Source organism: Syngnathus typhle, linkage group LG13 (genome assembly GCF_033458585.1).
Source record: "Syngnathus typhle isolate RoL2023-S1 ecotype Sweden linkage group LG13, RoL_Styp_1.0, whole genome shotgun sequence".
Taxonomy (NCBI): domain Eukaryota; kingdom Metazoa; phylum Chordata; class Actinopteri; order Syngnathiformes; family Syngnathidae; genus Syngnathus; species Syngnathus typhle.
Window position 1 is genome coordinate 10111680 of NC_083750.1, and position 247529 is coordinate 10359208.

General features: G+C 44.3%; 12 protein-coding genes and 2 long non-coding RNA genes across 35 annotated transcripts; 7 read left to right on the forward strand and 7 right to left on the reverse strand.

Moving 5' to 3' along the window:
• Nucleotides 1-1776: 1776 nt before the first annotated feature.
• Nucleotides 1777-2224, reverse strand: zgc:92591 (uncharacterized protein LOC436997 homolog). The gene is made up of 2 exons (XM_061295501.1): nucleotides 2111-2224; nucleotides 1777-2013 (listed from the first exon to the last, which is right to left on the reverse strand). The coding sequence occupies exons 1-2, from the start codon at nucleotides 2222-2224 to the stop codon at nucleotides 1777-1779; spliced, it is 351 nt and encodes a 116-aa protein (XP_061151485.1).
• A 2602-nt stretch (nucleotides 2225-4826) lies between these two features.
• asic1c (acid-sensing (proton-gated) ion channel 1c) lies at nucleotides 4827-40094 on the forward strand. 3 transcript variants are annotated; one of them, XM_061294837.1, is made up of 11 exons: nucleotides 4827-5935; nucleotides 31619-31769; nucleotides 32330-32457; nucleotides 34671-34821; nucleotides 34887-34943; nucleotides 35223-35376; nucleotides 35985-36076; nucleotides 36173-36252; nucleotides 36331-36402; nucleotides 37110-37162; nucleotides 38662-40094. In XM_061294837.1, the coding sequence occupies exons 1-11, from the start codon at nucleotides 5381-5383 to the stop codon at nucleotides 38738-38740; spliced, it is 1572 nt and encodes a 523-aa protein (XP_061150821.1). In that variant the 5' UTR covers nucleotides 4827-5380; the 3' UTR covers nucleotides 38741-40094. The 3 variants fall into 3 exon arrangements, with proteins under 3 accessions (XP_061150821.1, XP_061150818.1, XP_061150819.1); XM_061294834.1 differs by lacking the exon at nucleotides 4827-5935 and adding an exon at nucleotides 29025-29977; XM_061294835.1 differs by lacking the exons at nucleotides 4827-5935; nucleotides 37110-37162 and adding an exon at nucleotides 29025-29977.
• Nucleotides 40095-40247: 153 nt separating this feature from the next.
• cdk5 (cyclin dependent kinase 5) lies at nucleotides 40248-44429 on the reverse strand. Its single transcript, XM_061294838.1, has 12 exons — nucleotides 44236-44429; nucleotides 43864-43952; nucleotides 43721-43788; nucleotides 43471-43531; nucleotides 43345-43401; nucleotides 43178-43273; nucleotides 43032-43106; nucleotides 42753-42849; nucleotides 42419-42488; nucleotides 42205-42265; nucleotides 42068-42148; nucleotides 40248-41910 (listed from the first exon to the last, which is right to left on the reverse strand). Exons 1-12 carry the CDS (start codon nucleotides 44270-44272, stop codon nucleotides 41824-41826), a joined length of 879 nt encoding a protein of 292 aa, XP_061150822.1. The 5' UTR covers nucleotides 44273-44429; the 3' UTR covers nucleotides 40248-41823.
• A 116-nt stretch (nucleotides 44430-44545) lies between these two features.
• Nucleotides 44546-48502, reverse strand: abcb8 (ATP-binding cassette, sub-family B (MDR/TAP), member 8). Of its 2 annotated transcripts, none has more exons than XM_061294833.1 (16): nucleotides 48312-48502; nucleotides 47593-47920; nucleotides 47371-47526; nucleotides 47207-47262; nucleotides 47042-47147; nucleotides 46715-46876; nucleotides 46550-46635; nucleotides 46378-46475; nucleotides 46201-46306; nucleotides 46102-46135; nucleotides 45887-46023; nucleotides 45699-45793; nucleotides 45493-45626; nucleotides 45259-45406; nucleotides 44946-45196; nucleotides 44546-44828 (listed from the first exon to the last, which is right to left on the reverse strand). In XM_061294833.1, exons 1-16 carry the CDS (start codon nucleotides 48407-48409, stop codon nucleotides 44745-44747), a joined length of 2079 nt encoding a protein of 692 aa, XP_061150817.1. In that variant the 5' UTR covers nucleotides 48410-48502; the 3' UTR covers nucleotides 44546-44744. The 2 variants fall into 2 exon arrangements, with proteins under 2 accessions (XP_061150817.1, XP_061150816.1); XM_061294832.1 differs by having other exon boundaries at nucleotides 47207-47301.
• A 173-nt stretch (nucleotides 48503-48675) lies between these two features.
• On the forward strand, nucleotides 48676-56936 carry atg9b (autophagy related 9B). The gene is made up of 15 exons (XM_061294831.1): nucleotides 48676-49085; nucleotides 49199-49369; nucleotides 49465-49508; nucleotides 49729-49793; nucleotides 50285-50455; nucleotides 51407-51548; nucleotides 51698-52446; nucleotides 52526-52679; nucleotides 52762-52941; nucleotides 53122-53367; nucleotides 53444-53682; nucleotides 53775-53868; nucleotides 53933-54017; nucleotides 54151-54311; nucleotides 54671-56936. The coding sequence occupies exons 2-14, from the start codon at nucleotides 49261-49263 to the stop codon at nucleotides 54291-54293; spliced, it is 2421 nt and encodes an 806-aa protein (XP_061150815.1). The 5' UTR covers nucleotides 48676-49085; nucleotides 49199-49260; the 3' UTR covers nucleotides 54294-54311; nucleotides 54671-56936.
• A 1310-nt stretch (nucleotides 56937-58246) lies between these two features.
• obscnb (obscurin, cytoskeletal calmodulin and titin-interacting RhoGEF b) lies at nucleotides 58247-91243 on the forward strand. Of its 13 annotated transcripts, XM_061294966.1 has the most exons (82): nucleotides 58247-58432; nucleotides 59251-60318; nucleotides 60661-60930; nucleotides 61009-61269; nucleotides 61332-61637; nucleotides 61712-61978; nucleotides 62051-62157; nucleotides 62222-62390; nucleotides 62462-62737; nucleotides 62806-63087; nucleotides 63159-63434; nucleotides 63496-63771; nucleotides 63876-64157; nucleotides 64221-64502; nucleotides 64564-64839; nucleotides 64916-65194; nucleotides 65260-65526; nucleotides 65589-65858; nucleotides 65974-66240; nucleotides 66304-66570; nucleotides 66700-66812; nucleotides 66874-67027; nucleotides 67105-67266; nucleotides 67351-67455; nucleotides 67690-67956; nucleotides 68489-68758; nucleotides 68827-69096; nucleotides 69209-69475; nucleotides 69544-69810; nucleotides 69878-70147; nucleotides 70202-70471; nucleotides 70557-70823; nucleotides 70966-71232; nucleotides 71363-71629; nucleotides 71721-71987; nucleotides 72052-72318; nucleotides 72406-72672; nucleotides 72841-72900; nucleotides 73332-73409; nucleotides 73520-73786; nucleotides 73867-73941; nucleotides 74368-74445; nucleotides 74848-75114; nucleotides 75236-75502; nucleotides 76054-76320; nucleotides 76591-76860; nucleotides 77021-77287; nucleotides 77353-77631; nucleotides 77697-77954; nucleotides 78087-78353; nucleotides 78421-78693; nucleotides 79523-79789; nucleotides 79937-80485; nucleotides 80578-80868; nucleotides 81019-82323; nucleotides 82403-82684; nucleotides 82752-82833; nucleotides 82903-83027; nucleotides 83088-83285; nucleotides 83359-83391; nucleotides 83453-83551; nucleotides 83623-83841; nucleotides 83913-83946; nucleotides 84016-84068; nucleotides 84167-84265; nucleotides 84426-84482; nucleotides 85165-85304; nucleotides 85372-85572; nucleotides 85645-85721; nucleotides 85795-85965; nucleotides 86031-86190; nucleotides 86257-86373; nucleotides 86447-86611; nucleotides 86703-86861; nucleotides 86917-87094; nucleotides 87172-87285; nucleotides 87391-87558; nucleotides 87627-87729; nucleotides 87804-87933; nucleotides 88004-88094; nucleotides 88170-88212; nucleotides 88769-91243. In XM_061294966.1, exons 2-82 carry the CDS (start codon nucleotides 59256-59258, stop codon nucleotides 89832-89834), a joined length of 19509 nt encoding a protein of 6502 aa, XP_061150950.1. In that variant the 5' UTR covers nucleotides 58247-58432; nucleotides 59251-59255; the 3' UTR covers nucleotides 89835-91243. The 13 variants fall into 13 exon arrangements, with proteins under 13 accessions (XP_061150950.1, XP_061150951.1, XP_061150956.1 ...); XM_061294967.1 differs by lacking the exon at nucleotides 84426-84482; XM_061294972.1 differs by lacking the exon at nucleotides 79523-79789.
• Nucleotides 91132-94381, reverse strand: guk1a (guanylate kinase 1a). The gene is made up of 7 exons (XM_061295061.1): nucleotides 94215-94381; nucleotides 92654-92767; nucleotides 92474-92515; nucleotides 92164-92399; nucleotides 91963-92047; nucleotides 91773-91858; nucleotides 91132-91608 (listed from the first exon to the last, which is right to left on the reverse strand). The coding sequence occupies exons 1-7, from the start codon at nucleotides 94246-94248 to the stop codon at nucleotides 91570-91572; spliced, it is 636 nt and encodes a 211-aa protein (XP_061151045.1). The 5' UTR covers nucleotides 94249-94381; the 3' UTR covers nucleotides 91132-91569.
• A 92-nt stretch (nucleotides 94382-94473) lies between these two features.
• lg13h1orf35 (linkage group 13 C1orf35 homolog) lies at nucleotides 94474-98843 on the forward strand. 2 transcript variants are annotated; one of them, XM_061295054.1, is made up of 9 exons: nucleotides 94474-94736; nucleotides 95260-95444; nucleotides 96169-96316; nucleotides 96397-96442; nucleotides 96517-96599; nucleotides 96888-96960; nucleotides 97069-97148; nucleotides 97272-97388; nucleotides 98153-98843. In XM_061295054.1, the coding sequence occupies exons 2-9, from the start codon at nucleotides 95348-95350 to the stop codon at nucleotides 98406-98408; spliced, it is 900 nt and encodes a 299-aa protein (XP_061151038.1). In that variant the 5' UTR covers nucleotides 94474-94736; nucleotides 95260-95347; the 3' UTR covers nucleotides 98409-98843. The 2 variants fall into 2 exon arrangements, with proteins under 2 accessions (XP_061151038.1, XP_061151037.1); XM_061295053.1 differs by lacking the exon at nucleotides 94474-94736 and adding an exon at nucleotides 94743-94974 and having other exon boundaries at nucleotides 95042-95444.
• Nucleotides 98844-99363: 520 nt separating this feature from the next.
• On the reverse strand, nucleotides 99364-101688 carry LOC133165414 (ADP-ribosylation factor 3-like). Its single transcript, XM_061295062.1, has 5 exons — nucleotides 101570-101688; nucleotides 100818-101005; nucleotides 100635-100745; nucleotides 100433-100557; nucleotides 99364-100320 (listed from the first exon to the last, which is right to left on the reverse strand). The coding sequence occupies exons 2-5, from the start codon at nucleotides 100960-100962 to the stop codon at nucleotides 100162-100164; spliced, it is 540 nt and encodes a 179-aa protein (XP_061151046.1). The 5' UTR covers nucleotides 100963-101005; nucleotides 101570-101688; the 3' UTR covers nucleotides 99364-100161.
• An 8875-nt stretch (nucleotides 101689-110563) lies between these two features.
• On the reverse strand, nucleotides 110564-121270 carry wnt3a (wingless-type MMTV integration site family, member 3A). Its single transcript, XM_061295042.1, has 4 exons — nucleotides 120632-121270; nucleotides 115842-116083; nucleotides 111887-112152; nucleotides 110564-111805 (listed from the first exon to the last, which is right to left on the reverse strand). The coding sequence occupies exons 1-4, from the start codon at nucleotides 120736-120738 to the stop codon at nucleotides 111326-111328; spliced, it is 1095 nt and encodes a 364-aa protein (XP_061151026.1). The 5' UTR covers nucleotides 120739-121270; the 3' UTR covers nucleotides 110564-111325.
• A 629-nt stretch (nucleotides 121271-121899) lies between these two features.
• On the forward strand, nucleotides 121900-124491 carry LOC133165419 (uncharacterized). Its single transcript, XR_009717590.1, has 3 exons — nucleotides 121900-122556; nucleotides 123509-123665; nucleotides 123812-124491. It is a non-coding gene; the product is annotated as an uncharacterized LOC133165419 (long non-coding RNA).
• Nucleotides 124492-125819: 1328 nt separating this feature from the next.
• Nucleotides 125820-129981, reverse strand: wrnip1 (WRN helicase interacting protein 1). 2 transcript variants are annotated; one of them, XM_061295021.1, is made up of 7 exons: nucleotides 129197-129980; nucleotides 128906-129100; nucleotides 128435-128676; nucleotides 127437-127660; nucleotides 126787-126942; nucleotides 126624-126703; nucleotides 125820-126496 (listed from the first exon to the last, which is right to left on the reverse strand). In XM_061295021.1, the coding sequence occupies exons 1-7, from the start codon at nucleotides 129776-129778 to the stop codon at nucleotides 126215-126217; spliced, it is 1761 nt and encodes a 586-aa protein (XP_061151005.1). In that variant the 5' UTR covers nucleotides 129779-129980; the 3' UTR covers nucleotides 125820-126214. The 2 variants fall into 2 exon arrangements, with proteins under 2 accessions (XP_061151005.1, XP_061151006.1); XM_061295022.1 differs by having other exon boundaries at nucleotides 126356-126496; nucleotides 126791-126942; nucleotides 129197-129981.
• On the forward strand, nucleotides 128599-143991 carry mylk4a (myosin light chain kinase family, member 4a). 5 transcript variants are annotated; one of them, XM_061295012.1, is made up of 16 exons: nucleotides 128599-128738; nucleotides 130233-130409; nucleotides 138441-138554; nucleotides 138709-138793; nucleotides 138899-139253; nucleotides 139805-140106; nucleotides 140491-140596; nucleotides 140994-141087; nucleotides 141166-141275; nucleotides 141484-141625; nucleotides 141700-141770; nucleotides 141836-141964; nucleotides 142162-142314; nucleotides 142391-142469; nucleotides 142555-142609; nucleotides 142802-143991. In XM_061295012.1, the coding sequence occupies exons 2-15, from the start codon at nucleotides 130329-130331 to the stop codon at nucleotides 142606-142608; spliced, it is 1875 nt and encodes a 624-aa protein (XP_061150996.1). In that variant the 5' UTR covers nucleotides 128599-128738; nucleotides 130233-130328; the 3' UTR covers nucleotide 142609; nucleotides 142802-143991. The 5 variants fall into 5 exon arrangements, with proteins under 5 accessions (XP_061150996.1, XP_061150997.1, XP_061150995.1 ...); XM_061295013.1 differs by having other exon boundaries at nucleotides 128601-128738; nucleotides 130236-130409; XM_061295011.1 differs by lacking the exons at nucleotides 128599-128738; nucleotides 130233-130409 and adding an exon at nucleotides 131402-131563.
• A 63003-nt stretch (nucleotides 143992-206994) lies between these two features.
• Nucleotides 206995-208977, forward strand: LOC133166164 (uncharacterized). The gene is made up of 3 exons (XR_009717706.1): nucleotides 206995-207108; nucleotides 207645-207801; nucleotides 207877-208977. It is a non-coding gene; the product is annotated as an uncharacterized LOC133166164 (long non-coding RNA).
• The last annotated feature ends 38552 nt before the right edge of the window (nucleotides 208978-247529 follow it).

The following is a 247529-nucleotide window of genomic DNA, read 5'->3' on the forward strand; positions in this document are numbered from 1 at the left end:
AGGGTTCCGTAACGGTCGTCAACATGGCCGAATACAAAACCCGTGTCTATTTCGGATGCTTGACATGTGAACCCAAATGAATTTACAGAGCATTAAATTAAACCGCAGCTCGGAACTACTCTGCTCGTGTGATTACATTTCGATATTGTTTGAGCGTTGGGCCCCGCTCCACACTTTGTAACGCAGATTCCAATTGTCTCTCGATGCGCTGATCAACATGCAAATGGTTCTTTGCTTCATGGTGACAATAGGGAGGTTCATATTTCAGCATAATAGTCTTGGATAACTTTAACCATCGATCACAACCTCATTTCATTGTGCTAGCGGTTAATACGTGCTTCCCTGCCAAGTGGAACATTTTCTAATGATGTGCTCGCAACACAAAAACAAGGCAAGCCAGCCCAGGCGCTGCATCAGTCACTAATGCACCCATCCATAATATGTTTGGTAGCAGCGTGCTTAACGGAGACAGCCAGCGTATTGACTATGTGTGGGGGCTATGTTGATCAAATCGAGCAACGGTGTGAAATGCAAAACTTTCATTTCCGTTTGCAAACTTGCTGGTATCAAATAATGCATAGGACCCTCAAGACTCTCAAGAGGGCGCTTAGAAATATGTCAAAATGGTATATATCAGGGGTTTCCAAACTCCTTCACCTCAAAAGCCAATAATCGTAAAATGGTTTCTTACAAAACTTATAGAAATATACTGTATTGACATTATGCCATTAACACAACCTGTGAAAGATGTACATTTTTAAAATGTGCAATTTTGAGATTGAAAATTCTTTAAAAAAAAATGGCAATTGAAGAAATTTGGAACAATAAGACTTCCTGAATAAGATAAACAATTTGAATGATTTGAACTGGTTAATATTAATATTAGTAAATATTTCAAATTAATGGCATGGATTGTAGTCATTCTGGGAATTGAAACATGGTGGAATAAAGACATAAATGTTGAACAGCAATCACACGAATCGTATTGTCGTATTATAATCGACAATTAACCAATGATGAAAAATTTAGTATTTAAATATTTAAATTTTGGGCGGAACCTTGAGTTGTCACTTCCGAGTGTGCCAATTACCCTCACCGGTTGGACCTTTCCTGTTTGTCACCTTGACTTTACTGAGCTGCCATGACATGTACTTTTACTGTCTGAACTGTCTGTATGCACACTGGCTCTTATTTGTTGTGTTATCTGTTTATTATTTATTATTACTCTTATTATTTATTGTTTGTGCCTTTTTGTTTATGATGTTTTTTACTTTTGCGCTATGCTTGCTGGCTCCGTTTTGCTCCTCTTATTTATTGTGTTATCTGTTTATTTATTATTTATTCATCACTCTTACTATTGATTGTTTGAATTTTTTGCCTTCTTGTTTTTATATTGTGTCGCGTACTTGTATGTCTATCGTGTTATGTGTCTCGTCACCGTGGGATAGAGAAAAACGTCATTTCGGTCTCTTTGTGTGTTGTGACGTGGAGAGATTGACAATAAAGCTGACTTTGACTTTGACTTTGACTTTGAAAACGAATTAAGCTGGATTTAATAGTTTCTGGTAAGGTAATTTGAAACTATATGTGAATGTGTTGATATCTAGTGTTGAGCGTTTTGACTCATTTGAAAAATGCAGAGAAATACAATACGGCCCTCAAACAAAAACAGCTAAACACCGCCATCTAGTGGCTAATGTGGAGCTGTGTTACCAAGCCAAAGATAACGCCATGAGAAGGGAGGAAATATTCAATTTATTCAGGTGCCAACATGGCTCATTTGGAACTGGTGTACTTTGTGACCGCCTTGGTGCCCTCGGACACGGCGTGCTTGGCCAGCTCGCCGGGCAGCAGCAGCCGGACGGCGGTCTGCACTTCGCGGCTGGTGATGGTGGCGCGTTTGTTGTACTGAGCCAAACGCGACGCCTCGGTGGCGATTCTCTCGAACAGGTCGTTGACGAACGAATTCATGATGCTCATGGCTCGGCTGGAAATTCCCGTGTCGGGATGAACCTAGAAAAATAAAGTTAGTATTTCTTTCGTCCGTGAGTCAAACGAAAAGTGACATTAACGGCCAATTTGGTCAAAAAGCAGAAGAGTTGTTACTCACCTGTTTCAAAACTTTGTAGATGTACATGGCGTACGTCTCTTTACGTTTGACCTTTTTCTTGGCCCTTTTCTCACCGGAACTCTTGCCTCTCCTCTTTGAAAGATCATCAGACATTTTAGTTGTTGTGGTTGTTAACACGTTTTATTATTATAATGATTCTCCCGTAGTGTTCGATGTCACACTTGAATTTATAGGGCGTGCGGTGCAGCAATTAGTCGCTCATCAAGCTCACCTGGACTGGATCACTTATGTTCCATATTTGCGTGACGTCACAAATACCGCCCAGCAGAGAAACAAAATGGAATAAAGTTCAATTCTGTGTCTGGAATTTTTAACTTGCTTTAGTCGATTTGAATAGCAAGCAGTGCTAAGTAATTCTGACCACTAGGTGGCGGGCTCATACCGTTTCTTGGCTACGGTCAGTGACATTTGTGTATTTGTCTGCCCTCTTGAGGTGGTTAACTGAATTACATTTTATTTCCACCCTTCTTTTAAGTCATTACCTGCTTTTTTTATTATTATTATTTTACAAATGTGAGAGACACAATGAAGAAAAATGACTGTTTCTTTGACTTAAAATGTTTTTCTGCAGATGGGAAATGGACCAGTATATATAGAACACAATGTGTTCAATATGAGATATAAGAAGGGGCCTTAGCCAACGACTCTGCAGAGGAAATGACTTGCGTGCCCTTCCAACCCAGTCTTCATGAATAGAGGTGAGTGTTGCAATAAAATTATTTCATTGGGAAGTTGGTTGGAATGGCTTTGTATCAAGAATTGATATTGCTCCTTTTACTTGATGTGATGAGCGGCGCTAACAGGGTCTTTGTTTTGGAATCATCTCATTTATACCTAACAAGAACATGTTTTTTCATTTGAATCTCGCCGTGATTGCCATGTAGTGGGAGGAGGACTGTATTTATTTCCCGGTATCTCACACATACTGCCTACGACTCTTCTGAAGCTCTGCCATAAATACAGTTAATCTACAATGCCTGCCGTGGCATAACAAATAATACCTCCATGTTGAATAGGTGTGTGAGGTCAGCGAGCGAAAGACGACTTCGCGAGGCCGCTATGAAGTGTATACGTGAATGACATGTTTTGGTGGATTCTGAAAGTTATTGGCCCAAATATTTTTTTTTTATTCTTAATTGCCGAACAAGGGTAAAGAGAAGTTAATGACTGTAATTAAAACCAAATAAACAGCAGGAGAAATTCTGTCGTTTTCACAGAATTCATTAGCCGTAATGCGCTCAGCTACACGCTAGTTACATTAGCAAAGGCTTGATAGTTAGTTTGCATTTGGAAATCATTGTTTTCTGTGGTCTCACACACGAAACGTTCTTTTTTTCCTTTTTCTTTTTCACTTTTGAAGCATTTGGCAGTGTTTGCACGTATTGACCCTGTCTCAACACAATTGTATGGTCTTTATTTATTTTGTTGATTGTCAAAAGCCCCCGCAAAAAAAGCGGCGATGCGTTAAATGTTAGGCCCGCTACTTGTTATTCACTGCATTAAACTGTGCATTTCTCCCTCCCCTTGAAAAGCAATTACTGCTGAAAAGTCCACCACGTTGATGCTGCAATCTGCAACAACAGGCACATTGCCTTGTGTAGAATGGGAATGAGTGTTTCCTAATCCTTCCGTGGGATACCATATCAAAATTGATTAGCTTGGAGGATATAGTTCATTCCGTCTTGTTTGTTGTCTGATTTAAAAAAAATGTGCCGTGAAATTGTCATTTTACCGGCTGCATAAGTGGATTTAAAACGGTGCCATTAAATGTACGACGTTTCATTTTCATCTGTGTGAGCCGGACAATTTCCTCTTTCCTTTTGAATCTTCAGATGCCGTTTTTTAGATAAACGGCAATTGCATGGCGACATCATGCGTAGCCTGTCGTTGTTAACCGTTGCTATGGTCTGTGTGCTTGGTTACCAGAGCGGAATATTGATTTGAATCCCTGAGGGCTGTGGTCATATCCTTGACACTTCACCTATTGTTATGGTGATTCCACATGCACTGAATTCAATCTTTTGCTGCTGGGAGAAATGAAAAGATGTCACGCAGCATCCCGGTGAACTTTGAACCCATTGCTCGTTTCAGTTCAAGTTTGAAAGAGTCACTGTAAATGACCGGTGGTTTAAACATCCATCCATTTTTTTTTTTTTTGATACACCCAAAAAGGTCGCCAGAGATATAAGAAGTAACAACTCCAAGAAAAGACTTCTTCTGGTTCCAATAGGTTGAGGTCCATTGCAGCATGCAAAGTAAGCTGTAGCATGTTTGCACGGAGCATCACACAGAACCAAGGCGGTGTCCAGATTGAACGACTCGCCTTGCGAATGCGAGCGCAGACACGCAAGCAAAGCAGCCATTCAGCAGTAGGATGGATCCTGACTACTAAAGAGGAGGCGGAGGAGAGAGAGAGCGATAAAAAGGGGGGCGGGGGGGTGCTGTTGGTGGTGAGGAAGCAAATATAAATCTGTACGTTCGCAGGAGTAAAGCTGGAGCTCTCCAGAGCGGCTTTCGCGACAATGCTTGTAAACCGTCGCGCGGCGGTTTCGCCGTTAACTAAAGGATTTGCGCAAGTGAGGAAGTAGATCCAGCGTGGAAGCTGCGAACAGCGCTTGTCAAGCACAGTGGCGGGTTGTCCGGAGGTCTGTGACCCCCCCCCCCCCCCCCCCCCCCCTTTCCTCTCCTACCTTCAATTTAATTTCTGGACGGAAGAAGACTGACGACTGACTGGAAGGTGTCGGCGAGGGACTCGTGAGCCCTTTCTCTCCTTATTAGCTCCATTCACAAAATCATTGCATTCCATCATCACAGCAATGTAGAGGCATTCCCGCTCGGAGGAGGAAGGGTCCCATTGACTGCTGAGGCTTAGCGCCTCTCCCCAACAGCGAGCCCCCTTTTCATTGCAGCACCCCACCCCATCTCTTGCCGCTTTCTTTACATCTAATTTGCCCCTTCCCTGGCTTTCTTGCGTTCCCGTTCAAGGGAGCAGGAGGCGTCGCGTTGGGGTTCTCGCGTCGGCTTCCCGTGACAGAAGACAGCAGTTTTGCATAGAATACAATCAGTAAGCAACAACTGGCAACCAGCGAATGGCCTTGCAACGAAACAGTTGCCGCAAGTGACGGAGCGACTCATGTGGCCGTTTGTCGAGAGCGTCGGTTTTACCATCGAGGGCTCGGTGTGACTTAGCAACCGCTGTTGCTAAGCAAAGTCCTTTCGCCGAAGTTGCTTGAGCGTCACTCCACAGCCATGAAAGGCGGCTCGGAGGAAAGCATGGAAAGCGCCAGGCCGTCCAACCTGCAAGCTTTTGCCAACATCTCCACGCTGCACGGCATGAGTCACATTTTCTCCTACGGCCACATGACGTTCCGCCGCTTCCTCTGGACGCTTTCCTTCCTGGGTTCGCTGAGCTTGCTGCTGCTGGTGTGCATGGATCGGGTGTCCTACTACCTGGAGTACCCTCACGTCACCAAACTGGACGAGGTGGCGGCCACCAACCTCACCTTTCCCGCCATTACCTTCTGTAACCTCAACGAGTTCCGCTTTTCCAAAATCACCCGGAATGACCTCTATCACGTGGGGGAGCTTCTGGCCCTCCTCAATAATAACTACCAAATCGCCAACCCGCATTTGGCCGAGCCTGAGGTTCTGGCCGCCCTGAAGGAGAAAGGCAACTTCCAGAACTTTAAGCCCAAACTCTTCAACATGACCGATTTCTATAACCGCACGGGTCACGATATCGGCGATATGCTGTTGCAGTGCACCTTTCGCGGGGAGGATTGCTACTCGGCTAACTTTAGCACGGTGAGTCACACTTTGTCCGTCTTAACTCGTTCGCTGCCAGCCCAGTTCAAATGGATATTTGACGTCTATATCCGTCAATGGCAGTGAATGAGTTAAGTTCTCACTTTTCTGCTTTGGGCAGTGCACATTGGAAATGCAAACTTTACCCTGGAATCAATTAAATCTGCTCTCAAATGCACATGTAGGCAAATTTGACTTTACTGTAATGAACAAAACACTCGAGTAATAATGGCTTATTGATGAGGTCGGTCCATCCGCTCTTGTCGTTACCGCGTTTTGTTGATTCGAATCAGAGCCGCTCTTAAAAACGCCTTATGTCTTATTAACCCAATGGAAATGTCATCGTATATATCGTTTATGTCAAAACCCATCTGTCTGTTTTGTGTATCACTGACCCACATTAGTGTGGCTGCAGTCAATCCCAGCTGACTTTGAACTCTGAGCAGTTTTTGTGATTCTCTCAAGTGATGCAAAACGTTTCATTAAAAGACATACAAAACATTTGAATGAAGTTCTAGATCTGGTTGCTTATCTGTTCACAATGATGCATTTTAGTCTCCTAAAGCAAATTGTTAACAGAACTGAAAGTCTATCTTTTTGTTTTGGGGGGAAAAAAAAGTTGTGTCAGGGATTTTAGTTTAAAGCCCCGCTGAAGCGTGCTTTTGAATTGAAGTCGCGCTCATGGTGTTCATCCATCATTGTGACATCTTGCAATAAGTCAGTTGTAGAGCTGGAATTCAAATCCGGGAAGTGACAAAGAGTGAATTCTATCATTATATTTGTATGCTATCTAATTGTACAGGACGGACGGACAACCGTGCCTTGTCTATAGTAACTTCGGTTTGTTTCGATATATCAAAGACTTATCCGAAATGTCCGTCTATCCAATTTCTATGCAGTTGTAGGAGTGCAGAGCAAAGAAGCAAATGATTTACAATGCAAACGACTGGTGGGAGCGATGAGCTTTGACCTTGAATAAATGAAGGAAGACTTCCATTAAGTCTGGCTGATGATGCAGTTTGGATGGCAAGCCTTGGAAATGTTGAGCTAATACGCTACTAATGCCAGGAAGTATTATTTTGACTTTTTGTAAATATTCTTTTACAGGGCAACATTTTTGATCTCCCACACAAACGGCAGCATTTCATTTGCCTCCAAGGCGAGATTACGTTTTGAATGCGCACAGTAAAAACAAAGAACAATTTTTTAAAAAAGATTATTTTTATTTTCCAGTCTTCATCCTCCAGCTATTGAGGTTTCGGATTTGTAAGGCATTTCTAAAGACGGTGCTTTGGCTTTGATGGATGTGCCGTCAGCACACAGCGTGGCTGCCGTGACAGCAACCACGTGCCCATCGGGGTCCGGTCGAAGTATGACCACTCTCGCGACACAAATTGAAAGGCCCCATTATTCCGACCGCACGTCTCCAACTCCCGGAAGGTTGCGGATTCAATCGCTACTTCTTCCACACAGTTTGGCTATCCTTGAACAAGTCATGGAAGCTGTCAATGCTTCAGGACGTGACTGAGCTGTTTACTTTCCCTTCAGCCAAACGACAATTATATGAACAGGTGATTGAGGTGACATTGTAAATATGCTTTGAAAAGCCCCAAGGTTGATAAATGAAGCCCATTTGCCGCGCTCGTAGATGAAGTATGACGGCACTTTGGATGAGGTTGACCTCACCCAAGGTTGAACTTGAGTGATGGAGTGTGCCGTTCGTTGCCGTGCTTATTTGGGTATAGCGGAGTGGAAATTACCGTATTTTCCGCACTATAGGGCGCACCGGATAATAAGGCGCACCTTCAACGAATGGCCAATTTTAAAACGTCTTCATATAAGGCGCACTGGATTATAAGGCGCACCTTCAATGAATGGCCCATTTTAAAACTTTGTCCATATATAAGATATATATATTTGGCCCGCGGGCCGGACTTTGGACACGCCTGCTGTAGTGGCTCAATATTGGTCCATATATAAGGCGCACCTGATTATAAGGCGCACTTTTGAGATGTAGTGGCTCAATATTGGTCCATATATAAGGCGCACCTGATTATAAGGCGCACTTTTGAGAAAATTGGAGGTTTCTAGGTGCGCATTATAGTGCGGAAAATACGGTAGCTTCATCAAAACGTGCTAATCCGCGTGTAGCCGTTGTCTGAGGATGGAAGACAAACAGCACAGCATTTCCTTCCGCACTTGAGCTGTCACGAGACCACGTGAAGTCTCTCTGCACCACATTTCACTCAATTCCTCTTTGCACGAATTTGTGTGACAACTCGCGCTTGAGCATCACACCCAAGTTTTTTTTTTTTTCCCCATCGTATCGTCGACATGTCAGCAGGAGCCAGTTGGCCCAAACTCAGCTTTGGTTCAAATGAGGCAGCCTGAATCAAATGTGGCATCTGGTTCCTTCCACCCAGCGTGTCTTTATTTTCCTCTCGCTGAGCTTTGTCATAAACGATGAGGAACAGAGGCCCGCAGGAAATAAAAATAATGGTCAGCTATGGCTGTTATCTAAAGCATGTTGTAATAATGACTTGGGAAAGTAAACAGTTTAGCTAGTTACGGCGACTTTGGGACTACTTCTCTTCTTTGTTGTTTGGAAACTTTACAAAATATGTGTCAGCCTCATCTCTTAAGAGTTTAACGATATTTTAACATTCAGCATGCACGTACACAGTTTGGTCCATGCGATAAGTTCAAATAACCAGTTCATGTGGTTTATTATACGAGGCAATTTGTGATGACAGCATCGATCTGTCGTTGCTTTTAATAATTATAATAATTATTGTTGTTTTGATGCCTAGTCAGATGGGCGTATTGAAAGTAATTATTTAAGCAATTATCTCTGCCGTAATTACTTTTGTCCAGCGGGTGTCCACGTTGTAATGGCGAAACAGCCAACTCTGAATTCACGGTCTCTAAAACTAAAAAATCAGCCCTTTACGATTGAATGGTTTTCTGATATGGTGATGGAAACTTTAACAGATCAATTAATTGTACCCATTTTTTTTGGGGGGGGGGGCTAATCATACAGTATTATTTACAGTAGAGTTTTGCATTCTATGATTGGCTCTAACAATGAGGTTTAATTAGGGTAAAGTTCATTTAGAATCATTAAAAAAACAAAAAAACTTTGTTGCTTTAATGTAGAATGCAGAAATCCTTGGATAAAACAATTCTCTGTGAATGGTCAATGCAGATAATGATTTGAACATAACAGAATCAATTGCTCTTTGCGCTTAAAAAAGTATTGATTGATTGATTTGACTTCATTTGCTTGACTGCCTTCTCCATTAAAGTGCAGCAAGCGAAAGCCAAGGAGGCACAAATGAAAATGTCTCTTGGTAAATACATTTAGTAGACTGTATTCAGCATATTTATTCATTCCCGTATAGTTTAGCCCTAAGCCTGAATCATTGCTGACATTTTGAAATTTGACTGCAGCATCAGACTAGCATCCATATCAATAGTCTATAATTTGTTTTCCTTTCATTCATATCTCTCTCTAAATCCCGTCTGTTGCGTCGCACCTCTTTATCAACAACATTGACCTTTTAAAAAAAAAAATATATAATTATCAATTACATCCATGCTTAAAGCAGCGTTCGTTCACAAATATTTCCTTTTGTCTTTTTGAAATGGATTAAATGGAAAGCCCTCCGCAGTTTTCGAATTCCTTTACCGCTCTCCAGACCTCAAAGGACGAAGCAAAGTAATATATTGTTCTCTCTTTTCGATACTCGTTGGACCAGTTAATTGGGTTATCTCGTCCAGGTTGGGTCTTATTTCACAGCGCTTAAACAACCCGTTGCGTCAGAGTCTTATTTGAAGGGCCGAGAGATTGAAAATATGTTGAATTTCATCATTATGAGCGGAAAAAAAAAAAAACTCTGGTTACTAAGTCTGTTGCCATGGCACTTGGCACATGGCACATGATTTTTTTTTCATGTCAGAAGGATCCCATTTGCTCATTTTGATCATTTCTTGACTATAAAGGATGTATTTTGGCAAGATTACAATTTTCCGAAATAATCTTCATAGATTGTAAAATGCCGTATCAATAATATTAACAGCACACACATTATTTTTATTTTTTTCTAATTTTTGTGTGAATTTTCCAAAGCGTTTCATGTCAGCATGTTTTGCACTTCATTGGTTTTTCCCAATGCACACACCCGGGCCTTGTTATTGCTCTGCTACTGGAGGATATCAACTAATGGTTCCACTGGGGGACTTTAGCACACATTCACAAATGCGACATCTTCATCTGATTGTAGGCCTGTGCTTGGTTGGGTGGCAGTCAATTCCAATATATATATATATATTTTTTTTGTATGACAGAAACGGTGAAGTTGGCTGTGGTCGGTATTTGGGAGATGTAATTGCACAGCAGCAACGTTTCTCTTTAATTGCACTGAAATTACCTGCAGTGTTGTCGGTGCGGTGAGTCATCCAGTTTGCATTTTGTCTAACTTCAATTTATGTAACCTGCGCTGGGCAACGCAGTTTTGAAGTTTGCGTCATCTCCATCTCTTCTCCATCCCTCAAATGTCCCGATAACGTTTATTAGCAGAGTCTCCGTGTGAAACCGCCACAGGGGAGCGTTTCTTTTTGAAGACACTGAGCCTTTATCCCCGGCCGCTCTGAAGAGGCGGAACGTCTCCTTTCCTGTTGTTGGCGACACTTAACCTCCTTTGATTGCAACCAAACATGAATGCAAAAGGACTTTGCCAAAGACGCCGGTTTCAAAAGCATGACTTCCTGAGTCAGACCCACAAAGTCATTTCAAATCTGCGCCTGCACATTAGCCTTGCGCTGGCTTTATTATGGCTTGAGCTGCTCTTTCAAGGTTCCCACCAAAAGCTTAGCGCTCATTCCTCAGCACCTAATGATGTCTTCATTTGCATTCTTGAAGCTGACTCGTATTGTCCACCCGCATGAATTTAAAGGAGGGGCTCCAAGCGACCGATCCTTTAGGTTTATTAGTAGTGGTAAATATTCGGCGTGTTGTCGTGTGCAACTGAGAGTCTTGTCACTTTTTTCCGTCGTACTATTTAAATCAAGTTCTTATGACTAAGGCAGTGCTGTTTTAAGACCATAAATGCGCGCACTCTCTCTGTTCATCTTCTGAAAAGCGACAAAGGACAGGACGTTATCTGCAGAGTGCATTACTTGACTTAGCTCCAATTTAAACGGCAAGCAGAGCCGCTCCGACTGTGAGGTTTTTAAAGATGTACAGTTGAATATAAAATCGGCCTTGGCGGTTTTATTATTCTAATGAGGTCATTATTGTTCTGGTAATAGTCCCCATTTGGAAAGTGTTAAGTTATTCCTCGAGTCTATCCAGCCCAAATGGAAAAAAATGCTTTGTAGATACTCCTCTCTACTTTCATATCTTCTATTTGTTTTTCTTAACTCCCCTCACACTTTTATCTGTGTGATTTGTTGAATGAGCGACGTGGAAGACGTCACACGATAAATCCTTTTGGAGTTGTGATAAAGCGTCAAATCTGGGATTGTACGGGAGGGATGACTGGAACAGTTCTAGCTCTAATTGCGTTGCAGTCAAACCACCCAAAGCCAAATAAATACATTTTAGTACATGTACCTGATGACCTTTATTTTGTGGCCTTGCTCTATAGCAGACCCAAAAGTCCAGTTTTGTGTCCCATAAATGTAAGCAAGCTCTGACATTCAAAGCCCTTTTTGTTGATTTCATCGATTCCGCAAACATGGCGTCAATGAGAGCTAATTCCCTGCCGTCTTATTTTTTCACAGGGCTCGTACGACTGGCGAATACAAATCGGACGTGACATTTCGACCGCCGTAGCATTTGCTTAAATCAAAGGGGCATTTCCCAAAGCGCGTCACTTGCGTCTGCAGCATGTTAAGAAGCGCGAGCGCATTCTGTTTATTAGCGTTTGCAATCTGCCCTTCTGCCTGCGCCGCACACCGGCTGCATACTTAGCGAGGACAAGACCTCAAGATGGTTGCCCTGCCAACTGTTGCTGATGATTCATAAGGAGCCTCATTTATCTCACCGTGGCTGCCATCAAAAGAAATCGGAGCAAATTGCACCCAAAGCGTCATTTTGACTCGCTGTCGTATCACTGGATGTAACACGTCTGCCTTCAAACTACTCAAACTACTCTAACATTCAAAGCCCCAAACACACATGCTAGCATTAGCTTGTCTTCCGCTATAGCCGTGGATACGACGGCATTATTTGCTGTTGGTGTTTGTTTGCTCCATTTTGTCTTACGCAGCTTAATTTTCATTTCACGTAACTTTTACGGAACTATTGTTACAATACAAATAGCTTGTGCGTACAAAAACAAAACACTCTCGCTAATGTTAGCTCATCTCGTTGCCGTACTTGATCGTTTATTCTGACCGCGGGTGGCTTTGTTTTAGTACTTGCTAACATAGCTGGGTGACTTCTCATCTGCTTATGAAATGCTTGCCGCAAAGGAGTCAGTACGTAGTTCACCGCTAAACTATGACACATTTCCTTCTATTCTATTGCACATGGTGTCATTGGCCAAATCGTCCTCTCCGAAATAAAGGTTGATAATCGACATCTGTTGAAATGAAACGGCATGTTTTTTTTTTCAATATGAAGTGGCAGCTGGAGGAACGCACATGTTTACTCCTTTGTCGAATTCTGCCAAGAGCTTCACAAGATGGAATGATGAGTCACACAGACCGGTCTGTGTGCTGTGGATAGACAAATTCATTGGCCAAGCCAAACAAACGGCTATTTTCTGATGGCCGCGAGCCACTTGGACTGGCTGACCTTGGAAGCGCCACTCTCCGCTCAGGGAAGCCAGGACGCATCTTGATCCAAGTGCTTTGGCCTGCTTCATCAAGGTCTTCATTTAACCGCTCAATTGAAAAAAAAAAAAATAATCACATCAAATTTACATTTGGATGCTAACCAAGACTTTACTACACCTTGAGAAAGTTTTTTTTTTTTTGTGTGTGTTAATGATGAATTTATTTTGCTCCCGATTTGGACTGCAAACAAAATTGCCCTATTTACCCAAAAACTGAAACATTTTCAGAATTGTGAAATCAAGTTTGCGTTAAAAAATCTTGCGTGAGGAGGTATATATATATAAAAAAAAAGACTGGATCATTTTCTGCAGTATAGCTGCATTGATTGATTTTGCAACCAACCTTCGCCATGCTTAACACTCCAAATAATGAAGTTCACTCTGCATTTTCTCCACAGCTTTACTTCTACAATAATTCTGTTTTAAATTCAGCAAATTTCAATGCGTTTTTTTTTTTTATGGAAACATAAAGCAGGCAGGCCACGCGTCAATCAGCCTGCTGGACGTGTATTTAGCAAAGCTCCCGGTATCGCGGCGTAGCGCTGTTGAACACGAGTAATTACCTGGGCCTCTGCTGGTGGGATTAGCAGAAGAATTAAGATAACGTGAAAGCTAAAAAGGAAGCAATTTGCCCTGATTACGCTGGCGAGCGGGAATTTTTGTGGCACCTCACATGGCGGACGTACAGAGAATAAATGCCGAAACAATGAAGCGAGTCGTTATGATAGTTTGCGCGTCGTCGTCAATGTCCCCTAATCAGCCCATCAAAAACAATTTTGCCTACTCAGATTGGACGACTCATTTTTTCAATGTGCAGCGTGTCTGGTTCACTTGCTAATTATTCAACAATGGCATTACGGTCCATATTTTATACAAGATATTTTGCAAATTTTTGCAGACCATTTCAAATGGATTATACTCAAAGCAGGCCCTACTACATTTTGCAATATTTCAAAATAGAAGCTTAGATGTATTTTTCTATCTCTTCTAATTTAAATGTATTTCTACTTTTTATTTCAGCTCATCTCTTATAACCAAATTGTGCAAATATTCAGCCTTTTCTTCTCATTTCCACTCTTATTTATTCAAATTGCTCTAAATTCAAACTGTTGCGCTTATCGCTACAACCACAAATTATTTTAACAATATTCATTTTAGTTTCATAAAAGGCCATTATTAAAATGTTCTAATTGATCTGTAAGCAAACTACTAATACGGAGTAGAAAATAAATTGACTGGCAAATACAATCGAACATTCAGCTCCTCTAAAACGATCGCCCAAAAAGCACATGTTAGAAAACCCCCGTCCCAGCAACAACATAAATTTGCTCTAAATTAGTTACACTGCAGTTGTGTCCATCATTAAATCAACAAAATAATTGCCAATGCCAATACTCGCTCCTTCAATGGAGCAAATAAATGCTACGTAGCATCAGGTCAACCGGCCTCGGGCTTGTGGCCACAAAGAATCTAAAAGCCTAGGCCGTCTGTCTTTTCGTTGACATTTTAATACGAGCAAAATAGATGAACCGTGAAAGCGAACGCGAGCACGAGCCGTGCTCCCGCGCCACAAACATGGGAAGCAATCCGAAGGCATGACAACCAACATCAGACCAGGACCTTCTTCGGATCCTTTTCTCAGACGTCGGCACGCCGTTGTTGTAACTATTACGGGCTTTTTGAAGCGTGTCAGCAAATGCCTGTCTCTGGTGGCACCCAATTTTCTAGCCACTTGTACCTTGCCATTGTTCACACGCGCTTCCAGACAGCGGCGTCTCGTGGCTTGCTTCCAAGAAACCGCTGAAAGGGCAAAGCTTTGTTGTCGCCTTTCAGGTGGTGAAAGGGAATTAATCAGACGCTACAATCCGACGATTTAGCCGCTTGCCGAAAAGCGAGGACTCCTAATAATCTAGATATGCATTTTCGTTATTTTCCCCTCTCATGCATCACCACAGACTGACAGCTGTACGGCGGCTTCATTATTTGCTCTGGCCACGGTTATGATTTGCGAGCAGAATGAAAATGTCTAACTCCTTTGCAATTTGCTTCCTAAGTCTCGGGAGTCTGATTGCGGTCTCTTCAACGAGCTTGCCACGTTTCCCATTCAACAAAACCAAGCACATCGATCATATTGGAGTGTTTAGCGTGGCCGGCTAATGGAGGTGCATTTTAAATGCTGAAAGCATCTATGCTAAGATAATGTTCTTGATCGTTGCTGCACGACCATCAAATTGTCCCCCAGGGGTGATTGCGAGCGTGAATTCTTAATTCTCCATCTAAAATGGAGGAAACCTCCAGAGAGAGTTTTTAGATTTTAATTACTATTATTTTATTTTAATTAAGCTTCTGATTCTCGACTCTGGTCCAGAACATTTTCTCTGTCCACTGATTGCCCCATTAAAAAAAAAAAAAAAAAAAAAGGTTCTACATCATATGGGCTACATGCCATCCCCTCACTTTTAGTCTGGTCGCAATTAAAGCAGTGAAGCGTTCACTTGAGATTATCTCGCCAGCTGAGGACGACATTATCAACATAACGCGGATCGCATTCATTTCCCGTCATTCACTTTAGTATAGAAATGATAAAGTTGCATAAAATTCAATTAACTAATTAAATGAGCAGATTTGCTCAAAATTTTGGTACTCCTAAACGTCCAATTTTCAGGTTGAAATAAATGGCTCTCAACACTTGTAGACTGCCAGCCACCCCCACAACACACACATGCCAACAAATCATGCAACACACAAAATCCAAGGTGTGCACCTAGAATGACCTCTGACCTCGGGTTTTCTCTTGTATAATGCGGGCTTATCTTTAAGCACTGAAAGTACCCGCCGCTACCAGCAAGTTCTGATTTGGTTGCTTTTGTTGGATTTCTTGTTTGCCGAGTCCTCCCTAAGGCGGCGTTCTCTGCGGCGCGGCGTTTGATTGATACGGCTTCCCTCCCGTTTTCGAGATGAGCTGGCGATGGAGTGAGAGGTTCCTGCTGGAGCTGCTTGAGTAAGCAGCTGACCCCCCGCCCCACGAAACCGAATTTCCCCATCACATTTTCCCAACCACTATTGCACCTTCGAGGGGTTGTTTTGCTACCTTGAGTCGAGCACATGATTTACCGAGTGTCTTTTTTACCTCAGGTTATTCTTTTTTTTGGTCAGTGCTCTGTCTGAATTGTGGCAGTGTTAGTCACTCGTCAGCTTGAAATTGAAATACAATAATCGAGTTGGAGAAATGTGGCGAAATGTAAAGTTTGAGAAATACTTTTAAATCCCAGAAGCTACGCTCCAAGGGTCCGCGTGATACCCGGCGTTAAATCAACAGCCTGCCATTGACATGTTTCTAAAAATAGCCCAGCGGGTTTATAACCCAGCCTTTTAACCTGATGGCAAAATGGAGAAAAATGTTACGACACGGAATCCTTCTTCCTTGCTCATTACACCTCATCTTAATCAGCTAACAGCTTCTTGGCATGCAAACATTCCAGCCATGTCAGCGCAAATTGATTTTTTTTTTATTTTCAGCTAACCTTAAGGCAATCTTACCTGAACCATTTCAAAAATGATTTACTCCTACGTCGGCTTGTAATAAAACCAATATCTTCTTTATCATTGCCAGTCGTTGGCTTGTAATAAAACCAATATTGTCTTTATCATTGCCGGTCGACCTCAACTAGATAATGTCACTGCAGCTCGACGTGTTGTCCATATAAAATGCTGGACTCAAAACTCTTCTATCAACTATATATTTTATTTTTGACGTCTATATCCGTCAATGGCAGTGAATGAGTTAACCAGCACGTTTGCATTTCGGTCTCCATGCTATCAAATGATCGACTACGTAAACACAAGTCAATATAATGAGGCCAGTCGTGGGAAAGGAGAGCAAGTTGGCATATGCAATTCAGCCTCGTGGGCATAGCTTAGTGTTTGCATGTGTACACGAACTGGAGACAGGCAGCGAGACCCCTCAGCTTCAATCTCCAAGCCCACACACATTGCAGGTTGCGTAGGAGGCAGATTTGACGCAATACATGGAGCTAGCTTCACTGCATTTCTATTGCTGTTTGTTCCAAAGCTCCACTTTTCTCCTTGTGCCTTTTACAGTCGGGATGGCTACGACGGGCCTAACAAAAATTGCCTGCTTTATTTCTCGTTCTGCATCTGTGGATGCTGGTGGAACACAGTTCAAGCAGCAGCAAATGATAGTGCGTTCACACCAGCAGCCTTTGGCCAGCCTTTAATAAATCTCTTTTCAAATCCAATTTAGTTTGTTGTGAACACAGAAATGAACAAAGAAAAAGAAGCAGACTCGTATGCAAGGCACATTTCGGACAGTACAGTGCACTTTATATTAACAAAAATTACGGCACATATGTTATAAAACTAAGACAGACAGATAGATAGATAGATAGATAGATAGATAGATAGATAGATAGATAGATAGATAGATAGATAGATAGTGTTAATTATATTAAAAATTAATATTAAAACCTGTTTGAAATAAATAAAAACTACTAAATAAAAAAAAAAAATCCAAATGAAATAAAACTAATTATAATGAGAAATCCCAACTTGTTATAACACTGCTGCGAATACCATCTAGTTGTTGGAGAGGCGCTAGTCTGCTTCCAGGCTACTGTTGAGGGGCCCTTGAGCAAGGCATTTTTATTAGACTTAACAATACTCAATTTTCCAAGGTTCAACTGAGGAAAAATGGCCACCTCTTGTTTACAGCCCTAATTGTATTGCAGCAAAGAAATTTCTCACGGATGAAGATCGCCGCGATGGTGCTGCATCCGTTCGCTTCCCCACTAGAGCGACAAGCGGGAGCCTTCTCCTCGCTAATGATCCCCGGCAAATTAAAAAGCTGCAGCCCCGAGGCTAAAGTCATCCCCCTCATCAATCAGAACGTGGCCATCATTCCAGTTGAAATGGACCTAATCCTGCCGGGGTAGCTCGCTAACGTTGCTGCATAATAAATGTGACTACTCCGAGATCTAAAGACTAATTGATCTCAAAAATGAGCAGCAGTTCAATATGTTCTGACTCATTGGCCTTGTGCTACATGGACAAAGCAAACTGAAGCGGCAGGTTCCTCATCAAGACAAGTTGGTGTTCGTAGTGAAGCAAAATGATGGTTGCTAAATGATAGACTTGCTCCACGAGGTGGGGGTACTTGGCAGCCGCACTTTTTTGCCAGCCCTGCCTGAGAGCATTTATCACGGTGAACAGACTTGTTGGTGCTCTGTATGCTATCAGTCACGGCGGCTTGAGGACGGAGAGTAAGGGGCGGTAAGGCGAGTCGTCTTCAATTGCCGCGTGCCACCGGCTGCCGCACTTTGTCATCTCCCAGCTGAGTGAATTCAAATTCACTTGAAATTCACGTGTCCGAAATGGTTGAGCGACCAACCGCGACAGCCGCTCCCCCCGCCAGCTTCCAGGTAATGATTGGCACAAGCAGCTCAGTCTGTAAAGACTTGGCCCGGGGGGACCACAAGATGGCGGCTTCGTGACCTGCTCGGGCAAACAATGGAAATGGGAGGACATTGCAGATGTGGGTCCAGGCGAGGCAGCGAATCCACAGTTTGTGTCGAGGCCTTTCCAACCTACTTTATTGTTTGGCTTAGCGTTTCAACTTAAGGCCGGAGTCATATCACAAAGAAAGCTACCCGATCTGACGTGATTGCTCAAAACGCAAACAATCTGAAAATGTTGAGCAATTTGTGAGGCTTATTTTGCCGCAGCCTGCTGCTGCTGCAGTTTCTGCTGACTGGAGCAGATCTGGACTGGGATAGATAATAAATAGCTTGTTTGTTTGAGCCTGCGCAGTGATTTGTGACTCGCAAGTTGCATTTTGATGGCACGGGTACACATTGTTATCAGGGTTTAACAGCGCCGTATTCATCATGCCATTAGTCAGATGTAGCTTTGGTAGCACGCCCGTCCGTGTCACGTCTGCATAAGCAGTTCAAAAATGTGTGGCAAAAAAAAAAATCGACACTTGCGGATCGTTTTACACAAAACAAACATTCATTTATTCAAAATGTAATTGTTATGAAATAAAGTGTTTAAAGCCATCAACGTGACATTCCATATTCTGTACTCGATGAGAAAAGTGTTTCTCTTTCGAGCACCTTGTCACACTTAAAACTCTTGAGTGTTGCAGACTATAGCGCCGAAGACAATTTGCGGTTACTCAGTCGCTAGCTGGCACGCTGGCGCTCCAGCTGTAGCTTTGGGGCACACAGGAGAGCTTGTTAAACAACCAGTCCAAAAAGTAGTAATTGAAGCTTCACTGATTCGAGTCGCCTCTATCAAACTCACTCATACGCACATGTAGTACATCTTGTCCTCACTCGATGGTGAAATGCAGGAATGATTACTTGCCGACTTAAATTGAATGCGCGCCGCTTTACACACGGCTATTACTCAGTGGTGATGTATTGCAACATGCTTAAGTTGCGCTTAGGGTATCTTGAGAGTTGTTTATTAATTATAATAGGACGGACGGCCTTGCTCGATTTATTGCGTTACTAAGGTCGAACACAATCTGGTCGGTGGATTTGATTGGATTCACTTTTCGTGCGAATTGGAATTTAAGGCTGAAAGTACGTCGCTCAAATAGATGCCTCCCTTTTCTCATTAACAAAAGAATTGGCTTTACAATATTTATTATATTACAATACTGAACACAGCATTCTGATTCATGTGTTTTTGGAACATGAATTAAGCAGATAAATGAACTTTATTTTTCACCCATCTCAGGGGGCAGCCATTTTGCTAACAATTGAAAATGACATCACTGTTGCTCAGGTAACAACCAATCACGGCTGACCTGTTTTCGGAGTTTGGTCATGTGTTGTTCACAAGCTGAGCCGTGATTGGTTGTTTCTGAATTATTAAGCGCATAATATGTTTGAATTTATTGTCCAAATGTCAGACACAATGTCAGTTTGAAAAAAAATAATAAAAAAAAGCAGCCAGCTTCCAACAGCTATCAAAGGTCAAGCTCCATCCATATGACTGATTTACACCGAAAATAATCCCAACGTTATTCATAGCATAGCTGAGTTCCAGAGACTCACACATTCATCAAGAGTCACTTTTGTTTAGTTCCTACTCTCCTCCCACATGTCAATTATATTTCTATTTATAGTCACTATTTATACTCGCCATAACAACTTTTCTGCAAATGATAAATTGAGCCCAATTTATGTTTCTACAAATCATCCGCTGTGTAATTTATTAGATCCTATCAGGCCGTAATATCACGCCTCGTTCAGTTGGTTCGTTTATAACAGCGCAGCAAAAAATAATACGACATTGACAACGGGGCATTACTCAAACCAAGGCCATCGACGTTAAACATCATTGAGATGACGTTTTATGCATCCTGTGCCACGTTCGCCCAAAAGTGCTAATGTAAAATGATTTTTCCGAACCCTCAAAGTACATTAAAATGCGCACAGTTACTTCTCGTGCTCTGTCATGAAACAAAGAGCCAAGCAAAATAGGCGCTACTGATTAAAAATGGTTTTAAATTTCTACAATGATTTAAAGGATCTCTGTCCTCTTCGCTTTGCGTTGACTAACTGGAGTGCATGAGGCGGCATGATTCACCGGGGCAGATTCCCGGCGGGCACGATTTATTAGGTAATAAATTCAACTCTGGGCTCTGTATTGTTTATGTCAGAAAAAAAAAAAAACACTCTTCCACAAATTGCCTGCAAAGCACAGTTTACATATGCTCTGACCTTGGGTGATAGCATCAAGCAGATGTTCTAAAACCTTCCATCAGTGCAAAGCACAAGGTTGTCATACGTTTAACAGAAAACAATCATGAGCTGTGCACAGCCCACTAGGGATCTTCAGTATCAGCGCCATTTTTTATTTCTTCGTCTTTGAGCCATCTCCAAAATGGGCAACGGAAAAAAAAACATTCAAATCTACATCCAGAGATTCAACACTCTTTATTCGTGACCTTCTTATGAATTGAGTGGACGGTTAATGCAATTGCAAAGCCAGTAAACATTGAAGAACACCGCAACCTTGTTGCAAATACACACCGAGAATATCCTTATGCTCGTTGCGATGCACTTAAACAAGGGGAAGTCGCAGGTAATTACAATCTGAAGAGCAGCGGCTGAAACCTTTTTACGCTCACTCTTGAGGGTGACCTTTCGTCAGAGTGAAAGTGGCATTTTTGACGCTACCTTTTCCACGTCTTTCTTGCCATGCACCCACGTTTCTCCACATAGTTAGCATACCAAGCGGCAGATGAGAAGAAACACCTTTCCCCTGTGTTCTTTGAAAAATTAAAATCTGTAATCTAGATGTGCGGCTCGCCATTGCAAATCCTTCCAGGCCACAGAGGAAGTACTCAAATGCTAATTCCTCAAGACACACCTTTACTTAAAGTACTCACTGAATGCTCCACAGTTCAGTGATTGAAAAGTAACTCATCCTTGACAATGTATTAATTGCTCACAGGAAAAAGCAAAAGTCTGGAGGAGCTGCTTCGCGCTGTTCTCACAATGAAACCCGAATGGTACTGATGTTGTGGAAATCAAAATGTGACCAATATATCCCAAGGCTCGAAAGAAGTTGCTGTTTGCAGGTCAAAATCAATATTTTGCGCCTCATTAGTACATTAGGGAATCTCTGTTTTACTTTGGCAGAAGCAGCTAGCTAGCAACAGCTTCAGCTAGCTACTAGTGCATCAAAATACGTTGTGGACTAGGTCAGTAATCGTCATTTATGAATTTTAATTATATATATCAAAAACTATATTAATTGTATATTTCTGACCGGTGTCACAATCGCGAAGGGACGACGAGAAAAGACGGAGAAGCCATGCTAAATGCTAAGCTAATTTAAGATTGACACGACTTGTATGTTTAACATCACAAATAAATGTTCAGGTGATCTATAACACTTTACACAGACATGTCTTTTTTCCAGCCTTGCCAATTTGTAGATGCCCCTAAAGAGGAAATGAAGCAGGGTAATCACCTAACTTTAAAACACAAATTTATTGCAATGGGTTCAGGTTTTTATTTTTATTTCAAAGGCCATTCTCCACCGCTTAATAGCTTGCTGATGTGAACGTTCCTCCGATGTAGAGGTTTGTCGACAGACCAATCTAAACATGATGATGATCTACCATCACCAAGGGAGTTTCTGGAAATTATAATCCATAAGAGTACTTAACGTTGTGAAATGGTAAAGGGGAAGTTCTGAGCCTTTGGCCTGACACTAATTGAAGATTAGAGCTGAAGCAGGAAGTAATGGAGACGCATTTAACAGGGGTGTAAAAAAGAAATCCAAATCGGAAGAGGATTTGTTTTCCAGATTTACTTTAAACGTTAGTGACAGGCCTACCATCCATTATCTTATTAAAGTCTTCCTCAACAAACGATCGTTCTTCCATAGTGATCGTTAATCGGAATAGAATCACCCGGCAAACATACGCCTCCCGTCTTAATGTTCATCTCGCAATCTGCCTACGTGTTTAATATTCCATCAATGAAAGGGCGGTCGTTGCATTCCTGTAAAAAGCTGCAGTAAATCCAATCAAACCAGGAACTTCTTTTTCCCAAAAGCCAATTAGTGGTGAACAATAATTTCATGTGAAGAATAGTGTTCTTTTTCTGGCAATGCCACACATTTGTCATAGTGATTTGCTTTCTCTCCATCCTTTGATTCTTCTTCAATTGAATATACTTGACTTCTTTGCTGCATTCCCGTCAACCTCCTGAAGGATCAGCATTTGCTTCCCGAGTGAAACACTATCTATGAACATCCAATCGGCCAGATCTCAGTATGGATTGGCTGCTAGTCCCATTCCACACTCCAGATACCCAAGCCCTTCCCCTCTTGTGGGTGTGAAGGGGAAACCAGAGCCCATCCCGCCCAGCCCTTGACTGCACTTGACTGCACCACTCGGTTCGGACCAGTATCCAGTAGGCCGCCATTATCCAAAGATTTGAAAATGGGAACCCAGGAGGAAGACGCACCACGTCCGCCGTCGGATATCACGGTGTTCGGAGCCAACTGTACCCTTCACGGTCTCAGCCACATCTTCCTACCTGGCGGGGTGACCTTCCGACGACTGCTTTGGGCCGCCGCATTCAGCTCCTCCCTTTCCATCTTCCTCTACCAAGTAGCCGACCGAGTGATCGAATACTACCAGTACCCTCACGTCACCCTCCTGGATGAGATGGACAGTCCCGTCATGTATTTTCCCGCCATCACTTTGTGTAACTACAATAGTTTCCGCAAGTCTCAGGTCCTCAGGAATGACATCTTCTGGATGGCCGGGCTCTTAGGTGTGGAGCAAGGGGATTTTGATGACTTCATGGCTGCTTTAGGGCAGCCCACGGACAATAGCAAGTTTTTCCCCAGCAAGACCTTTAATATGCTGGAGTTTGTGCAGCGAACCAGCCATGACATTGAGGAAATGTTGCTGGACTGCAAATATAGAGGCAAAGACTGTGGGCCGGAGAACTTTACTACTGTGAGTAGGACTGGCAAAGCCATCCGTCCGTTTCTTACCACTTGCTTAATGTCGCAGGAGAGTCGGAGCCTTCCATTTTGTGAGAGTCCCCGAAAAATCTCGTGTGGCTTATTGACAAGTTTCAATTAATCGGAGGGACTGTTGACGTACTTTGGTGCTTTTGTTTTGGTTAGCAACAGATCTGTGTCTCGAATTTTCAAATACAAACCACCCCCCACCCCGCCAAAAACGTCTTTCCATTTTTTCCAAGCACAGCAGGGCTTTGTGATACGAAACGAGCGATCTGTCCCAAGGTGTCCAAAACATGCGTATTGTTGCGATGCCATATGGTTCGACAAATCTCCGCTGGCGTGTAGCGTCATGCATTATGAAGCAAACATATGCTTGTTGTCGCCACTACGCCTGCTAATAATTCATTCTTATTATTTTCCTATGTAAATATTGTAAGCGCGATAACAGCTATTAGAGCTTCTCGTCTGTATGACGTTCAAAGACGCCCGAGCAATTTAGCAAGGAAAGGTGATTGTTCTCACCGCCCTCTTCCCTTCGTATTCGGTGATAAAAATCATGTCAGCAGAATTCTGAGTGCAACTTAATCGTCCTGCTGTGGAGACAGGTTGCATTTGGAGACTTTCAATGAAAGGGCTCATTGACTTGATTGATGAAAGCCAAGCACGGAGAAGAGCAAAATTTCTTTATGCGACAGCCCGGTTGAACAAAGGCATTTTTTTTTTCTAATCCGGCACGAAAATGTCATCAAAAAAGTGGGCTACATTTGACTGGTGCAAAACTGCACAGTGAAGCTTAAGCAGGCAGATTTTGATCCATTAGGTGACCTTGGCTTTTCACATCCGCCGCAAATTTCAGCTAAATGTCAGAAACTGGAGACGGCCTAAGTATAGAGGGGGGTTGATTAAAGATTCATGGAGCCGCCTGAATCGCTCTTCCTCGGGCCCGCGGAGCTCGCTGCGGGAGGCTTCCTCTCGATACAGCGACTGGATTACCGAGTGTGCGCGTCAGCAGCACAGTAGCCAGACCATCAACATCTGACAATTAGAGCACTCTATGGAATCTGCTCCTACGTGCAAATCTCTACTTCATTGTAGGATATGCATTTATAATCAGAGATGTATATTTATTTATGAATAATCATTCTTTTTCAACACCATCCGCTTAGGGGCGCAAATTAGTACGAACGGTATTATCATAAAGGTTATTTATTTTTGTTAATCGCGTGATCATTCCCAGCTCATGCCGATGTTCCATATGCGGCAATGCTGCTGTTTTTGTTAGCAAATGACAACAGAAGGCTGAAGAAATTGGCGGAGGTCTGCACTAAACTCTGAATTATGATTCTCTCCTTGTATGTTTGTCGCTGTGCCTCTAATGTAGCCAATGAGACATGACAGCAACAATGGAAGCAGATGTTCGGACTAATGTGTGGATATTAATAAGCCGCTACTGCACTTGTATTTATTCACCCTGGAGCTATTTATCTGTAGAGATTTGGAGACTTGGACTAAAATATTCAAATTTATTTCGATCACGATGCCTTTTACCTTCAAGATAACGGCAAAGTCAGATGCAGTTTGTTCCAAGATGATGGTTGAAGTTGAAGTTCTAGTTTCAAAGTAACGTAGGTGCTTTGTTTTAATAAGTGTGAAACATTTAACCCTTGTAATCTCATTTGCGTTCCTATGGTTACTTTTACTCATGTGTGAAAATTACATTTGCAAGACATTATGAGCCACTCAAGATTCTACAAAAAAAAAAAGCATGAATATTTGCTCCAGCTTTTTTTTCCCCACCCCATTATAGTTATTAATCTCTTTGGTGTCGTGTCGAGGTGATTGAGTGGCTCATTAAAACTAAAACACAGAAGTGATATATATTTAGGAGGCGGGGCCTGCTGTGCGTGAGAATCTGGGTGTGAACCGTGGCCCACAGCTCCTGCTGGCGTTTCGTTTGAGTTTATTTTTTGTGTATATTTTAAGTGCTCTAGCAATCAAGTTGAAAGATTTTCTCATTTTTATACAATAATTAAAAGACAATATAGAAAGCAAGACAGTTATAAAAGAGAGCTTGGATGGAAAGAAATAAAAGCAGGGGAAGGATAGCCGAGTCGGACGTAGATTGAGCTGGGACTGGGACCGCGCCGGGGTCTGACACCATCATTGCGAGTCAGCCGGCTTTGGAGGCGAGCCAGGGCTGCGACACGCAACTTGAGTGAGGCGTGTGTGTGTGTTCCAGGAGCGTATAATGACCGCGCTGTGTGGAGCGTGAAACGGAACGATAGCTTGCGGCACCTCTCTGCAGTGCAAATAATAAATAAATCAACTGTTGTCCATGATGAGCAAATGTGTCATCTTTTCCTTCCGTCGGTGTTGCCAGTGTTTTGGTAAGGCGGATCAATACCGCTGAGGGGGACTAATTTGTTGTCGAGGGAGGCTTTTTTCGCTGACTAAGCAGAATGCCAAGCCATTAAGAGGTGCCACTTGACAGAAGCCATTATGTTAATGAACTTATTAGAAGTAGCACATGAACATGAACATGTCCAAAACCGATAAAGCTATTAGGCCTCTGGCATAGCATCCAAAACAAAACCATCTGTTTTTATAATAAGCCACACGTTTGTTTGTTTTTTTATCGAGGCATGACTCACCTTTCATATCTCATGTCCTTTACAGCTCAAATGACATTTTATTTTGTTTTGTTTTTCCACTAATGGCTTTTGTGCTCTATTTCCTGCTCTCTTAAGTCAATAAATGTGATGACTTGCTTCTTTAGTATTAAATGGGTGTCTTTATTCGGTATTGAGTTTCCCTTTGCGCGGGAAACGTTGCATCGGACTATATTGGCATTGAAAGGTTCGGAGCCTAGCAGATGTTTCGTCGTGTGACTTCAGATGTACCGTATTTTCCGGACTATAAGGCGCACCTAAAAACCTAAAATTTTCTCAAAAGCCGACAGTGTGCCTTATATATGGACTAAATTCCTAAATCTAAACTGGCCCGAAGCATTGTGTCATGAAATCAATCATAAGTGGCCCGCTGAAGACTATGAATCATGAATCAAAACGACTATGGAACATTATTTTGTGATTATAAATTAATTTGTTGCGTCTGAAGTTGAAATAGAAATGATAAATAGAGAATGATTTGATTTGGATTAAAAATCTGACATGATGCATTAATGGTGCGCCATATAGTCCAGTTTCCTCAGTTTGATCAAATGAGTCTTAAAAAAAAAAGGTCTTCAATTTAGTTGCAACCTGCAGATGTCCCGTTCTTGCTGTGAAGCAGATTGGCTAATCACATGCACCGCTGCAGGTTTAAAAATCAAAATGGGGGAAAAAAAAACTGCTGGCAAGTGCCGATTTTGCTTCGTTCCAGGATAACTGGGCTACAAGATAACACGTGCTGAGTAAGCAAAATGCAACCTTACATTAAATATGGATCAAAATGAGAATATTCTTGCAAATGAAAGTGCCAGGGAGGGATTTTTTTTTTTCAGGGGGGCAGTGAGTGACTTTATCAGCCTGCAGGCTGCCAACTAAAAGCTTGAGTGACAGCATGCAATAGGAGACATTTTTAGGCAGGTGCTGCCGACATGTCTTTTCTTATTGATACCAACTTGGACTTGTGGACTGTGCCGTATGCTTGCTGATATTCGGCCCCAGTGTGCCGTGAAATTATTGAATGTAGTGTCGCAACACCCAGCTACTATTTGTGGCTTTTAATCAATTAAAAGCTACAAAATCCCTGCCGGCCTAGCTGGCAGCTATTGTGGCGCATACTGAGCGGCTGTGTTGCTTTCCCGGACCCTTTAAAGGCAGACCACAAGATGTCTCCCTTTGCTTAAGAAGGCGGGCGGCCGTCCACCAGCACGACCGACCGCACGTTGTTTGTTGAAGCTGGCTCCTCACATTGAGTCGACAAGGGAATCTATTTTGGCACATATGGACAAACATTTACACTGATGGGAAAATGTCATTCTTAAATCGAAATTAATTTGACATTAAGATCAGTTATATGACAACAATGTCAAAAAGCATCCAATTTGTGCAATTTTCAGGTTTAAAAAAACAAATGAGTGTTGAACAGGGATCTCGCTTGCTAGCGGCTAGCACAAAAGGCTAGCTTAATTGTATATCTCCCCTCGGTGTTCGTTTGTGTCAAACAGCGCAAACAGATTGTCACAGAGCATCCAAATCCAAGTCCCTTGTTGCTATGACAAGGAGTCATGCCAACAAAACAAAAAGTACAAAATGTACCACAGAAAAAGAATGGAGGCTGTGGAATTCGATTATGATTGGCTAGCAACTTCATATTTTTGATGTTTATTCATTGCTTCTAAGCCCAAATATTGTTAGACTTCTCTTAATACCACATTTATTGAGTTTTGAGTGAAAACATACTTTTTGGGGGACATAATGATAAAAAAGGCACGCTAACGTTTTAGCAGCATGGCGTCTGTAAACGGTGCCTTTCGCCTTCCGTCTCAGCGCCGTCTTTTTTCCGATGTGCATTTAATTGCCGCCACTGTCTCGTTTGGTGTCGAGCGTTCTCGCTGGCCCTTGAAGGACCTCGTCTCGTTATTCCTTTTAAGCCCTGCTCCTCCTTTTAATGAGACCTCTGGGGCTCAACTGGGAACTGGGCTTTGACAGGAACGGGGCGGCCTTGTCAGTGGCTTGACAAACTCACAGATCACTGAGCCTAGGCAAAAAAAGAAAAAAAAAAAGTCACATAGGAACTGACCGCTTAAGGGTTTAAGAAAAAAATGATGTGAAGACTGAGATAAAAATAGAACAGCGGAATCTAACGCAAGTGGCAGAAATAAGATCTGGCTGGAAAATATGATACTGATGATTATTAGCTGTGGCGCATTTACTTTGATGGCTGTAACCGTTAAGAATGACTCGAAAATAAGTCCGCAATTGATTAGGTCCATGCAAATTTTTTAAATAAAAAAAGTTTTGCTTCTATAACCAAAAGATGTAGTTGTGTTCTCCCCCCCCCCAAGCATTTTCATTTTAATATCTATTCCTTTCAAAGCTTGAGGAGATGCCGACTGGATATGAAAGACTTAAAATGATTACCATCGCTTTGCAATGCCAGCGTAACATCTGACGCCAGCAATAACTCGTAATAATGACTTTGGGGTCAAACTGCTGACAAAGGACAATTTTGAAAGCCAGCATTCATGTATCACACAAAGCAATCAAGCAAAGGTCTAGTTAAGGGGGTGTGTCATTTTTATGGCGCCACCACCAGCATAAAAGAAATCAATGCACGGACGGACCGACGGGGTCGCTAAGTGGAGCGACTGGGCTGGAAGTCTAATAAGGGCGGGGCTTTCGTAATTCACCCTTCGCTTTGATTTCAGAATGTTAATAAGGATTCAAAGTTATGATGTGTCGGACTAAAAAAAAAATAAAAATCAACTTTATAGCCCCTATAAAATGCTGCGATTAGCTTAAAAGCATAATGTTTATTTCATAAAGCCCTGCACCACATCTGCATGCAGCAAGGATGCAAAAATTACAATGGAGCTGCTGGTTTTTTTTTTTTCTTCCAAAATGATGGAGCATAAATTTCATTCGTGTGACTTTTTAGTTCTCGCATGGATTCACTCCTTCCGTGTACCAAATCTACTTCATCGGTGGGGGTGGTGTTAATCATCCGCTGGCTCCACCTCACTATAGAGCGAGTGAGTGCGTGCGTGCGTGTGGGACGCAACAAGCTTTCTCTTTCTTTCGGCGGGCTGCGAGTCAACAGACTGAAATAAAAGCACCTCTTCAATCTGTGCTGGAAGAAAAAGGGAGGAGCACCAAAAGAAACAAAAAAAAATCCAATTCTGCAATCTGACATTGGAGAAGGGCGTCCCAGTCCCCCCCCAATTTTTTTATCAAGATTTTTGTGTGACATCTGTATGGACCGCTGATGATTTTCAGCATCGGACGTGTTCGGCTGGTTGGTCCAATAGATTTTCTTCTTCCTGAGGAGCCACACTTGATGTTTCTGGGTCTCCCGTCACAGCCGCTGGGAATTTTCGACCGAGGAGTCGTCGTAGGTTAAACGAGCGGAAATGGTGATCACCGTTTCCTCGCCAAGCGACGCCTCGGAGTTTCTCAACTTGAGCAAACCGACATGGAAAGAGATGACGGTGAATTTCGTCACGAGGACTAAAGTCCACGGTTTGAAGTTTATGTTCTCGCCTCACAAATCTAAACTGCAGCGGGGGGCCTGGGTCGTGGCCTTTCTGGTCAGCGTGGCCCTCCTCCTTACCTGGTCCAGGAACAGAGTCCTCTACCTTATGTCCTACCCGGCCGTGACCAAGATCTACATGGTGTGGGCTCACAGCATGTCCTTCCCGGCCGTCACCTTCTGCAACAAGAACGTTTTCCGCACGTCCGGTCTGACCAGGGGCGACCTGTATCACAGCGGCTACTGGATGGACCTCCTGTACGCCAACCACACCGTGGTGGAGAGGAGCTTGGCCATCCTGAAGGAGAGTCACAAGCAAGGTCTGCTGAGCCTGCTGGACTTCAGCGGCTACGCCCGACTGCCCCGTTACCAGCGCGTCAACACCACCGAGATGATGGCGCGCCTCGGACACCGGCTGGAGGACATGCTGCTGCAGTGCAGGTTTCGCGGTGAGACCTGCACCGCCAAGAACTTCAGCACTGTATGTAGATGAAGGTGTTTGTCACATACGTGTGTATGAGAAAATATGGCGGGGGGATGGGCACCTTTGGATCTTAAATTGGGTTCCTCTTCTGTTCCTACGGACTATTCCGTGACAATTGTCCTGCTTTGGAGGTAGTCTCAAGAGGTGTGCCTGTGTGAAATTGACTAGCGGGGAGCTGGAGTGGCAGTAACAGATTTTACAGCCAACATTTGGTGTTAAAAGTAATTTTTGACTCGCATCTCCAATGATGGGTGGAAGCGCGGCGGTATCACGTCGACATCTGAGGCACAGGCTGATAAATGTCTACCGCTAAGCATGCGGTGATGTTTTTTTAGGCTCGGTGGCAGATTGGCACTGCTTTGAATGTTTAAGAGTCAGCTGGTGGGAAATCAACTTCATATCTTCTCCAATGCCTTTAGTGCGATTTATTTGAATCCTTCCGAGAAATTTGCTTTGCCAGCAATGTTGGATGGCTTGAAATGAGATTGTTTATTATTCAGGCAAGCTAGCTCCTTCCTAATTGATCTTTTAGCTTCTCTAATTAAACATCCGCAGCTCTGCGGAGGGGAAAAGACATTGATTGACAGCCGCGGGTGGCATTTGTAATGCATACTTGAGTTCCAGTCCACAGCTTGTACTGTAATGACATCCAAAAAAAATATTCAAAAGGTAAATAAATAATGCCCGAAAGTCACTAGGGTGCGAGATTACTTCTTTCTTTTTTTTTTCTTCCTCCTGCATGTTTTATCTCCTTTGTGAATTTTGAGCAGAATTATATGTTGCCAGATATTACATCACATTTTGAAAGTCACGTGGCTCTTGAAATAAGAAGCCCATGTGACTTTTTGACATTTTGTTGTAACACTGGATTAGCACTACGTCATTAGCGTGGCTTCTTTAGCTTCTTGCTGATTTCTGAATCAAACAACTAGCTTTGCAAAGCATGAATTTCACCCAAGGAGTTAAACCCGTCAATAATCTGCTTCAAATGAGATTGAAAGCCTGTCCTTCATTTTCTGCTCTATACTTTCCCCTCAGGGCTTGCCGCTGGTTTTCAAATCTGTAAAAACACATCGACATTGATCGAGCCGTCGGCGTTTCAATCTCAATACAAATTGAACCACGCCGATTTATTTAATCAACCACGCCGTCTGCATCTAAAACGTCAGCCTTTGCCTTGCTAACATAATCGAAATAAATTGTAAATATTCAAGTTCATTGGAGCGGCTCAAGATTATGGTGGCAGAAATGTCCAATTTAAGCGCCGAGGCTTTTCTCAACCGGCTGGATTTATTGAAGCAGACGTACATTTGGTGGGAAAAAGCCTTCTGTGGAAATGACGCAGCAATCCTTAATTAGCGGCGAGACACGCAAGTATCTTCTACCGACCCAATTGAGTTTGTTTGGGAGCGTCGGCTCGCTCGTCTCTTATTTAATCACCAACAAATTGGCGTACCCGTGGGAAATTTGCAGCGAAATTGGCCAGAGATTGATAGCGACTGCCGTTAGGAATCACTCGAGTCATGAGTCTGCCTGGCGTGTGGATCCCCACATTGACCACACTCATTCAAACCTGGTTTTGGTCAAATATCTATACTCTTAATTCACACCGTTTTTTTTTATTTTTGGCTTCTACAGATTTACACACGCTACGGGAAATGCTACACTTTCAACTCCGGACTCGACGGCAACCCGCTGTTGACCACCTTGAAAGGAGGCACAGGCAATGGCTTGGAGATCATGCTGGACATTCAGCAGGATGAATATCTTCCTGTCTGGGGGGAGACAGGTTTGTGCACTTGGACTTTATTGTGTGTCATTAATAGTGGCTGGCAAAAGCCACGTAAATCTCGTTAAGTTAGTTCAGCCACAGGATGAATTTTTGGTTCTTCACAGGAACGTCTCAGTGAATGACAAAATGGTGGAGAATTATTTGTCAGTACAAAAATGTGAAAGTCATATATTTTACAGATTGACTGAGATGATGGCGAGGGGAGGGGAAAAAAATGGGTTCTTGCACTGAATGTCTAGTTGAGGTTTAGTGTCTATTTGAGGAAATACGGTAAGTATTATATTGCAGCACAACAAGACAAAGGTATAAATAATGCAATTTTGAATTTGCAGCAGATCTTATACATTTATTGAACACCCCCCACTAGGCTTCACGCATTCCTTAACCACGTGTCATAAATCTAACATGTGATCTTGGCTTCCAGCACGGCATGCTGCAGCATCTCTGCCAGTGAAAGAACCGAGAAAGGAAAAAAAAATAATAATCCCCACCAAATCATATTACCACAGGCGAATTTGGCCTGACAAAGGTGTGGCGTGCTGTATGTATATCCACAGATGAGACCTCCTACGAAGCGGGAATCAAGGTTCAGATCCACAGCCAGGACGAGCCGCCCTTCATTGACCAGCTGGGATTTGGCGTGGCTCCTGGTTTTCAAACTTTTGTATCATGTCAGCAGCAACTGGTACCGCATTGTTATCACATTCATAACCGTCGTGCGCCATCAACGCTTGGCTGCGTGTTTGCCCTGCCCCTTCCTACGTCAAATCCTTTGCCAGGCTATCATCAATTCCGCAGAGCAAAATCAATTTCAGTACAAGTGGAGTGCTGGCAATTTAACGAGCCTCATTATCACCGTGAAAAGCCACTCGGTCCCCAATTGGTTGTTGTTGTTGTTGTTGTTGTTGTTGTTGGATATTTCATCTCTATTTTTAGTTAGCATAGTCAGAAAACAAATAAAAGGAACGTGGTGAAACAAGAAGGATCAAACGTTTTCTAAATATAAATCTTAAATGACCATTAACTTCACAGCCATTGTTTTGACAACACAAATGTGTGAGTGTTAAATACACAACACGAATGCGAAATCGATTTACCTTTTATCAGCACGATGATGTAAAGTGAGTTGTCGTGACTTAAAAGCTTTAATTCAGCGCTCACGTGACAGTATCGAGACCCGTTTGCAAGTTACTGTCTTGATAGTATTTAAAATTCTGTTTTTTACAAGATCATAAAAGGAAATTCAAAGTGACTCAGACACGTAACTGTGTGTTCCAACATTGTGACATTCATGACCCGCAAGGCCACTTAAGCAGGTGTGTGGGTGTTATGCCAACACATCATTGCAAAGAGTAAAAAAAAAAAAAAATCTACTTAATGGCAAGGACTTTATTTTTTATTTTTTTTTAAATGAGCACATCTTCCATGGCAGCCTTCAAAACGCTTTTGGCTACCTGTGTCAGACTGACCGACTTCTTAAAAGGTCTTCATTGAATTTGACCATCGAACTCGCTGACAACTTGTTTCCTCCACTGTGAAGATTTTAACCGAAACGCTGACAGTTCAGTCTTGCCGTGGCCTTTTCAATCCTGTTGATAAAAGATGAAAAGTGGCTTCGCACAAATGACAAAAGCTGTCATTCATTCAAACCTTGGGTTCATTGTGTTCCATTGATTTTGCTCCCGTTCGTCTCAGCCCAAAACCACGAGCATGAAATACAAGCCACCTTGTTTTTGTTTCAGCAGAGTAACATGGGATGACCCAAAACCTGGACACCACAAACATGGGAACACAGTCAAATCTCCCTGCTGCTCTTTATTATTTTTTTCAAAACGCCACAAAGATGCACTCAACCATTTGCATCCGTAAAATAACGTGCGCTATTAATTATCATAAAGATCAAAAACAAGCACGCAGGAGTTGTCATTTTATGATTCATCACCACAGCGGCGTCAATTCATTATGCGCCAAACATTAGTGTCATACAAAAGAACAGATGGATGATGAGATGGTGTCATTTTAAATCATGCTGTTGAAATCAATTACAGAAACTATTCGTTGAACTTTTGGACTGAATGCCATTTTGGGAAAAAAAAACAACAATTGTAGCGGGTTTGTTGTTTCAGTGTGACGCTAACGGGCTAGCTCGACGACGGCAGGAGGCTCTCGCTTCTTTCGATCTCCTGCCTGCTCTCGAGAACATTTGACTATTAATGACACGCGCTGGCTGTGTGTTCCCTCACCCCCCCCCCACCCCCTCGCCCAGATGAGACGTCTTATGAGGCCGGCATAAAGGTACAGCTTCACGCTCAGTCAGAGCCTCCTTTCATCCACCAGCTGGGCTTCGGGGTGGCCCCGGGCTTCCAAACCTTTGTTTCCACCCAAGAGCAGAGGGTAGAGTACAGTCCGCTGTTGTTTCTCTGGGCTTGCTGCATGCCACAATGTTTGATGATATCCTAACCACCCAAAAGTCCCTGCAGGGTGAAGTCCCGCCCCTGTTCATCTTAACTGGCTTTGCATTTGTTATGCTTTAATGTTTCCGAACTTCTGTCCACCCCACCCACCCCCTTCTTTATCGCAGCGGTTCCAAGTCGAGTTGATATGCGAGTTATGGTTTGAGCTCGATGGTTTTTCGTCTTCTGGTTGTGGTGTCCAGTGTGAGCCGGTCTCTATTCCCATGGTACTCTGTTTTCTCCTCCTACGGGACGAGACCTGCATCCTTAATGTTCTGCATGGAGTCTGCTTGTTACCAATAATGTCGGTGTGACCAATTGTTTTTTTTTTATGTACCCCGTGTTGGGTTTTGAAGGCCTGTCAATATTTTTGATCAGGACGTGAAAAGTGTGCCGTAATCCACTGGGACAATACTTTTTTTTTTTCTCCTCCCACCACCCTCAGCTTCAATACCTCCCTCCGCCTTGGGGTGACTGCAAGTCCACTCCCATCGACTCGGAGTACTTCTCCACGTACAGCATCACCGCCTGCCGCATCGACTGTGAAACTCGCTACCTGCTGGAAAACTGCAACTGCAGAATGGTCCACATGCCGGGTAGGAGGTCGGCAAAAGGTTTGGTTACTGTGTCAGGTGTAACCGTGATTGTTGTTTGAACGCAGGGACCTCCACTGTGTGCACACCTGAGCAGTACAAAGATTGCGCTGACCCGGCCTTAGGTGAGCCCACGCTCCGACATTAGTTGTGTCATCACTGTAATAGTTCAAATGAAGTACTACTACAGCCAATGGCGTTATTTGAGGAAAAAGAGAATTGACTGTATATGTAATGGTCTTAAATGAAAAGCCCCTCCCTTCCCTTCTGGGTACAATGCTTTGCTTTCATGGAAAGTGAACGATGGCAGCGAGTGCAACTCTCCCGATGAGTTATTTTTAGCGCCTGTAGCGTGCAGGATTGTTTCTCCGCAGCGATGTTTGACGGCCTTTGATCATCCACAGACTTTTTGGTAGAGAAAGACAACGATTACTGTGTGTGTCAGACCCCCTGCAACATGACTCGCTATGGCAAGGAGCTGTCCATGGTTAAGATCCCCAGTAAGGCATCGGCTAAGTATCTGGCTAAGAAATACAACAAAACTGAGCAGTATATCGGGTGAGTATGACTTGGCGTTAGTGGTCGGGTAAACTACAACAGTGGTGCTCAAACTTTTTACGAGTAGATTTAAGTTGTTTTATTTTCATTGAAATGTAATTTTTTATTCTAATTTTATGTATCATAAATTGCGGTATCGGTTCTTGGTATCGGTATCAATGAGTTCTCAGGAGTGATACTCATTGGCATCGCTTTGAAAAAAAGTCGTATCCAACATTAGGCACAGTTTCAGTATTTTATATCATTAACATGGCGGGGAAAAAAATCTACTTATATGATTTAAGTCAAATATATTTCACACGAGATAAAATACAACTGGACAGATAAAAAACAAAATGCGCTAGTTGGTGCCGTGTGCATTGCTAAAATCGCACACGGAGTACCACTAGAGGGCGCCTGTGTAGCACATAAACCACACTTTTGGAATCTCAGCACCAGTTGCTTGTGTTTTTCTTTCTAACGTGTGCATGCGTGATGAGTCTCCATCGTTCACCTTCAATGTAACAATAATGAAAGTGTACTCAATTGTGACATGTCGACAGTCAGTCGCGAACGGCTACTCAAACGTGTGTCGGCTGTGCTCCCTGTGTGACCTTTGCCCTCTCCAGAGAAAACATTTTGGTTCTGGACATCTTCTTTGAAGCTCTGAATTACGAGAAGATCGAGCAGAAGAAGGCATACGAAATTGCCGGGCTTCTGGGTAAGACCCGCGGCCGCAGACTTTGCTGAAACCCCGACGGATGCTTTAACATGAGAAATAACACATGTCCATGTCTCCTCACGTCTCGTCTTCAAGGTGACATCGGAGGGCAGATGGGTTTGTTCATAGGAGCCAGCGTGCTGACAATACTGGAAATATTTGACTACTTATACGAGGTAAAGCCACAACTTTTTTTTTTTTTTCCTCCCAACAGTTCTCAGTCATTCTTTCTGACACCTAAATGTTGTTTTCAGGTATTCAAAGACAAAGTTTTGGGTTACTGCATGCGCAAGAAGCGACCGCAGCGCTGTCAGAGTGACAATCTGGTAATCTATCATCATCTCTTTCGATGCTCATCGTGAATAATTGCAGGGGGGGGGGGGGGGGTCCTTCTCCCTGATGAGTGGAATTAGCTTAATTTGACAGCTGTAATGCTAATTTTACGACATTAACTAGCTTTCTTTTGCCAAAATACAACTTCCCCTGTGCATTGGTTGGAAAATAATAGCAATGAATGGCTAACACTTTCCCAGAGTGGTTCCTTAAATGTCAGAAAAGTTTTTTGTTTTTTTTTAACATCACAACGACTAAATAACAAAAGTTAAGTGAGAGGAAAAGATTGCATGCAAGTCAGGCCAACTTTGGTTGTGACTGTGAGGGTGAGATAATGGCACGGCAATTTTTCTCAAGATTTATTGTACTTCGCGCTTTCACTTGACGAGTAACTTGTGATATTTGCTGCCTTGTGCACCATCCATGTCATACGTTTGTTCGTCATCTCCGCCTCCTCCTCCTCCTCCGCTTCTCAATGTGTCCCATATCTCACCAGACACCTCACTAGTAAAGTGAAGCTCATTTAAAACGTTGACTCGCATCCACTTCAATACCTCACCTTATATAACGGGCATTCCACGTCATCTTCCGCCTCCTTTTTTTTTTTTTTCCTTCTTTTTTCCCCCAAACACCAAACGCATTGTGCTTACTTTCATCTCAGTCACCCTCACCCATCTTTCTTTCATGGTGTCTATTCCAGGAGTTTCCAGAGACCCCAAGCAGCCCCGGTGTCACGCCTAATCATGCCCCCAGGTAGCACGCCCAAGTTGCTAATATATACTCCCACACTGTCATTAAGTCATCTCACGCATCCTCATTCACAACCCCCCCCCCCCCCCCCCCGCCCCCCTCATGATGTCACACTCGTTATAAAATACGCAGCAATTTAACGATAGCATCGTCAACACACAAATTGCAAGCCTGAAATAATGATTATGATGCTAACTTGGGCCAAATTAGGGAACCTCACTCCATCTGTGCTTTAATATTTACAACAAAGCATTATTTTTAAATACCTGCATTTACGTTCTCGATTTTTCCACCAGCAAACTAGTTTTAATTGGATAGAAAAAAAATATCTAACTAAATTGACCTATAACAACTAAATAAGAAGGAAAGGCTATACAAGAAAAAATAATTAAAAAGAAAGAAAACACACTTATTAGGTGAAGAAGGAAAAGCAATAGCAACATGCCGCTGTTCCTCCATGTTGCTGTTTCATAGCGTGTCTCATCGTGATGCATTCACTGTACCGTTTCTTTTCCCCCTGCAGGGCTACTGTATAGTCAAGTCGAGTGCAGTGGGAGAAAAAAAACACAAAACAGTTGATGCAGTGCAGCTAGCGAGTGCCTCTTTACTCAAGGACAGTTTGCCTCGGGAAGCAATCGGAGTGGGGAATCTTCCCTTTGTCAGTTTTACGGATGACTTGAGTGGCTTTGATTCTCTGCGGACGCAGACTTTGTTTCGGCGAATAATGCCGCCTAGCCCTTGTGAAAATGCATTACATATTCATTGAAAGCTTGTATCACTTCCCCGTAACGCTGATGCTCCGTTTTAGAGGCCGAAGCACAGATAGCATCTCGAGACGCATTACTTATCACACCATTTGAAAAGACTCCTTTGTCGGCGGGAAGCTTTTCACACCCTGACTGGCGGCAAATGTTTCGGTATCCGTGAATAGACTACATATTGGGCACATCTTTAGTGACCAACGCTTTATTATGTACATCCCATTGGAAAAGAAGAGCAGAAAATTCTGAAAAAATGGATTCGGTTTGCAAAAGTCTTGATTAATTGAGTCTGCTTTCATGCAGGACTGGAGAAATCTGACAATATTTACTGTTGAGATATGAAATTTCAAACAATTTCAGGTTAAAGAGGAACTAAATGCAGAAATGTTGTGAGCAAGAATATGTTTTATGCATCCCCTCATGTCTAACAAAATATTTTGATATTTGTGGAATAAGAATAAAGCAAATGAATCCCTTTAAAAAAATGTCTCTAAAAGATTCATCAATTATCAAAATAGTTGATTAATATGTTAATCGATTAGTTGCTGAATTTTTGCACCTCTGTACAACACGGACTAAAAATGAGGACTAAGATTGTGTTTTTCTCCCCCTCCTCCTTTCCTTTCACCCTCATGTTTACGTGTGCTTCACACATGATCATTATCATTCCTTGGTTTGATTCCGTTGACTCTTCACGACCCCCCCCCCCCCACCCCCACTCCTCTCCCCGTCTTTCCACAGAGCACCTGTGACACACTCCGGAGTCACTCGGACAGTCTCGGATTCACGCCGAACATGTTACCTCGTCACCCGACTCTAGGCAATTTCGAGGAGTTTGCTTGTTGACAACCTGATGTTTGTGTTTTTTGTTGGGGTGAGGGGGGCGGCGGGGGGGGGGGACAGCAAACTGTGAAACAATTGATTTATCAGAGAATAACAAATACCGTAGAAGTGTACAGTAGTTTCTCAATACCTGGATTGAAATAGAATACTATCATAAAAAGAAACACAACTCAGGTTTAAATGCGACATAATTTCTTCATGTTTTTTCCCCCAAAATGTCACTTTTCAATCCCAGTGTCCAAAAAGCAAGTGAAGTTGCTACGTGACCACAAAGAAAACCACATGGCTTCTTTATATGTGCTCCTTCTCCAGGGTGACCTTAGCAGACGGATTGTTGTTGCTGTTGATCTTAAATCCATCATGTCATATATGCTAATCAGAATGGAAAACACGTGTGATCATTCACTTTGCGGATGCTAGCAAAGCTGAAAACATCTTTCGTTGCCTTTCTTAATCATGTCAAGGGTGTCTTATTTCATTGGGATGAAGGAGTATGAGGGCCACGCTGAAAGACTAAAATAGGAAAAGTAGTACAAAGGTCCTTTTGTCATGCGATGGAAATTTTGACAAAAAATATACACAAAATATTTATCATATCTTAACATTTGTTCATTTTTTGTAAAAAATAGCTAGCCTTGAAATATTACAACTATTTCTAGTAGTACAGCGTGATTTTCACCCCAAAAATATTTTCTCGTAAAATTACATATTCCTGGAAAGACCGTGACTGTGATCGTTTTAACTTCATACTATTACAAAATATTCCGTGGTAATATAATCCTCCCATCGGTACAAATAAAAACATTTTCTTATTTGTCAACGTTACATCATTACTCGCATATTCCCGTAATTCTCTGACTTGCTGCACTGTTCCTTCTTCTCAGTGTGACCTCAATTCTTCTTCATCGATAAATCAGCACAATGCCTTGTGATAGTAATCTATTGTCTACAGAAGCTCCGATCAAAACGGTGACCTGGAGCGTGTATATAACCACAAATGAATGCCATAAAGAAATGCCGTACTGTTCATTCGTGTCGTGTATAAATTACAGGAACAGGTACAGTATATATAGACCTTAGACCGACTGTTTCCATGTGTGGGATGTAGGCCATAAGTGTCTTGGTGATTAGCACTAACGTGACTTGAGAATCATCCACAAGTGACGCACACACGTTCCGTTCCTTAACGACACAAACGCATTGTACGATTCCACCGTTGTATCCCGTTGTTATTCTTCTTATTCTAAATATTCTTCAACGTGTAACAAAAGTCACAAATGACACTTTGTGATGTAACAACGATCGAGTATAATAAAGTGGATATTTACCCATCGGACTCGCGTCTGTTGGTCTTTTATTTCTCAGATCATTTCAGCGTTTACTTTTTTGGAAGTTAATCGCTCGAAATATTTTGTGACTGACGTAGAATCTGTGAAACTAGCATTCAAAGTGACGAGGGGGGTCAAAAAAATAAAACAAGGAAGCGCATTTATGTCCACTTTACTGAATAGTCAATCTTATTGGCTTCTACCAACAAAAGCAACTTGGCAAAAAAAAAAAAAAATCACTCTTCACTGTGGAATAAAAACCCAAACGTTGTCTTAAAGAATTCTACATCTGGAACTTCGTAAAAACACTTGTGGCTTTGACAACGTAATCCACTTGCACGTGTTCAATTGTACAGAGCCCGCTAAACGCTACAGAGCACAGTAGTACTAAACCAAAATTCACATTCCAGCATTAATAAATACATGCAACCATATTTCTGCATCGCTACCTGACAAAAGAAGTGATAGCTGCTCCGAAAACATCTCAAGCTTTGTAGGCTTTTGCCCTAACAATCAAAATGAACGATATTATCGGAGTATAAGCGACGTGTTGAGAAAAAATTCAAATAAAAAGGCAAGAAAATATGAAAATGCAATTTGTCCCGTTTGTACTGTTGTCATAGATCAGGCGCAGAGTAAAGTACGGCGCGTGGGCCATCTGCGGGCCCGCGGCAGCATTTGATCTGGCCCGAAATACAATTTTCAAACAATAAAACCTCAGCGTATTTGTTCTAAATCAATTCACAATACGCTTAAGCCATAACGGCTTATTAGTTTCAGTAATGGTAATCATTTGTTCGAATGTTTCAGAACATTTCTGTATCGATTTTGTAAAGCCCTCGGAGGAATTGCACAACCCTGACAGTAGTGCACTACAAACAATGTGTGTGTATATATCCAAAGATAATATATCAATTATATTAATGGTCCACTGTGACACTACTCGAATTATATTGGCTCGTTTATTGAAAACCAGCTGCAATAACGTCAGTGTGCAAAACTAACAGCGAAAATCATGATGTAAAACAAAATGTTTAAAAAAAAAACAACAAAGTGTGCAAAGACAAATATAAAATAGGGGCCTTATACAAAATCATAAATTAACTTGTCATGCTATTATTGTCAACATACAATCGTGGAAGAGGCGACCGGAAAGGACCGTAGGTTTGTTTGATAAAAATGGAGAATATCATTTTATTTTGTAGTGTTTTTTTGGAGTCAAATTCTAAATGTTTCGATTAAGCTGCAACTCATTGAAGTGTCACCGGGAGATAATAGCTGCCCGGAGAATATTTTTCAATGAATGAGGAGCAGCACAGGCTTCCTCCAACTTTGGACTAGTGGCCAATTTATTATATTTTTTTTAATTGGATCAGCCACAAAATCTCAATGTAAAGCTGCTTTTTCATGATGTACCCACTTGATGCATTTTGTTTTGTCAAATTGTGGCTTCAGCTCTATGAGACCAATTCTGCCTAGCAACAAGTGACCCCTAAGCGGTTCTGTGGCTGTGTGTTAAATTAAAAGTTTCTAAAATTGGTTTCTAAAATTGTAGTCCTCTACCAGGGTAAATGAATGCAGTCGGTAGTGTGTGGTATAAAAGAGCCGCTTTGGCCACGGTTCTTTTAAGGTGGGATGGGCCTTCACGGAGCTGCTTCTAATGACCTGCTAGCGTGACGGGGAGGACCGGATCGATTGGCGGCTGACGTGGAACCGGGATGCCATGAAGGATTTAGGGCGGGCAGAAGTCGGCGAAGTAAGGATGCTGCAAGGCTTCCTCTGCGGAGATCCTCTGTTGCGGGTTACATTTCAAAAGGTTCTGTGTGGGAGGACAGCAAAATGGTCACTGGGGCTTTCTTATTTTTATTTTCTGGAACTCTTACGACATATTTATTTCCATGTTTTCCCAAATTCCAACTATTTAATTCGGTGCAGTCAGGGCTCCCCTCTGTCGCTGGGCAGAACGTGTGTCCTACCTGAAGAAGGTCTCGACCTGTGCTGCTGAGTTTGGGCACCACGTTGACCAGCGAGGTGGTGGCTGGATACAAAGGATATGGCTGCAAACACAGCAAGCGGTGAGTCCAAAACACACACACACATGTACATGTGCTACCTTGTAGTCTGGGAGCTTGGTCATCATCTGCCACTGCTCTTCTGTCGGCGTTCCCAACAACGTGCCGGGCAGTTAAAGAAAGCGAACCAAAAGCTACAGTCACAAAATGTGTGGCGTAAATGGGAATTAGCCAATTGGACCTTCAGTGCCAATCCAGTCTAAATGGAATAATACAGACTACATTGACACGTTGAGAGAGAAAAAAAAAAGATATCTGAAGATTCTTTTCAGCTGGTCGTCCACGTCATTCCCGGGAAATAAAGGCCTTCCGGCGTTAGCGAGCTCTGAATCCAAAGACAACATATCAGATAAATAACTCCAGACAAACTAAGTTCTAGGTTTATAGCACCATTTTTGTTTACAGTGTCAGTCCAAAAAAATAACAGTTTGATGACCGGACTGCTGTGGTGTATCTAATGAAGAGTCCAATGAGTGTGTGTGTGTGTGTGTGTGTGTGTGTGTGTGTGTGTGTGTGTGTGTGTGTGTGTGTGTGTGTGTGTGTGTGTGTGTGTGTGTGTGTGTGTGTGTGTGTGCACTGAAAATGACACCTGCAAATATGCAACCAGCAGACCACATGTCGATGGAGGTAGAATAAAGTTTGGCGCCAAACAGCACATCTGGGGGTCGGTACCACAACGTCACCACCTGCAGGAATTTGATCAAAATGTACAGTACACAAAAAACATAGGAAGTGTTTTTTTTAAGTATATATTTTCCTATATTTCCTATTTTATTTATTTAAATCCCATTTAATGCAAATGTGCACGAGTATCCAATGATTTCAACATTGAACTAGTTAGCGATTAGCGCGCCATACGATAGCTCACCTCGGCGGAATAACACCTCACGGGAATACCGAACGCTCGAGCGAGCCCAAAGTCGGCCAGCTTCAACTCGCCATTCTGTAAACCCAAGCATGAATGAAACGCATGTATCAATACGGTGCATTATGTGTCATTGCAGGTTGACTCACTCTGTTGATGAGGAGATTCTGCGGTTTAAGATCCCTGTGAAGAACATTGCGGCTGTGACAGAAAGCGAGTCCCTTCAACAGCTGGAACATGAACGACTGGAAAGACGAAGGAAAGCTGATGATGACTGACACAGTTGGGCTCAGGTGACACGATTCAGATTTCTCACCTTCACTGTTTCAGGGTCTAAATCTCCATTGCAACTATCAAAGTACTTCTTCAAATCCTGCGTGATGGGGAAAAGGTAAATATTAGCTCAGATGTCTACTAGTGAGCCGATTTGAGGGTTTCTCACCTGGTCACAATATTCAAAGACCAACGTTAGCTTCTTGTCACTGTGCAACACGTCGTGTAGTCTGCAAAGGACAGAATTAAATTAGGGGATCACAATTGGTGTAGAATTTGCATGTGCACGTTGGGGAACAGATGCAGAACTGGATCATTTTAAAATATAATAATATAATGTGAAGTATTTGTGAATTTGTTAAATCTCTCTACTAGTTTGGGATTTGAAAAAAGTCTGTAAATAATCTACATGCACTGACCGGACTATGTTTTTATGCTTGAGCTCCTTCAGCAGGCAGATTTCTCTCAGGGCAGAGCTTGGCACGCCCTGTAGGGGGTGGAAATTGGTTAGCAACACCGTGCTAGTATGCACAAATACACCAGTTCGATTTCAAACACACACCTCGTCGTCATCGTCCAAACGGACTCGTTTCAGGGCCACTATTTCGTGGGTTTCTCTGTTTTTAGCCTTGAACACAGTCCCGTAGGTACCTGTGGAATTGATGTCAAATAATGTCACCAAAAAAAAATGAACTCAGATTGAATGACACTGCTGAGCTATATGAGCATGGCTTGCTAGTTAGATCATCGCCCCCAACGCTAAGAAGATCACACGGACATTTTCATGAGCACTTTTACATCAACCTCACTATTATAAAGATGGAATGAGCAAGCACACGACGTAAAAACGAAGCTAACGTCAGCTAGCAGATAAGCTGCATAGAAGCTAACATAGCATAAAATGGCATCAGAGCGAGTATTTATGAAAACTTACCCTCGCCGATTTTTTCGAGTTTTTCATATTTCTGCATGGCCGCCCTGTTTTAGCCGGCTAAATAAGTAGCCAGTGGAACAACCCAGTGACCAAGCCCCGAATTTAATGGGGGGGTTGTTATGATTGCTAGCGTTAGCTTCACGCTAACACTTGCAGCTCCGGAGCGCTCTGTACAGTCGAGCTTGTTGCGCCCCCTACAGACCAAATAGGTGCATTACCTCGTCAAAACCTGCTATTAAATAACACCGTATGCGTAAATACTATTTCAAAACTTTAAATGAGAAATATGCCAAAGACATAAAAGAGACAATTTCATTAAAGCATTCTTTATTCACAATAGTCATGTACAGTAAGCTTTGAATAGAGGTAAATTATATTCTTAAAGACATTGTAGTAGTGTTTGTTTTTTTCCACGTCTGGTCCACTTAAACTAAAATCTCTTATATCTTAACTCATTTGACTAATTGGATGTGAAATTAGCATCTCCGGTAAACATATTTGAGCGTGGTTCATTTCTGCCCCTCAGCTCTTTGTCTTCGGATCAGGTCGCAATACAATCCGCCTCGGCGCAGCAGTTCCATGTGAGTTCCAGCCTTAAAGAAAAGTTGTTTAAAATGATAGACAAATACCTTTAATATCTCCAGGATTTACTGACTAACAATTACTTAACGACAAGCATATTTTTTTCACCAGTTAATGTTGAAACTCACTTCTACTATGCTTCCGTTGCTCATGACGCAGATGAGGTCAGCCGCCTGGATGGTGCTCAGGCGGTGGGCGATGATTAGAACAGTGCGCCCCCGGCTGGCCCGCTCCAGAGCCTCCTGCACCACTCGCTCTGACTCAGCATCCAAGGCGCTGGTGGCCTCGTCCAGTACCAGGATGGTTGGATTCTTAACGAGGGCCCGGGCAATGGCGATGCGCTGTTTCTGGCCTCCTGATAAGGTCACCCCGCGTTCGCCTGGCGTGTAAAGAGCCAAGAGGTAAGCAGAGCTGCAGTGAGCAAGTATGAAAATCTGGTACCTAGCACGGTGTTATAGCCTTCTGGGAAAGTCGTAATGAAGCGGTGAGCATTGGCTTGTTTGGCAGCGTCAAAGACTTCAGCGTCGGTGGCCTCGGGCTTCCCGAAGCGGATGTTGTCCATGATAGACGCTCCAAACAGAACAGGCTCCTGTCGAGGAGAACGTGACACAAGTTCATTATGCAAAGTCATTATCTTAATTGACCCATCATGGATAAAAGCTGATTTTCTTTTACTTGATTAATAAATCCAATAACTTGTCCCCTAAGCCAGCAGAGATCAAGCGTTCGAATGTCGAGTCCGTCCAACATTACGACGCCGCTCGTCGGGTCGTAGAAACGTTCCAGTAAGGACGCGACTGTAGACTTGCCTAAAATAAACAACAGATGTTGCACATTATTGTACAGTTGACATCCGGCTGACTGATGACATCATTCATTACCGCCTCCAGATTCCCCGACAATGGCGATTGTTTTGCTCGGTGGCAGCGTTAAGTTGAACTTGTCCAAAATCTGATGGCCAGGTCTTGTTGGGTAACTACAAATATAAAACGCCCCAAATAAACACAGACCCGTAATGGTAGCGCTTGATGTTTTTTGTTCACTGAAATGTCGAGAAGAAGGCTCCAACCTGAATGAAATGTTGAGAAAATCAACTCGTCCTGTCAGAGAATGATACGGAATGCGCCCCCCGCCGGAAAGAGGAATTGAAGGTTTCAACGACAAATATTCAAAAACACGAGCACCAGCGCTTGTTCCTCTCACCATCTGGAAAGAAAATGTGGATGCAATGAGAGCGAACCAAAGCCAAGAATCGACTTCTGAATTTTATTTCAATTGACTTACCTGCCCAAATAGGATAGATATACTGGCTAAGGACCTAACAAAAATAAAATTGGTTAAAATACTTCTGATTGAATTCATTTTTATCAGATGTCTTATTACCTCTGCACTGTCTGGGAAGCAACCAAGAAAGACATGAGGTCTCCAGGCGACATTTCATTGCTCGAAATTAGAGTTCCTCCGGCAAAAATAGTTCCGAGAACAATACCTGCAAGGAGATAACGAAATGGCTGCAAACTTTTTTCTTGAATAATTTCCTTCCTGGTTAAAATGACTCACAGTTGAGAGCGATGTTTGAAAGTCCTTGGAAAACAGCAATTCCAGTCCCAAGATTTTCATTCATTTCACAAGATTTGTCAACTTCATACGCGTACAACCTGGGAGGAACGCAGCAGAAATGTCATTTAAACGTAGCTTCCGGGTAATAAGAAATGAAACGCTTTCCACTTACTGTAGCTCCCGCTCTTCCATGGCAAAGGCTTTCACTGTTCGTACATTACCGAGAGCCTCATCCGCCACTCCCGTTGCTTTGGCAACCTTCATAGAAACAAACAATAGTTAATAGCTGCAATATAGTTCCCAACTAAAAAACAAACAAACAACATCCTCCCCTCACCTGTTCTTGAGCTAACCGGGAAAGTCTTCGGAGGAACGAGCCAATGACAGCTCCCGCCCCGACTAGACAGGGGAGGACCACCACGGTCAACCCGGTGAGTTTTGGAGAGATGACGTAAAGCGACACAAAGCATCCCACTGTCTGCGTGATACTCCGCAGACCCTAAAAGCGTCAGCAAAATACACAAAATTGAAACCCCGACAACTTTTCACAACTCCCAACTACTGCATGTCCTAAAATAGTGACTTGGCCCGATAAAAAATGAATGAATGAATAAATTAATACATAAACAACCACCTCCACCTGTAGGCCACGTTTACGTCGTACCTGCGAGATGACCAACTTAAAGGAAGACTTGAACTCCTGAATGTCCGCTGTCAAACGATTCACCAGTTGTCCAGTTTTGTTAGCGTCAAAGAAAGCCACATCTTGTCTGAGTGACAAAAAGGACGTCAACGACAGGACGTGTTTTCAGTAGTTAGGATTAAATACCTCAGTAGGGAGGCGAAAAGGGTTTTCCTCATGTCCGCCGCCACCCTTTCTCCGACCTTCGATAGCAGGATGATATAGCCGCTTGTCAACAAGCCCTGTTGTATATTTCCCATCATTAAAGCAATACAGCAACAATGGATCGGTTGTTTAGAACGTTTTCATACTTGGATGCCGTACAGTCCGAGCAACTTAAAAGCAGGTCCTCTTATCTCACGGACATAATTCCCAGTGTGTTCCCTCAAGTAGCGTGCTACAACATTCACCAGCTCCCCCAACAGCATTGGAATTTGAATGTTTAAAACGGCCGCACCAAAAGCTAGCTGAAAAGAAAACAAGTTGATTATGAAGACAAAAATGTTACATTAGATTTCTGGGCACCGATTTACCACAACAGCGCATGTCAGCGCAAACAGTTGAGGCTTCACAAACTCCCACAAGATGTGCCATTTGAACTCTGGAGTTTTGGGCACAGTGTCCACTCGGATGTTGTTGTTGTTCTGGTCCGCCTCGCAGTACACGGTGTGGTAAAACAGTCTCCCGGCGACTGTAAGTGCTGCTGGTGCGAGGATGAACCTCAGTGTCGCCTCAGAGCGTTTAGATGCTCGCGTGGCTGACTGCCGCAGAGCTCTCTGGGCCGCGGTCCACAAGCGACTGGTGACATTCCCGTGTTGACGTGAGGCGCTGAATAGACTGCATCCTGATGTTGAATGCAATCTGTATACAAAAAAAAAAGGTGCAGTAATAATTATCCCATTTGTAGTTTATAAACTACTATTAAATGACCAATTTTAGGTATTTTTCTGGCTTATTTTCTATTAATAATATTGGCCTACTTTTACATTTTGTCCCTGATTGGTATTAATTTCAATTGAGATAGTCGAAAAGCTAATTGATAAAATATTTTCAATTATTTACAAAAGGTTAGATTTGCTCCATATATTATTAAGTCAGACTTGTAAAAAATATAATGAACAAAAATATGGAGGTGTAATTGGTCTAAACAGAGTGCATACAAGCCTGTTATCGACTAAGTAAAACAGGGTTAAAGAGCACCAACCATTAAGCTGTCATAAGCCCAACATGCTAGCAGGTCACATTACCTTACCGTGAATATTTCCATAAACCAGCCGTATTATTGCATCGCAGATGTAACGACAGCGACCGCATTGGCACAGCAAAATTTAATTTAAGGAAACACCACATTTTAACAGCTTTCTTTGTAAAATAACAAACAATAGTTTGTTATCCGAGGGCTACAAGCGCGCCGCCATATTGAATTCTCCCACAATGCATTTCTCACGAGAGATTGTAAATATTAGTTTTGGAACATTGTAATTTGTTATACACATAGTTACATTACGTTTAAAAATTATTTGGAATGTCTTTTTAATTGTTTTTGGCGTTTAAAAACAACGTAACAAGGATATTACACAACCATTTGCAAAAAACTACAACTCTGTACCGGATGTTGTCACGGCCAAAACCTGTAGTGACGTTTGTTTGTGAAAGACAAAAACAGTGGGCACACACGTAAGCTATGTTGTATTTTTGGAAGAGCTGGCCCAACTTAGACTGTCAAGTCGATTGTGCCATAAGGTGAACTTAAGCGTGCGGATTGAAAGACTGCGAGTCACCGTTGTGTTTTCGCTAAAGTGGGAAGCAAAAGGATTTCGACACCAGCGGATGACCGAGCGAGTCGGGAACAAAACAAACCGTGCACTCTGCGTGACCACGCTCGACTGGCTGAATCATCCCTACACTAGCCGACCACTTCTCACTCGCCGCGGGGACATTTATTTGTCGCGTATGGTTGGTGCATCACGCTGATTAATAACACATCAATTACTCCAGTGGGAGAGTCTTTAGCCTTACGTCACAAGTAAGTTGTCACGCTAATTTAGCATGTTGCTAGCCTGACTTGGGAGTTCTCGAGGTGGTGCAGAATGCAGCCACGCTTTTGAAGGTCTTGGTCGCTTTTGTATGGTGACACAGAAGCTGTCAGGAGAGCTGCTTCTGTGAGTTGAACGACTGGGTAGAGAATGTAAAGCACAACCATGGCCAACTTGGAAGCCTACCGGGAATATCAGAGGATTGAGGACCTGGAGGAGGACTCTCCACCCGGGGAGGAGGACCTGCTGCTCCATGTGCCCGAAGGCCTAAAAGGTAAACAAACAAAATAAAAGCTACCGAAGTGGCATACAAGCTTGACAAGTCTCACAGTAATCCTATTGACTTAATTTTCCCAACTTGTGTCGCAGATTCATGGCACCACGTCAAGAACTTGGATAACTTCTTCACGAGAATATCCTTGTGTGTTTTACTGTGAAATTCTTCATGATTGATTTACTAGTAAGCAGTGTTGTACAAACTTGTTAAGACATTGGACACCAAAGAGCAACTGCATTGTGTGACACTTTGATGTTTGAATTTGAAAAACAACAAAACACCTAACCAGGAGACTTCAAGTATTTTTATACTTCTCATTTAAATGTGTCATGTTTTCCCTTAACCCTTGTGTTCACATCTATCATTTCCATCAAAAGAATGGCTTTGCTTGTATGATGCTGTCAGAGTTCTTTGAACTTGTGTAAGTATTAATATCAGCTACCTGAAGATGATTTGTTATATTGGTAAATCTCCAAGTACACCCTACCAGGTTTTCGTAATTGAACTAAAATGCTTTCATATAGTTGAATTTCTCAGTCAATGTGAATCACCCACAGCACTTGTCCTCCCCTCGCATATTGTTTAGTTTCCATTCCGGCTGTCTTCAGATAAATTATTCTGTGCTGTGCCAGTGGGGGCAAGTCTATTTTTAGGTCTCTGTTTGTCAGAATGTCGCCACGGCTCGTGTTAATATCTGGCGTCATAAACTAATAACCAAACAGTGACACCCCGATGACTCATCTTGCGTAATACGCCACTGACTGCGAATTCAGATTCTCAAATCTGTATTTGTCACCCACATTGTACTGACACAAAATGGGTGGATGACAAATTGTGGGTTGTTAGATCGATGCTAGGTCTTGTGCTAGCTACTTTTAACCTTTTTTTTTTTTTTTTTTTGGTGCTCTTCAGTCAGTTTCTGTTCGTCGTCACGTTCACGACGTTCTTGGTCAACTGCGTGGAGTATGACGTCCTGTTCGCCAACCGCGCTGTCAATCACACGGGGCCGGGTCACAACCCATTGGACAGGAACAAGGTCACCATCCCCGATGCCCTTTTGCCCAGCCAGCAGTGCACCGAGAGGCAAGAGCCCTTTCATTACTTATTCATCTGCATTGTTTTAGAACTTTTTAATATATGTGTTATATTTTGTTTGGCTTAAATATTGTGGCTGTCTTCAAGATGATACCTTAAAATAAGGTTGGGACGGACACCAAAATCCAATGTTGATACTTGCCCAAAATGTCACTATGGTCTTAGATTTGTACATTTAACTTGAAAAAAAAAAGCCCAACTTTGTTTTCCAAGTCTTTTTTTTGCTCAAAGCATTGCAACGCCTCGCCCAAAAATATGACGTGATAGTTTTTGATGACGATAAATACTCAAGTTGCACATTTGCAAATGGTTGTCATCAATAATCACACATTTGTAGTTTCAAACAGATTTCTGTGACTACAGAAATGGAATAATTCTTGCTTTGTCCAACAATTTTTATTTCAAATGGACAAAATGTTCCCTTCTTATCAGTAGTAGCATGTGACTGGTTTTCCTGTTGAGACATTTTCGTGTCGATGACACTGAAGTTGTTGTGCTCCACATTTAGTAATTGATCCATGTCAGTGAGGTAAAAGTGGTCAGACGAGACGCCAGCATCTTGGCCCTTGCCGACCGCCACATGAGACTTTGCTGGCGAGCTGTGAGGAACAAGCTCCGCCCCATGTTAGCATGTTTTTCCTCCTTAGTAGCCTGGCTCGTGCTTATTTTCCACAGCTTACACAAAAATATAAAAAAAAAGAAAGAGGAGGTGCAAAACAGCTCAGTCCTTTTCTGAGTTCCCAACGATGAGCAGCGGCTTTTACAATTTTAGATTGGACTGGATAAGATGTGTCGTTATGAAGAATTTGTTAGGCTCATTGTCAAGGACCTGTCAAATACAATTTCAAAACTTTTTAGAGATGATAAACCTGCAATGCCTGAAAATAACAATATAGTTTTTTTTCTTTATTCCCTCATCGTCTACCCTTTGTGCTTCAGGATCCAAGCCAACAGCTGGATCATATTCCTTCTCATCATGGCGGCCGTCTTCTGGCTCTATCGACTCATCAAGGTCATTTGCAACGTCCTGAGCTACTGGGAAATCCGTCAGTTCTACATTAAAGCGCTGAAGATCAGAATGGTACACATTTCCGACAGTGTCCACGAGATTCATGGCGTGAGATTTGAAAGGAGACTTATCCTGCATTACGCAACTACCATCGCATTATCTCTCCTCTCATCCATGTCGCTAACGTGCAAATTTGAATCTTCACGCTCTCGTTGTCCCAGGATGAACTATGCAACTTCACGTGGCAGGAAGTCCAAGACCGCCTCATCAGCCTGCAGCGAGAGCAGCAAATGTGCGTCCACAAGAAAGAGCTGACGGAACTGGACATCTATCACCGCATCCTGCGCTTCAAGAACTACATGGTGGCCATGATCAACAAATCCCTGCTCCCCGTGCGACTGCAACTCCCCCTAGTGGGCGATGTGGTCTTCCTCACGCAGGGCCTGAAGTACAACTTTGAGCTCATTCTTTTCTGGGGCCCCGGCTCGCTGTTCCAGAACAAGTGGAACCTGCACCCCAAATACAAACGCAGCGGTAATCGGCTGGAGCTGGCGCAGCAGCTCAGCAGGGTCATCCTGCTCATGGGCCTGGCCAATCTGCTGCTTTGTCCCTTCATACTGGTGTGGCAGGTGCTCTACGCCTTTTTCAGCTACACAGAAATCATCCGGCGGGAACCCGGGAGTCTGGGAGCTCGGCGCTGGTCCCTCTACGGCCGACTCTACCTGCGCCACTTCAACGAGCTGAACCACGAGCTGCACGGACGCTTGGGCCGAGGCTACAAGCCCACGTCCAAATACATGAACTCCTTCACGTCGCCGCTGCTCACCGTGCTGGCGAAAAATGTCGCTTTCTTCTCGGGCTCGGTATTGGCCGTTCTCATCGCGCTGACCGTCTACGACGAAGACGTCCTGACAGTGCAACACATTCTGACCGGCATCACGGTGCTCGGGGTGGTTATCACCATCACCAGGTGGCCTGCTTCATCCTCGTCTCCGATGTCCCGGCGTACACATTTGGAAAGAGCCAACGTTTGTTTTGTCCCACACAAGGTCCTTCATCCCAGACGAGCATATGGTTTGGTGCCCGGAGCAGCTGCTGCAGTGCATGCTGGCCCACATCCACTACATGCCCGACCACTGGAGGGGACACGCCAACAAGAGCGAGACCCGTGACGAGGTGGCACAGCTCTTCCAGTACAAAGCGGTGAGTAGAGGGAACCTCGGTGGATGAGGTGCGCCCTCGTTACACTTCCTGTTAAATTCAGCGCATCAAATGCTTCTGTCAGGTGTTCATCCTGGAGGAGCTGCTCAGTCCCATCATTACACCCTTCATTCTCATCTTCCTGCTGAGGAACAAGTCCCTGGAGATCGTCGACTTCTTCAGGAACTTCACGGTGGAGGTGATTGGCGTGGGGGACATCTGCTCCTTTGCACAGATGGACATCAGACGTCACGGGAATCCCACGGTAAGCAGGACTCCACAGTGCATCCACATTGGAGATTTGTTGCCTCTCTCTGGTCATTCTTGGTATTACATTTCATTTGTGGGTGCCTCACGTTTGAAAAAAGAAGACGCTAAAAGTCGGTACGTGGACACAAAGTCAACACACCTTTGCCAACGACCTCTTTTCATGATGTTTTTGCAGTGGCTGTCCGAGGGCCAGACGGAAGCTTCCGTCTACCAGCAGGCGGAGAACGGCAAGACGGAGTTGTCACTCATGCACTTCACTATTAAGAATCCACACTGGCAGCCACCGCTGGACAGCTCGGTGTTCATCAGCCACCTGAAGGAGAAGGTGCAACACGACGCGCAAGGCGGTCCTTCCACGCAGCTCCTGCTCTCCGAGGCTCCTCTTTGCACATCGCTGCAGTCCAACGAGTCCGCTACGGCCGTGAGAAATCCCGCCGACGAACCTCGTCCATCGTCATGTAACGATTACCAATCAATTCGACTGTTATCCTTCCCAGCCTGAGAATCTGCTGGCCAGCGTCTTGGCGCACCCCGTTCTCGCCGCGTCGGGACTACAAGGCAGAGATCACCGCTTTATCCCAGCCAGCACGGCAGCGTCAGCCGCCGCTAGCGTCTTGGCCTCCTTGTCCACCTCTCAGCTGCCGCACACCGGCCGGGGCCGCGGGCAACGCCACCAAGCGTCCTCCGTACATCAAGACAGCACCATCTACCACAGTGATCACACCGTTATTGACAGGTACCTGACAGACCTCAAGTGGTTTGTGTTATTATATTTATTACGGTAGACAAAATCCATTCCTAATATGTGGCGCGTCTTGTTTTCATCAGCATGTCATTCAGCGACAGCCGTTTGCGGAGTAACACGCTGCACTCGGAGTTTGCCTCAGCGGAGATGAGCCTCCACGCTATCTACTTGCACGAGGTAACTTTCATTTCACCACGCCACTTCCTTGCCTTTTTTTTTGACATGCAATCTGTCTCTTTAGCTCCACCAGCAGACGTCGCACCCGCAGAGAAGTTCAGGGCAGTGGCCGAGCTCAGTGCCAATGACTGAGCTACACGGCAGGACTGGTAATTGCAAATGAGCACAACAGTGAAGGAACTTAAAAAAAAAAAATGAAAACATCTTACCGGCATCACTTGTGTTTTGCATTACAGTCAAAATGAGATGTACTTGTATCTAATTCAAAATGCAAATTATCAGGTTTCCTGGCCCATGCTGGTCCCACGCCATCTTTGGTAACACCCGTGCACCTCGGCGGGTGGCAAGAAGAAGAGGAGGAGGAGGAAGACGAAGAGGAACTAAATAGCGCATCCGCTAGGAAACAGGACACCGGGACGTGTTGAAGTGCCTTACGACATAAGGTGTGTGCGCTCTATTTTTAACCATCTAGCTTAGCGCTAAGTACATCAAAGACTTGTTTCTAATTTCTTCTTAATGTCGTTCTCCGATGAGAAGAAGTTCAATTCAAAGGTTAATTAGTAGAGACATTAAAGACTACCATGAGGAAGTCTTTAAACGACTTTCAACTGTCTGTCCTAATTAAGTAGCGTTTATGTGAGCAGTTCAGTGTTTTTTTTTGTTTATTTTGCCATGGAAGGACGTCCATCCTCAGTGTTGTAGTGAAACTTAAAAAAACAACAACTGACGATTCCAATAAGTAAATTAAAAAGTGTTAAACATTCAAATATTTTTATCGCCTTTTTTTGTGTGCCCTTTCTAGCGTTTACATTTTACTTTTCACCAATGAACATTGTGGCCTTAGAAGATCCTCAGCACAGACCTTTAAATCCATCCTTTTGACGCGAGGACATCTCACGAAGAAACCACTATCGTCGTCTTCTGTGCGGACATCAGGGAAGCATACATGTTTTTATCTTGTTCAAATGTGTGCGTCAGCAAAATGGTGTATTCACTAAGACCACTGATGGGAAAACACCAAAGGCGCCATCTGCACCATTTGAGTATTTGTAGTGCACATCACAAGCCTCTAGTATTGTTTTTTATTTTTATCTTTTGCTGCATTCTTCCCGCATGAAAGTATCGTAGTTATTCGATCCTCGCGACGTGTCGTTACTTGAAGAGTCCACATTGTTAAATCCATGCATATAAATAAGCTAGCACACGCACTGCTAGAGGAGGATGTGGCTCAAGGACTTGATTTGTGATTTTACATGGAGCGTTTTGATGCTGCTGTCTGTGTTGGGTGGGTTCTCACACTCGCAGATTTGGTTCAGTATTATCAACTCTTTTGTAAGATGTTTGTGTAGTTACATTAAGACGGGCAAAATGTCCCACTAAAGTTAGGCCCAGTTGTGGTCACTTCTTGGTTTCATTCCCGAAACGTTGGCCATTAAGTCAGCACCGATCACAGACTCGAGTTGACACAGCGAGTACGGGATTAGAACCCTCAACCTCAGAACAGTGAGGCATGTGTGCTTAACCACTAAGGTATCATGCTGCCATACCAAATTTATCTGAAGGGAAATCTTTAAAATAATTTTAAAAAAACACTAAGGCTTGCCAATACATATCTTGTTGATGCAAAAGCGGTGAAGATTTTCTGGGATTTTTATTATCATTAATATTATTACCATTTGACTTTCATGAAGACGTTTTTATGAAAATATTTTAATATTTAATTTAAAATATTAAATTAAATTTAAAATATTGAATGATTTAGTATTTTTTACCATTTTTTTTTTCCAGCGAACCCCAGAAAACATGCATTTTAAATATATTAGCCAAATTCCCTGTGCATGACATTTACTCCCTATGAACTAATTTCCAAATTTACTAACTCTTGGTCTTTATATTTTTTATATTTATTACCTTTTCCTTCTCTGGTATGTAACAGCTAAGCATTATTTATCACTAGAAAAAAAAAATCTAAGACAGTTGTCGGTGCCCTCAAATTATGAGTAGCTGAAAAGAAATGACTAGATGGCATCACGTTAGAGTGGTTCATTCTTAGGGATAACATACATGTAAACATATCAAATAGGCACAACATATAGACAAGCCACTATTGCAGAGATGATTAGCAGCTCTTATCGTTCACGCAAAACATTTAAGCCTCTTTACGTCTACGGAAGAACAAATGCTTCATGATGCTAACAATCTCAGTACTTTGCACTGATATCTAAATATTTGCATCGAAATATAGTAAGCAGAGTTTTAAGTGTACATAAAAGTATGTAGAGCACATGCAACAGCTCAGAAAGAGAACTGAGCCGCCGCCACTTCGAAACGTTTGTATATAACGACTTATTTTCTATCCGTGGGGTCGTCAAAATTCACCTTGTAAAAGACACTGGAGTTCAACGTTGCTTGTTTGGATTACAAACACCTCACTGCTGGTATTCTCCTTATTATTTTAAGCAGTGCCTTAGCATTAAGGACTCCGATTTACTCTCTAGTCAGGATTTACGTCTTCAACGGTAAATATTTGACAGTGGCCCCAAAATAGTCGTTGCCATCCACTTGCGACAATAAAGCCTTCCCTCGAGTAATAACTACATCCCGATTAGTCGGGTGCGTCGTCCACTTTTGTAAATAAATGCCCCCTCCCACCCCGTGTAAATAAATATTATTAATTATAATGCTTTTGGCTTTAAAGAATTGCAAAGAGACTGACAACATCCATATTTTAATTTATTTCTGCACTGTGCTGTCATCTATCTACGTACTGGCCGGCATCAGCAGCGGTGGCAGCCGCGGCATGGACAACCTCCCAACAACACACCAGTCAAGCGTCACAATGACTGGGGCAAGGTGCTAAATGTTTTCATGCTAAAATGGCTCGTACAACACAAGCTGTACTAATGCAACGCACCAAAAGAAATGTTTCGAAGCAGTGTCACGATGCTTGTTTTTTCTTTGTGTGTGTCTGGCAGGTATATATTATTTAATCTTTTTTTTTTTTGTGTGAGTGTGTGTTATTATGTGATGTCTATTTGAAATAAAAAAAATCCAAGGTTGGGATTGAACACCGTGTGGTGATACCTTCTATATCAATAGATTCAAAACAGAAATCATAATCTCAATATAGCTCTTATTGATTATACCAAAAAAAGAATTAGCATTCCTATTGAATGTTGTTTTCCTGTTTAATGTCTTAATGGCAACCTCCAGTCACACTAAAAATGATCTTTATGTTTAGATGAACCCTCCATTACTAATATTTGTTTTATTTTTAAAGTAAATGTGTTATTAAAAATATGTCATTTGTTCCAGGTACATCATGGGTAAGTATGCCAGCTATTGTTCAGTGTATTCTAGATTTGGGCAAAATGTTTTTGTTCCAATTATACAGAAAATGTGTGTGTGGGGGGGTATTTTCTTGCAAACATGGAGCATAAATGTATTATCAACACTCTTACACCTTGAAGAACAGTTAGAACAGAAGTAGTAGTACAAGCATACTTGATATCTGCTAGAATTTCAAGTGGGGGCCCTCATCAAGTCGGGGTCCCGGTGACCTGCTGCTGTCAATCACTCGTGTTGCTACACTAAATTATGCTAACGCAGTTAAGTCATAATTACAGCCAAGTAAATAATTGTATGAGAAACACTTTTTAGGCCTTAATTGTAGAATATCAAGCAATTAAATTGAGCCTTTTTGTAATGTGGTGCTACTGCACAAACTAATTTATTGCGCGGCCATTCATAATCTTAAAATTTGGGAATGTCCTAATTTTAGGACCTACTGTACTCCTCAGTGGTCATTAAGAATCCGTCAGGACTGTATTTATAAAACGTTTGGTCAGTGGTGTGGTATTAAATTACACCATGACCAAAGTGTTATTATTTGCCCCGTGACTTGAACCTAAATGAGCGGAAGAAGAAGATGAATGGATGGATAATTATATAAAATGGGATGCATGAGCTATAATTTCTCTCACTCCATATTTGTATCTGCAGCAAAGATATCAAGCAAGAGCAGGGCATTAACTATTCTAAAATGGTGCCTTTCAATTCTGAATTAGAGCCAAATTTTCTGGAATTCACTAAATAATATTTATTTACAATATCAAATATGTATGAAAAACAGTAGCAGTCGCCAGAAATACCTCCTGTGCTTCAAAATGTAAGCCATCAGATTCTATTAAATGAAAGCATGCATTCTGAAGTTTTCAACTTTGAGATTTGGTTTTAATGATTGCACAATGTTAAGTGTCGGTGTACAATCTGCTCCGCAGCAACCACGGCATGAGTGTCGGTGTGCTATCTGCTCACTAAATGACAAGAGTCTATTTTGGAAAGGAGGCTGCGCCAGAATAGGCACGCCAGCTATCTGCCAGCATCATGTTGGACCTACACGGGACAAGAAAGAAAAAATAAGTCTAGTCAAGCGCGCACCACAGGGCACTGGGGGATGCTACAGCACTGAATTTCCAAAGGATATTTTGGCCATTTTTGGGGGTGGAATTGGAAAATTTTGGAGCCTTCCATGACTGACTGACCCCAGCAAAGAAGACTTAAGGTGATTCAGTTGACGTTAGCCTTAAAAGACAAAATAACTCGTACATTTTGTATACTAGGAGAGGATTTAACTTTTTTTAAATTAATTTTATGCCTATACTTGAAAAAAATGCATTTAAATAGAGTTTGTTGTGCTTTCCAAGCTAGCTGGGTAGCATCAAGTTTCAATTAAGCTAGCTAAAATTCCCGCCATTCCTTCCTTTTCAGTTCAAAAACACATTTTAACAACTCCAGCTGACTTTTAAAGACATATTCACAAAATCTGTATGGAAAGGAAGTGAGGTGTGTTGGCGTGAATGTCGGAGCCTTATCAAACAGCTGAAGCACCGGCGGCTTCTACAAATGGAAACGGAGCGAGACAGCCAGGGACAGCTGAGGTTATTTTGGGCCGGCCTCGGTTGAAGGGACAGAGGCGACAAAGCCGCTAAATGTCACCCTTTGCGCATGGGGAAACACTGTTTTGACCTTCGTTGTGGAACTTATTCGTTTGTGCGCATTAAAATGACTTACTGTTGTTCTCGAGCCGAGCGGAAGCTGTATATGTAGGAGTGGAATGATGTGAAATGTAGAAGTCTGCCCTCTGGATTTATCTTTGTTTACATAACACCCATCAAAATGTCAAACATCTACCGATACACCTGAAAATAATATCTAACGGAGTTCTGTTCTAATGGGAATGTGACCCAAATGCGTAGGCTAGCGCCACAGTCAGTTTATGCTAACGCAGTTGTACGTAGGGCACATATAAGTGAACTTTATTGCTGGATTCCTTTATTTTTCATTTTGTTTATAAAAAAACATCCTAATCCTTAACTGTAGGTACCATGGATTTGTTTGGAGGAGCCCCCAGGTTCCTAACCCGGCCCAAAGCGTTTGCCGTGTGCGTTGGCAAAGACGCCACGCTTAGCTGCACCATTGTCGGGACCCCTACCCCGCTCATCACCTGGGAGAAAGAAAAGCTTAAGCTGACATCCGGGGGCCGCTTCAAGACGGTGGAGGACAGTGACGTGTACCGTCTGACCATCTATGACTTGGCGCTGGAAGACAGCGGTCAGTACATATGCAGGGCCAAGAACAACGTCGGGGAGGCCTACGCCGCCGTCACCCTCAAAGTGGCCCTTCCCACCGAGATGACTCCGAGGGCCCCCGTTTTCATGCTCAAGCCCACCTCGGCACGTGTGGCTTTGGGAGGCGATGCCGTGTTCCACTGCAGGGTCGTCGCTCACCCTGAAGCCAATTTTGACTGGGAGAAGGACGGCCGCTACCTGAGCGAGTCCAACCGCGTTAAGATCTTTTCCGATTGTGACAGCAGCAGCTTAAAGATCCAGAGCGTGCGTAACCTGGACAGCGGCACGTACACCTGCAGGGCCCAGAACACTTTGGGCCGGGCACAGGCCGCTGCCACGCTGGTGGTGGACACCCAGGATTCCCACATGCTCTCCATGGAGAACCACACCTCTCTCCTCTCTCACCTCCAGAAGCGTAAAGAAGAAATGAAGAAGGACATATCCGTCTTTCGGACCGGGGAAAGCGCCGCCTCGGACAAAATCACAGACGGTCTGAGTTCTCTGAGTCTGGAGCACGTTGTGAGATCATCTGTGCTGTCAAAGCTGCCCAAGGGAGTCTTCACCCGCACCTGCACCGTGACGGAGGGCAAACACGCCAAACTAAGCTGCTTCGTGACGGGTCACCCCAAGCCTCACATCATCTGGAGGAAGGACGGAGCGAATATCAGCGAGGGCCGGCGCCACGTCATATACGAAGATCATGCCGAGAACTTCATTCTCAAGATCCTGTACTGCAAGCAGGATGACAACGGCTTCTACACCTGCAATGCCACCAATATGGCCGGTCAGACCTACAGTGCTGTGCTGGTAACAGTCAAGGGTATGTGGTATTTTACAAAAGCACCAAGCATGCCTTTTGACCCCAAGGACAACATGAGTAACTCAAGCAGGAGCTACTGCTCATACTGTCAGTGCCCACTCATTGCGCTAAAGGTTTTTAAAATGCGTGCGGCTTGTCGCAACATGATTTAATTGTGGCTCGTATTCAGAGGGGATGGGTAGTGTTGCATCTATTTTCTGCTGCCGTTGAGAAGTTCACAGTCGCTATGTGGGGTTGACTCTCACTTGCTTGTAGACCCCCCCCCCCCCCTTTCCCCAGAGTTGAAATGACATACGAATTAATAAAAGTGGTTTGAGAATATTACCTCCTTTATCGTGTCAGAGCCAAAGGTGCCATTCAGGAGGAAGCTTGAAGATGTGGCGGTCCAGGAAAAAACATCAGCCACCATGATGTGCGAGGTGCCGCTGACCAGCAGCAAAGCCGACTGGTTTATGGAGGAAACGCGTCTAGAGGAAAACACAAAGTATCGCATGGAGGAACAAGGCACCCTGCGCCGACTCACCATCCGCAACGTGACCACCAACGACGACGGTGTTTACATCTGCGAGATGAAGGAGGGCAGCCGCACGGTGGGCGAGCTCACCGTTCTTGGTAAGGTTGACCACTTTGGTCTTGGGTCACCTTAAAGGAGAAGTCAAAAGTGTTTGACGTCTCCATCCAACATCTCAGGCAACATTACCAAGAAGCTTCCCCGGAGGACGGTCGTTCCCGTCAGTGACACCGTCATCTTCTGCGTGGAGCTGGAGCAGCCCTGTCCCGACGCCTACTGGACCCGTAACGGCGACAAGCTGAAAGCGGATTCCCGAATTTCCATCGCTTGCCTGCTCCGTCAGTACACGCTGACCATTCGGGAGTGTCAGGCGGAAGATTCGGGAGAAGTGGCCTTTGTGGCTGGGGACTGCAAGACGTCCACTCGATTCTCCGTGACCGGTAGGGAGATTTATTGCAAAGCTTCTTCTCAACATCTTTGCATAAACCTTTTTGCTCCCCAGCGGCACGGAAGCATCCTCCCGATCCCCCAGTTGACGCTGTGGTGCGAAACAAGACTGACTCATCCATCAGCCTGCAGTGGTCTCCCCCGGACAGTGACCGTCCCGTGCCCATCAAGGGCTACATTGTGGAGAGAAGGAAGGTTGGCACTCAGACCTGGCAGAGGTGCAACCTGGGAGAAACCATTTTGGAAACGGGGATGACAATCTCTAACTTCTCAGAAGAAGCCTCTTTCCAATTCCGTATCTCTGCCGTCAATGATTTCGGTCAGAGTGACTACCTCGAGGTGCCCGGAACCTTCTACCTTGGTAGGACATCCGGCTATATTGTGAGACACTGTCTCAGTATGCCACTTAACTCTCTTCCCTCCTGTTCCGTGAAGAACCAAGCGCAGACATCAAGAAAGGCCTTGTGGACAGCACCGCCGTTTCCGGCCAAGAGTTCTCCATCTCGGTGGAGCTTTCAGCCGTCTGCTCCGGCTTCTGGTCCCTAAACGGCCGCATTCTGCGAAGTGGCGGCGACTACCTCATCACCCGCTCCAAGAACATACACACGTTGCTCATACGAGAGGTCACCTTAGACTTGAATGGAACCGAAGTCAAGTTTGTGGGCGGAGGCTCGCAGAGTAGTTGCACCTTAGCTGTCAAGTGTAGGTTACAATCTTTGTTTACTTTTTTTGTTAGTCTTTAAATAACTCCCATTGCCCTCTTTTGTGATGTAGCGCCACCTGTCCGGTTCATCAATAAGTCAGATCAGCCACAGGTAGTGTTCTGCAGCGCCCAAGCCACGGCTCAGATGACGGCCGAGGTGTCAGATTCCGACGCACAGGTATGTTCTAAACTTGGTCAGTTTTCTTTTAATATTCTGAAAATATTTCATACATTTTCCCCAGGTGGTTTGGATGACAAACGGACGGGAGGTAAAGATGGGCAAGAAGTATGAATGTGTGACCATGGACCGCAGGAGGATCCTGAAGGTACACAACGTTACAGAAGAAGACGTGGGCCTCTATGAATGCGTTTGCGCTGATGATAAAATGTCCATGCAGCTCACTCTTAAAGGTACAACATCATTACAAATTATTTTCATTGATTGACCTTGTCAAGTATGACAATTCCACGTCAATATCCAGATGAACCCGCCAAGTTCCTGAACAAACCCAGAGGACCCACGGGCCTGACGTCGTCACTCAAAGGAGATCTCGAGCTGAGCTGCGAGGTTTCTCCCGCGAGCACGACGGTCGTGTGGAGAAAAGACCAGGTGGAGATCTTTGAGGACCAAAGAACGACCATCATCTCCAAAGGTACTCACAGGAAACTGATCGTGAAGAATGCCAGTAAAAGCGACGAGGGTCATTACTCCTGCGAGACAGCCACCGACAAAGTCACATTCCACGTCAAGATCAAAGGTAAGCGTTTAATTTGCTTCTTTTTTTATTTATAGGTTCACTAACAACATAAACCGCTTTCCGATCAGAAACTCAAGCCCAGCCTGCCTTCTCCAACAAGGAGATGGTGCAGAAGGAGGTCAAAGTGGCTCTCTCCCAAAAAGCCAATCTCAGTTGCACGGTGTCGGACAGCAAGACCGAGGTCAAGTGGTACAAAGACGGCAAAGTGCTCATATCCAGTCGAGATGTTTACACCCAAGTCAAAGGCAATACTCGTCAACTGGTGATTGAAAAAGTGGAGAAGAGCGACGCTGGAGAATACACCTGCGAGACTGGAGGAGAGAAGCTGGTCTTTCAAATTATTCTGCTCGGTAGGTTATAGACGTCGAATATACTAACGGTCAAAGATCTTTCTGGATTTTCTCATTTCAACTTCCTTCAGAGTCCAAGGCGGCCTTCTTCAACCAAGAAGCAGTCCAGAGGGAAGTGAAAGCCACGCTCTCCGAGAAGGCCACTCTGAGCTGTGAAGTGTTTGATTCAACCCAGGAGGTGAAATGGTACAAGGATGGCAAGCTTCTTGTCTCTGGTCAGACCACACACGTCGAGACAAAGGGGAAAACTCGCCGGCTGGTGATCGATAGCGTGGAGAGGAAGGATGGCGGGGAGTACACCTGTGAGGCCGGGACGGAGAAGCTGCTCTTCAAGATCCACGTGACTGGTAAGGGAATCAGTCTTTCAAGTGCAGAATGCGGGTGAATAGTTCTGATTTCCCTCATCAGAACCTCCGCCAGCCTTCGTCAACAAAGAATCTGTCCAAAAGGAGGTGAAAGCAAATCTATCGCAAAAAGCTACCCTGAGCTGTGAGGTAGCTGACGCCAAGACAGACGTCAAATGGTACAAGGATGGGAAGCTGCTGCTCACCAGTAAGACAATACGTGCAGAGTCCAAGGGGAAGAGTCGCCAGCTAGTCATCGATAGTGTGGACAAGAAGGATGCCGGCGAGTACGTCTGTGAAGCCGGCGCTGAGAAGTTGATCTTCAAGCTTCAGGTGGCAGGTGCAAAAACACAAAACAGGATCTTGTGTTTTTTAGGAATTATTTTTAACCTCCTATCGTCCATGACAACAATGAACCACCGATTCTCTCGTTTCCCTTCACAGACGTTCAAATCAAGCCGGCTTTCGCCAACACGGACTCATTTCAGAGGGAGGTGATTGCCGTCTTGTCCCAGAAAGCTCTTCTGAGCTGTGAGGTGTTTGACAGCAAAACAGAGGTGAAATGGTACAAAGACGGCAAAGCGCTGGTCTCCAGTAAGACCATACGTGCCGAGTCCAAGGGCAAGACTCGGCTCTTGGTGTTTGACAGTGTGGAGAAGAAGGACGCCGGAGAGTACAGTTGCCAAGTCGCAAGCGAGAAGCTTACATGCACCGTGCAGGTGGCAGGTAAGATATGTAAAGTGGGACCTGACATTTAAGAAGAAATAACGCGTGCCGTTATTACCACAGCGCTTCAACCCAAGTCAGCCTTCTCCAACAAAGAGTCCGTCACCAAAGAGGTGAAGGCCTTTGTCGCTCAGAAAGCCACGCTGAGCTGCGAGGTGGCGGAGTCCAAAACCGATGTCAAATGGTACAAGGACGGCAAACCGCTGTCCTCCGGCAAGATGCTCCATTTGGAGTCAAAGGGGAAAAGTCGCCAGTTGGTGATTGACACTTTGGTCAAGGAAGACGCCGGGGAGTACGTCTGTACGGTCGCTACTGAGAAACTGTCTTTTAGGATATCCGTGGAAGGTAAGAAATACCTTGAAAGAATCATTGCGGCAAATTTAGTCATCCACAATTTGATCCGCAGACGCCCCAAGCGTCTTCTCTAACAAAGACTCGGTCCAGAAGGAGGTGACGGCCGTTTATTCCAAGAAAGCCACGTTGCGCTGTGAGATGGCCGACAGCAAAACCGAGGTGAAATGGTACAAAGACGGCAAGCCGCTCGCTTCCAGCGCGGCTCTCCGCCTGGAGACGAAAGGCAAAAGTCGGGAGCTGGTGATTGACAAAATGGACAAAAAAGATGTTGGGGAATACACGTGTGAAGCCGGATCGGAGAAGTTGATGTTTAAGCTTCGGATGGCGGGTAAATTCCAAACAGTGGTCACATTGGCTTTGATTTCAGAACATGAGAGAACAGAAAAGCTTGTTCATCTCTGTAGATGTGCCCGCCAAGTTCCAGAAGAAGCTCGTCGAGGACACATTCATCGTTCAAGCCGGCGAACACATTGTTTTGACCAGCGAGCTGAGTGCAGAAAGCAGCGGCAGCAACGTGAGCTGGTTTAAAGATGGCGCCGAGCTCATCCAGAGCACCAAGTACCAAATCAAAAAAGACGGCCTCTCTCGCACGCTCATCGTCACGTCCACTGAATCCAAAGACAGCGGTGTGTACAGCTGTCAGACCGCCGATGATAAGCTGGAGTTCAAAGTCCAGGTCAAAGGTCAGTCTATTTTTTCCTCAACTGATGACTCATTTATCCGCTAACACGCCAATCTTCATTTGCAGACGCAGCTATTAAATTTATTGTCCCGTTGAAAGCCGTCACGGTCGACTTAGGAGCCGCTTTAAATCTCAGCTGTGAGTTGAACCAAGCCTCGGGTGACGTTCTTTGGCGGCGCAATGGTTCCGAGGTTAAACCCGGAGGCAGGTTCCGCATCAAGACAGATGGTGTAAAGCGAATCCTCACGGTCACCGGCGTGACTAAGGAAGATGAAGGCGAATACAGCTGTGAATGTAAAAATGACAAAACCTCTGCCAAGGTCTCCTCCATAGGTAACAGGAAATGCTGAAAATCTATAGTAGGGAAATAATAATAATAATTGGCTTCCTTTCAGCGCCCAGATCCGTCAGACTGACTTCCAAGCTCAGCAACGTGGCGGCGATGGATGGTAAAGACGCCATATTTAAGTGCGGCGTCACCCCGGCGGACGCACACCTCAAATGGTTCCACAACAGCGTTCCCGTCGCTCATGGCGCCAAGTATAAGATGGAGCACGGCGGCGGCAGTCATCAGCTCACCATCACCTCTGTCGGCCAGAAGGACGCCGGAGAGATCAGCGTGGACGCCGAAGGGAAAAGCTGCAAGGCGACGCTTCAAGTGCAACGTAGGGAAAACACATTCACAGTTGAAGGACTCGTCGAGTAGCATCCATTTCCACTGCTAAATAGCCGTCAATGGAAGTGAATGAGTTCAAACCATCGCTTTGGATGTCTCGTCAGATGAGCCGGTGACATTCAAAAAGAAGCTGGAGAATCTGACGGTGGAGGAGCAGAGCGAGGCAAAGCTGGAGGTAGAGCTGAGCAAGCCGTCGGACGAAGTGCACTGGATGAAGAACAGCGTCAAGATGCAGACTTCGCCCGGGGTGGAGGTCCAAGTGGACGGCGCCAAGCAGGCGCTGGTCTTCAAGAGCGTGACTTTAGCCGACCGCGGCTTCTACTCCTGCGAAACCCTTGACGACAGAACCCAGGCCAAGCTCATCGTCGAAAGTAAGATCGGATTGTATCCGCAACTTCTTCACTCTACTACTAAAAACACATTTTGTTCCCCAGAGAAGAAAGTGGAGCTGGTCAAAGGGCTTACGGACGCCAGAACGCACGAGACAGAAACGGTGAGCCTCCAGGTGGAGCTCAACCAGGCTGACGTGGAAGGCTCGTGGACCCGGGACGGCATCAGGTTCAAATCGGGACCCAACGTCCGCATCGCAGCTCTGGCAAAGACGCACAGCCTCACCTTGTCGAATCTGACGAGAGAGGACGCCGGAACCATCGGTTTTCAAGCGGAAGGCGTACGGACTTCTTGTAAACTCATCGTCACAGGTTGGTTAGTTTCTTCCCAGATCCTGGATCATCAACTATCATGTCAGTGCTTTTTATCCTGCTTGTCATTAATCCGAAGAAGCGCCTAATATACAAATTGAGCCTATATTAATCCCGATGATTCAATAGAACCTCCCGCTACGATCTCAAGGCCTATTGTGGACATCAGCGTTGCTGAAAAGGAGAAGGTCACTTTGGAGTGTGAAGTATCTCGAACAAATGCAGAAGTAAAATGGATCAAGGTGAGAAGTTGCACCGCTGATTGAGTGATTTCGAAGTCTTCACGTGATAAACACTCAACAGGATGATGTCGAACTGAAACCTGGGAAGAATCACGGTCTTCACTCTTTGGGACGGAAACGCACCTTGATCATCAACAAATGCGGCCCCGAAGACGCCGGCACTTATATCTGTCGCACTGCCGACGATAACACCTGTGCCAAGATCACCGTTCATGGTGAGCTTGCGCAATATTTCAAACGGCACCGGTGCCGTTTGTCGATCAAAACATAAGCAAAAAGCTTGCCGTTGCAGCCAGAGATGTTAAGATTGTGAAGAAGCTGGAGGATGTGGAGGTGATGGAGAAGGAGAGCGCTGCATTTGTCTGCGAGGTATCCCACGACGAGGTGGAGTGCCAGTGGTATAAGGGAAACGCCAAACTCAGAGTCAGCGACAATGTGAAGATGAGGCAAGAAGGTAAAGATCGAAATAGATTTTCTGCTTCAAACTTATTACGGATTGATGACAGTCATTTTTTTTCTTTCTTTTTTGTGAACACAGGGAGGACTTATGTGTTGCTCTTTAAAAGTGTGTCCCCGGCAGACATAGGTGAGATTAAGTTCACAGCTGAGAAGGCCTCGTCATCCGCGCAACTCAAGGTCAAAGGTAAATTTCGCTCGAAGCGTATTGATTGCATGTTTTTTGTGGATGAGGTCTCGATGGACTCACTTGACTCGGTAACAACTTGTGAAAACCCATCTCATCAAATCCGATAAGAAACAATCTAACTTTGCAAGATAGAAATGTAAAATATTTTCTGATGTGTTTAATGGATAAAAACGTGGAACAAATTTTGGAGTTCCTCCATCCCCCAAACACGCTCAAATTCGTGTGCTGTAGAGCTGCCCGTCAAGTTTGTGAAGAAACTCCGGGATAAGATAGCCATTTACAAACACCGCGGCCACCTGGAGTGCCAAGTCTCCCGCGCCAGCGCTCGAGTCAAGTGGTTCAAAAACAAAACGGAGCTCAAGGCGGGGAAGAAGTATGAGATCCAAAGTGAGGACGTGTACCGGAAACTCACCATCAACGACGTGGACGCCGCCGATGAAGACACGTACACGTGCGACGCCTCTGATGACAAGACATCCTGTAAACTGCTTGTGGAAGGTATTCATATAGAAGGATTGAGGACAGCAATCAATAAGACATATTTTTGAGACTTTTATTTACAAATGGTTGTAACTCAGTGTGTTTTGTTTGATTCGTTCACATTCTGTGTGAAAAAAGAAACTAATCCGAGTGCAGCGCTCGCATTGATTAAAGTTTGATGTGCCGTGCACGTACAGTAATCATCTCATAGGAATTGGAAATATTCTTGCAAGGGCTGTTTGAACTTTAGTTCAGAAAAGTTTGATTTGATCTGAAGATTATAGTTAAATAAAATAAATAATTTATAACTGATGGCAGGTAAATTATAATAATAATAAAATAAGGCTCAACCTTGTATACTTGAATATATACAAGGAAAACAAAGTAAATCTTATTTTTTTTAATGATTAAATTAATTTTATGGCAAGAATTATTTTTCCGGTCACACCCATTTTTTTCTTAAATGATGATTTACTCTGAACTCTTTTTAATATTGTAATCAGTTTCTAAGCAAACCTTTAATTTTACCCCCCCCCCCCCACAACTTTAGAGCAGTCCATAAGCATTGTGCGCGACATGAGTTCCGTCGAGGTGACGGAACCTTTCGCCGCCGTCTTCGAAGTTGAGATCAGCATGGAACTGGTGAAACCGCCCGTTTGGACTCTGGACGGAGTCACCGTGGAGGAGAGCGCCGACGTCGAGATGGAGAAGGAGGGCACCATGCATCGTCTCACGTTCAAAAAGACCCGAGCGTCCATGACTGGACCCGTGCAGTTCACGGCGGGCAAGAGCAAGTCGCTAGCCCAGCTTACAGTCAAAGGTACCGTGTGTGTGTGTGTGGTGGGTGTGTGTACAACTCATTTCAAATGCTGTCTCCTTTACACTCAGAGCGCCCCTTGGAGATTGCAGAGCCTATCAAAGATGTCAAAGCCAAGGAGAAAAGCTCCGCCATGCTCACTTGCAAATTCTCAGTCCCACCAAAAGACAAAGTGCACTGGTTTAAAGAACAGGCCCGACTGGCTTCGTCAGACAAATATAACATCAAACAAGACGCTACCAGAGCTCAACTCAACATTCACGCGCTGACCGAAGAGGACAGTGGCGAGTACCGCTGTCAGTCCGGACCCGCTATGACCAAAGGCAATCTACTAGTTGAAGGTACCATTTAAAAAAAAAAAAAAAAAAAAACATTTTATGTGGGATTAAGTTTGGAAAATAACAATCTTGAAAAAAAAAAAAAGTTTTGTTGATACCCGCTTTCCTCTCTCAGTGCGTGACATTAAATTCACCAAGCACCTGGCTGACGCAGAAGTGGACGAAGAGAGCGACGCGGTGTTCACCTGCGAGGTCAACTACGCCGACGAGGAGGTCCGGTGGCTCCTGAACGACAAGGTGCTCTTCACCAATGAAGTCAACACCATAACCCATGAAGGAAAAGTGCATCAACTCACACTTAAGAACCTGGCACCTCACGACGGGGGGACTATCACCGTAAATGTCCGCAAGGTGAAGGAGTCTGTCACGCTCAAGGTTAAAGGTAAGAAGATGAATGTGGGGTCATCGTGAAAAATGTGATCACCGCAATTTGCTTGCTTGACTCTCCAGAAAAGCCCGCCCTCTTCCTGAAGTCCTTGGACGACGTTGTCGGCGAGGAGAAAGGTTCCATCACTCTGGCTTGCGAGGCATCCAAGACCAGGGTTTCTCCCACGTGGAGGAAAGAAGGCAACCCCTTGAAGGCTGGATCGAAATATGAGATCCTTCACACCGGCAGATCTTTGGGGCTGATCATCAAGGATGTGACCAAAGACGACGCAGGGGAGTACACTTGCGATCTTGGAACTGAGGTGTCCAAAGCCAAGGTCACTGTAAGAGGTCGGTGGCCCACACGGCGTACACTCGAGAACTGGAAAAATTGCAATTCAATGTTTTCCCTCCCTAGAAATCGGCATCGGGATCACCAAATGGTTGAAGTCGGCCGAGGTGAACGAGGGGGAGACGTGCGGCTTCGAGTGCATCTTGTCTCGCGAGAGCGCCGACGAGTGCGCCTGGACGCTGAACGGCCAAAGCGTCACCAGCGGAGGCCGCTTCAAAGTCAACAGCAAAGGACGGAAGTACATGCTGACCATCAAGGACGTCACCCCCGCCGATGCCGGAGATGTGGTCTTCAGCATTAAAGATCTGACCTCCGATGCAACGCTGAGTGTTGAAGGTGAGTCGCTTTTCTTCAGTGTGCATTCGTGACGAGTGACGAGTTTGGTTGCAGGAAAAGCTTCGTCGCTCTCAAAGGAGTTGGAGAATATCAGCGTGGTTCGAGGTGAAGATGCCACGTTTACCTGCGAGGTGACACAGGCAAGCTCCGTTGTCAAATGGACAAAGGAGGGCAAAAGCATAAGGAAGAGTCAAAAGTATGACATCATCAAGGAAGAGAAGCTCATGAAGCTGCTCATCTTCAGCGTCTCCAGTAAAGACTCTGGAGAGTACAGTTGCGAGGTCATCGGAGGAGCAACCACAAAGGCCAGGCTTGAGGTGAAAGGTGAGAAGGAAATGATTCATCTTCTGCTCTTAAGTTCCAAAAACGTTCTACTGTTGGATTTGTGACACTAGTTAATGTTCAACAGAGCCAATCCATAAATTCACCAAAGAACTCAAAGACAGCAAAGCAGACGAGAAGACCTCGGTGACTTTGCAGTGCGAAACGATCCAAAGCCCGTCTGCGGTTGCGTGGCTTAAAGGCCACACGGAGCTCAAGGCCGGCGCTCGATACGAGATGAGCCAGAAGGAAGGCGTCTTATCGCTCACCGTCAAACACCTCCAGGAAGACGACACTGACATCTACACTTGTGACGTGGGCACGGCCAAGAGCATGGCCAAGCTGACTGTTAAAGGTCAATTCAAGTTGGGCTGATATTTTTCCCTCCACAAAACTCAAACTAGTAGTATTGATACTACTACTATTGATACAGACTGAAAAAAAGTATTTTGTATGGTATTTAAAATTCTCTAAATGATCATTTGTTGTGTTTTTAGCCCTGCCAGCCACTTTCAAAGAAAAGCTTCAAAATCAAGATGCAAAGGAAGGAGAAACTGTGACACTTTGCTGTGAGCTTTCCAAGCCGGCAGCCAACGTTCAATGGAGGAAGGATTCTGAAATTCTCCACGATGGAGAGACGTACCAAATAAGGCAGAAGGAGGCCATTTGTGAGCTTCGCTTTAGGAACGCCAAGACGGACCATAGCGGGGAGTACTCGTGTCTATGTGGAGACCAGAAGACGTCGGCCTTCGTAAAAGTGAACGGTACTCATTTATATTTCCAAAAAATATCCATGTTAGGTTTATTAAAGTCTTTGAGTTGTCCCATAGATATGAATAATTGTGTGTCCTGGAATTAGCAATCTACATTTTGCCATCTATCTTTGCCGCGCAGCATTGCCGCCATATTTCACGCTCCAGCTTCAGAGTCAGGATGCCGAGGAAGAATCCAAGGTTACTCTACGTTGCGAGACCTCCAAACCTTTCGTCCCTGTGGAGTGGAAAAAGGGAGCGCAGGTGCTGACGTATGGCGAAAAGTACCAGATGAAGCAGCAGGCGTGCCAGAATGAGCTCCTCATCAACCGAGCTGAGCCCGAAGACAGCGGAGACTACAGCTGTGTGTGTGGGGAGCAGACAACTACGGCCCGTGTCCAGATCAAGGGTATGAGGAACCTTGACTAAATTGGTAGCCTCATCAAACTTTGTTGCTGACCAAAACAGCAGCATTAGTAACATTCAGCTTCAATTCCCAGCCTTGCCACTGACCTTCACAAAGAAGCTGCAGAGTCAAGAAGCCCAAGAGGGATCCGAGGTTACGCTACGCTGTGAGACATCAAAACCTGCGGCTCCGGTGGAGTGGAAGAAGGGAAGACAGGTGCTGAAGTCTGGAGACAAGTACCAGATGAAGCAGCAGGCGTGCGTCAATGAACTCCACATCAGACAAACCCTGCCAGAAGACAGTGGAGACTACAGCTGTGTGTGTGGGGACAACAACACTGCAGCTAGCATCACCATTAAAGGTAGGACAACGAATTATTTTAATCTTCATGTCGTGGCTTGCTAACCGATTACAAATACCATTAGCGCAACCGGTGACCTTCACTAAGAAGCTGCAGAATCAGGAAGCCCGAGAGGGATCCAGTGTTACTCTTCGCTGCGACACGTCCAAACCTTCAGTCCCAGTTGAGTGGAAGAAGGGAAGACAAGTTCTCAAGTCTAGTGAAAAGTACCAGATGAAGCAGCAGGCCACTGTGAATGAACTGGTGATTTATAAAGTGGATGAGGGAGACTGCGGAGAGTACAGCTGTGCATGTGGCGAGGACAATACGGCTGCAAAACTCACCATCATAGGTAGGGCCATGTTTCAATCACTGACTTATTATTATTTTTTTTTTGTGGGAATGTACTCTAATGCCATGTCGATTGAAATTTGTCAAGCCCAACCGGTGACCTTCACAAAGAAGCTGCAGAATCAGGAGGCCGAAGAAGGATCCAGTGTGACCCTTCGCTGCGAAACATCCAAACCAGGAGTCTCGCTCGAGTGGAAGAAGGGAAGACGAGTCCTCAAGAGTGGAGAAACGTACCAGATGAAGCAGGAGGCCACTGTGAATGAACTCGTGATTCCTAAAGCGGCAAACCAAGACAGCGGAGAGTACACTTGTGTGTGCGGCGACAATGAAACGACAGCCACTCTCAAAATCAAAGGTAGGAAAATTGCTGACTTGAATTCAACTCAAATGTCTCCATTTGGCCACTTACTTCTTTGTTGTCAATTAGTTACAACCATCTTTTGATCCTGTTCCTCTGAAATTAGGGTGAAAGATTTTTAGTTTTTTTTTAACCAAAGTAGGTAACAAAATTATTCCCTCTCAGCTTCACTCCCGGCTGCTAAAGTGGAATCAAAAAGGCTGGAAACGAAAGAAACTGTGCAAGGTATTTTGGATGGAGACAAGATGGCGCTTTTTTGTTCTTATTGCTGGTTTGCATGCAGATTATTTGAACTGGAAGCAATTTGCTACTATTAATAATAAGAAAAAAAAATGCCAATAAGGCTGACGCAACATTGTGAGTTGCTAAGGAAAAGCAGCAGAAGTGGGGAATACATGAAACACTAGTAGCTTACATGCTTTTGTTGTTTTTAATGGGAGTCAGTCCTGTGCATCTCTGCGGTCTGTGTCTCTGTGATTAGTGGTCTTTGTTTTTGGTTTCGCTTCTGCTTTTTGGCACACTCACAAGTATGAGGAGCGTATTGGTCCACTTGGTTGTCACTGAATGTCTAGCGAGTCCTCATCGTCTTATGTTGTCTGTGTGACACAAAGCGAATTTTTCCAACTGAGGTTCCAATAGCACGTTTGATTTCGTAGTTGTGACACTGCAACAGACCAGTGAAATCTCTAATCAGCAAATCGTCAAACAAGAAACTCGGGAGCTCAGAGTTGAAGGTAAACATTGAAGACTTGATATTTGTATGTGACGCTTAGAAAGGTCTCTCGCCCCAAAGCTAGGTGGAATTGACTTCAGATGATTGATGGAAATAATCGTTGTACTTTAGCCCAAGCAGTGACCTTCACAAAGCAACTGCAGAGTCTGGAGGCCGACGAAGGATCCGCGGTTACCCTTCGCTGCGAGACTTCCAAACCTTTAGTTTCAGTGGAGTGGAAGAAGGGGACGCAGGTCCTGACGTACGGAGATAAGTACCGGATGAAGCAGCAGGCGTGCGCCAATGAACTGCTTATGGTCCGAGTGGGACCCGAAGACAGCGGAGACTACAGCTGTGTGTGCGGGGAGCAGACAACCACGGCCCACGTCAAGATCAAGGGTATCGCAGTTGAAAAGATGTGGAGACCTTGGAACAGCTTTCGAAAGCTTGTCTGTAATGAAAACATTATTTCCTCTTAGCCACGAAGCCAGCTGCTTCCCTCCCTGCTGCTAAAGTGGAAACAAAAATACTGCAAAGTAAAGGAAAAGTGGAAGGTATTCATGTTTATATGGCTTTTGGCTTCATGTGCTTTGTTTGTAATTGGTTTGTCCAGTCTGGCATTTAAATGGTTGTCATTTTTTGCTAGTGAGGTAGCAAAGTCCGAAGCCTTTATGTTGCAGAAAATAGATTTTATTTTTGCATTTGTTGCAAAGCATTGCTGAGATTTGCAGACGTATTATTTTTGCTATTTTGCGCAAAGCGTCTGTCGTTTTTCTTCATGCCCAGTTGTGGCTCTCGCTTTATTTATTAATTGATTTTATTTAATTTTATTTTTTGTCAAGTGCTGCTTTTAACTAGCATGGGGGCTAAATAACTGGACCTTGTTGTCTTTGCCTCAGTGATTGTTGGCTTGTGTGGCCCAAAGCTTAAAAAAAAAAAAAATTCCAAAAGAGCTTCAGATGTTCTGTTCCATTTGATAGTTGTGACACTGCAAGAGACCAGAGAGACTTCTAAAGAGCAAGTTGTGAAACAAGAGATGCGGAAGCTCAGCGTTGAAGGTAAAATGAAAGCGGTGGCGGCATTTATGTGGATGTTAATTGGCAGGTCCTATTTTGCTCTGATGATTTCGACCAATCCGTCTTTCTGCACACTTTTTTGTGTTGCGATGGCGTTCTGGGATTTCCTTTCTTTTCTGGTCTTCTCCTTTGGATTCGTGGGTATCGGTGGTGTCTACATTATGCTTCAGCTCAAAAACTTGATAGTCTCCAAGTTGTTGGGATCTTGAAATGGATTAAGTGTCGTGTTAGCTAGATTGGAAAAAGGCCGGGTGCAATTTGTACCCCCAAAATTAGGTTTGTAAAACAATCAGCCACTCTTTGAGGTAAGTTCAAATGTTGATTGTTGTGCAAAGCCGGATCTTGAAGTCATCAAGCTGCCCATGATCCCTTTTTCACCCCCAGTCCTGCCAGTCACGTTTCTCCAAGAAATGGAAAGCCGCCAAAGTGTCGAAGGAGAATGTGTTACTCTGCTCTGCGAGCTTTCCAAACCGGGACTTTCCGTCGAGTGGAAGAAAGGAACTCAACTCCTGAGTTGTGGAGAAAAGTACCAGATGACACAAAACGGACTTTGTTATGAACTCAAGATCTTTGATTTGAGACCTTGTGACACGGGAACATATTCATGCTCTTTTGAGGACACTGCAAGCTCCGCCTCCCTTAAAGTCAATGGTAGGATGGATATTCATCTCTTCAGATTCCAGCTTGCACATTTCTGTCATTTCATACTCTTTCTCCAATTTCCCATCTTCTCCATCCCCGTTCCCGATTCATATTGCATTGCGCCCGTCAGCTCTCCCGGTCACTTTTACAAAAGAGCTGGAAGACCAAAGCGCCGACGAGGGCCAAAGTGTGGCTTTTCGCTGTGAGCTCTCCAAATCCAGCGTCCCTGTTGAATGGAGGAAAGAACAAGTCGGTCTTTGTCCGTGTTCCAAGTACGACATTAAGCAAAGTGAGCGTGTTGCCACGCTCGTAATCCACGACGTAGACAAGGAGGACGCGGGGCGTTATACGTGCGATGCCGGCTTCCATCAAAGCTCGGCATATGTGGCCGTGACGGGTATGTTTGCTGGCCGGTCCAAAACGGGGTACACACAGCTAACAAAACGGTCAAAGAGTCTGACCCCCCCCACCCTAAAAAACAAAAATGATGACTTCACTCAAATTTATTTTGTCAAGTGGTGCACAAAATAAACCAATCAAGATGCGGATACAGTAATTTTTTTAAGAAGACCACTTGGGAAAAAAATAATCTGGGTCAAGGTGATTTTGTGCAACCACTTGACTGGAAAAAAAAATTGATGGGGGAAAAAATGGAGTCAATTTTTATTTCCCCAGCATAAAAATGTAATTTCTGGTCATTATTTTTTCCACAAGTTTGATAAAAACATTTTAAGCGTGTGATGCGTTTGTGAGCAATGAGTTTGAGAAGATGTGAATGCCCATCCAAATATTTCAGCATGCGCGGCTCACATTTAAAAAATGTTAATGTAGTTTATCCAAAAAATTCACCAGCAATAATTTGTAATGCGTGTACCCCGCTTCCGACTTTTTTTTTTCTTTTCTCTCAGGAACATTTGCCCCAATTATAATGACTTTCTTTATTTCTAGCCCAGCCAGTGTTTTTCACAAGCCAACTGCAGAACCTGGAAAGGCAGTCAGGGGAGAGTGCCGTTCTCCACTGTGAGATCTCCAAACCTGGAGCTAGTGTGATCTGGAGACACGATGATAGGGTGCTGGTATCCAGCAACAAGTATCACTTGAAGCAGGCAGGGACGCTGGTAGAGCTCGTCATCTATAAATTACGGGCGGCCGACTCGGGGGAATACTCCTGCGACACGGGCACTCACAAGACCTCGGCCACCCTCGCTGTGCAGGGTAGGCTCTTCTTCTTCGCTTCTTCTCATTCATTTCTCTTGAGCGTGAACTCAACCATCTACTGATCTCCTTTTCATCTACATTTGATCCCTTCAAATGTAATTTGCCCTCACGTGTGGATTTTCTTTCTTCTCCCAACACCTAACGGCACAAACACTCAACCTCCCGTGTTTGATGGTTGGTCTCATCCCATCACCAATATTAACCCACCATCTTCTTACTCGCCCCCCCCAAAACACCATTCAAATACCCGCCCCGTCTCTCGCACAGAAGTGGAGGTGTCCGTCGTGAAATTCTTGGAGAGCTGCGTCGTGACCGAAGGCGAAGATGTCCACTTTGAGTGTGTGGTCTCGCGTGAAGACGCGCCGCCGGCGGAGTGGAAACTTCAAGATGTGCCGCTTCTGAATAACGACATGAATGTTATTAAGACACAAGGTTGTAGTCACAGCCTCACGCTTCGAGGCGTCAGGCCGGCAGACTCGGGCGTCGTCACTTTCTCGGTGGGCAATCACGCATCCACGGCCTCGCTGACTGTCAGAGGTAAGGTCATACATAGCACGTAAGACTTGACCTCCTTCATCCCGAATGGAACGAATCTTCTACTCATTTGTTATTTCCTTTAAAAACTTGTTTTTGATCCAGTGTTAGATTCTGGAAAAAAAAAAGATTTATTCTAAGTGGCAACCATCTTTTCTGGCAGCCCCGCCTGTTTTTTTCAAGAAGACCTTGGACAGCCAAGAGGGCACAGAGGGCGAAAAGGTCACCTTGTCCTGCCAGACATCCAGCTCCGACTGCAAGGTGTCTTGGCGCAAGGGCTCAACTCTGCTCAGCCACGGGGAGAAATACAGCATAGAGCAGAGAGCTGACATTCACACGCTTAGCATTCACAAGCTGAAACCAGAAGACAGCGGGGAGTACAGCTGTGACACGGGCGACAACAAAAGCACCGCCGCTGTCAGCGTCAAAGGTAGTCAAGTGATCAATCTTCAGATTTTTAAGAAATTGCACAAAACCGCACATTTTTGTCCTCAGAGCACGTGCGTATCCTACGGGAGTTGCACGACATCACCGTGCAAAGCGGGCAGGACGCCGTCTTCGAGGTGGAGTTGTCTCACGCCGGCGTGACCAATGCGCAGTGGTGGCTCGCCGACAACCTCCTCCAGAACAACGAACTGAACCGGATGAGTAGCGACGGCAGAGTGCACCGCTTGGCCTTGAAGATGGTGACCACCGACGAATCGGGAGACGTCGCTTTTGTTGTGGGTGAAGAAAAGAGCGTTGCTTGTTTGTTGGTGGAGGAGAAACCAAAAGGTAACGGGCACAAACGATCAGACCTGACTTGAAATGAAGCCGAATAATCCGTGCGCGCTTTCCAGTGCTCATTGTGGAAAAGCCGCACAACACGGCAGCGTTAGAGGGGGAAACCATCACCCTGGCTTGCACCATTTCCGACCCCGAGGCCACCGTGACCTGGATGAGAAACAACGTGGAGATCCAAGTGGGTCTCAAGTACGAGCTGAAGCAAAACAGAGTCCTCCGGCAGCTTCGCATTCACAACTTGGTGCCCGAAGACGCGGGCACGTACGCCTGCGAGACCCGAGATGATCGCTGTGACGTCACCCTCACTGTGGAAGGTCACTAAAATTGCCACACACTTTACACACCCTATTTCTTGTCTTGCTGAAAAGAGTTGGGTGAGCAAACAATTGAACAGGTCCTTCAAATGTCAACTTGACAGCTCACTCCCTGTTTTAAATTCCCACCAGCTGCCCCGGCGTTCTTCACCAAGGAGCTGAAGAACCAGGACGCCGTCGAGGGCGACGATGTCACCCTCCGCTGCGAGCTCTCCAAGCCGGGTGTCCGGGTGGAGTGGAGGAAAGGCGGTGCAGTTCTTGCGCCCGGTAAGAAGTATGAACTCTGGCAGGCTGCCTGCGTTCAAGAACTCCGAATACGCAACCTGGATCCGGAAGACAGTGGTTACTACACCTGTGACGCAGGAGATCAACTAACCACCGCCTGTGTGACAGTGCAAGGTAGCGTGTTTGATTTGTTGAATCTCCAAATGTGGAGCCTGAGCTTGTATGTTTTTCCACTCAACAGTGAAAGAGGTCTACATTTTGTGCGAGCTTAAGGCCGTGGACGTGTTTGTTGGGGAATGGGCAAGCTTCTCGTGCCAGCTGTCCAGCGAGCCGCCCGGCCAGGTGCAATGGTGGCTGGACGGCACTTTGCTGGAGAGCGGACCCGTTAGCGAGATAGGGCTGAGCGAGGGCCACGTCCACACACTCACCCTTAAGAACCTGGCCACAAATGACTCGGGCACTGTCATATTCAAAGCTGGGAATTTAACTTCAGCGGCCAAGCTTCTTGTCAAAGGTAATGCTGAATCCAATATGACCAAAGTTGAGACACGCCCTTTTTTTTACACCCTGCAGAAACCAAACCAATGCAGTGGAAGCTCCAAAGTCCAATTACCAACCAAATACTGCTATTGAGACATTTTATTAGGTTAGGTTGGGATGGATGGAGGGAGGGATGGAGGGAGGGAGGGATGGAGGGATGGTGTTTGACTTGGAGATTCCACTGTAAATGTCAAAATGATGTCAAATGTTTTTTTTTCTGCAGAGGATTGTAAAATTCTCTCGTTCATGTACTGCACGTTGATGTTGAGTGTTGTGCTCGAGCATGCATGAGCTTATTGTTTATTAGAAAGAAAGTAAAAGAGAATTTAAACAATGCAGTGCTGTTCCACCCTCCCCTTCTGGCCTGCCGCTTTCCATTACTGACTTTGACTTATTCCACCATTTGACCAAGCAAACCTGCCCTTAACCTGCAAGCACATACACATCTCTAACGTTTTGTCACCCATCCTTTTGAGTATAAAATAGCCTCCTTCAATCTGGGCACATGCAGGGCTTTTTGACCCCCAATATTTGTTAGGTCAATCCTTAAACCAGGGGTCACCAACACGGTTCCAGGGAGCCCTAAGGACCACATGATTAGCCCTCGGGTTCATTCTAAAAATATCTCCCTGGTTAAACTGGCAGACCTTTGCACTAATCAGTAGCCAAGAAAAACTGTAGCTCTCCATTTCTAAAAAGATGGTGACCCCTGCCCCGAAAGATTTTGGTGGTTATAAAGCCCTCATCTGTCCCGTGCTGCACCAATATGAACAGTCTGACTTAAAGCCTGACCTCAACCTCAGATCCCACGGTTGAGGTGGTGAACGACATGAAGGACCTTAGCGTGGTCGAGGACCAAGCGGCCGAGTTCATCTGCCAGTTCACGAGGCCGGTGAAGGCCGAGTGGAAGCGAGACGGGCAGCCGTTGCGGCCCGATGGCCGCAGGGTGGTAGTGGAGCAGGACTGGACTGTGTCTCGCTTGTACATTAGTCGCGTGTGTGCCGGAGACAGGGGCGCATACTCCTGTGAGGCGGCGGGGACCTGTGTGGTTGCTTCGCTTCATGTGGAAGGTGAGCTCTCCTCCACATGGAAAGAGCACTGACCTTCAGGGACTCACCTACTTGTGAATTCTGTGGCGCTATCAACTAATCTGCTTTTTTTCCCCATCGCAGTCCAAAGAACCCTATTTTTTATCCATCTTTTTTCTTCCCTAATAGCCAAAGCCATCAACATAGTCCAAGGGCTGGAGAATCTCGAAACCTTTGACGGAGGAGAAGCTTTATTTGAGTGTGCCTTGTCTCGCCCGGAGAACAAAGACTGCCAATGGCTTCTGGACGGCAAAGCGGTGAAGGAATCGCCCAACGCTGAGATCGTGTGCTTTGAGAGCGGCCGTCGCCACTTGCTGCTCCTCAAAGAGCTGCGTGCTAGCGACAGTTGCACGGTCACCTTCAGAGCGGGCGCGGCGTCCACGTCGGCCCAGCTCTCGGTCAAAGGCTGGCAGCTGGGCGTGGCAAAGCATCTGGAAGACGTGGTGGCCGCCGTCGGCGAGAGGGTGGAATTTTGCGTGGAGCTGACCGAGCCGGTGCCCGCCGCGGAAATTGTTTGGTATGCCAACGGAGTGGAGCTCAAGCCAGGCCAACTGTGGATCACCAGGAACGACGGATGTCGCTATCACCTCATCCTGAGGCAGGCACCGCTTATGCCGCAACAGGAAATAACCTTTGCGGCCCGAGAAGCACTCTCTATGGCCAAGCTCTCCATTATCGGTAAGTCTTGGGTTGTCACCGTTGATTTTGGTTCCCTTGTACAAAATGATTCATTCACACAATAATGAAACCAAGTGCTTTCTTTGTCACAGCTGTACCAGACCCCCCGGAGGACCCTGAGATCCTCAGCAAGACCAAAGAATCCGTCACCCTTTCCTGGTTCACCCCCCTACATGACGGAGGAAGTCCCATTCTGGGCTACAAGGTGGAGTTGAGGTTGGCGGAAAGCGCTCTTTGGCTTCCGTGCCACTCCACCCCCGTGTGCAACACGGAATTTGTGGTGGAAAATCTCATCCAAGGCTCCGGCTACAGGTTTAGAGTGTCGGCCATCAATAGAGCCGGCACAGGGGAGCCTGTCGAGCTTCCTCAGACTGTGCAGCTTGGTGAGTGGAGAGACGGCTGATCACTAAAATGTCTGATACAATCAATAAATGTCATGATTGTAATAATTTGGGTAAGCTCTCACTGAAGGTTGAGGTACCATATCCATGTCCCCACACTTATTGCCTTGTCTCATTAACGTGTCTCCATAGAAACGGAGGTACAAGTAGTTGAGTCGGAGCCACTCGGACAGCCCAGTCTTCCTCCGGAGGCCGCCGAAGAAGGGGACCTTCGTGAAATATGGGAGGCCTCGGCCAAGAAAAGGCGCATGAGTCGCGAGCCCACTTTGGACTCCATCACTGAACACCCAGAGGATGACGCTAAAGGGGGTCAAAAGAAAACGGAGCAGAAGGAGAGCAGCGCTTCAGAGAAGCTGGAGTTGAAGGCAAAAGATTCGGACCAGACCGAGTCTAAATTATGCAGCGGCTCCGACGTTTCCCAATCTGGTGGTTCTTCACTTGTGTCCTACCTTAAGAAGAGCAGTCAGCTTCAGTCCTCAGCCACGGTCGTGACCGCCGATGAGCAGACAATGACCACCGAGCGCTTCTTTCAGCACTTTCAGAAGTCCGACCAGATGACGACCACAGTTAAGGGGACCGAAACAAAACAGGCGTCGATTCAGGAGACCGAAATTCTGGAGATCAGCAAGGAAGATGAACCTGATCTCCAAGAAGCCGCCATCAAGATCCAAGCTGCTTTCAAGGGCTACAAGGCACGCAAGGACATGCGGCCTGTCTTCAACAGGGTTTTCAAAGAGCAAACCAAAGAGCCCAACGGAACTATCCATCTGGAATGTGTGGCCCAAGGTAAACCCGAAAAGGTGTGTTGGCTGAAGGACGGAGAGCCGCTGTCCGACGGCAAACACCACCACATCGACATCTACAACGACGGCACGTGTTCCTTGGTCATCACCGCCATCACCACCAAGGACACGGGCGTGTATACGTGCGAGGTCACCAATAAATTTGGAGTCATCTCTCACAGCGCCAAGGTCACCGTAGGAACAGCGAGAGAATCATCCGGCCGGCGTCCGCTGACTGTCGGCTACAGCGCCGACAGCGAGCCCGACAGTTCGTCGGGCAGCGAGATGGACGAGTCGCTGAGGCAGGCGAGCAGACGCCTTCGCCGGCTGCTGCGGACGCGCCTCCCGCCGGACGTGGAGGAAGAACCTTTCGTCAGCGCCGACGAAGGAGATCTCCACCCTCCGGACCCTCACTCTTACCGTGAGGACGACACGTACATTTACATCCGCTTCGACACGTGGTCAGAGGCGGAGGTGGCGTCCAAACGCTTCCAGGAGATGTTTACCATCCACGGCGTCCCTGTGGAAACCACCATCCTGGACACCGGCCATCTCAAAGTGGAGCTGCGGATTAGAAAGTTAGGATACACGCAAGATGGCACGGAAACGCCCACTCAAGAAAAACAACCTCCTGCGTTACTTTCTGGAGCTCCCGGTAGCTTTTCTTTCTGTTCACTTTTGATTTGTAGAACCAACAACAGTCTTCCGATGACCTTGTTATCTTCCTCCTCCAGCCGCTCCCGTCTTCTTGACCGAGTTACAAAACCAGGACGTGCCCGACGGCTATCCGGTCAGCTTTGACTGCGTGGTGATCGGCAAGCCTTCGCCCGCCGTCCGCTGGTACAAAGACGGTAAAGTTCTGGAAGAGAACGACCACTACATGATCAACGAGGACCAGGAGGGCTGCCACCAGCTCATCATCACCGCCGCGCTGCCCTCCGACATGGGAGTTTACCGCTGCACGGCGGAAAACGGCAGCGGCATCGCGGCCACCAGGGCTGAACTCAGGGTTGACCGTGAGTTTTGATTTCTTTCGTAGCCGACATACTTCTGTCGGATTAACCCGTCCATCGTCTCCGTCAGTGTCCTGCAGCTCCGATTATGACACTGCTGCCGACGCCACTGAAACGTCGTCTTACATCAGCGCCAAGGGCTACTCGTCCAGGTAACTTCTTTGGACAAGCATTCCATTTTCCCATGCATTGATTCAAACTCGGCGTTGTCCTTCTTCAAGCAGGGAGACGGAGAACTTTGAGTCGGTGACAGAAGATGATCAATTGCCTCAATTGGTGGAAGAACTTCACGATGTTCACGTTAGTCCAGGTTCACCGATGGCTAAGATGCAACTCCGAGTTAAAGGTATGCGCAGAGAATTGCCGATTAAAGTCTGGCTGTTTGTAAACGCCGCTTTGTTTGCAGGTTTCCCCAAACCGAGAGTGTACTGGTTCAAAGACGGCCATCCGCTGCGCCCTTCCAAAAGGGTTCTGCTCTTAGCGCAGCAAGACGTGCACAGTCTGGAGATCCTGGAGGTGAAGAAAGACGACACGGCGGAATACTCGGCCTACATCAGTAACGCAGCTGGCTCCGCCTACTCATCTGCCCGCCTTATTGTTCTACGTGCGTATGCCCGTTTCGAAAATGCGAAATACCGCGTTACGGAAATCTTAACAATGGCCGGGTTTTATTTCAGATCCGGGGGAGATCGTACCGCAAGATCTGAAAGGTAATTCCATAGTCGTCAAGATTGAAAATGGAGCGTAACCAATCAATTGTATTTTTCCTAGACTCCCAAGAGTCTTTAGTGCCACCACGTTTCCTGGAAAAGTTCCCCAACAGAAAAGTGAAACAAGGAACCAGCATCACATTATCCGTCAAGGTGGAAGGTTGGTACGCCGCGTGCTTTGAGAACAATCACGTCGACACCTTCATGCACTTTCCTGGTGTTCTCCTTCAGGCTCTCCCACTCCAATGGTGTCGTGGCTGAAGGAGGAGTCGACGGAGGATGTGCTGTGGATCAAGCTCGATACCAAAGGATACAAAATAGCCAGCTCGGGCCGCCAACACAGCCTCATCTTGATGGACGTTGGAACCGAGTACACTGGCGCCTACACCTGCATTGCCACCAACAAGGCGGGACAGTCCATCTGTACCGCCCACCTGGAGGTGGATGACGGTAAAAAAAGAAAAGTCCCTTCTTTGACGTGAACCGCTGAGCACTAATTGTTAATGTGTTGTTTTCCTCAGCTCCGCCGCAAAAGAAAGAGACCAAAACGCCCGAGTATGTTTTTAAAATCGATTTGATTCACGATTGACGATTGATGAGTGACGTATCGTTTTTATTCATCAGAGTTCTCGGGATTACTGTTAGTCCACCGGAGGAAGGCGCAAAGAAGGGGAAAGGTAGAACTATCATTTTAAATACTCGATCATGGTTTCCATTCACATTGCTTGAACCGTGCGGTGTCAATCCAAACTAATATTTTGCAATTTGTTTCAAGAGAGTAAAATGCCATACCTGGGAGAAGTCGGCTCGGAGGAATTCCTCATGAAACTCACCTCTCGGATCACCGAGATGGTGTCAGCCAAGATTACACAAGGTACGTATGGACCGCCAACGCTTGACTTGTGTTTCTGCACGCGTTGCTTGTGTGATGCGTTGACAACGTCCAAGGCCATCTTGCGACACTTCTTCCCCACTTTATATGCAATCACTTGACTAACAGCACCCATCCAACGCTCATCCAATGTGTTATCCAGACAGCACACAGAATCAGGAAGTGCTCCAGTGGATGAAATCTTGGCCCAAAACTACCAGTATGTATTACAAACGCATCCGTTGTCATATAATATGATACATACAATGATGATGTTGTCCATGAAGCACAAACGAGTTATTTTTAGAATTCTAATCTCTAACCGCATCGTTTTGTGGCAACTCCAATCGTTTGTCTCTGTTGTATTATAATTGACTACCGTATTTTCCGCACTATAAGGCGCACCGGATTATAAGGCGCACCTTCAATGAATGACCCATTTTAAAACTTTGTCCATATATAAGATATATTCAGTTGGCCCACGGGCCGGACTTTGGACACTCCTGCTGTAGTGGCTCGATATTGGTCCATATATAAGGCGCACCTGATTATAAGGCGCACTTTTGAGAAAATTGGAGGTTTTTAGGTGCGCCTTATAGTGCGGAAAATACGGTACTAATCTGACAAGTCGTCTGTCTGTATATCCATCCATCCATCCGTACAAAATGACATATCAGTATAACAAATACACATTTATTTGACCATACATACAACTTTTTATTATCACCGTAACCCTTCTTTGGTCATTGATAACATCAAATATTAAATAGAAACGGTTTCATGTGTCCTCAAATGGTGTCTCCCACCTCACCGGGAACTAAACTCCGCTACTAATCAATCCACTCGTATTCAAGGCCACACTTGACCCGACACACTTGTTGCTTCCCTCCTCGCCATCTCAGCCTCATTGCGCGTACCAGGCGCCGACAGCGACGATGAGACCAAAACCCCTTCGGCTTCACCTCATCACGGTCGCTCGCGTCCGCCCTCCCTCGTGGCCGACTCCTCGTCTGAGTCTGATGAGGGAGACGCCAGGGGAGAGGTGAGACTCTGAAACACTTTCGAATTAACCAAGCGTGAAAAGTGATGCGGACTGTCTGCACGTGCAGATGTTCGATATCTACGTGGCGACGGCCAACTACGACCCCACCGTGGCCAGCAAAGAATCCATCTCCCTGAAGGAGGGACAGTACGTGGAGGTGTTGGACTCGGCCCACCCGCTCAAATGGCTCGTCAGGACCAAACCCACCAAGACGACGCCGTCCCGCCAAGGCTGGGTGTCACCTGCCTACCTGGACAAAAAATTCAAAGTACAGTATGCGTGTATAGCCTCGGAGCACAACAGAAACATTTCTTACAATCATGATAAACATCTCCTCTAGCTATCTGCCGATTCGGGCGACCTTCCCGAGACGAATGTCGAGGAGGTGTCTGAGGGAGAATACAAGAAGAAGTTATTGTAAGTAAAAGAAATCATTACAAATCCTGCCAGCCTCTCAAACAGTCATCTTTTTATTGTTCTTCTTCTATAGCCAATTAATCCAGGATATAATTGGCGGTGAATCAGAGTTTGTCAAAGAGATGGACTTCTTCACGCACCATCACCCGAAGCACGCCGACTCTCCCGATGCCCCGAGTGACGTCAGCAGCCAGAAGGAAGCCATCTTCAGGAACATCGACGACTTGAAGGACTTCCACGCCAGGTACGCTCGCCCCTTCCCTTTGGGTGTGTTTTTGCGGTAGTGACCTGGCCGTATGTGCGCTGCAGGGCGTTCCTGCCCAAGCTGAACGACTGTGAGACGGACGACGATGTCGCCATGTGCTTCCTGAAGAATAAGGAAGGCTTTGAGAAGTACCTCCAGTACCTCGTAGGTCAAAGCCAGGCCGAAAGCGTCATCAGTGACAAAACGGTGCACCGCTTCTTCAAGGTACTGCGGAATTGATTGCCATTTCTTCTCTATGGTTGATCTCCCTGACGTTTACTCGTGTTTTAGGAGTACACGGAGAAGGAGCAAGCCAACGCAGACCCGGCTGAGCAGCCTATACGTAGCATCAACGCCTACCTGCTTCAACCTCTGGATAGGATTCAGAAATACAAGGCCTTCCTCAAGGTGACCACGACCAAGCGTCACGTCTCTTTGACATGCCGGATCTTCTCGGTTTTAACACCGTCGCCGTCTCCAGGAGCTCATTCGAAACAAGGCGCGAAACGGCCAGAACTGCTGCCTGCTGGAGGAAGCGTACGCCATGGTGTCGGCGCTACCGCAACGCTCGGAGAATAGCCACCACGTGTCTATGATTGAGAACTACCCCGCCACCCTTGAAGCCTTAGGCGAGCCTCTTAGGCAGGTGAGTGGATGGATGAGGAACTTTTTATAGTCTCGTTGAGGCCAACAACAAAAAAAATCACATATCATTGAGTCATGTGTCTTGCTACCAGGGACCGTTCCAAGTTTGGGAGGGAGCTCCCGGAATAAGGACGTCCTCTCGAGGCCACCACCGCCACGTCTTCCTCTTTAAGAACTACTGCATCATCTGCAAATCCAAACGAGACAGCAACACCGACACGCAAACCTACGTCTTCAAGAACATGATGAAGGTAAGAATGGACGCCAGCCGCCCGCAACAGGTTTTGAATTGCCTCCCTCCCGCAGCTCAACAACATCGACGTGAATGAGACGGTGGAAGGCGACGACCGCGCTTTCGAGATCTGGCACGAACGTGAAGATTCGGTGAGGAAGTACACCTTGCAGGCCCGAACCGTCACCATCAAGAACTCGTGGTTGAGAGACTTCCGGGAACTTCAGCAGAGACACAGCATAACTGCCTGGAGTGAGTGTTGGAATTTGATCATACTGGAGTAGCAGCAAAGTCCCCTTTAATAATTTTGACTGCTTTTGTTTTTAAAGGTCCTCCTGACTTTGTGGAAATACTGGCCAACTGCACAGCTGAGCTCGGTCAGACTGTTAAACTGGCGTGCAAGGCCGTAGGAGTTCCCAAGCCTGCCATCACCTGGTACAAGGGTAAGACTCCTCATCCACAACCCCAAACGGATTCTACATTTTAGACGTGGCCATGACCTGCTTGACTGAGAGTTGGCCTTCTGCTGCCTTGTCTGCGGGTCGTAGACGGACGCATGGTGGAAGCAGACCCTCATCACATCATTATCGAAGACCCCGACGGCTCCTGTACGCTCATCCTGGATAACATGACGGCGGAGGATTCGGGCCAGTACATGTGCTTCGCCACCAGCTCAGCCGGCAACGCCAGCACGCTGGGCAAGATCACTGTACAAGGTGAGCAGCCGTCACACGGAAAGATCCACGTTGCCGTTTTGACCTTTGAACTCGTCTGTCCTCATCAGTGCCCCCGCGCTTTGTGAACAAATTGAGGAATGCTATTTGTGTCAGCGGGGAAGATGCTCAGTTCACCTGCGTCATCCAGAGCGCTCCCAGTCCTAAAATCAGGTAGGAGAAGTTCTCAGACGCAAAACAATACGCTGAGAAAAGTCGAAGCGCTGATGGACGCATTTGCCGTCAAGGTGGTTCAAGGACGGCCGGCTGCTAAGCGACCAGGAAAAGTATCAGACTTACAGTGAGCTCCGCAGCGGAGTTTTGGTCTTGGTGATCAAAAATGTGACAGAGCGAGACCTGGGACACTACGAGTGTGAGGTCGGTCTTCTTTTTTTATGGCCGCGTGCCAATGAGTCATCTCTAATTGAGAATTTCCGGGTGTTGTCAGTTGTCCAACCGTCTGGGCAGCGCCAGGTGTGCCGCTGATTTAGTTCCTCCAACTGTCGCCGCCAGCGCCGAGCAGGCCATCGTTCTTGAAGGTAAGACGAGAGGGAGGACTCGCCGCTTGCTCACGTTTCCATTCATTTCGTGTGTTTGCTTTGTTTATTGTCCAGTTACGGAGCAGGAGACCAAAATCCCAAAGAAAACCATCATCATGTAAGTGCAATCCATGCATGATGTTTGTGTGTTCTTTTTTTTTTTTTTTGCCTCATCATCACCTTAGATACAGTGCAACTTAACATTTTATTTTAAATAATGGAAAAGGAAAGTTAAACTTAACCTTAATTAACTTTAGAGATATTTTTTTTAAAAACACAACGTTATTGAATCCTTTGATGCGAACTGCTGCATGACGGCGGTTTCAAGCTCAAAAGATTTTTCTAAATCCGTGCAACCTCGAAAGGTTCTGTAGTATATTTTTATTTAGGTATCATGCAATGTACCTAAATAAAATATAAAAAAATATAAATATTAACTGCGACTCAAATGTGTGCTATGCGAAGCGTGGGTGCTAACAAAACCTGGCCGGGATGCAAGTCTAACCTCCAACTCAACAACTCACCAAACTAAATGAACTGTCCTACCGAAGCATGCTTCTTACGCGGCTTCCTTCCCATTTCGCTCGCTCGGACCGTCTGCAAAAACTGCATGCCAACCGATACGGAGCCTTCTCGGATAATGGCGTCCACGGTGCTTGGTGGTTTATTAACAGCGAGGAGACCATCACCACGGTGGTGAAGAACCCGAGAATGAGGAGGCACAAGTCCCCGGGAATGACCATCACTGGAGCCCACCGCTCGGAGATGACCACCTCAGAGACCTCCAGCACCAGGACCAGGAGGATGGCCACTTCCAGAAAAAGCACAGTGCCAACTTTCTATGTCACGGAGGTCGGAGGTGCCGAGGGTGCCGCTTCTACCGTCGTGGAGAGCAAGCCTAATTGGGTTGAGGTGGAGGAGGTGATCGAGTACAAGGTCAATAAGTCTCCCAGGTTGTCCAGAAGGAGGGGTGTGTCACCCGCTGTTTCAGATCGCTCCAGCACTCCATCCAGACCCAAAAGATCGCCTCCGGAGAACCCCAATGCCAACAATTCCAACAATAATCTGGTGGAGCTGGCAGGAAGCGCCAGTGGCCAGACGCTCACCTGGGAGGACCAGGAAGGTCCTTCTGCTTCAGGAGATCACCACGACCTCTCATCTGTTCTTACCACAGCTGGGGAGGCTTGTGAAAACCAAATTGTCATCTTGGAACCTGATGATGATGATGAAGACCTTTGCGGGAAGCAGGAAGCCAAGACACTAACACATGGAGGTCACATTCTCGCACTGGAAGACTTGGAAGATTACATCCCAGGGGAAGGAGAATCTTACGGTTCAACCAGCAACGTTCCCGCCGAGAAGCCCTGCGAGATCTCCGTGCTCCAGAGGGAGGTTGGCGGCGCCGCCGTGGGACAACCCGTGCTCCTCAACGTAGGACGTCCCATCTCGGCCCCAAGACGGCGAGGCGGCTTTTTCTCTCGCTTCAGAGAGCATCTAGCCGGCGGTCTTTCTTCATCTCACGCTCCACAAGCAAGCGGCAGCCAGTCGGAAAGGCGCGTCCCCATTCAAGTGCACCACGCCGAGCTGGAGGTGAAACCGTCTTACTGCTCCGAGGTGCAGAGGGTGGAAGGTGGGCAGCCAAGTTTTAAAACCAAAATATCAACTCAGACGTACGGCTACACATCGGTGGGAAACCCGGTCACCCTTCAAATTAGCGACAAGCAGCAGCAGAAGCAGTAGCTTTTGAATTCTGTTCACGGCAAAGCCTCCTTAGTCTTAAACGGCGGCATCGGCTTGACTCCTAACTTTCAGCTTTTAACAAACCATTCCAGGTGACAGAAATATTTGAAGTTGGACGGTATTACGTAATCTTGCGTCAGCACAATCAAACGAAGTGACGATACCCTTCGAGTAAACTCAAACCAGAAACCGCATTGTTTCTGATACAATGAAAATAGATTGGAGAGGAACGAAAATCAATTCACATCACAAATACTTTGAATTGATGATCTGAAGCAACTATGGTATTAGAAAAGCGCTACTGCGTTAACTCCTCGGTGCAACTTTGTTCTGCTTAATACAACAGTAGCAGTTCTGAATATTCCGAAAGATAAGATTGCTTCCCATTAAGTCACTTAGTGGTGAAATTAGCAAAAGGCAAAAATGTTGGACTGGTCACAAGTCACTGATTCACAATGTCGTTGGAACTAAAGCTGCCTGCACGGAATTCAAAACGAGTGAACCGTCTGACTTTTAGAAAGAAAAATATTCAAATTGATGAAAGCATTAAATATTAACACATAGGTACCTTTTATTTGTCGTTGATAAGATTCATTGCTTTGTGTCAATTGAAATAGGTCAACAAGTTCATCTTTTTAGGTTTAGTGAGAATTCAGTCTTTGGCGTGAGTAATTTATCATCTTGCTCCATTTATAGAGGAAAGACTGTTTCGGAGTTTGTTCATGCGGTGCAATAACGTTGAGCTCACGGGGGCCGTTTGTAGTTCCTTTCAAAAGTTTGACTGCATGCTGCTTTTCCAAAGTATTTGTGACTTATCGAAATTTAAAGAGATTTAACGTCTTCCGGAATTCAGGTTTTGTGTAGTTCCTAACACTCTCAACGGATTGTAATTGCTTGTACTTTAAATGTGTTGATTTTGAATGGAAAAACATGTTTGCTTTCAAATCTGAATATTAAATAAAAAAATATGTAAGATATACAAATTGTTCCTGTTCATGGACGTTAAATTTGATTAAACTGCTGATACATAAAAAAAAGTGAGTTTTCACTCAGGCATTTTGAGGTCTTCAGTTTTAGTGATTACAAGAGACTTCAAATAAAAACGAAACATAACATTTCCATTTCTTTAAATTCTTAACAGTCCACTACAATCGTAATCGATTCAAATGCAGGTTAAATACACAACTGTGCCCCCCCCCCCCACAACTTACAGGGATTTAAACCTAAAACATGTAGTATTTTTTTAGCAAAAAGCATAAAATGTAATACATAATTTTGCACATTAAAAACAAATGGATGTGTTTTTTTGGTTTACTATCAGAAGCACTGATTACACCAGGACAAGTACCCAAAAGAAACTTTGCTTGACAGACCAGTTAATCAACGTGTCGGAATGAGTTCGCTTAAGGCCGGGCTGAAGAAAAACCGATGCTGACTGCGTACGGTACAAGTCACCTAGCAGGCTGACAATACAACACATAGCAAAGTCTATACAAAACAAATGTCAATGATCATTTAAAAAAAAGAGAAAAGTTCTCCTTGTCATAAAAAAAAGAAAACATTTGACTTTAGAAATAATAGCTATGCTTAAACACACTTGTAAACCTACAATTTTGGGGAAATACGCTCGCGGGGCTTTTGCAGACAGACCACTTTTTTTTTTTTGGGACGGAATGTTCACAACGAGGTCTATAGGTTAGTAAGGAGTGAGTGGTCTTGGACTGTGCCCTGTTTCCTATGAAGACATGTTGATTTTCTTCACCATGTTGATTTCCTAAAAAGAGAAAAGGGGGGAAAAGTATTCGCACAATATTTCAATCGAGTTGAATTCAAACTTGCAGTATTCTTCGAGCTAGCTTGCGTGTTAAAGACGTGCCGTGTGGAAACGGTGTCAAGTGGCACACCGTGACTGTCAACCCAAATCTAATTTAAGCTCACCTCAAGAAGAGCAGCTCTTAAGTGCCCGTAAGCGTCTTCCAAGTTGTCATTGACGATGACCACGTCGAACATGTCGGGTTCTTTACCTGCGGTAGTAGTATAATAATTATGCTACAGCCAAGAAGTCATTATCTGCAAAAAAGTAATTTCTTTAAATTTTCTGTCAGTCTGGACAAAAAAAAGAACTTACTTAATTCAATGTCCACCTTAGCGGCTTGCAAGCGCCTTTGCAGGCTGTCTTCGGACTCTGTTTTTCTGGCTCTTAGACGGGCTTCCTGAAAGCATACGAAACGTATGACGATGAGTATTAAAAAAAAAATAATAATTTAATGATTAGGAACACAACTCAGTCCAAAAGAGAGAACTCTCTGCACTTGTGCTTTTTCCTCACCAGGACATCCAAAGACGGAGGCTGGATGGAGATGTAAATGGGATTGAGGTCAGTCTTCTTAATATTCTTCACCCCCTGCATATCGATGTCCAGTATGCAAATGAGGTTGCGCGCCTTGACGGCCTGCACGGCGGCTCTGCTCGTCCCGTAGAGGTTTCCGGAAAACTCCGCGCTCTCGATGAATTCGCCCTTATCGACGGCCGCCTGCATGGCTTCCCGTGTGACGTAATGGTAATCTAGAAAAAAGGTCGGGCGAGGTCACCTGATAATAATCATGTCGCATACACAAATAGAGAAAAGGAAAATCCACCTTTGCCGTTCTCCTCTCCAGGTCGTGGGTTTCTCGTCGTATCTGAAGGAGGACCCACAATTGGGTTACATGAACTCAAAAACATTTATTAAGAACTTGAACCCGGTTCATACAAACGTCGCCGTGTTGTAAAATACCGTTAATTTCAAATTAAAACGACACGAACAATCGAAAACTCACGCGAGACGCTGAAGCCAAAGACACCGTTGTATTCTTTCATGAGTTTCTTGAGCAGAGTGCTTTTGCCCGCCCCGGATGGGCCGCTCAGCACCACAGGCCTGGGTCCAGCCATTGCTTAAAAAAAAAAAAAAAAAAAAAGACAGGAGAGAGGCAAATGAGTGACGCACTAAAATTTTAACGGCTAAAAACAACACTGCAGCTTTCCAGGCTGACTTTTACAATACATACAATCAACATGGTACCGTTGGGGACTAATTACCTCCCTCTAATTACTTTTTCCGCTTGTGGAAGCAGAACAGAAAGAACACACCTTCAATATCACCTTCACCGCAACCTTACCTGAACTATCTTGCAATGCGCTCCATTTATTATCAGCCGCATCTGACTCATAAAAAAAAGCACCTTCGTCTTCCTGCTTTATCTGAATGTTCGTAGCTCCGAGCTTGAGCAGTCAAATTAGCTCAGCCGGTCAAACAGGGTAGGGCTATTGTCACATAATCAGCCCTAGTGATACGTGACATTAATTTGTCGGGGAAAAAAATGTGACCGGCGCAATCAGTAAGTGACATTTAAATTGCACAAAAGCATGCACAATGCAATACTTACATCAGATGGGAATTTGATTAGTGGCGAGAAAGGATTGTCCGCATGATAGCAGACAAAATTTCTAAAGGCACAGCATTTAAAACCAAAAGAAAAATGCCGCATTTAATAGCCCCCTCGTCTCGCAAGCGGTCTCGATGCAGCCTGGTTGTGTTTGCAGGTGCGAATGACAAGAGTCCTTCTCGGTTGTCTCTTTCCTTAAAGGGGCAAGGGCTTCCTTATTACCTTCCCAAATCTGTGTCAAACAAAATGGGACACTCGGGTGTCTTAATGTAATTTGGAAATTTAAAAGACTCAATTTAAAATCTCGTGACAACACTGAGCATGTTTCCTTGTGCAGCATGTCAGGAAATTGGATATTTGACTTGATCGCTCATTGGAAGCAAATCATGTGAGATTCATTGGCAATGGGTGGCCAGGAACAGTCACTTTTCTGCCATTTTTGGCCAATTAAACTAAATGTGCACCGTTATAACCATTTTATATGCAGCTCAATAACAATGCATGTTGAGGCTCGACAAGTTCGTTGCTAAGCAATTAAGACTGCCCCCATGATTCAATTCATGTTCTTTCTGTCGTGACTCATTTCATATGGTTTCATTATGAAGTTTCAATAAGCCATAAAAACGTAAAAAAAACCCACACCTGATAACTAAATTGCGCCCATCGTTATGTTGTAATAAACAGGGACGGTTTCCTTTTCGACAAGTCATGTAAAACGTAATGAAGCTGCAACTTATTGCAGCTGTTTATTTACTTGCCGAAATTAAACAAATCAAATGAAAAAAAAACATGCATTATGAGGGAAAACCACGGAGCGATCAGCAAGTTTTGATAAAAACAAATATTTACAGGCGAATATATAAATATTTTGGCATGCAGCATCTCGATGGCAGCCGATACCAAAATACTGATAACCGGGATAAGATGGGGAATATATAAAAACCTTTACTCCTACCTGAGTAAAGCCTGGCGAAATACTTCATAAACATTTGCGCTTACTGGGACGCCGCCCTCTGAGGACGTTGCCGTGAGATTGTGATCGTGTTTGGGCTGGGCTCCTTCGCTCGGAAAGACATTTTGCGTTGGTGTCGTCCCCTCCGCTACGTCATCACTACGCGACCAAGCGAGTAAACAACCGGCGCGTCAGCGACGGGATTTGCACGTTTCCGTGCCAAGAAAAGTAAACACCGGCGGGTTTTTTTTTATTCGCCCCGCCCTAAATAAAATCGAAGGCGCTTAAAGGTTCATTTACGATTATAACGATATGTATACGATATGTGAAAACTATATTGAGGGAAAACATTGAGCGGTCCCGTTACGTCAGTAGCTTTTATATTCACATAACGTTATCACTTTTGGTTCATTTATCTGAAAGTTTTTATATAGGTTAAACTATATTACATAAAATAAATCCCACTGCGGAGAAAGTCGCATAGCTCAAGGGGAAGTAGTCGGGCAAGTCCCCGGATGTTGGAACTTCATTGACTTCATTGAGAGGTAGAAAGCAGAGGGAAGAATCCCTTGTCAGCTCCTTCACTTCCCGGACGTTGAAGGGATGCTACCAAGCATCACCTTTCAGACTTTAAACACTGCGTCAATACTTCGCTTGAAACTTTCCTCTGACTGGGCTGTGATACATGATTCGGGTAGGCGGTTCCAGCTATTAACTACACGGGTAGAGAGAGTGGCGTCACCATGGATGCGTAACCTCCTCGGTTTGTATAGCTTCAAACTGTGACCACGTGTCGATGTATCATTATTTAAGATGAAATACTCCCTCAGGTCTTCACCAAGTTCGCCTCGGAGAATGCGCCGGGTATATATCAGATCTCCTCGGTGACGACGGTAGGCCAGAGAGAAGAGATTCAGCTGTTCCAGTCGATCTTCGTAGGAAAGCTGGTGAAGTTTTGCAACTGTTTTCGTACCGCGACGTTGAACTCGCTCCAGCATATCGGATTCGTACTTGGTCAATGGGAATACTGCAGGCAGTCCGTACTCAAGACGCAGGCCGCTATCGTGTGGCTAAAGCTAACTAGCTACATATAAAGACGCCCTCTCTTTTAAAGAAACAAAACAAAAAGGCCGAAAATGTTCGGTACTTCGAGGATCGGTGGGGTTCGAGGAGGCCAGGACCAGTTCAACTGGGATGACGTCAAGGTGGACAAACACCGAGAGAATTATCTGGGTAAGTGTGCAAAGCAATGCTAACCGCGAGCGTGCCTTCGTTTGCAAACTACAAGCAGCCACACAATAACAAATAAATCTAACGTGGCGTCCTGCACTTCCTTACCTCCCACTGCTATGTCCTTCATCGCACAGATTGTTGATAGATTACTTGTTTTTTTCCCCGGTCCTGTGTGCGCTACTTAAATCATCGCCCACCACGAGTTGGTCCACGCAGGCACTCCGCTATTTGAACCCCCAACTATGTCAATATGCGGACTACGTGGAAGGCCACCGCGTTTGCGAAATACAGCGTTAACATCAATCATTTGAATTTAACACCGTATTTCATTTCAGGCTATTCGGAAAGAGTTCAAATTTGCTCAGGTGACTCCAAAATAATGTGGTTTAGAACAGCCAAAAATGCCATTCATTGTATTATTGATTAAATGTACGGAATTAATATCTATATCATGTACCTTCATGAAAAAGGTGGCAACTAACATATATGAGGAAGTATTTATTTGATTGTGACTCACGCTTTACAGACAAAAATAAATGATCACGGCACAGTAGTTGGGCATCACTGATGTACATGTTAAATTCATACAACATAAACACACTGCGGTCCAATTTATGCACAAAGTTTGATTATGTCTCCACTGAAAGAATAGAACCAAGGCGACTCTATTTCTTAATGGGGAAATAGTTTTCCACAGTCTTGTTTTTTGTGTTCTCTTTTGCAGGAAATTCCCTCAAGGCTCCAGTGGGTCGATGGCAAAAAGGCAAAGATCTGACGTGGTACGCTAAAGACAAAACTGGTCGCACCAGGACGAAAGAAGAGGAGCTCGCTGCCGTCAAGGCTGCAGAACATGAAGCATTGATGGCTGCCTTGTAAGTGTGCAAGCCACAAAAAGGCATTAGAAGAATAAATAGCAAGTCTAAAAATGTACTTTTTGTCGTTGGCAATGCAGAGGTCACAAGGTTATAAAGAGACAACCCACTGGACTGACAAAAGAGGTACTGTATTTATTCCACCTTGTTTTCGTTCACCTCAAAGCCGTTTTGAAACCCGATGGGTGACATTCTCACAGGACTTGGCAGATATATGCAGACGAGAAGATGATGAAGGTGAAGAGAAAAATGTGGATCGGCTCTCCGGGTTGGGAAGTTCCGGGTATTTTCTTTTTCCTCTTCTTAATATGAAAATATTTTAAAGGCTGTTTTGTAGTGAATTATTCTTTTTAATGTGAATCAAACCGCTGCTTATTAAACAAATTGTTTATCATTTAGTAGTGTATTGGACACAACGAAAATACTCTAAGCACCTTTCCAGTTGTTTTGGCGTCCCATTAAAAATGTTCCTCTTGACATTAAGCCTCAACGAGCAGCTTATCGCCGATGAGAGCTCTCTTCTTCTCTTGAGTCTGATTCCTAACAACTGTGTTTATGTTTCTATTTGCAGCGCCGGCTCACGCAAAATGGTCCTCTCCCAAAAGGAAAAAGAGGCTGTGAGAATGGGCCTGCAGGTTTTTACAGTAAGCCCTCCACACAAACACTGAGACAAATGATTTGCAAGGTTGTATTATCTACGGCTTAATGGAACTTAAGAAAGGGTAAAGCCTTTTATTTCATGGTACTTTCAGCACCACAAGACTGCAAATCGTCCAGAAACCTCAATTGCGACACCTTCAGAGAGTGCCGAAAAAGAAGTAGTGGAGCCGCGGTGAGAAAACATAGCACTGCACTTCATTGATTGCATCTCATTATATTGTGCGAGTGCTGGGACGGATTTGGAGTCCCAATCTGGCTCCTTACTGCTTTTGTCTTCCGTTTTACATCTTATTAGTCAGGAGAGCAAGAAGAAAAAGAAAGAAAAGAAGAGCAAAAAGGAGAAAAAGAAGAAGAAGAAAAAGAGGCAGAGAAGCGACACATCCTCTTCGGATTCAGACGACGACAGAAAGAGGTTGGCTTGGCGGCGAGCACACTTGAGGACACCCGCTAATTCGCATGACTATTAATTATCTTATGTTCACACCAAGCTTTAGCTAAGATGCATTTGGGATGGATAGGAAAGAAACACTAGAGGGCGCTAAGGTCACGGCACACTCTGTGCTAGAGTGTTTCAAAGTGTGGGACCTGGAGCCTGATGCTCTCCAGTTACATGAAAAAGTTTTGAGGGCTTTTACGAAAAAAGGCTTTTACTCAACTGCATAGAAAGATAAGTCTTTATTAATGATTATTTGAAATTAACGTTTTCATTCAAAAATCTAATACAGTTCTCCAAAATATACAATCGTTTCTTCAAAAAAAAAAAATGGCCCTACCACAAAGATCATTTTTAATCATTTTTCTAATTTCTTTTGAAAAATCATTTGGTGGTTTATTTGCCCTGAGGCGTAATCGTTAGGAAGTCTTTAGAGAAATAGGAAGTATCTCACTCGGTTTTTAATATTTAGATTTAACTACTCAACTAAATTAAGTAGTCTATCATTTCCTACTCATTTATATTTTCATGGTTATCTACTTCCTCGAGCTGCACCTGTATAGCTACATTGAAAGCGGCAATGGAAAAAAAAGTACTACATTAGACAAATTGCAGTAATCTGAATCGAATGGGGACGCACACAACTCTGTCGCTATAAAACACCAGCCTGCTCATAACAATTGCATCATTCAAGAGTGAATGAGAAGCCACAGTGCGATTATTTGCCGTCCGTTGCTCTTCAGAAGCCGTAAGGACCACCACCATCCTAATCCATCATACCGCAGTCAGAGTGGAGCCAGACCCTATGACAGCCATTCAAGGGGGGGACCAAAGGCACAGCAACAGCCCCCACGCCCCCATCAGAGAGGGCAGCGCCACGACACAGACTCCTCCGACGGGGGGTCCCCTGTCCCCCGTAACCCCTCGGGCCACAAGACGGCCCCTGGCCGTGCCGCACAAAGCCGAAGGCGACGCCACGACACAGACTCGGACAGCTAATGTGCTTCTGCGCCACCCGGGCTCCGCCCACTCACTCGCTCATAAAGGCGCCCTTCAGAAGCTTGACCGCTCCTGAAGACCTCATTTACCTTATGGAGGCATTTTTGTTGATAGCCTTTTATGACCGCCTCTTTGTTTTTTGTTTTATCTCACAATCACAACGATTAAACGTTTAAAATATCATTCAGCATTAGCCTTTAGTTGTTTTCGGGTGCATTACAAACGCCGAATTATATCAATCTCTATTATTTTAAACCGCTACAAAAGTTGAAAGGTTTCAAAATGTTTGATATCCCTGTATTGAAGTTAGCAATAAGATTGCCTACCGAAATATCATGTACCTGAAAGCGAAATGACGAGAATGAAAATGACTAACAATCTAACGGAGTACTGTGACTTTTATTTTACAGTGAATAAAGCATCCTTGTGCAGTTACCGAGCAGATCCTAACCTAACTTAACATGTCCTTGAAAGTGTAACGGGTAAAATGAGATTGACCGGAGAAGCTCTGCATCAGTCTCCACTGTGTCATGTGGCTTTGAAGGGTGAGTAATTTTACTTTTTATTTTTGCATTGTTGCTTGAACATACCCGATTTCAGACGCAAACGGAAAATCAGCACAACGATAAATGCAATAGAGCCTTATTCTCGCATGTACTGATAGAGCGAGGGGTGCCTTTAAAGAAAACGTGGCTGAGTAGCGTTAGCGTGCCACACACAAACCAAGCCGATGGAGCAGCAGGATAGTGCGGCCCACACAAAGCCTCCCCATGAGCAGCCCTGGACTTGTCCACCCCGCCTCCGTTTTATAGGCATGGCTGCATGAACCATAGCAGCCTCACCAACCTGCAAGAATCTTCTCGGCTACTTTCTATGCAGTGTGCATGCGGCAGGTCACTCGCTGCTTCAGGCCAAACATTAAAGTTTTCTCCGTTAACAATGAATTGCATTTCCGTTAAACATTTAAACACTTTTATTGCATAGTCACGTATAAAGAAATCAATTTCAGATACATTGAATCTGTTCACTTTAATTACAGTGCTTTACTCACGACACCCATAGATTAATTCAAACATTCCAATAGTTATAAATCACAAAAACACCCCCGCCCCAACTCCCAGATATATTGGGAGCTGTGCAGTAACAGTGAGGGAAAAACCAAGAGGCCAACATTTGTCCTCGTAGATGAAGGCATATTGTAAGGTTTCTGTTTACGCCAAACGTGCCAATGTGCAAAGCAGAAAATGTAGAAGAAGTATTATTTATTGCTATTTAAGAATCTTGCCTCCCTTTCCAAAAGGCGTTGCGGACAGCCACGACATTGCACTGTCAGGAGGCGTGCCAAACGTGTGAGAAACTGCGGTGCATTGTTTGGAAGTTAGCGTATGCTCCTTAAGGCAAACGTGGACCTGAGAGTGAGAAAATAGAAAAAGAAAATGCCTTTTCGACAGGATCTGTCGCACAAAACATTCCAGTGTTTAACAGACGCAAAGCGGCTTGAGGTTGATCATCTGGCAAATTGCCGCAAATGCATTTTTTTATGCCAACTGGTCATACGTTTCCCTCGTCTATCACCTAAGTCAAACAATCAGTCTAGAAAAAGTCAAGTAGGTTGGCCCATTACCAAAATCTATTACACATACATCAAATACAAACGTATTCAGCTTTGGCCGAACCAAGTAATCAACTGTCCAGTATGTCTGCTGTAACAACAGCTCAGTAAAGGCAGAATGTAAAAAACAAAAAATGCATATTAGTTGTTCTTCAGCCTGTTGGACAACCAGTCCAGTCCCTCGTAGAGGCCTTCCCCGTTTGTGGCGCAGGTCGCCTGGATGAACCATTGTCTGTCGCGCAGGGAGTGAAGACCCAACTTGTCTGTGATTTCTGCTGCTGTCATGGCGTTGGGCAGGTCCTGTCAATGCATCCGTTTCAGAAGAAAAGACAGTGAGACAATATTCTTGGGAAACAAGTCGCTGGGAATACGTCACTTTTTCCGAATGATTCATTCCGGGAAAATGACTCACCTGTTTATTTGCAAAGACTAATAGCATAGCGCCACGCAGTTCGTCCTCCGCCAACATCCTCATGAGCTCCTCGCGTGCCTCCGTGCATCGTTCTCGGTCGTTGCTGTCCACTACAAAAATGAGACCTGTGACAGAAAGACACATTAGGTGGGATAGATAAAGACACAGCTCAGCTATGGAGCAGTGTGATCCCTTTGCATGCCTTGAGTGTTCTGAAAGTAATGACGCCACAACGGTCGAATCTTGTCCTGGCCGCCGACGTCCCACACCGTAAAGCTGATGTTCTTGTACTCCACCGTCTCCACGTTAAAACCTGCCAGGCAGAAAGTGCAGTCGTGTTAATGTTCTCGCTCAGAGCGCTGCCAAAAACGCAGATGCGGATTACCTATTGTTGGAATGGTGGTGACAATCTCCCCAAGCTTGAGCTTGTACAAAATTGTGGTTTTGCCGGCAGCATCCAAACCCACCATAAGAATTCTCATTTCTTTCTTGCCCAAGAATTTGAACAAGTTTCCAAATATGTTTCCCATGTCTGCTCCTGTTTTTGTTAATGGGAATGTACGTTTGCCTTGTCTGGGGAAACAAAAACAGCCATTGACATGGAGATGTTGGGTCACGTGCTAACGTGACGTCACACAAGCGTTATTGAAAATAAGACCAGGCTAAAGTTATTAAAAAATGAGACCAGGCTAAAGTCATGAGGATCAATGGAAATGCTTATAAATGCAGTAAAAACGTTAAAACCGCCATTCGGCCTGTACGGAGAAACAAACGCCGGCTTGTGTTGAAATGTTAAGTATCAAATTACACAAACAAGCAGCTTGCTTCCAGTGCGAAAGTGCAATGCTAGCGTTATACCAACACACAATTACGTCGTCACGTAAACAGAAAACTTTAAGTCGCGATTTAATACTCCGAGGTACTGTTATACGAAATGAATAGCAAAAAACTGCCGATGTTGCGCTTCGGCAGTCAGCCAACCGGTTAGGTTAGCACACAGCAGCTCGCTTTAATTAGCCTTTAGCTCCTGCGCACAGCATTGTCAACGTCACTCTTTAGTTTAGAACAAAGTACGTCCTGCAATGACCATGCGGAAGAAAGACAACGATGAAGTAGTTTCTCAGTATGACCACTTACACGGAGCTGTGTGTCTTCAAGGCGTTTCCTTCCTTCGGGAAATGGCGACCATTTGACACGTCACAACTTCCGCCGTGCCTTCTCTTCCGCGTTCCGTACTTTTCCCGGAATATCGCCCCGCTGTGGTCAAAAGGGGCACTGCATTATGCATAGTTGCCTTTTAAAAGAAGTTTAAAAAAAAACATTCCGTTTGTGTCCGAGATTATTTTTATGTATGTGGTGTATTTTTTTAGATCCTTGACAGTTTTTCATAGAAAAAAAAGTAAGTTGTTCTCCCAGCGTTGAGTAAAACCAGTCTCTTTAATTGTATTATCTTTATCGCTAAATCAGCCAAAGTATTTGTTGTAGGGGTTTTAAACCACAATAAATCCACTTCCTTTTTCTTCTTCAGCCTAGCAGGTCATTAAAAAAGAGCTCATTGAGAGGCCAGTTGAATTTTAACCAGGGTCAACTATGCCGGTTACCCCCAGCAGGGGGGGCAGCAGGAGGCCAGTAGAGTTTATAGCTGGTGACGGACCACACAGAGAAGGGTCATAACACCCTCTTTACTCCCCTCCTCAAAACCATAATTTGTGTTTGGCCCTGCCAAGCGTTCCAGAGATCTCTTTCAGCATATTTGCACGCATTGTTGTCATTTATGTGGGTGTTGTTTACCCGGAAATTAAAAACAAAAAAAAGATTTACAACTGAGGATCTTCAAGAAAATTACTAGTTTGGGGTGAATATCATTTATATTTATTCATCTCATTTAAAAAAAAAACAATGTACATGCATACCGATTGTCTATATCTTATCTCAGAAGCTGCACATGACAAGCATGTCTCTAAAGCATATTGATAATTCTCTGAAGAGAGCTATTCAAATGTTTTAATGAATTATTTTCTTCATTCAGTGTCTACGTTTCTAGACCAATTAACCTTCTGGAAATGTGAGGTGCTGCACAAATCAAAATGAGACTCACTGCATCTGGACATCCGCATCAAGGTAGGTCAGAATATAAATGTGTAAATTAATCCGTTTTTTTCTTTGATCAAAAGTATCACAATTCCGTGACTGCACATGACAAACAGTTGCAAAATTGTTTTACGAGGTAGGAGGGATCTTGACTGCAGCTTGAGGAATACGAAATCTCCTCACTCAGCATGTGAGTGAAATAATGTGACCTTTCCATTCAGATATGACCATGTTTTTATTGAAGCAATCAAAAAATAAAATCTCCAAAGTGCTTGTAGTCACAGTTCTGATGTTAGCCCTTTTGCTGATAGTGTTTCCTGTCGCTCAAAGGTGATTCGCTAAGTACTAAACGTTACTTCACTACGTCACCTTAGCTTAGCTCTGTTGTTCTTTCGTAAACACAAATCATGCCGCTGACCTCGCTAGTAAACAACTTGAAATTGGCTTCTGTGAAACACACACACACGCATATGCACATACAGCGGTTTCCAAAACCACTTTCTGACTTTTTCTCGCTCTTTGCCTCATCCTTTAATTTCATACTGAAGACACCCAGTCAAAGAATTCTCTACTCCCCCCCCCAAAAACAAAACAAATGGTCTTTTCCTTTTGGTTCAGGTGGTGGTCAGCCAATAAGAGCCGTCAATCAAATCTCATCAATCTTCCAAATAAATGACTTATTAAGGATTTAAAAAAAAAAAACTCTTTGTAAGAGTCCAAAACCTGCAACATTCTGGGTTGCATGCTTGTTTAGAAGAATGAAGAAGCAATTAGTTGGGAGCTTTGCCTTGGCTCTGTTGACCAGTTTAGAAAGTGACATGTGCATCAGAATGCTTACTCTGTCATTCCGCTGATTTAAAACACACATTTGTGGCATTCATTGCTCCGCCGTGTTCTATTTTACACTGCATTGTCTCTAAAGTGACACAATTCCAATCACTTTTCTCCCATGTAGCCCAATTTAGACGAAGCTTTGGGTTGGAATGACTTGCCAGTAGCAATTTTCAGATTTCTCTGACCATTTCTAATGTTGACTCGTGTCACTAACATCCAACGATACAGTATATGGCACAAAAGTCAAATAAAACTTTGTAAAGTTAGATACCAAACCCTGATATGTTTTTGAGAAAAAATGTTGGAATATTTTCCACAAAAGGATTTGATTTGTAAGGACATAAATAATGTCAACTCACAACAATGTTTTATTTTTCCCATGGTAGTCATACTGTTATAATTTTTAAGTCAAAGATGAAGAAAGTTAAATGTGAATAAATATTAAATATGAATCAATTGATTTTACATCAACTTTTTTTCCTACTCCCATCTATGATGGACCTGGCCCATCCCCGCTGGAGACATCTGAACAAGATTATAAATTCCGCAGACGCCACAAAACTGCTTGTTAAAAGAACCTACGTGGAAAAATACTTACTTAACCCTGGTCAAATTCCGAATTTAGCGCCATCCCGCCTTCCTTAGTAGCGAAGACGCTTGAGGTCCCGTTAAATCCATCATATCCTCGCTCCGCGTTCTTTGCACCACCACCTTCGCCGTCATATCTCCCCACATACTGACAGTTGTGACGTGTGGACACAGGACTATAAATAGGACAGTAGGAGGTGAACATACCCCCCCCCCCCAAAACCCCCCACTCTATCCAGTCTAAAAAAACAAACCGATAAATTCTGATTGCTTGACAAATCTCCCGTTACAATGTTATGGTCTCCCTCAATCCCCCTTAAAATGTCTCCGGGTAGATATCCGCGTGGATCGTAATCCTCCTGCCATTTATGGCTGCGCGTCATAACAGATCAATATGAATGTATGACTAAGCAAAGGGGGGGTTGCCGGGGGGGGGGGGGTCAAAGAGGCTTCCTAGGGTGAGGGAGCTCAGTAGGGGCCTTGCTCCCCGCTAAGTGGGGATGAAAAACACTCAGCAAGGGGCTTATGGGAATGCAGTGTCCCATATTCCTACGAGCAAATATGTTCAAGCATTTAGACAAATAACGTTGTGCGTCAGTAGGGGCAATAATCGTCAACATACTTTATTTCCGCGGATGGAAAACAACAAGAAAAATGGGTTGGCTCTGCATTAGTGCTAGCAAAGCGGTCCGAATCAGTCCGAGACGTAACGCAACTCGGAGGGACAGGCATGGGATGCCTCCCTCTGCGTCTCATGTTCAGGATGACGGCTCGGTCCAAAGGCTCCAGCCAGGAAACAAACCCGACATTATTGCCGCCGCCATGAGAGGATCCACGCTGGCCCCCGGCCGCCGGCAACCGGAGCCAGCGGGCACCGTACCCCACGCCTCTCACAGCAGGGGGCGCCACAGAGGGAGACAGGCCGAGGGCAAAGGATCAATGTGCGGCGGTGTCGTCCGCCAATCACCTTTGTGTGCTGATTGAAAAGGTTGCTAAGGGGATTTACATACATACATATTTTATTCCACTCCGCCCCGGCTACATGCGGACAACTTTTGATTCAGTGTGCGTCATCACGTCCGGGCAATGCTTTTCATCTGCACACAAAATTGTTGGTTCCTGTTATGTTTATTCTCTTACATAACCTTTGTAAAGAGCACAGATTCACGTTACTTTTGTTAGCGTGTTTTTATTTCCTGAACAAGCCTCATCACAATGATATTCATCCGCTGACCAATCACACCTCCACACCGCACGGAGAAGGGCAACAAAAAGTAGAGCATACCAAACAATGCAATATGCAAACGAGAAACAACACTTCCAAGTCAATACATAACAGTTCCTTTCAATCCAAAGATGCGTACCGATGAGAATATCCTTTGAACAGACGAGACAACATTGGAGCTTCTCGCTATCAGGTGCTTGCCGGCGGACGAAAGGATAAAAGACGGAAGAGGCTCACTCATGTTCTGGGGCTGCTTTGCTACTTCTGGCCCTGGTTATCTTGAATCTGCCCATGTTACAATAAAATCTCAAGATATTCTGAAAGTACAAATGTGCTGCCTTGTGTCAGAAAGCTTGAAACATCTGTCCGTTATGTTCGTCGCCTGCTTTGCTGAATCTGCAGATACCAATGAAATCTCAAGACCCGAGCCAAAAAATTGACTTTTCCCTCCAGTGTATACTGGACGTTCTATTCATATGTCACCCTTCAATCCATCTAAGCAGAACTGGCTGAAGAACATGAGAGCCAATGGAGTCAATGAGCGACATCTTGGGACATCCGTGACAGATGGTTGAGACAAGCCCTAGCAGGATGCGCTACTTCCCAAAAGACACGGTGGCCTCAGATGTCAGGAAGGACCGATTGTTACCTCGCGGGATGCGAGCCTCACTGGCAAGGCCATAAGGGTAAACACGAGCACCGCGCCAAGGAAGTGGATTTGGTAGTGGAGGGTGACTCTGTTGAATGTGCATGGTCCATTTCTCAAAAGCAGGGATTCACAAAGTGTTCTACGTGCGACCCTTTTGGGAAAGTTGCTTCAAAGAGTAGAGTCTTTGCGAGATGATGCTTGATGACACGCCTCCTTTCTCACTCCACCCAGAAAAATCACAGGTGATGGACAACTGAGAGGAAAGTAAAACCAAAACTCAGACATAACAGGACACAATTAAGTGGACTTGGATAATTTGTGGTTGGGAATTCACTGATCTAAAAGCATCTTGCCCCTGAGTGATTATTTTGCGCTGAAGTGTGATTTCCCATCTTTTTGCAGATGCTGAGGACTTTGCCCAACTTGTAATGGCAAAATACAGACAAAGGCAACAAAAGAAACACCCAGTGTGCTGCGAAAGTGACAAGACAGCTGTGGCTCGAGTCTATCATCGAAAAGTTCCACTACAATTTGCAAGTGACTGATGATAATATTCACACCCAGGGATATCGTTCTAAAATTCTTCCAGACATTGTTTTGATGTGTGTGTGTGTATGTGTGTGTGTGGCTTGACAGCGCACCTGTCTGCCTTCAGGCTGCGCAGTCTACTGCAACCTCTCATTTCTGGCTTGCGTTGGTGCGCTAACGCATTAGCGGGCTTGTCGTGGCACCTTATTGACCGGCTGACAGGGTCAGAGGTGTCAAACTGCTCGCGCTGACATCACAACGGACACGTAAGGGCACGGGCGAATTAGCACGATACCTGAGTCAATTCACGCTTGGGGGCCTCCCCAAGGCAAGTGTGAAATGTGCACGTAACACACCCGCTAGCCCTCTAAATGACACACTTACCACACAACTTTTTTAAGGCACTGGTAGGTAAAAATCACAACTAAAAAATGACACAAAAACACCCACAAAAATCACAAAATTCCAAAAAAAAAGTAAAAAATAAGACACCCACAAAATTCCGAAATAAAAGTCAAAAATTCGTCCTTTACTTCACAGATTTTTTGATCAACCTAAAATCTTCTATTTTATTTTTTCAATTGTTTAATTCGTTTATATTCGGTTATTTACATAGCGGTGATATAGTTTCATGTTAATACTCCATAAATTCGAAATTAAATATTTTGTAGAATTAAACTATGAAGTATTCAAATGACATTTTTAGTTATTTGATATGGATGTTGTTGTTTTTTAACTGTATTGTTAAATGAATGACATTTGAGTATTTTTCATTTATTATAACAATGAGCAAATCAATAGAATTTGCACATTTTATTTATCACTATTACCCATTTTTTTCCCATGACCGTACTCTTCCGGTCATTTGACCACTAATTACAAAACAACACATTCTTCCTGTCACTGCATACAATTTGCATATTTTGTGCACAATTGACTGTTTGTGTGTAGGATTTCCATCCTAGTAATTTGTGTCAACTCCTCCACAGATATATCCTGGAATATATCATCATCTCCTTTTTTTCTTATCCTTTAATGCGAGTGTGGCCTCTACAAATGGCAAGAGTTTGGAACATGAGTCCTGGCCAGCGAAGACAACATGGAGTGTCATCCGGAAGAAAACGGCTTGACGCGAGCCAAGAATGTTGGGTGTCTCTTTCAAAGTGCCATAATGAGACGTTTTCCCTGCTTGTATTGTGACACCGGCCAGGTCCCGCAAACAATCAATGTGAGTGAGTGACACAATGAACTTGATGTGCCGGGCGGGCAAAGACAAAATTATGTCTTTTGGAGATCATTTTTAAACTCACGGCACGGTACTAGAACATAAAAATCAGCCTTAAAAAAGCCGAGCTCCCCCGCTGACCAAGACCTTCCAATTAGGGGCTAATGTTATCTATATTAACCCTTCGCCCCCCCTTCGGCAGCCTCCCCGGCTTGACTTTATTAGGGTGGCGGCGAGAGGGACCGAAGGGGGGGGGGGGCCTCAATAAAAACAACACTAAAAAGCAATTACAGTGCTGTGAAGAATGGGACTTGTCAGTAATTTGCCTTCTAAAAAGCGAGGAGATTGCAGGTCTGGGGCCGATTGGAATTCTGAGCCCGCAGTGTAGTGTGGGAAAATCAGTGGGAAGGCAAGCGCCGCTCTTTGTCAGCTAATTACTGGAACTAGCAGAGGCCAGCGCCAGGACCGGCTAATGATAACACACCCCTGACGCTGCATGGCCAACCCCCCCCCCCCCCCTATCCCGCTCGTCACCTTGTCGTTGATGGGGCTCATCTCGCACACTCGGTTATGCAGGTGTAACCAAAAGATGGACTCGTGAGTATCGTGTGAGTAAAAGTAATCCCCTGACCACGCATGTGTGTATTAAAATGTGTATAAAAAAGTCGCGTTAACACCTATTTTCTATTCCAATTTACAGATGTCAGGATGGGGCACTTCCTGCCTTTGCCCCAAAAGTTGAGTGGCAACTACCTAAATGAGACAAGAGTTGAGTGAAACTGCTGCTGGCGATGCAGGTGAGTTCATCTTACCTTTTCAACTGCTCGGGACTACATGCACCCACGCACGCACACTCACACACAAACATGCACCCACACACAAATACACACGTGCGCACACGCAAGGGTGAAAAGGTGACTAATGAGTGATCATGTCTGCCTCCTCCCCATTGCACCTCTGATCTGCTGATGACCCTTTGTCATACCCTGCAGGCAGCCCCACTAATTCGGCGTCTGGGCCGGACCACCACATCATACGGTAACGTAGAGACGCACACACACAAGCTGAAGTGCATGAAAACGTCTCCCATGCGGCAACCCCCAGCGGCCCCTCGTTATCTGGCAAAGGTGCCGAGAGTTCTTTGTTGGCCGCAACAATACAAACAGGCACTTCAAAAGGCGGCTTTACAGGTGTCACCTCTCCCCACGTTTCATTCAGATGGCGTTGAAGGCAGGCGGCGGGCTTCGCACCTCAAAGCTTGCCTAAATAGGCCTTCGTGACCACGCCACCTTTTGACACTGACTGGCGAGGCCACAAAATAAAAATAGCTTCTTTAATAGTTTCTCTCTAGGCTTAAACATTGTTTTGATTTAGCTGGCAGTTGACATAAGGCTAACAGTTTGTTCATCCTTGGTGGCGCCATGCTTGGTGTGGATGACCTCAGCGTGGGAGGTCAGTCCAATTTCTTCTTTATCAAATACTATTCAATGGTATTTCAGAAATGGTTTCTTCCTGTGCAGAGTTTGCATGTTCTCCCCATGGCTTGGTGGGTTTTCTGCGCTTTCCTCCCACATTCCAATGACATGCGCACAGTTATCCGTAGATCTCTGTGTATCTATTTTCCATTTTGTCTGACATTTTCTCTTCTCCTTTATTCCATTGTTTCGACATCTACGTGACATGGGTTGTCCTCACCTTGAAACGTTTGCTGTTGTCAGCGATGAATGTCCGAGTGAAACTCCCCCGCGTTCCCCCCTATAAAATAAAAAGTAAAGGGCTCAGTGATTGCAATTAAGTCCTTTGTGTTGCTTTTATATGGTTATTGGCTGCTCCCGCTCTCAGTTTGGCCGTGTCAAAGTTCTCACAGTCGGGAGGACATGATTCGTCCTCTGGCAACTATCTGCTAACAATGTCCGTCTCACGTGGGTGACAAAGGCCTCTGGAGGCTCTGCGTTGGCCGCCAGCATGCTGGCCGCCCGCCCTACCGCCCAGCTCTCTGTCCATCTTGACTGCCGTTTCATGTTTTCCCTTTTGGACCTGTTTGTGTCCCCATTCACTTGGCGTCAACTCCGTCAATCAGCTGTCACCAAGGTTCATAAATGCAAAAAAAAAAAAAAAGATTGCATGTTTGTAACCTGAGTTGAACAGAACAACACATATGTGTTTTTGTTTTGTTGTATTCTCCTCGCTCATTCACCTGCTTGGTTGTTTGTGCGCTAGCTGGGCATGAATGAAAAGCACAATATGACTTTTTGAATGGAGTGTGTGCGCTAATGTGGTTCAGTAGGAATGCGATGAGGCCTCTGGTGGTGACATTGTCGCAGGACTCTAAAACCGCTATATGGGGTCTGCAGGCTGAGCTGGACCACTCCATTCAGTACTTAGGACCTCTAATCTTTCTCAACTCTCTTTTTTTTCTTTTCTTTGTATGGCATCTCAAAAAAATTAAAAGATGCATTCTGTTGAGTCTCAAGGGACTTAAAGGATGAGTTCATCTCCTTTTACTGTAAAATGTTCAAATCAGTCGACAAAAAGTTTTTTGTGAATATAATTTTACTTACTAACATATACATAGCAGAAAATAAATAATTGTAAAAAACACACTAGTATGTACAAAACTTTGGGCTTTAAAAAGGAAATTAGAGCACAAATATTAAACTTTTCAGAAACTCATCAGATGACATTAATAGCGAGAGGAAATTAGCTGTACTGAATCTAAAAATTTGTTTGAAAATACCTTCTATGCTACGCTACACCTTTATTGGGTACACTCAGACAATTGAAAGATGTTTGCAAATTGTATGATATTTTTCAGAATTTTTAACATGTATTGAATCTTTTTTTTTTCCAATTATTTTATTTATTCAAAAAATCTATTGTCTATTTAATCAGGAGGTCAAAATATTAGAAAGGTTTCATTCAACTATCCAGGTGTACCTAATAAATGGCAATACGACCACTCAATTCAGCTTTCTGTAGTTTTTACTTAAAAAAAAAAAAAAGAAAAAAAGAAGAGCAACTGTGAGTCATCTTAAATTAAAAGTGGAGCAACAAGCCAAATTATGTTTGCTCCAAACAGCCTACGAAACAACTAAAACAAATCTATTTTGCTTAAAATGCCAATTACTCTATGCAGAAATGAGTCCAAACTTCACATTTTCCAAACTAAAACACATTTCTTTCACAGAAAGAATCCAAAACGAAACATTTCTACAAATACATATTGAATGTAAGAACCACAAAACAGACATTAACAAACTTAGCAGCATTAGACGACAGGAATATTTGGGTTAAGGTTTGCTGTCCGCTTTTATTCATTTTTTAAAGCACTTTGAGTTTCATTTTCTATGATAAGGTTCCGTACAAATAAATTGAATTGAACAGTCCAGAATTCAAGTCAAGTCCAATTTATTTCTATTGCCCTTAATCACAGAAATGTCTCAAAGGGCTTCACATGCCCTCAGATGACAAATATTAATGACACCCCCCCAAGAGGGCAAGGAAAAACTCCAAACCCCATCTGGGTCGAAACCTTGAGAAAGGACAGCAGAAGGGAGCACCAGGCTAAACTACGCGGAAGAAAAAAGAAACCAAAATAAAAACACCAATATGGTGTTTGACAGTCCTCTCTGAGTCATTGCTGCTTCGCCTCATAATGTCCTCCATGAACGGAAAGCAAAGTCCCGTCCGCCGGACTCAATGGACGGTCAAGTCCGGTCCAAAGTCTGAAGCTACAAGATGGAGAAGCGTGTGTTATTTGCAGGTGTGGACATCATAGACCCTGACGCACTCCTGGCAGCTGACGTAACAGCACCAGTGGAAAATGCAGTGGCACTTCTCTTTGCGCCTCTCCGTCCGCGTGTTGTGGCCGCGGCCGCAGCAGAGCAGGTCGCAGCCGTCGATGCCGTGCGACGTCAGGTTGCAGACCCGGTCGCGGGTGCCGAACGAGCCCGTCTCGGGGTTGGGGTCGCAGAAGTTGGGCGAGCCCTCGTAGTAGACCAGGTCCCGCTCGGTGGGCGGCTTGAAGTAGTTGTACTTGGGTCTCAGGGTCTCCACCCAGCCACGCGACTCCTTGTGTTTCTCCACCACCATCTCCGAGGCGCTGTCGTACTTGTCCTTCATGTAGTCGCCGATGACCCGGAAGTCCGGCTGAGACCACCAGCACGTCTTCACCTCGCAACTGCCCGACAGCCCGTGGCACTTACACTTCAGGAAGATTTTGTCATAGAGAGACTGGGGAGAACATAGGATGCAATTCATTACTGTTGGCATTGACAACCGAAATTCTCCTACCAAGAATGCAGGTCAGCTCACCGTCCGTCCGGCTTCGTTGTTATGCCGATTCATGGCCGAGCGGGCGTCGGGGCGGTTCTCCCTGGCATCTGCAAACTCTCTGGACACCATGCCGCCAAAATCCACATCTTCGCTGCAACCGCCCCACTTCCAGCCCTCGCCGGGGGGACCCTTGTGACGCGTGTCGCAGCCGCAGATAGTGGCGGAGCCGTCGGCGCAAGCCCGGGTGACGGCGAAGGCCACCCCGGCCGAGGCGATGGCGTGGACAAATGCTGATTCTCGAGTGGCTGGAAGCAGACACACACTTCCTCTGAAATATTCCCATGACAGTAGTGGTAACGGAAGGTTTATGGTTTCCGGTAGGCATGTCCAGCTCTGGTTCTGCCCGTTTTCCATGTCTCCTTCCTACCCTCTCTTTTCGGATCTTACTATACCGTAGGAGTTTAGTGACAGAGAAAGTAGGTCACAACCTGCTAATCCTGTTTTACGTAACCCTAAAGGTCTTTCAAGCCAAGCTAACAAGACCACTGTCACAGAAGTCATTACTGGTGTCGACCACATGTGTTTGGGTAGCATCCACAAAAGGTGCCAGTGTGGGGCTTCATTCATCCCAGACATCAATCGTCATGTCTGCGAATCAGGCCAGCGAGGCCCTTTGTCTCCGGGCTGACATAGTAAACTGATGACTCATCAAGCATCATGAGAGGAAGACGCAAGGCCTGACAGGCCTATCATTAAGAGACTCAATTAAGCTTTTGAAAGGTTAGGAAATGGCCTCGCAGACGGCAGCAATGGGTGTCCAGCTATCAAAGTCAATGCGATTATCGGGTAAGTGGAATAGCATCTCGGGACGGCTCATTAATGCATGTTTCTGTCGAAGATCAAAAGTGAAGCAGGAGAAGAAAGAAAAGGACAAGTACAAAGCTAAAAGCAGAAGGAGCTCCTCCCTTCCAGCAGGTTCTAACCAGTTTAAGGACTAAAGGGCATTAGACAACAATGACGCAAGAGAAAAGGCCCACTGTCATCCTCCACCAGCCACGCCACACAGTTACTGTATGTAAGCGGGTGCCATAAACGTAACAGAATCCTAACCGTCAAAAAGTACAGGCTGACGAGCAGAAGGCATCGGTGTTGATCAAATTAACTGTCAGGATGGTAAAAAAAAAAAAAAAGTGAGTGTTGCCTGAAAACTGCAAGTACTGCTTGCATCCAGTCCACATCTAAAGGGTTACTAACTTAACATAACAAGTGTGGCTCTAACATGGAGCCCTGATGAACTCCTTTGGCAGCTTCGCATTGATGCTGCATAGGATAAGTGAGTTTAGGAATGAACGGGGTGAGGAAAAGAGGATTATCTTGGGACAAAATGAGCAAAGGAGCAGACCCAGGAAGCAATTAAAGAGGCCCTGGCCTCTCAATGTGAACATGGAGATGCTAACCTGGGAAAAAGGACGAAATGGATCTGTGGTGGGCCTTTTCAAAAACTTTACAAAAGTTAGGGGTAATAACGTTTCCGTGCCTTACAACATTTCTTTCAGTTTAGTTTACACACACAAAAAAAAAGCTTACGACGTGGCCTTCTAAAGATATTTGGGCGATCAACATGGGGTTGACCTTTGGGGCCAATTACAGAGACCATAACATTTATTTCACCTGCTCTCGCGTTAGTTCCACTTCTTGGTTTTAGGAGCAATTGATGGCGTTTCATGACACTTTGCATCCCCTGACAGCGTTTCCCCTACCAAACGTTGCCAAACGCCGGCCGGCCGGCAGTCCAAGTGGTCCCTACGACCTGCTGGGGGGCTGAATCCCCTATTGTGCCTCCACTGTCACGCTGCGTTAGTCCCACAATGACTCCAGATATTTTATATGAAATTTGCCCTGGCCAGTGATTAGTGGGGACCAAGTTAAGTCATAGCAACAGAGAACTATGCATTGGCCGGACCCTGCTTGTCGGCAGACGGGGAAATCCCTATTCAAATGGTTTAATAAAACAATCTAAAGGGCGTGTGAATGGGGAAAAGCACTTTTTCTTCTGCTTAATCTCATGGTTGCAAAGATATTGTGCTCCGAGCTGAGCCCAGCAGGGAGTGGGGCTAAGGTCCCCCCATCAACTCCATTTGCCACACCCCTTCTTTCTTTCTTGCACAGAGTTAATGATATACCGGCGTGCTAGCTTCCCTCCCCCCAGCATGCTGAGACAGACATACGTTTGGGCAAAAGCAGAGACCTCTTAGCTCATCCCCAATACTTCTACTTTGCCATCCTAAGGTCGCAGGTCGTCACTCGCATCCCGCGACCTCGTTTGGTTAAGAGTAGAAGGCGAGAGGAAGGTGGAAACCTTTCATCCACATCACGCCCAAGTTACGTCAATCGAGTTTCCGATCAAGCTCGTTATGGTTTCAAGTAGGTGTGAAGGTGTACACCTATACCTGTAATACCTGAAAAAATGACCACGATTGCCTCATTTTGTTTTGAAGAAGCCTCTGTAATGCTGTCAACTGAGTCACAAAGCGTAGGCTGACGGCAGGGAGGTGCTACGCGAATACCAGGAATGCCGAAAACAGCTCCGGGATCGGCTCGCCGCGCTGAGAACACCTGCACGGCTATCTGTTACCTTTCATCACGGGCAGATTCCTGCAGTGCATGTTTTGACACTTTACTTAATGCAAATTAATGAGCGCTGACGCAGACGCAGCCCGCAGGCAGGGCTGGCGATTCGGGGTGTGGAGGTTGCGCAAAAATAAAAAAACGGGGCAAGACGGCACGGCAACCGTTTGACCGCGCCGTCGCATTTGATGGTGAAAGGAGGTCACTCGGCTGAAATGTTGCAACCTCCGTATAGTGAAGGTGAGGATTACGAGGGCAATTACGGGGTAGCGAGTGAGACCTATAAAGACGCCTGCTCCCCTTTGGCCCAAAAGAAGCGGGAGGAAATGGACACACTGCAGTCTGAATTGCAGACAAACAGACACCAGTGAGGACAATGGGCCCGTAGCACAGACCAACAGCGGCATCAATCAAAGCCAATGAAATGGAAGCCCTCGCCTACTAAGCCCTATCAAAGGCCCGGGAGCTCCCGACTCACTCCGGTTGGCCTCTGACAAAGGCACTTAATCCAGCCACTTTGACCTCTCACATTATTAAGGGCTTCACTGACCTTAATCCAATCAAAATGATCTAGTGAAGCCCAGTTCCCGCCTCCCCTTTAACACTCTGCGCCCCGGTAATTTGGGAAATACGCGGTGGCATTTTGCTCCACAAAAGGAGCTCGGATGGAGAATCCCTCTCGCCTCCTACTCATCCTTCGGCCTCCTTATTACTGGCTCAAGCGTTCGTTATTAAGTCTTAAGGGTTGAGAGATTAAAGCTCTGACTCACCTCCACATGTTTAAGTTAAACCTCTGGTAGCCGGGTGATAAGTTCAGAACCGTGCTATCGTTGTATAGCTTTAGAAGCACGTCGAGAAGACCTTTGTATACACCGTGCTGCCTGGATTTGTCTTGTTTTGACCATTTGTTGATGACTTGACATTTGTCCGGAAGTTGCAATTCATCATCACCGCAAGTCTTAATATGAGAAACCACCGTTCAGTCTGAGGTGTTGTATAAGGAGCTTCAGAGGATCAACAGCAGAACACTATTGTATAAGGAGCTTCAGAGGATCAACAGCAGAACAATAGCCGGGGATTCCCTCGTAAAGAAAATTCCAACAAGACCAAACGTAGTTTGATTGTATGCATGATTTCGGGCGTAGTGTTGCCTCGGTTCTGCTTGAAGAAGGATTTGAACGAGCGTGATGCATGCGAGACCAGCAGGTTTTTCCGTTTTTTCTCCTCGGTGTGGTTTGAGAATGTGTCGTGAAAATCACATGCGACACTTGCCAAATGGTCTGTTGGGAGGTCCCAAAGCGTCGGGGAAAATCATTTTCGCAGCATTAGGGCCATCACTCAATTGAACAAATCAAATGAGACTTACCTTTATCCAAAACTGGCCCAAAGATAGCCAGATTATCATTGACGGTGGTGCAGTTCCAGCGCCGGCCTCTGAACTGGTGTTGGCACTCCTGGATGCCGATCTTCACCCCTTCTGCCACGCTGGGCATGATTTCCAAGTAGTTGCGGCAGAAGCGCAACTGCTTGGGCACCAGCCCTGGAATGCTGCTGCACAGGATGGGTTGCGTGCCCAATGACGAGTACTGGTGGCCCACCGCGAGGGACCTAGACACACAGAAGGTCATTAGTCTGGGGTTTTTAGAACAGAGGAGAAATGTCATCTGATCAGGTGCTAGCATGCTAGGCGTCCGTCAACCTCCTCCCCACCTTCGCAGACACCTGGCCTGGCCTGTGTGTGAGCAAGGAAATTGCAGGCTTGCCATTGCAACGCTTGTGTCTGAGATGAAAGCCCACAATGCATCTCGAGGTCTTCATCGACCTTAAGCTGACAACCAGGAGAGCTACACCTTGTTATTAGTTGTCCGCACACTTAACAAGCCTCCACCTTAGGCTAATAAGAGTGCAAACGCCACGTTGAAACTTCAGAGAGCGTATCAAGGCTAATATCCACACGATATCCTTTGAGGATGAAACAAGTGCAAACTTGGTTCAATCATGACATCCTTGCGTTGATTCAGTTTCTCTCTGTCTTGCTAGCTTCTGCCGAGAGCAAAGCGTGAAGCAGAAGGATGTTTTTTTTTTGTTGTTGTCTGCATTTGTTTGCCACTAGCACAACTCAAAAGCAACTAAAGCCGGTCTGTGGCAAAGACAATGTTTTCAACTACCTTTTAATCAGCTACAAGATTGAGATGGAATCTTCAATGTACTGTATATTCTCAGTTAGCAGTAATCTAAGAAATCCAGTGCTTAAAACTGTGCAGTGGTCTCTTGTTTATGTGGATTGCCATTTTCTATAAATACCTGAACTGTTGACCTGCTTATTCAACTCCCTAAAATCAATATTCAGTGCTTGACGCAAGTCACAACAGAGATAAATTGTTTAAAGAACAGCCCCGCTATTATCTTTGTCAAATGCCCTGCGGGTTAGCCGCAAAGTGACTTTTTGGCGCAAGTTCGCACGCCACATCAACGGACTATTAAAGTTGCCACTAATCTTATGATCCACCCAAACGATAGCAGCTACTGTAGCATCCACGCAAAGGTAGAACCCGAGCAGGTGTGTAGCGCTTGGCTACCTCGCTATCTGTTGACCCTTTCGTCCGGAGACTAATCACAACAAGATTAGCAAAAGTCCTGACACTGGCTTGAGGCTGTTTCTTGTAGAAACCTCCCAGTGGAAAGGCAACTGAGCCCCCCCCCCAAAAAAAAGATGACCTTGAATACCTTCGCGATTCCTTCAGACGATCGGAATGACATAAATTGCAATTGGAATTTCGAGATTACATTTCAATGTTGTCGGGCGTCACACGGCGTGTCAGTGAGTGAATTACGTTTTTTACGTGCCCTCAAGCAGATGTCAGAGCTATTTGTCACAATGGTTCTGGCAGAATTTCTGCCCTCATTTCTACCGCTAGAGTAAATCACAGAAAAGGTGAGCACGTTGAAAACGGCCCCTCGGAGGAAGTCGGCAGCATCCGCCAGTAAACGGGAGCGTGGCTATCACAAATTGACCTCCCTTTGGCCCTTGTCACTCCATCTGCCCCCCCCCCCCCCCCACCCCTCTCCACAACTCTCAGTCCACATCCCGGAGCAGAGGAGACTTTTGCTTTGCTGCCTCTCTCACGCACAACAAAAGAGTGCAAATGCAAAGGAAGCCCGTGTTGACTAATTCATCACAGGCTCATCATGGTGATACTGCAGAGGAGGTGAAAACAAGCGCCGCAGGCTCGCATTTTTAAAGAGCTCCTTGTCAGTCACATCCTGAACCTCCTCTACCTCTGTTGCCTCACAGTGAAGAAAAAAAAAAAAAAAAACGGTGGCGTGTCTGACACACCAATAAATCTTAAAGCACTCATTGTGCAAATCTCATCGAGCTAAATTAGGAAATTAAGAATTTGTTTGAAACGTAGGACATCCGCGACAAAAGTATCCCACGCTTATCAACACGTCCTAAATTTAAACTTTGAGCAACCACCGTTCTTCTCCTTCCATACTTCTGGTGGAAGTTCTTCATTTGCAAATTTTGAAGAACCAGCCCTCGGCCTCCACAGCACCAACAGTCTCAAAAGAAAAACCTGACTGTAGTTTGTTGTAAATGACAAGATGGCAAATCCAAGAAATCCAGTCCAACCCAAATGATTAATTGCCTGAATAATTATTTGTTGACTTCACACATTCTTGAAGCGAACTTGTTGTAACAAACTTGACATCAGCGTTCTATCTCGAGCGAAAGAGACGAAAGGCTTTCATTGATCCAGATTTCCGAGCACTGAGGAAATCATTGATCAGCATAGGATGGACTAGTTGCAAAAAAATACTTAAGCAAAACACATATACACATGCAATTATTTGTCTGGGTCCACACTACACCCCCCCCCCCCCCCCCCCATGCACATGCAGCGCAGGTTTAATGCATTTTTCAGCAAGCCCAAGCAGGGCGCCTCAGAATTACCACTTTACTCGTGGGCCCCGGGGCCTTGGAGCCGACTTTGACATCAAGAGAATATGTTTGGGAAAAGGAATGTGCGGCGAGCTTTCACCTCCAGGTATTTATCTTCTAAAGGTGGGGTGGACTCGAGGGGGGAAGGGGTTGCTGGGTGACTTTATTTTTGGCGGGTGCAGCCAGGCTATGTCATGGCAGGTTGAGAGGAGACTTCGCCGCGTCTTAGGGCCACCGAGGCCGGAGAGTGGCGCAGCGGTTTCGCTCGGCTAAACGCCAACCGAGCGTTCTTTGGGATCGGTTGCCACGAAACAAACAAATAAGTCCGTCTGCAAAACTAAAAGCGTTACGTCATGGAGTGATTGTTTGCTAGCAGTCATGTAGCAAACTGTTTGCTCGCTGTCTTGTCTTTGCGTCAAACTTGATCCGGCCTCGCAAATCAAAGCATCAACTACTTTGGAATTTCTGTTCTGATGACACAATGGAAAGCATGCCTTCATTCCGTTGTGTGCTTAGTTGGCTGGCGGCAAATAGTCTCACACACTGACATTTTCAAAAACATTGCCCATATTAGGTGAGAATACACTGACAGATGAAATTGTCAGTTTTGTGGAAACAGGAGCTACGGTCCTGACGTGAGTCCCCATTTTTTTTTTTTTTTCCGTCTAAGGCCCAAATATTATATCAGGATTTCCTCCCAGCTGAGCAAAAGCATGAGTTTCTCATCACTAAACAGCAGGGGACCTGTTACAGGAAGATACACCCAATATCCAACCATGTGCAAATATTGAATCATAAAAAAAATAAATTGTGTTTAATTTGCAATGTTCCGGAAGGTCTGTGCTTGCTGCAGATGACGCACAGACATGATTACAAAACATCAAGAGCTGCACTTCATTGGAAGTCATAAAACACATTATAAACTATAATGTACAGTGCTATAAAACTATTCAGTGGGAAATTATGATTTTACTTGACACGGTTTTTCAAAAGAGGGAGGGGCTAATCTGTGGCTACCTTCTCTCTCGATATAGGAGCTTGCTGACAGGGTGGACAATGACAGGGTGGACAGTTTTGGCTAATATTAGCATTTAATGAGCGCATTGCAGAACCTTCCCTTAGTAAAAAGAGTATAATGTTGAAAAAGAAAAAATCATTTTAATTCCTAAAAGATTGTCATACCAATTGATATTTCACTACGATAGAGAGGACAATTTGACAATATCCAAGGACAAAATCAAATCAAAATTAGCATTAGCCTCTTGTAGCAAAACCTCAGGGTTTCATTATTCTGCAAAAATTTTTACAATGACCAAGTGACTCTGTTAAGGAGATTGTGATATTCGGAAAAACCTAAAAAATAGAAAAAATCTCCTAATATCAATAATTTCTCTGATTGTTTTCTACACATTTAGTGCCAAAGCAAAAATTGCTTCCGCTTTAAAAGATTCTAGTTCAAAAAAAATTCAATAAAACACAGCTAATTTCTTCCCTATCCACAATGTTGGTCGAGATTGCTGTGTGTTTTCTAACAAACTGCTAGGAAACCACAACTTCCCTATTTGCGGTAGAGGACATAATATTGGGCACACCTCTGAGTATGATGCAATGCCGTTGACAGCAAAACAAACTATAATAGAATTCAAAACATCATCATCGAGACACTTATTTTGCAGGTGTATGCTCAGAGTTCTGCTAAATAGAAATAATGAAGTCATTTCAAATAAAAATGGCGGCATCCAAAAGGATCCCCCCCCCCCCCCCCCCACGCGTACACGCACGCTAAACTTCTGCACCTGCTGCTCTCAGAAAGAACTTTCTGGAGACACCCAAAAAAAGCAAACAGAACCAAAACCTGCTTGCCATATCTTAGTTTTATAACAAATATATGCGTTTCTTAATAAATAATAAATTGACTAAACTGCATAGCATGTGACCATGATGCAAAAATGAAACCACCTTGAAGCTTGTATAAATACAATTTTTGTTTACTACAATATTAAAAAAATATATATATAGAATGAAACTCTTTTGCAACATATGAAAAAAAGCAGCACCGGAATAAGAGTCTTCAGCACAAAAAATAATTACATAAAGAAAGTAATATATATTTAAAAAAATAGACTGCGGCTCATCTCCAAATACACAAATTAACCACTTTAAAGCGTCCACGCATATTTCTTCAGCTGCCTTTTGCATCCGAAATGACTTACCACCAGATGGGATAACTTGCCATGACACGCGTCAGCCCGCAGAGCAGCAGGAGGAAACATCCAACGCATATCATCCTTAAAAAAGTTCGTCCAAACCTCTCCAGCATGAAGCCTGGTGTTGCGCGCCCGCCTGACGCACACAAGGATCGGAACCGAAGAGCCCCCCCCCCCCTCCCTAAAAGAAAACCCCAAAACAAACAAACAGTGGCGATGATGGGATCTTTATCGCTTTGCGCCAATCAACTCGCGTGTGGCGATCGCGCCGTTGCAGAAGCTTACAGTCATATATTAAAAAAAAAAAAAAAAAAAAAGTAGGCAACTTTTTTCTAAGGACCCAAACGAGAAATTGCCAAAGGGTGATCTGTGATGATGCCGTTCCCTCACTCGCTCAAGGAGCCAATTTGAAGATGTCTAGCTTTTTTTTCCGGAGCTCATTGAGAATTGCAGTGCGTGTGATATATAATGTAGTTTAAAGGAGGGAGCGAGGGGAGGGTCCGAGGGGCTTTTAAATAGACATCGGAACCCCCGCGGATTGCGTAGCTATAACAACCTGTCCGGATTTCACTCCCTGGCTTGAAGCTTCTAAAATGCAGAAATAAATATGTGTGAATTGCTCGGACCATTATTGACTTCTCCAAGGGCTTTTTGGGGGGTGGGGGCGGGGGGGGGGCTCAGTAGCTTTAAACGCTAATGAGCCCCCCTCCCTTTCCCCCTTCGGGTGTAATGGATTTTAAAAATCATAATAGATTAAACAGGGAGTCGTGTTTTTTTTAATTAGTAAAAAGGCTTCGGTCAAAACGCAATGACAGTTTGCATCACGTTTTAGATCTTTAATGTGCTTTTTGTTTCCAAAACATTTCAAATGCATTCCCTTGAAATGGTCCCGGTTATTTTAACGTGATGTTTACTTTCAAATCTAAAAATCAACTATCAAAACACATAGAGCGCGTCTCAGCATGTTCCTAAATACAACAGAAAAATGATTTTTGAGGAGTAACCTTTGCAGAATTAGGCCAGCAGGGGTCACCAAATCAAAGTAAGCCTGTTTAATTAATCTTCTAATGAGCAGTCAGGTCACGTGTCTTGTAGCAATCATTTGTGTAGAGTAAACTAGAATAGATACAAAAATCACAGTGACTCTTCTGGTATATTGTATTTAACTTAACTTTATTCCATTCGTGTACGCACTTCTCAAAGTAGTACTACTTTATTAATATTGATCAGTTTGAGTGATACCCCCCCCCCCCCCCCCGCCCCTCAACAGGCGCTCAACAGCCCTTGAAGGCATCTTCAAAAAGGTATCAACGTCACCTAGTGGACATTAGTATATAACAGTTAAGTGTTAATGCGCGTCTGCCTGACAGATGCGCGTTTCTGGATTCGATTCAGGACTTGGCTCCCGAACTATCACAATCATGACAACAATAAAATACAGTACGTAGTTGGCATAGAATTAATTAAAAAAAATTAATAAAAATAAATGAATATTTGAAATACATCAGTCTGTGTACAATGTATGAAAAGAATGTACAAGTTTCACTTTTTCAATGGAATTACACATTTTTGATGATATTCTAATTGAATGTACGCCACTGTAATACAAAATACAAAACGGCTTTGAAAAGAGACCTTACGGAGGTTCTCCAGCAGGGGGTGCTAGTGATCCCGGGATGCGTCATGCGCCTACCTGTAAGAGCTCTCCAGTTCAAATTTACAGTGAGCACCTGAGGCGCAGTCGTTTTACATTCATTTTTTCAATTTCCGTTTTTACATTTCGTTTTACAATGGAGGATTACATATGCAAACGATTCTCAACTATGGATTTTCGGTCGAAGCAGGAGATCATCAGTAAAGGAAGAGCAACTCCGGAGTTAAAAGGTTTGATTCGGACAACGGGACTTCGGAGCATCTTTTCAAACGGAGTGGTAAGTTTTTGATTCAATGTGCTTTATTGAGTGTTTTAATGTGTGAAGACTGCTGATATGAGATTTTAATTCAAATAGTTCAAATTAAATCATGAATAAGCCACAGTAGATCAGCGTTCCCCAACCTTTTTTTGCGACACGGTTACATGTCAAGTTGCGCCCATGTTATCTTGCTCCCCGTTTCGAGTTACGACGGTTATTGTAACGCCTTACAATAACAGTCGTATGTATGGTCGTCGTTATGTTTCATGATCATCTTTAATGTCTGCAGGCGCAAAGCCTTCAATGTCTGTAATGACGCTGTAGGGCGACGTTGTATAATGTATATCTTTTATGCACTTTTGACCTTTTTGTTAACATGCACATAACATTTGAAGTAATTCTTTATTCCTAAATACTATAAATAGTTTGAGATTGAAAGTGACAACCAAATTGGCTAAAATGGTCTGGAGCCACTTTTTCTCTCTTTTTATATGCACTTATATGTGTGTTTAAAAAAGAAAACACTCCATGCGCGCTCTTCTCTGTTAGAACTTGCTTACCTTAACTTGCTTACCTTAAAGCATCCAAACATGGGATGACAGCTGATGCTGAGCTCCCATCCGGCAATGCTAACATTAGCCACACTTTAGTGTTGTTGGCTATATTTGACGTGATCTGATGCAAAGGCTGTGTGTCACAGTAGCTCAGCGGTTAAGGCTCTGCCAAGTAAGCTTCATTCTTTGCGTCTGCTCCATTCATGCCGCCATTTTTGAGTGAGTTAATGGATGATAAAATTATAATTTGGATACTTTTGTCATTATTATAACTCATTACAATATACTGATAATTGTATACATCTTTTAAATATAAAACTGTCGCTGATATGTATAACTGTAGCAAAAATATGATGCCATTGCCACTCTACTCAATGTCTACAAGTGTTGCAATCATTTGTGTTTGTGTTTTGTAGCGCTCATAAAGGCCTCCCAGCCAGCACCCTTCTGTATTCAACTGTATTCAGCTGACTGACGGCAGCAACTTTAGGAGGGACTCCCAGACTTCCCTCTCTCCAGCCACCTCATTGCAGGGGATCCCACGACGTTCCCAGGCCATGTATTGTTTGTATTGTATGTATTGTATTGTTTGTACTGTATGGATTGTATTGTTTGTACTGTATGGATTGTATTGTGTTTGTACTGTATGGATTGTGTTTGTACTGTATTTGTAAAACACTTTTACCCCTCACTATCCGCAGTAATACTATTCTTTCCAGAGACACCTTCAAGTTCCTGGGAACCACAATCTCTCGGGACCTGAAATGGACCGGCCACATAGACTCTGTCCGGAAGAAGGCCCAGCAGAGGCTGTACTTCCTGAGACAGCTCAAGAAGTTCAACCTGCCGCGAGAGCTTCTGAAGACCTTCTACACTGCCATCGTCCAGTCTGTCCTCTGCACCTCCATCACTGTCTGGTTTGGATCGGCCTCCAAACAAGACAAGCACAGGCTACAACGGACAATCAGAACTGCAGAAAAGATCATTGGAATCAACCTCCCATCTATCCGAGACTTGTACCTGTCCAGGACCAGGAATCGGGCAAGGAACATCTCTACAGACCCTTCTCACCCGGGTTGCAGTCTGTTTGAACTACTCCCCTCCGGACGGTGTTATAGAGCTCGGTACGCCAAAACCAGCAGACACAGAGACAGCTTCTTCCCCCAGGCTGTTGCTCTGATGAACTCACACCACTCATAGAGTCTCAGAGACATTACTGTGCAATAACATCCTGCTCCTCGCACCTTTTTGAATTTGTCTACACTGTTTTTGCCATTATTCACATGTCCTGAATGTTGTTAGTCACCTAAATGTTGAACAGAGGGTGTGTTTCTACCGAAGTCAAATTCCTTGTTTGGCACGCTCAAACATGGCGAATAAAAAACTCTTGAATCTTGAATCTTGAATGATATGAAAACATAGAACATGGAAAGTTTCAAAAAGTTCAAGGACGCAATGCTCAGTCTTATTTTACTTTCAGGAGTGCAAACATAAGCTGAAGAGTGGACAAGTGACTTTGCTTATCATCCTTGCAATGGCGTCCAAGTAAAGAAGTCAATGTCGCGCAACTCCTCGGGCAGGTAGTGCTGCTCCACCGGAGTGCTGAAGGCCGGATTGTATTTGTAGCCCTTGGCGTAGCCCAGTGGGCGCGGTGCTATTCCTGGGGGGGCGCGTGTGACCCTGGGGAACAGGCTTTTTTTTTGGCAGTACTAGAATAAAGTGTAATTGCGCGTTTACTACAGCAGGGGGCAGTGGCGCTCTCATTGTTACTTCTGTCACGTTTGCGACAGTGCAACATTTTACGACTTACAAGACAAGTTAGGATAGTCACGGTGGGGAGGGGGGGCGCGAATAGTTTTCTTCTTGCTAGGGGGGGGCGTAACAGAAAATAATTGAGAAGCACTGGGTTAAATAAAGGTTAACCTAAAAAAAAAAAAAAAAAAAAAAAAAAAAAAGTGAACCCTGAACTTTGAACCCGCGGTGACCCCGCGGTGACCCCGTGAACCCGCGGTGACCCCGCGGTGACCCCGTGGTGACCCCGTGGTGACCCCTGGGTGACCTTTGAACCCTGAACTTTCAACTCTAGTTAAAAATCAAAAATGTGCACATGACCCCGTGAACTTTGAACCGACCTTTGACCCCTGGGTGAACTTTGAACCGACCTTTGACCCCTGGGTGAACTTTGAACCGTAAACTTTGACCTTTGACCCCTAGCTAATTACGTTCTTTTTTTTTTTTTAAACCGGCATAGCAGAACGATCCATGGTCTTCAGATGCCGCGCTGTCGCCATCTCCTGGTCAGTTAGTGAAATGCTTTTGCTGATGTTTTTTTTTCTCTCAGTTAAAACAAATCAATTAGCCAGTTGGTTTTCTTTATTTAATATCTATTATCAGACAAAACCAAATTGTGAATCAGTCACCTAGGCTATAGCAGAGCAAACAATCCATGGTCTTCAGATGCCACGCTGTCGCCATCTCCTGGTCAGCTAGTGAAATGCTTTTGCTGTTTTTTTTCCCTCTCAATTAAAACAAATCAATCAGCCAGTTGGTTTTCTATATTTAATATCTGATATCAGACAAAACCAAATTGTGAACCAGTCACCTAGGCTATAGCAGAACAAACAATCCATGGTCTTCAGATGCCACGCTGTCGCCATCTCCTGGTCAGCTAGTGAAATGCTTTTGCTGTTTTTTTTCCCTCTCAATTAAAACAAATCAATCAGCCAGTTGGTTTTCTATATTTAATATCTGATATCAGACAAAACCAAATTGTGAATCAGTCACCTAGGCCAGTGCTTCTCAAATAGTAAAACCTAAGTGCCACTTTGCCCGCCTGCTACCTCAATTTGTGTTCAATGCAAAATGTTTTGCATGAGTTTAGATTAGCATATACGTAAGACAAATGTAGAAACCTTTCACGCAGGTGCACTTAACGAGGGTAGCTTGAAAAACATATTGGAACGCGGCACTGAGGACTAGAACTCGACACCTGTGACCTTTGACCATGATATGGAAACATAGAACATGGAAAGTTTCAAAAAGTTCAAGGACGCAATGCTCAGTCTTATTTTACTTTCAGGAGTGCAAACATAAGCTGAAGAGTGGACAAGTGACTTTGCTTATCATCCTTGCAATGGCGTCCAAGTAAAGAAGTCAATGTCGCGCAACTCCTCGGGCAGGTAGTGCTGCTCCACCGGAGTGCTGAAGGCCGGATTGTATTTGTAGCCCTTGGCGTAGCCCAACTGCTTCATGAGACGGGTGGGTGCGTTGCGCAAGTGCAGCGGAACGGGAGGCAGGGGCCCTTTGTGGTTCCGCAAACAGGCCTTCACGTTGTTGTAGGCCTTGTACACGTCCACCGATTTGGCCGCCCGGGAGAGGTAGACCACGCACTGAGCCAGGATCACCTGGAATCAAGATATAAACGATATATTATTTATTATTATTTTTCCCCCCTCAATACTGCCAATTACAATTACTATTCCAACAAACTGCTTGAACTTTTTTGACAACTTGTTCAGGCCACTGACATACCTCACATTCGGGCATCCCGATGAAGTGACAGGCCTGGTAAGTGGACACGGCCTGAGGCAGAGCCAAGGGATCGGCGAGACCTGAGAGTGCCAGGAACGCAGAGTGAGGAGCCCGAAAAGAACATTTTGATTGAACTCGATCGTAGAATCTCTGTCTGCCGTACCTACGTCCTCACTGGCAAAGCGGACCAGCCTGCGAGCCACGTAGAGCGGATCCTCCCCTCCTTCCAGCATGCGGCCCAGCCAGTAGAGGGCGGCGTTCTCGTGGGAGCCTCTCATGGACTTGTGCAATGCCGAGATGCTGTTGAAATGCTCTTCGCCTTTGGAGTCATACAAACAGAATGTTACATCACGACGATTATGATGCCTTCTGATTGTTCCACTGACTGCTAAATCAAACATCATATCTCCAACTTTGTTTTTATTTACCATCGACAAGATACAAACTTAGTGTTTTAATGCGAGTCATTCGTCAAGTGGGCCGAGTGCATTTCAACACCTCATAAAATTGGGAGCAGTAAATCTCCGTGTTTCGGGACAGCTGAACGTTATGCAACCCAACAACTGCGGAGGCCACAGGGAAAACGAGTTTTCCACAGATGGTCACGACTTGAGGCTGGAGCTTCAAAGGGAACATATTCAAATTGACTTTGCAAACTATGATTTAAAATGTAGACAATATTCTAAGGCTGGGAGAATGAAATTCAAGATGATTTATCCCCACTGCCAAATTTGGCTTCCACCATCATGTTGTGACACAAGTTTTTGTGTAGGAACAATTTGCTTTGGTAAGTGATCAGGAGGAGTAGCTTACCAGCTTTGTCGTAGAGAATATGAGACCTCTGGAGACCTTCCTTAATGTGTTCTTCCTTCACAAGGATTTCCTGGGCGGAACCATCTGGTCCTGTCAGTCCAGGCTGGGTCAGGCTGACCTGAGCCTGAACGGCCAGCTGCAGACTGTTCAGCCCTGTCCGAGCGTCGCCGTCACACAGGTAGGTGATTGTGTCCAGGGCCTTTTGCTCAATGTAAATTTTTGGCCTGAGAACAAATAGATAATAATCAACCGGCTTTCCTTTTACAAAGTTAGTTATGATTGTGCAAGTAACTACAGAAAAGCAAAATGAATAGGACCTCAGATTTCCAAACCAACGATTTTGCATCCTCCTCATCTTACAAGAACAACCCTGGCCCACTAGAGGGCGCCACTGTTTATAGCAACTCAAAAGTCACGTGTCAACAATTTCAGAAGGGTTAGAAAAAATACTGTAATCACTTAAAATGTATCAACTATTTTTGGCTGGTGTTTGTTTTTTGTGGTCCTGGAATGGATTATTGGCATTTCAATTCATTTCAACTGAGAAAGATGATTTGAGATATAAATATTTAGGGCTACAAACCAAATTGTAACTACAACATTTTATCGTGACAACCAGCCACCATTAATAAGTGATCCGGTAGTCATTTTAGGTTTCTGTAAGGCTTGGCGAGATGCCCGAGACCACCTCAGTCTGGTGGAAGTCCAAGCTTTTAATGTGGACATGTGTGATTTGCTGCGTTCTTTCCACGCCTGGCAAACAATACTGACAACAAATCTGCCTGACATGCAACATTGCATTCCGTGAGGAGCCAGAAGCCATCAAAGGCCTCGCGGGCTACAGATCGTGCGCAAATCTGATCTGTCAACACATCATTCGGGACCCAGGCCCAGAGGATTGCACTGGCTCCTGCCGCCCTCCTCCCCATCAAAGATCTAAACGGGCCGGCTCAGGCAAACAATTTTGATTTGTGGCCACTCAGGAGCGCAGCACTCACTCGTTTGGGTTCGCTTCGTGGTCCGGCCATGGGGGATTGGCTTGATCCCGTTCCAGCACGGTGATCCCGAGCGCCGTCACCGCCCGGTCCAGGATCGAGCCCATCGCCTCTACCGAGAGCTTCTCGAGGACGAGTACTCTGCAGCGGCTCAGCAGAGCGGCGTTCACCTGGAAGGACGGATTCTCGGTGGTGGCCCCAATCAGAGTGACTGTTCCGCACTCGACGTGAGGGAGGAACGTGTCCTGAAATACAGAAGAAAACGATGGGACATACATCTGTGAGGATGTAACATCTTTTTTCCCCAGTAAGTACTGGCTTAATTTCAAATAAAAGTAATGGATGGTAAATAGATATTTGTTGAATTCATTTGAATGTACACAAAAAGGGAACTTTATATTATGCTTTTAATGAAATTACTTGTTAAGAGGTGGGGCCTGGCAAGATTGAGGGCATGAGACGGATATAGCTGACCTGTTGCGATTTATTGAAGCGGTGGATTTCGTCAATAAACAGGATGGTCTTGCGTTTGAACAGCCGCAGCTCATTCTGCGCTCGCTTGATGACTTCTCGCACGTCGGCGGTGGACGCGCTGGTGGCGGAGAGTGGCACGAAACGAGCCGTGCCCTTCTTTTTGCTGTTGCTGGCAATGATGTGAGCCAGAGTGGTCTAACACAGAAGGAGTGCAATGTTAGAAATACATGACTGAGTCTTTTTGCCACCTGATATGCAAGATTTGGAAGGGTGATGACGTCACCACAGCACCTTGCCACATCCTGGTGGTCCCCAGAGGATGAGAGAGGGTATTTCCTGGCAGTCCAACAGGGACCGCAGGAGGGTTTGTTCCCCGACAACTTTGCTCTGACCAAAGTACTCCTCCATCGAGTTCGGCCTCAAAATCTCTGCCAGTGGTTTATTTGAGGCTAATAGTGTCCGTAGATCCAAATTAGGTGTTGCGTTCAAGGTTCGTCCGTCGCTCTTACTTTGCGTCCCAGAATGTTTGGGTTCGGCTTGGAGCTCGGGCGGAAAGCTACGCTTGGCTGCCTTGTTGATCGCGCCACCGCCACTAGCTTCTTTGTTGGGTAATGACGCGTCCGTGTCATTTTGATGTGAGCTTTTCGACTTGTTGCCGTGGAACATGGAGAATACTCCAGAGGAAGCAGGGGAAAGCGCCGTGTGGTCTGCACCCGCAAGCTTTGGCGCAGCTTCGGGACGAAACTTTTTCATCGGTGGTCCATCTTCGACATTACTCTCTAGTAGACAAACATCGAGATGACCATTAATAGCGTCGGCGGTGAAGTCTTTCAAACAAACAGGGCACTGCACCGACGTGGCAGACGTTGCCATCTTGCATCTTTGAACACTTGTCACGTGACCAAGGAAACGATTTAAAATCGGAATTATTTCGAAAACAAAATTAAAACTACTGTCATCTTCTGTATCATGTTTCTAAATTGTAGCATAAATTGTAACTGTCTATGAGATCAAAAAAAATAATTTCGTCACGTTCGTTTCTACCTTTGTTTTCGACGCTTCCGGTTTTATGTTCAGGGGTAATGGGACGTTCCAGTTTCACCGCTAACTCTTGGGAAGAAAATGAATATCACTGTAATTATAGTGATACGTAACTTATAAGTTAACTTATACGTGCACAAAGAAAATCGCAACACAATCCATTTCATATTAAAAATTGATGCAATTATTATACTAAAAAGAATAATGGTATAGATTTGAGGGGATTATAGGATTTTCTCAAGAGTCGTTACATTGGTGCATCAATTCAATTTATGTTTCTGCTCAGAAGAAAAATCCCAGACCAAGTGCACCAACAAAATGAGCCAGGCCAAGTGAAGAATGGCCAAGATGAAGTGAGCTCCTGTGTGTTGACAGCAGAAGCATGAGCGCGCCAGTCTTCTTCCCCGACCTAGAAAAGGTGAAAACGATGCGATCCTTCTGGGAGATGAAGTTGAACCTAGAGGTACATATGCATTCCGTACATCTTATATTCGAAAAACAAATTCAACTTCAGGAGTACCAGCAAAGTTTGCTAAAAAGCCAAGTTGTAACAATGCAACAATATTATAGTGCAGTGCATATCAATATTAAAACTGCCCAATACGAATAGAAAAAAAAAGATAACTGCATGTATGAAATGTGTTCTTGTACATTGAAAAAAAGAAACACGATCCACCTTTCTTTATTTTGTTTGTTAATAAAGACGCAAGACTGGTACACTTTTCTGGTGTATTTTCCATTGACAATGCCGTGTCGTGTCGTATTAATAGGAGTCAATAAATACAATATAGCTCAGTTTTTTTTTATTTCACACCAAATGCCCAGTGTGCGCGCGTGTCGCGTGCGACCACATTAAACACAAATCCAAACAACTTCTGTACATTATTTATACAATTTACAGCTGGTTGAGACTTTAAAATTTCGAAATATGATCATATTTGATATTTTTAATATAAACGTCTATTTTAGGTCTATACCGAAACCAATTTTAGACGTCTAAATTAGGTCTATACAAGACCAGACGTCTAATAGACGTCTATGGCTGACAGGGGACTTGATCGCCTTGCGTAACTTCCTCGTTTCTCAATATTGGTGCTTTATTAAAGTTTAAGTCAAATGTTTTTTTTTGAAAGTGTGCTGGTTTTATTAAAGCTAAACCTTCTCGTGCAGAGGAGGAGAGATTACGCAGGATTACACATGCGCGTCATGGCTGTCATGCGCTTCACGATGGCACCTGTCACTCTTTAGTCACAGGGACAAACCGACCGTCACTGGGCTCTAAGTGCTGATAGGAGCCGAAGGGGCAGAACTGAATGAACGGCGGCTTTTTAATATTTGGGTGTCCCATGCACAACACCTTGCTGTCATCCCTTCAAACCCGTCACTTGAAACTGTCCTTCCCCCCCAGCCAACGCGCAACGGGGTTTTGAGTAGATTGCAGCAAAGTGCTAAAGAGGAGGAGGAAAGACAATGAGGGGGCTCGTTGAAGCGATAGAGGACTTTGCAAGCACTTGGTTGGTCAGCAGCATGTGTGTGCTTGCAGTCTACATTGGCTACAGGCTTTGGGATATACACTGCTTCAGGAGGAGTCAAAGCGCATCCACGCACGACACACAGGTACTGCAGTAAACACAAAGAATTGTTATGTTACAGAGATATCAGCCAATAGATAAACATAGTGAGCTCCTCATCACTATCTTTAGCACTTTGAGATTCCTCCGAATGTAAAGTGCGTTACAAATATAATTTATTATTTTGTTTCTTTGGTAAATCAAACGTGTTCATGTGTAACGTATTTTATCATTTCCCCAACACTATTTTATTTCCTGAGGAGTCTTGCAAATGTATAAATACTGTATTGTGGTGAATTAATTTAACTGAGTGTAAATTTTGCCACTCAAAAATGATTTTTGTTTTAGATTTTCAATTAAATTTTACTGCCTAAATAACTAAACTGCCAAAACAGACTGGAATCATAATAGCCACAAGTATATAAGTATATTTTGTGATGTTAACAAACTAACAAAGTATTGACACGTAAACATGACCAACATTTTTTATTTTATTACTATAGACCCCCCAAAATGGCTGTGGGCTGTTTTAAGCTGAATAAAAGATATTCAATAATAAATATTTATTTCCAAAATATATTTAGGGCTATTTAGGTAGCTGACACTTCAACTTGGGTAAAAGGTGGCTTCATTGAAATGGTGGCCGCTCCTTCCAGCCTGCTGTGTGGGAGCTTGTGTGTAACTTCCGTCCTTATACTGTACGCGGCAGCTGGAAGAATTCAACGTGAGCTAACTCGGCCACTGGTGTTTACGAGCAAATGCAGCGTGTTGGGTGATTGTACAGTGCAGGGCTCGAATTTACAACATGTGTTACTGCCATCTAGTGAGTCACATTGCTGCTGCTTTGTAGCATCTAATGTTTCCAGTTAAATGTTTCCTTTACATAGATCAATATAAACAGGTTGTTAGATTCTAAAAAAGCCTGAAATATGTGCATCCTTTTAAACAGTGCATTAAACACTCATTTGGTAGTTCCGGTTTATGCCGTTAGAGTGCGCCACCTCAGAGAGGAGCTGCCGTTCTCTCGCCCTCTCTTATTTCCATTACTCCTTTGACATTTAGGGAGATATACAGTGACATTTACCACAGCAGATGCATCTTTATGTGACTAAGCTCTTCCCACGCGGCCCCCCGCATTCTGTCATTGACCTTAAATGTCTCATGTAGCATCTTCACGTGTGTGGATACATGATGGAATAATAAGTGCAGGCCCAAGCCTCATCCTTAATAGGAATGCTCAAAAGCAACAGAATTATTTATCATATCTGAACGAGAGAAACATTCTTCCCCACACACAAAGAATTGATTCACTGATAAGAAGAAATGTTAAGCATTCAATATTAATCATTCATTTTCATGTCTTTTTTTGGTAAGATTTGTTACAAGGACACATTTCAGATGTTAGAATAAAATTATGTTAAAATAAAAACATTTTAATTAATTTTAATATTTAAAAAAAACAATTTAAAATATCAAATCGCGTATATACAAAGATCATAGTCAACGCTTCGACATACTTCCTTAACTCCGGTCATTTTTTATGCTATTTTATGTCTACGGCAACCTTGAGTGCCTTGAAAGGCGCCTTATAAATAAAATAAAATTATTATTAATGAGAATTACTACTAGAAAAAGACTTTCAGTGTACAAAGGAGAAATATGACTACTCCGGAGCAAATCATTTGCGGGAATTCAGTATGTTTCTTTGTTGTTTGCTGCAATGTAATTGGCCATTCGGGGTATTGGAGGTAAATAAATACAAGGTTCTGAAAGGGAAAGAGAACAAGGGGCGGGGGCATTTAGCATGGGGGAATTAAATTTCACGGCTGCCGCATACGCACTTAAGTGCACAAGTTTCCGAAGTAAAGTAGAGCCAGCGTTGGCAGGCGCAGCCACCGCAGCGAGGCTGACTGGACGATAGCCACGCAGCTCAGTGGCCCTACGCCTCTAGGGACATTTTGTTCTTTGACCAACAGGCCACACTCCATTTTTAACTGATCACATTGAGCGCTTGCCAAGTAGCCTGATAGCAGCGGTGTCAGGCAGGTCACTCACTCACAACCAAAAAAGGAGATTTCCATGCAAGATACAAAACAAGCGCAAAAACTATCAGTTACGATGACTGTACTTCACAGTACAGGCTGATGTCGACAACAAAGGTTAAAAAACAAAACGAATGCCAGAAACGGGTTAACCAAATAAAGCAGTCTAAATTCTCCACTAGAAATTTGTACGGTTAGCGAAATCAAATATAAACTGGATGTTGGGATAAAACCCCAAAATATCTTACCTTATAACGCCATAGACAAAAAAAAGATTAGCTGTAAAGACAATGTTGACCACTCTACCATCGTGCCACCCACTAAAAAATATTATTGTATTATTATAATATATAATAAAATACATTTCAGTATTTAAGTTATATCCAGCCACCTTTTAGTATATTACATAAAATGCATTATGATAAAAAAAAAGCACATTTTGTCCATTTTTGTCTAAAACGACCTTCTCTACACTAAGTGGAAATGTATTTGTATATTTATTTCTTTACATTGACCAGAAAACGTCAATGCTTTTGCCAGATGCATCTTGGTGGTGACATGCACAGAAGCATCCAGTAGTCCAGTATTCATTTTATTCAGTGGACAGCGTGTCCTAACATAACAGGAATTTTGCAGTGACATTATAACATTGAATAGGTGAACAGGTGCCACACGATGCATTCAGGTTGTGTGTACGTCCGCGTACAGACTCTGTTTGGCACGGAAGGTGCTCGCGAATGCTGAGAAGACACGATCACGATACTGTTACTTTCTTCGGCATTGCTTTCTCTGTAATGAGTGAGTGATACGTACTATATATTTGTCCAAACTCTCAACAGCGCCTCAGATGAGTTTACATCTACTGCTGGGCAAAAAAATCTCACAACACCAATCAAATGACGTATACCATTTTGCAAGTAGAGTTGATTTTAGAGTTGAATCATTTAATATATGTCATGAACTTTGTATTCCACGCAATTGACACGACATGCGGCAAACGACCTACGCCGTCTGTCATCGGTTGGCAACCTAACCGTCCCCGCCGGCGTGATGGATGCTTGCTTTCTCTCCGCTCTGTTTCCGTCACGTCAGAAGACCTTGTTCTTTCCTTTTACTATCATCGTACTACATATCCAGGTGCAACCAGGGATTGGAAAAGCGCACCGTGGAGGATGTGGCGCTTTGGAAACGAGCATTTTGTCATGAATTTAATAAGAGTCAAGTGTCACGTTTAAATACTGACTTGAGCTTCTCTGCTCGGTCTGCCAAGCACCCGTTCGTGGCGCGCTGCGCTCATGAGCTCACATCTTGGCTCTAATCGCTACAGTGTGGCAAATTTGGCCAGGGTCACTCTGGCTCGGTTTGCAGTTCGCGCCTCCGACATTGTCAAGTGTCATCGCGGCGGCTGGAGCGGGCCGCGTTGCCGCCAAGATGCATCGAAAATTTAGGATTTACGATTATATTTGAATGGCCTAGGTTTTCCTTGATGACGTCTATCTGTTTCGGCCCTGTGAGGAAACACGCATACATGCATTGTGTTGGAGAGGGAATGTGGATTATGTTCATATTGCGTATGCAGTTAAAATTAGCTTTTTCCTGGTGGTTATCAGTGGACGTGTTTGTCAGCGAGCTGGCTCCCGATAAATCATCCGTGTCAGCCGTCTCTTTTTTCAGTGGGCAGACCAGTCATCGTCCCTTAAAGATGGATGGAATCGCAGGCCCCTTTTCACATTCCCTCGATAGTGTCTGGATTACATGTCTTTTTAATGTATGGAACATATTTACGCTATTTAGTCAAGCGACATTAACTAGGAAGGCAATAAATCTGACAACTCGCATCCCTTTAAACATGAGACAGAAGGAAACTGTAAAACCCAAGTTATGTACTATGTCTGTGACTTTGAGCCTCGGGGTTTCTTTTTTCCACTTGAGCTACTTGACTTAAAGAGTCAACAAGTAAAATAACACAAGTGACTACCAAACATGTTAACTTGCTAACATGCGCTAAATGGCTAACTGATTACTAACAAAGTAACTGTCAAGTGAGTTAAGTTGCTAGTACAGTATATCCAACAAGCTATCTTACATGTTAACTAGCTTAAGTTGCTACTATAACAAACAAGCTAGCATAATGTTACACCAACTAGCTTGATAAGTCATTTTTAGCAAATTTACAAAGTGCCACACAACTTAATAAAAGTGAACGTAAGACACCGTAGCTAGGTTTGCGTGGTTCTAAACATGGCTATCTAATCTCTCACATGATGTCTTCGCCCTTTCATTAGCAAAACAAGCTTCATCATCCTTCTGTGCCACTCAAGTAGTATGTACAGTGAGCATTTTGACACCAGGCAGTTGAGTGATGCTGGTGGGCTTAGCACTTAAAGGCTCTCAAATGTCTCATAGCCCGAGCAGTGCCAAGCCCCCTCCCCTAACACTTGACCCGTGCTGACGCAGTCTATCCATTTACATTTAGGTCCGCGGGATCACTGCAATCCCAATAGTGCGGACAGGAGCAGGCACCAGGAATATTGCTACGAGAGAACTATTGCCCATCATTTATAGCTTCTTCACCCATCTTTTGCTGTTGAAATTGCTTGTGACATATTTTCAATCCTTTTGTCCGGCGTGTTAATCGATAGATTTGCATAACTGACGAGAGCACTGAAGGGTAGAGCTGGCTCCAAAAATCTTTCCGTCTGTTTCACGGACGTTCCCGCTTCTGCTATCGTTTCGAGTTGGTGTCTTGACGTGATTTTTGTCTCACTGCGAGAGCCATGAGTTCCTCCATGAAGACTACGAATTTAGGTCAGAGGATGGGCGACAACAGAAGTTTTGATCTCATCCAAAATCGGATTGAATCTTTAAGTGGAAAGATGGACAAGCTCATCAACCTTCAAGAGAAGGTCCTTATTCGGCTAGATGGCAAGTCCGGTGCGACTGAGAAGGAAGAGACGGAGAATGTCAAGAGCTTCGTCTCAACTGTGGAAGTCAATCAGTCGCAGGGACAGGACGTCAAGAAGATATACCAGGAAATGAGCACCATCATGTCGGTGGTCAACCAGCGGTCTGAGATTCAGACGCAGAAGCTGGAGGGGATGGAGAAACTGGTCCTCAGCATGCAGCAGGTGATCAGCTTCATCGGCGAGACGATCAAGAGCTCCAGGCTTATGGAACTCATGTTCAAAGGTCCGGCTGACAGCAAGGCTAACAAAGTCTCAAAGAGGAAATCATCTGACAATATTAAAAAGCCAGACAAGGTGAGAAATGATCAATTCCTTGATAGCCAGCCATGATAGTCCAACCGTCATTTCTGACATCTTTGGGCTGATGTCTTGGAAAAAGCCATAAAATGGATCATAGCAGAAACACCCTTTGTTGATAGGTGGCTTGTAAACTTGCAGGGGTCGTATGCATGTGCGGAAGTGTGTGAGACGAGCAGCTGTGACGCCAAGTGTGGCACGGGAAATACCTTCGAGGCAAAGGGTGAAATGCTGCTTTTGGATCTGGGGCACACCGGTTGGGCTCTGAAAGGACTTGAAATCCTTTGAGCTCCTAAAAAATGCTGGAAAAACAATTAAGTTACCTTTGATTGTATTCCTCTGTTGCTGCCAATTGTCAATTGAAGAAACGTTGCCATTTTTTTTTTTTTGTTTGGCAGAGTAGCACCGTCCAATATGCGTCTATTGTGACTTATGTAAACAAGAAACAAAGATTAGCGTGTCACCTACTTGAGAATGTGCAACAAATAATAATAGCAACACAATTAAAGGCACAATAAATCCAAGGTGAGAAGCAACAGAACTGTGTGACTCACGTTTCAGGGAATTTCTCTTGTCGTCACACCTTAAACTCTGTCCTTGTCCACCACCGGAGGCGTGACATTCCTAAATTTCTGTCGAGTAATTTCTGTTACTCCTGCGTCTCCCAATCGGTAGTTTGATCCGCGGCAAGTGTTGCTGTCACTGAGGAGACAAGGTACTGGAAATATCCCTTGCGTGCTGTTTACCTAAACCACCCTCCCGCCCCCCCTTCGACCCGAGGTGGTTTCAAGACAGTTTTTTTCCATGTTAACCTGAGCGTCTAGTGTTTAGTGAGTTGGATGGGGGCCTACCGTCATTGTAATATTTTCCACTCGGGGTTGCATTCTGTGGCTGAGTGCAACACGCGATAAGCTCTCAACTCGCTGGCCCGCTGCCGTGGGTCGTCGATCCATCTGCCATGAATAATCAAAGGCATGTTGTTGCGCCATTCACCGCACGGATAAGTGCATCCTGCGAACAGAGAGTGTTGTTGCTTATTTTTGTGCTACCGTAATGTGGCCCATGTGTTTCCATTGTTGCGTCATCACATCTACCTGTTGTCATGATTGCTGAAGGAGTGAACTATTTCTTAGTGCTAAATTGTCTATTTTCCACCAACATAAAGTAAAATAACACCAATGCCAGAAATACTGAGTAGGCAGCCTTAAGTTCCAGGAACTCTGTGTTCTTTTCAGGAACGTTCTGTAGTTCCTGAGACAAAAACGTTCCAGTCAGATAAGTTACGAGCTGCTGGCATCAGTCCAAAGGTTCCTGGGGCCCTCGAAGTAAGATGAGTACTACCCTCCTGTTGCCCGGGTCAGCCAGGGTCACGATAGATACCTTACCCCGACGCTACATTTATACTGCACCAAAGACTGCCGGACAACTATCCAGTCAGACTGCTTTGACGTCATCCCTGACCACTAGGGGGCATATTTACGTAGTGTCGTACTAGTTGTGATGTATTCGGTCTCATAGTCCAAACAAATGGATGGATGGATGTTTTTTTTAAATTTCTTTATTAATTATTTTTTTTATTGTAACCCTACTAAGCACTGCCATCTTGTCTTTTCACTAGAAAACTACCTCTAACACAGCCCTAAAAAAGAATGAAGAGGTCTCACTGTCATCTGACACATCAGAGCACGATGGACCAAAGCATTTTGCCGCCCCTCGCAATTACGGAACCTTTGTAGGTCATCAAGAGCTGTGCTTCTCTATTATTTATTTGCACTTTTCTGGTTCCTAATTTTTTTGCAGCGTACCCTTTGTCACAAATGCAATTTTCTGCATTTCTTCAAATGCAATGCACATTTTAGAGATTTTCAATGACTTGTACTTCACAGTTGAAGAACCAGAAGAAAGATGGCGCAGAAAAGCCTTGTTTGAGCCTCGAAGCTCCAAAGACGATGAAACCCCCAGACACTGAAGGTAGATACCCAAGAGTTGCTCGTACTGACGCATAAACTTCAAATATGAGGAGGAAAATATCAATCTATGATGTTTGTTTGCTCCTCAATTCATTTTTGTTTTTAGACACCTCGTTGCAGAAGCAAGTGCAGCTTCAAAAAGACGTTCTGAAACTCAACAATGAGAATGCAGAGAAGTCAGCTCAGCAGTTTAGTGCCATGTTTTGGAATCTGGAAGCGTATGTTCCCGCCGCAGACCCCGACAGCGGCGAAGATGTGGAAGTTACCGAGGAGGTGGTTGAAGTGGAGGAGATAGTGGAGGAGGTCATCGAAGAGCTAGAGGAGGAGGAAGCACTGAAGGGAGAAGAAGTGGTGGAAGAAGTGGTGGACGAGGTGGTGGAAGAGCTGGAAGTGGTAGAGGAACTTACTGTAGAGGATTCGCAAAATTCTGAATCGGACAACAACGAACAATCAAATTCAAGGTAGTTTGCCTTGTCAATTTCCACAATGCAATCCAATTCAACTTTAATCGTTCGTAATGATCGTCATTTTGAAGGACATCAATTTTCTCTCTATTCTTATGTCAGAGCAGGAACCCAAATGATTTAGTCTATCCCCATTGTTGGCTGTATTTTAAATACTGCAGCAGTAATGTAGAAAAACATTACTATTTCTATTTAAAAAAAAAAAAAAGTTCTATTTATTTTTATTATTTTATGTTTATTATTTATTTTAGAAGTAGATCTTCACCCATTGGTGGTGTATCTGAAACATTTCCCTTGTGATGAATGTGGCTTTGCTGTAATAATAAATATGAAATAACAAACTACGAAAATAGAGAATAGCCATTTTTAAAATCTATTTTATAAATGCATGATGACAAGTATTGCAGCACTAATAGAATTAAAAGTTAAATTAAATTGTCAGTACAATTTTTAAACAACCCTATTGATATTATAATACATTTATAAAACAAGTCAGCCGAAGTCCTTCAGTCCTACGACGTGTCCGAGCATTTACGTTGTTCCATCAGTGACGATTGCGAAGACACCTTCCTGGACGCCAAGATGGAGGTCAGCGTCAGCAGCGGCTCCTTTGAGACCGAAGAACTTGTTGTGGTGGAGGAATACACCGAGGTGCTGGAAGTTGACGAGGTGGAGGATGAAAAGGAGGACAAGAATGAGGACAAGCAGAAGCCGCAGGAACAGAACCAGAACCAGGCTGGGCTTGAGTCCCAGTTTGATCTGAAAGAAACATTGGAGCCAGAGAGGGATGAAAACAAAGCCGAGCCCGAGGACGAAAATGAGCCTGAGGATCAACCCAAATACTTGATTGGTTAGTCAGAACTCTTTGGATCACAACTGAAGCTTTTCAAAAATGGATGGAATGCAAGGTTCATTCAGACAAAGCGTATTTTTCTGACTAAGGTGCACTTCAAAATTACGACTTATGTATGGATGTCCAAGTTGAATAAAGTTTCACTCTGTACTCGTTTTGGGTCTCTCCAAGATGCGCCTTACATCCCAGCGCATGGAAATTTCCACAAACAAAGCAGTCCATCGAGACTGCACCTTAAAATCAGGTGCGCCTTATAGTCTGAAAAATAGTTTTTCATTTTCAAGTGAAAGGCAGTCAGCAGTGAGCTACCGAATAAAATTCGACCCGGCGACCCTTGAGTCTGTCAATGACAACGAGATGTTGGTCTCCGCCCCACTTTAGACACCGCTCCTCCCCCGGCAGCGCCGTTTAATCACCGCATCGTGTCGGCCAAGCCCAACCAGATCAGCAACTTCTACACCATCAACTGGCAGGAAGTCCTGGGAGGGTGAGAGATGCTCTTCAACTCCAGCATGAATTCAAATGAGGATGGCATGTTTACGGGTCAGTGGAAGGGTTCCTTACTCCACCTCCCTACCATGAAGCCTTGTATAACCTGCCCCCCCCCTTCTCCCCCGCCTTGTCTACTTCATAACTCGAGTCTCGGTGTCTATTTTTATTGCCGGACTGAGCGGTATGTGAAACTGTATCTTTGGTGCCAGCTGCTTTCTAATCACCAAGTGTTAATCCCCATCTTCAAAGCGGAGGCACCACTGTAATGAAATAACACATTTGGCTCGTTTGTTTGCACGGAGATCATTTCTTTTCATTAACAGGGCGGGAAAGCCGTCAGCGTGTTGCTCGCGGTGTTCAATTTCCAACGTCCATCTTGTCTTTCTCCAAAGGGGTCGTTTTGGCCAAGTGCACAAATGTGTTGAAAACTCATCCGGTCTGACGTTGGCGGCCAAGGTCATCAAGGCCAAGTCTCAGAAAGAAAAGGTATAGCAGCATCACCATCGTGATGGATCGTCCCGCTTCCAGCTCCATGCGTCTTATCCTGTGTCGATTCCTTACCAGGAAGTGGTGAAGAACGAAATCCAGGTTATGAACAATCTGGACCACGCCAACCTGATCCAACTCTACGCAGCGTATGAGTCCAGGAATGACATCATCCTCGTGCTGGAATAGTACGTCCGATCTCTTACACATTCTCCACTGACGATTACATTTAATCCTCCACAATCTTTTTTTGTACCTCAAGTGGGACATTGCATGCAAATATAGCCCCCTCCAAAAGTATTGGAACGGCTCTTTTCATTTTCAGGAGGTAGAAGTGTTTTGAGACCATCATGAGCTTTGGTTTGCACTGATGAATTTTTGCCACGGTTTTGCCAGCGTGGGCGGAGGCGAGCTGTTTGACCGGATAATCGATGAAAACTACACGTTAATGGAGCTGGATGCCGTGGTGTTCATCAGGCAGATTTGTGAGGGCCTGCAGCATATGCACAAGATGTACATCCTCCATTTGGACTTGAAGGTACACACACACCAAATTCCTTCTTGTTTTATACACCAAGCAAACTCTAAGGTGGAATTTTCTTTCAAATGCAGCCGGAAAACATCTTGTGTGTAAGCAGGGTGACCAATAAAATCAAGATCATCGACTTTGGCCTCGCCAGGACGTAAGTGTTCACCTCTGTATTGCCGACTCCTTTGGGTTAACTTCAATCGTATGATTCTGAAATAGATACAAACCCAGGGAGAAGTTGCGAGTCAATTTCGGTACGCCGGAGTTCTTGGCCCCGGAAGTCATCAACTACGACTTTGTGTCGTTTAACACGGACATGTGGAGCCTCGGCGTCATCACGTACATGCTGTGAGTACTGGCCATTCCTAAAAAATGTCTTGGATTACTTTTCTCTGCTTTAGACTTGAAATGTTTCTTTGTCTATATGTGCCACTCTGATTGGCTGCCGTCCAATGTCAACAGGGCAACTAATCCAGCTGACATGTAATGATATATATACTGTAATGATAAAAATAAACGTGCATCCCCATCCGTCCGTCCGTCAGTCTGAGCGGCCTCTGTCCTTTCCTGGGCGACGACGACAACGAGACGCTCAACAACATTTTGGCCTGCCAGTGGAATTTTGAAGAGCAAGAATTTGTGGACACGTCTGAAGAGGCCAAAGAGTTCATCACCAGGCTCCTCGTCGTCAATAAAACGTACACTATCGCCTTGTGTGGGATTTTCTTTTTGATAGCTAAAGCACGATTGATTTTTGGAATAATCATTTTTCAGCTGGAGGATGGGAGCGTCCGAGGCCCTGAGACACCCTTGGCTGTCTGATTCTGCCCTTCATCATAAACTTAATACCAAGGTAGGCAGTTTCAAAGCTGCCGATTAACTTTACGTGTAATTAAACAAAACAACAAGGAAAAATGACTTTTTTTTTTTCTTCCCAGAAAACTATGTGCCGATCTCGACGGTCGTCATGTGTGCCCCCAACAGACAGTTGAGGTAAGCCATGCTACACCTATTAAAAAAAGAAAACTGATTTTATCCACTAGAGGACAGCATCACTCAAGTTTAAGGAACATTTTTTGTTCGGCTACTGGACAGTATGAACAGCAGCAAGACTAGTCAGCATTATATATGAACATTTGAGAATTAATAAATAAATAAATATCACAAATAGAAATCTCTTATCAGGGCACCACGATGGCTCCAAGCTGTGGCCACTCCGGACCAAGCTACCTGTCCCCTCACACAACAACACTTTGAAAAGAGTGAAATTGTAATATACATAAAAACTTTTTTTTTTAACTTTGCTTGGCATTTAAAAGCCATTTTACTGTACGACCCTGAAAACATTTTTTTCTTAATAAATCACTGGCAACAGGCGGAATAATATCCTTGTCCCAAATCAGCATTTTTCAGGAGACCCTTAAAACGGCACATTTGGTCATTTCATCTTCAAAAAGCGTGAGCTAATTCTGACAGTAGATTTCTCAAATATTTGTCAAAAAAAAAAACACAAGTGAACTGAGCATTAGTACAAATTTGTGAGAAAATTATACCAAATTATGACTCGTTTCAGATGACACCAGTGATATATATTTTTTTTTAAAAAAGCATTGGATTATTTTTTTTTTGCATTTGCTATTCGGACACACCTGATTGAACTTATCTAGCTGCATTGAACACGCAAAAACCAAAGTGAGTCTCACTTAGTGTTACAACATTGATTTGAATGTAGTCTGCATATTATTCTGCCTATTATTGTCTTCACTAAGAGTTTGTGAAAGGTGTAATTATGATTCTATACCACAACTGCAGCATAATTATTATTTTTTGTCACACACACATCCTCTCTGTGTATTTTTTGGTCGACAAATCCGAACAATATAACATCCATGTGGCCTACTGTATGTTGTTGCTGTCATGTAGTGCGCACTTTATAACAATATTTATTCAAGTATAATCAAAACCTATGTAGGTTCCACCGCTCTGTTTCTATTTCTTAATGCATCAACAAAATGTCTTATCAGCTGATTGCTTCACTCTGTATTACTGCACAAAACTAGTATTTTTTTATTTTTATCTTTTTTTTGTAATTGTACTGTATGCATGAGCTGCAAAGCCACGCCGGCCGGCGCCACTTGATCAGATGCTTGGTTCCGCCTTCTGTGAAGGCTCAATGTGTAAGTGAAAGGAACACACTATCTACCTGTTGTTGCCTCATAAGTGGATGACACTTAGTACGCACATTTGCAGGGTTTCTTGTTGAAATGTCAGAATGTTTGGATTGTTGACGTTCAATAGATTACTCTCACACAATTCAGCATGATTTGTTTTTTGTAGAGTGTAAATGTAAACACGCATTAAACTGATGTCTCAAACGGGAGTGGTGGTTTTTCAGATTTACTTTTTTTCCTTGCAATTTATGTAAAAGCCCTAACAAATGGATCTTAATCGTTTTGGTCAATTTCAGCACCACTTGTTCTGTTGTGGGAAAACAAACAAACAAAAAAAGGCTTTCTTCTGGCCTTAAGTAATTTAGTATTTCTTTTATTTTAAATATTGGTCTTCACTTTACAACCTCATTCTCCAGCCTTCTCCTGTTCTGGTTTCAGTAAAATTATTAGAGATTAGAATTAATAGATAATTTTAAGATATATTTTTTTCATGTACGAACATCCTCAGAATGTTAAAATAAAATTACATTGTAAAATAATGAATTGTTAAAATTCTTTTATTAAAAATATATAAAAGGCGGTCAATCTTCTACTGAACCTTATTATAATATTCTCATAGTTTTAAATTTGCAACCACCCTTGTAAGGTGCATGCGGGTCAGTTTCATAAAACATGAATAGAAAGAATAAGTGTACCTAATGTTGTGACCAGTGCGTCTTGTGACACTAAAAGATTTTTTTTTTTTATGTCTCTAGACATCCATTTTTGGTTGCTGAAAACTTGTCCGATGGCATTTTCTTTCATGCATTGTCTGCCACATTCACATGCTTTTCTGCTATTTCTGTACAAATAAATACACATTTCTCATGGTTCTCCGCCATTGAGTCTGCAGCAATCCCTGACTAATGCTGAGGCCGGTGTAAAATAAGACCTTTTTTTTTTACAGGACACGGCTGTCTCAAACAGAATGTATACTTTGTGGCAATGTAGCTTGAAATCGTCACATTCACCTCACCAAACTTGCATTTTTTGCCCTTCCTGTGACCTCTGCAAAAAAAACGTTTTTTCCCCCTCCTTCCCTGCCAGTATACTGTATCTCAGTCAAAGCCTTCTTTTTTTTCTGAACCATCACCACGCCACACACTCACCGTTTATTTGCTCAGGTGAATAAATTGTATCACGCGCACACACACACGCAAACAGGCTCCCTCAGATGCTCCTTATTACTTTCAAGGAGTTAGTCACACGCTTTCATCTGGGGCCTGCAGGGAAGTGTTTATGTGCGTCATGTTTGAACAGATCGCAGCTCAGATTACACGCAGGAGTTTGTATGTTGTCAAAGAATTAAATACACCCCAGGGAGGAGGAGGAATTCATGCAACCCAAAAAAAAATGTTCCGGGGATACAAATTGAAGGTAATGTGGAGTAGTAGTATTAAAGTACTGCTGGCTCTTTGAATCTTCTTGTTATGTACGTTGGACGGCGATGAAACGCTTTTTATGTCTGCTTCTTAACTGGAGTGGAAGATGTATTGCACATGAAATATAAATTAGTGGGGATGAAATATTGTGCATCGTGTTCAGTGTGATGCAGCGCAGTCACAATGAACAACCACAATCATACGCATCGTTAAAAGAATACAGATGTATGTGGATAGATTTTGCAGCTTTTTTTTTTATAGCATACATATTTAAGTATCTCTGGCAATTGATAAAGCCAGTTTAATATCCAGAAGACAGTGTGTGGCATGTCCTACCTGCTCAGACTGCAGCGATAGCAACCCGCACGTTTCTTCTTATTGCGCAGGCATATTTCACGTCTTCGTGGATCCAAAGTCTGCAGCGAGAAGAAAAGCAATAAATGTCTTGGATATTTCTGAAAATGTTTATGAGTGAGCTAAAAAGTTAAAGAGGAAAAAAAACAAGGAGCCGATCTATAACAACACAAAACTCGTTTACAGCTAGCGCTATAAATAAGAGGCATGGTGTGCTTGCTTCAAGCTTTAGTTCAAAACAGAAACTTTTAACAAAAGACAATTAAACATTGAATATTTAAATTAAGTAAAATACTATTTTGCCTGACAAAACTCCACTAGCTTAACGATAACGTACAATGTGAAACACCATAGACATGCTAATTGGAATTAGCAAAGCTGCTAAGGTCATTCCCAACCTCCAAATGACTGCTACATGAACACAAAATGGGGCAGCAACACATACAAACATCACTGACAAAATTAGTCTGTTGGAACAGTGTCTAATACTTGGGCCTCTTATTGATACGCTTACTGCCTCCATGTCGACTTGACTTAAAAGCGGCCGCAAATGATAAACCACGATATAGCAGGGATCAGGAAAAATTCATGATATATTTTCTACATGTTTTTCTGTTTTGTAAGAACTTTGTTCAACAAAACAGGTGATACTGATTTCTTCCAAATATTCTTTTCGGAAGCCCGAGGGTTGGAAGCCAGCTGCAAGTTTGCGGACTCCCCGGTCTGAGACTCGGGTCGCAATGGTGAGAAAATTCAATTTAGGAGGGGAGAGAGCGAGAGAGACAGAGAGAGAGAGAAAGAGAGAGAAAGTACTGCCCCTAAGCTGCCTCGCCTCGCCTCGCCGTCCCCTCCATCCACATCTCCAGGGGCGATCTCCAAGAGCCAAACCAAAACCAGATGGACTTATTGGGCCTAAAGATAACAAATAGTGCTTGAGTTCCTGTCAGTTAGAGACCACCGGAGCAAAAAAAAAAAAAAAAAAAAAACAATTCTAGAGAGGGGAAGAAAAGGTGCTGACGTGGATCTCTTGATCCAGCTGTATAAAATGATATGAAAAGACACGCAGGATACATGTTGGTGCGTCAGTCAACCAGCTTGGCTTTGGGCAAACACAGACGCACAAATCCCTGACCCCAACCTGCGGGTGGTACAAGCCGTTCAGCCTGTACCACCCACCCACCGCAGAGGCCACTGGGAGATGAGAAGTTCTCACAGCCTCCCCCTGCAGATCCACCAAGAAAGTGTCCTTTGTAACAGGAGTTTCCTGCAGCTAATTAAAAAAGATGGAGGGCCCCCGCTGCAGAAGGGAGGAGACGGGGCCACGAGGACTTGTCGGAGGCTATGGGAAGGGTGAGAGTCCACGTTTCATGGAGCCAACCCTGACGTTAGTCCACACAAGGCGCGTTCGCTGGCGCGCTACAAAGAGGTCGGCAAAAAGCAGAGAGAGAGCTTCCCGAAGGGCAGGTGGTTCTGATTTGAGGTTCCGGATTGAAAGTGAGCTAAGCCGTGTCGTGGCAACAAGCAAACGTGCAGGCTCCGGCCAAAACATTAGGTACACCTGTAGAATATAACAAACTGGAGTGTTTGCTCTCATCACTTTCCGACGCCATAAAATGGCCGCCTTGACGCCTCCAGAATCCCCGCCGTCGGGTCATCTGCTGGGGCTGCGTGTTATCTCTGAGTCAGGCCCACGGCGCTGGTCAGGCGCTCCCACGCCGGCGGCCCTTTTCCCATCCGGGTTGTATTTACCCGTTCTCTGACTCACCCCGACGCCCGCATGAGGTCTCTGTTCAGTCTGCCAGTCCCGCTGAGCGGCCTCTGGAGCTGAGCGAGACGCCATCCATCATGACTGCTGCGTGTGAGCGCATGGCCCTTTTGTGCTACGTCGTGTCGTTAAAACAAGACTTCTTGTTCTTGTGTCTGCGGTTAGCGTGTCAACTCCATCACATCATCGGTTTGCGCACATCATTCAAAAGCTCTCCGACTAGACGTACAAACTTCTTCTCGCCTCCGTGACGTATGAACTCCTGCCGACCCCTCAGCCATGACAGACTGTACGAACTTGTACTCGGTCTCTCAGCTATTCTTCTTGACATCATCCGTGATGTATGAACTCCACAACAGGTCATACGTGACATGACCTTCAAGGCGTAAGAATGACGTAAGAACTCATCCCATCTTTTCAGCCGTGACTTGCAAAGTCCTCCTCGAACACTCGACCATGAACCCCTCTTTGACTTCTCATCCATAACATGAACGTCTTGACCTTTCATCCATCATGTTAGAACTCCTCACGTGTCAACTCCTATATGACTTCTCATCCAAGATGTATGAATTCTTCCATGACCTCTCATACCATGAACTCCTTGACCTTTCATCCACGATGCACAAACTGGACCCCTCAACGATGCCTCCTCGCCCATGACGTATGAACTCCTTCATAACTTCTCATACTTTCAACCATGACCTCTTAACCCTGATGGATGACCTCGCCAAACGCTCATCCGTGCCGTATGAACTCCTCTTGGTGTTCTCAAACATGTATGAACTCCACCTCAACTCCTCCTCGGCCCTTCCGCCCCAAAATACGAGCACCCAGTCGGCCATGCTGTATGACCTCGTCCTCGACATGCAGTTTTCCTACCCAGCCAGTCATGTTCAGCACCCCCTCAAATAGCTGGCCCGCATAATATTCAAGTCACATATATTCGTGACATGTTCATACGGTGAATTAGTCGTCATGTCCTCCCATCCCACCCACAGCGTACGTCCTCCCTCGCAGCGCTGCGTGATGGATGAGCGCCGTTGCTGCAACGGGGAGAGGCCGCTCAAGACGGAGCACGAGGCAGCCCAAAGGCCACCGCCGGGCGCCATCTTCTGCATTTCCCACCGTGCAACGCAAGATGCAGAGAGCAAGGTCGCACCGAGGGCAAGTAAAGGAGTTTTTTTTTTTTTTTGAATGCCCATCCGTCCTTCCTTCTGTCCTTTTATCGCCCCTTCCATCCTGGTCCCTTTCTCTCCCCATCTTCATCCATCCATCCTTCTTTCCCTCCCTACCTCCCTTCCTCCATCCAATCCTTCCTTCCATCTGACCCTGTCTGTTGTTCCATCCTTGCTATCCCTCATCTGCCAATCGCTCGAGGTTTTAATGTCTATGACATTGGGAGACATTTTGTCAGAAAAGTAACAAACACGCCAAAGGCTCTATTTTGACGTCCTTTCAAATTAGATATTATTTTCACAGCATTCAATAATAAAAATGTCCATTTTCTTCTAATTACAGAGCAAGACTTACTAACCATGGAAGCCTAGAAAATTCCCTATTGAGACATAATTCCAGGTCCACTTTGCAGAGCCACAGATCCCACTTGGTCTCATTAAAATGTTAAAAATGTATTTGCAGGCTGCAGGCTCCAACCTAAAACAAATAAAAGCTACATCAAATGAATACATTGCTCGCTCGCTCGGCGTGCAGTCGGTCTGGCCTGCCGTCGTTTGAGCCCATTTGGCTTTTCAGACAGAGGAAACAGGAAAAGAGTCAAAGTAGAGCGGCCGGCGCATTCTTGGACCCAAATTCTTGACCACACAGAGAGTTTGACGTGCGCTATTTTGTTTCATTATTCAATGACAACAATGCTAAAATTCTCAAGGGGCTATTTCGTTAAAGTGCAGGTATAGGTTGAAATATTGATTAGGTGCAACAATACACAATACGCAACAATATACAATATACTGGACAGTTGTATATCTAAATACGTTTTTGTATATCTAAATAAATAGAACATTCCGGAAATGAAACTGTGTTGTTTTATTTAGCAAACAAATGGAATGTAGCCATTGATTATTGTTTGTTTGTGTGCACAGAAGCTGGTGGGAGAAAAGGAAGTTGTACCAATAAGGTGCCACTTGGCGTGACGACAACAATGGTCGGCTTGTATCCTGTGGCTGTCGAAAAGCCCCAACACAAACATTTGGAGTCTTTGTTTGAGCTTTTGTCTCACTTTTTGGGCTCATTTGGATTGTTTTGCACAGAGTGGTTGGAAATGTCGCCCCCCTCCAAAAAAAAATAGTTTCACCTCCCCCCTCACTGGCTTCCTCTCAGCAAACCTCAAGTCTGACAGGCAGAACCCATCAGAACCATGGAGGCCACAAAGAACCACTGCTGATTGCCCCCAAGCAGGAAACCGCTTTTTTGAAAGTCAGCAGAAAATTAGCGCACGCACGCACCTGGATCCCCACCCCTTCTCAGCACCCTGGACTTCCTCCAGCAATTTCTGTTGAACCCCACATGGCCGACGACTCCAGCTCAAGTAGCCACAGAGCACCTCTTATACAACGCCCTAATTTACTCTCCACTGGCTACACTACTCATTACATCATTCCACAGTGGCGGGCCTCTCGCAGTGAATACAATGTCCTGGCAAGAAGCTTTTTCGAGAGAGGCCTTCAATAGGCGGGTGCGCTGCTTTGCTTTTCGACGCCTCGTTGACAGACGGACCCCGAGCGAAACGTCTTTTAACCGCCCCCAAATTGGGGCCGTCGCTATTTTCTTACATTTACGAGGGCTCGCTGTCACAGAGTTCAACGCCAGGACCACCCGGGGCAAAAAATAGATGTCATCGTGGGGGGGGAGAGGGGGAGGGGGGATCCTCTTGCAAAAATTGCGTTATTGCAGCAGAGGGCGCTTGAAACTCTGGGAAAGTAGAAGTCCAATGGGCGCTCCCCTGCCAGCTTTCTGTCAAAAACAACAGATCTCCTGACTTTCATTTCTTTCGAGAGGAAACCCAAGCAGGATGGTAAGAAAACCTCCTGTGGAGCAGAACGTATAGAACGTGTAACAGTAGATGAAGACATTTGAAAACTCATTTTCTTGCCCAGCGCAAAGTGTAGTGTCTAATGCAGTCTAACTGTGCGATTGATTTCTTTTGGTATTTTGGTGAACGGGCGCATTTACAAATGGGCGTCTGCGCCGTTGTGGGAGTGAACAGAGCAGATTTGATTGCCGGACAATCGCCGTGGTTCCACTAGTTGCCATTAAATTCAGCACTGGTGGGATGCGGGGCCTTTGTAGTGACATATGGGGCACTGCACACTCTGCCCCTCACTCAAATTAAGCCACACCCACAAGGCCTGCACGGGCCAGTGGGACCCCTGAAGTGGCAGAGTAAACAGGACACTGGGGAATAGAGGGATGGAATTGCCGAGTCAGCAGTCTGTCTCCGCCCCTGGAAGGGGAAAGCCACTCAGCTGGAATAGGGTTCAGCTCAGCCATCACCCTGACGAGGACTCTAGAAAAGGGATGGATGGATATCCTAAAGTAAAAAAAAAAAAAAAAGCGGCGGTATCCACACATTGCGCACGCCGCCTGTTTCCAATATAATATCCTGGCGGTGGGGGCGGCGAGCGATGACAGGCTGAGAAGTGATTTACCTGAGCGCGCTTTTTATTACACATCTTTGTTGCTACTTGAGGTAGCCAGCGCTAACTACCATAGATGGCCTCCGACCGCGCTGGCTCTCTCGCGATCAAGACAGATGAGGTGAGAGTTGCACCGCGGGCTAGGGAGGGAAGGAGGGAGGGAGTGATTTAGTTCATTTGTGGGAAAAGATGAAAGTTAGCCATGATGTAGAGCAGAAGTTCAAATTGTAAAAAGGGAAATTTATTACATTGCAGCTGGTATGACTGAAAGTCCATCCATCCATTTTGGAAACTGCTTGTCCTCATTAGGTTTACGGGTGAGCTGGAGCGTATCCCAGCTGATGTAAGAGGCGGGGCATCAATGACCACCATCCCAAAAACAATCTCTGAGTAGGCCTACCACTATGACCATGAGCCATAACGTAGTAGAACTAACTCAGGGATGGGCAACTTAAATGCTGGAGGGGGTCGCAATTTTCCAGCAGTGCTAAAATCAAGTTTTAAAAATCCACAATAAAAGCAGTGCGCTTATTTTGTGTTTTTGTAGATTGACAAGCAGTCGTTGAAGATTTCGCCAAGGGTGGCGGCAATATGTGACACAATAAAGACACACATTGACACATTGACACAACTGGCAGCTCTAAAAAGAATTGACGAATTGTTCATACAACAAGAACAAGATGGCATTTTTTAAACACACGTGGAATTAGGATGGACTTTTATGCGAGAGGTTAAAACGGGGCATAGCGTCCTCAGATAATATGAATTCGATCGTATTTCAGCGAGACATATGCTTTCCCTTTCCTGGATCATTGAGGCATGTAATAAAAGACACGCACTTGATTTTTTTTTTTCCCCTCTCTCTAACCTCAAGCACCGCCGGCCGCCTAAAAGTCATGTGAATGCTCATAAAGACGATTCGCAGCAGAAACTGTTGATAATATTTTGGTGTTTAAAGGGGACAAATGGAAAATTAGGCTGGGTGAAGCTCCAGAGCCACTTTCAAGTGACCCTTTAACTGGGATAAGACGTCTTATAATTCAGTAAAAGCTCCCCCGCCCCACCCCTAGCTAGTGGGAAGGTAATTTAAAATGTGTTTAATCTCAAATTTTGTGTTTGTGTGTGTGTGTGGCCTCCCTCCATCATTTGGTGTGCTGAAGCGCAGAGCATGAAATGGCTGTAAATTGGCTGTGTTTGGCCTCAGAGGAGCGCTCGGCGCAGATCATATCCGAATCCCTCGGAGAGGCCGTCCGCAGGGTCGCCGCTTATTCAATTAGTTTGAAGTCGTGGCTCCGTAACACGGTCGACGGAATAGTGTGAGAAAGTGACGGGACGCACGCATGGCTGAATGCTCACGGGACACCTCATTAGGTACACACATGTTCCATCAACAGAAGAAAAGCAAATAGGTATTCATTTCAAGGTACAATTAGTAATTAAAGTTTTCTGCAAAGATATTCATTTAATTAAAAAAATAGCTTTTTCTTTGGCTTTTTAATGCCACAGTGAGGAAATTGTGATTACACGACATGTCTCAGAAAATGTGGTGGTGTAAGATCTCATTGGAGTTTTGTAGTTTAAGCGCACATGTATTCTTTGGCCTGTGGGTGGCGCCAAAACGACACCCCATGAAGGGAATGCCTCTGGGAGCTTTAGAAAGGGGAACATGAGTGGCTGCGGGTCATTCCACTCAGTTACCTGAAGAGCCTGTCCAAACGTTTATACATACATTGAATATACATGTACACTTCTTGTAAATAGAAAATGACAAAGAAGGGCAGCCACGACCATATTGGCGTCTTACTTTACTTTTCCATAATGTGTATCTTTTATAAAAATTAATTGTGACCTCAGTTTGCCCATCTTGGGTCTGACATTACTTAAAACGCACAATGGTCTTGCACATACAATTTTCAATTTTTGTTGAGATGATCATTTTTTAAATAATTGGATTTGTTCTACTACAAAAGATGGAAAAGCAGGAACTCTCTTACAGAGTTAGAAAACTGCTTCATGTATTTTTGCAAATCGAGCTGTCAATCAAAACGTTTTCGCTGACGCTACTTTCTCATTTCCCCCCACTGAATGTCAATCCATCGTTTTTGTGCACTGCAGACCACACAGAATCGTTCAGGCTAGCTGGCGCAATGCTAATAACCACCAAACTAAACGGACAGCCACAGTTTGATGTTAGTATTTCAAGTGTATTAGCATAATGTACGCTAACACCTGCAAAAATGCCAGCGACGCAAAAGGGCCACATCTAAAACGATGACATTGAAAGCATTTTGGCATAGGAAACGTGTACTTTGGTGTTTATTTGTTTGACTAACAGGTGAGACGTGGGTGCGAAGGTCTCACGTTTACCACTTCTGGTTCAATTTTGCGGCGCTAATGTGTCTCCACGTGGCGGCGAGCTGATAGCCGCTGACACTCAGACTAAACAAGGTGGGGGTGGTAACAGCGGCCGTGGAATTCAAGCACGTGGAAGGTTCACCCTGCCAATGTTGCGGAATCTAGCAAATTGTCAACAATACAGGCTCTTGCTAATAAATACTTGCAAATAAGATAGAATTTGGGAAATGGATCTGCTTTTACTGGCTCCAAATTGGTGGTTAGCCTAGCATAGCTTAGGGTCAAGGAATTGGGGGAAGCTACGCTAAAATACACTATTTTTCTCTCATATTTTCCACCATAGGTAGAAGCATTTTCAGCCCAATAAATTAAAATATCATAGAAAAGTTCATTTCAGGTCATCTTCCAATTTCTTACAAAGGATAAATGCAGCCATCGCATGATCATCAAAATTACTGTGTTAGAAATAAAAACTCAATACTTCACTCAGTTAGTGGTCAATGTAAAATACTATATATTTGTTTCACTTTTTCAGTTAAAAATGATGATGACCTGATTAGTTGCCAATTATGAACTGATTTATGAACCTGTATAAATAAAGCTTCAGTTTGAAGTACTATTTATCCAACCTCACCTTCCGAACTATCATTTATTCTTTGCGGTATTGAAGTTGCACTACAGTATTCCTAAGAACGACAGTCAAAAACAATAAGCGCAATTAAGTACAAAATTACAGCTTGTAATGGAGATCCATCGAACAAATGGGTCCATTCATCAGATCGCTCATATCCTCGAAACCTCATCCAGCTGCAGGACAGTCGTAAACCGAGGCCCTCCTTTACAATAACGACAAAACATTTGCACACCAAATTTCACAACAGAGTTAAGTCGCAGGCTTCCTTTTCTCTCTGAAAGCAAAACAAAATGGAGCCATAATTCATGTTATTGCTAACATGAGTATTTTTCCTAGCTAGTTTCACAGTCCTGTGTAAACTGACAGCCGAGCAAAAGTGGTTTTTACATGTTCATTTGTTTGTTTGGATGTCCTTTAAAACATGTTGATATTGGCCTCTGCTTTAATCCCGACAATTAAGCAGTTTGACTATGCTGCGTTTAACTTCACCAACGCTTGAGGTTTTCATTCACTTCAACCCAATCTATTTTTAATCGCGGGATAAAAAAGCAAGCTTTGTGTGGTGTTAACCTGACTGGAGGCTCATACTTTCTTTGGCACGCCGCAGCAGAGCGTCGGGCACATTTCTTCTGCCCGGCCGAATATAAAGTGAAACCTCATCCAGACGAGCTACAAATGAGCGTGGTCGTCTGAGCCAGCCGAGTGAGAAGGCTGACCTGAAGCCAAGCGCTCTTTCAACGAGCCAGCCTCTGTCAGGCCAGGCGGGCTCCGAGTGCACAGCTTACCGGAAACCAGCCTAGTTTGATTGAGTTCCTGTTATTGACTGCCCCTTTTTTTTTTTTTACTTTCTGCCAGGCTAATTTTTTCCTCTGCCAGCTGTCAGAAGCCAGACTGTACAGAATTCAAGGTCTCACCCACGCACACCTTTAGACTGCAAACACTCATTTATCACACTGTGGCAAGCATGAAATATTTGATAAGCAATTGACTTTTTGCTCAAGTGGCGACTTTTAAAATATCCACCGTTTTGAAAATGGGAGAGACGCCAGACATGGAAGGAAAATATCTGCATGTGTGTTGGCGCACACCAGAGGACCAAAAGAATACGTCACATACATAACCATCTCTATACACAGTGTATGAAAATAAAAACAAATGCACAAATTAAACAAATGTTTCTGACCATAAGTTAAAATGCTCTTTGTAATATGTCACGAGTCTAAACATCAACTTCAAATAACAACAAAATATAATAAAATTAATAATACACGTTTTTTTATATAGACAACTTTGCATATATTTTTATATAATAAATCACAAATATGTGGGAAAACTGTATTTCTACTCTTTTAAAAAATGATCCGCAAGTTACTTGAATTAAAATCTCCTGGAAGAATATTAGTGTGAATGCACCGGGAAAGCTCACAGCATCCTTTGGCTAGTAAATCAAGCACACTCTGTTGAAACATGCCGAGGTTAGGCGGTGAAAGGTAATGCAGCGTTTTGGCCCTCATCCTGCGTCCGCAGAGAGAGAAGCCTGAAAGATGTGTCTGTGGTACAATAAGCTGGAGCACAATCGCCATCTGGGCAGCTCAGCAGACGCGCGTGTGCGCCAGAAACAATAATAAAACAGAGGTCCGATTTAGTTTTCCTCCCCCAAGATGATTTTCTCACAGTCATGACATTGGCGGTTCACGTTTTTTTTCTTTTAATGTCACTGCTGGGGGCATCAAATATCTATTTGAATAAGGACCCTGTAGGTCTGTGGCGTTTTTAGTATGAAAAATTAGACCACTTTGGTAGGCTACTTAAAGGAAAACCAGTCTGATGCTTGCCTCTGCTTCTAATATATCATCTGCAACAATTTTCCGTGATTTATTACACAAACGTCACGTCGGATAGTTGAGGGAATCCCGGAGGAGCTTGCCATACAATATTATCACCATATTTTGCCAATGATAATATCACGATACAGTGAATATGTGATAATCGTCACAGTATAGGAACTGAAGAACTGAGAAAGTAAAAAAAATTTTTTTTAAAAATACAGCACAAGAAAAAGCAGATTTATCATTTTATAAAAAGGAACCTAACACAAAATAGCTGGTGGTCGTTAGCATTCTACTCCGGCCCTGTAGGTGGCGGTAATGCACATTACAAAAAGTGTTTGTCCCCAAACAAGACGCGCTGTTATGTCAACAAATATAGATTTTGTAGGAATAAAAACCTGGAAGTTTGTGTTACATTTCAAGAAGATACTTGGACTATTGATTTTGAGGCACCGGCACGCCACCTGTCAGCAAACACACAAATCCATTAAGAGCGACCCGGTGGTGCTGATTGCTTTGGCCCTGACCTCAGCTGCTTATTTACTCAGGGCATGGTTGCCAGTGGGGGGCATGAGGGGGCGGGAGAGGAATCATTTGAATTCCATCAAGTAGATTTGCGGCAGGGGTGTGGGTTGGAAGAACCCCACCCCCACCTTTGCAACTCACACAAACAGCCAGTCAGTGTCTGCGTGATGGGCTGAAGCCAGACTCCTGACACAGTGCCGGCCCAACAACTGCCCGTCCGTGTGGAGAGCCTTCTGGTGTTGATACAGCTGGGCTAGGCTGAGGTGCCGAGAAGTCAAGTGACTTGACCGAGGTCACCTTGCTCAGCCACACGCACAGTGAGAAAGACTCCTCAGGAACTGATCAACCTGCACTGCTTTACTCCGAAGCGCGACTTATCTTTCCTGAGTGGGTTGTACATGCCATCCTAAATACCGTATTTTCCGGACTATAAGGGGCACCTAAAAACCTCAAATTTCCTCAAAAGCCGACAGTGCGCCTTATAGTCCAGTGCGCCTTATATATGGACCAAATTCCGGCCTGCGGGCCAAATGTGTTGTGTGATAATAACATTATTGATATATTGTTTTCGTTATTTCAAGGTATTATACTGTGATTGCATTAATGGTGCGCCTTATAGTCTGGTGCGCCTTATATATGGATAAAGTTTTAAAATGGGCCATTCATTGAAGGTGTGCCTCATAGTCCGGTGCGCCTTATGGCCCAGATAATACGGTAATATCACACTTTAAGGTGCTGTAAATTCTCCATAATTTCCACTAACAACCCAGGCTAAATTTAGCTCCTCCCCAACAATCAAAGCTTGTCTCTTAGTTAAGATGTATCACTTAAGCAACTTCTCCGATGATTGTCGTACCAATATGCGGACAGAGAGAGCCGAAAAACTGCAAATGGGTTAGCTTTCAGCAGTAGCATAGTACCCCCCCCTCCCTCCATCTGCTGTCTGGTTCTTTGCAAAAAGAAGGATAAAGTTTCATTGTCAAGGTCTTGTACTGTGCCCAGGTCTCCATCTCTATCTGTCTGCGCCTTTGTTAGACTGGCCACTCTTCCCGTGTGTGACAGGCCAGCAGTGTGTTTCCACCTCATGAGTCGGTCCAGGTGGTTTTAATTCAAACCCTGAAGAAGATTGATGAGCCTTGTTACATATGTCCAGACAAATCGTAACAGGGACTTACAACGGGCTATGCCAGACACATGCATGCACACACACACACGCACTTTTTGAATTATGATGTGATTGATTGAAAAGTGGGTGGGGGGGGGGTGCAGGTATTTGCTAAAGAGTGTGTAAGGGTGCGTGTGTGTCATTGTGGAGAGGTGTTGGCCAATTTTGGAACATTTTACTCAAGTGGCTTTCTCTCATTTCAAATGACTTCATCAAAATGATGACAAATTTTTTTTTTTTTTGGTTTACTTCATCTTGTCGATTTATTACGCAAACTTTTAGCCCAGGCGTATTTTTTCTTTTTTGATCGAAGCTGTTTTGGAGTATCCATCCTTGTTTGGCTTTGTGTAAAAGGGAAGGGCCACTGCTGGGCGCTGGGCACGGCCGCTGCCCTTATCAGCAGGTCATAAGGGAGCCTGGCGGGACAGGAGGGGAGGAGGTGAGGGGCGACAGTACCTAAGAGTGAATGGTGGGACTGCCTCGTACCCACCCGTGCGGTTTTGTTCTCCCGGGGGACCCCTGCTGTGCTGTGCAGGCATGCAGAAGGCAGATAACCAAACTGGATGGTGAATAAGTTCAAACACAAACAACACACAGCAACTACCTCCACTGATTCGGGAAAAAAAGCGCCTTGTACATTGTTTCTTTGCACTTTTATGTTGACACCTCTTCCCAAATATGTCTGTCAACACCTTGGTGTTTGACAGCCGATAACACGTTCCTTTCAAAACAATCGGACTCGGTATATATGCGTGCAAAAATAAGGTACAGGGACTGCACGCTTTGCGGCCGACATACTTTACTGGCACAAGCTGCTTCTCTTCGTCTCGCACTGGTTATTTTCCAGCCTTTTTGGTGGAGAGCCTGCACTTCCTCAGGCCTCTGCTCACGACGGAGGACGGGCCCGCAGGGAGCCGCCGATGTAATGCTAAACGGAGCCGTCTACCGCTGCGTCTGCAACGTGGTGCCAGCGGGCCTGCCTGCCGCACTCGCCAACAAGATAGCCTTTCCAGTCACCGCTTAAACGCAACTCAATTAAGGCAACTTTCATTTGATCGCTTTGTGGAGGTGGATGGTTTGTCCGGATGGTTCTGAATGTCTGAAGCATACCCGCTGGTATGAGTTACACTCTGCAACATATGGAAAGAAAATGACGAGAGAAGGAGGGACGGGCTAAAGTGAACGCAAAAAAGAAATTGAATCAATTTATAATGCTCCAACGATAAACCGAATGCAAACTCACGGTGGCTAACTTACTAGCGATAGTAGTCACTATAATAAATGAAATCAAACTAAAAAGTTTTGTTGACAAAAACCAAACAAATGAAATGATGTTTTCTTGGACTAAAAGTGCTAAAAGCACCATTGAACTGAGATTAAATTTAAAAATGGCTGACACTACTTATATGTGCCTAATCTAGTGGTGGGCTCGATGCCACAGTGGAGGCAAGCCTCCGGCTGGGAAACAATCCAGTTAAGTGTGCACTTGTGACACCCAGACCCCGTCATGAATCATCCAGTGTGAACTCAATGCACAATCAGTAAAGCATTGCCTCAATCACTGGGCTATTTCTGGGGGAAAAACAGTGTCATATACTGCACGTCGCACTTTCAATTTGTGGAAGACAAACAATAGACGACAGTTTGGCCAATTGAAAACCATTATGTAATCTTGACAAATCACACGACTCTCTGGGCTGCGTATTGTCATGCGCTCATGCCAAATAGCGCTCGTAGATATGTACCCACATGCCGTAGAACACGCCCGCTCGTTGCCTCCACCAGCTCTCTTTTATCAGTCAGCAAACAAGTGAAAACGAGCGCCTGCCCCGTGCGCGCGGCGTGGAATTCCAGCCATTCCCCCGCGTCCGATTTTCCTGCCTGCTAATGTAATCGGAGGGAAACAGAGTCGGCTTCCCAACGCCGCGGCCTCCAGATAAGAGCCATTTATCACGTATCGTTCCTCGCCGGCCCGCTCCGCTCCAGGCCTGGCCAGACGGAGGCCCGGACCCTGTCAAATCACGGAACCAGTCTCCGGAGGGGCGCGCGGGGCGTTTAGGTGTCTGGATTTTTGGCCGGGCTCAAATGGAACTTTGACGATAACGAGACACGTTGATGTCACGAGCCGGGGCTTCTGCTCTGAGAAGGTCAAAGCAACATTGGGCTGGCACGTTGCACGTTTGTATGTCATTTTTATTTTATTGGTTTGGACGCGCTACGCTGGAAAAGCAATCCAAAGGGGACTAGGAAGTTGGCACGTTGTTCATGTGAACACGGGAAGCTGATTGAAAGAAACATGTTTCATAAAATGTTAAGGCAGCTTTTTCACAGTGACGCACAAGCGTGTCATTTTTCTGTCACTCGGCGGAAAAGAAATGTAAAAAGAGACTTCAAAGATATTAAGGGGACATACTGTCTTAGGCGTGGCTTTTTTTGACCATTTAAAACAGATCCCAGGTGTCGCTATTTTTTGCTGAACTTAGCCTGATTTGAGCATTTGGCTAGCTGTTTCAGTCAGTTTAGCTAGGTTTCGCTAGCTAGCTTCGTTTCCCCGCATATTGCTGAATGGGCCAACGGATTTTGTGAGCATAGCTACAAGTGGTGCTTGTTCTTTCACGTTTAATTATAATGCTCATATTTTTATTGAAAGCTTTGTCGCACAAATGGACGCGAATCATGCGGGGTTTGTTGTTAAAATAATAAATTTACTGAAACACACACACATCACATATGCTAATCGTGATTTCAATATCAATCCAACAATTTGTGCTGAAGATATTTTCCATACTCTCCCAAGCCTATTCTAACCCCGGGGAAATCAAACTGTGAGGCAGACTTGCTAACCACGAAGCCCACCATGCTTCAGTGTCTTTTACATTTTGATACCAAACGACGGGATTTTCCTTTGAAACTTTCAGATTTGTCTGAGGAAAAAATGACTTGCTGTGGTCTCCTGTGGAGGCCGCGTGGCAGAGCTCCCCTTCACAGCTAACAAGCAAGCGTCCAAAACAGGACGTGTGGGGGTCTGAGTGGTCCGTGTCTGCTTTCTACCAAGCCTGATTGGATCAAACAAGGTCCAGTGTTGTTCAAATGTTGCGGCCTCTCACCCCTACGCTTCCAGGAGATCCCCTCGTCTGCTCGCCGTCCGTCACGGCGGACAACGTCGGCGAGCGACAGTCTTGGCGGAAAGGCCGTCTTGGATTTCATCAGGGGGGTGGGCGGCTACGGGTTTGTTTTCCTCACTGCGTGCCTTTGCTTCATACGCTGGCAAAGTCTCAGGAAAACCTTACCTGTGGTTTTATTTTGCGGTGGCCAGGGCATCATGTGCCAGCTTTCAGCTCACTGCGGTCTGACAAAGAGCCTTACCTACTTTGGCTTTCCATACTTGAACCTGCAGGAGATCTAAACTGTCTGTGGCTGAGGCTTGAAATAGAATCCACAATCCCGCAGTCGTCTGAAATGACTTCCACGTCTAGCCCTGGCTGCGGGAATAAGACCCCCGAAGATGTTGAAACATGTCAACCGGGGACAATGAGACACCTTTTCTCTAGCCGAAACATTAGCTTCATCTCATGCGAGCCGATACATGAGTCGAATCAAACATTGGGGCCGCTTCTTAATGAAAGGATTCAGCAAAATAATCATTAAAAAAAAAAAATGCAATAAATAAATAATATACATTTCAGCCCTACTTTCCTGTCCGTGACCTTGCAACCATCTTCAAACTGCATCAGGGGGGCGGGGCCACGTCCGCTGACCTTAATTGTGCTTTTGGTGCTCAAAGCCAAGGGTGCGGTGACTGTTGATCACCTGACCTGCAAACCCTGGCAGCACAGGAGCAGGATGTTCCTCAGCAGGAGACCTTTTTCTATTTCTGTTCCCTCCTGTAACGACTCCGTTTCAATCCGCACGCACTGCGTCGTATTAGTGACTGTCTTTTTAATATCCTGTGCTGCAAAGGAAGGGTGTCAGTGTGACATGGCGCAGTAGCTTGACAACGATTGGCCTCGCGTGTCCGGCGTGGACCTTTCGGAGAGGCCTGCATTTCTTCTCAGAGCGAGCACAGGAGAGAAAGAGAACGAGAGAGAGAAAGTGAGGGAGGCCGGGGAGGTGAGTGAGCACAGCTGACAGGAGCTTCCTTTGGGTCCTGTGCCTGTTTTCCAAAGGAAGTGCAAGAGGCCTAATCTGTGGCCTCCAGAGTAGTTAGTGAGGGGCGGGGCAGAGGTGTGTGTGTGGGGGGGTACGTAGTGGCCCCCCAACTTATTGTCCACTTTATCATCCGCTACTTGGGATGGGACGATAAGTCCATATGGAGGACTTATCGTGGAAAAGAATCCAGAGGAGATGATGAGAGTAGCTGACTGGGACTTCCCAGTGAGTGCGCACGTGCCACAAAAACAGTTTTATGGCAAGATCGCAGTCGTAACACACGAGGGGAGGGGGTGAGGTGGCCGGCTGTCACATGTGAGCGATCCGGGTCGCAAAGAACGTGAGAAGAGGACCGCAAGATGTTTTTTTTGAACTTTCAAGAATTCCAGTGTGCACTCACTCGTCACAAAAAGTCAAACTCGGGGGAAAACCTAAAGAAATGTCTTTGTCGCCTGAAGTCTGCAAAATATATACCAAATGATGATTCCAAAACATAATTTTGAAAACTGCAAGTGCTTTTTTCTGCTTTGCAACCCATACAAATCACAATTACTACTTTCCTATTCGACTACATTTTTAACTGTGTTGCACCCATATTTGAGATAGAGGGACCTGAGCCCTGCAGTGAATAGCCAAATTAATTCAATTCAAACTTTACAAGCAATGATGGTTGCCACCAGTGGGTCCAAAGCACTACTTTTGTATGAAAACACCAAAGGCCTTGCCTAGCAACAATTTTAGTAACCATGTTAAGATTGTCCCATCCCATATTGTATATCCATTCACATGTAATAAAATGCAAGATAAGCACAACTACTTAAATATTTAGTTGTTTTGCCAGTGACAGAACCTTTCATCCGTCTACTCCTCAAGTCATTGCATCAGATTTCTTACATCCTGCCAGTGCACACACTTCTCGTGCTATTTTGGGGATTTGCTTGAGGCCCTCCCCTCTTTGTTCCCACTGATTAGGGGGTCTTCTGGGATGTCCGACAGCCAGGACCCTTCCTCTGAGGGTTGCCAAGACACTCAGGTGTTTGCATGGATACGCACGCTTCCTGCACCTGCAAGTGTACTTGTGCGCCACTGGAGCTATTATTGCCGTCATCAGCATCATCGACGTGGATTTTATGACTCCCGCTAACCTAACTGCCATCTGTTGCTGTCACCACGACGATATTCCGTGCAGAATAGACCTGCAAATGTTCCTCGGCTCACTCTTAGAAAAAAAAAAAAGAGGGAATTTTGCTGTTGACTGCACATTGGAGCATGCAACACAATTACAAATAAATGGATTTACCACTTAGACAGTTACTTTCCTAATGTCTGAATGAGGACACAGCGCCACCTATGGTATTGGAGTCACCTTGCATCCTTATTCCCCCGGCTTCCACTTGTATCTCTTGGACAGGTGAACGAAACCCTCTGATCCCCTTTTGACACCCAGTAATCGAGTTAAGGTCTCTGGATTAGAGGTTTCTTTTTGAACTGGGTTGATGTCAGCTCTCTATTCTGCTGGCTGCATAGTTGAGAGAATGAGAAGAGGCTGACATTGCTTTCAGGAATGTCTGCGGTGGCGGGATGGCTATCCACGGGGAGACAAAGGGGCAAACATTTATAGGACTAGTCAAGGACATTTTACAGTTGTTCAAAAATTGTGGCGCTTGGCACTTTACATGTCTGAGTGTCTGGCTCAAATCAATTCTCCATATCCTGCCCTGTCAATACTTAAACTGGGCCTTGCCCGGCCGGCATGTTGTGTGAAGGCAGGAAGGCGAGAGAGATTCACTGGCAGCTCATTAAAAGCCATTAAGGAGCAGCGCGTAGACAGGATACGTGTAGTGAATAGAGGAAAGCGGGGCAGGGCCGAGGGCAGTGTTACTCTCTCAACTCCTCCTCGCCCCCTCCAACGCTCACACGCTGTTATCTTCTCGGCCCAGCACTTCCTATGGCCCCCACACGCTTTCTAACGAGCTCCCGCTCTTAGCTACGCCAGCTAATGTCTCACACCCTTTCTGACCCGATGGCCAGGGAGTCCAGGCGCACCGATAACACCTTTTTTCATTGCTATATTTTCGTCCAACTCCTTATCGCTCATTTGTTCCCTTTGTATCTTTGCCCCGATTCACCTCCTTCTTTTCATATCTTTTTGCTACAGTGCGTACAGCGAAGGGCCGGATGAGCCTCGGCGTGCAGGATGGCCTACTGTCTGGGGCAGCGAGGTGGTTCAAAAAGAGCTCTGTCACGGTTGCCAGGGTGGCGTCAAACAGAAGCTCCGCTAGAACGTGACCTGAGGCCTGGCAGTGGAGCAAAATTTCTTATCGGTAGCTGAGCATCATAAATCAAGAGGATTCTCTGGAACAAACAGCAGTGAATTTCCGTGCCGCTTCGTTTTAAGAAGGGCTGAGGCTTAATTTCAGGACAACAAGCTTGGGGCGTTGCCTAAGTTGAAGGAGGCCAAGCCAGAAAGATTCCAGGTCCATTTTATCGGATACTCCCAGATCTGATAAACCAAAACTAAGCCCCCTCCGAGACACGTGCTTCGGCGGCCATCTTGCGTTGCCACCCGCTAACGTACTTAAACACCATCTCCGAGCCTTTTTTTTTTTTTAATCTCTGTATTTTTTCAAGTAGTTTTACTGTGGGACCAATCATTTTGTCCACTTACAAAAGTGAAACACCCATTGTCTTCACTTTCCACGTCAGTCCCGTCAAACGCATTCCCAAGCCGACTCAGTGACGGCCGCTCCAAGCTAAGCCCACTTTCAAGGAATTCTCAGTCACTTGACACCCTTGACCCTGTTAGTGTTTGGACTCTCTCCTGTTACATATCACTCCAGCGAGAATTTCAACCACAGACTGGCACATTTCAGGCAAAAAACAAAAGTGTCAACGGAGAATAGTGGAACAGTTTAGTCGCCCCTTGTCAAACATTAATATAAACAGCGTGGTGTCATTACTGCCGTCAGTCGGGCGAGAATCGTTTTTCTCTTCCGCGTTTGAGGTGTTGCCACAGTGACTAATCCTGTTTTCTCAACTGGTCCGCCAGCATTGACGGAGGCTCCGTGCTGGAGTTTGCAGGCTTTAGGAAAATCAAATGGAAGTCAATCACTGTTTTGACAACCAAGCAGCGGCGTTCAGCGCTGCGAGGCAGCAACTGTGCACATGTCCGAGGTGTTGCCTTCAAGGTCTGCATTTTCGAAATACTAACGGGGGGTGTGAAGGTTGACAAGTTCAAATACTCCCCCACCCACATTTTTTATTTGCTTTACTCCTTCGAGGATAAATTAAATGTTCGCTTGGAGACATATTTAAGTCTCCAATAAGATAGTTGCTGTTGTTTGGGATAAATAGTTGAAAAATAAGAAATCAGTCAAGATAATGTCATCAAGTTGGCAACACTGAGAAAGGTTTTGGACGCAATCAAAATAGCAACAAAAAAGCCATAAAATGAATCTGGGTGAGACAGAACCATCCCATCAAACTGATTGATTTCAACCCAAAATGTGACAAGTGTACCATAATTATTTTACTTTTGTGAATTTTGACTCAAGGATGTCATTTATCGTCATTATTTGATCGTCATGTGGCAGCTGGATAACAATGTGGCATTTTTCAAACTAATGAATCTCAATTTGAGTCATTTTTAATGATTAAAAAAATATGTAAGGCGCATCACAGTCAGGAATATCTAACCACCTCCATCTTCGCTTTGAGAGAGAATACAGACGCGATCTTGTCGGCCAGACTAAGCACATTTGTCTCAATCTGTGATGAGTTTGTGTCCCGTTATTTTCTCATTTCCTGTACTTAGAATAAGAAAGCCGTGTTTGCTTTGACGCCAAGCGCTAACTCATTCCGAAGCTATTTATCAAATAACTAAACCAATGCAATACGGGGGCCTGTTTTCAATGCTTTGCGGTCGAGGAAGTGTTGTCACATGTGCCGACGGCATTCCATCCTCCTACTGTATCAACCCTTACTGGCACACACACACACTGCCAGTTGCTGATGAGCAATACAGCTGCATGGATTTCATATTTGCGCCTGCTCAGCTACAAATCAATAGCCTCGCGTGGCGTTAGCATCCCCCGGGGGAAAATACCTCAGAGTGTCACCGGTTTGCAGATGGATGGAGAGGATGGAGATCTACTTTGCCTTCAAAGGAGCCGTGAGGAAACCCTGCAGGAAAAAGGGGAGATTATAAGAAGCTGTGTGACATAATCGGCAGAATCATCGATGCGTTTCGGCGCAAGCTCGAAGGAGATGACTGGATGCTTGATGGTTGTTCATGTGAAAGCAAACACGGTAGCTTGTTGCCAGGGTTGGGAAAGCCGTTTGCTAATTGATTGGCGCGTATTTTGAAACAAAACAGCTGATTGGCAGCTGATTTTTATTTACGTTGCGTTTTTTAATGGCTTCCTGGGGAGCTTTCCAGTCAAAGCACAGCTGTGTGCTGCAGATTTGGTTCAAAACAAGATGAAAATAATAATAATAATGCTACCACTAGCCTACTCCTGGCTAGTTCCTCTTTTTTGGAGTTGTAAGTCACTCAGCATGATTCTGTCAGTCAGGTATTTGATGCAAGATACAAAAATTAACAATGACATTAAATCAACAAAAAAATGCAATTTTTGTAAAAAGTGAATGCTGAAGATTTGGGGGAGGGAAACAACTTGCAATTTTTTTTTTTACAGTGTGATGAATGTGATTTGTTCAATTTTAATTTGGGAATTACCTCGTGGAAAGTGTAGCAGTTTAAACATGCCTCATGAAAATGTGTAATTCAAATATCTGAGTATACTATTTAGAAGTCAGAATGATTTGAATCAGTTGTGTTTAAATTGAGGCCAATTTGAATACAAAGTTTTGTTTTTCTTCCTTGTGGAATGAGGAAAAACAGTCAAGCCTTGCTCCACATTTTGACATTATAATGATTGGAGTCAGTCAAGGAACGTGGAACTTGGAACACCCCAAAAAGTGAATGGAAGTACCATAATACATCTTTTAAACGTGTGCGGAATTACATATGCTATGTGAAAAGTCTTGAGCAACTTGTCAAGTCAAGAGCCTCCTGAGTATTACGCAGCACATTCTGCTGGAACATTCCAGCAGCAGCAGACAGGTGGCAGCAGAGAGCCGCGCGCCCAGACCGGCCTCAAAATAACAACATACACACACGCACGCACCCACACTCAAGTGGGATCTTACTGTACACAATTAAAAATGGTTTGTTCCGTGGCATTCATTTCTTAGAGGCCGTCTCAAGGAGCAGAGCAAGATTGCTGATGAGTCCTCAAGCTATATGGTGGGTTCTTTTTTTTTTTTTTTAATTATTATTAAATAAATCAACATTTTGAAGATCAAATCCATGCGACAAGGCATCATCGACCTGTCAGCATTTTTCTTCCATGTGAGCGTTTTACCACCATTGCAGTGATTTAAGGAAAGGTGAGCCCACGTACACACACACACACACGCACACGCGCACACATACACACACACGGTAAACAAATAAAAGCACAAAGACCCCCCCTCCACTTTTTCCTCCCCCTTTTTAATTAGCTGCAGGCCACAGATTGACAGCTGGTGGAGGTCGAGATAACGCGAGCAATGACTCGAAATATTTGCTGCGCTGCGTCCAGTGGCCACGCAGCGCTTGTATTGGATCTCCAGAGGCCCATTATGGAAAAATAAAAAGCGTGTTTTGGTCTTCACGTCACGTGAGCGAGTATTTAATGAACATTTCGAGTCATACAAGCGAAATGGGATTTTATTTGACGGAACGACTCAGAAAAAATAAAAAGCTGCAAGATGATATCAGGATTGTTGCAGATAAATGTTGGATGTTGTCAGACAAATGCAGTGCAGGTCTTGACATGTTGTTAAGGGCTTTTGGGACATGGATGCTTTGGCCTGGCATCAAAGTGCAGCCGTGGGCATACGAGCAATAGAAATTCCGTCACATGCGCTGGCTGGGTGTCACGTTTCATTTTTTTGTGGAAATGCACGCAGCCATATTCGATCGCCGTCCTTCATAAGGGACATTGCTCTCCGCATCCCAAAGTCCGAAATTGCATTGTTTGATTTAAGAAAAGACGAGCAATTTTTCCCGGTTTGTTATTTTTACACGCCTTTTTCATTCATTGTATTATTTGTCATCATTAAAACATTTGCATTTTTATTGACAATACGCTGCGTATGCATTTAATTTCTTTCACATTTTATTTTAAATATAAAATGCACTATAATTAAAGTGTGGCTTACGGTATTTTGTTTTTTTATTTAAACTGCGAATTGTCAGGCTGCGCTGCACATGATTCCCCCCCACATGCCCTCACCTAATTTTTGATGGGTGTTTTGTTTGTTCAGTGCTAGAAATAAATAAACACGATATATAGTATATAATATGAGAAACAAATAATTTCATTTGTTTGTATGTTTTCCGTTCTGCATCTTTTCAATTGTGTATATACATTTCCCGTTTATTATTATTATTATTGTTGTTTTTGTCATTATTATTATTATCATTACTATTATTATTATTATTATTACAAGAGGAACTGACAGGAGAACAGAAGCTTGTGCAGAAACTTCACAAACAATTCACTTTATGAATTATTCAAATTGCATTAAATATTAAGTACAAAAAGGCCAATACAACAATTTACACTTTCTAATGTTTTTCTCAAAAAAAAAACTAAGCAAGTAATTCATAACTAAAGTGTTTTTATCAAACATTTAAAAAGGTGTGTTAATAATATTAGTGCCCATTGTCTATTTTACGGCAGGAACAAATAAGACGTACTGCTGAACCAGAAAAAAACACGACTTAAAAAAAAATAAGAGGACAGAGTTAAAAAACGAAAGGAACATAGAAATTGTCCTCAACAACCGAAAACATCTTTCTTTCAAATTATCTTACAGCAATGAACACACTAACACACAAGCTGTGTTTATAATAGAACAATTTCGACTGCTAAAAATATTAAAAAAATAATAAACGTTCGAAAAGCATTTTTTGCTTACGGCGTGTGTGTTTCTGCTGTGCACGTCAGACCAAATTAGTAGAAAGTCAAAGTGTGCCTGGGAGTGTCAGTCAGTCAAATTTATGAGTGTGTAATGAAGCAATTCGGATGCAGACAGACTAAACAGCGTCTGTGTCTTGCACACACACAAACATTGGTGCACTTCTTTTTTTCCTTCAAATTACTAATTTTAACCCACGTTTAGCTAAAATAAACACAAATATACATTTGATTGCCAAAGAAAAGAAATGCTGTAGAAAAAAATGGAAATGCATTGAAAGCACATGCAAAATGTGTGTGAGGACTTTCCATAAACTGCCTGGACATTGTTTGATTAATTAATTCATCAATCAATCAGCAATTGGTCATGAATTTTCATTCTTCATCCTATCAGGACATTTTGGACAATTTCAGATGGTGTGAAAACAGTTTGGAGAAGGGAGTTTGGAGTGGGAGAACTTGCCCACAACGCCTGACCTCAAGACAATAAAGCACATCGGTGACCACCTCAACCCCCCACCCCCCACCCCCAAGAGGAATGAAGAAGAATGGAAGTTGTTCAAATCAGGAACCATTTGTATTTTTACAGCAACAAACAACCCAAAGTTTCCTGAAATGCACCATCAAAATGAAATGCATAAAAAATATTGAATTAACTCAAGTGCTTATGTTTGAAACGCACAATTTTTTAATTGATACAATAAAAGAATAATGAATTAGATAAAAGGAAACATGTGTAAAATTGTTTACTGTACTGATAGTGTATTTTTTAACAAACTTTTTAAAACTGTTCTGCTTTGTTTTAGGGAACCTAAAACCGTTTTAATGGAAAGTACTTATCGGTTTAATATTTTTTTGGTGTGAAAACAAAACAAATTTTAACGTCCGTCTATTTCCTTATCAATCGTCCACGGTATTTGTTACTTTTATACAATGAACCAATTAAATATTCATTGAGCAAAATTAATGAAAAAATGTAAAAAAAATCAAATATCATTGCATTTTTTTAGGTAAGGAAAACTAAATGAATGCATCAAAAATTGCAGGACCGATAAAAACAATGGAGCGGGCCGCATTTGGTCACCCCTGGAGTAAAGGGTGGAGGAAGCGCCCTATCATTCAGAAGAGAAGTGAGGCTATGTGTGTGTCGGGGGGGGGGGTCTCCCTCTCCCTCCAGCGTACACTGGGCTGATATGGAAGATTGGACTTGCATGAGCTTCTTGACTCCCCCCTGGCGGAGCGTGTTTTGACGAGCATGCCAGTCCAGCGACCAGACACTCGTGGAGTGGATTCGGAGCACTCCGGTCAGAAGAGGACGCCTTTGAAAAGGGGGACAGATGTTCCCGTTGTATATTTTTGCTCTTGCTCGACGTAAAAACGGTAAGCCATGTGCATCTGACCTCTCACCTTGGACATGGAGGAGTGTGTTATGCGGCCAACACGCCTCTTTTGTCCACGTAAGAACCACGCTCCAAAGTCTGGATGGGCTCGGATGTCTTATGTAACAGCAGTGTGCGTGTCTGTGTGTGCGTGTGTGTCATCTTGGCACATAAGGCATGATGGGCTCCAGCCAGTTTCTGCCACATTATCCAAAAATATACTGCTTCTATTCTACCTTTACAGTTTAAATCGGGATTTTGACGGATACGATAACCACCTACTATAATATATATCCAAATTATAATTATATTATTAAATTTTATTATAAAAATTGTATTCTAAATAATTGTGTAAAATATCCACATATACTAATGTAATTAAATACTTGAAGTTTTGTAAAAATTTGGTTATGTTTCTGAATAAAACAGAGCATCAATACTAAAATGTCAATTTGTCTTTTTTTTTTTTTTTTGGTCTGATGTGAAAATTCATTCTATTACCTCTAAAGTGGAACGAAATAAAAGTTTGGAGAAAAGCACCCAATGGCCATTCCAACGACACATTCTGCACCTCATCTCATGCTCGCCACTGAGTCGCTGTGACACATAATCAAACACTACCCATTGCGCACGAAAGAATTTGTTCCATGTTTTGAACTAAACCGGCAAATTTCCATCATCTGTTTTCTCCCGCTTCCCCGTCTTCATTTTCTCCCTCTCCGGGGGCCACGCTCGTCCCCTATCAGTTACAACCGGTCAGGTGGGCGGACGGAACGTTTCCAAAGCCCTCGCGACCTGCAAACTCCCACACGGGCCTGGCTCGGCGGCCTCATCCCGAGCGCGGGCAAGGCAGAGAGGCCAGAGACACCTGGCCAAACCGCAGAAAACACTTCCAGCTGCAGACTGCCTGATGCTCGCCGCAGAGAGAATTCAGGCCAAAGGTGGAGGAGCTCGCCCAAGTCAGAAGACGTTTGACTCGCTCCCATGATGTTTATTTTAATCGCGGCGCATATCTTCATGCGAGGAGGTGCGTCGTGGGTATGCAGGCAGGCTTGTAATGAGTAAGTCTCTGCAAACGCAAAATGGGACCGTTCCGTTTGCTATGCAATCGAGGACAACTACTTTAGAACGGAGTAAAAGTTTCTGATTGGCAAATACGTTTAAACATGTTGTTTACTTATCCGGTATACGTACATCATTTGCTACATTTAAGAAATTCCCAATGATTAGATCATCCAATCTTTTCTGTTAACTGCGCCACAATGGACGCAGCCACAATAGAAATCAAAGCAAGACAAATGGCGGCGGTCCCGGAGGTGAAAGTGGGAGGGCGGCGAGAACAACAGGTCCCTTTTCTGGCCGAGCGGCGGACATGAAAGAGCACATTATGTCTGAGATTAGAGGCAATTACACGGCGAGTATGCTTTAAGACCTTTGTTTGCCAACACGACAGGAGGGAGCGGGGCTGTAATTTGATGAGGGGCCGGCGTGAGTGAGAAAGTCAGCATGGCGGAGGGGAGCCAGTCAAAGAGAGGCCTTTGTCCTCACCGCTGGCAGATTTGTTAGCTGCTGCTGCCAGATGAAGTGGCCTCAATCATTTCATTCTATTGTCATCTCTATTGCGTATTTGCAGAAAGTGAAAAGGAAGCCACTCGAGAGGAAGTACTTTAATCTCGACCCGGCGGCTGCAGACGCTCCAAAGATGGTGATGCATTGTATCGCCGTATTCGATTCAAATCGTACGGCAGGTTCATCGGGATGTCAGATGATTCATCTCGAAACAAAAGATCGCCGAGACGTGACATCTCCGCAGGGCCGCATTGTTCCAACATGGAGGCTCCTCTGGACAGGAAGCCGGCGGCTTGTTCCAGACTGAGCTCGTCTTTATTTGAGGGAAGTCATTCCGTTGATATATAAAACACCAAAGCGAGGTTTCCTTCCCTCCCTCGCCCACCTCCTCACTTTCCTGGTGCTATCCCCCTTCAAAAGGACGCGGGCCTTTATACCGGGGCTCACAGGCACACACGGGACCAGAAGGAAAACAAACACAGACCATTTAAAACATCAAGCAACCCGCCTTTTGCTGGAAGGGAAGGCTACTGCGAAGCTCAGCCTGCTGCCTTACACGCAGCAGACAACTCCACACACTTCGTAGAAGATTGAAACTTTTTCACGGCTTGCGTTCCGGCCGACCAGTAAAGCGCACGTGGCATATTAACCGATTTTTGAAATTGTGCATGACCCCGTGCTCTTATTGGTCCTTAAGGTGTACAATCAAAACGGCCAACAGACAACTACGAATCTCCTCCCATAAAACAGATATACCGCAGTACCAAGACCGACCTGTGGGGGCACCATAGTGTGAAAAGACGCAAAGAAGAAGAAAGAACAGAAAAGCGTATCTGGTTGTACATGTAGCACACCAACACAGTCCAACGACAACTACGAATCTCCTCCTAAAAACCAGAAGGATGCAGTACCAAGACAGACCTGTAGGGGGTAGCATGGTGTCAAAAGACGCAAAGAAGAAGAAGAAAAAAGCGAATCTGGTTGTAGATTCCAGATTTCCCCCGACCACATCTCGAATCACAAAAAATCTGCAATCGTCACTGATGCTAACATGGATGCACACGCAATTATCTGAAAGTTGTAGCGGTTATGCGAGCACACGCTTTGGGGAGTTTTCCCCTGCAATCTCTGAATAAATGGCGGCAGTGTGAAAGGGGCCCTGTAGAATTCCACGGAAAAAGAGAGGTCAACTTCTCGCCATTTGCCTCCTCGTTGTGCTGAGCAACATTTTCCCATAAAGATGTGTGAACGGAGGAAGAGGACCACCTATTAAAGTGAAATCTTAGCAGTGATGGATGGGAGCTTGTTGAGGGGGAGTAGCGTGGCGTGTACCCCAGGGGAGCGGGGGAGGGGGGGTAGTTGATGAACACGAGGTGGGGGGGGGGGGGGTGCAGAGGAGAGTTAAATCCCCACTTACACCTCAGGAGACCTCCCATGCTCTCCAACTCAAACTTTAGATTAACATCATCCTTTAGAGTCCTTAAAACTTTGGTCTGCTTTGCATCAAATGTTTGACTTTCATCTCGACTGTAAAGGAAAAAAAAAAAATCATTTTGTGACTGTTTCAGGCACTGCAGTAGCAATTTGATTGAGTTGAGCAAAGCAAACATTCTTGAATGTTAAATTGGCTTGAAATGAGGATTGTACCAAATGCAACAAATAATCGATAACTAATTGATTGAAAGAATTGCAATTATTTTGATAACTAACTCATCATTTAGAGACTTAAAATTTCAGCCTCGTCATTAAATATTATTATGATCCGGTTTTATTTTGAAAGACAAAGATGAATATTTTTTTGCCTGTTTTCCGACAATACCAAACCAGGAACTTAATCAATTCACGTTTGCTAATATTGTGATGGAAATTAAAACTTTTTCAGCCATCAATTACTAATTGCGGCCCTCAAATAAAGCCGCATTGTGGTAGGTGGATGTAACTTTTGACCCTGTCGTCATGGTGACCATAAACGCATAAAAAGGCAAATGGAGGGCCACTTGTCTAACGGCAATGCGTGCCTGCGTGCGTGTGTGTGCGTAAGAATTAGTGCTGTACTGCTTTAACTGTCAGGAAATGAGGCATAATCTGCTAGCGTTTGACTGCTGCAGCATTCCTGTGAAATGACACAAGTTGAGCTAGATTAGGCTTGGGGTAATTAGCTCATTAGTCAACATAAACACATGGCAGGGCTCCCCCCTTTTTCTAACCCCCCCCCCCCCCCCCCCCCCAGCTGGTGGTATACACACACATGCATGCATGCAAAGCCAATTCATCATTCATCCTTTCTTGTGCTCCCCCCCCTTTCCCTCCCTTCCAGCAGGTTTGCTGTACTTCTCCGGGCCTGGTGTTCTCCTCTCGGCTGCAGACAAGCCACTCTTTCATACATGGCAGGCCCACTTTTCACCAGCATCGCGCCGCTTATCAGGGCACTTTATCAGCCTGAGGGGAGCGCATGAGGGTCCAAGCTCTTCACTCCTCTCGGCAAGCTCGCAAGTCCAGAGGAGTGTAAGCCAGCACGGATTTTCCGCGTTCAAAACAGGTCGTGCTTTGAGAATTTTTTTTTTGTCGTTGCACACAGCCACTCTTGTTGCTGTTGGGGACAGATCCCGAACAGGGGAAAACTCCTTCACACCTCCTGAATGCGGCAGGAGGGTGGCAGCTTTTTTTCCAAAAGCCTCCCGGAGGTCAACATAATACGTTCGTTCAGCACGACTTACGACCGATTCTGCAGACTCGGTCGGTGAGGTGTTGAAGTTCTGAGCTCCGATTCGACCAATTTCTGGAATCTTTGAGTTGGAGTACATTTCAACACGTCGAGCAAAAAATGTTTTAACACCTTCGATTTGACTCACAGGCGGCTTTTCATTGAAGGGAACCCAAGTGGGAAACACAAGAAGCGTTTGAGGGCGTCGCCATTGATATGAATCGCCCATTGAGCGTTTGTGTGGCTGCTCACTGTACGGGCCTTGTTGTGGACCTGCTCAGGAAAAGTGGGGCGAACTGAAAGAAGGGATCCATCCATTGGAGCCAGTTAAGAGGCTCAAGTGGAAATTGGGAAGATAAGTCCTCTTAATCAGGACCACGGATGGAGTTTTCTAGCAGTACAGAGAGGAAAAGTCCAAAGTCATATTGGAGCACTTGCACCTCCTTTGACCTCCTGGATGTTGTTTATCTCTTTGGTCCCATTTTGAATCCATCCCAGTTGTGCCTGGTCCTAGCTAGCGCCAAGCTAGTTCATCTCTTTGACCTAGCGGCTGTGGGCATCGTTAGCGCCGACAGTGATGGGTGAGACCCGGCGACACACCTTGCTCTCTGCAGAGGCCCTTATCTGCCGTGATGTATTCCTCCGACACTCACGTTATCTTAATGACTGTTTGGACCTATTCATCTCCTTCCTCTCCCTTTCCACACTTTGGCCTTGTTCCTACCCACTCCCACATTTGAGTATGTTAGGACGGCAATTAATGGCGGTAACGTCCCATGGCAGTGATGACTCATCACAAAAACACACATAACATATATTTTTCAAATGACCAAAACATGTTTGGCATTTTGGTTGCGTATCCATGAAGGGTTCTTGTTGTCTCATTTGACCTGGAGCATCTTGGGAGTCTCACTTCCTGGTTGTAAAGTTGGCATCCTTCCTCGTGTGACTCACATTTCCTCTGCTCCAACACCCATTGTGCAGGTTGTGCACAAGGTCCTTCATCCATGTGGTCCTTGGACTTGGGCTGACAAACAAATGGCAGCTAAGTGCCGTCGTTTACTTTTCGACACGTGTGAGACGAGGGCGGCCGTGGCTTTAAAAGACAAAATGGGCAACCTGATGTCCTCGCTGATGTTTTCTCCTCTTGAGAGCAATGTAGATGACGACTGATAAAATACTCAAGGCTATGTTAATATGCGTGTTAACAAAAAAATATTATTCTACTGATTTGCCCCAGGACAAATATGGCAATTCGCTGGCCCGATGTTGTCAAGCGCAAAAAAAAAAAAAATGCAATTTAGTTCCTATTCTGTACATTCTTATTATATTTAAAACTACATCTCGGTCTACCTTGGACGCCGTGCAGACGTGATGCAGGACAGAAATAAAGGCAGATGCACTTTCCCGTGAGGAGCGTTTGTTTTTCCTAGCGTACAAGTGGCTAACCGGTGTGCGGTCCAAGTATTCTGGTCGTAATAGTAGCTCAGTGTTCCGGGAACTTACGGACAGAAATGAGTGTAAAAAAAAGAAAGGGGGGGGGGTATGTGGCGGTGAGGTTTTCTGGGTAATAATTCCATCTCTCTGTCTGTCTGTTTTGTGGTACAGGGGGGGGCGGGTAGGGGAGGGGGGGTGTGGAGCAGGTTCCATTGCCTGCTGTCCATGGAAAGCACACTCTGCACATTCTGTAGACGAGGGTCTTCGGGGAGGAAATAGAGAGGAAATTGTGCAGAAAGTGTAAAAAAAAAAAAAAAAAAAAAAAAAAAAAAAAAAAAAAAAATCCCCGAGTGTCTCTGGCTGACTTCGCATAAAGAAAGACTCCTTGTGTTCACTTGCAACCCTAATAATACACATACAGTAGGTGATCGAAATACAACTTAAGCCAAATATAAGCAAATATATCAGAGGTGGGGACCCTCCGGACTTTTGGTTTTGGTTCGAAACTGGAAAAAATGTAAGGCCATCTTGTTTGTAGATATCATCCTGCATGCAGGCTTGGCCATTTCACAGTACACCTTCAAAGAGTCTTCCAAGTAGATTAGGCGGCGGGGTGCCACAACCACAAAAGAGTCGGAATGGAAAAAAGAGGCATGTCACCACCGGAGGGAAACTTGTCGGGGCTCGCGGGGACGAGTCAAACGAAAATAAGTGTATGTGATGAATAAAAGGAGGACGGAAAGGTTGTAAACTTCACAGCGCGGAAGACCCCCCCCCCCTGTGGGTTTTGATTATTTAAACACAAAGCGTCCTGTAGAAAGCTGCATCCGAATAACAAAAGACCACAAAGAGGAAAGACGGAGTTTAGGCTGAGGTATGATGATGCACAATGCGGAAACGCTGCGACCCCCAAAATGTAGAAAGAAAAAATATTGCAATGTTAACCACAGACATGATCAATTGAGATGCCATTTTGATTGACGGCAAATTCATTCAAATCATATCAAAGAAGCACTCACTAAAGGTTACATTTTGCTTAGATTGATTTATTCCTGCTTGCTTTATAAATGAGTCAGCCATCATTGGCCACCCCGTAGCTCCGCCCCTGCAAAAATTGTTTATGCTGTTGGATCATGTACTAGTGCTCAGAAAGAGTCCATACAACAATGTTTCCTTCACCAGTTTTGAGATCTTTTTTTTTTTTTTTAGTCATCCTGTGTGTTCAGTCTTTTTTGCGGCCGGAGAGGAATGTCTGCAGCAAATGTCCTGTAGCAGGAAGTCTTAGATTTATCTGCATGTTGGGCCGTGAATTTGTTGTGGCTGACAGGCGCGGTAATGGAGCGTATAAGAAGCGTCCAAAATCCAGCACAGGTACGAGAAAACCTGAGCTCTGAACCTCAGCTGATTACAAAAATGTGCTCGGCTCAAATAAACAAACACTGTCTGAAGCGCACTTGCGGTGCACGGACATTCTTTTCGCTCATATAGTGCGTGATTAGCCCGTTTTGCGTGTCGACAGCAGAGTTATTCATCTCCTGGACGGTAAGCAGGTCCAGTATTCAATAAGAGGAGGAGTTTGGGTCCATGTTAGAACTTGAGAAGTGTTAATCAGGGAGAGGATGTGGGCCTTCTGGTCCACCTGATTACCACCAAATGGGCGAGCAGCAGCTGCGCCTGGTGTGGGGTATGCATATGTGTGTGTTGGGGGGGGTGCTGTTGGGAGGTGCAAGGTAAGCAATAATAGAAAAAACAAGGGGGGGGGGGGTATTTGTGTAAAGACATTCACATTTGACAAATGTGACTCATGTGTCACCTGCTCGCCATCCATCCATTTCCTATCGAAGACCATTAAAGTTGAAGGTGAGCTGTCCCACATGACGTTGGACGAGAGACGCGCTTCTAATTTTTTGGTCATTAACACCAGAATAAAAGCCAATTTAAAATAAAATCACTATTACTAATTAGTCCACATGTATGCGTCCAAGCACAAGTTTTAGCCTAATTTATCTCTTTGCCAGCGTTCTCGTTATCTGCTTTGTTCCATTCGATACATTGCTAAAAGGGCATCAGTGACTGATAGATGACAAAAAATTGGACACATGCTAATGTTAGCTTAGCTTTTACTGCATTTTGGCAACTTCAGGAACCATATAAAATGATATGATCTTTCCAAATACTGTAAAAAGTCAAGATTTGAAGGCAGAACTGTGACGCAGGCACGCTAACCACAAGGCCCATCTCCCTGCCCACTTTTGTTCTTATTGACAAAATAGAGCTGACTGTTTGACCCTCACCTCCCGCACATTATCTGCGCTCGCCCCTTTCTAAGTCTCCCCATCATGTGCTTGTAATAAAAAGTCTGGAAAAGAACGGGGCCGATTGATGCTGACAGTGAAAGCGTGCCAAGTAATCACAGTTGCGTCTCGTTCAAAGAAAAGTCTCGTCTGGAACCCGACTCAAGATGTCAAACTAAACGGCACAAATCAACGGCGACGAACGCATCTGCTCTCGCTCTCTCGCTCTCTCTCTCTTTCGCGCTGTCTTCTTCCTGTCAGCTCAAATCTGTTTTTACGCAGTGCTGCTGCTAAGCTATTTAAAGGCCAGTGGGTTTAACAAGACAATAAAAAGGGGAGGAGTAGGAGCGCATCAAATCTGACTTAAAACACTTTGACTCATTTCAACTCTGCCGTAATCGAATCTCTTTTTCCACTGACTTGAGCCACTGCCGGTTTTTGTTCCGTAACATTTGAAAGTAATCTGAGCTCCCAATGCGGCAGTATTATATGCCGCAGTCTCGACTTCGCTGAAGCGGCCCTCCGCCGATGTGAGTGTGAACGCTTGCCCTGTGATTGGCTGGCCGTCAGTCGGAGGTGTAACCTGCCTTTCTGCACGGCTCCAGAAAATTTATATCATGTTCAACTGCCGATTTTAGCGAGACGGCATGCGTGTGACCTCATCAAGATCAATGCGGCTGGTTCACAGCAAGAAGCGGACATGTAACAATGCAACAACATGATTGTTTGACGCTTCCTCCAACATGAAAGCCAAGCCTATTCCCGTCCATAAAAGGATCATTTCTTGTCTTATTTTAACTCTGTTTATTTCTCTGAGGAATATTTGGAATATTTATAGACTAAATGAAAGGTGGCAGGGGGAAGGAAAAAAAGCGGGGAATTCACGCCACCGACTGCGGCGGCAGGATGCTTTCTTACTTTATAACGTACAAACACACACGCACGTGCGGTATCACGTGTTGCGTGTGTAGTTATCGCACAGCATCCGCCAGGGCCAAACCTCCTCCGGTTGTGAAGCAGGTAAAGCTCGCTGGAGAGCTCTTAAAGCAACAGTGCTTCCCCACATTGCTAATAAAATCAAACGTATTTTTTTAAATGACATTTGACAGCTGATAAGCAATCAATTCAAAACGTTGTTATTTTCAGGAATCTATTTATTTCAATTTTCTGTTTACGTTCTCGGAGATGCTACTGAACTCGGCACCTTTTACTTTAAATTACTATGGAGAACTATAGCGAGCTATTTATTATGTTAATTTATTTTTTTTAGACATCCCTAGGACCCTGCAAACTAGCTGAACCTTGTGTTAGAATTTTAAAAATAAGACATCTTACTATTTAAGAAAAAGAGGACATAAAAAAAAAAGTGAAGAGTTGAAATCTGTATAATTTCTTTAATTGCCAATATGTTTCTAGGAAATGAAGATCGGTTATTCTTGACTTTTAATAATCCATATCGGCCCTGGAAAAAAAAAAAAAAATTCTCACCTCCAATTTATAGAGCAAAACGGTCAGGGTCAGAAAATAAGCATCACTAGCAAGCGCCAAGCAAGACCTTATCAGTTCTGCCTTCATTTGGATCCAGGCCCTCAAATGTGACCTAGTCCAGTCTGAACGTTTGCCTTGTGACTTTGCACAGCGTCCTGACACAATCGCAGAATTCCCAGCTTGTGACGAAAGGGGCCAGTGGTTCACACGGGCTCACATCAAGCCTTATATAGCAAAAACACGTGCTGCTCTCTTCATTTACGACACAAACACGACAATTGAGCAAACGACAGAAACGACTTGTTCTTGCCTTTATATGCTCATACAAAACTTCTCAAGTACAGTTACGTGGACGCGTGTGTGGTAGTGAAATTATTGGGTCTACGAGGAGGTCACGTTCACTCTCCCAGAACAAAAGTCACTCTGGCAATGAAAGCTCAGCGCAGTGCTTTATCACTCACGCGTAGGAAGGAGAGCTCAAGACTACCTCTTCAAGCACTGAAGCGTTTTGCACTCAAAGTCCATCTATCCATCCGTCCGTCCGTCTATCCGGCCATCCTGGCCAGACCAGTCGCCAGTCAGTCGCAGGGCAAAAATAGTCAAGCAGAAAGTATTCTTCCACTCGCCTTTCTGGCAGTGGCTGCTCAATTGATTTATTTTAAATCATTTCAATCGCTCTGTATTTTCTTAATTTTTTTTTTTGTGAGGTAAAACATTTTTTAAAAATATTTAAATAGTATTTTCTTTCAGTATTTTTTAGTATTTAAAAGATCACCGCATTATAGTTATGCTAACACTGAAAAATAAAAAATAGAATAATTACATGTTGTTCCAAAGGTTAGTAATATAACTTTTTCAATGAAATGAGCTAAGAAAAATAAAATAATCAAAAACAAATGTACATTTATTTTCAGGACAAAATAAAATATAAATTTAGTTTAAGCTTTATGTAGAAAATAATTGTTTGGAATCACAGATATCCATGATTTAGTCTCTCCTGGGATGAAGGGGGACTTGACCCATACATTGGGGGGGAGAAAATGGTTTATAAATATACTTAAGAATGTCAAATAAAATGCTGCAAGTAGATTTACAACTTTAAAGCACTTGGACGAACAATTGGACTGAGGTCACTCCCGTTATAACCACTTGACCAACAATAATAATAATAATATACAAGTACAATGTAAGAGACATCTGACATGTGTTTCAACAACGCCTGGTTCCAGGGAACAAATTATATCAACTGCTTGTCTTTGTGAACATTTCAACAAATGCGTCCAGAGCGCAAAATTGGATCAAATAACATTTCTGGGAAGTCCAAATGTGTCATTGGGCCGCTGAAAAACATGTCCCAGATTTGGCTGCTCCACACGGGGAAAATATGACAGGCATGCAGGCAGCCTCCCACACTATTTGTTGTCCTTTATTCCCGCGACGTGCATAAAAAAAAGGGACGGGCCGACAACGTGATATCTCTTCAGGTCTTCGGGACCCCCTCACCTCCCACCTCATGCATATTGACCCCCCACCCTCTTAAAAAAGTTTAAAGCGGCCGGCTCAGCTGGGTTCTCTCTTTGTACGGCCGATGTTCAAAGTGCCACACCGCCACCAATCACCCGTGTTACAACACTGGAAGCAGCGAGGGTTCTCGCCCGGACCCTCATGGTGCCACGGGCTTCAAGCGACGCTCCACTTTGATCTCCTCCTCTGAGAGCCGTGGAAACATCTTTCAGTGCTCCCTCCCTCCCTCTGCCGGCACCCGCCCTCCTCCAGCACTCCCTCTGGTGAGAGACTTAAAACAGTAGGCTGGAGGCGGTTATTTTGGGAGGGCTGAAGAATAATATGCCGTACTCCGCGGCGGCCCATCAAGCCGCTAACAAATGTGGTTAGAGACCGATAACGGTTGGAGACGTGCGGAGGGAAGAAAGACTTTGTTTTTTTTGACACCATTGCTTTTTATCTCAGGTATAGAGTTGATACAGGATTGCTCAAAGGTGCACCATAAATACAACGGTTACACATACTGTTTCTTCGACTAGGTTAGGTTATACTAGTAGCGAGCAAGAAGCTATATTTCACTCCAAAAAAACTTCTCTAACTCTTTAACACGGTTCACCAAATGCATCATTTTTCTTGACGAGCGTTGCTAAAAACAGCCCAGAGAGCCATCAATAATGACACTTGTGCACTTTCCATGCGACCCAAAACTCGAACCCGACCCTTGGGTCTCAGCCCCCGCTCCCCTGGCAGTCGCAGCAAAAGAACTAAAGTTCACCGAGCAGTGAGATGCAGCTGATTGATTGGGAGCCAGATAGGCGCCTGCGTCGTTCCGCTGAGGGCAGCGGGGAGGATGGCCGGGCCGGGCCAGCGCATCCCATCTCAACCATTTAACTTGGCCCAGAACCTCCCATTTTCCCAGACAGTTCCACTGCACTAAATCACCAAAGTAAAACAATATCAGTGAACCTTATGTGCATTTAGGGACAATAACATAGCGTAGAACAGACAACGTTATGAAATGAAATGTTATTTAAAGTAACTGGATGGCTCTTTTGCATCTTTTCAAGAAAAGCATCATTTTGGTGTCAGCAGGAATGGCGGTCACAATATTAGGTACATCCAGACAATCTAATACGATAGATACGTGAAAAATGTCAACTGATATTGGGAACCCGATAATTTCTTGCTTGCAATGCCCGAGGCATAATTTTTCAGATGCAGTTGCTAAATACACGACCCTCTCCTCCCCACTTCATGCTAGAAGAAGGCTCCAACTCCCCCCATAAACAATCAGCAGTAAAGACAATCTTCTTTGTAAAGTAGCTGCCAAGCAGATGAGGAAACTCTAAACCGTTTATTAGCGGCACTTTGCACCCTTCAGGCCGAGTGGAGCCACTGTAAATAATAGCGATAGCAGGCCCGGTTGATAAGTCCACTCGGAGTGTGATTTAGAGCGGGGTCACGTACTACACAGCGCTGGCTCCCTCCGAGCCTCGCCAGAAATGGGCGTCGAGTCCCAGTGACGCCGGTATGACGTACGCGTGGAGTCCTGCGGGCCAACAGTGGGTTCTTTCTTTTTTGGATTTGTTTTCAGAACGGGCCAGGGAGGAAGCGAACGTACACTTTTCTGCTGACGTACAATGTGTTGGTGGTTTGGAAGGCGTGCGTGCGCCCAACAAAGTGTCAATGGAAGGAAACGAAACGTCGTCGGTATTAGCAGGGTCGAGAAGGTTGGAGATGTACATGCCGCGTTTCCAGATCTCAACTCTGAGGAAAGATGATGTTTTGGAAAACCACAATGGTCCTTTGCCCCTGGGGAAAGTGCTAATTTGGACGCAAACCGCACCGCGCCAAGTGTTTTTGTGCCTTGTCCACACGTGATAGCATAACATCGTTATGTTTTGGAACAAGTACGGGAGGCCCCTACATTTCAAAACGTGCATTTAAGTTGACTTTAAAAAAAAAAAAGAAAAAAAAAGGTCAGTTTTACGTATTTTCACTTTTGGTTCTGAATGACTAACTGTGTCTATGCATATGCCGAAAGCGTACACAGAGAGCTCTTTTGGGTCGGGCGGAAATTTCCACATTAACAAATTAATTCACACGTAAAACATAATGAACTGGGCTTCAAATTAGTTGTTTAAAAAAAGTTGCGGGAGGACGAAAAAAATTTAAGCACGTCATTATCCCGATCGGGAAAATATGGGCCTTGAGGGAGGGCATTTATAAAAAATAAAAAAAAAAATGTCAGGATATCATTACAAAGTCACCTGCGTGTAGCCTCGCTGGTACTTTACAGCACTTAGCTCGGAGGGTTGAGGTCACACAGGTGACATCACTGTCTCCAGAAATGCGAGCGGAAAGGTACAATAGTAAGCCACACAGTCGCGAGACTTCATGGCCCCGGCCAGGAGGAAATGACTTCATGCTCTCAGTTTTCGCAACAGGGCTTACCACTTTTACCCGTGGGAGGTGGTCAGACGTGAGGCGGGCATAATTAGACCCGCCGTAAGTCGGAGGCACCTCTTTGGGCTTTTTGTAAGGCTCTGCGCGCACCTGTATTTTTCTTGCAACACCTGGCTGTTTGGGAATGGGGAAGGTGCCATGCAGTTCAAAAATGTCTTGCGTGTAGAGCGTGGACAGGATTTTTTGGCGGTGGGGGGGATCCAAGCTATTAAAAAAAAAAAAAAAGTTTGCTATAGTGGTCATGCCAAATAAACACTGAAAAAAAGTCACGTTGATGTGCTGCAAAAATAATCTATTAGTATTTTAGGCATTATTATTATTATTATCACATTTATTATATTAGTATTGATAATAATTTAGATGTTCAAACATGATTATTTTGAGATAAATATTTTGAGTTGCAAAATTTATAAAGACTTTTTTAAGTTCAAGTTTTTTTTTTAATAATTAACAAAAACTAATGAAAAAAACAAAAGATATAGATTAATAAATAACTGAAACAATGTATTTTTTTATTTAATACTTTTTTTTTTTAGAATATTTTTATTATATACTCCATATATTTAAAAATAAAAAGTAACCGAAAGCAAAGCACCCCCATTCCCCCGAAAATAAACGAGCAAACTAGCTCTAGCTCAAGATGCTAAATTGTATTTGTTTGTACTGGTCCAGTCGCCGATGTCTCGTGCCTCTCGCCCAAAGTCAGCTGGAATAGGCTCCGGTTCCCCCGTGACCCCAATGAGGACAGCCGGCATAGAAAATGGATGACTGGACCGAGACGGGATCTAAATCGGGCCCAGCCAGCTCCGAAGAGTTCTGCTGGTGGAAAGAACCGCCTGTGCAGCTTTCCGCGGTGTCAAAGAGCCTTCTTGTGTTTCTGCCTCTGCCCACAGACTTTGCTTTTTTGGTTCTTGTTCTCCAAAGCACAACGTTGAGGTCTGTGAGGTTGTTTTCTGGCCCGCGGGGAGGCTTTAGGGGTGGTCTCGCAAAGTTTCGGCAATCCGCTCGGCGCCCCGTTCGTACAACTTAGCACATTTTCCGCTGATAAATTAGAATTCCGCCGAGCTTTAGTTTGGCCGCTGACCCAAAGGCCTATCGTGACCTGAAACAAAGAAGCTGCGGGGTTGGACCGAGATGGAGAGCGCCTCTGCACTTTCTCTCATGATGATCAAGTTGATTTGTGGTTACGACAGCTTTTTAATCTCCTTACTGAAATCTTTTGAATTTCATGGAGTGTGAAAGAGGGTGTTTGGGTTCATTTGGTCTAGAAAATAATCAGAGGCGAGCGCGTTTGGTATTTTCGCAGCTCAGAAATCAGCGGGATCCGACGCGCTCGAGTCGAGAGTCAACACGGTCGCAAGCTGTAGACAAATAAAGTCACAAGAGCTCATAAACGCACACAAACACACAAGGCCCAGTCTCTGCGAGTTCACATATCGTACGTGCCCACTTTTTACCACCCAGCGGGAGCGTGTTTTTCTAGATCATTTGAAGCCCAAATATGTGAGCTGCGTGAGTCCTCTTATGAAGTTCTGCCAGGAGGGAACACAGAACTGCTGAGAACCTCGGACAAGGCAAAAAATTCCCAGAATCCAGCAGGGCCAAAAAACACCCTCTCCTTATTTGTTTTCATTAGTAGTTTTTTTTTTTCTTCTTCGAGCCCAGATACTAATACTGCGCGCAGGAGACGCAAATCGTCGGCATAGTAAAGAGCTTTCGTCACCGAGTGAGTGAGTGAGTGAGTGAGTGAGTGAGTGAGTGAGTGAGTGAGTGAGTGAGTGAGTGAGTGAGTGAGTGAGTGAGTGAGTGAGTGAGTGAGTGAGTGAGTGAGTGAGTGAGTGAGTGAGTGAGTGAGTGAGTGAGTGAGTGAGTGAGTGAGTGAGTGAGTGAGTGAGTGAGTGAGGATGACTGTCTCAATTTTCGCCTCTTAAAAGATAAATTATTTGTTCACATTTTCTTTATACAAAACCCATTTAAAAATATTACTCGCACAAATAGCTGTTAGTTTAGGCTCAGGCGTCGTGGAACTTTTAAATAAATTTAAAAGTTACTTTATTTTCCATTTTAAAAATCCCATTATCATAAATGTAAAACAAGATAAATATTTTTAAAATGAAAGGATACTTGAAATAAAGGACTTATTACTTTTGTTTCTATCTATCTATCTATCTATCTATCTATCTATCTATCTATCTATCTATCTATCTATCTATCTATCTATCTATCTATCTATCTATCTATCTATCTATCTATCTATCTATCTATCTATCTATCTATCTATCTATCTATCTATCTATCTATCTATCTATCTATCTATCTATCTATCTATCTATCTATCTATCTATCTATCTATCTATCTATCTATCTATCATCTATCTTCTCAGTACAAAAGTCCAGGTACACTTAACAGTGTGTCGTGGTCTCAAAGTGCGCATTCCATTTTGCTGAGCTTTCCACAAGTTGTGACTTCCAGATTGTCCTGATGGACGTTTCAAATTTGATATAAACGCTTTCCCGGACTCTATTTTTCTCTGGTGAAACCCGAGCTGCGTTTAAGCTGTCGCGCAATAAACCCCCGGCCCTAAAGTGAAAGCCTCCCATGTTGATGGGCAGTTAAAACACGTGGGGTCTCAAATGTTTGCTGTCAAATCGGCTTTGTCTCCGCACCAAGCACCTGGACCACAGGAGGGGAGGGGGGGGGGGGGGGGGTAGACGGGACGGTCCAATCCCTTCATAGTCGTTTTCACGACGCCTCTGGGCATCATCCAAAGACGGGACACTGCTTTTTTATTTCCAAAACACCAGCGAGCGCCATATTTGGAAGGAATCCACGGCGAGTGTTGGGCTCCGATAGGCCTTGTCGCTGTGTTTTTTTTTCCACTGAGGCCTCCCTGGCTGAAAAGTGCCTTTCTCAGCAGCGGCGGCCTGTCTGGCTACGCTTCCTGTCCCTCACTTTGCCACGGGGAACGTTGTTAGAAGGCCCACCAAATGGCCCTGGTTCGCTGGTGGTCTCCGCTAATAACGGTCACTGACGGACGGCTCTCGCTGCTCGTGGCCTTGAGCTTGGCGAGACATCCAGCGAGCGAGCCGGCCAAGCGCTCGTCACTCTAACACATGCTGCCGTAATTTGAGAATGGAATGAAATAAACCGAAAGGGCTTCAAATGAAGAGAAACGACTCGAGCAGCTTTCGTATTGACGATTGATCGAAATAAACGTCAATAACTACCCTTAGCAGTAAACGCCCCAATTTGGAGCGCTGAGCATTTTTATCAATCACACGCAATTAAAAGCCTTGCCCGTTGTTTGCTAGCACCTGATGGTTGAGTTGGCTAATACGGCTTGAGGTTGCTGCTACGTAAACTTCCTTAACTCTAATAATAAAAAGCAGCGGCGTTTTGGAACTCTGATAGCATCCAGACGCGGTTTCCACATGTGGATCACGACAGTGTCTGTTTTTAATATAACCTGCTCCTGAACTCGGTGTATACCATGTCGTGTCGCTAGTAGCGTTTTTGCACTTGACTTTTACGACTTCTTGCCCTGAGAGTCACCGCGGAGTCCGCTAATTAACCTTACGAGGTACATTAGTGAGTTTTGCGTCTTGAGGGACGGAAACTTACTCTTTGTTTCTGATTGGTTAACAGAACGGCCCGAGTAGGCCTTCCACATTCATCGACGTGTTGACGAATGGACTACGAAATGCAGTTTAGTGGCTTCGACCTGCCTTGCAATATTTCAAACACGACCGCGGTGTCCAGATACATTTTATTACACAGCAAAAAATAAATAAAAAAGGATCTCCCAGAGGATCTTTCAAGTATCTGTTTGCTGACGCAGTCTGAAGCTCCCCGCCCAACGCAAGAATTAAGACGCTCTTTTTTGGGCAATTCCTATTTATAAAAAGCACATTCCTTCCACTATTAGCCATTGTGAGTCTATGAACAGAGGTCTTGGTGAAAAATATGTTCTTAGGGGTGCAGGCTGAATTCCGCAATTCCCACGGGGGCACTGAAAGTGGCTGTCTCTGGCCTCGGAGAGGGGAGGGGAGATACGAGCGTGACTCCCCTCGCTTCGACTTCACAAACAGCCAGGCCCATTCCACTCTTGGCAACCATTTCCACCCCGTTGCTCTGTTTCCCCTCTGGCAACGCTGAAGTGCTTGCGGGGAGATTTGGGACAAGTTGAACCCCGCTGGCTCGGCGAGCACATTCATCATGCAGTAATTCAGGTTGCGGTCACCGGGTTGTACTTTTGTCTCTCATCTGCGACCTCGTCAGGTCCCGACACTCGGTTCGACATCATCACGATCGAGTCGGCTCGTTGATGTCTTCTGCTTAACATCGAGTCAGCTTGTCCTGATTTTGCAGGTTCAACCACACAAAATCGTGATTTCAAATTCGCGTCAATGACGATCGCTAGGAGACTTGTTTAGAAGTCTCACGATTAATATCCACAAATTCCCCAGTCTCGTTTTCACAGCATACGGGCGTGACACGACGCAAGACGGAGGCAGCCAAAATAAAGAGCCAGCCAAATTTTCGTGTCATTTCAGGGGCCGCATTTTCCGAGAAAATTCTGCTGAAATTCTGCACCCCGTGTAGTCGGAACCTCAAAGAGCACTAAAAAGCTGCAAAATAAGCAGAGAATCGCAAAAGCACCGGCTGTAAAACTGTCCGAGCTCATTTGTCAGCCCTTTAATTTGCACCCGACCTCTAAAGCGGCTCTCACGTTTACCTCACATAAAAATCAGCGGCAGGTCACAAAGTTCAAATTCACGCCCGAAACGAGTCGACGGGCCCGGTCAATAGGAGAACAGCCGCTACGTTTCGGGGGGCAGAAAGGTAACAAAAGACTGAAATGGAAAGTGGGAGGGGGGTTGGTAGGTAGGTGGTGGTCCTGTAACAACAATGATGTTTCCTTGCGCCCCAAGGTATTTTGGGAATTGACGTCTAGACGATAGCGCTAAAAAGGCCCATTAATCACAGCAGACTGCTGGATCCAGCGGAGGCCCGAGATGCTTGAATGGCGACGGGACAATTTTATGTTCTACAGTCAGTATATTACACATGACACGGAATATTTCGGGGTTTTCGACGGCGTGTTTATTTTGAAGGCAAGATTAAACGGGGTGACCAGACGTCATCATTCGCCTGGATGAAAAGTTAGCATCAAATAATCGGCCATTTCTTAACCTCAAGAAAGTTGAACGAAAGGGCAGCGCCGTGGAGTTGAGGTCGTTTCGTCGCAGTTCTGAGGTTCAGGGAGTTATGGAGCTTCTCCAAGTAATAATAAAGTAGTAAATAAGTAAATATTAGTCAACTACAATTTGGCATCCATAGATGATGTCAGTTATTGAGATTTGAAATGCAAATACAGCATTGGTACTCATTTATGTGACAACATTGAGGTACCGGTCAAATGAAATTGTGTTATATTTTGGGAGAAATAAGAAATAAATATGTATATTTAATATAAAATATTAAAAAATATATAAAAATGGGAAATAGATTTTTGTTTCTTTTCTGAATCATGTAATTCGCTTGACAGCTTCCACAGCTCTAATCAAAAGATGAATCGTTGAATCGAAAGTTTACGCCAATCAAGATTATTTTTCACCCTCTTTTGTTTTGCCTTTGTCGTCACATTTAGCAAACTTCATTGATTGGTCAGATAACTTTGTCTACCGGAGGTTAATGCAAAGCAAGTACACTCATAAACTCCTTATCATTAGGAAGCATGTTGAGTGACGGATACTCGTAAAAATCTCGGGAGCACACGCCGTTCCTTCTACAGCGCAAGGAGGTCACAAGAATGCCTCGGTCAGCACACGCGTGTGCGCATGTAAACACACTTGTACACAAGTGCGGCCCACACTGACATTCATGCACTGGATGATAATAATAAGAGATATAAGCACATCCTCCTGGTGGGCGGGATAGAGACTTGCTCTCAATTTCCCAAGAGAATCCATTATTACACTCAATTTACTCATTACAATCTAAGCAGGCAATCTGTAGACCCTTTAAAGGGAAAATATGACATCAAATATTTTTTTTATGAATTGCTAAATAGTCACTTGGCCCTTCTAGGTTGAAATGAAACAACCAAGTAAATCTCCTTCTGTTATATTTGTCTTAGTGTTTGGCTACATGCCACACAGACACACACACACACACACACACACACACAGTGTATTGTTTGAACTGCTGCCTAGGACCTAATCCCAGCAAGAAATTGAACAAAGTGTGCTATGATTCTTGAGCCTTGGGGAATTTTGACAAAATAATGACACGGGTATATATACGATCTGCCAACTGTTTATGGTGAAAGAAAAAAAAAATGCATTGTCTTCTTTTAACCTGCCAGAGTACTGCATCTTAAAAGTGATGTATAAAATACTAAAGAATGGCAAGAGACAACATTTGTGTCTTGATGCTCCCTCTGTTGTGTCAAGCTTCCCACGCATTAGCTTGAATTACCGCAGCGTCAGCCAGCGAGTACTTTTGGGAAATAAATTAAATGAGTAGAACAATAAACAAGTTGTGTCAGGAGGCGTAAATGATATAAATCACGTCAGAAGTGGACAACATGGACCAAGTTATTATGGATGAATGTGTGAATATCTTGTAATTCTGTGGGAAGATTTTCTTTTCTATTCAAGGTGAGGAATTGAAGGTCCATGAAGGCGAATTTGATTTAAATGTATGAACGAGATCCCTGACTTCAACCCCATCAAGCCCCATTGAAATAATACAATTACAGAAATAAAATAACAATTTTTTTATGTCAAATGAAGTCCAGCTTGCCCAGAAAATATGTATTGTTTTGAAAGAGGAGTACACAAACATATTTTGAACATCTGATGACAATCAGGATGACGTGCTAAAGGGTTTAGCATCGTAGGCCCAGTTGTGTGCGTTCGACACCCTTTCTGTAGTATTCCTCTCCTCCTCATCTCCAACTACTCGCCCCCCAGAGTCACCCCCTCCACTCTTCTCCTCTGCTCAGTTTGAAATAAATCAACGTTGGTTGGAGCTCACTTGTAATAAATCAGAGCCTGGTCCTGGACTGGAGCCTGCCCAGTCGGCCTGCCTGTCACTGGCTGGCCTTCACTCAGGATTAATTAAAGGCCTGATATAAAGGCCAGATGTGCTGGAGCAAGGGAGCCCCGGACCCCCTTTTCAAATGCTCTCTCGCTCTGCCACAAACTGTACGCGTGAAGAGGACATGCGTACAGCCAGGCTCACTTCCAGTTGCGCTCGGAACACTTACAAAGGTCTTGGAAGTGACATAGTATGATGTGGAAAGATATTTAGACACAGCTAAACATCAATTAATAAATCAATTGGTTATCGGAACGCCACTCCCAAAAGTTTGACTGTTCCGGAAAAGGCCCGCTTGTAATCCCAACGTGAACTTCGTTGGAATTCATATCGAAGTTTGGCTCCTTCCTCGTCTGGTTATTGTTCACCACGAAGCATTAAGTGAAAAGTTCACGAGGGAATTTCGCATCGAGCTCCAGCGAGCCTTCGTGTTAAGAATTGAGCGGCTGACTTTTAAGCAGTGAAAAACTTGGCAGTGGCAACCTTTCAGGGGCTGCTAAGTGCGCTTGCAACAGTTTTTACGCGTCCCTGGGCAGGGAGGCTTGGGAGTGTTGCTGGTGGGAGTTGGGCGGCTCGGGGGCGTGGTATGGAGCGGGTTCAAAGGTCGCAAGGCATACTTTATTGCATGACGACCGAGGGGGGATTAGATGAGTAAGATATCACTCTGCTTTCTGGTCATGGCTGAGTGAGGTTAACCCGCAGCGGCCCTGGGGCCTGCCTGGGCTGAGAGGAAAGGGGAGGGGTGGGAGAGGGTATCGTCGGGGCAGGGGGTGGCTCGGGGGACATTTGCCGGCTGATTTCTGATAGCTGCGCAGGGGTCTGGCCTGCCCCGTCAGCGGCGAATGCGCACACAGGAAATTGGAGGTCTGGCCTTCCCTTTTTCACACGAGCTCCACTTGCACGCACAAATTTTGCGCTCACTCAGACGAAACATTTTGCAAACTTTCGGCAACTCGTTGAAGCCATCGTATCCATATGTGGAACAACGAGTGATCTTTTTGACACTCCCACGCCCGTCAATAAATCGACAATCAGATAACGAACAAATGATTCACTTCTTCTCCTTTCACCAATCAACAGTCGGGATGAACGCACCTCGGCATCCAGGCGTTAAAGCAGGAAGAAAAATAAACCTGCTGAGTTAATTGCTGATATGTTCCTAATGTGCCCCCTCCCCCTGACCTCCCCCACCCACACCTCCTGCTGATAGGCCACCCGTGATGGCTGTCACACATGGCGTTGAAGATGCTATGGGTGTATTTTATCAGCTCAGGGCCACCGGGGGGGCTATTCGTCTTCCTGGAGAGCGGTGTAGGGAGGTCAGGGACGGTCCCTGTGTTTATCCCCGCTGTCAGTCAACATCTCCCACGTGAAAGTGAAGCGGCCAACGTTCGAGGCGGGTGCTGAGAATGATATTGCAACAATGACAGCCGTGAATAAATCTGTTGTTCATTGCCATCTGCTAAAACCTTCTGTGACCTATAGGTGGCGCTTATATCCACCATCTTGGAGCGGAGATGATAATTATAAACTATTGGCAATCCACACCAGGCGTGAGTTTTGGACAAAAAAATAAAATTGTCTGATTTTTGGCTTTTTAGTAAAATCGAGGTAACGTGCAGAAAAATTGACTTTGGGTTAACGAGGCATTGTTTGGGTGAGGAGTGTGCGCAGTGGCCGGGCGCTCGGAGCTGTGTTTACCTACTGACGATTGCACTACTGCTTCTGCCTGCACACGTGTGTCTGGAATTGTGGGATGGCTCCCCTGGGCCTCCGGACCACACATGCGGACAACCTTTTTTTTTTTTTCACAACAATGAGGGGAGAGCGTACTTGCGTGAGACGTGGATTGAAACGATCGCTTCGGACTTTTGCATTCATCACTGACATGACGCTATTTTATCGAACATGGAATTGAATTGCAGAGAGCTGAGGTCACATCTTGCCTCATCCGTACATCTTTCCCAAATTCTCTCCTCCAGAACAGTCAAAGAAACGAATCCATCAATTACCAGGCTTTAATTGATGATTCCGCGGCGTAGCGGACAATCAAAGAGTAAAAAGTGGAGCGGATGCAGGGAAAAGGCGTAAAAGGAGAAAAATGGGGCGGGGAGGACCGTGGGCGAGCGTCAAAGTTGAAACCCGACTCACAAGCTTGCACTCTTGTCGCTCTCTCTGGGACTCTTCGGCTTGGCTCGGACTTAATTGCGTCCCACATATAAACAAGGGGGTTAGTGTGAGAGCAGACCGGCAGCTGAGGGGCTCAAGCCGAGGGCCAGACTGGGGATTGAGTTCACAGGGGAAGGACTTAGTGCACAAACTGATCGAAAATATAGGCAGCGGGACAGCGCAGAAGAAACGAGATGAACGGAGATGATAAAAATAGCAAAGGAGGGAGGGGGGGGGGCGTAAAACGTTTCTTTTTGGCATCTCGGCCGTCGTATCGGGTGGTTAAGGCGACGCTGGGGCCGTCAGACGGTAGCCCCGCTGGCTCCGGCCTCCCTCAACATCTCTTTCGCAGATGCTCCCCTCTCATCGATTAGTTCCAGACCCCTCAAACAGACAGCTCCGGCTAGGATTCCGCTTGAACTGATCCCAGCTCAGGGTCTTAAGCCCAGCAGTTCCAAGGCAGATGCTACTAAGGTGCGCCTCGGGATTAAACTCCTAAACTAACAAAATAACGAAGGTAAGGGGCCTCATATTATGTGCTTTACAGTAGCTGATCTCCCAACCTGAGGCTGAGGGAACCAAAACGATGGGGAAACATGACCCAAAGAATCAAAATTAGTTTCCTCCATAGTGGACCAGCACTGCGGTACAGGCTAAATCCTGGAAACAATGCAAAATATTACACAGTCAAACATGCCACCAACCTTTGCCTTAATACAGATTTAAAACAGTCCACATATGATCTGACAAACGACGAGGGCAGGCAGACTGCCGACGGCTCGTTGAATTCTGACAAATACTCGACTGTACTGTGCCCGGGCTTCCATGTAAAGGTGGATTGGAGAGAGCTCAGGAAATTGCGTGCTATTCCCGCCACGCTGTCCTCAGTCCATACTGGGACAAATTGCATCTTGGGCAGCTGCCAGGGTGTAAAATGCCCAATTTCAGTCTCGGCTATTTAGGAGGCAATCATGCACAAGGTCAGGCTGGGCCCAACACTTCATTTCTCATCTATTTTGTTTCCACCTCTGACAGCTAAATGATGGTGGACGTCCACTCCGCTGATTTGAACATTGCGTGAGTGTGTGTGTGTGCACAAGCATGTGTGACATGATTCCGAAGCCACACTTGCAGCACTGACCACCCTGTTAGTTTTTATTTAGATCTAGAATGGATTTTTACCAAAAATGTATCTCTTATTATAGTCAGCGTTCCCATGAATCATTCTGTCTTGAGTTTTGCTGGATGCCATCCTATCAAAAATTCTATCGGTTTTTCTAACAGCTATCAGAGGGTTTTTTTTTTCCACTGTGCCCATTCTGCAGTTTATCCCAAACATGCAACTGTTTCAGGAAATGATAAAAACATCTCTTCCTGTGCTGCGAGGCACTTTAAAAAAACATGTCGGCATCCAGAAGAGAACTCTACTTCCATTTACCTCGTGTCGAATTTGATGGACTGCAAAATATACAGTTATGGTAATCTTTCAAGAAGGTTCATGCAAATCCGCTGTGATACAAATTTCACAATTTGTTATTTGTTCTGCCAAATGCACACATTGTACGTGTGAGTGTCTGTTCTTCATTAGCGGAGAAGGGTTAAAAAGAGGTCACTCTCCACAAACACAACATAAAACCTGTGTGGTTAGTGCAGCCAGGAGGCAGTGAGGGAGGGGCGAGGGGAGCGAGGGAATCACCTGCCTGCTTGTCTTCTGCCCCACTCAGCAAGCGCCGTTTATTATTGATGACTTGACAAAACAAAAGTTGAAACCAGTTGAAGACTTTTATAGCTGCGGTTCAGGTCGAATGGATAGAAATGTTCGATTGGAAAGCGCAACATCGATATGAGGAATCCTGCAACGCTCGCGTTGCTTTGTGGTGTTGAATGACAGATTGCACGTCAAAAAAGAAAAAGAAAGAAAATACGTCTGTTCATGCTACCTGCTTCTTTATTTAACGGTAATTTGTTAAAATATGAGCCTAAAATGGCTGCGGGGGAACCAAAATGGCTGACTTCCTGTTCAATTTCAAGCACTTGAGAATTTGCTTACGATAGACGTGACCACCCAATGTTGGAGGTAAAACGTTTTTTTTTTTTCTTCGACTTTCTCAGGGGGGTAACGAGTGAGTTTTTGACAGGTCATTCGGTCACCCCGAAAATAAAAACATTTTTGACAAAATAAAAAGGCTTTCGCTGAAGTATCACCAAGTATTCAATATAATCTTGGAAATATTTTTCTTAATGATATTCAGAAAGCTTTGTCGGGTGTATTGACAGGCTTCTTAAAAGTGCGACACTGAGCAAGTAGCTACTCATTGGCCATCACGGTCAGACAGTAGCATAAAATGACCCCCATTAAAAGAAAGCTAAATATTGACAGAGGCTTTAGGCTTGGCTGACTGGAAGTCAAAATATAACATGTCTGAGTTGCTTTTTCTATTTGGATTTTTTTCTTTTTCATAGCAAAACGGAAAAGGGTGATTTGTAATTTGACTATTTTGTAAAAGTAACAAAATCTTCTCCTTTCTCGGGCCTCTTTAGAACCACAGATGACTTGGAAAGAGTTGACCCCCGTCTCCAGTTGATTATTTAGCTATGCCTTCACTCAACACCCCTCCGCTGACCACCTCCAAAGCCGCCCCCCCCCCCTTCCCAGACCCAAAAGACCACTACTCGCCACTCAGATTTACTGCAAAACGCGTGTGTGTTCCACCATATTTGCGCACATTCCCCACGCGTCAACTCTCCGACTCTTTGAACACGAGCGCTAAGCCGGCGAGCAAACATAAATCCAACACGCCCAACGCCGGGGGAGTGGACCATTTTTACGCAGCAGCCTAATTGTTGAACTTTGCCACGGCCCGCTTTGCCGAGCTGAATGATTTGTCACAATTCCCGCCTTTGTCTAATAAATTACAGACAGCCAGTTAATATTTTAAATGAAAACGACTCCCATTTGGATTCTTTGGGTTTGCTTTTTTTCCTTCTTTTTCGAAAGGTTTAACAAGGTTAAGGCCGTATGACAAGCGAGGAATGTTTTGGCCTTTTCAACTCAGCCTATTAATATCGGAATGAACTGGCGGGCGCGAGGATGTCATGTAACGCGTAACATAACTCTAAATCTATCATTGTCGTCGGGCGCAAATGGCGAACACGCACGGTTTGCGATGGCAGGCGAAGCGAATACTTGAGCAAAATTCAATTATATCTGGAACATTTTGGTGTGGTGAGTTTCGCGGTTAGCTTCGTACGTCTATCAATTAAGCCTTTCCAGAGGATTGTGGGAAAAAGTCAGAGCTCATCAAAATCCAAAGTGAACCATTGTTTAGACTCGGAGTTCTCTCTGAACTCGGGCTGACCCGCCTTAACTCGTTGCGCACTAACAAGGAACTGGCTGCGTTTCTTTTCAGCATCGTTTCATTTTGTGCATCAAAAACACACTACAATGTCGACCTATTGAGATTTTTCAGAATTCTTATGAAAGTGTCACACTTAAAACTTTCGATTTTTGCAATTGAGGGGAAAGCAACTCAAAACAAAACTCAAGATTCATTTTTTTAGCCCTTTACATGTAATTAATTATTACATTTCGGAATTTCATTTTGCTTTTATGCAAGGACTTTATCTGAGAACAAACTGGAAGCTCTGTATTATTTGTAATATTTGAATATTTGGAATAAAATAAACCCCCCCCCCAACGCTGAATAGAAATAGTTCATCTTACTTGCTGAAACTCATGTTGTGGAATAATTTCTTCTTCCCAAGCGTGCCTAATCTGCCTAATGCAAACTGCACAACAGCTTTCACTCAAAGCCTGCAAAACATGTCAAAACTCTTTCCATCACTGGGCGCTGCAAACGTGAGGCGTATCCATGGCAATAATGCAGCAGTCACAATTGTGCCATACATCTCTGTTCCCCTTCGCCCGTGTTTTTTCTTTCACGCTCATATGCCGCCGCATATTTGCCTAATCCACGCGTCTTTGGCCTTCCCCGGCCACATCCAGTTTGGAGCCAAGATTATTCGCCCCGGGATCCATATGAGTGAGCCACTTTGTGCTCGCTGCTGAAAATAGCACGGGGCTCTCAATTATTGGGAAGGGAGCAAACACAGGTGTGGAATCCCCACCACGCCGCCCCACGTGCACACACCCCGCCCGCCGAATAAAGCCACTCTTGTCCCGGAGAGGCCGGGCAGGAAGGCCAGATCCCCTCGGCGGCCTTTGAAGCGCACCCGCTCTGCGGCGTGCTGGGTGCCGCCGCTAAAAGGGACCTTTTAGAGGTGTGGAAATGAAACGTCCCGCATCAATCATCCGTTTCCACATGTGAAGTATTGAGCGGTAATTGCCGACTGCTAACTCATCACCTTCTCGTGTATGCCTTTGCGCAGTTTAGATAAGCTACTGCTGTAGTTGAAATATATTTAATACAGGAGGGGAATCCGTTTTGCTAAGCCTCCGCTACTGCAGGTGGCGCTCTTATCCAATGCAAGGTCTTCTACAATCTAAGAAAACCCACTGAAGCCCACATGAGCAAGCACTTGGCTCCAGAGGCAAGGAGGAAACCTCAAACAGAAACATGATCTGCTTCCCTGGATCTGGTTAGGACTCGGACTCATCATTTTGGACCGGCCGGAGGGTCTTTACGGACGAGCTTGGGCAACCGGTCAGCAAAGAGTTGTAATAATCCAGCCTTGAGGGCAAAAATGCATGAACTAATATTTTGGCATCAGCAAGCAGCAGGAAATTACTCCAACCCCCCCCCCACCCCCACCCTATAAATAAATACATTGAACCCTCGCTTTTTGCACTATAGGACCATTGCAAATGCATTAGAATTTTTTTTTAAGCATTTCTTTCACGAAAAACGAGGTTTCAAAGTAGGTGCCAAACCACAAGTATGCAGGAGTCCATTAAATATATTACACACACAAAAAAAAAATCTTAAAATATGTATGAAGGAATGAAAGGATGGATCCTCAAATTTCGACATTATTCCGTAAATTTCAACTTGGAAGTTGTGGTGAAGGACAGTCCGTGTGTGGAGGGGGGGCGACAAAGAGCAGAGGTGCGGACACAATGAGCGCTCTGTTTGGCCGGCAGTAGAAGCCCATCGGTGGGGGCCGCTTCAATTCCCGCGTCTCCGCTTTTCTCTCTGCACCCCCCCTTCCCCACCACCACAAGCCTTCTTTGCATCCGTTGGGCCAGTGATGCTTTCAATTTATATATTATTCACATACACTTGCTCTCATTCTGCTCAGGCTCAATCAATTTAGATTTTTCCATTGTAGAACTAATACAATCTTATTCTGTTCTCTTCTATTATTTTTAATTATAAATCTTTTTCGCCCACTTCTCCTCTGGGATTTTTCCAAAGAGTGTATTCATGCAAAAAATAAAATAAAAAAATGTAGGACAAGAATTCTACAGACATTTTAATTATTTTGTTATTATTAAAGTGTGAGACAAAGCCTTGACTGTAATCTATTTTTTTTTTAAATAACGACAGCAGATTCTCTGTCTTAGGGTGAGAGCTTTCAGCCCCCACACCCCCTAAAAAAAAAAAAAATCATCTCAGAAGTTGTGTGTGGCCCACACAGGAAATTAAGAAACCTCTGCAGCTTTAAGCATATTTACGTCTGAATTATCTGCGAGCGCTGGATTTAAACACAAGGTTCAGCGTGTGCTCATGCGCTGCATGTGTGGTCACGCCATAGTGAGAAAGAATAACGATTAGCTTGTTAGGAATTCCCATCAGAATGATTTTTTTTTTTAAATCAGATATAAATATATTTTGCTTCATCAGACATAACAGAAAATGCCCCTAAAATATTGAAAATGATTTTCATCTTTGCAGTGTTTCGATTTTGCAACGTCACTTTAATTTGTGTATGCGTGTGTAGATTAGTTTTCAGAATTCTAGAGTCACTTTAATATCATATTATGCTACTCAAATTATCACGATACAACGATTGTGTGCTAAAGATATATTGGAAGAAAATTCCTGTCCAGTATGAAAATATAAAGGTAATTAAAAACATGTCAGATAAAAAGCTAGTCATTCCATTTATTGTTTATTTTTGTATTTAAAATGTCCTTACCCATTATTTGTAAGTAAGAGAGTCTTGCATTTATACAAAACGAATACAATTAATTTATTTTATTGCAAAAAATGAAGGAAAAAAATGCATAAATATTTTATAGTTGTGATATTAATATCTATCCATAATCAAACACTTTCACAGATCAGTAAAAAGATAAACACACTTTCGACGTCGAACATGCAATATCATATGTAATGTAACTATTATCATTTGGATATTGTGTGCATACGTGTACCTGTGTGTGTGCATGTGTGTGTGCATGTGTGTGTGCATGTGTGTGTCTGCTGGCAGCCCAGGACCCAACAGAAACAAGAGCTATTTATTTTAGCGAGAACTAGAAGAGCGTAGAGACTAGAGATGAGATGGATCCTCTTGTGAACGCCTCCGGCTAACGGCTCACACATCAGTTGATCTCCCTCTTACACACACACACATGCACACACTCACCGAACAGATACAGTAGAGCACAGGCAGCCAGTGAGCAGTAATCCTCGGTGGGCACACACATTTACACAGATGGTTCTTATACGGGCGGATTAGAGAGCATATTTCCTCAATAAGTGAGAACAACAAAAGCTAGCGCTGAATTTATTATGTCTTAATTGAGGAGACCTACGTGGATGTATATTTGTGTGCGAACAAGCCTCTGGTGTTTTGGGGTCAGACAATCTCTGTCAGGAATTGGAGATTACATGCTGCCGGACAAAACTACACTGGCGGCCGGACCACATCTGCCTCTGAAAAACTGAGAGTAGATTTAAATGGAATTAAAAAAAGGGCATTTTTTTTGCTACTGTTTAGTAATTGGGGTAGTTTTGTCATTTTGACATATAATTTATTCAGTGGACAAACAACACATTTGTGGCTGTTGAAAATGTAGACACAGACTGTTTTTGATCAATCCATTATTGGAAGAAAATAAATATAGGAATAATAGTTTAGATTTGATATAAGATGTATAACAAACTTTCAATGGGATAGTTGCAGTGTGTGCGCGTACTCAAATCATTTGACTAACTCTTCAAATTGTGCTAATCATTAACCAAAATATAATTCTATAAAGGTCAAATTTGTTCTAAATATAGTTATGATAATGACAAATATTTTGGGGACATCGCAAAGTACTTACGGTCATTTCAAAATAAATAATAATTATTATTATTGATTGATTTTACTGACTTATTATTAATAATAAGTAGCAGCAGTACTATATTAAGTGGCACAAAACAGGCCTGACTTACTTTTGTTTATTTACACTATAATCTTGACAGAATCTTATTAGAATCTGAACTTCATAATATGCAACGTTTGCGTCAACACAACAATCAAAGAGGTCATTCTTAAAACATGGTGTCCTAAGACTTTTGCATTTCACTGTAATTAAAAGACGGAGAGTTGGAACAGTGGGTGCCCCCTCCAAGGTGAGCCGCGCTGGGCCAGGCAAGGACGAGCATGGGAAAGCTCGCGTGTCAATTAATCACAGCTAATGAGGTGGAACACTGTTGCCCGAGCTCCCTTCCACGTCCTTCGACACACACGTACACAAATGTATGACGGGCAGAATGCAATTTTTCACTCAGCCACTACATTGGAGCAAGTATTGTTTTGAATTAAAAAAAAAAAAACTTTGAGACTCTGAATTGTACTTAAGTAAAAGGTGCAAATTCATTTTTATATTCAATTATAAAGCTACAATTGCCGTTGGGACACGTTAGCGCGATTAAAAAATACTTTTCACGGACGTCAAATTGAAAGAAAGTCTGACTCGTTTGCTGGACTAAATTAATTCTAACATTTGTAGTCCCAAAAATACGGTACGGATACCTGAAAAGTCCCAAATGTCTTTCCTCAGCAATGCAAAGTAACTCTTATATAGTTGCAGTTTTTTTTTGCCATCAAAGTAACTCGCTGCGGCTCGTAATGAACAAAGTTTAAACAAACAAGAACGCCGAGCGATGAATGAGAGCAGGAGCAAAAGCGAAAGAAGTCATGTCACACAAGGTGACTAAAGACCGACTTGATCTTGAGAAACAAGCCGTGCCAGAAGCACTTTTGTTTTGTTTTTCAGCAAACAATTCACTTGGAGCTGCTTCAAGTTTTCTTCTTACAACGCTCGTGGGTGTAAAGGACAAATATTCTCCTTTTTAAGATCTGACACCACGCAGCTGTTTTTATTTGCCGTACATTTTGCAGCTACCGTGGAAGCTCCCGCTTACTGTAACTCGTGGCACATAGGTCAAACGAGGTGGCGCGGGGGGGGGGGGGGTCACATTTAAAATCTCCAGTGTCGATTGCACCGCAAAACAATTATCAGAAGGACCTGATGGCTAATCTAGGTGACAATGCTTGTGGCACACGTCCCACTGCAGAAGAATTGAAAAGTCCGATCTGCCTCCTCTCCCCTCAGGAGGGATTCAATTTTACAAGATTGGCCTCTTGTTCGGGATGAACTCTTCATCTTGCCAGTACATTTTAGGGGAAAGCCCTTTACTGGGCAAAGCGAGGCCCATAAAGATACGCTTAGATGAGTGTTGACCAGAATGAGATGAATAAGCGCTCCAAAGCTCTTGTTGGAGTTTAGTCCACAATGCCATCTCATGAAAAATTCGACTGAACATTTCAATGTGGTATCTGAAACGCATTATTAATAAATCGCAAACTCATCATTGCAGGAAAGATTAAATGCAATGGTTCTCAAACTGGGGATTTATTTCCAATAAATGATTACATCATCATTTTTTTTTTTTTTAAAGCACAGGCCAAAAAAGCAAACCTACTAAATCAAGCTAACCTATCTTAGGTAGGTCAATACCATTCTTTGGGCCTATTCAAAGCTCTGCCATGGTGTCCAAAATGATTGCGCCGCCCACACCGAGATCTTTTCTGAATTGACCTACAACACTAATTTAAGAAATTGTCACACACGTAGCTTTTTACGACCCGACTACGTCTGAGACAAGGCTATATTTTGTAGCATATTCTAAAATCAGCTCGCTCCATCGGTCCCGTGGATGTGGGAAGAGAAGAGGGCGCGGTGACCTCACTGGTGTGTTTCTAATATCTTCCCAGAAATCCCTGCGGGCAGGATCATCTTGGGTGTTCTAGGGCGGACTCTGGTGTTGTTACATTTAACAGGTTCCCAGCACAGCGCGCAGGCAGGGAGGAGGAAGACGGGGGGGGGGGGGGGGGGGGAGCCGCGCTGTGGCGAGCCCACTGCCGAGAAGCTGCTTTGACCTGGAGGAAAAAAGCACCCTCTGTGCATTGGCTTGAGGGGGCGGCGTAGGGGGGGGGACTCGCCACTGCCCTCTCCCTTTTCTCCCTCTAGGTGGGGAGGAGGCATGGAGGTAATGAAGCTTAAGTGAGCCCAGTGTCTGGTAATGTAATATACACAAAGCCCTTGTCAGGTCTGGATCCAATAATGTGTCATTTACCACGTCTGGAACAGATTGGCCCGCGTGATCGGCGTGAACCTTTGCCCGGGTGAAGAGCGCCGCGCACTTAGCATCCTTCGGCCTACTAAACGGGCCCTCGCTTCACCTCGCTCCAACGCTAGCGTCTCTGGATGAGATAGTACATCGTAGTTTTGCGACCGCTCCTACCGGAAAGTTTGTCTCAGGTGGATCCTTTTGGTTTCCACCGAGGGAGGAGAACTGCCGGGTTTAACGCCGCAGAACCAACACAGTTTTGCCTACGTTTCATCCAAAGAACTTAATACACTTCATTTCCCACAAGGGGAATGAACAAATGGACAAGAGAGAGAAAGATCATCAAAATAGAAGAAATGGAGGACTCAAATCACAACTGAAATTCTGTCAGATCTTAGTTATGATAAGGGGCTGAGTACGCATCCTTGAGGGACCTCAGTTAATTGTGAATTATAATTTCCAACTGCCACAACTTCCAGGGAGGAATTGGTCCACCCCCAAATTTCCGGGCTCCCAAATCGTTATCAGAGGTGGTGAAGTCAAAATCACGCAAAGGTTGTATGACCCGTTTGAAAGCGATGGGAAGAAAGTGGACGAGGGAACATTAGTTTTTTTTATGTGTTTTAGAATGAAATTAGGGATGAGGTTCGGTCCCAACGGAGGAAGAATAAGTCAGTTAACTGTCTTGACGCATGGATGGAAACAGGAGTGGAGACGATTCGAAACAGACTCCATAAATAGTGATGTCATCTGATTTCCTCATTTGCCAATGAGCAAACATCCTTTCCATTTCGGAACCAAGGATGCCATTGGTAGCTATTAAGGGATTATGGAACATAAATTCTGATTCAAATCAACAGTTAGCACAATTGACCTGGATATGCGTGTCATATTATTAAATAGCTTTCAACTCGCGCGGCGAATGACAGGGTCGTTTTGTTTTTGCTTTTTCAAAAGGCAGCTTATCAGCAATTTGTAAGCGAGTGGGAGAGCTTATGTGATAAGAGTGGTAATTAGAAACGCAGGGACTGCCGCTACGCAGGAAGCTCCAGGCTGAACGTGTAAGAATTTACCGCTTCTTCTTCTTCCTGGTCAGCCAGGGGCCTCGGGCCCCTAGCCTGAGGCCCACACAGGGCGTGGGGGGGGGGGAGGTCTTGGAGAGAAGAGACCGGACGGCAATGGCACTAGGTGAGAAATACAAATCAAGCGAGGAGACAGTTGGGAGGAGGTAGATTTCAACTTTTTTTTTTTTCCCCCCACATGAAATGTATGTTTTTTTAAGTGGGAGAAAATGTAAATGAGGGAATACTACAAGCATCGCATCCTTTCCCCACAGGAGTGTTGTAGCTCCCTTTTGGCCGGAATAACTCTGATTTAGTGCGCTTAATAAACATGATGTAGCGCTTCCAGTGATTGCTCGGACAGGCGCAGCGTCACAGAGATTCCCTCATGTTAGCGTTCAACGCTGAGAACCAAGCAGGAAACATGCGTGTTTCATTTCAGAGGGCCTCAATTACTTAAGCAGACGACACTTTTTGTTTATTTTGACAAAACCCGAGAATATTACTAGCTACGATTCTGTCACGTGAATTCTTCGAATCGAATTAGAACACATTTTGACTTGGAGTGATGAATAGGAATTATGTTTTTAGTTGGATTGGGAATTTTATATGGAACTAGTTACATTAAAATGCAACCCTTCACTACTGTAAAAGCTTTTTGCTTTGGTTGGCTTTTTTTCTTCTTCAAGTATCCAAATGTTATTTTATTTTTTCAATGTAAACTATAGAAATGCTACTTATTAAATCGTTGGTCTGTTCACTTTTGCTCAAAACTATTTCCAGTGTTATGAAAAATACTAATAAATATGGCAATGCAACTTGAAATAAAAAAAAAAAATCAAAAGAAAAAAAAAGAAAAATTGCTATATATTTTTCATTTTGTTTTTAAAGTCAACAAACATATGTTTGTCAAGCAGAATCTGAATTTAAATCTGCAAACATTGCCTATGTCAAATATTTGTGTTCTATTAAACTGTGATTAATTAATTACATCATTTTCCTAATCAATGCTAACATGACGTACGACATGCTTGCAGAGGCAAGTGTCACCGATTGAAATACAATTTATTTACTTGGACAGTCCAGAGAAAAGGCAAAGCGAGACAACTAGATGGATTTATGACGCGTCTGTCAGCTATTCCCCGGCCTGCAATGGTCTCGTCTCGCAGCAGCACAGTGGCGGCTGCAGAGAGGCCTGCACGCCGCCGTTCACAGCTGGCTCTTATTACGCGCCCATACAGTAGCCATTCTTTTTCACTTACCCCTGCTCTGTTTTGTGATGCTTATTAGAAATGTAACATACTGGCCCGGGAGTTTGTTACAGATTTATGTGACACAGGTGCTCCCTTTAAAAAAAAAAGAAAAAAAGGAAAAATGTATGGTAGTGAGGAAGTGTTGCGAGAATTAGTTCTGTGTATAATGTTTTGATTACATGACCATTTCGTTGTTATCAGGATTTCACGAAAACATTTTCTTAAACTCGCATTTTGATATTTTGATGCGAATCTGGGGAAAAGTCCTGATATGGCGAGTTATTTTCTTTCTTTTTTTTTAGAAAATCATTTCAAACTAACATTTAGAATGCAATTGTTTTCAATGAAACCTCCAATTTAAAATCAGTAATAAAGCTTATGAAGAGCTCCACATAAGGTGTTGTTTTTGTTAAATTTGCTCAATCCAGTCATCTTCATTTGTTAAGGTAAGTTTTAAAAAAAAGGACACAATGGGAGAGGGGGTTCCCTACTGTTTAGCACAAGGTCATTTCAAAGCGAGAGAGCGGCAATGGAAAAAGCTTGATCCCCTGCTTAGTCCTTCTTTGACCTCCAGTAACATCTGCTCTGCTGACCTGAGGCATGTACAAAGAGGTGGAGGAGCTCAGAGAGCTAACGTGAGGCGTGAAAGACCTTTTTTTTAATTTATTTTAAATGATCTCTAAAATGTACAGAGAACCAGTAAAGGGAATAAAGCGCATTCCAGCAATCCATCCGAGAAGTAACGAAGGCACGGCTTACTGTTTCTATTTGTCTTAGTAAGCTGCCTAAGATGAAAACTGCCCCTGATCCATACTAATGAAAAATCTGCGGTATCCCCCTTCAAGGAATTGATTTGGTTAAAATCCAAATATGTCAAATTGTAGCTAGCGTAACAACAAAGAGTCCCCTTGTTACACAAGAACAAGCAACAGTTGTGGAGAAATGTAATTATGTGAAGAGTACCGTGCAAGTGCGCACTGGCAGCTTTGAAAGGATTGTCTGTAGGCCAATCCAGCAGGTTTCCACAACTTGTTCTTGATGGACTCTGACTGGTACCTGGGGAGTCCGCCGCTCGTCTGTCAGCGCCGGACGAGCGTGAGCCTCCAGTCTGCCAACATGTTGGAGGTGGATCACGCTCGCCGCGAACGTGACAGGGATCCTGAAATGACTCCTGACTGATTCCTGGCTCGCGCAGGAAAGAAATGGAAAGCGTTCTGGCCAGCAAAGGTGACGGGTTCACAGACCGGGCTCAGAGTGGTAAGCTTCTCTCCGTCTTCAGGTTTCACGGGCCGCTCCCTGTCAGGGGCGTGCCTCCTCCGCGCCTGTCTCGGCGCTCTCTTGTTACGCATCTCCCGGTTGTTATCCCCTCGGCCTCCGTCCCCAGCTGAGGAAGGGACACCCAATGCCTTTCATGCGGATCGGGATGATCCGCGGGCAGTGGCCTGAGCTCCAGCCCTGAGTGATTGATGGCGGGGTCGCCCTTGCCTCTCGCCCTCAGCGACCAACCCCCGGCTCGGCGGACAGCGTAGCGTTTCATGAGCTCATCCGCGTGGCGCCCGGGAGCCGCACCTCCGACACAAGGCACCGCTCGTCTCATCCCACACGACTCCCCGGGGTCCGCAAAACATGTGTGACCTCCCTTTTACCACCACATGCGCCTCCGTCTCAACTGCGTCGCCATTGTCTCCGTAGCGGATACTTGCACTCGGCGGTTATCTCTTTGCAGTCTCACATGATCTATGGATGGGCTTTTTACGACCGTTAAATCGACCTCGGGTAGTGGTTTGTTTCGGTTCCTACAGCGGTGACATAAAATGACTTTGTAGATAAGTTGGGACTAATGGACGTCAATTTCGGGCTATTGAATATTGGATTGGTTGTCTCATAAAACCAAGGAGAAGAACCTCCAAGTGCGTCGATTTTTCTCGACGTGGCCTAGCGTGGCAAAAGTTTGGATAGTCCTGATTTTGACTAGATTGGGAAAGTCAGTTCATCAGGAGCAAACGGTCCTCTCTCCAGAGAGCAGATAAAACACTTTGCACGAATGCCACACGAGTCATCCTTTTGCAAAACCCCCTCAAAGCTAACGCAAACACAGCACGTGAGCAGTTCATAGCCGAGCAATGACCCCGTGCCCTCTCATCCCGCCGCCTACCTCGCCTCAGGACGCCGGCACAGCTCCGTCCTCCGCTGCATGCGAGACATTCCAAGTGGCAAAGGAATCCGGCGGAGGGGGGCAGCCGCCATCATCTAATCTCTCCGAGGCGGGCAGCACCTGTCGGGGCAAGAAAAAAGAAAAAAGTACATCAGTGGCAGCCCTGCGTACACTTGAAACATGGTCTTGTGTATCAGATGATGCAGACTTAACAGCACTCATCGTTTGACGCGGCGTGAATGATGGTCGTCCATAAAACTTAACAGACGCACCGTCGTCGCCGCGTTCGGAATTGGAAACGCGGTGGAACCGCTCCGGGCAAATGTCGACAAGGTAGGGTGTTTGTTTTTAAGTTTTTACAGGGGTTAACTTCTTCTTACACTTGTAATGTCCAAAACTGAGTGTGTGGGAGGTGCATCAATTTTTGAGGATGGCACGACAAGAAATTTATAATCCTGTTCATATCATTGGGGTCGTATTTAGTTTTTAATTTTTTGCACTGGTTAACTTCTTTTGACAGTTCATGTCTGGTTAGAGGTTTTGTGATGATGTGTCTGACGCGGGAACGATTTTATTTGAGTTGTTTTTACATTTAACAAGGGTTAGCTTAGCCTTACCCTTCTGTTTACATCTCTGTTGCGATTGAGTGTTAAAAAGCATGCGAATTCCAGTCATCATTCAAATAAAACCCTTTCTTGCTTATATTTTATTATTAACAGCAAAGTTGATCGTTTTATTTTTGAAAACTTCTCTGAAAGTTGAGAATTGCGTCTACAGCAAGTTTTCAGTCAAAACTGACCCAACTAGAACAACACCAAGTTCAATCTCAGCACAAAGCTTGCAATGACACAAATGTTTTATAATTACAGGCACATGGGCGGACAATGTCTTTAAAGCGTCATGGCCATGTCCATTGTCATGCTGGAGAAGGACCAGAGTTTCCTGGAAACACTGGCGAAGCGACCCAACTGTTGTGAGAGCACAGCGGAGCTCGCCATCTGACCCAAATGAAACTCGATCGTCAGTGTAAGAATAGAGCGCCAATGAAAAGACACGTGCTCCGCCATTCCTGCCTGACAACCAATCAAATATCTCACTCAGCTGTTCACGAGGCAGCGGGGAGGACCGAGCCGAGGCCCATCAATCAGCCGAGAGGACGCTCGGGTCTGCGCGTGTCCGAGACGTTGGGACGTTTGCCACGGTGGCTTTTGAGAGCTTGTCGTTCGACGTGTCCGTGTTATGACTGCGCTTGTGACGTGATGAATCGCTCGCTAGCCGCTAAACAGCAACGATGTTTCAAAATGTCATCCACCACACTCGATCCGTTTAAACGGACCACTTCGAAACACCACGGCGAGCCCCGGCGACCGGAGAAGGTGAAAAAGCAAATGTGGTTTATTGGGAAAGGGTGGGGGGGGTTGGTGACAAAAGTGGACTGGATTTCTCTGGGACCGTGGCCAAAGGAGGTCCGGTTTTTCCTCTGGCGCAAGGTCGTTTAAACTAAACCAACCATTCCTTTTAAATCCCGTATGGCATGGGCCGCGGCCTAATGTCTGACAGAAGGAACGTTGCTTTGCATGTAGCCTGATTATTATCTACTACACAAATTGCAAGCAGCTGGCTTGTTCACGGCTGACGGTCCCAAAGTTTACGTCTCGCAACGTGGAATGTGGACAATTACCACTTTCACTTTCTCACAAAGAACTCTAATGCGGTTTACATAAACGAGCGGCCCGCAAATCAGACTCCAGGGGGCGTCGCCAGCCTCCGGCGCTCAGCTCAGGACGACAAAGGATTTTGCTTTAGCGCTCTTGTTACAAGCGTAGCCAGAGGTGAACCCATCCATCAAGGATGGCACCGCCGTTGTTTTACCGTGACTCTTCAGCTGCCTGCCTGTTCTCTCGGCCTCTGTTGTGATTTAGAGGTCACCGAAAGAGGAAACCGCACAGAGGTTAGCCAGCAAACAGTTGGACTCCCCAAAAATTTAGGGAGTTTTTGCTGCCCATCATAATCTGATTTGTCACAGTCTAAGTTATGTTCCGCGTGAGTTATGCTGCGTCTCGGCGAAACGAGACCAAATGTGGTAGTGGAGAAGGGAGACTTCACTATACGCTCTCTGCTTTCACTATAGTCAGCCATGTTGTTTTTCTACGTATTATTGCGACACAGGGGCTCCCACGCTTACCACGTTTAAAGTCATAATTGCAGTCAATATTTGTACAATAAACACTTTGAGTCCATAAATATCCCATAAACTCAATATAAAGTCAAATGTTGACTGAGCATTTCATGTCACGAAGTGAATCGGACTCAGGCACCGAACTGCAAAACAAAAAACGACCCAATAGCGCCTCTGCTGGATGCAGCAAGGCAGCGCACTCAATTTTGATTCTTTTTATTCACACAACATGTGTCATCAGCAATCAATTCCAAACAACTGTCAGAAATGAAATCTTTCAGCAACGGCTTCTCGTCAACAGGCTTCTAATCCGAATATCCGTTCGCTCTTTATGGTGCACAAATGGAAGCCGAAGAAAAATATTTCAAGAGAGCCGAATGGGCCGCCGCGGAGAGTCAAGTTGTCTTCTTGTCAAAAGCCGGTCAGCACCTCGCAAGTGGTCGAACAGTTTAACCTATAATTGCCACAATTAAAATAATACTCATATTAACAAAGCAAAAATTGCTTCCACATGCGAGGGGAAAGAAAAACAAAAACACATGGCACGGTTTGGCCCCGCAGAAGTTTGGCACGGGAGCGCTGGCACGTCACACGTGAATGAAGCGAGCGTATGAATGAGCGATGACGGTTGGATTTGGAGGATGCCACGCTTCGGAAGGGGGGGGAAATGTCGCACCCCATGGTGCATGTCGGGAAATCCCCGCCATAGAAATTTGACTGCGGATGAAACGACTTTAAGGTTATCTTGGAGTCGGGCCGGGTTAGGTCAGTGACTTTGATCCGAAAAGAGGGGGGTCAAATTCGGCCCAATTGTCAGTAAGTGAAGATTCAGTTCATCGCTAAAAGTTCAAGCGAGGGAGTGGGAACGTGGATGCAACGCAATGCGTTTGATCCCACACGTGGACACAAGCGCTCTCTCGACGTAGCAGATAGGGGAACTCCAGTAAATATTATACCGCCACGCCGTGACCTCTTTTGTTTTTTTGCGCGGAAAAATTGCAGGGGTTGACATCAAAGTCAAAAGTACACAGTCGAAATCAAAATGTCAACCGTGCGCCCAATAAAAATCACTGGAGCCGTTACTCCTGTGATGAGGAGAAACACGACAGACTCCAAAGTCAACACAATTTTCTCCCTTTGCTCGGGACCACTCGCAGCTTTTGCCCTTTTGCCGCTCCGAGTCTGAGGAGCGCTGTTAAACCAGACCTCCAGCAGTATTACTGCATGCACTTCTTTTTTTTTTTTTATTCTGGCAATAGCAACCTCATGTCCAGTAAGTGCCCTCCCAGTGTCGTATTGATGTAGACGCGATCAGAGGAGTCCCGTGGACATAATTGCAGCGCTGACCCTGTACATCAGTGATTGATTTCGAGTGTGACCATGAAACACAACAGGAGTTCTTGTACTTTTGATTTTATTGGCCACCGTGTCAGTCTGTCTGTGCACTGCGGTGGAAGAGAAAAAGAGAGGAGGGGGGCAAAAAAAAAAAAAAAGCTTCTATTGCTACACTATAAGTCTTTGTACATGCACACTGCAGGGAATGGACAGCGGTGTAATGATACATCGGGCTTTTGGTAATTGAATTCTTCTTCTATTTGGAGAGACAACAGTATACAGTGACTCTCAGCTGGCCACAACGAGATGGAATATTATACCTAAATGAGGGTCATGATAAAAGTCAGTGTTGCACACATTATACAGACTCAACTCAACTTGATATTTTTACGATTCTTCTTAAATCTTCCTTTTATTTCTTCAGATCTTCGTATAAAAGAGCAGCCTGCCGAGCAAATAATGCAAAAGGAAAGACCGGCCTGAGTTGATATGGAAAATGAAAAGAAAAAAAACGTAATTGTAATTGCCTATAGATGACACAAGATGGCAGCAAAGCACTATTTTTATATTAGACAGTGCGTTGGTGTGACCAAATGAATCTCCTCCCCTCACTTCAACATAGTTCCTTGGCACCAAAGCACACAAAAACTGTGTGAAAATAATCGAGAATTGCGTCCAGAAAAAATCTGTGAGTAAGTGAATCCATAAGTAGCAAATTGTGCATATGTGGAAGAACACGCCAACGATCCTTAACAGTCTAAAATTTCCCCGGCCGGTGCCAGAATCTTTGACTACATGAACAAAAGTATTTTGACACACTTAACAAGTCTGAACATCTCAGATGATTTTTTAAAATATGAGAGACACGTGTGTGCTTAGTGCTGTTGTAAGTGTGTGGTGTACTCCACATGACCGACGCCACACAAATAACCACATCTGCAGCCACAATCAAATCAAGTCTTCTCCCTCGAAACAGATGAGACTTGCAGTACCCAAAGGCACCTGTGAGAAGTGCGAGCAAAAATATTCCAAACTACAGCGCCGCCTATACGATTAACATTTTTGGTGAACGATAGTGATGACTGTTCGATTAAATCGGCAGCATGGTGGCCAAGTGTTTAAAGTTCTGAAGTCAGCCAGTGAGTGATGTGGACAAAGGGACCACCAACCTTGATTCGTAGGACCAGCAGGGCTGTCAATCAATTGGTTCCTCTCTCAACACGCTTTGTACTTTTTCAACATTTCACAAAATTTTCTTATGCATGAAATTCAGACATATGCATGAGATGTATTTCAGTGGAGACTCGCTAGGTGCTTTTGTTTTTTTGGCTTAGCTTTTGGACGAGACGTTATGAAGTCGTACGTAATGGAGTGGATGCGGGACAGGACATCTTTCAGACATTCAATATTTGTCGCACAAATTGGCCTAATTAGACATTTATGAGTGCGGGATTACAACAGAGGTTAACACTCTCCCTCCCCTCTGCGTCCGTCCACAGAGTGCACACAGCGCAACGGGGAAAATTGTAAAACACTGGCCGCATTTTTCTCCACATTTATGCATAGTGGGAGAGGAAAAAAAACCGTGGTTTATAATTCCCCCGATTTCTCTGGAACGTGCGAGCAAAATGTCAACGGGCGACATAAATTCACATTTAACGGCCTTCCGAGACTTGGCCACATCGTCTGGTCTTAAAGAACTCTCCGACTTTCATTAAAAGCAGCGTTATTACTCATTAAAGTAGAACGGCCATCCCGGGGAGGCGTGCCCGGAGATTGGGGTGACATCCATGTGAGACCTTGAGGTCCAAAACATATGGAATGAACGCAAGAGGGGGTTTCACCACTATCTTCTCACACCTTGTAAGGTTTTGTTCACACAAACAGAGCAGGGGCCACAAAAAGAACAACCCTAATGCATTTGTAAGCTGTAGAGTACACGAAAAACATCTAGGTGGCGCTGTACATCTGAACTTTTTGACTCTCGGGATGGTTCGTTCCAGTTGCGTATATGATTTCCAACAACATTCACTTCACATATAAACGGAGCGCAGAATTACCTTGATTAAATTGATCACCATGAAACCGCCTGCGCCACAACTTAGACCCGCCCTGAGCTGCTCTAAGATCGATTCTGTTTTCAGTTATAAGTTAAGAAATTCTCCAGTTTCATAATCAATTATCAGCAAGAATCATTAAAAAATACGTAAGAAATTAGAAGAATAAGAAATTCTCCAGTTTTGAAATCGATTATCAGTGAGTATCATTTAAAAAGACTTACATAAGCTACCGTCTCACGCTTTGCACCTGGCGGAGTTAATACCGACTTTTGAATATGTATTCCGTGAAAGAGGAGAGGAGTATATGAATACTTCAGGGAGAGGAAACGGAAGGGGGTTGTCACACTCGGTCCAAAACCTCAAACTTCCAAACACACTTTTCAAAAAATGTAAAAACATATCAATAGAGAGATACAAAGAAGCTCCCGGTAGTTGTAAGAAAAAGCAAAACAATCTTCCAGAAACTATTACCAAAAAAAAAATACAAACGAAAGCAAGCTCGAGTATTTATCGACGTGCAAGGGAAACTCGGGAGGTGCTGGGGAGTAATTTAAACAGGCGACGGCTGTTGTGCAGACAGGAAATGAGAGCGAGGCTAGTTCCTGAGATGGGAGCGAGTTGCAGGTTTGGGAGCTGGCCCGCCCGCTAGCTCACCATGAGGCTTGCGTGGCGTTGTTCAGGGGGTAACAGTAAGGTCATTGAGAGCGCCGTTTCCCTTTTCTGATCATTTGGGGTTTCGCAATCTCACTTCCCACATCCTCGCCCCGATTATTCCGGCCGGTTTGATTCAAAGTGTGACATTGAGGCCGGAGCTGCGCCCGACCTCCTGCCGAGGTTGCTTGCATTAGAAGCGCTCCTCTCTTAAACATGACTGCTTTGATTTCAGGCTTCATCCGATGGAAGGAAGTCAAGCCAGGTTTTTTTTTTCTCAATATTTCATCAAAAACAGGATCAAAAATATGCTTACTACAGGTCTGAGGCGGCCCGATGGCACTCGATCTTTTTTCGCCGACGGTTTTGATTTAAAACAGACACGGCGTACATTAGTCAGAGTAGCGCTCATGTTAAGCGTTCGCCGGAGGAGCACGCAAGCCTGTTCTGGATTGAGTACGAAGCGTTCATCTTCAACGAGGAGGAGTGCCAGGCTGACAGATTACACCAGTTAATCAGCGTGATTATGTCTGAGAGGGCAGACACCTCGGCCCGCTCGCGTTTATTGGCGCTCTGTGACGTTGGTGGCGGCGGGCGGGTTAGCGTGCAAATGTGCTGCCAAAAAGTACTGATAAATGAAGCATGTTCGTAGCACTTAACCACTTGGACGGACCACAACTGGAAGGTTTTACTGTGACAGGAATCCAGGGTGAGATTCCAGGATTGAACATTATCCCACTGGCGATATATATGAGGAACAATACTACAGCCCAAGAATTTTGAAGAATAATCCAATTTCCCTCCATACTGTGACTGAGATCTAATATGGTCGTCACGTGGACGTTTCACAAACAATACATTAATCCGTACTGCAACATCTGATTGATTTTACATAAATGTTTTGGTTTCATGTTTTAGACTTACACTAAAGCATGAATCAATATGAAATATGTTTTATTTATATACCTATCAAACAATGCAACGTGCAGCCTTTTGAGAGTTCGCAACAACTTCACAAGATCCTACCATAGAGTGTAACGAAGACTAGAGAGTAAATCTTAGACGTAGTAGGTCTAAATTGTGGCGCAGGGGGCAGAATTTCGGAAAGTTGGATCAAGTCCAATCTGAGATTCAAAACCGAACCTGTGGCTGACACGCTAACCACTAGTCCACCGTGTCGCTCCTCCAATCAAAGTGGATTAATTTCTCCTGTAAAAGCAGCACAACACTCCGGACGCCGTATTGGTGGTGAAATGCAAGGCCACCCCGCCGCTCCCTCCCCCCCTCCCTCGGCGCGCAGGCAAGAAAAACAGCCACATAAGTCCTTCCAGGCCCGCTATTATAAACAGGTGTCACTTTGGTGATAAAATATGACACGCTAATTGGCCAGTGAGATGCTTTGTCCAAGCAGATTAACACATCATGGCGCCCGATTTATTGTGCCAGCATCGTTTTAGGGCGGAGGTCACAAACGTCAGTAAAGTGGTAGAATCGGACCCTTTCCCTTTCCCTCACACGTTGGACCTTGATGTCTGACTCTGCTGGATGTTTCTGTTGACAGATCAAAATCTGCACCCTGCCTCTAATAGCTCACGATGGATTTTTGTTTTTCTTTAACGTAATGTTGCACAAGCACCAAAGTTGTGTAACTTGATGAAGCAATCTAATAATGAGTTACAGTTACTACGTTGATGGATTTATTCTGAAATTCTTCAGCGTGCATTTTTTTTATTTGACAGGAACACAATACATTGAGAAATTGCAGAAGACTCCCGAAATGTGTTTTCAATGATTGTTGTGTAGCGTACAGCTGCGGATCACTCGAGGCAACGGACGGCATGCAGCAAAGTATGGAGACCCTTCATGGTGCACCACAGAGCGGGGGGTGTGTGGGGGGGGGGGGGGGGGGGGGGCTGACATGCAGTGGTCTCCACAGGCCCGTGCAGGCTGTGTTTATGGACACACCCGGCACTTAGCGTCTGGTTCTTATAAAGGCTATCAAACAGGGGGGAGCACCTGTTTCCGACACTTCCACTACACACACGCGCGTGTTTTGCTGCTGGGTTCAAAGAGCCCTCGTAGGAGAGCGAACACAAACGGGACCACTTGCAAAGTGAATAAAGAGATTCGGATTAATCAGGTTTGGCATTTATGCAGAAGATGACTTTTGATAAGGCTTACCGTTAGAACAAAAACACTTTGTTATCAGTGACAATGTCAGAGATCAATATTGTGCTTGTGACAGAGGATGAGGTGGACGTGATAAGGGGGGAAATATTTTCAGGAAGGCATTCATTTAGTTTATTTGTTTTTTTTTTTGTTGGGCAAATATGGCAGCGTGAATAGATACGAGTTGTGAAAACATACGTGTTAACGTGTGATAAGGTTAACGTTGATAGGAAGTGGATGAAGCTGTGTTATCTGCAGTGAAGAGGAACACAAACAGGTGATTCTCTCCGTTGATGTACTTTTTTTTTTTTATGATTAAAGTTTGTTTTCAATAAATGCAAGTGCTGGGGAACCGCTAACATTGAACATAATGGAGGGTATAAATTGACCTTGAATTTACACACTCATTCAAAACTTTGAGGTCATGTTTTAAAAAAAACAAAAAATACCCAGTGAAAAAAATAATAATAATTTTATATGTGATAAACAAAGAGAAAAGAAACAAAGAAGAGAAGAGAACAAAGTGCCCACCGACATTTTGAACGCTATTGTTTATTATTATTAATCCATATCCTGGTCAACCTACTGTTAAAAAAAAAGGGTGTCCCAATACTTATGATCATGAAGTCAAACATGAATTGTCTATTAGAATCCCTCTATGAAAATCCCAAATCTTACAGTTACTCCCTGAAATGTTTGTTTGGCTGCGCTTTCAACTTTGGAGGTTATGCGACACCACGTCTCCAAATGTAATAATCTTTCACGCTGAGAGCTCCGAGAACTTTCCAGTAGTTCTCATGTGTTCTGTACATCCCCCCCCAACCCACCAGGAGGAGTCACTGGCCGGTTAGCCTCCCATAAAAATGACTTGGGAGAACCCCCCCACCTCAAATAAATGTACAGTACATTCGCCACACCGCAAACTGGACTCAAATACGCCTCAGCAGTTTTTTAGTGACGATGAAAAGGTCACTTCAAGGTCAGGTGATGCTAGCGTTATCCCCCCCCCTCCCTCCTCCCTTTGAGTTGGTGGAGCTCGCTATGCGTCACAGTCTGAACGCGACACGCCGTGCCGCAACAGAAGACAAGCTTGTCACGGCGTGAGCAAAATAGACGCTTAGCAATGTCATGTCAGCAGACCGCATTGTTTTCTCGTGTCATCTGGATGTCATCAGCTCTTTACTCGCTTTTCTCACTCGGCACCGCACAGGGTTAACGGCATAAGTCGCCCTGCGGACAATTACATGCACCGCGCACACACACACATTCAGACAAACACACATTAAGGCCGCTACCTCCATCCTCCTCCCCCCCCCAGCCCGAGTAATGAAAACAAGATGTTTGACGCTCCTACCATGGTAGGAGTACACTGAGCTCCCTCCTCCGCCTCCTGACCGCAGATCCTCTATAAATACTCTTACGACTTTCTTAAATACGTGACAAAAAATACATTTACGGAGAGTTTATAGGCACACATGCGGTGGGAGTGAGGTGCACAAGTGACAATGAGCTCCAAGGTGGTGTCTGCGGCGGGCACACATAGCGCTTGCGTACTGACGGTAATCTGAGTGCTTTAATAAAAGAGAAAAGAAAAAGAAAAAAAGAAAGACATCTGCCCACCACACGCTGCACCTGATCTTCATGTCTCAATTTGTAACCAATCTTCTCACAATTGGCCACCAAATTACAGTATAAACATGCCAGATAGTGATCTTGTTTACAGCAAAAAGAGAAAAAAAAAAACTCCTCCTCATAAAAGCCGCAGTCCGTAGTATTTGCCAGTTAGCGGCTTCTATTTGGATTGGCAGCTCATTTTCAGTTTGTGGTGGATCTTGGGGGGGGGAAAAAAAATCTCTAAATTAGTCACTAATACTTGAGGAAAAAATAGAAAATCAGCGTCGAAACTACATTCAAAGCCATCTCAGATTTTTTTTTCTGTTGACCAGTAGCTTTTGCTAGCAATCAAAAAGGGGGCAAAAAAGTGTTTATCCCACTTCCAAATAAATTCTGCACACTTAATGTCATAGTTTCAAGTCATCCAGACATTCATACAGTACACAAAAGTGCCTTTGTGTTGATTACGGCAAAAAGTTAAAACACAACATGACATTGACAGAGTAGAGCGCAGCACAGGTGTACCCAACATTGTGACCCTGAGAATCCAATTGCCAAACAAACATGACTAGCGTGTAACGCGTTTCAACGAGGAGCCTTCCACACGCGCGGGGAGCCGGGCCGGGCCGTGTCATCTTTTATTGCAATTAAAAACTGGAGCGACCCCGTGAGATCACTCTATACCTGTCGGTGGAAATCTGGTTTTGTAATTAAAGCAGATGTGTTGTTTCGCCACAAAAACACACTCCGAGGTTGATAATACATGCATGACGGGAAGTAGCTACAGGAAAAAAATGTAATTTCCATAATAATTGAATTTACATAATAACTGTTTCACCATGATCAGCTAGGCTGGGTGAAGATCCAGAGCCACTTTCAAGCAACAACCCTATCTTGCATGAAATTCAGTATACTGAGCAGAGGTTGGACCCCAGGTGTGTGCAGTCATCATGAGTGTGCATGTGAGTGCATGCCCTGTCTGTCCCTTTGTGAGCACTCGAGTGTGACGTGTGCGTGCGTGTGTGTGTGCGCTCTGATTGACAGTGCTGTTTTGAAAGCTGTTTCTACACACTTTAGGTCAAGCGAGCATCTCCATTAGCTCAGTGTGGCCATTGTTGAGCGCTTCTTGACATGTTATACCCCCCCCCCCCTTACCCCCGAGCCCACTTGCGTTTTAGTCGTTGGTCTCCGTCAGCGCTTGGCTCTCTGTAACAGGCAATTATCCGTATTGTCACTTTTGTATTGACACCACTGGTGTGCGCTGGTGCTTTTGTTTTGGTAAGCAACAGAGTTCAAGTGAATTACCCGTAGAGTATTTCATGTCTATAAGTGAATAGGATCTACCGTATTTTCCGGACTATAAGGCGCACCTTCAATGAATGGCCCATTTTAAAACGTCCTTATATAAGGCGCACCGGACTATAAGGCGCACCATTAATGCATCATGTCAGATTTTTGATCCAAATCAAATCATTCGCCATTTTATCTTTTTTTATTTCAACTTCAGACGCAACAAATTACTTTATAATCACAAAATAATGATCCATCGTCTTTTTGATTCATGATTCATAGTCTTATGATTGATTTCATGACACAATGCGTCGGGCCAGTTTAAATTTAAGAATTGGGCCCACGTACATAAGGCGCACCGGACTATGTATAAGGTGCACTGTTGGCTTTTGAGAAAATTTTAGGTCTTTAGGTGCGCCTTATAGTCCGGAAAATACGGTACATGAGCTGAATCATTGACGGGAAATGGAAGGTGTTTATCTGAGGGAGGCATTTATTTGACTTGATGATGCAGCAGCACATCTTATGACCTAAAAGGTGCTCCACCTACTGTACTATATAATCACACCTGCATCCATTGTTGAGGTGCCCTTGTGTTTATTACGGGTCAAATGCAGAAGTGGAATTTAGTGCTTGTAAAACAAAGGTGACATTGATTGAAAATAGAGCGTCACCATCTCAACTTTCACAACAGCTCGGTGCCGCTCGCCGCCAACCCCCGCTCATTCCCAAGTGACAATAAACAAGAGGAAACTTCACCTATGCCGCCATACCATGGTGGAAATATAAGCGGTAAAATATTCAAGCTTGTTGCCAGAGGTCAACTTCACTTTGCCATGGTGTAAACTGTGCCTATCCCAATGACATAAAGCAGACCTGGAAGGCACCACGTGAAGGTGTCATTTGAATGTATAATATGAAAGGTGTTGAGTGATGCCTACGTGGATGGATGGATGTCAAGGCTGAGCATTCGCCGCCAATCACCATGGCAATATTTCATGACAAAAAAGAATGTTAGTCAGGGAAGGTAATGTAGTATGAACGGCAGAGTTTAAACACCTTAATGGATCTCCGAGCAGTAACTTTACTTGGCAACGTCAGGACTTATGAGTAATGCCCATCGCCGGGCCGCCGGTTCATTTACGAGACGAGCAGTAAACGGCTCAAGCGAGGGAAACTTTTTGGATTCAAACATGGCAGGAACTCCACTTCCTTTGTTTTGGGGGGTCCCAGAATGGAAATAATAAATAACGAAAACAGCTGGTGTTTTGTGCTTTTGTATTTTATGTGGCACAAATGAGCCAAGGGCCAAGCTTAAAAAAAACCCACATAACTAAATAGAATTTACAACAGTATGCCCATGGCAACAAGGTTAAGGGGAAAGACAGCACTGATTTTCTTAATTCCTACTAAGATAGCTTTCTGTTAGCCGATGTTGCTAGTCCTGACCTATTGGGAGTCGCACAAACCTCTCAATTGTGACTGCACAAAATAGTTGCCGTTGAATTTGTTTCTTGGAGGTCGTAGAATAGAAAAAAAAAGTTTGCTGTTTTGCATTTAATGTGACTAACAAAATGGTGGCACAATTTAACGGAATCCAGATTGTAGGTTAGAAGTTCATAGATGTCTCTTTGATTTCAAGTGGCACATTCAAACTTTGACCTTCCAATAACTCCGACCTCGCCCGCAGCTATCCAAAAGTCACAACCTGTGTGCTAAACATTTTCTCTGAAGTGACACATTTTTTAAAATCCCCTATAATCTCCATGTTTCCTCCGCTAAGCCGATCCTCATGTTTACTCCTCTTGCTTCAACCCCTCCATTTATTTGAGGGGGGAGTTCCACACAGTTCTGAGTCCTCCCACCGAGGGGACAAAGTGTGTCTCTAGTTCACGTAGCACCTCGGGCGACGCGAGGGGAACAAGAGGTGGGTGACCAGTGACGGGGCAACGTTGTAGACGACGTGTGGGAGAAAATTGCAGGGTTGTCGACCTCACAAGGAAATAAGAAAAGGCTTGAGAAAATACACAACAAACAGGAGTCGGGTCCCAGGAGGCCAATCTCAGTCACTTTCGGCTTGAGGTCCTCGTAGAGTTTCGAGTGTGAGAAATAACCTGAAGGTCACAGGACGGATCGAGCTGGCGGCCGTATTTCTTTTAAACAACTGGCAATAAAATCCAGTTGGAAATGAGGCCAAAAAAACATGTTGTTTGCCAACTACTGCGGTTATCTGTCATTTCCAAGCAGCATTTGTATAGTTGGCCAATGCTATTTATTGTAAGACATTTTCAAAGGATGACAAATGTATTGTATAATAACAGCAAAAAAGGATTGGATTCATCGCAAGGGAATGCAGAACTGCATTTCTTGGAAGGTATTCAAAAATGATTGTGAGCGGTCAGGAAAGGTGGGACGCTTTCAGATCGGCTATTTGGGAATTCTTTGGGGCACGTCTGGTAGAAACAGACCTTAAAAAAAGACTTTTAATTTCTTCTCCAGATTAGGTGACACCCTTCAATCATTTTAAACAGTTCCAAAGTGTCTTTATAAAATATCAGTCAAAGGTTGTGGTCAATATTGTTAAGAGTTTTTAAGAGCAACCCGAGCATCAATTCCATGGTGACTAGCGAGTGTGTATCCTGAGAAATTGTGAAAGTATCGTGGTACAGACGTATATTGTACCTTAGATCATAATCAGTATAGCATCATGGACACAACTATGAACTTTACGTCACTTAGCGGTTGTGTTTATATCGGGGTACGTAGATAAGGTCGATACAGGTTGCGCTAGCTATGCTAGTCTCTGCTACCATCTTACGAGACGATGAAGCCGATAACAGCGGTGTGGGTATACTGCGCAGTGGTGCTCATGACCATCTTGTAAAAGTCTAAATCTGTTTTGACTTGTGCAGCTAACAAAAGATTTACTCGGTTGTTTAACTTCACACTTAATGGCGCCACGCAGTCCAGAAGGGATAACTATTTGTACAGAGGCAATTAAAAAGTCACTTTCCCCTTTAAAGTTGACAAAGATTATTCTGTCTGATTCTGGTCAAACTAAATAATGGTAGCATTGTGGAACTGACCAGCAGACACGCGGGGGCTCACAAACAGGGTAAAGGACAAGTCATCCGTCTGGGTACGGAGTCGGAGGACGTCACAGGGTCGAAAGACAAATTTTGCCACGGGCAAAAATGAGACAGTAACATGATGGATGTTCTCCGGCCTTTAATGAAGTTCCTGTTTCATATTAGGCTGCAGTGAGGGCAAACAACCAGGAAGGGAAGTTAGAGAGGCTTCACGGGGTGGTGGGAGCGCTGAGTTATCTCACGCTAACTTAGTTAGCCTATCGGCTCCGGGGATACAGGAGAAGGGTCAGGACCCCTACCAACGTCCCCCAAGGGACAGAGAAGTCAACATTCCTCAGAAACCCGGGGGGGGTGAGAGTGACAGAGGAGAGGAAAAGGGTGAGAGAAAAATTCATGTCCTTTCCATTTAGCCTCCTCGCACAACAATGAATGCACAAACGCGCTCCTCTCATGGCTTCCACATTTTCCAAGCCGTCAAACTCAAGACATCATCGGTGACTCATAAACTCACACTGACCTATGCACCACTCATTCCTGCCGTTATTTATGAAATATTTTTTGGGCAGCCTTCTAAAATAGCTCTCGCTCTCCACTACTCCCCTTGGCGAAGTCATTTCCAGTACAGCGGCGGCTGGCGCCTGCGGAAGTCTGAGGAGAAGGAGGAATTCTTACAAGTTGTTTGGCTGACGGCCATCGTAATAGCGACGCGAGCGAGTCAGGTTTACCGCTTACATATGCGTGCAACAACAAAAAAAAAAACCCAGTTTGCAGAACATGTATCTGGTGTTTTTGCAAGATCCAGCCGATGGAGCTGCGCTAGATCTGATGACAGTGGTAATCATATTTTTCATCCATCTCGCTCAAAACCTTACGAGGACTGATAGCAGCGCTGGGCCGAAAGCCCGCGGCTGCCTCAGCTGATGATTTGTGTCCCGAATATGAGCATGTAAAAAGTTGCTTCACTCCCACATTGTCAAAAGTTGGCTTTCTTTCTGTGACTCTTTGTAAGACTCTGTGGAAATTCCTCAAGGATTTGTTGTCCGGACATGATTCCCGAAAAGATCAGACGCGATGATATATATATTTGTATGCGACGTGACGTTTGGCAACGCCGCCGCCGACAGATGGATTTCGTTTTGAAAGGTGACATTAGCGGGACACAAATGGTAACTTACGGCGTCATATTTCCTTGTAAGGATTTGCAAGTTTCTGTACGTTAGGGCCAAGTAGACGTATGGTTATGTGATATATTTCTTCTTTTATAGTTATTTATTACCGTACGCCTTGCAACTTTTGGTCTTTCTGACCTTATGTTGGAATCCATTAATAGGTAGATACTGTAGTACCAGTATCGGTACTTTTTGGAGGCTTCTATTCATAGATATTTCATTACGATGCCACTTTGTCTGACCCCACCAAAAAAAAAAAAATCCTGCAACTACACCCACAGCACAGGAAGCCCAGGAGGCTCGGAGGATTTAAAACAAGAGCTTCCAGTAGCTTTGCTGCCAAATGTAAAGCACCGAGATCCCAGATTATATTGTTACGAGCATAAAAAAAAAATTGTATTCCCCAAACCGTGCACATAAGGTAAGGCATCATTTGTTTTCATGACGCCGAGCCTCTCGTAAGTAGAAAAGCAGAAGATGAGTGCACAATCGCGCCGTTTTGCTCGGCTTCCCATGTCTGTCACGGTTCAGCGCTAGTTCAAGCGACGCCGACGACCAACTCCTTGCGTAGTTCGTTATTTTGTCCGCTCTGTAAATTCTTGCCGTTCTTCACTTTGACAGATCTCATTCTACTCGAGAGAGAGAGCCCCCGCCTTCACCATGTAGGAATGTATGGGAAATGGACTAGCTTCTTGGAATGCCACGTGCAATCACTGCCAGCTAGAAGAAAAAAAAAAAACAATGGCGCACGATTCTCAATCACCCGTCAATTGTGAATTCCGCCGTTGGGGGGTACGGCCACCGAGGCTAAGTAAATGTTCCACTGCCAGTAATGACACAGCTCCGTCTCGGTGCCCACTCCGCTCCACCCGCCCCCGCTGGACCCGATTCCCCTCGACTAGCCCGCAATATCTGGCAGCCGTGGTGGCTGGAAGGATATTCAAACTTTCAGCATGGTTTAAAAATAGCCCGCCTCCTTCTCCGAGACAAAAAAAGAGAGCCCTGCTAATAATCACGGCTCTGTGCCGGCCGTCTGAAGCATCTGGTCTGCGAATGTGTCATTTTTTTTAGGAGGGGCCTGGGAAAGTGTAGACACCACGCTGCTCGTTGCCCAGAATAAGAAGCATGGGAATAATTGAATGGACCATTCCAACCTTCCACCCCCTCGATTCGTGTGGGCCACTAAACGAGCTTGTGTCCAGGATTGGCTCGGCCTGCCTGCCTTCCGGCATAAGTCACTCGGTGGCTCGTTTTTGGCAGAAACAGATGATTTTTATGGTAAGACATTAAGAAAAGCTGAGGGACGCAATCGGGTCGACAAATCATGGAGATGGGGGGGTAGGGGCGCCAGACGGACCGACAGAAAGAGAGAATTTTATGACACCGATGTCAAATAGAGTCACATCGACCGAATTAGAAGACTACATCATTGCAGTGCGATGCGACAAAGTTCACTCTGTACAACTATTGTGTGCCATGAAAAGCTGTAATACTATACCATAAACAGCTTCTTTTTTTTTTTCAGAAATATCTCCATTTGCATGACACATAACACGGGTCACATTCATAAACATATTGTCAAAAACCTTGGATAAGGATGTTTGGAGACTGACAATAAAGGTCATTTTTCACTCATGAGGAATGCAACAAGTGCTCGGATTCAAATTGTCTTTATGGAAGTCGGGCTGTTAACTTTTGGCTAACAATTAGCCTTGATAACAGACTGAGACATTTACTGGTTAATGAGTGCTGTCAAACAAGCAGGACGTGCTGAGAAGCGAGTGGAGCTAAGTACCACTGAGAAACTTATTGTGCCTCATTTGTAATGTGAAATTACAAAATAACGAAGGCGTGAGACGAAAAAGATGAACATCATCACGGTGGTTTGGATGAAACAAAATGTCATAGCGTGACTTGGTCTAGGCTAGCGTTAGTCATCATCACACATCCGATTGCCACATGAGCGAGACTACTAAACAATCAGCGCGTACAAAGCGGGCTTTGCTGACATCACCGTGCGGTAGCGCCACAGCCGGGGAGTGACAGACTGTGAACGCGGCACTTGATTGCTCTCTGGAGCGCGGCCCACTCAGGGTGAGTAAACCCACAGGAGCTTTAGCGAGAAAGGACACAACAGCTTCAAAAAAAAATCTATAAATAATCGTAAATTTGCATCGTTGAGAAAACACACAAGGCAATAATTCTGGTGTTTTTTCTATAAAGAGAAAATACAACTACAAAGTTGAGCTGAGCCATCAACTCCATGTGACATGAAATAGGACAATAGCTACTGTATTTTCCGGACTATAAGGCGCACCGGATTATAAGGCGCACCTTCAATGAATGGCCCATTTTAAAACTTTGTCCATATATAAGGCGCACCGGACTATAAGGCGAACTGTCGGCTTTTGAGAAAATTTTAGGTTTTTAGGTGCGCTTTATAGTCTGGAAAATACGGTAATTAGCAAATTAGCTTAGCATCTGCCGTTTCTTCTTCAACTACAGCTACTCTTATCTTAGTTTCCGACATACAAAGTGGGATTGTTAGTGGAGGTATAATAAATCGAGTAGTATAATAAAAAAAAAGATTAATAATAGTCTTGTAATGTACTAGAATAGTTTTCCGGGATTAAATGAGTGTTGAATGTGTCACTGCTTGGTTAGCATTAAATTGACAATCACCTCACGTACATCTCATCATTTGCATATTGTCACGAAATGCAATATGAAGTGCGCGTTAATAATTGTAAGGCCATGACAGAATTCCTCATTTCATCTCTTGGACGTGTCTCGGGAGGACACCTGCAGGGTGAGCGCCATGTTTGTAATCGTGTATCCACTTATGAGCAATCAAAGCTCCATTACTACTGCATTTTAAGGCATTAGAGATGTCAACATTGTTAAGGCGTGTGTATTGTTTGCTCAGTCAAGGAAAATTAGAAAATGAATTCCTCTGGGCAGGAGAGTGGAGTGTGTTCGCGAAGGGGGGAGGGAGGGAGGGTGGGGGGAGCTGGTAAAGTGAGGGCGGAGCACATGTGCAGGGGTCAGAGGGTGGGTGTCTGTGTGCTCAGGGAGGGGTGCGGAGCGGGGGGGGGGCAAATTGTGCTCAGTCACCAGCGGATCATTTTCACTGAGACAGCTGAATTGTGGGAAAAGAGGAAGCGTGGTGGCTCTGCCATTTGTTTTGCTTGTCACAACCTCCCACCCAGACGCGGCTGAGCGTGCACTGATTAAAAAGTCAAACAGGCATTTTCACGCGCCAACGTCCTGGAAAATGTAGCTTCTGCAAACACATCTCACCGCACAGGTATGACGGGGAAATCCTTTAATATCTGTACAAGCAAACCACGATAGCGGCATTTTTTTCATGGTCATTTAGTGGTCGACCCTTGACAATCCACAAACGCTCTCGAATGTTTGACTCAAAGCGGCGTTCACACATTCGGACTTTTGTCCACTCCGGTTTTTGTTGAAACTATGAAATGCTTTTGTGCACTATTAAATGGGTAAATTAATGGAGTTCAATCTCCAGGCAGAGATGGTCTGAGTACAACCTGAGGTGTCAGTAAAGGGAGCCATTCAAATGCAAGCAGGAGGGCCAGCTCACGGGAGCCCCCCCCCGAGGAACGGCTCAGCGGGGTCAAGCCGTCCTCCCCGCCATGCCAGCTAGCAAGGTGTGTGAACTTTTGCCTCGGCCCGCTCGCTCCGTCATCCGGCAAATGGAGCACATCAGCCACACTGTTTGGGGCGGAGGGTGTGTGTAAGGGGGGGTACTGGCGGGGGCAGGCGAACACCTCACACAGACTCCCTTTGTGCTCGGGGCAGCGCCTTGCTTTACTCAGGCTGGGCTGGGGTGCGCTCGATTCAGAAGATGGCCGGAGCGGATTGGAGGAGTGAAGAAGGGCGTTGGGGGTAATTAGCACGTGTGCTCGTTATCATGCACCCGTTGATGAGCAGCTCACTGAAGGTGTCGCCTGCTCTGTATTACACTGACAATGACCTCCAATAGCACCGAAGCGGGATTTACGCTGCATGCTTCAAGTGAGAGCACAATTGGAATATGCAGAAAGAAAAACGGTCCGTCACAAGTTATGTTAGCATTAAGCTAACAGATGTTTATTCAAATATATGGATTGGTTGGGGAGAATGCTACAATTGGTTTTTATTTTACGTTTCAGTTGTAGACTTCAGATGGAGATGGCGAACAGCTTCAAGCAAGCACACTTGTTTGGACAACTGGGAAAGAGCGTGTGTTAATGAAGAAGTTTATTCTAAGGGTTAACCGTGTTTCTTTCCTTTTTACAAATGTGAACAACCAATGTCACCCATGGGATAAGATGAAAGCAAATATCGTTTTGCATCCCTCGTTCTGTCTGTGCATTTTCTAAAGAGTTTTTTTTTTTGGGTGGGGGGTCATTAAAAATGTGCCAATAAGCTGAGGGGAGGTGCTATCTGTGGCCTGCACCCCCCCCCCCCCCCCCCCCCACACACACACACAAACACACACAATTCACAGTTTTCCTTTTATCCTGATAAATGTGCAAAGTTTGACGCAAGAATGTTTTTCTTTTTGCTCACCTTGATTTTGCATTTTTAAGGCTTTTATCAGTGGTGGGATGTTGTGATTTCACAGCCCGGAAGGCCCACGGTGGCTAGATATGCAAAGTAAACAACTACAATAAGGCATTTATGCATATGTGAGCCACTTGGCCCCATTTGAGTAAATATAGCACACTGGGCCACTCCACTTCCTGCTAAGTGCAGTCGAGTCAGGCTGAGCCATCTATTTAAAAGGAGATATTTTTAAGATTTGTTTACTATTTTAGAATAACTTGGGGATATTTCGGTTAAGTGTGTCACAATGAAGTCATCCTTCTCTCAAAAATATCAAATTTATGTGACGATACATGACGTGGTTCTCAAAGAAGTAGAGTCAGCTGAATATCTAAAATAAAAATATTGGCTTTTTCAAAAAGACTTAATTTTCCCCCCCAAAATAAATTGTGTTCTCTTACAAATACTAATATTAGGAATATAGGATTTTAACCTACAAAAAGATTGAAGATCGCTATAACTTATGCCTGAAAGCATTTTATTTTCCACACAATTATGAGCCTAATTTGATGTTTTTGTATGCCATCCGAATAAAAATACAAAGCAAAACGAGGACCCCGTGCATAATCAAATTAAGTTGGCAAGAAGAGAGAAGGGAAAAGGCCCAGATTTTGTCAATCTCCACCATTGATTTAATTAACTGCAAATCTCACGCCGTGACCCCTGTAATCCTGTTTTTTTGCCTTTCTTCACCCGCTAAAAATTAAAGTTTAACTATAAATAGAGGTGGATAATGCAGTTGACCCAAGGGGTTAATTCTCTGGCTCTCGGAGGCCGGCGGCCCCCCGGAGGCCCTCGCCGCTCGCCCTCCTCGGGTTACATTACCGTGAACTGGAGAAGCGGCGCAAGGAAATGAGTTCATATGGAGAAATGAAGCGAGGATTTGGTGCGCCCGGGCACCTTTGCAGCCACTCCAAAGATGAGAGGCCCGGGACGGGATGAGCCTAAGTCTCCGTTAAGACCCCTCGCTTTGACGCGTTCACGTCACGAGATTGCCAAAGAAAAGGAGAAACGGCATTAGACGATGTTTTCCGCTTCCCGCCGTGAAATGGCGCGCATTCTTGCCGTTTCATTGTTTCAATTAATAGCAGATGAAAAGAGCAGTGTCCCCGAATGCCACGCCGACCTTTTGAATAATTGCGTCCTCACCAAAAGCCGCCAATGTTTTGCACGATCGCAAATGGTGAACATGAAAAGCGACAGATTAGCGTTATATAGTAGCGCGCTGTGCCAGAATAAATATACACCTTATTTTAGGGGGGGGGGGAGCAGCTTCGGCATTAATCTTTCGACATTTGCTCGGCTAATCAAAATAGAGTTGTATAAATAGAAAAATGCCGCCTAAATACACATCCAGAAGTCAAAGAGCCGATGACGCGTCTGGGCCTATTTCATCACGGTGACAATCGGGAAAGTTGCCGCGTTTGTGATGTATGCAACGCGCTGAAAGATCACACTGCACGCATGCTCGCACAAACAAATACACGTGGCCGCTGAGTCAAACCGAGTCCGCCGTGAATGCATGCACGCACACACACAAAAAAAAGGCAGCACTGATTGCCTGAGCAGCTGAGCTAAACTGCGGTCTGGAAAGTCCATTCAAAGAGCTACTGTGGTGGAGCTTCTGGGGTAAAAGTGCATCCTCTGGGCGGGGAGTTCTGGGAAAAAAAATCAAAACGCCACTGGAGGTTTGTTACTGCGGGCATCAAGTAACAATCCTTACAACAACAACAACAAAAAGTCATGAGAGCAATCTTGTACTATTGAACATACTTAGTCCAGAAGACATCACCAACCACATGCTGCTTCACCAAGATATTTCCATTAGTACGTTCAAAACGGCAAACTACTGTGGTAAACCGAGCACCCCCGATAATATCAACAACGGAGGAGAAGCAGATCATCTTTCCTGATTCCCTTCCAGTACACCGGGACAATTCAAGTACCTATCTGTCCAATTAAATGACTTAGTGGCGCTAAAGCGGTAGCTCGGCTAAACTGTGCATGTAAATGTACGAGCAGATGCTCCTTAAGCTCTCCCTCGATGCTGCGTGTGCGTGTGCGTGCGTGCGTGGGTGTGTCTTTATTGGATTAAAATAAGAGAGCGTGTATGAACTGCATTTCCCCCCAAGGAGATCGATGCTCTTCTATTTGGACGCTTGATTGTTTGTGGCCTTCCTGACGCAAGCCGGGAAACAAAATGCAGGAAAAGCAGCAAAGTGACGCACCAGCAATACCCTGCCAATGGAATGCAGCTTTAACAGATAGTACATGTAAAAACCCCCAATAAATAATAATAACCGTTTATGGATGAAACCGGTACCGTAATTTCTCAAGAATATTATTTAGTCACCTTTCCAATTATCCCGATCTAATAAATGCAAGAAATGCGCATTTTCAAAGCTATTTTCCCTCTCTTCTTGTAAATAATGATTTACCTAATGCTAAATATGAATTAATAACAAGGCCCAGTCAAAAAAGCTTCATGTCGGAGCCTGTTTTCAAGCCTCCGCTACATCGTCGCCTCATGATAGTAAACCTTTTTCCTGAGAGAAGTAAAGCTCTCCTTCCTTTGAGCGTTTGCTCTCTGTGTGGCCTCAGAGGGAGCGGCACACACATCCTGCCTCTCAGTGTGATGCAAGGTCAGATGGTCAAAGCAAAGAAGCCAGCAGGAAGACTACAGTGTGTCCATCTGCTGACTTGTCCCGTTGAGAGATGTGCTGCATTGCGGGAGTTGTCATGAAGAAAAAAGAAAAAAAAAAAAAAGCTTTTATACCACCACAGATTTGCGACTTCCACAACTGGTCTTAATATTCATAACACACAAAAAAAATAAAAAATCCACCTGTTGCTGAACTTAACCCTTCGCTATATAAAATATAATTGTCATTGTAATAATATGATGAAAATCAAATTCAAAATCTGCCAAATCTGCTTTTATAAAATAAAAATAAAAAATTGACCAGTGTTATTGACATGGTGACTTTCACTTCTTCCAAAATGATTTTCTGTGAGAAGACTTCTACCCAAGTAGCACTCTCCGCTGCCCATTTGGGTTCCTCGGCACCTATCCTCTGCAGAGCTCAGCTGCACAGGAAGAGGAAGCGAGGAGGACATTTTCGTGTGAAGCGACACCTCGCCTTGTCTAACAACTAGTTTGCAAGCTGTGACGTGGGAGGACAGAGGAGGCCTGGCCGGCCGGAGCTGTCCCCCCGTGAGCCCGCTTCGTCTCTGGAGACGGGGAACATTTCATTAAAGGCGTCAAGATTGGTACCAGACATTTGAAAATGTTCCCCCTGCCTGACCCCTCTCACCCTGGCAGAGGTCAAAGCAGCTTCTATCAATCCTGTGTGTGTTGAAAGAGACATGCTTTTGCAGGTGTGTGTGTGTATGTGTGTGTGTGTGCGTGTGCTTCCCGTTGTACGTTAGAATTAAGCTAGCGGACTTGTATAAGCCTAAATATTTATGAAAAACAGCTAGAATTATTTTTGTGTGTCGATCTACGCCATCTGAGGTTTCTGAGTTTTCTTTATATTTGCAGAGACAAGTACCGTATTTTCCGCCCTATAAGGCGCACCTAAAAACCTAAAATTTTCTCAAAAACCAACAGTGCGCCTTATAGCCCGGTGCGCCTTATATATGGACCAAATTCCTAAATTTAAACTGGCCCAAAGCATTGTGTCATGAAATCAATCATAAGTGGCCCGCTGAAGACTATGAATCATGACTCAAAAAGACTATGGATCATTATTTTATGATTATAAAGTAATTCTTTTCCGTCTGAAGTTGAAATAAAAAAGATAAAATGGAGAATGATTTGATTTGGATTAAAAATCTGACATGATGCATTAATGGTGCGCCTTATAGGCCGGTGCGCCTTATATAAGGATAAAGTTTTAAAATGGGCCATTCATTGAAGGTGCGCCTTATAGTCCGGTGCGCCTTATAGGCCGGAAAATACGGTATTTGCGCCGTTGTGGGAGTGAGTCAAAGGAAGCGGAATGCTTCAGTGTAACAATTTCAAAACGCTTCGTCATTATGTAATAAATGATTGAAGAGAGAAAACACTTTTGACGAGTTAAGGAAAAGCAGAACGGACGAGAAGGTGATACCGCTTGGATTGAGAAAATCCGCCATTTTGATCCAAGATGGAGGAACGTGACTGTAATTCACATTACGCGTACGTATCGCGGCGACTCGCTGTCTCCTTTGCTTTACTTTTAGTTCTGCATGAGCAACGTCTTTTAGCGCGTGTTCTCCGCACCTCTTTTCAGTGCGGCCCGCGTGTTGAAAGGATGCCTTCTTTGTCTGGCTCTTAAGTGAGATACACGTGGTCATAAATGGCAGCTCCTGTCAGCGGCATGAACTCTGCCGCCACCCTCGCCGGCGCACTGAAACGTAAAACTCGGTGTCGACGCGCTACAAATATTAGACCGCCGTTCTCACACGAAGCATTCCACAATACTGGACAAGCACCAAAAACAAGCTTATCGACCGTATTAAGTCATGCGTTGTCGAATTTAGACTTTTTAGGGCTTTTCCCACGCACTCGCCAACCCCATATTTAATTCGATCTCAATCAGCAAGTCCATATGTTGCAACTTTTTTTTTTTTCAAAGCATGGGACTTATCAAGCTGTTCCATTAATCATGCTTGTCGCCAGCTCTCCCACTAGCGTCCAACAGACTCATTAGCTAACGCTGAAATGTGGTAGTCATAAATCCTGTCAGGGTGGGGGTGGTCGGTATGCGACAAGCATGGGAGAAATGACGGGATAGAAGGAGGTGATACACCATAAGAAGACACAAGAGGAGGAGGAGGAGGTAAGGTGTCAACAAGCCACGCCATCCAATCATCAGCGGAGCAGGTCGCTGGGCGATGGGACACTGACAGTGGGAGATGAATGGGAGGGAATTATCTACTCACTCGGCCAGATAATTGCTCCATTTGGCCCTGAGTTAGAGAATGGTTTCTAATTAGCTCCCTGCAGTCCCCTGGACCTTCACTCCTCCTCCTCCGACCCCCACACGCACCCTCCACAAAAAAGAAAACACCCTCACACATGGTGGGAGGTTTAACCAACTGGGCTGCTTTGATGACACCTGAAAAAAGTAACAAACTCCCCGTGCCAGTTGGCAGTGCGTCTCATTGCGGTGATTTAAATATGCTCTAAAAGCAAAGAAGAAGTTCTGTGGAAAAGGTTGGGCACATTTGCATAAGTTCTGCTTGCCTTCGCTCTTGATGAAACGAAGACTTGGGAACAAGTCATGAATAAATGCATCAATATTTATAAATAAATACATATTTACTACATTGAAGGCATTCATTAATGTGGAAATATAAAAATACAGATTTTTTTTAAATATAAAAATTTGTTAGTTTACATATATGCACGCAGACACACACACACATGTGTATATATATATATAATATATATATATATATATATATATATATATATATATATATTTGTCAAGCAAAAGATTATTGGCAAAGAACTGATATTTGTTTTTTCTAGAATTCCATTTAATACAAGTTTGGGTCCCAAATCTCAAGTGTATATAACTTAATTTTAAGAACGCATATTTCACTTTTATTGCCACTTTAAATACTGGAATTTAAAAAACACAAACCACCATTTGGGTAACTGTCACTTCACTTATGATAAAAGGTGACTGCAGCCCCCCCTGATGCAGGGACTCGCCACTTTAAGTCTCAGCAGGACGCCATTTACAAATGAACTTGTGGAATTAGCATTGGGTTTATTTGCAGTTTGGCTTTCTCACTTGAAAGCTTTTGTACTCCGGCCCGCTGTTTGTTGAGCTGCGGGTTAATCTGTACGAATCCATGCGTTGGCCAGCTCATACGGGTTTAACCTTTGGAAAGATGGTTGATTTTGAAGCACGAACGATTCGGATACCTCGCCTGACCTAGAAGCGCTACTGAAATAAAGTTGCGCCCGTATCAAAGATCAAATAGGTGGCAGCAGGGCAGATAAGAGCAGTGAAAGGCGGTGACAGCTTTAGTGCACATGCCTGTAGCCCCCCCCCCAACAGGGTCCTGAATCGAGACCCCTGACATTTGGAAGCCCACGAGAGCGGCCTGAGTCTGGGCGGGCCGTTGGGGTTGAGTGGGGTTAAAGTGGGTGATGATGGCTGGCCAGATTGCTGAGGACGGAACATATTGCCAAACTGCAGGGCCTACATAAAAAAAAAATGCAAACAAGAACTTTTTTCTGGATTTGTACGGTCGAGAGGTGCGGCTGAGCGGCTTAAATATTTTGCGTGCGAGATAACCATTAGCTTCAGAGACACCTCAGCAGTTCAAACAATCACAGAGGTTTCATCTGGTCATGGATTTCACCACGCCGGGCAGGATTTCAGGTTCATATCTGCAGATTTGTGGAATTCCATCTCCTCTATCAAGTGTTTGTTTGAAGTCATTCGAGATATCCCTCTTATGCGACCACAGGCGCAGAGAGTCCAGGAGAAACTGCACTGGCAATAATGGGAAAGGCGTCCTGGGAAAATAAACGGCAGGCAATGATCCCTGAATGCAACAGAATCCTTTGGACAAACCTCCAAAGTGACCTTGACAATAATGTTTCAGGTAGTGTAGAATGGAACTTCACTAAATTGCAGCTCCTAGTTCATGCCCCGGCTATATTGCATATTTTGAAATGATCAGGGGGTGTTTTATGGCTTTTTACAGTCCACAGCCGTGTCCCATTTACAAGTTGCTGACCTTCTCAGTAGTACCACATGGTGGAGACAGGAAGAATACTGCAGAAGTTGCCACATCATTAGGAACAAGAGGAGGATGCCTCTTCAATGTCATACAGTTATGTAATATGTTTTATTTCAACATTCATTTTTCCCCACAGAGTTGTCTGTAATTATTGCTATATGATGTTTTTTGCGTGCGTTCAAGTCGCAGTTGTTTGAAAGTTTATAATTAGCCGAATGCTATGCTAGTTTTAGCAGGCCTATGGCATTTCAGACATTTATTAAATGGGATGTTATTGACATTTTGGCGTGAGAGCATGGTGCTTAGGAATACTTTAAAAAGTATATTTTGACCGGTTTAAGTGTATTTGAATATGTGAAGTATATGGGATTTGTAAAACTTTTTGAAAAAATCGAGATGGCCTCAATGTGGCTGATTTTTCTTCGGGGTCTGGAAAGTATAACGCGAGAAACGGGGGTTTGCTGTACATGTATATACGCACACGCGCTCACGCGCTCACGCACGCACTACAGTTTTGGTCCAAGGCCACGGCTACATGACACCAAGACATTAGTCATTAGCTTTATTTGACAGGCAGGGATTTATCCCTCTGCGTTAAATCACAATCGAGCATAAAAGTTCACCCGTGACATGTGTCTTGTTAGCTAGCATTGGCTCTCACGCGGACGCTTCCAATCGGACTACAATATAACACGGGCTGGGCGGCGGCGGCATAAATCAGGCGGTAACGCCGGCGTTGGCGAGTTGAGAATGTGTCACGCGTCACCTCTGGGAGAAACGAGTATAGCAGAGCTCAGCAAAGTGCACAGCGCTGATAAAGCTGGATTGTCTGGCCGTAATCAGAGCCAGATGTGGTCAGGCCCTCGCCATGGTGGTCCCACCACATCTGCTGTGTCGGAGGGAGGGTGGGCGGGGGGTAGACGAAGAGGGGGGGCGGGGCCACAGCTGGATGACCTCTGACCCAGAGGAGGGAACCACGAGCCAAGGCTGACAGCTGCCATGGACGAGGCAGGCGACCCGCTATCATCTCCTTCACTCGTGTGCTTTACGACGCAGACGCTCTGCTCAACTCATCCACTTTCCTTTTTTTTTTTTTTCACCTAGCACGCGTGTATTTTGTTCCAGCGCTCACAGGTCGGCTTTTTTTTTTTTTGCTGAAGGGAGGAAAAACGCAAACATCTGTTGCTCACTGGAATTTTCATATTGTGTCGATTTGATGATAAAAGCGCGCAGTCAGCATGTTTAGCGCTACTATTTCCATTGTTGTTTGCGCTGCCTTTTTTTTTTTCTTCTGCCTTTTCCAAGTTTGGGCTCAAAAAATGTCAAAAAGGCCATCATGGCGGCAGGTAAAGTGCGTTATTTAAACGTTCACGATTAACCCAGAGGCTCGCTCACAGCCTGGTGATGGACAGCCTTGTGGTTGAGGCTGGCCCCGGGCTATTAGTAGATCATTGGAGGAGTTACTTTTCCCGTCACGTCCTCCACTTTCCTTTAGGTGGGGGGGGAGTGGGGGGGTATTGATGCGATTCAGCTGTTAAACTGGGAAAAGAAGATCTCTGCTGAGGTTAGACATTTACTCAGATTTCACTCAACGGATTCAGTTTGAAGCTTTCACCTATCTAGGCTTGTCGTATGTGTGCGTTATTTGTGACGAAAAGATAACAGTGACAATAAAAGACTGAACTGAGAGAATTGTACTTTTGTTCCTGGATTCCAAACCAAAACACACAAGCTCCACTGATTATAGTGCATATTGTCTGAGTGGGACTTTTTGAACTGAAATGGATCAGCCTCCAGTTGAACAGATGCCTTGACACAGATTAAGTCGTCCTCCTTTTGCATGTATCCGATCTCTATCGTGCTTGTCCTCATTAGTCCGTTGGTTCATCCACAAATATAGACAATTGATAGTCTCCAGTGAAACTCACATGCGTGTTTCTGGAATGAGGGAGGAAGGTGGAGTACCTTGCGGAAAACATGCAAACTCCCCAGAGGCCGGCCGGATCACAAAAAAAATTAATCTTGTACTATTCAGATAAGGAACAATTTTTCAGATGTAGGCTCAATTATCGTCAACCAGAGAGAACAAATACTGGGGCCATTTTTAGTAGATTAACGAACCAAGTCACCATATGAGAAACTGCAGTAATGCTACAAAGAAATAACTGCAGAACCCCCTTGAACTTAATTGCTAACCAAAACAGCAGCACTTACTACATAGAAAGTCACTGGTGGGGTTTACACACAAACACAAAACAACCACAATGTCCATTCTAACCCTGTTGCTAACCAAAACAGCAACACCTACCAAGCCATTTAGCTCATCTGTAAATTAAGTATCAAGTTGTCCTGGCTATTGCTGGCATTTTGATGATGTGGATGATTATAAAACAAATAAACATCTCTCCCCTAACAAGCTGATTTTAAGAAACTTGTTATGTCTTGTTTTAGCATTTTACATTCCAGTCTGCATTATGGGTAGGTTTTATGTTTCATAGGCGCACCTACGTTAGGCACTGTCCATTAACATCACATTCATTGCATATCTGTACTCTTGATGGATCCGGAGGGAGGGGTCGAGCCACACTTAACTCCCTGGACGTCGGAGCCGCCCGGTGCCGCGAACAACGCACCTTCTTTTGCATTCGACGATGGAGCCGCCATGAAAAAAAGACATTCATCTGTCCTCACGAGGTCTAAGACGAATGAGGCGCTGCGTGAGCTATGCTTCAGGTGCCTCATATTTTCTCCTGGGCGCCCCCCTCACCCCCTCCCATTTTGCTACAGCGGAGGTATGCATTTATCAAGAGGGAGGGACTTAAATCATTGCTCACAGCCAAGCTTGGAGGTTGGAATGCCAAGGCTGATATGGCTGAATACACTTGTGAGCGGGACACTCGTTTCACATTGTCTCGTTTGAATTTTGGACAAATTGGAAATAGTACGCTCGTTTGTGCATTCCTGTAGTTTCGTAATCAGCGAAACCTAAAAGGAACACAAGGTCGAGCTGTATTTAGAAACAATCAAAAATGGAGAATTTATGAGCCATTCCATTGTCAGTGTCACAATCAAAGATTTCCTGACATATTTGAACATTCTTAGCAGTCAAACAAGCGTTAAAGTCAACCACTGTGTAAAAAAAAAAAAATGAGCAAAACTACTTTCCATTTGCAAATTAAGAATTTTCAAAGCCAAACTATTTGACGTAGTCCACAAAAGTAAATCCTGTGCTTTAATAGAACGTGTTTCTTGCTAACACTTCTATAAAAATAGCTAATTGTCTTCACGTATTCAAGTTGCAGTATCAATAGGATATTTTATTACCCAACCAAAATCAAGTTATCAAAATTATTTTTCCAGAAAACATCAGTAGCGACTTCAGTAGCGTTCAACTCTGTATTACAAATAGCCAAAACGGCGCTCCATAAATCTTTACCTTTGGACGCGACTTCTAAGAACGAGCGACGCATGCAAAATTTGTGCAAGATTCCTTACGTAAGAACTACAACACCCTAGACCGCGGTAAAAGAAACGGGGGGCCGCAGATAGGGAGCACGGAGGCCCCTCCTTCCCAGCTCAGGCATTTCCTTCTGGGATATTCCCCTCTTGTGACCTCAGAGGAGAAGCGGGAGAGGAAAAAGTGAGCGAGTCGAGCCGGCGGGGTCCGTCGGAGCCGGCCCCGGCGTAAGGGAGAGTAAGCGAGCCGGGGTGACCTTTGACGGATGCGAGTGACAAGCCGTCGCTTCGGGATGACTCGACAAGGAGCGGCTGGAAAGAGGCCCCCGTTTCTATTGTTCTGCGCGTGACGTGGCCCGCCACGCTTCGGCGAGGGCAGGTGCTTGAGGGTGTCAAAATAGGAAGAAGGGCGGACAGGCTTGGCTGCCGTCCATGCTCCTTTGACACATGACAAAAAGACAAACACTCTCACCTCGTTGCACAAAAGAGTGAGATCGGCTTAGGCGGCGTGGTGCCCGGGTGGTTGGCATGTCTGCTACATGTTTTTCTTAATAAGTCTGTTAGCTTCTAGCTAACTTTTTATTTGTAGTCGACGAGACAGTCTCACACTGATGATTAGTCCAAAAGAATTTGGAACCGACCACCAATCGTCGATAAAATGAAAATACATAACATTGTGCGTTAGCTGCCGTGTAATTGGGAACTTTTTGACTGAGAAACTAATGAACAGTTCCTTGTGAGTTGGTGTGAAAACACTTTCTTGAGAACCATCAAGCACTCTTGAGCCAAACTGTTATCAAAGCCCCGAGTGATTACTTTCCACGAGATTTTCCTGTCAGGATGTTATGAACGTCTCGGCGTTCGCTGGTGGCTGATAAATGGCATCGCTTTTCTGCGCTGATGTCATCCAGCAGCCACCGCTTCCCCTCCAAGCTGGAGCGCGAACGTGGCCCGATTCGGCGACGGTCGCGTTCGGCATAACCCCGGAGCTCATTTCTGCACAGAAGCAATAGGATCCATCACCATTACGCTGCCTATGAGGCTCATTATTGGCGTAATATTGATCATTCTTCATCCCGAGCATGAGGGCGGAATGTATTTGTACTGGCAGCAAAAAAGGCTTCCACCGCGCTATCGCAGGCCGCAGCATTATATTAGCCGTTCTCTCCACGCTTTGTTTGCTTTCACGGCGTGTTCAGCCATCACTCAGCAAACAGACGATCGGGGTACGACTTCCTGCGGCGCAAAGTGAGCCGTGGAATGTTAGACTCATCGCAGCTGCGTGCGGGACGGCCAACGGAGATGTGTCACGTCGCTCGACGTAGCCAAGGGGAGGTCTGTCGGGTTTTTCGGGTCGCCGCCGTAGAGTCGTACGTATGTATGAGTGTACGAAACTGTACACTCGCGCTAATGTAATGTAGCAACCCGACGAGCCAATACTCATTTCTGGTTAATATCCGTTGCGTTTCAAACAGAGGAAGTTTGTAATTACGCTGGAATTACAGCCGACTTCCAGGTTGCTGTAATTTTCAAAACGTGCATTGAACTATGACATGCTTTAAGAACTGTACGGGTGAGCTCTCAACTCATATTTGGACATTCTTAAGTGTCATTACTATAGAGGGAAGGAAACTACTGGACGGAGTCTCAGGAAGTTATAATGCCTTATTACTGCAGGGCAAGAAAAAATATCTTTAGTCACAGATGGGCTTCTTGATAATTGGAAAAAAATATGTACTTTTTTGTGATTTACAACCACAAACAATTCAGCAAAATACCATTTTTTTATAATAAGAAATACAATATGTAAATCCTGTTTGCTATACTGCAATTATGAGGCGTCGACTAGTTTAAGTTGTAATATCACCCGTCACCACTAGATGGCAGACATGGCTTAGTTGTACTTGGTATGCTGCTCTATCTACGTGAGTAGGCCTAATTACATTTTTTTGCAGATTTGGAATGATATGAAGCACAAACGTTGACTCAGTAATTGATTTCTTTTTTGCAAAATAAGAATGCACAAATCATTTTTTGCACCTAATATCTGTGTCTTACTTTAGCAGCCTTGTTTGTATGGTAATTTTTGGTATGTGGTTATTTTGTTGTTCACATCAAACCCTTTTGCTGCTTTGTTGTGTCAGAACATTGGCTCTTCTATAGAGCCCAAAACTTGCTTCACAAATCTCTCCATTGGGAAGGATTCCATTCCATTTTAATGTGCCTTGATGAATAGCGCCTGAAAAAGCAATCCAGTCAGATGCCCGCTTTCATTGCCAGCCACTTCCAGCGCATGCAAAGTTCGTTTTTGTGTCAGTCACACTAAAGGCCGAACAGCAAGCCAGCCTGCGGGTGATTGTTCCCGGACCTCAGCGTTGACGGACAACGCCGCCGATTGGCTTGCACTTCCTGTCGAGACCCAGACAGCCCGCTTCTCCGCTCTTATCATGCGCGTCACTGAGCCCGGGGGGGGGGGGGGGGGGGGGGGGGGAGAAGGGGAAGTCGGGGGAGTATTAAGAGCAAGAAGAGGGGTTTTCCTTCATGCTCTTTGCCTTGACATGTGGCCAACATTCAGTTGGAGCTGATGAGTGAAGAAGCTGCACGTTACTTTAAGTATGTGCATTATTTGCAACAGAGGTGGAAGATAAAACTTTTTTTTTTTTTTTTATATATTACTTATGACTCTCTTTCTCCCTGTTAGGGCACGACAGGAGAGATTGTTGTTGTGATAAGATAAGAATGTAGCAGCGGTCTACTCTGGTTGCTGGTGCAGGAGCAGGAGGAGGAAATGCCTATCTGATGGCATTTTCAAATTGGATTTTGAATGCTCAGACGGGGGAAGGAGAAAACCAGCGACACGTTCGACATCTCCGATCGTGGGAGTTGGGTTGCCTTTAATGGCCTGATTGTGTTATAAACAACAAATGATGTTCGAGCTTTTAGCAGATGATGTCAACTTTAAAAAGACTACAGGGAATGCGTTGATAATATAGCATTCCAAAAAAATCACATCATTTCATCGTGGAATTAAAGCCAATTGTCGATTAATTGAGCTCAAATGCTGTCCCTTTAATGTTCAGCTAGGTTTTTTGTTTTCTTCTTTTCAAGGTGGAGAATGTCTTTTTTAGTGTGGGACAACTCTTGTGGTCATATTTGGAAGAATGGAATATATTATACTGTCATCAATTTCAGTTTTTTTTTTTTTTAGTTATTGTTATTTTGCGCTGATCTCAAATTTGCCCTTGTTTTTTCTCTAGCACATCGAATTTTTATAATAATAATAATACGTAATATTCTACATATCTCATATTTAGTAATATTTATGAAAATTAAGGGTTATGTTCAGGTGATTTTTTCTGAAATAGCTAGAAAAATGCATAATAAAATTTGTATAGCGTAATGTTCTATAGGGTCAAACTGGGGGGAAAAAAAGATAATAAATCTCTAAATACTAATGTGCTGGAAAAAAAAGTCCGGTTTCTGGGCACATTAAGTCATTTCGGATTAAATGTTTGCTGTTGACCAGTGTTATTGAGCACCTTCGTGTTAAGATGGTATCACATACTTAAGGGCTGGGCGATCGCATCTCCAGATTAATCATCTAATTGCTCTGCACTAAATAAGTCATTCAGTCAAAATAAAACTATACACCCGAGATGTCTTTTTTGCCAGAAAAGTCATGTTCGAAAACATTTCCAACAACCCAAGACTAAATTAAATGTGACCCTTGTGGGATTCTTTTTTTTTTTTTTTGTCCGCGTTAAAAAGCCTGCTTGTCGTGAGCAAGTTTACCTCATGCCATGAAGTCAGCCGTCTGTGGTCGGCAGCTAAAAACTGGCCAGCAAGGTCAAGAGCAGATTATTTGTTTAAAGATTTGGATTCATTTGAAATAGTCCAACAAAACCAAATGACATGAGCAGAAAAGTGCTCCGTCTTGGCTTGCAACGTACAAATGCAGACTCGATTTTAGAGCACCTAAAAGCAGGTCTAAGTTGTGGCGCGGGTGTTCTAACAATTTGGGTCGATTTGATCGAGGTGCAGATGGACAGATTCTGACCTCATTATATCTTAAAAATATTTCAATATTGCCCCCCAACCACTGTAACAGTTTTGCTAGCGTGATTGACTCCAATGTGTTCCACCTTCTGTCTCTTCATTTTGGAGGGGGATGCTGGTGGCTCCACGACAACCCTGTTTATTTTGATTCAGCCGTCGGGGGAAGCGAGCCCGCGAATGGTTCCCCAGCGCTTTCATGTGCGACCATGCGGCCTGCCCGACGCAGTCGGGCCTTCTCTGTTATGAGCAGAGCGTAAACAAAGCATTAAATCATCGTAAATCACGGCCCAATGGACGAGGGCGGCGGAGATGGCAGCTCAAGCAGCTCCTCCGCTCCTCCTTGGGTCCCAATGTGTAAGATGATTATTCAAATTGCAGCCCAATTAAGATAATGCTAAATGACTTTCCCCGTCTCCCACTTTGATGTGCGAGGGGGATTTTTCTGCACTCTCCGGTGGAGGGAGCGGCGGCTTGAAAGGAGCGAGGGAGGCCGGGCAGGAAGACAATTGCCCTGAGCTCAGAGCTTTGATGTCGGGAGCGTTGCGTGTACATTTGATTGGAAACGTGCCTGATTGCTTCTGTGAGATTCATTTTCGACAAAGCCTCATTTCCAAAAGTGAACGCTACATCTCATTTGCTGCAGCATGCAGACGACGTGAACTTTTGGCTGAACGAGTCGAGGTTTCGCGTGCTGCCTTTGCACTCTTGGTGAACTCATCTGGGGCCTGAATGCTGAAATATTGGCTTTTTTTTTTTTCTTTGGCTTTGTCTTGTGGTGCATCTCGTTTCCACGTCCAATCAGTGGAATTGGATCTGTTTCCTACCGTGTATGGCAAACGCCACAACACCCGTTGGTTTTTTTTTGTTTTTTTTTTTTATCCACCTGAAGGCCTTTGGAAGGATCATGGGAAATTTCGGCCTACTCTCTTAATGCTTCACTCACTGGTTAGATTCAACATATTGTTGTCAATGTATGACTTTTTCTTTTCTTTTTTTTTTTGTTACACAGACTGTTTCAGAGATGGTGAATTTTTGTATTTTGTATATAATTTCAGACTAAATGGTTATGGGAACACCTGACTGAACTTTATTAAAGAAATGGAAGGGGGGGGTGAATAGCAGGACATGACCGTTTGGCAGCACAGCAACATGCTCACGTGAGAGTGCAGCTTTATTTTCCCGAGAGGTCAATCTCATAAAAAAAATCCTCTTTCAATGCGGGATTTTTTTTTTTTGGACGAACGTTACCGCTCAGCTCAGCCATCGAGACTCCTTTTGTCTCAGTTCACGTATTTGCCCGACCGGTCTCTGTAAACACAATGGCAAAGAAACATCAGAGGGCCTGTGCACCGGGGATGTTTACATGAGCCGAGAGCCTGGAGATGGAACAGAGATACCAGTGGCGATCTGCGGAGGGTCGGGGGGGGGCTCTGAAAACACCATCTGGCCACCTCACACCTGCACGCCTCATGAGAAGTGAAGTTCATGTTATGCTCTTTGAAAGCAAGATACTCACATGCGCATTTGTAACATGAAGTGATTTGGTGTCCTGTAGGCAGATCTTTGATGAATTTGATTACGAGAAGGAACATTTTCAAATTTAGCCTTATTTTCGCTCAATTTGGCATCATTCGTGTTCCCCTTTCTAATGTTTGTTATTGTACAAATGCTCGTTACAATGCAATCAAGCAAAAATATATATAAAACTAAATATGTTAACTGGCCGTCGGAAGGGAAGATTTTCATCTGTGCTGGTGTGTGTGGGGGGGGGGTCAAAGGTCACATTGTCCATTGACCCAAGATGACAAGTGATATTTGAGAGTGACTTAAAGGTCACTGGTGCATAAAACAATCTTTTTATCAGGGAATAACAAAAGCTTTGCAGGATGTAGTCCGAGCCAGAGCTATATCGCACACGTTTGCTCGAAAACACACACACACACACACACACACACACACTATTGTCAGGGGTGCACATAGTTCAGAAGCATGTTGTTACGATTAAAATGCTAAGCGTCACTATCGATCTGCTATCAGAGAGATGAAGAACAGATGAGTAAGATCGCAACTCGCTATGATGCCTGCTCAAGTTTCCCGATTCAAACGATACCAGGTCAATACACACGCCGTCGGTTATCAGATGGGAATACGGGGATAGAAATTCTAATATTGTGAAAACATTTTTATTCTGTGGTACTGCTTCACTTTCACAAGGGAAACAACCCGAGTGGGTTTTCCCCATCAGGCACCTTGAATGCAGTTTTTTTCCCCATCTATAAGCCACATGCAATCATGTGAAACTGAAAACGAAATACTTTTTTTTACATGACATGATATTTTGTAGCAATATTGGTAAAGAAATTCCAACCCATGTCAACACCTCGCTAAATACAATGCGATTCGGGCTGCAGCAGAAAAAAAAAAAATTGGGGATTGAGAAGATGCAATCGTTTGAAAAATATCCAGAAAGCGTATTGAATCGTCTTTTAATGGAGAAATATATCCGAGAGGGAAATTGCACATTTATGATATCGACAAGATCAATTCAAATGCACGGAAAATGATCGTAAAAAAATTGCATCATACTCTGTCAAACTGAGCCCTACCATATTAAATGGAATCAGAATCGCTCCAACTGGAACCGCATCGAATCGTTCCATCGAATCGTCACACTCCTACATGTTATTCAATATTATCGGAAAGGATGCAATACTAGATGAGCAAATACATATAATATAAATAGATACTAGAGGATGAGATGCCATGTGACCGGAGAGGCTATCTGTGCGAATAGCTCGAGTCCAAATAAATACGATACCAACACAGCTAGATGATGAAGATACGATACAACCGCACAAGCTAGGCTACCACGCAACAACATCGACAAATTATCTGCTGTCAATACACCAGCGAATAATATATTTAGTGGGTGTCGTCAGCGTCTGCCTCATTCTTTCTCATTCGACAACCACAAACTGTCATGTGACTTTCCGAATTCAAGCGAAGAGCAGCTGGAGTGGGAAATAATTGAAGAGTTCGTCTGTTGTAGACATCACACACTTCAAGAAGGGGAGGGGAGGGGGGGGGGGATTTTGTAATTGGCGTAGTGGTGCAAGAGGCTGCTACTGCCAGTAACTTATTGGCACTGACATTTGTCAAGGCATTTAGATGACTTTTCCTGTGTCCACACACACACACACACACACACACACACACACACACATAGAGGTTTTTATCCCTGCATTGTCTTGTTTCTATTTGGAGCAAAAGCAACATTCTGCTGCGTGTCGTCCAATCCATCACTGTCGGACTTGTCAGCTGGATGTGACACTCCGGTCTCCTCCCCGAAGGGACAAGCGGACTGCAGAGGTGACTCGGGTCACTTCCACACACCTTCGCCACCTCTTGCTCCACTCACTGCCAACGCCTCCCCAGGCCCCAAAGAGTTTCAGCGACTAAAATTCCGTCATGTATGAGCTTCGTTTTCCAGTAATAAAAGTCGATGATATTGTCTTTTAGTTCCTCATAGAGTTCCTTATGCAATGAATTTACATGAGCAAAGTCATAGTTTTATAAATATGTTTTACTTGATTTGTGATTAGTATTATTATTTTAATGTAATAATTGCTTAAAATTGTGGCATTTTCATTAGCTTAGAGCTTTTTCTAAATATACAAAACGAATAATGAAAGTGTGCCATGGCTCCAGAGAATATATTTTCACTTTTTGAATTAAACTAATTTATAGGGCTGCACCTGTGTATACGTCTCACTGCATTGCTGAAATCATCCTCTGGCTTTTATTATCGGCTAGTTGTGAGAATAAAAACAGCCAAATTTCACAATAGCAAACTTTAAAACATTTTATTGAATTGCCCAACTTAAAATGTTAAAATGTGTTCCCTTGACATTTTTAGTCCAGTGAAATTTATTTACATGTGTATATATTTGTGTGTTTATTTATGACTGTGTGCCTCTTCTTTTTATTTTGTCTGAATGTTTTCAAATGTTTTTGTCAATGTTTTCCGGGCCTTCAAACAAGAGGAGATTCCCTTTCCTCCTCCTCCCCCCACCCGGTCCGGACCTGCCCTCCTCGAAAGACACAGACAACTGCAGCTGGGGCTCAAATGGCCGTCGGGTTTTTAAAGTGGCCCTCTCATGCATGTCACGCATGCACTTTAAGTTTGCTCCCAACAAATCAGAACGTGCATGGCCACTGCATGTCAGCTGTGTTATTGACATATACAAATTCATTGAGTCCCAAGTCGTTTTTCACTTTTGAGAAAACAAAAGAAAACACAAAATTTGATTTGATTTCATCGGCTGGTATTTTCTTGTTTTATTTATTTTTTATTTTTTATTGTTGATTTCTGTTTTGAGGATTCTTTGTCAATTTGTGCATGCATTAAAATTCTCACATGCACTCTGTAAAAAAAAAATAATAATAATTTGCATTTTTTGCCCCATTGGAACACATCTCAAATATAAATGACTGACATTCATATTGCTCAACAGAGCAAGATGGGCTTCAATACGACAATTTGATCAATGCTTAATTCTTATGAAATGCACGGGAAAAAAAATACAACAAAACTAAAAACACTTGCTTGTTTTGTGCTAACTAAAATTATTATTGCCATATACATACAAAAATTACAGTGATAGTCAATCTAAATATGACATTAGGAAGTTTACCATGATTTTTAATGTATTGAGCTGCACCTGTATCACCATATGAAGGATGGCGCAAAAAAAATTAGCAACCTATAACAAGGTTGATGCACGTCCACGTCTCATTTCATTTCTTTTGAACATTGTTTCCGCTCATCGCCGATTACAAGACCGGAGCAGAATGATGTGGAACGTCTTGTGTTTCAGGGACAAGTGTGTGCTGCAGCTCGTAACCTTCCCCTGCTTTGAGCCGCAGCGCGCTCACAATTGGCATCTACGGCCTCTTTCGGATTGGAAGCAGATGCGGAGAGCTCGGCTGCCGCGCTGCACACGTTGACCCGCAGCTAAAACATTTGCCACAGGGCCGGGCGGGTCATGCAGGTGCAACGCACGCACTGCAAACCCCCCGACGAGATTGCAAAATTGACGCATAGGGAAGGCGCTGAGTCCTCCAACCGGACTGCAAGTGTACGACAGACAGCACGTGCAGTTGCAGCGCCGGCTCTCCAATTGCTTCATCCGTCATCTTTCAAAGTGGCTGGAGTGCTAATGACGTGTGTAAAGTTTTACCTCCTCACTTGTGGTCGTGCATCAGCTGACAATAAGTCATAATAGACGGCAGGGGGCTCATCTGTAGTCAACCATATTTCTGGCAGGCGCAATTACAGTTCTTGTCTTTGAAAGAAAAAGAAATACCGAATTCTTCAATTCTGCACATTGAAGTCATGAAAATTCCATTAATATTTGTAATTAATGTTTATTCAACTTAAATTTGAATATACTATTGAATATACGTGCCAACGTGAACATAAAATACGGCATTCATCACATATTGGGTTTTTTAATGCAATAATTCGTTAGACCACTAACATTTTTTTAGTTCCAGATACCAAATAAAACATTCGAATTAGATGTATTTTGTTTCTTATTGCACATAATATAATTATATTATGTCAGCTTTTTACCTTTCTCAATGAATGATTTTGTCATTTCTAATACCTGATTACTGTACCACGTCATATATTTCAAAACAAAAGAAATATTTTTAAACGCCTTACCTGTATTTTATTTTCTATTTCTAATTCCCACACGCATTTCTTAAAAGTTTATAAAAAAAAAAAAAAAGATTTAAAAAAAAAGAGGCTTTTGTCTTCTCGTTGCAGTGTGAGAAATCGGTGCCTTTTCCGGAATGTGGCGGAACATTAAGGGAGGGGGGGGTCGGGGGGAAAATGGGGTCCACAGATGCCTCGGACCCCCCTAAGATGGACAAACTGTGGACCTCCATTTAAATGGATGCCGTCAGCGAAAGCCCATGTGTTTGAGGCGAGGTCTGCACGCAAGCAAGCATTGTCAAAGTCTTTTCTTTTTGGGGGTCCTGCCGTCACGCTCATCTTTGAGCCCCACACAGTCTCGTGCATGAAAAACGATTCCAGCACGCTGATTGGATTTTGATTCCTTCCTGACCTGGAAGTGTTCCGTGAGCGCGTGCCATCAATCTTTGGACGAACACGACGCTTGTTGTTTGGTAGTTGGGGGGGGGGGGGGGGGGGGGGGGGGCAAACGTGCGATGGCGTCTTGATTGCAATTGTTCATTTGGCACCTTTTTTTAATTTATTTTTTATGTGTTGCTTTGATTGATCCTTTCCTGTCATTAA

Excerpts from the sequence above, each read along its gene's own strand:
- zgc:92591 (XM_061295501.1), bottom strand. The coding sequence starts at position 2,224 with ATGTCTGATGATCTTTCAAAGAGGAGAGGCAAGAGTTCCGGTGAGAAA. Across the intron at positions 2,014-2,110 it reads TCTACAAAGTTTTGAAACAG|GTTCATCCCGACACGGGAAT; the intron begins GTGAGTAACAAC and ends TTATTTTTCTAG.
- asic1c (XM_061294834.1), top strand. The coding sequence starts at position 29,378 with ATGGTGATCACCGTTTCCTCGCCAAGCGACGCCTCGGAGTTTCTCAAC. Across the intron at positions 29,978-31,618 it reads CCGCCAAGAACTTCAGCACT|ATTTACACACGCTACGGGAA; the intron begins GTATGTAGATGA and ends TGGCTTCTACAG. Across the intron at positions 36,403-37,109 it reads GCTGTCAGAGTGACAATCTG|GAGTTTCCAGAGACCCCAAG; the intron begins GTAATCTATCAT and ends TGTCTATTCCAG.
- cdk5 (XM_061294838.1), bottom strand. The coding sequence starts at position 44,272 with ATGCAGAAATATGAAAAACTCGAAAAAATCGGCGAGG. Across the intron at positions 42,850-43,031 it reads TGAGGTGTTATTCCGCCGAG|GTGGTGACGTTGTGGTACCG; the intron begins GTGAGCTATCGT and ends AAATTCCTGCAG. Across the intron at positions 42,149-42,204 it reads CCAAGCTCCCAGACTACAAG|CCATATCCTTTGTATCCAGC; the intron begins GTAGCACATGTA and ends CTGTGTTTGCAG.
- abcb8 (XM_061294832.1), bottom strand. The coding sequence starts at position 48,409 with ATGTGGTGTTTCCTTAAATTAAATTTTGCTGTGCCAATGCGGTCGCTG. Across the intron at positions 46,877-47,041 it reads TTAAGTTGGTCATCTCGCAG|GGTCTGCGGAGTATCACGCA; the intron begins GTACGACGTAAA and ends TGACGCTTTTAG. Across the intron at positions 45,197-45,258 it reads AGGCTATAACACCGTGCTAG|GCGAACGCGGGGTGACCTTA; the intron begins GTACCAGATTTT and ends TTTACACGCCAG.
- atg9b (XM_061294831.1), top strand. The coding sequence starts at position 49,261 with ATGGCCAACTTGGAAGCCTACCGGGAATATCAGAGGATTGAGGACCTG. Across the intron at positions 49,509-49,728 it reads TGGATAACTTCTTCACGAGA|ATCTATCATTTCCATCAAAA; the intron begins ATATCCTTGTGT and ends CCTTGTGTTCAC. Across the intron at positions 50,456-51,406 it reads AGCCAGCAGTGCACCGAGAG|GATCCAAGCCAACAGCTGGA; the intron begins GCAAGAGCCCTT and ends TTTGTGCTTCAG.
- obscnb (XM_061294966.1), top strand. The coding sequence starts at position 59,256 with ATGGATTTGTTTGGAGGAGCCCCCAGGTTCCTAACCCGGCCCAAAGCG. Across the intron at positions 64,503-64,563 it reads TTTTAGGATATCCGTGGAAG|ACGCCCCAAGCGTCTTCTCT; the intron begins GTAAGAAATACC and ends TTTGATCCGCAG. Across the intron at positions 77,632-77,696 it reads GGTGGAGGAGAAACCAAAAG|TGCTCATTGTGGAAAAGCCG; the intron begins GTAACGGGCACA and ends CGCGCTTTCCAG.
- guk1a (XM_061295061.1), bottom strand. The coding sequence starts at position 94,248 with ATGTTTATGAAGTATTTCGCCAGGCTTTACTCAG. Across the intron at positions 92,516-92,653 it reads CTTTGGCTTCAGCGTCTCGC|ATACGACGAGAAACCCACGA; the intron begins GTGAGTTTTCGA and ends GTCCTCCTTCAG. Across the intron at positions 91,609-91,772 it reads TAAGAGCTGCTCTTCTTGAG|GAAATCAACATGGTGAAGAA; the intron begins GTGAGCTTAAAT and ends TTCTCTTTTTAG.
- lg13h1orf35 (XM_061295054.1), top strand. The coding sequence starts at position 95,348 with ATGTTCGGTACTTCGAGGATCGGTGGGGTTCGAGGAGGCCAGGACCAG. Across the intron at positions 96,600-96,887 it reads TCCGGGTTGGGAAGTTCCGG|CGCCGGCTCACGCAAAATGG; the intron begins GTATTTTCTTTT and ends TTCTATTTGCAG. Across the intron at positions 97,149-97,271 it reads AAAGAAGTAGTGGAGCCGCG|TCAGGAGAGCAAGAAGAAAA; the intron begins GTGAGAAAACAT and ends ACATCTTATTAG.
- LOC133165414 (XM_061295062.1), bottom strand. The coding sequence starts at position 100,962 with ATGGGAAACATATTTGGAAACTTGTTCAAATTCTTGGGCAAGAAAGAA. Across the intron at positions 100,746-100,817 it reads CACCACCATTCCAACAATAG|GTTTTAACGTGGAGACGGTG; the intron begins GTAATCCGCATC and ends TCTGCCTGGCAG. Across the intron at positions 100,321-100,432 it reads TAGTCTTTGCAAATAAACAG|GACCTGCCCAACGCCATGAC; the intron begins GTGAGTCATTTT and ends ATGCATTGACAG.
- wnt3a (XM_061295042.1), bottom strand. The coding sequence starts at position 120,738 with ATGCTGGAGAGGTTTGGACGAACTTTTTTAAGGATGATATGCGTTGGA. Across the intron at positions 116,084-120,631 it reads GCAAGTTATCCCATCTGGTG|GTCCCTCGCGGTGGGCCACC; the intron begins GTAAGTCATTTC and ends CTGTGTGTCTAG. Across the intron at positions 111,806-111,886 it reads ACAACGAAGCCGGACGGACG|TCTCTCTATGACAAAATCTT; the intron begins GTGAGCTGACCT and ends TGTTCTCCCCAG.
- wrnip1 (XM_061295021.1), bottom strand. The coding sequence starts at position 129,778 with ATGGCAACGTCTGCCACGTCGGTGCAGTGCCCTGTTTGTTTGAAAGAC. Across the intron at positions 129,101-129,196 it reads GACCACCAGGATGTGGCAAG|ACCACTCTGGCTCACATCAT; the intron begins GTGCTGTGGTGA and ends CTTCTGTGTTAG. Across the intron at positions 126,943-127,436 it reads TATTCTCTACGACAAAGCTG|GCGAAGAGCATTTCAACAGC; the intron begins GTAAGCTACTCC and ends ATGACTCCAAAG.
- mylk4a (XM_061295009.1), top strand. The coding sequence starts at position 136,337 with ATGAGTTCCTCCATGAAGACTACGAATTTAGGTCAGAGGATGGGCGAC. Across the intron at positions 140,107-140,490 it reads TCAACCCAAATACTTGATTG|ACACCGCTCCTCCCCCGGCA; the intron begins GTTAGTCAGAAC and ends GCCCCACTTTAG. Across the intron at positions 140,597-140,993 it reads TGGCAGGAAGTCCTGGGAGG|GGGTCGTTTTGGCCAAGTGC; the intron begins GTGAGAGATGCT and ends CTTTCTCCAAAG.